Below are 277,254 nucleotides of genomic sequence, written 5' to 3' on the forward strand. Positions count from 1 at the left end.
CAGACAGAAGACCCAGTGGCGTGTGGTGGGCTGCTCCATCCACTCTGCAGACAAGGATGCCTTTAGAGCTGTGCTGAGGAATGACGTGTATTTTCTCTCCCCTTATGTTTTTACGCAAAATTCACAGTTTTCTATCCAAACTGGATGAATGCTGAGCATGTCTGGGCTTGAACATGGACTTGGAGCCAAGTCCATTGGCAGTGTAGAGGTGTTGTGGGTAGCCAGAGGGATATTTGCTCCTGCTCCTTTCTGAGGTTCTGTTTTGGTGGGATTGGAGAAACAACTCAGCTATCCTTCAGCTGGTGGATAGCTGAGGCCTCAACAGAGCTTCTGCTTTAAGTCTCCTGCATCCAGCAAAGAAAAAATGCTAAAATAAGAGGAGCCTGGGACTGCTTGAGAGTCCAGAGAGGAGTTGGTAGGACAGCTGTTTGTTTTAGGGATTGCTTTAGAGTGCATATCCTTATCCAAATGCTTCTTCTTCCAATCTACAGGAATTTTTGGCCCAAGTGTGGAGTGGATATGGTAGCACCAGCAGTGAGGTGTACCCAACACCGAGCAGGGCTGCAGTGCCAGCAGAGACTGTAAGAACTGGCAGAGCAGGCACTGACCCTCCTTCCCACTGAGATGGGTCTGTTGGACTGGGCAGAGCTCTGGCTTTGGGATTATTTCTGGTAATTAGCAGGTAAAAAATCTTGGAGTTTGGCATTTTGGCAGAATAATGAGTAAGCTGAAATCTCCTTCTTTTCTGAAAACTCTCCAGACTAATGCCCAAACCAGTTATCTAGAGGCAGATTGGAAAGTGCTTGGAGCAACCTCACCTAATGGAAGGTGTCCCTGTACATTGCAGGGGTTTTGGAAACAGATGGATCTTTATCTTACACTCAAACTGATCCTATTATTCTATTATTGAATTTCAGCACTCCTAAATCTACTTTAAATCTATCTCAGGCTTTCAAAACTGATCCTATAAATCTGGATGGACACCAAACCCATTGAACTCTCAGCATGCCAGTCCACTTCCAGTATCTACTGGAAAAAAACCAGAGTTTTTTATTAAAACAAATTAATTTGTTATTTACTTTAACAAAGCCCAGTAAAAACATATGTTAGTTCTCACCATTACTATTAATTTGTACCCAAGCTTTATGATCACAAATCTCGGGTAATTGTTTCTTCCTGGGCAGTTGTTGTGTCAGCTCACACAAGTTCTTCAACTATTTCTGGTCCTGATTGCTGATTCAGCTGGTGTTTAGGAGACCCTGTGGCAGTATTTCACTGTGATTCACACACCAAAGAGGAATTGTATTTTAAACCACAAACATAGACTTTACGCACTAGCTTTTGTGTGAAGGAAAAGGGTGACAAACAGCTTGAGGACAGGAATAAGCTGCACAAGATGCGGCTGTGTATCATCAAGGTCAGTGTCATTTGTTCTCCAGCACCCTGTTCTTCCTTTACCCTCCCCTTTGAACCATTTGTCTCCAATCCATGCAGAGTGTAGAGATGGGATCTGCCTGAGATAGGGGAAAGCTTCAAGTCACCCTTGGAAATACAAGGGGTCTCCTGCTTTCCTCAGAAGCTGGCTTTACTTACACCAACAGTATTACTCATTTTGGTTTACACCAGGTTGCACATTTTACTTTGACAACTCATTGGTTATCCTATCCCTGAATCCATTCTTATTACTCAATATCTCAATGAAAAGGACACCTACCACGTCAGTTTGCAGAGCCTACAATGGGATGATGGGATGCTGGTCCTCATGAGCACTGTTTCACCTCCTGGCCATTTCTTTCTAATTGCCTAACTTTTCCCATTTATTGTGTTTATTGAGTGTGTGGAGCTTATTAGGAAGAATCAAAGGCCCTGTAATTAATTAGGAAGAGTTTGGGGCATTTCTTAGGGCCTTGAATTTATGTTCCTGTCCGCAATGCACAGATGCTGCTGACATTCATCCCAGGACTTCCCAGTCCAAGGCCAGACAGGCAGAAAGACTGCAGTGATGGCAGGGGAAAAACAAAAGGGCTTCCCTGTAGAGGTCAGGCATACCCTGGGCTGCATCACCAGCAGTGTGACAGGCAGGTCAAGGTGCGGGATTCTGCCCCTGTGCCCCTGTGCTCAGGTGAGACCCCACCTGCAGAGCTGCCCCAGCCCTGGGCAACAACAGCACAAGGACGTGGAGCTGCTGGAGCCAGCCCAGAGGAGGCCACGCAGCTGCTGCCAGGGCTGGAGCCCCTCTGCTCTGGAGCCAGCCTGGGAGAGCTGGGGCTGCTCCCCTGCACAAGAGAAGGCTCCAGGGAGAGCTGAGAGCCCCTGGCAGGGCCTAAAGGGGCTCCAGGAGAGCTGCCCAGGGACTGGGGACAAGGCCTGCAGGGACAGCAGCCAGGCAATGGCTTCCCAGTGCCAGAGGGCAGGCCCAGCTGGGATATTGGGAAGGAATTGCTGGCTGGGAGGGTGGGCAGGCCCTGGCACAGGGTGCCCAGAGCAGCTGGGGCTGGCCCTGGATCCCTGCAGTGTCCAAAGCCAGGTTGGAGCAACATGGGATGGTGGAAGGTGTCCCTACCCATGGCAGGGGGGTGAAATGAGAGGATTTTTAAGATCCCTTCCAACCCAAAACACTTTGGGATCCCATTCTATGATATACTTTACAGAGCAAGGGTGGCATCCTCTAAGGAGAGGCCTGCTGGGCAGGTAGGACAGAGGAGCAGTAGCAGCCCCCGTCCCCAGTCTGCAACATGGGGGTAGGACTCACCCCATTAATCAGCTCTCTGAAGGGAGCTCTCCTTGTGCAACATCTTGTGCCTCCCATCCCATGCAGGATGCAGGTCCAGCACCTGAGTGACACACACAGAGCAGCTGGTGACCGAGGGGTGGGGGGGAGCTGGAGGTGTGCCGCCTCTAGGGGCCCCCTGCCACAGCCTTGCCCGGCAGTCCCTACCCATCATATGACCTTCCCAAGCACCGCATGTGACTGGGCCAGCACGCTGGAAAGACCAGGCAGAGCAGAGGGGAGAACTGGAGAGGGGGAGGGCAGCGCAGCTAGAGGGGATTAATAACTAGACAGATAGGGAAAGGTTTGAAAGAGGGGGCTCGTGTCAGTTGTTGCAATAGCAGAGGGAAGTAGCTGGATGACTGGAAAACAGGCATGGAGCAAGATGGGAGGGAGGGAGGGAGGGAGGGAGGGATGACCTCAGAGGTGACATTTGGGATCAAAGTAGTTTACGTCTTGTGGAGAGGAACACACTGCAATCATCAGAGCTGGAGAGATCAGAAACTCAGGAACAATCTCTGACCATAAGAATAGTAAGGAATGACCACAAGAGCCACGTACTGAGATGAAAAATGAAGATGATGCTAAGATTGCTATGGACATGAAGTTTAGATGTTCAGGGCTGTCGCTTCATGCTGTGTCATGAACAGAAAGCTGTCTGCTGTCTGAAACTTTGGCACGGGTTGTGTAAATAGGCATCATCCAAGCTCATCATCTCCCAGCTCTGAGCAGAACTCTGTAAAGCCAGGTCCTGTCTGTAAGGACACTCCTGTCCCACGTCCCTGCACACCCTGTCTGCCAGCAGGGAGGTGAAGATACCCTTGGAAGATTAAAGCCAATTTGGTTGTGGTTTATCAGCTGATCCAGAGGAGCTCTTGAGGAGCAGGGCAGCTGCAAAAACAGCCAACAGAGTTATAGAATCATGGAATCACTTAAGGGTGGAAAATATCTCTGGGGTGATTGAGTCTGCCAACCCAGCACTGCCACATTAATAATCACAACTGTAACAGTGGAGAGGAGGAGGAGGAGGATTCTTTGATCTATTTTGTTTAGGAGATGCAGTGCAACAAAGGGAGTTTGAGGCTCTGTTTCACAGTACAGGGCACACTCAGCTTTAGAAACGTTGACAGGATTCACAGATCAAGAGAAGCTGAGGCTGGGAAGGGCCAGTGGAGGATTCCCAGAGCAACTCCCCTGCAACTCAAGGCAGAGTCAGCCAAAGCTGGTTGCCCAGGATATTGTCTCTGGCCTACCTGCTTCAGGGTTCAGCCATTCTCTTTTGTTTAAACAGAATTCCCCATACTTTAATTTGTGACTAAATTGTGGGCAATATCTCTGGTTCCAGAGATAATTGAGGTTTCATTAATCAAAAACACATTTAAAGCACTTCTTGGTTATGTGCTAGACAGGTTAGGGCAAATATAAACCCAGGATTTAATTCATCCCAGCACGTGTTTGTGATCAGGCACTTACATGATGTCTTTATTCACTCATCATAGATTTTGTGCATTCCTGGCCATTAAAGTGAGGAACTAGCAGTCATAGACCTCCACAACTTGCGTAAATGGGTTTGCTGTTAAAAACTGCACTGAACAAACACAAACTTCAGCTACAAGGTTATTTAATCACACAGGAGGTTTGTTTATCCAGTGATTCCCTCCTAGCTGGGTGTGTAGGGGGTGGATGAACCCATAGCTCTGAACAATATGCCAAAAACACTGAGTATTAAGACAACATCACCGATTGCTATGGTTTGGTTTTTTTTTGTTTTGACTATGATCCTGGCAGGCAGGTCACCAGCAGCATGCAGAAGGTGCTGTGGCTGCTGCGTCACTTCAGCAGCGGTGATGGCGAGGACAGATGAAGACAGATATTTGACTGTCCTGACGCTCCCCAGCTCTTTCCTCACCCCTGCTCTGGGTACAGCATACACACGACAAAAATTATTCAAATAGGATGTGCAGCTATTCTCTCCCTGTAAAGAATTGCCTGTGTGTTAGGATGAGTCGTAGGGAATCAAAAGTGTTTTGGTTGTTCACATGTTTTAGATGATACACTTACAGTGAGTTATATATTTACATGCATGTACAGATATATGCACATAAATATATGCATATAAATAACTTACCTGCTTAAGTAAAGATCTCCTGGCTCCCTATCCAAGCATCTCTTCGTGAAAGTTACAGGGTAGAATATGTAACATAATTGAGCTCTCTAAGTGACCAAGACAGAATTACTGATGCAGAGCAAATCTCTGATGAAGGTCAGTCCATCATTTGGAGGTACATTTTCCCCTTTTCCATGGAGTGATAGGACAAGGGGCAATGGCTTCCCACTGCCAGAGAGCAAGGATAGACAGGATATTGAGAAGGAATTCTTCTCTGTGAGGGTGGGCAGGCCCTGGCACAGGGTGCCCAGAGCAGCTGTGGCTGTTCCTGGATCCCTGGAAGTGTCCAAGGCCAGGCTGGACAGGGCTTGGAGCAGCCTGGGATAGTGGAAGGTCCCTGCACATGGCGGGGAGTGGCACTGGGTGATCAAGTCCCTTGCAACCCAAACCCTTCTATGATTCTGTGATTCTATAATCTTGCTCCTGTGACTCACTGCCTGGGTCAGTAGATTTTAAGATGCTTGTGGAGAGCCCTTTAGTGAAGAACTTGCCTACCATGTGTCCAAGTGCCACTGTTTTGCTGACTGTGGGAAGAAAAGGCAAGTATTGGGGGTGAGCTGTGCCTCTGGAGCAGCCATGTATCTGGGACAAGGAGGGCAGGAGGCCATAGGCTGGTCAGCAGAGAGGATTTCACAGAAATAAGGTGCAGGCAGCCGTCTGAAAGCCTCAGTGTTTGCAGCATTCAAGCTGGTTTCAATTTAAAATGTCTTTCTTCAAGATTTTCTGCTTAAACATTAGGACAAGGAACCATTTGTGTGTAATTTCATGAATGACAGTTTAATATCCCCACATAACCCTTGGACTCCAAAAAGCTGGGTCTCTAAGAGAAATGCCAAGATATCTCAAAAAAGATTTGAGGAATTGGCTTCCACTCCTGTGCAAAGAACAGGTCAGGCCCTCTCCTGTAGAAGAGCAGATACAGGGTATGTTTTAACGAGCTGGAGTTAAGCTTGGTCAGTGAGCCCCAGTGTTTCTGTGTGCTACAGGGGGTTTAGCAGAGCCCCTCCTGTGGCTGTTAGAAGCCCCTCTGTGAAGTGACCACCCCAAGCCAGGTGTGTGCTTGAGCTGAGTGTCAGGCTGGAAGGTGAGCAGGAAGGTCCCCTGGCTGGAAATGAACTCCATGTGGTTTTAGAGCTGCCACAAAGATATAACCCCAGACAGTGAAAACATAACTCCAGCCAGTCTTGGAGCTCACCTGTCCCTCTGGTCAAGAGGGAGGATGACAGTCAGAGACATTGGCTAATTGTCACATTTGGCTCCCAGTAGCTCTGATAAGGCAGCTTGTTTACTCACAGCTAAAGACACAAAAGGACTTATGTGAGGCAATGCTCCTGTACCTGAACACTCCCCTGTGCCTGCTGGGCATTTCCATGGCACGATAAGAGGTGCAGCCCCATTCCAGCCCCAGGAGCACAGCCAGAGGAGAGAATCATGGGATCAGTTAATGGTTTGGGATGGAAGGAACCTTAAAGCCCATCCAGTTTCACTCCTGCCATGGACAGGGACACCTTCCTCTATTGCAGGCTGGTCCAAGCCTCATTCAACCTGGCCTTGGACATTCCCAGGGTTGGGGCAACCCACAGCTTCTCTGGGCACCCTGTGCCAGGGCCTCACTACCCTTACAGCCAGGAATTCCTTCCCATCTAGCTCTACCCTCTGGCAGCAGGAAGCCATTCCCCCTTGTCCTGTCCCACCAGCCCTTGCCCCATATCTCTCTCCAGCTCTCCTGAGCCCCTTTAGAAGTCTCTGCTTGGAGCCTTGCGCAGGTGAACACCCCCAGCTCTCCCAGGCTGGCTCCAGAGCAGAGGAGATGGCAGAAACCTCTGTTGCCACTGTGACCAACCCTTCACAGGAGGATGCTCTCAGCAGGAGCTCCCAGAGCACAGAGAGGAGGCTCTGCTCAGTCCAAACACAGCTGAGTGTTTGCTGTCCATTCTTGCTGGGACAGCAACATCTCCCTGGGTGTGCACAGCTCAGACTCTGGGGCTGGGCAGTACAGATCGGGCAGCAAGAGGGATGGCAGCAGCAGAGTCTGAGGTAAAGTCCTGTGGATTTGAGGTTCCAGTACAATTATCAGGCAGCTGCTTCCAAACTTTTCAAGAATACAGTTTTGGACTTACCTGCCTCAATTTTCTGCTTAGGATCTGAAAGCTCTCTTGGAGTCAGCTCATAAAACCCAAATATCCCAGGCAGGTGGCAAAATGGGGGAAAAACAATGAAATCCCAACTGGGGCAGAAGCTGAGCTGCCTCAGCCCTGATCCCAGCACCAGGTACGTGCTAGGCTGCCCATGAGAGCTCTTATCAAGCTCCCAACAAAGCTGAAAACATGCATCTCAGGGAAGGGGTCACAGCCCCAAGGCTGCCAGAGCTCCAGGAGCATTTGGACAATGCTCTCTTAGGGATGCACAGGCTGGGATTGCTGGGGTGTCTGTGGGGCCAATAGCTGGACTCCTGGTGAGTCTTTTCCAGCTCAGGATATTCTGTGATTACCTTCCACCACTCCAAATCCTTAACAGCTGAACGAAACAGTTCCACCTATAGGGAAAGAGAAAATGTATTTATTTTGGGTTTGATTGATGAACACAGGTGATAATCCCCATCATGTGTCAAGTGCTTGTGTTTCACACCTCTCCTTCAGCCTTCCTTTAACGCTCCTTGCTTTTGTGCTCTGCTGCCAAGAAGCAGCTGTGTGTAAAGGTGCTTCCCGTGGAAAGACTGGGTTCCTGCCCCAGCAAGAAACAGAGGAAAAAGGAAGGGCAGAAAGGAGGAAGAGTTGCACACAGGTGTGCTCGGAGAGGGGATTCCCACAGTATGGTGAGTAAGGCTGTGGAAGTGTTTGAGGACCTCAGCTGTAGCCAGTTTTAATTTGTTGTACCTGGAAACTCAGTGCTATGTACTGTTCCCCTCAGAAGCTGTGGCTTCCCTGGATCCCTGCAGTGTCCAAGGCCAGGCTGGACAAGGCTTGGAGCAGCCTGGGACAGTGGAAGTTGTCCCTGCCCATGGCAGGGGGTGGGATGAGGTGGTCTTTAAGGTTCCTTCCAAACCTTTCCATGATTCTATGATAAAGAGAAGAAATAGTATATGCCCACACCCCAGCATGTTTCAGTCTTTGAGGGCAGTGCTTGAAAGTTGCTTGGAGACTTTGCAGAGAGCTTCCCCAAAACCAAAGACAAAGGCACATTTTAAGGCAGGTAAATGGAGAACTGCAGCAACAACTAGAGCTCTTAGGGGTTTTAGCCATGTAAATATTTGTGATAGCTCAAATATTTTCCTCTTCCCTTCTGGGTGAAATCCTAGCTGCTGAGCTTTGGGGCTTTTTAGCCCTAAACAAGAGATCCAAAAATAGCCTTCTGCTCATAGCATTTACATGGGCAGCAAGTTCTTCCTCTGGTTATTTCTAAACTCAGAGTTAAACCCAGACTCCCATGCTGGGGAGATGCCTGCACACCAAATTGCTGCCCTCTCAGGATTATGTCTCTTCTTTTTTTCCCCCATTCTGTCATTTTTTTTCCTCAAAGAGTCTTTTGCTGCAGCTGGGCACCACTTTCAGGAAACATTTTGCTTTTATTGAGCTGGCTTCCCAAGCAGTTCTAGTTGCAAATGCTGTCTCGAATGGGAAAAAAAAAAATCTTTTATTTTAATGAGTCGGTCTGTGATTATTTTATAATGGCACTGTAAATACCAGTTGAGGTTTATAAATATGACTTTGGATGAATCTCTTCGTTCTGGCCTCCTGGACACCTCTGTGAGCAACGTGCTGCTACATTCCCATCCTGAGCTGCCATCTAATGGTGAATGCGTTGGTGACTGCTGGGATGAGAGTTAGACGCAGCTATCTTACAGGTCTTTTCCAAACGTAAAAATTCTGTGCTCTCAGGTGGGGAGTCGGGCTCTGCACCCTGAGAACAAAGGACAGGACAAGAGGAAATGGCCTCAGGTTATGCCAGGGGAAGTTCAGGTTGAACATCAAGAGGAATTTCCTCATGGAAAGGAGTTGGAAAGGGCTGCCCAGAAAGCTATTGGTGTCCCCGTTCCTGGAGATGTGCAGTGAAAGCCTGGACCTGGCACTGAGTGTCCTGGGCTGGTGACAAGGTGAGGATGGGGCACAGCTTGGAATCAATGATCTCCGAAGTCTTTTCCAACCTGAACGATCCCGATTGACTGAATCACAGAACCACAGAATATCCTGAGCGGGAAAGTACCCACAAAGCCCATCGAGTCCAGCTCCTCAACAATCCCAGCCTGGGCACCCCTGGCAGCGCTGTCCAAAGGCTCCTGGAGCTCTGGCAGCCTCGGGAATGTCACCATTCCCTGGGGAGCCTGGGCAGTGCCAGCACCCTCTGGGGGAAGAACCTTGCCCTGAGATCCCACCTGGACCTCCCTGGCACAGCTCCAGCCGCTCCCTGGGTGCTGTCAGTGGTCACCAGAGAAAACAGATCAATGCCTGGCCTTTCTCTTCCCTCACGAGAAAGTTTTAAGTGGGATAAGTCTCCCCTCCCTCCACCTGAACAGGCCAAGGGCTCTCAGCCGCCGCTCATAAGGCTTCCCCTCACCATTTCTGTAGCCATCCTTTGTCGCTAACAGTTTCATATGTTTCTTATATTGCAGTGAGCAACACTGCTCACAAACGTTCAGGTGAGGACGCACCAGCGTGGAGCGGCGCAGGGCAATCCCCTCCCTTGGGCGGCTGGTGGTGCCCTGTCAGATGCACGCTGATTTCCTGACTAAAACCACCTGCACCATAAGCTGAGGATGAATACGGCGGTGTCTTTAGCCATGGCAGCGTTAATACCGCGATGTCTTCCCTCATGGCAGGCTTTAATAACAGGGACAGGGAAGTGAGCCGCTGTGCACACTCCGCCCTCACGGCGGGGCCCCGCCGCCATGTTGGGGGCGGAGCGCTCCCGGGGGCCGTCCCCGTCCGAAATCTCGCGAGACGCGCGCGCGCTCACGGCGCGCCCCGCCCTTCCCCTTCCTCTGCAGCCCGCGCCCTGAGGTGAGGAGCCATGATCGGGTGGTCCCGCGGTGGCCGCCGCCATCCGCCCCCATCCCGCCCCATCCCCGCCGGCACTGGCATCCCGGACACCGGGATCGCTGCGACATGCGCGGCACCCGCGGTATTCCCCGGGATGGCGCGCGGGAGGGCGGGCGCGGATGCGGGGAAGGGACAGGCCTGAGAAAATTAATGGCTGCGATGATGACTTTCTTAGGACACCTTTGGATGTAACTATGAAAAGAACGCATAATTCCTGAGCAGCTGAGGCAGTAAGGAGAGCAGTCCAGAGCCTGCCTGCCATTATTGGAAGTTTAATATGTTTTAATTGATATTTTTCAGCTGAGCTCTCAAGATGGTGCGCTACTCCCTGGATCCGGAGAACCCCACGAAATGTGAGTTGCTGTTCTAGGAGCGTTCGTGTGGGATTCCACGGAAGGCGGTGAGATTTTGATTCTAAAACTCGGTCTTTTCTCTCTTGCAGCGTGCAAGTCACGGGGATCTAACCTGCGTGTGCACTTCAAGGTAAGGAGCGTGTGATGAGCAGGAATTTTAAATTCATTTGCTGTTTTACTTCTTTTTTTGTTAGTTTTTGTTGTTATTTTTTAAAAGAAGCCCTGATTGGCTTGCATTGAAAGGGATTGTAAGGAAAATCTCCTTCCACCCTCTGCCGTGGTTAGGGTCTGGGCTTCCATCCAGCCTGGCCCTGAACACTGCAGGGATCCAGGGCCAGCCCCAGCTGCTCTGGGCACCCTGTGCCAGGGCCTGCCCACCCTCCCAGCCAGCAATTCCTTCCCAATGTCCCATCTATATCCTTTTTTTAAAGAAGTGTCTTTTACTCTTCAGTCATTAACGAAGTCCTGTTAGCTGCTTGTAGTTGTCTCCATCCACAGAAAATAAGGAGTCTGGATCCTAAAATTGTCCTTTATAATTCAAGTAACAAAACTCAGCAGCTAAACCGTTGGAGTGAATTTATCAGGCACTGGGCTAGTGTTTTGCATGAAATTTCTTTCATTTCTCTCACTCCTTTTGGTTGTGTGGTGTTTGGCACAAGGGCCTCAGTTCCTCTGGAAAAGGCTGGGGTGCAGAAATGTATTCAGAAGTGCTATTTAATCACATTCAAATTAGAATTTAGCAAATCGTGTTCTGCTTAGTGTAATACAAATTTTCACTTTGATTTCTTTTTTTTATTACGAACAGATAGAATTATAGTTGAAGTTGGCTTACACAATGAGTAAATTCTGTTTAGAAAACTGATCTTTTATCCTTAACTTTTTTTTTCTGAGCCTTTTCTTTTAAAATTCCTTCAGAGAAGATAGCATTGTTAACATGGCATTTGAGTAAGAATTGATCCATCCAGATCTTGCTTTTTTAGATTAGTGGCCAAACAGGAAATATAAAAAGTGTAAGTACTTAAATTACAATTTTATTGAGAGTAGAAAGTTTTCTGGTTAAATGTACCCACTGGGTTAAAAAAAAAAAGTGCTGGAGCTTCGGATTCAGTAGTGGCAGTCATACCAATAGTTATAAGAGCAGGTAACAAAGAAAAAAAAATGTTAATTACTTTTCATTCTTCGACTTAGGTCTTAATTTTTGGTAAGTGCTTCCTTTGTAGCCAAAAGAACTGTATCCAGGGAGGACAGAGGAGAGTGTTTGTGCTCATGCTGTCTCTTGGAAAGATTTGTTCAGAGCATCTTTTCTGTGCCTTGTGTTGGTAGAACACCCGAGAGACCGCGCAGGCCATCAAGGGCATGCACATTCGCAAGGCCACCAAGTACCTGAAGGATGTCACCCTGAAGAAGCAGTGTGTCCCCTTCCGGCGCTACAACGGCGGTGTCGGGAGGTGCGCCCAGGTGAGCTCCTGGGAAACGTGGCAAGGGGCCCTTGGCTGCGGGTGCTAAAGACAAAAAGGTGATGTAGGGCTGGTGTGGACGTAGTCTGTCACTGCTGATGGTAAATTTGCAGTAGAACACAGAATCACCGGGTGGTTTTGGTTGGAAGGGACCTCAGCGCTCATCTCACTCCAGTACCCAGCCATGGGGGACGCTTTCCACCAGAGCAGGTTGCTCTAGAGGAAGAAAAGAGTGGCTGTTTATTCCAGAAGATTCATCTGCTTGGAGTGTCTGCATCTAGTTGGCAGCATAAAGTCAAGGGATTAAATTTTGTTTGGTTTGGTCCACAGCAAAATAGAATAGATTATAATCCGTTCTAATCCATAAAATGTGATCCTCAGCACGGGAAGGACATGGATCTGCTGGAGCCAGCCCAGAGGAGGCCACGCAGCTGCTGCCAGGGCTGGAGCCCCTCTGCTCTGGAGCCAGCCTGGGAGAGCTGGGGCTGCTCCCCTGCACAAGAGAAGGCTCCAGGGAGAGCTGAGAGCCCCTGGCAGGGCCTAAAGGGGCTCCAGGAGAGCTGCCCAGGGACTGGGGACAAGGCCTGCAGGGACAGCAGCCAGGCAATGGCTTCCCAGTGCCAGAGGGCAGGCCCAGCTGGGATATTGGGAAGGAATTGCTGGCTGGGAGGGTGGGCAGGCCCTGGCACAGGGTGCCCAGAGCAGCTGGGGCTGGCCCTGGATCCCTGCAGTGTCCAAGGCCAGGCTGGACAGGGCTTGGAGCAGCCTGGGACAGTGGAAGGTGTCCCTGCCCATGACAGGGTGTGGGACTGGATGAGCTTTAGGATCTCCTTCAACCCAAACCGTTCTGTGATAATGGCAAGTTAAAGGTGTATAAAAGGCAACTTAAGTTGCTTTGTACCTGGCCAAAAGCAGGATTCTCATTGTTGTTCTCTGATTCCAGGCCAAGCAGTGGGGCTGGACACAGGGCCGCTGGCCTAAGAAGAGCGCAGAGTTCTTGCTGCACATGCTGAAGAATGCGGAGAGCAATGCTGAGCTCAAGGTGGGCATTACTGAGCACAAAGTGGTGGCGTCACTGACCTGGAGAGCCACTTGAAACCTGCTTTGTCCACAAAACTGAATTGTGTGGAGGCTTTGCTGTGGCTCCCTGTTTGAAGCAGGCTACCTGTGTCCTTCAAGTTAAAATGGCAGCAACAATTTTTCACAGGCAGAAATTAAATTAAAAACTTTTCGCACAAAAGGGTTGTTCAGATCTTTAAAAATCTGAAACTGAAATCTGCAGACTCTTGGTCAGTTGCTGTCTTTGTTAAAGTGCTTAATTTGATAGCTTTGTTGATGGTGTTGGAGTAATAGGTGACACCTTTGAGTAACCATGAAATAACCATAGACAATGAGCCATCAGCATAATTTTAAGTTACTTGTGATGTGTGCAGGGTGGTCTTTGTGATTTTTAAATGGCGCTTGTTTGGTAAATCCTCGTCTCCATGACACTGCCAAGCTCAGCAGTTCCATTGGCGGATCCTTGGACAATCCTCAGCTCCATGGCATCACCAAGCTTGGCTGTGTCAGTGATGAATCCTTGGAAAACCCTCAGTGCCATGACACCACAAAGCCTGGCTGTGTAGTGGTAAATCCGTGATGCCACCAAGCCGGGGCGTTTCACTGACCAGCAGTGGTGTCCAGGATGATTACTCGTGTTTTCACTGCAGAGATGAATTATTTAAAGGTGAGAATGGGTCACAGATGTTCTTGCTTGCCAGGGTCTCGATGTGGACTCCCTGGTCATTGAGCACATCCAGGTGAACAAGGCTCCCAAGATGCGCCGGCGCACGTACCGGGCACATGGCAGGATCAACCCCTACATGAGCTCCCCGTGCCACATCGAGATGATCCTCACGGAGAAGGAGCAGATCGTGCCCAAGCCAGAGGAGGAAGTTGCCCAGAAGAAGAAGGTACTGCGTGTTGTGTGCCCTGTTCCTGTAACACTGTTGGGAGAGCCGGGGGTCTGGCAGAGAGAGGGGTTGCTGTGATGACTATCTTAGGACACCTTTGGAATTCCCATGAAAAAAAGTAACTTGTTTCTGAGCAACCCCAAGCACTTGACAACCCTGAGAAACATTTTTTAATTGCACGCAGGGTTTGTTTTTCCTCCCTCAAAGCAGCTACAGCATTCCCAGCCTGTGTAAATGAACCCTGGGTGTGTGCAATGAAAAAAATTTAATTTGGAGCCTACAAGCAATGTAGTGCTCGTAGGGACTCCTGATCCTTAGGAATCAGGAAGTGATGAGTGTAACATTTGTGAGGGAATTGCTGACAGTTCGTAGCATGTGTAAAAGATAACTTTGTGATGTTTTGGGAAGACTCATTTCACCATTTTCTTCTTTCTGTGTTTGTTTCCCAGATCTCCCAGAAGAAGCTGAAGAAGCAAAAGCTAATGGCTCGGGAGTAAATCTGCATGGACAGATGTACATAAATAAAACTTTAAAGTTTGGATTGGTTGTGTTGCTCTGCTCTTAAGTTCTGACCTGGTGCTAGGCATTTCTGTGGGACAGGGGCAGTGAATATTATAGAATCATAGAATGGTTTGGCTGGGATTTTGAAGGGCATCCAGTGCCACCCCTTCCATGGGCAGGGCCACCTTCCAGTGTCCCAGGCTGCTCCAAGCCCTGTCCAGCCTGGCCTTGGACACTGCAGGGATCCAGGGCCAGCCCCAGCTGCTCTGGGCACCCTGTGCCAGGGCCTGCCCACCCTCCCAGCCAGCAATTCCTTCCCAATATCGGACCTTCAAGCCAGACCGCGCGTTCCCGCGGGGCTGCCGGGGCCATCCCAAGTTCCCCCCTTTTCCCAAATCCCGGATAATCGGGAATTCTGGCCTTGTCCCTGTCCCCGCGGGTGGGGGCGGGGCCTGGTGCGCCACGTGATGCGCGCTGCCGCCTGCTATTGGCCGGAAGCACCGCCCCGGAAGCGCGGGGCTGTTCCGGTGCGGGCTCAGGTGGGTGCGGAGCACCGGGAGCACCGGGAGCAGGGAATGATCCCTTCCCGCATCCCGCATCCCACCCCACCCCGCCCTGCGCACCCCGCCCCGCTCCGCACGGCCCGCGCGGGCCCGGCGGCGCCGGTAACGGGGGGCTCACGGTCTGTACCGGCCCCAACCGCCCTGGGAGAGCAGAGCAGCAACGCCTGATGTGAGCCAGCCTCCTCGGCTGGCTCGTCCTTTATGGAAAACGGGGGAAAGCCTGCGGTTTTGCCCTTTGGGGCGTTTTCCGGCGGCTGGTGACGAAGCCGTGGCGTGCCGAGGTTTGCTGCCCCGCGGCTGGGGGCTCAGGGGGAGCAGCAGCACCGCCTGCCGCGGAAATCAACCCGCCGGCCACAGCCTCACCACCTCCGCTCTTGTTCTTGTTCTTCTTTCTCCCTGCTACCCAGGTGGAGGAGCATCACCAAGTCAGCGCAGGAATTCATCGGGACGGTGTCTCACCTTGATCCCAGGGGCCGCTGGTGCATCAGGCGGAGGTAGGGATGATTTTTTGGTCAGGAATCTTGAGACGAAGCGGCTGCAGAGGCAACACAACACGTGCTGTTTCCCTCGGAGGGAGCATGGAGGGACAGCACACAGGGAATGGGTTCCCAGTGCCAGAGGGCAGGCCCAGCTGGGATATTGGGAAGGAATTGCTGGCTGGGAGGGTGGGCAGGCCCTGGCACAGGGTGCCCAGAGCAGCTGGGGCTGGCCCTGGATCCCTGCAGTGTCCAAGGCCAGGCTGGACAGGGCTTGGAGCAGCCTGGGACAGGGGAAGGTGTCCCTGCCCATAGCAGGGAAGAGAAAAAAATTATTTTGAAGCTCTCTTTCGACCCAGATAATTCTGTAGTGATTCTGCAGCCTGAGGTGTTCCCTCCACCCACTTTCTTAAGCTGCTGGATGAATCCACATTTTGCTGGAAATTTAATATTTGTGAAGCTCTAGTGGAGACAGTATCTGATTTTATTTTTTTAATTAATTTAACGGATTAACTCATTTGTGTTGTTTCAATATAACATTCTTCTCAGACTTCAGAGAGTAGACTTAAACTGTATTTGAAGCAGCCAGAACAGAACCTGGAAGTAGCCAGCTGGAAACTGATACTCTGTTTTTCCGCAAGGCTAAAACTCTTCAGGATAGCTTAAAAAAGAAAAGCAAAACTGGTCCCTAGTGAAGTGTGCACATCTGCTTCTTCATTCTCCATCTTGGAAGGCTTTTTTTTTTTTTTTCTTATTGATGTGAGAACTGAGATGTCAGCAGCCTAGAGAGGAGGACTGTGAAGGGCAAAGTTGTGTGGCAGCAGAGTGTGTCTAATGTATTGTTCGTCAGCACTGGCAGGAACAGGTTTAACTGTTTAACTGCTTCCTCTCCCAGCTGGACCTCTCTGCCCCCTTGCTTTGCTTTCCTGCTTTTTTTTTTTAATCATAGACTCCAAGGTGCAAATTTTGAAGACTTGTGGGGTTTCAGGGAGAGGGCATGGTTCATTTTCTAATAGTTAATTGTATAGGGTTGGTCTGGGATCAAGTGAGGGCAGAAGAAAGTCACCCATATTCCAGTTCTCTCAAACTCTGACTGGAATTTGTTTCCCCTTTCCCACTGTCCTGCCCTTCAGTGGTGGCAACACATTGGATGGATTTCTGCTGTCTAATTTTTCCTTAAATAAAAATGGATTGAGCAAAACAAACCCTTTGGATTCTTAATATAGCAGGCACTAAATAGCAGGGCTAATACTGGCAGCTTACTGCTTAAACTTTTTTGTGTGGTTTAAGCAGAAACTCTTTCCTGAATTTGTTTTGCTTAATTGCATCTGTAGGACTGATGAATTAATAGCAAACTGTTTTGGTTTTTCCGTTAAAATGGCAAGAATGTTCCCTCTGTTGGAGGCTTTATAATATTAGAACACACATCATTTTTGAAACTTTAGCAGCTAATTTATAATTAAAGAATAATCTACATTTGAATATCGAATATGTTTTTTATTTACTGTCTAAATACCGTTTTCTGAGCTTCTGGCTTACAAACACTGCTGCCCTAAGCTGTTTTTTCCTCCCCCCTCACCATCTATCTGCCAGGGTAAGAAGGAGCCATGGTGTGCATTCCCTGCATCGTGATCCCTGTTCTGCTCTGGGTCTACAAGAAGTTCGTGGAGCCCTACATCTACCCCGTGATCGCGCCCTTCATCAAGCGCATCTGGCCCAAGAGGGCTGTGCAGGAGCCAGACAACTCCAGGCAGGGGCCAGGAGGCAGCACTGGGGACCCTCAGGGACCTGCAGCTGGCAAAAGAGACTGGGAGGATGAATCTGGAAGCCAAAAAGTAAGGTTAATTCCCCCAGCTAAGCGGGGAAGCTCCGGGATGAGCCACCCAGTGGTAGCTCAGGGCAGGCACCACAGGAGGGTGGATAATTAATTCATTGGGTGTGTTTACAGATGTTTTGGTGGCTGTTTTCATAGAAACAGCAATTACCACTACTGTGCCTGCTAGAAATGGTTGCTTCAAGACAGCTCCTTGGTCTCAGAGGAATAGGAATTGTGCCTGTGTCCTGAAACAGCGTAATTATTATTATTTTTTAACAACTGGCTGTTCTTGCAGAGAAGAAAAAAGTCAAGTATTTGGTGAATCCCAACAGATGTATGAAGCAGAAATTAAAAACAGCTCCTCTCTTCAGCCAGTTCTGCCACTCATAATGGGGGAGGATGCTTAATGCATATAAATTATGCTTTTATTATTTATCTTCTATCACAACACAAGGGCTTGTAAATGTTGTGGCTGCCTTCATTCTTCCCTTCCCCCTGAGACAATTATCTGTAAATCTACACAGAAACCACCATTTTTGGTTCTTGCTCCATATTTCTTGGTAGATCTTTACTGGCCTTGCTTCTAAAAGCCAGTTTTGTCACCAGCTGTTCCTGTTTTAGGTGTGAAGTTCTAATTTGACATCTCATTAATGACACTGTGTTTTATTTGCAGTCTGAAAGCAATGGCATTGCAAATGGAAGTGCTGCAAAGAATTCCACAGCAGTTGATGACAAGAAAACAGCTTAAAGGAGTTAATTCCTAAGGATTTTACTCCCTCATGTCCAGTATGAACTGCTGATATTCCTCTCACTTTGAGACTTTTTTCTTTGCACATTTTAGCTGAATAAAAACTTTATTGCTTGCAGCAGGAGGTCTCTTTTGTCACTAAAATGGCAGCTGGCTCATTTGTTTATTTAAAATATTTGAAAGCTGAAGTTCTTTGTATTTTCTTTGCTGGAACTACTTTTCATCTACCATCTGTTTGGTGTGATTAGAGTTTAGGTTAAATAACTTAAGAATAAATCTATCTATGGAAGGTAAATGTATCTTAGGATCTTGATGTCACTAAGTGCTAGTGCAGTACTTGAGGCTTTCACTTAAAGGCTTTATCTGTTCTTGGTGAAGAACTGTGGACTGCATTGTGACAAAAGCTCATAATTTATCTGTGAAGAATTTAGATTTTTCATGTCAAATCTGTGGATGAGCTAAAGGAGTTATACTACATACAGAATTTACTTAGCTTACTAAAAGCAGAAAGTCTTGATGTGATACTTCCCTTAATTATTTTCCTTGAAATATTATGCCTTTTTTTTTTCCTGAAGAGGAGCAGCAGAGGCATGATGCAAGAGAATGTTGCTTTATGTTCTGTTGTAGTGATTTTAAATGGTGCAGTTCTGGCTTTAAAAAAAAAAAAAAATCCAACTAAAACCTCTTTAACATGCTTGTGGAATTTTCATTACAATAAACCAGGATTTTACTTAAAAATAAATCGCTTCATGCAGTTATTACACAGAATCACAGCATTCTTAGTGCTCAGAGCTAGAAACACTTAAAATGGTGACAAAATCTTTGAAAACCTGGAGACAGGCCCCAGGCAGAAGGAAGTCCTAAAATAACTGAGTTCACTGGGCAAGCTTTTACTTCCTCTTGGGAAGATGGATTCTGCTGCTGACTTGCATCCCAGCTGTAAAGGGTTTTAAATGTCCCTGTGCTTAGTAAGGAATAAAAGTGGTAATTCCTGCTTTTTCCTGTCTGCCAAACCAGAGAGCTCTTTAAAAGATTAAAAAGGAAACCATTCCAGCAGTTTTAGATTGTTCTTTATGATTTAATTTCCCTAAAATCCTCCCTCAGGCAGGCCTAAAAATGCACCTTTTTATACAGGCAGTCCCTGAACTGTCACAGTGGTCCAGTCTTATTCTTGTGACTGATTTCTTTCACCAGTTAATTAACTACTCTGGTATCCAATTTTGCGCAGTGCCCCTGCAGAGGTGCCTCATTTCCTACCAATGCCTGATTTGGTCAGAGCTGGTGTGAGTTGATCCACAGCATTCACAGCTCTGCCCCTGTAGCCACAGCCGTGACTTTGCAATGAGCTGGGGCACAGACACCTCCGTGTTAATGACCTTGATTGATGCTGTTTGCTCTTCCTTAACGAGTCACTCTGTTTGGACCTGAGTTTGGAATTGCTGTCTAACCAGCTCTTGTCTCATCTTTGGAACATAACCTCCATCAGCTTCCTCCCAGATCAGGGAATCCCAGGATCATTTAGGTCGGAAAAGACCACGGAGTCCAACCTGTGACCAATCCCCCAACCTTGTCACCAGCCCAGAGCACTGAGTGCCACATCCACTCATTCCTTGGACAGCTCCAGGGATGGGAACTCCAACACCTCCCTGGGCAGCCCCTTTCAATGCCTGACCCCCCTTTCCATGGGGAAATTCCTGCTGCTGTCCCCCCTGTCCCTGCCCTGGCCCAGCCTGAGGCCGTTCCCTCTCCTCCTGTCCCTGTTCCCTGGCAGCACAGCCCGACCCCCCCGGCTGTCCCCTCCTGCCAGGGACTTGTGCAGAGCCACAAGGGCCCCCTGAGCCTCCTTTTCTCCAGGCTGAGCCCCTTTCCCAGCTCCCTCAGCCGCTCCTGGGGCTCCAGCCCCTTCCCCAGCTCCGTTCCCTGCCCTGGACACGCTCCAGCCCCTTCATGTCCTTCTCGTCATGAAGGGCCCAAAACTGGACACAGGATTGGAGATTCCCCAGTCATGCCCAGTCCAAGCTGCAGCTCTACAGCTAAATAAGAATATGTGTTCTGACATCCTGAGCATTGCTGAAGAGATTATCCCTTCCATGCTCTTTTAACATGCTGGGCATCTCATAAACAGACCATAGAGTGTATTTACCTCTAAACAGCTGTGAACACAACAAAAAGTACAGCAGGAGCATTACTGGGGCTCCTTTAATCTGTACTCATTTATGAATTTATGAAGTCTCCATAATTCATTTTTTTAAATTACTTAGGATATTATTACAGAAGGAAATGCATTGAATAATAACATAGAAAATAAAGTGTATAGTAAATTAGATTGCAGGCTGCACCAGGCTTCCAGCTGTGTACCAGCACTGTATTTAAACACCAGGCCTTCTGCAAAAGAAGGCCTTTTCTGAAAAAACTGCAAAAACTAAAACAGGCAGATAATGCAAAAAAAGATTATACATTTGTGGTCGCTGGAATGGTGTTCTACTGCTTTTCTTAGCTGCAGTTAAACCCTAAAGTGAGCAATGTACATCACAAAACTTTATGAGGCACTTCACTGAAGTCCTGTCAGGAGATTTGTGTTACAACTCTTCTGACCCTATTCTTTTTCAAGAATAGGTCAATAATGTTGTTGTTTTGTGAATAGTTAAATAAAAATCAAGTGAAAACAAAGGCCCAAGTCTGGGCTGGAGTGCATGAGGTCATCTGCTGGGATGCAAAGGAGTGCACAAAGGCTTTAAGAAAAATAAGCAGGTAGAAATTAAGGAAATTCTCATGTGAGGGAATAATATTGATCAAGTGAGTTGAATTTAACTGAGAAAATTCCCATGTGCTTGTTTCTCGCTAAAAACAAGATTTACAAAAGGTTTATGCACCTGATGGTGGCATGTGGGCATCTTCCAGAATTTCCTAGACCAAGTAGCAGCTTCATTTATACTGAAGACTTCTAGAAAATTTCAGAGTTGACATCTTTAGGGGATCAAAGTACTGCAAATCTAGACCTAGGTTCTACAGCATTAAACTTGTCTGGCTTTATTTAAATACTATTGAGGAAAGATAAATAAATCAGTATTTGAAAAAACATCATTCAAATAAACTAATTTCAAGTATTTTTTTTTCTTAATGGGAAGGTCTTATTGCGATGGGGTACCTTTAGTATGTTGGTTTGCAGAAGTTGCTGGTTGCCAAGAAGTTAATTGAAAAACACATTTTAAAAAATGCAAGTATATGCCAAAAATTCTTAAATAAAAATTAATTACTTTTTTGTTGCTGATTATTTTGATGGCCTTCATCCTGCTGCTAAGAATGTCTAAACTGAAGATAAAGTTAATTTCTTATCTAAGGACAGCAACATTATGCTGTTGTCACCCGGATGTAGCAATCATGTCCCAGCTCAATTCTGGGAGCTGTTGGACTTGCTGTTGAGGTTCTCAAGAGTCATTCCTTCATCATTTCTGTACAAAACAGAACAGTTCTGTAGAGTTCTGTACAGAACCTTATTGCTGAAAGAAAAGTGGCTCCAGAGGTTGCAAGGAAATGAAGAGAAATGTAATTTACACTTATGTTAACTAAAATCTCCTTCAGTGAGAAATAATTCTGTTCCAATAAACTGCCTAAGACACAAAAGAAGGTATTATCTTCTTTGTGCAGTTTTCTGATTGTTAGAGCATACACGCTGGACCAAATCATATTTTGGTTGTAACAGACTGCCATTATTCCTGTTTTCAGTGAACCTGGCTGCAGTAAATTAACTGAAAAGGTCCAGAGGGCCATGTTTGACATGGTGATTCTTTTGTGTTAGAAATGCTTTTAGATAGTAGTGCTGTATCTTTCTTTCACTGTTGTTTTAGAATTGTAGAATGGTTTGGGTTGGATGTGGCTTAAATCTCATCTGGTGCCACCCCCTGTCATGGCAGGGACACCTTCCACTGTCCCAGGTTGCTCCAAGCCCTGTCCAGCCTGGCCTTGGCACGACAGTCAAACATAAATTGACATGTTGTGAAATAGACGTGTTTGTACACCCACTGGCATAGCAATGCTTGTTTTTAGCACGGGGATTGCTCCAGACAAACCTTTTCTTTGGGCACAGGGTGTTTCTTAACTGTGCTGTTGACCACACAGCACCTCTGTGGCTGCAGCCATTCCTGTTGTTATAAATTAAATTAGAATTTTGACAACTAGGTCTTTTGAGTTAAAAAGTTTAATTAAAAATGAATACAATTTAGTAAATTAAATAGTAATTTGGTGTAAAAGAATACAGTATAGTAAAAGAATACAATTTAGTAAAAATTACAATTTATATATATCATTTGCCAGTAATTAAGTATGATTAAAGCATAAGCAAAACCGACTGGTGTACAGGAAGAGCTTCTCACCCCACCTCATGTACAAAACTGACCGGGGTACGGAGGCTTCCCACCCTGCCTCACGTACAAAACAAAACACTTCACGCTAGACTTATATACTGTATGCTTATACATATTCATTAATGTTTCCCATAAGTTTTCTCCTATTTCTGATTTTTCTGACTTTACGTCACTTTTCTTCATGGCGCATGCCTCACTTGTTGTTAGGGGGTCTTCAGTCTTCTTTTGGTGGTCTTTTGGTGAAGGCTTCTCTTCTTCCTCGTCTTTTTGATGGCCTCACAGGTTTGCGTGTGTGTACTAAGTGCTGTGTTACGTAACTCTACTTAGTAGTCTTATATTTACTGGTTTTTAGGCCCAATGCCTAAAGTCATTCTAATTTTGTCCATCTCAAGGCCATTTTCATCTTGGGACACCACTTATCTTCCAAACTACATCCTGTACCTCAGTTTTAACATGTAACATCGGTAAAGGGGGTGCATCTGCCTTGTAACACTGATTCTTTTGACTGCTTCTAATAATAACTTTAATAACAGTTACAATTTAGTTCACACAAAACCACTCCATGTATTACACCATCAAGCGCTGTGTGAACACCAGGCCAAGCCCCAGAGCAGGACTGTTGCTGTGTGTGGCAGTGTTCACGCAGGGTTACAGCCCAGCCCTGCTCTTTGCAGACCTGCTGTTGGCATCCACAGCCCAGGGACCTGTGAGAGCCCGCCTGGGGATTTGCTGTCACACACCACGTGGAATGTGGGAATAAACTCAGAACTACAGTGGAAAGGGTTTGCCTTTTAATGAGCCCTTGGAACATGCTGTTGATGGCACAAAACACACTTCAGAGGTTACCCTTGGAGAAGCAATGATTTAAAGCAAGGCAGGATGAGGCCTGGTAAATCATCGCACCCTCAGACATTCACTGTTGGTCCCATTTGCTGGGCTTACCTCATGTCCCACTGAAAATGTGGGATGTAGAGTAGGGAATCAGAATATTGCCAGAACGGTTTGGGTTGGAAGGGACAATAAAGTTCATCCAGACCCACCCCCTGCCATGGCAGGGACACCTTCCAGTGTCCCAGGCTGCTCCAAGCCCTGTCCAGCCTGGCCTTGGACACTGCAGGGATCCAGGGCCAGCCCCAGCTGCTCTGGGCACCCTGTGCCAGGGCCTGCCCACCCTCCCAGCCAGCAATTCCTTCCCAATATCCCAGCTGGGCCTGCCCTCTGGCACTGGGAAGCCATTGCCTGGCTGCTGTCCCTGCAGGCCTTGTCCCCAGTCCCTGGGCAGCTCTCCTGGAGCCCCTTTAGGCCCTGCCAGGGGCTCTCAGCTCTCCCTGGAGCCTTCTCTTGTGCAGGGGAGCAGCCCCAGCTCTCCCAGGCTGGCTCCAGAGCAGAGGGGCTCCAGCCCTGGCAGCAGCTGCGTGGCCTCCTCTGGGCTGGCTCCAGCAGCTCCACGTCCTTGTGCTGTTGTTGCCCAGGGCTGGGGCAGCTCTGCAGGTGGGGTCTCACCTGAGCACAGGGGCACAGGGGCAGAATCCCCCCTCCCCTGCTGCCCACGCTGGGGGATCAGCTCAGGGCACGGGAGGTGTCATGGCCGCCTCACCCGTCACGAACTGCAACTCCCGTGGTGCCCCGCGCGCCGCCCCGCGCGGGTTCGGCGCACGCGCAGCGGGGCCGCGCCGGCGACGTGGAGGCGGGCGGGGACCGTGAGGGGCCGTGAGGGGACCCGGGAGAGGCACCGGCCGAAGCACCCCGGTACCGACCCCGCCGCCACCGACCTCGGGCCCAGGTTACGGACGGTAAGCGTGGCCTCGGCGGAGCTTTCGAGCGGCAGGCAACGGGTGGACCCGGCGGTCGGCGGCTCCGAAAGGGGCCCCCGAGATCCCCCCGTTGTCCCGACGTCACCGTCCCCTCGTGGCGCGGGCCTGTGTCGCGATAGATGGAGGGATGCCTTGCGTAATTCGACACCGGCGCTGCGGAGTGTTGCCGGGGCACCGGCACCCGCCGTGTCCTCGGCCGGGCTGGGGCATCTCCAGGGATCCCTCACAGGGTTCCCGGGTTGTACCTGTCTCCCTTCGGGATCCAGGAATCGATCTTTCCCTGGGTCCCCTTGATGTCCTTGTGTCCCTTAGGGATCCAGGAATTCGTGCCAAGGTTCCCAGAATGTGCCTGTGTCTCGTTATCCTGTACAGGGGTCCTGTGATCACTCAGGGTCCCTGGGATGCTCCTGTGTCCCTTTAAATGCGCCCAGGACTGGAAAGCCAGAGATTTATACCCGTGGTTTTTTTATGTGCTCTTAATGATATTTATTGTTCATGGCTAGATGGTAAACTGATTTATTTTCCATCCTGATCTTGGGAAGCAGAGGCTTTTCTATTCCTCTGCAGCATCTCAGATCTGCTGGGGCTCACTCTGTCTCCTCACTCCTACCACATTGTTTTCATACTTATGAACCATAATATTTATCAAAAGTGAAGCATATTTTAGTTTAAAATTGAATTGGTATCTCACCTTAGTTGCCAGGTTTTGTATTGCCTCATATGTCTTCATGCCAAACACTGTTTGTTTATTTATTTATTCTTTTTAATCTCCTGTGCTGGGTGTAGGGAGTTTGTGGGGCTGTAATCTGATTTTTTTCCCTTTCCTGTGCCGAGGGATAACGTGCTGGGCTGAAGTTCTAATCATTGTAGGCATTTGCAGAAGTAAGTAAGCTGTTGATATTTCCATCACGGATCACTTTTGGAGTGCAGGGGAGTGGAAAGAGGCTTCTGAATGGTTGGGTCCCGTGTCCTAACGCTGGGTTGTGTAATCCCATGTTGTGTCAATTCCAACTGAAAAACGTTCAAGGTGCTCCAGCTGGGTTGACTAGAAAATTGCCACTGCTGCTTAGATTGCCAGGAGTTTGGGAGGGCCTCCTGCTGTCATTTCCATGGGCTGTTTTCTCTTTCCACTGCTGCTGCATCAGCAGAGGCCCATGGACAGCCCGGGGGATGATGGACCCAGCTCAGCACTGTCACCTGGCTGAAGAGTCCCTCAGCTCCTTCTCTTACAGTCCCTTGCTGATGTTTTGCCAGCAGAGTTTCTAATCCTTCGTATTTCCTGCTAAATCAGTAAAAAAAGTACTTACAGCAAATTACTGCCAAACTCAGATGGATCTGGTGCTTCCTTCTAGTGAATTTATCAGTTTAAGAGGAAGATTCTGAGATCATAGAATCCCAGAGTAGTTTGGGTGGGAAAGGCCCTTAGGAGTCAGGCAGTGCTACCCCCTGCCATGGGCAGGGACACCTTCCAGTGTCCCAGGCTGCTCCAAGCCCTGTCCAGCCTGGCCTTGGACACTGCAGGGATCCAGGGCCAGCCCCAGCTGCTCTGGGCACCCTGTGCCAGGGCCTGCCCACCCTCCCAGCCAGCAATTCCTTCCCAGTATCTAATCCAAGTCTGTCTTCTGGCATTTTCTGACATGCTGTGTTTTTAAGATGTTTTTAACAGGCTGATGACTGACAAAAGTCACTAAAAGCAAGAAATCCTGTTTGATAGCTGCTGAACTGGTGCCATAGTAGATGATTAATGTTTTTAACAGTATTTTTCAAAGTGTATTCTCTGTAGAAAGTCGATTGCACCTTGAAATAATCCCACACTCTGGGAAGTATAATTTAATTTGCAGTAGATCCTGAAGATAGGGAATATAAATCATGATACGTAATATAGCATAAAATTAGTACACATACAGAGCAGATTTCTCTTTCTGCATAACATGCCTTTTTATGCTGTAGTTAGGTCTTCAGCTGTCAGAAACTTCAAAAACAGATAGAAAGAATCCTGTTGCAAAAGAATAGTTAATGCCCAAATGTGGAAGAGCACAGATACCAAAATAGTTGTATAAGCTTTGAAATATGGCAACATATACCAATATTGAAAGAAATGCAGACCTTTTAATGAACATCCGAGCATCTGTTTGAAGCTTAAATGGTGTTTGAATTATCTTTTTGAAACATTACTTTGGCCTTTAGGCAAGTGTTACTTATGTCTGATAGTGAAATAGGGGGGAAACGCTTGTGTGTAACAGTGATCTTAACATTCCTTCCATATAGGAGCTGCTTGATTTATTAAATCAGGCTAGGTTTAGTCTGACTTGTGTCATATCCAACCCATCTGCCCATCTCAATTATGATAGAAACATTGAATTACGATAAATTGATTTTTTAGGAAGGTATACTGAGTGGTTTTTTTGAAAAATAGAGGGAAGGGACAAAGTAATCGAAGCATTCTCACATTGAACAAAATTTCCAACACTACAATTTATCACAGATTATCAGGGAGTTGGTGTAAAACTGTTTTTGAAAACCATTGCCGTATTTGTGGTAACAAAAGTCTCTTTTTGGCCACTGGAAGAAGATATGATCAAACCAGCAGTGTTGGTTCTGATGTGCTGTATGTTTTTAATCTGTGAAGGTAGGTCTCAGTATGAGTATATATGAGCATATTCTTGATTTGTCTTTTTTTTAAGCTCCATATCCCTTTGATATTCTTGTTTAAAGTTCAGTTTGTTGTTCTCATTTTATAGTTCCAGCACACCTGTCCTGGCTGGCAGCAGGAACCTCACTGGTGAGAGCAAACAAAACCTTTACAGAAATACCTGCCCACTGCAGAGAGCGGAGATAGTATTTGAATTTTCACTTCTTGAAACTTTTGAAAAATGTGTTATTTACCTGTAGTAGTTTTGTAACAGGTGTAGAGCCTTTTACACAGAAATTACAAGGTGTGCTTGACCCAGCCTTCTTCTTTTCTGACAGTGTTTACTAATTGGATTAAAGAATTTATTTCCGCATGTACTCCAAAAAACAGTAGCTGTGTTTGAGTGCTGACCTTTTCTTGGGGTGTTGGAATGTAAGAGTAAGGATAGAGGTACCTTTTTTCATAATTAAATTTTTTCATAATTGCCTCCACACCACCTCTCCTCTCCTCTCCTCTCCTCTCTTCTCCTTTGTGACAGATGTTTGTAAAATTGATGCTGTCATTTTGCTCAGATTGGTAGGCTTCGTGCAGTACTTATTTCATGACGTATTACGTAGGAATTTCAACAGAAAAGTGATCTTTATAGTTTTTGTAGCTTTAAATTTAAACTCTTGACAAATTTTATACATAGAGAAGCTTTTGAGCTTCAGGGAGATTTGGCCACAAGTATCATGTTTTAGTATGGGAGTGTAACTGCCAGTACTAGAAATGAATGAAATTGAAGACTCCCTAATTGATCTTGTGGGATTTTGTATTAATGGAGATTATAGTAATATATAGTATATAATATAGTAATATAATATTATATTTATGTATTATAGAGATATGCTTTGTTGCATAAATTGCTTTGTAAACTGGACAAAGAGGTCTTTAAATTCTACAAATGCTTATTTAACTGTAAAAGTTAAATAGGAGCTCTCTGAACTTCTTAACAGGAAGGTATTTTACATGCAGGATTCAGCAAAAGCTTCCTCAAGAGGTTTGACATGGAACTACTGCCCTGCCCTGACTGAATATGGTGACTGAGGGGATAGAGGATATGCAGATTAGTTGTGTCACTAATGGGTATGTGTTAATGGAAAGGCCAATCCATGTTGGCTGGAAATACTATAATTTTGGGGTTTAGGTTGCCACAAGCCTTGATTTGCTTATTGGTGTTTGGTCCATCACATAACATTTAATATTTTTTAGAGCACTCTGTATCAGAAGTTTCTCTTGTGAGGCAAAAGGTTGGAATGGCATCTTTGTGTAAATTATTTTTGATCCCTTATAACTTTAGAGAAGATCAATTTGAGCAAGGTTGTTTTTGACCCCCTGTGAGTCCGTAATTCCAATTCAGGAGACAGCTTTGAAGACTACCTCTGAAGGTGACTAGTTGTTCATTTGAAGTAAGGTATATTGAGATTAGTAAGTGAGCATCTGCTTATCAAAATTATTAGATTTTGTGATCAGAAATTAACAGAGTGGATCACCAGTAACATGGAATTTAAGAGATTATAGAGCGTATGAAAATGTATTAGTTTCCTGAGGTGGTGCTGAGAAACACAATCAGGACATCTCAGTCTGATTTATGGAATTTAGGTTTTCATTTTTCTGTCATCTCCTTTCAGAACACTCTATTAGAATGTGACAAACTGTGTAGGGTGAGCTGTCAAAGACAATAGCATCCCTTGTTGAGCAGCTTGGGGAAGCACCACAGCATCCGGGCTCACTCACATCTGAATTCTTCTGCTTGAAATGCTCTGCCTCATCATGAAGGTTTTGAAAAATCCCTTTCAGTTGTGAGCAGAACAACTGTCCCGTAGGTGGGACATGAAGGAAGCAGATTGTGCTCTTCAGAATTAGGCTTTTATTGATGACTGACTCCCACGAAAATGTTGTGGAAAGGGAACCAGAGTTGAAAACACAGCATCATCACTCGTTTTTTCAGCTGCTTGCCTTCCCTGTGAGAGGCCTTCTTTGCCTGCAGTAAATCTATCAAGATTAATCACTTCTGCTATGTGCAAGACTCTTAAGGCTTCAGTGGAACCCAGAAGGACCATACTTATGTCACTGCACTGCTGCTCAGTTCAGGTTCTTTACTGTGGAAGGGGAAGGCACTAGAATGGAGCAGTAGAACCAAAGAGATGCTGTATTTGTTCATCCAGCTGAGTAAACAGTGAGCAAGTCAGATAATTTATGTTGAGAGCTGCCTAAAGACTTCAAGATGGTTTTTTTTGGTATTGTTCTTGTTTTTAGGCATTGTGAGGACCACTTCATAATTCTGTTGCATTTCATACTGCCATCCAAAAGTGCTTCTGGCCTGATGTACTGAGCTTTGCAGGAAGGTGTTTTGGTACCTGGTGAATAGTTAGTGTGCTGGGCAGCTGCAAAGGTAGGTTAGAGGGTTGTATCAAGATAGCCAGTGACAGTACTACTGACAGTAGCCATCAAACCTGTCAGTGTCTGAAAAATAGTGGGTAGAGGAAAAACACAGAGTTATCTAGAAAGCTATGAGAGATGGTATTGGCCCCCAAGCTGCAAAGATAGACCCCGTCATGGTCAACCAGGTTCTTTAAAAGAGTACCTGTGTTTTTCACAAAAGCAGCTGGCCTATCTGCTACTTCTCACAAAACTGTGTTTTTTGTGTTTTTGGTGAGTTTTTTCCTGGGGAGGAGGTGTGTGTCTGAACATTTTCAGCATGTAAAAGAAAAAGGGGTGCATAAAGGGAACTGAAGAAAGGAGTGAAAGGAGGGGTTGCAAAAAAGGCAGTAGAAAAGGGGGGGAAAATTACAAATCAGTGTAAAGTGAGCAGAAACAGTTGTTCCTGCGTAACTCATTAACTTAAAAACAGTAGGAAACTTTCTTTATTGGTCACGAAGGATGCACTTATTCCACTCAGAAATCTCCCAGGCTGCTTGGTTGTGGCTAACTGGAGTATCAGAGAAGATGAACTTTAAATAGTGGTTTGATAGTGTTTGAAGATTGCTAAGCATTAAGTTGTAGCTGGAATATTCTGAATCATTAACATGCTTTAAAAAGAAAGACTATTTCAATATTCTTCTCTGATTTCAAATGGCAAAAATTCCTAAAGTCTGAGGGTTGTAAAGATTTTTTTCCTGAAGATCCCTTTTATTGCCATGAATTGTTACTGCTGGGTATTTCTGCATGATGAGTTTTGCTTAGCAGAATCTTACCAATTAAATTGGTAAAACCAAAATTCTTACAGTTTTGTACCTCTTTGTATGAAAATTTGTGAATGATCTCCAAGTATGAAATATTTGCATAACTGCTTTTTGTCTTTGTAGAAAGATAAAATGTAATTTCTTGGGGGTTTTTATTTCCAGCCTTTATAATAGCACCAAAACTTCCCCAAAACAATTTCCCAGGCAGTGCAGGTAAATAAGCACTTGACAAGCCTGAAAAGCTGCAACGTTGCTCAGAGAAGTTGTGGCTGACCTATCTGTGAAAGTTTTCCAGGCCAGGTTGGATGGGGTTTGGAGCAACCTGGGCTAGTGGAAGATGTCCCTGCCCTTGAGAGGGTTGGATGGGATGTCCTTTAAAGGTCCTTTCCAACCCAAACCATTCTATGAATTTATGAAATATTACTGTAACATGAGTGAATAGTTAGAATTCATATACATTGTGCAGACAGTAAAATTCAAATATTGGTGCTGAACAATACATACTGTTAATCTAACTTCTTTGTTGTCTGTTGTATGGAGAATTATCTGTAAATATATTGTAGCAGTCTCATAACTCTGTGGTAAGATTTATGTTAGGATTTTGTGTGATGCTTTAATGTCTTATTGTAAAAGATGGTCTGAAACCTGCAGTTCTTGGATACCAATAGGAATCAGCCAAAAACCTCAGTGCAGTGCTTTGGTAATACTGAATGGGTAGCATCACATCTCATGTTGTCATCTTTATAGTGATTGTGGCTGCTTTGCTTGGAAGGAAAAGGATGTCCATTTGCTTAAGTTTATAAAGCTGCAAACTCTAAAGGTAACCAGAGTCCTGCTATGTATAGAAATGAAATTTTTGTTAGGTTTTAAAATGTTTTCAGAATTTTCATGTGGTTGTGTTAAAGACTCAGCCTAGCGACTAGATCTCAGATGACATTGTAAGATCATGTGCATGACTATCTCAAGTTCTTAACACTTTAAAGCAGTCATTTAAAAAAAAAATCCCACAGCTAAAGGTAATCTATATTATTCAAGATGTCTGCAGACATCTTGGCAAGCACAGTTTTGGAAGGGGGTAGCTGGCTGTACTGGACAGATAAAATTGCAGCATTAGCAATTAAGTTGTGAGACCAGTAGGAGATATAATCCTGAAAGGAGCTCTTAATTCCTTGTCTAAAATTACTTAAATAGAAGATATACAGAATTTGATAAGTTTTTTCCAAGGTCAACAGTACACTTCTGTACCTTGAATTATACTCAGGAGCTCATACATGGCATCTATGTATTGCTGACTTGCTTTTAACTTTCCTTCAGAGGAAAAAATATATTCTTGTAAGCCTTGTTAATAATTAATACTAAACTCTTCTAGAAGATACAGTAAACGTGGGATTTATACCTATCCCTAGTAATTTAAGATTGGAATGAGTCCTGATGTACAAAACAAACTCCCTTGTGCGGCTCTAAAGCGTCTACTGCTGCATCATGGAACCAAGTTCTGGGACTAAACAGATGCTGGATTTAATAGAGAGTATGACTTGTAGACTGGGTTATGATTCTTTAGGGGTGTAATAATACTGAGTTAAACTAAATGAGTTGGTAATAGGTTGTATCTGGTTTGTTTGGGTTTTTTTTTTTTGGTGGGGGATGTGGCAAGTATGTAGATTGGCTTTTTGTAAAATCTTATTTTAATGAACCATGCATTTATTTATTTAGTGTACTTCAAGGGGAAGGAAATTGGATTTCATTGGTAATTTACTGCTAGAGTAAGGACTGACTTTCCTGGAGTGAAAGGGAATTTCCTGTAATTTGGTATTTCTTGGGGCTGTCCCACTTCAGCATGTGAGGAAGCAGAAGCTGTTTAACCTTGTCTTTTGCAATTTCTTTGGGATCCCCTGGAGGGGCCTTTCTGTGCAGTGGGGGCTGTTATGAAATTCAAGTGTAGGAGAAATCATGGATAAATAAATAAATGTTTTAAATACTGCTTAAAGCATACTGTCATAAATGTGTTCCAAGTATTGACAAGGACTTGAACCTCTACTGTCTTAACCAGCATACAGGCACAGAGGCAGTGCCTCTTAATCAAAAGCAGTGTGGACATTTAAGCTGTTACGTATTTTATTTGAACGATCTTTTCAGCTAAAGGCAGCTGTTTCTTAAACATTTGATAGCATGTCTGAAAATTATTTAAGGTGGTAACTGCCATTTAGTATTATTTAATAGCAGCTGTCACAGGAATGTCTTTGAGATCATGACTAGCATGTAATCAGCTAAGTTAAAGCATTGAGGTTAATCTGTTACTGTTGTTAAAATGCCTGGAAATTAAACGTTGTGGGTTTTTTCTATTTTCAATTATTTTTAGACATTTTTCCAGTAGGATAATCATGAACTCTGAAGGAAAGACTTGTTTCCTTGGTCACTTGATGGCTGGAGTTCCTTAGAAATGTCTTGTTTTATGTAAAACAGGGTCTGTGGTTACATTGTAGGAGCTGAAGGTGCTTAGGCTGCATCATGAAGTCATTGCAGAGCACTTCATCAAGTTTTGAGATAACACAACTTCCTGATGGAAGGAGTTAGCTTTGTGTGTCTGTAACAGTAGTCATCTATGGGAAGGATCAGTAGAACTTGCTGAGATTTTTACTTCAGAAGGGTGTAGTGAGTGTAACGTACTTAGGAGAGGAAAGAGGCCACCTGGGGTATAAGAGAGAGAAAAAATATGTGTTTGTTTGATTGTTCCAAGATTTGTTGGCTCTTGAATGAGTGGAAGTCAAAGCTCGCCAAGTCCCCTTATCTGCAAACTACTATCAGGTATTTAAATCTCAAATTAGCAGGCAGATTATTTTGACAGGTCTGGATGACATGATTTTTTTTTTTTCATTTAGAGAAGAAAGTAATCAACCAGTGCCTTATTTTTCTGTTGCTTTGGGGAAGGTCTGAGGAGTGAAACATTTTCTCTGCAGTTTGGAAGGAGCCAGCTGGGCGTCAGGGCTGTAGGGCTCACAAAGGGCTCCATAGCTTGTCATGTTGCTTGGGAGAGTGGCTGTAGCCGTGGGACTGGGCATATTCTTGACCACAGTGATTTCACACTGACTGAAAACAGACAATAAAATTTTGCTAAGACTTGCTGTTAAAGCCTTCTTTGTTTTAGATTTTATCTTAATGGTATCGAACCTGCTGTCATGCCATAGGAAATTTGGAAAGCAAGCATGACTCCTTTTCAAGAATTAGCATGAAACCTGTTCTAGCTGCTGTCATATTTCTGGGAAAGTGGTATAAATGTGAGGGGCTTTGGGAGCTGCAGGGAGCTGTAAGAGTAGCTTGTAAATAGAGGATATGGTGACTCATCTTAGGAGAACAGGCTAAGAATTTTGGGCAGTCAGTTTTTTGTCAGTGCTCTGGCATGAAGAACTCAAGAGTTCCAGGTGAAGGTGGAGGGATTTGAGGGCAGGGCTCCAGCTGCCTCTTGGTTCTCTTCACCATTAGTTGTTTGTCTTGGAGCAAGTGAGCTGGAAAACATGAGCAGAGAATGGGAACTTGAAGCAGACAGACTAGACTTGTCTTTCCTCCAAGAAATAAAGGTTTAAATGTAGGGCCTTTAAGTCATTTAAAGGCACAGGGACAGGGCTTGAATCAAAAATATAGGTCCAGAGCCAACAGAATCATTGTTGGCTTTTGCAGTAGTTGAACATGTTGCAAACACATCAGGTTGGACAGGGCTTGGAGCAACCTGGTTCGGTGCAAGGTGTCTGTGCCTGTAGAGTCTCCTACAAATAAAATTTAGAAACTAATTTAGAAAAGAATCGCCAATTAACTTTTTTTTTTTTTTGGGGGGGGGGTAGGATTTCACATTTTAAAGGTCTCTTCATTACTTCATATATTTTATATTCTGCACTATGACTGTGCTGTCTTTGTTGTTTTGACAGATTTGGGAACTATGCAGTTGCTCTAAATCTCAAATACTAATTTTTCAGAGAACTTCCACTATGGCTGCTAAGGTTGCAGCTTTTTGTTGCATCTCTTGTTTGTTTTTAGTAAGCTTTCTTCATATTTACACAGTTCTTTATTAATACTAACTGCTATTAGAAGTGTCTTTTCTGAAAGTAATTGCTTCAGGAAGTTGATGAGTTCGAGCTGATCGGCACCATAGTGATTCTTGTGCTTTATATCTTGTATCTGATACTTTGTATCTGTACCTTTGTAGAAACCAAGGGGAAAGTTCCTACTGGGTGGTAGCTTACAGCTTCTGATACAGCTGTGCCTGTTCTTATGTCTTATGCCAGCTCAGGAGTGAGTGTTTAGGTTACAGTAAATATTCCACAACACTTTTATCTTGATGGGGGTGCCTTTTTTTCATACGAACTTTTAAACCTATCAGTCACAATTATTTTGTATTTTTGTATTTTCCACCAAAAGGTGGAAGTTTATTGAAGTTGATGCCCTGGAAAGATGTGAGGTCAATGACTGTGACACACAGTCAATAGCATTGTGGTGGTTCTCCTTCTTTAATTAAATACTTCATAAAAATGAGAAACAGCATGAAGAATTTAAAGCTTCTCATTCTTCACACAGATCAAGTACAACACATATAGTAAGAGGGTTTGGAGTGCCAGCTTCTGCAGTGTTCCATCAAAAAGCAGTTGTATTTCTGATTAGTTCATTTTATGGCTTTTTCCCATTGAAGTAGTTGTCTGGAAGGAACGACATTATTTTACACAGGTCAGGAGATTCATGTATGGTCAGTAGTACCTTTGCTTGCTTGATAACAGCATGATAAGAGCTGTGCTTACTCTGGAAAGGCAGGAACTTTAAAGGTGTAGATCATTGGTGGCACACAGGAATTACCTGCATCCTTACAGAAGGAGTAATTTTCTATCTGTACATGTTCAGTTTGAAAACACATTTCTGAATAGTATGTCAGCTTGACACCCCCATTAAAATGGTGAATTCTATGTAATTTTCCCCACTGCTAGCAGCCTTGTTACTGATAAAACTGTGCTGCAGTGTTCTTGCTGAGTATAATTTATTAAAATGAGATGATGACTGAAGCAATAGCACAGAAACTTGTATCTTTCTTGATCAAAGATGTTGTTGTCCAGTTTATTGAAAGGAAATCTTTCTAATATATTCCTGTGTGCCTGATTTCTACATCTCAGTAATTTTTCAAGGAGTTCTAAAGCATTTCTGATGGCTAGCTCAAGGTCTGCATATTCCTTATTTGTGCAAAAGACTTAAAATATTTTTCTTCTTTTTTTTTTTCCTCAAAGGAATGAAAATTTAGAAGGACCCTTCATTTGCCAAATAAAGAAGATGGGAGCAAATAGCAGCAGCATCAGTGAGCTTCCAGAAAATGAGTACTTACAGAAACTGTCAGGATCAGAGCCCATCTCTGAGAATGACCCATTCTGGAATCAGCTTCTGTCTTTTAGCTTCACTACTCCAACTAACAGGTAAGAGGGTGTTGAAGAGTTGGCTTTGATAACATGTTTGTAGAAGTGACCAGTCTGAAAGCAATGGTTATGTTAGTTAATGCTGTTTTAGGTAGCAGAGGAATAAGTGCCTGTGTAAAATAGACTGTTATTTCTAAGTTTGGAAGCATTTTCCACCACCTCAGCCATTCCTGTGGGTTTCTTTCTTCTTCATAATAGCTGTAATTACTATTCATTCTCCTGGTAAAGATCAGAAATAGGGTCCATAGTGTTGGGGGGAACTTTTTTCCTTGTTGTTTTAGGAAGCTTTCTTTTCCTTTGTATAGCATTTGGGTTGACTGGATTTGTTGAAGATTCCAACATTTGATGTTTCCTCTCAATTTAGAGTGAATTGTACTTCTTGCATGATTTAATTGTAGGTTAACTTTTGAGTTGCTTAGTCTGTATGGCTTTTTTTTCACCCTCTTTGCATTTTAAAAAGAAATTTTGTGTGTATTCTCCATAAAGATATTTCCTAAGTACCTAAAATTCAAACTTTGGATGTCTTTTCATTCCAGGACATGGTGTGGGTATAAATAAAATCACTGTTTTTTAGAGGATCCATAGCACATCTCCTGAGGTAGAGAATTTAAGTTCCTGTAGCTTCTATTAACCCAACTCCATTGCTAAATTCCTTGGCCTGTGTGTTAATTATCGGTCTTACAAGAACAATCTGATATTAATACCTTAAGGTGTTACTTAAGCTATTTTTACAGTTTTCAGCATAAAACTGGTGCTTCTCTGCAAGTGAAAGTTCAGGCAACTGGAATGGAAAATGGTTAAGGAAAATAAACTGGGAGGCATTTACTTGGTGCTATTTTTGAAAAGAGTGAAGAGGAGGAAGTATTTTTGCTTCTATCTGGAGAGAATAGCCAGAGGTTAGGAAGAGGGGATGGTGTTGTGGGGGGCTGTAAAGCTGGTAGAGAGCAGTACAGAATTGGGAGGTGTGAGCTAGCAGTTGTTTTTCCTCTAACATCCCTGAAGACAAGAATTATTTACAGCCAATCCATGACTAATGAGATTGACAGTATTCTAAGAACTTACATAATACTCTGGTTTTTGTATTTTTTTAAGGTGATTAATTACAAATAAAACCTCACCGATTTTTTTTGGTTCTATTTTTCTTCATTCCCCCAGGAAAGTTAAGGAGTTTTTCTAAGCTTGTTTTGCAGCTTTTTTATGCCTGCTTCATAGAATTCAGATCCAGTGCAGAATTAATTTTCTAAAAAAGCATCCCCCAAATCAACAAAGCAAAAACCCTACCAAACGAAAAACCCTCAAGCAAGAAACATAGTTAAAAAGACAAGCAGTCCAATAAAATGATCCGAATGCAGGTTGAAAACTTTAATTAGTTGAACACCAGATGGTGCTCTTGCCTGGGAGCTAGAGAAATATTTTCAGAAGCATCTTTTCTGCAGCTTAGTATTGGAAGGAAACAGAAATTTCGCATTTAGTTGCATCTACCTGAGACAGCCATTGCAAGTGAAATTGGATGATGTTGGCTGCACAGCACCCTCAGCATTTGTCTATATCAGATAACCTTGCCTTCAGGAATAGAACAATAGAGGTCAGTGTCAATTTCTGAGATTGAAATCTTCCAAATTACCAAGTTAACTCTTTTTTTAATGAGGCTTAAGTGGCAGGAGCAGGATGCTAGTTTGTGATTTGTGGAAAGGAGCCAGTTTTCACCTGTCATAAAGGACAGAGTTCTGCAGTTTTCTTTTCTTTTTCAATTCACTTTTCCCAGTTGTCTGTTGCAAAACTGGTGTCTGTTGCAAAACTGGTGGCTGTTTGCAAGTGTTATTTGGAACTGTATAAGTTTTGTGATGTTTTTTTTCTGGAGGCAGTTGGTGATACTTCAGAGTAAAAGATCTATCTAAAGAGGGCTGTCTTCTCTGGATGCTGCTTTGGACATAATTCTGTTCTACATAAGTCAGTATCATAGGGGAGGAGGCAAAGAAAAACATTACAAGAGAAGGTGATAGAAAAATTAATGTTGGTAGGGAAAGCAATCATCCAAACCCAAATTAACCAAGCAAAAACTAAAAAGGTGGAGAAGTGATAGAGCTAGGGTAGATTTACTCCTTTCAGCAACAGATGCCCAGCAAATTTACCTTGTTGTCAGGTAAGCCATAGCAAGGAAACAGTTTCTGCAAGGAAGGCTTCCAAGGGAAATCTGAATCAGTGAGTTTAAGTAAGTTTGTGGGGTTTTTAACTGCTTTCCATGTATGCTTTTTCTAATTAGGAACTTGTGACTAGTGCTTTGCTTTACAGAAGCTGTTCCATGTTAGTTCAGGTACTGTAGATCCCAGGTGTCAAATGTAGCTGGACCTTCTGTGGAACAGTAGTCTTTGTGCCTTGGCTTGAGAGATGGAGAATTACTGTCTTTCTGCTCTGAGAAAAATGAAGACATGATACCAGATCTTAAAATAGCACCACTTTTTGTGCTCTGCTGTCTTCATTTTCATATGCTTTGTGTGTCTTGGCACTTTGTATTCCTTTATTTGTCCTTATTTTGCTTTTCTTTCTTTCCCCTTTCAGTTTGGTTGATCTCTTTGTCCTTTTATCCATGTCTCATCTTCGTGGTTCTCCCTTTTGTTTTTTTTCCTGACTTCTACCTGACTGAATGTGTTAATCTCTCTTTTTCTGGTTCCATGCAAAATTGTTTAGCATTGCTCATTTTCTCAGCCGTGCCTTCTTTAATAGGTTTTATTTTTTCATTCCTGTTGACTTTTTGGTCTGTTTCTGTGAAAACCACAAGGTAGTTTTCTATAGGGAATAAAGTTTGCCAAGTGCCCGTGCTGCCAACTGCAAAGTCGCTGTATCTCTTATCAGCAACATTGATGTAAGATGCTGCTGCCCTTTCACTATCTCTTCCAGTGTTTATTTTGTTCTTCTGTGGGTTTAATCAGGAACTAATCTATCTGGAAAACACAGCAGAAGTGTTTATTTTTTCAGCCAAGATAATTCCCTATGGTGATTCATAGTTTGGCACCACAAAACAATTCTGGCATGATGAGGGATTGATTTTTTGGGGCACAGCAGCCTGTTGAGCTAAAAGGTGGGATTGCTTAAACCTGCTGTGCCATCCAAAAATGAACAGGAGAGTGTGTGGACAAAGCAGAGCTGCCTGCAAGGAGTCTAATATTCTGCCTTTCTGGGCTGCTTATTCTTCCTCACATACTGTTGATTTTCTTAATAATTAGGCAAATATTAAGAGGGAATATCAGCTGTCAGTAATCAGAAATGAGCTGGTTTGTCTATATCAGATAACCTTGCATCCCTGCTCACTGCCTGCGACTCCCCTGCCATGAGTGAATAGTAACAGCCAGAACCAGCCTGGGTATCTGGCAGGTAAAGAAAGCCACCAGGGCCTTTCACAGTCTAGGAGTGGGAGTAGATAAGTGGTGCAGACATAAATGACAGTCAGAGGAGCAGCTTCCAGCAGTTTAGTTTTAGGTTGCCTCATGGTTTTCACTGTAAAAGGTTTATTGTGATATCCTCTTCCATAAAGCAAATTATACGTGCTAAGCAGGTACTGTTGAAATGTCTGCTGAGACATTTCTGGTTTCAGCCATCAGGAAAGTACTTGATATGCAAATTTCATACTCCTTCATGCTATTTTTTTTTTTCTTCATGGGTCCTTATTTGTTGCACTAAAGGGACTTGTGGGAGCTGAATTAAAATTGTATAAAACCACTTAAATCTGCCACTTTTATACTTTAGGTGACTGACCTATCAATCCAATAGTGTTTGGATATTGGAAAAATTAAATACAGATTTTCTGGATGATTTTTTTACTTATTGTCAGGATTAAGAGCTATGAGGTTTGCTTTGGAGTGTTAGCTCCCAGTCTAGTCAGACTCTGTGTTTGTCTGGCTTTTCTGTGATTTGCTACCAAGAATGCAACCTCCTCCTTAGTGGTGGTATTAGTTACAATTATTTTCTGATGGAAAACTTGAAGTTAACTAAAGCAGAACTTGCTGAAAATCATGTGCTTAATATTTACTGTTCTGCTTTGTTCCTTCCTGAGAGTTATTAATGAGTTGCTGATACAAGAATAATGCGCGTGGGCCTTTAATGGAAAGACATAAAAATGAGAAGCTTTTATGTTGCCTTAACATGGTACATTTTTCAAATGGTACAATAAATCATATGCTGCCTTATATTCTTTGATGTCTGTCCTCCAACTAGTCCATTAAAATCAGCATTCCCCCAGTATGAATTTAGTAAATGGGCTGGTTCTTCTGTTTTGTGTTCAGTGGCAAAGAAAAAAGGTCTTTTCAGGAAAAACTGTCAGGAAATCTACTTGATTTGGTTTTTCCCCCTCCTTTTTTAGAGGAGTACTTGTCTGCTTTGGCTTGGATCTTTTTCTTACCATACTAAGGGCAGGTGTTGTGATGTGAGTATGTTTATAATTGCAGCTTTTGGCCAATTATGCTTTCTCTTGTTATGTGGAGATACTTTAACAGAAGCCACTGCAACTTTGAAACATGTTGTGGTTCTGTTGAAAGAAAAGCAGATAAAACCATGTTCTTCAAAGTTGACTGCTGTCAGGAAACAACCTTCACTGTCTTAATAGTTATGTTTTTGCGGAAGGCTGATTGTTATAAAGTAAGGCAGCTGAATTCAACCATTTAAAAATAATCTTATTTGTAATGCCACTGTTTCTTTTTTTTTTCCTTTTTCTTTTTTCCCCCATCCTCTTATTTTTGGAAGTAATATTTTTTACAATATGTGCCAGAAAGCTGACTACAGAATCCTTCTTTTTGTTCATAAGAAGCCAGAAGTAAAAATCTTCAGTCAGTGAAAATGATGACATTTTATTGATTAATAGACTGCTCAAATTGCCATTCTTTCCCACTTTTACTGAAAAGAGGTTTTCTTACAGAAAACTAACTTCCTGATGAAGAAACTCTTTGGACTATGATGAGTGATTGCAGACACAAAGTTACTAAATCCCAATGAAATAATGATTATCCTTGATTATTCTTTACTTTCACCACTGATATGTAATAGCTGCTGTCACACAGATGCTGCCTGTGTATAGAGCAGTTTTTAGTGACAATTGGTATGCAAAGTATTCTTACTAAATGGTGTTAAGATGTTACAGAAAATAATCACTGCCACTGTAAAACCTCTCCTGTTTGGATACCTTTAAAATAAACAAAGACAAACCAATTTTCTATAAACATGGCTGTGCTGTCAAGGAAGCAAATTTCACTATTATTAATTTTAGTTTTGCTGAGATTTGTGGACTTAGCTTCTACATAAAAGAAAAGCAAATAAAATAATTTCTTTTTTTTATCAAGTACTTTGAAAATACTGGACATCAGATCACAGAATGGGGGAGGAACTCCTGTGAAGCCTGGAATTTTTTTCTCTAAAGTGTGTGGGAAGCAACCACGCACCTTACAAATTTGCTTGTGTCCAAGTGAGCCAGTAAAGTCCCTATAGTTAAGAATATTCTGCTTTGAATCTATTCTATTTGCCCATATGTTGACAGCCTATTTGAATCCCCACATCAGGTGATACCTTTTGTTAGTTTCTTGGAAAACTGTAGAACTGGTGAATATGTAAATATGTACTGCTCCCTGAAAGCAAGGTGGTTCAGTGCAGGTTGTGCCAGTTGAAGTACATGTGTAAACTCACCCAGGTCACTGTGATCGTGCTGTTAAAGGTCCGTGGCTTGAAGCTGGTGTCACAGAAGCTCAGAACAGTTTGAGTTGGAAGGGATCTTAAAAATCATCCTATTCCACATCCCTGCCACGGGCAAGGACACCTTCCACTATGCCAGGTTGCTCCAAGCCCTGTCCAGCCTGGCCTTGGACACTTCCAGGAATGGGACAGCCACAGCTCCTGTGAGGGCCCCACGACCCCCAGAGTTTGTTCCATATGTGTGTCACCAGTTTCCATAGAGGTGTCTTGTCCAGGACAGAGCTTCCTGGATGTTACTGGAGTTCCTGGGTTCCTTCTGCTGATGCCCAGCACAGCCATCAAGCAGCAGGCAGAGTTGACTTTCCATACTTACTGCCTGTTTATTACTAGCAATAGATAGTCTGTTGCATGTTGTGAACACACCAAATGTTCCTCATAGAGCAGGGAATATTTTACACTTCATCCTTAACAACTGTTCTTTACTTTTATGTGTTCTATCCCATGTCCCCAGGTGCCACACCCACACACCTTTTAAATCCCTCCTGTGATGGCATCTCCACCACTGCCCTGGGCAGTTCTTCTAGGGCTGGACAGCCCATTCCAAGAAGACATTTTCCTAAATATCCAATCTGAGCCTCCCCTGGCCCAGCCTGAAGCCGTTCCCTCTCCTCCTGTCCCTGTTCCCTGGCTGGGAGTTGTGCAGAGCCACAGGGGCCCGCCTGAGCCTCCTTTTCTCCAGGCTGAGCCCCTTTCCCAGCTCCCTCAGCCACTCCTCATCAGGCTTGTGCTCCAGACATGTATTTGACAGGTGTTTGACAGCAGGGTAGTCTATATTCCTCAGGTAAGGGTTTTCAGAGAGAATTTGCACTTTTGTGATCACTACAGTGAAGGAGTTTAACTTGATCAGTCCTTGCTCTTGTTAGAGCTGAAATACAATTCAGGTACTTATTAGCAGTGTTCTGTGTGGCTTAATTAAAGGACAGATGTTTCAGTGTTGAGTTTCCATTCTTATGTTCATTCATTAACCAGATGTAATTTTTACAGGACTGTAGAGAAAAGTCGGTTGTACCGTTTCTTTTGTGCCACCTTGTGAATCTTGACTCTGGCATCTTCTACCCAAATCTTAATGTAATTTACCTTCTGTCTCTTCGCAAGAAAGTCCCCTGACAGCTTTTTCCATGTCTCTCACTTCTCTTTCTTGCCCAGGAATCAAAGGAAAGTCACTGCTAAGTTTGGCCCAAGATACTTAGGAATGAGCTGCTGTATTTGTACTCCTCCATGATATTGTCTCCATGAATCCATCCTTGGGGATGGAACGGTACTGAGTATTTTAATGGTGTGTGTCTATTGGGGTGATATTTCTGCTCTGATTCCCCCTCACTAGGTGTTTCTTTTGAGTGAACTGAAATTTTGCAGTAGCTGTTACCTAGTCTTGAGTGTGGAAAAACTCACTTTTGTGTTCATGTTGTATGAATAAGAGGCAGTGGGCTGTAGTTAATTTTTAAGCGTTAAACTTCTCTTTAGTATGAAAAAGAATTACTTGAGTGTTAAAAGCTTTGCTGAAGATCTGAAAGCCTTGCTTGCTTTGTCACTGGTTTTGATCCTCGCAACTTGTAGAAATTAAACAACTCTGCGGAATTTTTTTGAGGACTTTGTGTGGGTTTTAATAACTCAAAGAGAAGGAAAAAAAAACTGTAAGAATGCTATACTTTGAAACCTAGCCTTAGAAATTAGGGAGAAAATGAACCATAATTCAAAGCTGAATGTCTGCATGTATGGTTTAAATCCTGGAGCAATTACAATAACCACTCTGATTGTGTCCCCAGGATCTTTGGATAGTGGGAGGGGTCATGTTGTGTTAGATTATGATTTTTCAGTACCTAAGAACTCTCTACTGAGTTGTTGTCCATTGTAATATTCACCCTCCCTGCCTGCCAGGTCTTTGGAAGGAATAAATCCTGATGACAAGAAGCCAGCTGGGCAAATTTAGAAGTTTTTGTTTTTTTAAAAGAGTGTAAGGTCACATAGACCTAGAAAACTGTGTTGTCTGTAGTTGCTGGTGGCGTGTTCTTGCTCAATACCATTTGTTTTTAATTACTCTGCATGTTTGTAGTGCTGGAACAAGAAACCACCTTTGAGACCAAGCCTAATGTTTTTGGTATATATCAAAGTGTAAGTTTGTTCTTTCTGAATCTTGTGTTTCAAAGCAGTTTGTAAGAGACGAATGAATGCTGGTAATTGATATCAGGACAAGCCAATCTGCATAATCTAAAGTTGTCTTAGGATATTCAGCTGTAGGTGAAGAGCTGTCTCAGCTGTCAGCTCACTACACAGTAAATTAGTCTGATATACAAGAAAATTTGCAGGCATCTTAAAATGTAATTTGTTTGATGTCTCTATCTTGAATAGTTTCCTATTGAAGAGTTTTGAAATAATTATTTTGACTGCTCTTTCTACAGTATCTTCTAGTCCTCGTGAGCTGGGGAAGAGCTCAAACTCCACAGCTTCCAAGAGCGTGGCTCCACAGGGTTTTCAGCACTGGAGCTGGTTTAACAGCTTCCCACACAGCACCACTGATAATCTCAGGTTGATGCAATAGTGTGCTGTAAAGTGGATTACCATGTAAATTTAAAAAGACTTCACTGGACTTGAAAAAGAGAGGACTGTGTTATGACTGCAAGCATTGAGCTAAATATTTTTGACTGTCCTTCAATTTGTTGAACTTCAAAAGTCCTTGAAGGTCAGGCTATATGTTCAGTCTTAGAGAGGCTCTACCGTCTCTTCCAAAACACTGAGCAGTAGGGCCTTCATGATATGACAAGAAGTGATAGTTTTAAACTAGAAGAGGGCAGATTCAGGCAAAATATAAGGAAAAAAAATTAATGATGGGAATGGTGGAACAGGGTGCCCTTTAATTATTAATATTTGTATTGTTCAGTGTGGCATTGAACACAGTATCTGATGATTTGTCTTGTTTTCCCATCTGTTAAGGATTATTTTTGAGGATCATTTGCCCTGCACTGGTAGGTCAGAAGTATGTGTTTGACGCAGCTGGTGTGGTTTCAGTGGCTGCTGTCAGGTTTTGCTTTAGTGCTTTATTGTTCTGTTGAGTTGATGTTTTTCTGAGGCGTATCACGAGGCAATTAATGAAGTTACAAACAATTCGCTGTATCTGATGTGATTGTTGTACTAGTATAATAACATTAGTTAAAAGGAAAGAGCTGCATAGCTTGAGGTTAAATGTCAGATTGAGGTTTCTTTTATTCATGTTTTTAAAAGTGCGTCATTTCATGTGAAATTTCTTGTAAAAAAAGTTCAAGTTCTTTCTGTAGGCTGCCGTTCTATTTGTACTTTGAGTAACACCAAACTGAGCATGGCAGCACTAAAGCTGCAAAACTAGCAGTAATAAAATGCTCACGGAATCACAGATTCCTTTAGGTTGGAAAAGCCCATGAAGCCCAATGAGTCCAATCATTTCCCAGCACTGCCCATGTCCCCAAGTGCCACATTCACACAGCTTTTCAACCCCTCCAGGGATGGGGACTCCACCACTGCCCCGGGCAGCTCTGACAGGACCAGACAAGCCTTTCCATGAAGGAATTTTCCCCAACAGCCAATCTAAAACTCCTCTGGCACAGCCTGAGGCCGTTTTCTCTCATCCTGTCCCTTGTTCCCTGGGAGAAGACGCCGACATAATTTCACTCTGATGAGCAATTCACTTTTGAATATTAGTTTCCTGTTTTATAGTTGCTGTACTTGAAAAGAATATTGCACTGCCTGATGTTAGGATGACAGAGCACTGGAATGAGTTGCTCAGAGAGCTTGTGGGGATACTCAAAAGCCACCTGGACATAGTCTGGGGCTGCTGGCTCTAGGACATCCTGCTTGAGCAGAGAGGTTGGACAAACTGACCTCAATGAACTAATGGATGACTAAAATTAAGTGGTTCATAGAAAGATTTTATTATCGTTTTGTAATGAATTTTCACTTCAACTGCAGGAACCCAATTGCTTGTGTAACTATTTTTGTTTTCTTTTCCTCCTATCTAGTGCTGATTTAAAGCTTTTGGAAGAAGCCACAATCTCAGTCTGTAAGTCTTTAGGTGAGTCCTTGTGCTTTTTTCCCTGTACTTTACCAGAAAAACTGGGGAACAGCATCCCTGTGCACATTCATGCCTTTAGCATTCTATTTGTATATGTTGCCGTAGTAAGATTAGAACAGTTAAAGAGTGTGTTTGTGTGTATCCCAAGCCTTTACTTCCACTGTTAACTGTTTTACAGAACTTGATATAACTGCAAGGTTTGAAACAAATAATTCCATCTCTATTATGTCTTTTTCCCTTTGCCCTTTAAGGTGATCTGTAAGGGGAAAGAATTAGAGGATAAAAGGAAGGGATGATATAAATGTGATCAATGGTGTTGCAAGAAGGTAAAAGGTAGTTGAGAAGATCTGCCCAGTTTTCTTACAGGAGGCTGTTGTGCTGCAGACAAGTCTGGGAAAGGAAGCAATATGAGTATCCCATGTTTGGGAAAATTTAAATCTGGGATTAATAGTATTTAGAGAACAATTATGGGCTAGTAAACCATGTACTGGAGAATCTTGAAAGAAGAATGCCTCTACAGAAAAACAAGACATAGCATTCTTTATTTAGAAATATTTAAGACATTGGAATTTGATTCGATTTTATGTATTATTTGAACTTGATAATGTCATCTTATGCATGCTTTATGATTGTATTTTATTTTTCCTCATGTAGTTGAGAAGAATCCTCGAACGGGAAACCTTGGATCATTGATTAAAGTCTTTCTTTCTAGAACCAAAGAGTTAAAAATTTCAGCAGAATGTCAGAAGTAAGTTCCCAGAAAAGAGCTGCATGTGCCATTTAATTTTTTAAATGTTCCTTTTGTTGCTAGCTATTGAATTTTTTCACTCTGCTAATTAACATGCTTACAAACCAAACCTTAGAATTCTCTCAAACTGTTGTTTGGAACAGAACAAATTGTCTAGTACTTTTCTAAATGCAGAAATTAAGTGTAATAGGTAAGTAGATTACTGGGGAAAAATACGTATTTGTTTGTTAGATGAACACATTTTTACATAAATAGTGTAAACTATGGGTACTACTGGCTTAGAGATGTTTAAAAATTATCTGAACTTTTTAGCTGAACTTAATGTATGAGCCAGTATTTTATCCTGGAAATATATTAGATATCTATAAATACATAAATATGTATCAAAATACAGCTTTCAAGTTATGTCATGCAGCTTCCATTGATTTTGTTTGCCCCTTTCAGCAGTAGGAGAGAACTCCAAGAGGTTACTTGTGCAGCACTGTGGGTTTTTTTTGCAGGAGGCTTTCTGTAGTTGTTCCTTCACACTCACAGATAAGTGTCCCACTTTCATCAGACCTGGGGCTGGAAATCTTCCTTGTTCCCAGGACTGCCATCAAGTTTTTTGCTTGCATCTAAAGTAAGAGGTTGCTTGTGCGCAGATAGCTATTGCTGTTTTAATCCTAAAATATCTTGAAAGTACAGCTTTGTGCTATAGTTGACTCCATGCTGTTCCATGAGCTCCCCAGCAGTTGCTTACTGGGATTCAAAAAAAAAAATTAGTGGAGCTGTATTCCCTTTTATTCAGAAAGCACAAAATATTTGTGCATTTGCATAAGAAAATCCTGTTGTATGGTGCTCATGAAACCCATAAATGGCTACTGTCACCTGAAGGCTATATACCTGGAAAAAGGGCTAAGGTTCAGGGAGCCAGGAAGCTTTCAGGTCTAAACCTGTTGGAAATTTTCAAATGTCTGTGTGCCTGGAGTCCATAGCATCCAGAGACCTCTGGAAGTTTGCTGAAGTGTTTGGTGAGTTCCTCAGAGTTCTGTCTACTGCGGTGTTTTTAATGGTACAAATGTAGTTAGGGATAAAGGTTGTATAGGGATATGGTTGTATTTTCTAAACTGCTTTCAAATACATTCCCATTGTTTTCTGTAACATCAACTCCAGATTCCCTGCTTAAACACTTTGGCTTTTCCTTGCTTCAACTGTAGAACTTTGTCTACTCTGACGTTTATTTTCTTGTGGGTTTTGATGCATGTTTGCTGGTGAAACATTACTGATTCTTGTTTGTTCCTGCTTCTTTTCTAGCCACCTCTTTATCTGGCAGGCTCACAATGCACTGTTCATTATTTGCTGTTTGCTGAAAGTATTCATCAGTCAAATGTCAGAAGAGGAGCTGCAACTTCATTTTACTTACGAAGAGAAAGCAGGACCAAGCTCATATGGTGGGTACACACAAGTGCTAGTGAGACAAACTTCCCATGAGAAACTTAAATGTCCCGATGTTTGTAGATGTGACACATCTGTGTGACATGGTTTAATGCTGGACTAGTGACTTGGCTTATCGTTGTACTGAATCTTAAGGGTCTTTTCCCTGAGATGCTTTAGGTCTAAATTCCATAAGTCCATGATTTTTTTAGACTCTGAATCTCAAACTTTGCTTTTAAACCAGAAATTAATTACTAGAGAGTTTGGTTTAGCTTAATCTGGCTTTTTTTGAACAGTTGTTGAGATGTGGTGCTGTAGACCTACCTGAGCTTTAGTGATTTTTATACAGTTTGAAAGGTGGTTATGGTCTTCTTCAGAGGAAGAGAACAGAACTGGGATGAAGGTAACCATGTATGAACATTGGAACATTGATATTGCAATTTAATGCATCTTTTCACATATTTTTCATTATTTTCAACCAACAGCAGCCACAGAGTGGAATTAATGCTATTTTTAGGGATCTAGTGAAGGAAAGTAACAGTCCTATGGTTAGTTGACCCCTTGAGAAAGCAATTGCTAAAATTTAATTTGGGGGCAATAGCTTATACAAGAGTACAGGAACAGTCACAGAATTTAGGTAGAATTACTAAAATAGGCTCATGTCCAGGAAGTGGAGTATATATTACATGAGATGGAAGATGGCAGGAGAGATGTACAAGGAAGAAGCTGTTGTCTTTTGCATTCACAAATGCATTCAAAATCAGTTTCATTACAGCAGAAAGACAATCTGAACACTGTCTGCCACAAATCTTTGTGCAGCCCTGTATCAAGATGCTCTCACAAAGTGTATGATGGATACTGCTGCCATGGGAACCTTGATTTCTTTGGCTTTGGTGTGAATCGTGGGGTCAGTTAGGCAAGAAAAGCCCTCTAAGATCATCAAATCAGACAGCTAACCCAGCACTGCCAAGTCCAAGTCAAAGTAATGTTCAGTGTGTAATTGCATGTTGTTTGTTGGATGAAGCCTAAAAAGTCTCAGAATGCTAGAGCAGTGTGAGTGGATGCTGTGAGAACAACCAAAAGTGTCTGACTGTGGATATCCTGCAACGAGGACACGTGTTGAGAACAGCGAATTGCTGCTTGCTCATTGAACAGTGAAAACTGTTCATTAAAATCTGTTTAACTCCTTGGCGCCTGCCAGTGCTCTGAGGAAATCAGATTTGTGGTGCCAAAGGATTAAGTGCTACATGTTGAAATGGTTTAATGTATTTAAACTGTGATGAGTGATCTCCAGGAGGGGAGTCAGCTCGCTGATGCATTGGAAAAGAATATCTGATAGTGTGTAAGCTATCCCTGCAGACTGCCTGTGGCTTTATTCCTGGATTAAAAAAATGGCTCACCTCTTGCTTCAGTGTACAGCATGCCACAGTGGGATGGGTGGAAAAGCTGAGACTTCTGTCAGCTGGAACCCCTGAGATCTTTATTCCTTGCACTGGGAGTTCCTCACGGTGTGGTATGGAAAGTGCTTGTTGTCACCAGGGTAGACCCATGTTTGTACCATGTCTAGTAGCACTTGACTGTAATTTGCAGTGACATTTATTAGCAATAATTTTGTGCATATTGATGGCAAATGTACTTAGCAATTACCTCTGAGCAGATTGTTCATGGGATATTGTTGATTAGGAAGGTAATTGTGTGTGGTCTGCTGGTGAGACAGGAAATGAGCTGCTCCTTGGCTCCTCTTCGGGTTTCCAGTTGGAGATGATTCTTGTGAACTTCCTCAGGGTGTTGAGGTTCATTATATGCTGAGATTACATAGCCATTTGGTTTGATTCCTAAAAATCTTACTTTAAATATCTACAAAAGGTGGTAATAAGGTATATATACCTTCCTATTGCTCTTATGCTCAGCTATCGGAAGGTGAAGTATCCTGAATGAATTGTGATAGACTGTAGCTGTGCTCAGGCCTATTAAAAGTGAGCAGAAGAAAATGGAGTGTTTTGTTGTTTTGTTTGTATTTTTATAATTAAGTATATATTTCTTGAATTTTTGATTTCTACTTTTTGGAAAGCGGAATATTCCTGTTATTAGTATATACTTATTCTTAAAATATTATTAATCTATTATTATAATATTATTATTATTCCTATATTCCTCTTAATTTTACATAGAATTAGTAATACTTTCATGGAAATTTTACTGACTTCGGTGAACAGGCTTTTTAAAAACTAAATTCTTAGTCATCCTTACTGTTTTTCATTTACCAGAGCTTGGTATTATTTATAATTCTTCAACTGTAAGCATGATAAAACAAGCCTTATAAAAGACATTATTATATGAACTCTGTGATGTAAATAAGATATCCATATTAAAAAAAAGTTTTAGTACAATGTCTGAATTTTGATGTTTCTATATTTCAGGGAAAGAACAGTGCAACCACCTAACAACACAAACAACCTCTCTATCTCTTAGCCTTCTGAGAAAAGGTTATTCTTTTCAGGATAATCTCACCACTCCTTTGGAAATCACTCTGTCGTGGTGTTTGGTTCGCTATGAACAACACATTTTTATCCTTCTGACTGGACAATATCTTCTGGTGCCATGCTCTCTGATTTAAGTGCAGCACCTGGAAGCTCAGAGCACATAACTGCAGTGCCAGCACATCAGGATGCTCACATGGCAATCAGGCACCTCATTAGCACCTGCTCTGGGATATTTGGTGTGTCAGGGAGAAATGTGTAATTATAATCTGTGAGAGTCCTGTGTATGGAAAATATCCCTGTGACTGACTGTTCAGAAATATAAACTGTATGACATAAGCATGATTGTTCAGGTAACATTTTATATAGTTGCCTTATCTGGAAGAATTCTCTCAGATTTTGCAGTTCATATGCTTTCACTTTTTCTGCATGTCCAGTTCGTACTTTTTTGTGCCAGACTGTACTTGAGGCTCAGAAGAAAGCTGTGCAGTTGTGCTTTGTGTCATAAAATGGGATTTTTTTTGAGGTTTGAGTGCATGGGTGTGCTTTAGCCTAATGAATAAATTGCTCTGGATTGAGTCCTTACTAATAGTACTGTTACTGATTTCCTTCAAGAGAAGGCCTACCATTAATAGAAATGTATTCTTTTTGAGGAGTTTCAGATTGTTCTTTAGCCCAAGAAGTGCAGCCTTTACCTCTTCATACATAAGTGGAATTTGTTTGTAATTTTGGAGAATATTGCAGGATTTTGATTGTGGGAAAATCCACAGAAATGCTAAACCCATATACTTAAAGATTCACCTGAAAATTTCTTGAAATCAGTGAATCCCAAACTAGACTCAGCATCTGCTCAGCTGATGGTGGAGTTAGTCTGACTTGGACAAATGATTCATCTTTCCACTGTCTGTATCCCATAATTTCTGTTCAGTCTTTAACTGTATTGTGACTCAAAGGTGTAAGAGAGCACGTGCTGAATACTGTATTTCAAACTGACCATCAATTAATTGAACCTGTTCCCTGAGCTGTAGTAGGAAGCTTTATTCTTTATCTGTAGAAAAGTTTTTAAACAAGGCTACTAAGGGCCGTTTGTGACATATTAAAGCAAATTTGAGGACATAGAGAAGGGAATAAATAACAACACATTTACTCCAAGCCTTAAATGATTTCAGGAGTGTTCATCTGTCATATAAAGGAAATGAGGGAAGGCAATCAATTTATGTACTCATTTTTACCAGTCTTAAGTAGAAGTTGTAAGTTTTTGAGAGTAATTAGAGTTGAAGATCAAACCACAAAACCTATGGAAACCATAAGTCTGTTTTGTAAGGAATTATTTGTGTCCAAGTTCTGTATGAGCAACAGGGCAGAAAAGCAAGTAGCATCTAAGATGAGGATATACCTTTTTATGCCTGAATATCTTATTGATGTTAAGCACATCCACCAGATCAAGTCTTATCAATGTTTTAGGTAGGTTCTCAAGAAGATGGGGTTTTAAAACTGGGGCCTCTTGGCATCTCTGCTTTCCTCTGCATAAGCCATTTTACCTGTGTAGTGTGTGCTAATCCAGTGCCTGTAATGTGTGTAACTTTGAAAAAGTAAAAACAAATGAAAAGCACTGTATTACAGAAAAATTTTAGAAGTGTAAACCAAACCCAAAACAAACAAACCCCACCTGAAAAGTCAAAATCCATCAAATTACTTGCAAAATTAAAGAATCCACATTTTGAGAACTTAAATAGAGCTGATGAAAAAATGGTACTTTTTTTTAATTGGACATTTTAAAACCTGTGTAATTGCAGTCACTTCTGCAGCAGAGTTTAGAGGATACACCTATGATTCCTCTCCCTGCTCTAATTTTATCTGTACATCTTCACCCTGTACTTACTTTCCCCAAAGCTTTACAGATCTTTGATCCAAGTATGGGATCTATTAATGTGAATGAATCTTGTGTGTATTGTCTTTATCCTGCTATTGAAAGAGGCATTGTTTGTGAAAACACAGTGTTCCGTATTTATGGCTCTCTCTCACGTTATAGATTTGGCTTGCATCCTCCTCATTGTCTTGGCAAGATGAAAATTAAACAAGAATGTGTGTGCCCCAATTGGGAAAAGGATACATTAATTATTGTAGCTGAATGACATTGATTACAGCAATTAAGCTTTTTTTTAAAATTTATTTTAAATAATGTCTTTCATTGTACGTGACTGTGCTAACCCAGTGTTTTCTTCCTTTATTTTGAATATTGTCTTGAGGGAAAAGCCTTCTTTCATATTCAAATAACCTTATTCTCTGTTCAGATGAGTTGTGCATACAGTGTGGAGGGAAAAATGTTTTAAAAATGCACTCATTTTTAACCTTCTCACTTTCTTTTGTTAGGAGAAAAACCAGGTACCTGTTGGGAACTGGTAGCAGTCTTGCTTTATAAGCATTTTCTAGGTTCAGAAAGCCTTAGGAAAATGTCACATTCAAGTTACTTTAGAATATATTATCTGTGCTCCATTATTGGCTGTGGTTTCTGTCCAAGGTTAAATACTCTGAGCAGTTCTTGGTTTTACTAACAGGAGCTGCATTGTGTTACTCATAGGGGATTCTATATAAAGGAAACCATGTTTCCGTGATAAAAAACTGATTTCCTTTAGAATGTGCAGTTCACTAGGTGACAATTTTTAATGTGTTTTTAATAAACTGATTGTGGAAAGAAATAATTTTGCTTTATAGTGAATATTCCCCCTGGTGTGCTTCTTAAAATTGAGTTCTGGATTCAAGAACAAACTTGGGTTAAACAGAGTAACACCACTGTAACCTGGCTATAAAGCTGTGTTTATGGCAGGACTTATTTATTTGAAAATACAAAATAAACAGGCATTTGGGTAATTATTGTGCTGCAATGCTGTAATGCAGGGGATCAGCTCTGCCACTCTTATGCCATTCAGTGCTATAAAACCCTCCACTTCTTTATGATGTTGTAGGTTTCTCATCATAATTTTTTAGTTTTTGAAAGCAGAATAAATCCTGATGAGCCAATACATTTATCTTTTGGGAATTTTTAGTATTATATGATGACTTCAAGTGGTTTGATAAGCTTTTTCCTCAGTGAATCTTAAAAGCCTTTTGTTAGAGTTGCTTTTAAAAATTACTGGTGTAAAACATGACCAGTTTTATTGCTTAGAATAGTTGCAAAATTTTAAATAATTCTGAACCACTGCATACATTTTATTACCTAGAGGATGATTTCTGTTCCTTTAAAATGAACCAGTTTGTCACTGAAATTTGTAAAACTTCCTCAAGAAATAAATTTGTGTTCATGAAAAAATTGTACCTCTATTGCTCTAGAGCAGCAGTGACATGATCAGTAACTACATTCTTTTATAATGTTGCTCAGTGTATGTTAGACAAATGAAACTGTCTCTGATTATTCTTAAATTGGGTTTAAGAAACAGAGGGGGAAGTATGTGAAGTGTAGGGAATTTTGAGAGTACATTTAACTGTGGACCAGTGAGAAGTCACCAGTGATCACTTCAGCTGTTAGTAATAACAATGTTTAATACAATCTTCTGTAAATAGTAAAGGAAGGCGTGATGTACTAAATTTAGCACATTCCCACAATGTGATTCCCACATCTCATTTAATTTATACAGTTGTTATTAGTTACTTATTTTTAAAGTAAAAAGAAGTCATGAACATTTTCTCTGTTAATAATCTCAAGTGCTTTCTATTTCAGAAAAAAAAAAATCCAATCTCCTTTAACACCCTAGAACTTCTAGTGTTTGTTCCTCAATTAAGATATTGATCATCTGCATTTGACTATTTGAATCTTCACTTTGTTTTGGTATTTGAAAACCCAGAAATCCTTTGCTATGTTTCTTTTTTAGGAACAGAGTGTGAAGACCTCATAGAAGAGCTGCTGTGTTGCCTCATCCAGCTCATTGTTGAAATTCCCCTCTTGTAAGTAGGCCTTTTTATTTTCTTTTTTTTCCTTAGTCTTCCTTTATAAACTGAGCATTTAAGAGAATATGAAACTTCCTGTAATGGGTTTATAATGTTTAAATAGTTGTATTTGAATGTTCCATGTGATGGAGCAGTACAGATAATGATAAGCTGCTGCCACTGCCAGCCCTGAATATTCTGTTGGAAGAAGTACATGATGAACGTCTCACACCCAGTTCAAACCATCAACAGAAGTTATTCCGTTTGTTTCAGGTACCCCTGTCAGCACACAGACAGTAACTGGTGGAAATGGTTGTGCTCATGGTACAGGGGAAGGTACAGTGGAGGTGTCACTTCAGCTCTGGGGTATGCAGTAAGGTGAAAACTAAAGTTCTTCTGCAGTTCTGTGGGGGTTTAAATTGCAAAAATAAATCATATTGTGCTATTTAATACTGATTTCTAAAATTCCAGTGAATTGATGTCTGAAGAAGGGACAAGAGAAATGAATAAGTGGAATGTTTTTGTAGATCTCCAGATTTGTTTACATGGCTTTTTTTCATGCATCTATTCTATTTGAGAGATGTTGATTCCACATCTTTTTGGGATATGTGTCATAAAACATAGTTCAGTGTTTTATGTAGGAGAGCATGCTTTGTTCTTTGGAAGGAAAGAAGTGTTCTTTCACTTTTGTGGAAGTGTTCTGATGAATTTTGACTTTTTTCCCTTTACTAAAAGTAGAGTGAGCAGTGTCTTTAATGTTAAATTGCATTGTAGTCTGTATCTAAAACCTAGTGCCCCAGCTGAAGCATTGCAGCATTGGAGGAGTTTGAGATTGTCTGTTACAGTGTAGTATGGAGTTCTGCTATCTTGCAGCTGGGATTGTTCTTTTGGTTGGAAAACTGACAAAGATGCAATGTTTTTTGAAACATGGCTGTCATTAAATGCATCTCTGTCAATGTTAATGTGAGGGATTTGTGTAGGTAGAGTGTAATGAATTAGTGGTGTGATTCAGAGTGTCATTCCACAGAGCTAGTCAGGACTTCCTGGAACAGATACACGCTTTGTTTGGAGCAGATTAGAGGAAGTACAAAGGGCTGAGGGGACTGTGATATACAGGCAAGTTCATGAATCCTGCAGGGTTTTATTTTTCTTTCTTGGAAGTACCGATGCGTGTGTGTAGTCCAGTATTCTTTATTCTGCCTTTCCAGCGGAAGAAAATACGGCAGCATGATTGTTGCTCACCCACTTCAACAACTGAACCTGTCAGCATCTCTGTTTCTGTGTGAATATGGTTGCTGCAAGTGGAAGCAGCTGCTGAAAGCTCTTGTATTACTATAAAATCTATTGCTAAAATGGCTTATTAGAAAGATAATTATAAAGCCTGTCCATAATTTAATATTCAGCTATGTCAAAAACTCACATTTCATAAGACAGAGATGTGGAAGATTTTTGTTTTGTGGTTAGTTGGTTTTTTTTTTGTCAAATAAGTTTTTTTAGCTGCATTTCTCCTGAAACAGCATGTTGCTGATTGCTAATAGATACTAACACTTACAAAAATGTGTTATTACTGTCTTGTTTATCACTAGAACATGTTTTACAGCATGATAACGCCTTAACTAAGAATTTTGTTCCCATGTCATCGGAAGGGAAATAGGTAGGGGAAAGGAGATACTGGAATACTTGCATTCTCTAATACACAATCCAAATATCTTCTTCATAAAAATGTTATAAGGTATTACTTTCTTATTAATTTTGTTCAAGAGAGTGATCAGGATTGTTTTCATAGTGAGTTTACTTCTTGCTTATCTCCCTCTCCCTGGTCAGGAATTACTAGAGATTCTTTCCTATTTTGTTTCAAGGGAGTAGTCCATTTCTGTCTTTAGCTGGAATGAATCAAGAGAACTGCAAGCCTAGGATGTGAATTTGGGGAAGGGGTAGATTGAGTGGAATACATGAAATATTCATACTTGTAATGATCTCTGTGTCAGGACTTTGCATCACCTGTGAGAGAACAGATAGCTCTGGCAACTTGCAGTGGCACTGTAACAGAGTGTCTAGCTGTAAAGGTACTACTAAAGATGAATTTTTCTTGTGACAGACCATTAAAATCTCCATGCTGAGCTGGTCTTCGAAGTGTCTTTCAGAGGAGCATTGAATGTTAGGAGCATTCAATAGCCTTAACAGAGGATTGTGACAATTAGTGTGTCCCTTGGGCTCTGTAGAGGCAGTTGGGTGAAGGAGGGGATGCAGTGGCAGCTGCTGTCTGAGAATATTGCTTGTCTGCATCCCAGTTAAAGCTTATATTTTTCTCCTTCACTGAAACTGTAACATTATTTTTAAAGCATAGAAGGACATCTCTATGTTGAGAATGCAGGAACAGAGGTACCTGTGCAGCTGTCTCACACTCTGTCCTTTTGAACTTCTGAATGTCATGTCAGGTGCTTGGGATACCTGTGTGTGGTATTTTGCAGGCAGGTACATGGTTGTTCCAGGCTGGTTGGGGAGCAGCCCTGTGGAGAAGGATTTTGGTACATCCTGGTTATAGCCGAGAGGTTGTGAGAGGCTGGACATGGCCCAGCCATGTGCACTAGAACCCAGAAACCCCCCTGCCCTGGGCTGATCCCCCAGCTTGGGCAGCAGGGGAGGGGGGATTCTGCCCCTGTGCCCCTGTGCTCAGGTGAGACCCCACCTGCAGAGCTGCCCCAGCCCTGGGCAACAACAGCACAAGGACGTGGAGCTGCTGGAGCCAGCCCAGAGGAGGCCACGCAGCTGCTGCCAGGGCTGGAGCCCCTCTGCTCTGGAGCCAGCCTGGGAGAGCTGGGGCTGCTCCCCTGCACAAGAGAAGGCTCCAGGGAGAGCTGAGAGCCCCTGGCAGGGCCTAAAGGGGCTCCAGGAGAGCTGCCCAGGGACTGGGGACAAGGCCTGCAGGGACAGCAGCCAGGCAATGGCTTCCCAGTGCCAGAGGGCAGGCCCAGCTGGGATATTGGGAAGGAATTGCTGGCTGGGAGGGTGGGCAGGCCCTGGCACAGGGTGCCCAGAGCAGCTGGGGCTGGCCCTGGATCCCTGCAGTGTCCAAGGCCAGGCTGGACAGGGTTTGGAGAGCCATGGGATAATGGAAGTTGTCGCTGCCCATCACAGGAGGTTGGAATTGAATGAGCTTTAAGATCCATTCCAACGCAAACCATTCTGGGATTCTAAATGTAAGAAGTTTGGGCTTGGCAGGGACACTGAATTTGGAAGGCTCCAGTCTTTTTCTGAGTATGGGCAGATGTCACTCACCTCTGAGCTTGCTTCAGTTACCAGCCTTGGCAGAATAAGCTCATTTCTGCCTACAAAACAACCTACGGTATACTTAGAAATTGCAGGTGGACTGTGTTTCTCAAAATTAATAAGGAAGGTGTGGGATGTGGAAGAAGATAAATGTCAAATCTCTGTCCCTTATTATGAAATGTAACTTTTTTTTTGGGGGGGGGCGGTGGGGATAGTCTGCAGAGCCTTTCTGGGAGGCAGAGCATTTCTGGAAGTGTCTCAGTTTTTTACAGGGAATTTAAGACAATCTTCCTTAAATTTAGTTTGTATTGGAAAAGGCAAATGTGCTTTAAGGCAGAAATAGGTTGCAATAGGTACTCTGGGACTCTGCAACATTGTGGTGCTGTGTCTGAGAGTTATTAAAAATATCTTGAATTACCTTTCTGAAAAACAGGCTGTGCTGCATTGTACAAAATGCCAGGGATAAAGGTTTCAGGTTTAATTTTATAGAAAATACAGGTTTCAACAATTAGACTTGTGCAGTCCCTTATAACACTTGTATGTTGATGTTTGATTTATGGTTCCCTTGGGTGTGCTATGGATACTCTGCTTTTTCTTTGGTTTTGCTAATGTTAGCACTCAAGAGTGTACACTAATGATTTGAACTGCATAGTCGGCAAAAAGATACAATGTTAGTATTTAATTGTATGACTTGCACGTAGAAAGTATTGCTAACATTTTGTTGCAGGATGGAGATCCCAAAGCTTTAAATTATAAAGGCTTCTTTCAGCAGCTTGTTAAGAGCTTGTATCCATAACTGAACATCTGGTTGTTATCAGTGCATTTTCACTTCATTAAAAACTATAAATGCATGTGGAGGAGAAATGAAATACTGTGATCTAGTTACATCACTCGTAAGTAGCACCCTGTGGTGCCAGTACAAGTTAGTTGATATTTCTATTACATTCCCTTATTTTCTCTAGTTATGGTTGTTTTAGGGTGCAGTCTTAGTTATTTGGAAATTTAAATGTTGACAATGTTTTTGACTCATTTAGGGATGCTCGCTGCATTTTATGGGAGCTTAAAAGTTAAATGTAGGTGGAAGAAGGGCAATATAATTGATTATAAAGATCTACAAAATAACTGCAGTGTAGGAAAGGTGCCAGATGATGAGAAATGTTTATGCTTTCTTGCTTGTGTAAGCAGCAAAGAGATAAATGTTTTCTGTTCTAGCTCAGGAGTTCCATATTTTAATTATTTTTGTTACTTTCAAAAGAACAGGTCAGAATAGTGCTTTTTAAAAAGAGTCTATTCAAGGAATTTTTATCAAGATTCTAGTAGCTCCATTATTTGGGAAACATGTGACTTTTGCATTTTTGGCAACTTTGTCTAATCATCAAAGGCAAACTTCCATCTGTTGAAGCTGAGGTTGAAGGGAGCGAAAGCATCCAAACTGAGAGAGATTTGTGTTGCTTCACTTTGAACAGCCTCAAAGTTTAACACTATTGTGCTCTGTTTAGGAGGGAGCTGATTCATATAAAGGAAGTTTTATTTGCTGCTGCACCTTGGGGTGGTGCAGCAAATAAAACATATTTTATGTATCTGGAAGATTTTCTTAATCATTCATATCCTTATTTCTAATGGTAGATGTGTGGTGTTTTAAGTGTCCAGATATCCTGAGCAGGAGAACCTTTATCTGTATCACATATTCCTACACTGTTCTAGTTTAATTTTAGACTTAGATCTGCATTTCTCTATGGCCTATCTGTCCACTAGTGCGCTTTGATTTGTAACAAACTTCCTCACCTCAAAGCAAAGTATCAGAGGTCTGTTGTTTTTTGTACATTATGCTGTGTATCAAATTCCTAATAATCTGCTTCCTGATAGGGTTTTCAGCCCTCTTTTCACAAAAGATGATGGGTGTTGAAAATTCTATGGTTGCAGATATTTAGGTCTCAACAGCAAAGACAGAGAGGCTGTGGAACGGGTCTGCCTTTCACTTGGGCTGCATCACTGAAATGCAGGATATGATTCCTGTGGTTTGGCTTTGTGTAGAACTCTCAGATGGTCTAATGAAGTTGTTTGATCACATGGGTCATCTTTTCTTTCCTGGAGGTTGGAAGCTGTACCTGGGTGTCTCCTCAGCCATCCATTTTTATGGGAATTTGGGCTGCTCTCTTGTGTTCTGTTGTTTGAAAAGTATTGTCTTTTAATTAGTTTAATTGGATATTGGTAACAAGACTGGGTGATATGTAAAACAAATAAAGAATAATACAGCTTCTCCCTGCAACATTTAAAAGTCCAGAATTTCTTCCAGTATTTTTAATCTGTAGAGGGAAGAAATAAATATCAGTGAGGTGAAAATATACAAAGTCGCATAGTCTCAGGTTGTTTAGGAACGGGTCTGTGAAAAAAGGATCTCGAGTCCAGCTATCATGTTAATCCTTTAGGTACTACCTTTAGAGTATTTCCATATTGTTGATGCTGCCAGGGCTGGAGCCCCTCTGCTCTGGAGCCAGCCTGGGAGAGCTGGGGCTGCTCCCCTGCACAAGAGAAGGCTCCAGGGAGAGCTGAGAGCCCCTGGCAGGGCCTAAAGGGGCTCCAGGAGAGCTGCCCAGGGACTGGGGACAAGGCCTGCAGGGACAGCAGCCAGGCAATGGCTTCCCAGTGCCAGAGGGCAGGCCCAGCTGGGATATTGGGAAGGAATTGCTGGCTGGGAGGGTGGGCAGGCCCTGGCACAGGGTGCCCAGAGCAGCTGGGGCTGGCCCTGGATCCCTGCAGTGTCCAAGGCCAGGCTGGACAGGGCTTGGAGGTTTAGTGGAATGTGTCCCTGCCCATGGGAGAAGGTGGAATGAAATGATTTTTAAGGTCCTTACAATGCAAACCATTCTGGGATTTTTTGTTTTCTCACCCTATTCTTCTCTCAGTTGAGAGTACCCAGTATGGGGGAGATGCAGTATAAAATGCCAGAGATGCTTGCTTCTTCCAGTCAGTGTTTGCTGAGTGCTCCCTTGGGACATCTCCCAAATGTTTGGAGTCAGCTGTAATGAGTGTAGAGCATTATCAGCTGCCACAGTGCATATGTGCCATCAGTGAGTGTAAAATTAGGAGTGTTTCCAAGAGGAAAGATTATGTTCTCTTTGAGTTGTTGTACTTGTATCCTGAGACTGATAGCCAGATATTGTACTTGCTTTTCAGTTTTCAAAACTGATCCTATCCTCTGTGGTGACTCCTCTTTCACCTTTCTGGTGGGCCCTCAGGAAGCAGGGAAATGAAACCTGGTTCCTGTATGATTTGAGACTTTTTGTATGAATCAGCCCTGTTGGCAACTCTCCTAAATTAGAAAATGGGTTACCTTTTAACCTTTTAATACTCGGAGTAGACAGCTCTGGCTGGGTGAAAGTTCAGGAAAATATTTGAACAGGGAGGGGGCTCGGTCTAGGGGTGGGAGTTGAAATTTGGAGTTTAGTTTCTGACTGTTCAGGCTGTTTGCTCTATAGGTGTGAAATAATTTATGAGCTCTCAGCCTCTATGTGCTGATACAGAAATAGCTGCATTTCACTGAGTAATTAAAGTGTTTACAACAGCATGTGCCTTCAGAGTGTTAATTGGAGTTTGTAGCTGAGATTTTCCTCTATGGTGCCTCTCTGCTTCACCTTGGTTCCTCTGTCACAGACCTCTCTCTCACAGGCAGGGAACAAAGCTGAATGATTGGGGAGCACAGAAAGCACTTGTGAGTCGTGCTTGGCCTTGGAGAGAAGCCAACAGCAGCAGGATGGTGACACATAGGTAGATTGTTGAAGTTCTTGGTAGGTGATGCTGATCGGAGGTCATCCACATGGTTTTGGATGGATAAAGCAGATGCCAGGATGCTGGGGAGCTGTGGTTTCAACAGGACCATAGCTCTTGTTCTATGTGGGGTGACTGCATCATTTGGAAACAGTATTTGGGCTAAGGCTGGATAGGACTTGGAGCAACCTGGTCTAGTGGGTGGTGTTCTGTCTGTGTCAGGAGGTGGAACTGGATGAGCTTTAAAGTCCCGTTGACATAAACCAGTCTAGGATTCAATGATTATAATTTATAAGTTTGCCACCAAAGTTAATAAATAAAATAAATCTAATAAAATGAATGTTCTTGGTGGAAGACCAGAAGAGAAGTGATATTGTCTCCAGTCCATATCCTGGAAGAATTAAGTACTGCACCAGTTTCTTCTAAAGCAGTACTACTGTATGTCTAAATGCGGTGCTGCTTTAAAACAGCACTGCAAGGGCTGTAGAGGTCCCAGAGGAGCCCAGGATCTCTATTACCCACCCGACAAAGCAGATTAAGATGGAATGTGGTCTGGCTTAGTAGAATTTATTTCCTGGAGGTTGTGGACTCTCCATCCCTGGAAGTGTCCAAAGCCAGGTTGGATGTGTCTTGGAGCACCATGGGACAGTAGAAGGCAGGGAATGGGACTGGATGAGCTTCAAGATGCCTCCCAACCCAAACCATTCTGTGATTTTCATTTCTGTCTTTTGATTTAGTGAGTTGTTATGTAACAATTACTATTAATCGTACAACTTCATTGTTTAATGTAAAAGTTTTTATTAAAATGATCTGGCATCATTTGCTTTTTGAAGGAATCCACTGATGTATCAGTTTTTCATTGAAACATAGACCACAAATACGTGTTAAATACACACACACATTTGTTATGCCAGTATCAGGGAATCTTGCATTTTAGAGCTCCTCATTCTATGAGGAATCCATAATTTAACATAATTTCAGATAGATACGGTATGTTGTGTCTTTTCTTCAAAGAGTACATGTTTATGTATGAAGTTTATTGCCAGAAATCAGTTTCAGCTTGAGTGTCACATGGGAGGACCTGGACGTGTTCCATCGGGTCCAAGGATGTCACTGCACACGAGGGGTGATATCAGGAGGACAGCTCCCTGGGATAAGAGAAGAACCCAAATTCAGGAGAGAAATGATTGCCATGAGTTCTAGACTTCAGTCTATCTCAGATTCTTTCTGTGTGAAAGATGTGTGTTTTGAGAGGCAGACCTGTGTATCTGCTGACTTGTCTACCTGATATGGGAATAAATCTCTCTTTGGAAAGGAGAGCGGGAGAATAAGATGAAAAAATTGAGAATACCTAATGAATCCCCAAAAGAGAAAATCCAAAAGAGGAGAAAGAAAAGACCTCTGTGTGTTTTGGTACATTGCTTTATGAAGTCCATTTATAGAGAACATGAGCTCTATCTGTGTATTTTTCATTTGTTTTGTAAGACACTTGAGAAGGAAAAAAAAATGCCACAGAAGCTCAAAACAACATGCAGTTATTCTGGCTTTCTGAAATAAGTAGTTAAATAATTTTGACATGTAATTGATACATGAGTTCATTATTTCTAGTTTCCTCCTTATCTGCAAGCAAACAGTTTTCAGGGGAAGTTGGAGATCAGCATAAATTCCATGTAAAGTCATTCTATGTGACCAATAGCTTTGAATAAAATAAAAAAAAAAAAATCAAAACCAAGACCCCCTATTATATTGTCTCTCAATATAAATAAACAGTATGTTCTTTGAAGATGAAAGAGGTTTCTGGTGGTTCTTGTGATCCTTTAGAAATGCCTGAGTTGCAGAAAACCGTACATTTGACCCTTGGTGGAAAAAATAATTTTTCACTGAAGCTTTATCCTTGTGCTGATAAATTAAGGGCGACTGGACCTGAGGGGTTACCCCAGATATCAAGACCCTGCTTTTGTTTATGTCAGAGCAGATTTAATTTGAACAGATTCTACAGGTTTGAATGGAGTGTTTCTAAGTTAAATGTGCCCTGTCTGGGTTTTGAACTTAGAGAAAATAACTCACTAAGTGGAACTATTTGAGTTTACCTTCCTGTTTGTTTATTCTATCAGAGTTATATAAGGATATTGAAAGCAGATTTTTTTCCTCACAAATGTACTTTAATACAGTACAGTAATCTCTTAGTTTATTTTTTATGCTGATTCTTATCAAAACAGAAAATTATTTTGTAATGTTTCCTCAAATTTGCTATTCTACTTGTGTCGGTTATAATAAAAACAAAAATAAAATAATAAAAAATATTATAAAAATAATTGAATGAATGAAATAAATATTAATAAAAATAAATGAATGAATGATTGTAATGGAGAAGAAGTATACTAGACACCAAAATTTTTTTCCTCTCTGAATAGAGACCCAGTGCATCTTGTAGTATGTCATGAAGTTATTACCCTTTTCATTCATCACCTTGGGGTAGGAGACATTGTTCTTGTATTCTCAGCCTCATTTGTCATAATAATAAGTTTCTGAACATTTTTCTTATAATATAAAAAAAGTATTTTCCCGAACTGTTGGTTTTATTTTGATAGAAAAACATTTCTTGATTTTTTTTTTGCTGGTAGCTGAACATTTGATAATTATATGTGTGTATATATATATATATATATATATATATAAGTCCTCTTTGCTTTGCTTGGGATGTGTGTGGGTGGTGGTTTGCACAGCACCCCTAGTTAGGAGAGGGAGCAGGCACTGTTCCTGGTGCAGCCTTGCTTCTGGCTGAGATGAATTTGCAGTGGAACCAGATCAGAGTGTAACCTCTGGCCTGATCTAATTATCAGCATTTACACTGGCGAACTTCCTCAGGAGTGGGCAAAAAGTCAGGTAACTTGCAGAGAGTAAAAGTAGTCCAAAAGGACATCATGATTTTCAGGAAAATATTACTTAGGCAGTATGTCCTTTCCAAACCCGTAACTTCAAATGTTTGATGTTCAAATGCTCAAGTGAGGCGAGAGAAAATAAAATACAGTGGGTTTGCATAACCTCCACTTTTAAAAACATTTTTGTATGAGAGGTGGTGCAGTCTGTGAATTGTGATCCAGGAAATTGTGATTCCAGTTTGCTGTTGCCTTTGAGTAAATAACTGCACTCTACAGAAACTGTGGCCTGGAGCTGCTGCAGAAGAGCTTAACTTAATCTGTGCATTGTGATGCATGAAATTCTTCTTTTCACACTTCACAGTAATGCATGTTGTTTACAGCATATCTGGGCAGCAGACTTGAGAATATTAAGCTATTTGATTGTGTTAAAAATTCGAGTGATTTCTCCTGAATAAAATCCTGTGTATTTCAGTGAGGACCGCACCAGCTCTGATTCTGAGACTAGTGAAAATATAGTAATTCTGAGGTTAATTTGTTTTGCCTCAGGAGATTGCATTGTAGTTTTCAAGTCATCGCTTGAAAGAGCACTTAGTTTTATGCTTACACCTGTTCTAGCTGTTGAGAATAAAATTTTTGCAGGGCAACATTGTAACAGAGAAAAATTTAGCACCACTGATTAAATAACATTGCTGATTCGTTCTTGATTTTTTAAAAATCTTAAATAGAGGTACTATTAAATATTTGCATTCTACAACAATAAGCAGATTTTGAATTTCCAGTATGTCCCAGGTCAGAAAACTTTGGTAATTGTTGCAGGGAAACCATTGTAACTTAACAATACTGGATTGTGAAGCATACTATGAAAATTAAATAGTGACAATGGGAGAAACATTAAAAGGACTTGTGATAACAATAACAATACTTGATAGCAATATTTCTGATGAACTGGAGGATGGTGCTGTTGCACCAAATTAAATACCTCATTTTGGAGGATGTAAAAATGGTCTTTGGTTGAAAGTAAGAATGATACTGGTTCATATCCAAGTTAGTTCATTGTGTTTGGAACACAATTTGTTTCTTGCAGTCTGCAATTTGTTACTGATTAAGGAGGCAAATGGCATTTTTCTCTCCCTTTTAAAAACAAGATTTGTAACAAAGTCATTATAGGCAGAGGTGGGAACAGAAAGCACAAGATATTTTTAATAGTGTGCCTGTCATCTGTTCTGCTGCACAGCCTTTCCTAATCAGCCTGAGCTAAATGAACTTTGCTGAACTGTCTGGTGTCTGTATTTAAGCATTGCACCTCATTCTTTGTGATAATCTATAAAACCTTGAAACTTTCTACTTCCCTGTTACCTCAAAAAATACTAAAACTGAACAATGTATGTGGTATCCTGATACCCCAAGAGTTCTGTACACTTGATCTGGCGTTTGTGTATTACATTACTCTCACAGGGATCCAGTTTTCTTGGCTTGTGTTGGGCTAGCTTGGACATTCATTCCCTCACTTAGCATGATGGTTTTCTGACAATTTTGTTTAACAGTAGAAAGAACACACTTCTGGGAGACATTTATTATTTTTAGGAGGAAGTATAGTCTATCAATTGCAACTTGAGTGCTATGACCAGTACCTCTTTTTACATTGTTTTGTCCTTTGTCATATGAAAAAGGTGCTTATTTCTAAACAAGAAATTTCTTATTTCTAAACAACAACCCATTTTTGGTACTAAATGATTCTAGGTTTCTTGAATGTGTTGTTTACACGTTCCTAGTTGAAACTCTCTGTGCTACACAGTGTATAGCTTCAGGTGAAGCTACCAAGTATTCTTGGAAATCAGCTTGTAAACAACCCAGTAGATTAATCTGTAATTTTCCCTTTATTCTGCAGAGATATTACATACAGCATTTCTTTGGAAGCCGTGACAACTCTCATTGTGTTCCTCTCCTGCCAATTATTCCACAAAGAGATTCTTCGAGAGAGCATCATTCACAGATACCTGATGCATGGTCGATGGTATGTCCTGCTCCGGGGTGCTGCCTTAGGGCAAAGCAAACGCTGCTGGTTGCTCCTTTAGGGTGTTTGTACCTGAAAACAGAAGGCAGTGAAATGTTATCTTGATTGAAAATTTGTTCTGCTCAAAAGGAAAGAGAATGGGAAAATAAACATCTGTAAAGGCTTTTGGAGGGATTTGGGTGGAAATCTCACAGCCCAGACTTCAGTAAAATTAATTCGGAAATAATTTTTATATTTTGAGGGTAATTTCATTAACTTGAAACGGCATTTACTTTTCAGGATGGTTTTTTGATTCAGCAATGAGTCTTGTAGCACTGCAGCCTAGAGAACTCAGGTCCCTCAGAAATGCTAGAGCTTTCTTGCCATCCAGATAAGCAGCAGTCATTGGAAGATGAAGACACATGCTGTGATGAGCTGAAGGGAACACTTAGCCAGGGGTAGACTTGGTTGTGTGAGTAAAACCACTTGTTCTGGCAAGTTAATGGTTATGTTCAAGTGCTTTCACGGTGGCTTACATGCATTTTAGTCAGGCTCCCATACATCCTCTTTCAACTTCTAGTTCCATGTGGGAAGATTTTTCATAAATGTATTTATTCTCTGGTTTTCTGAAGATTCTACTAGGTACAAGAGACAGTTACTGCTCTAATGTACAGGGAAAGGAAGGAGGCTCAGCTTGGAACACAGGGCAGACTTCAGCCTGAAACAGCAGCAGGATAGAGCCAGAACCTGAGGATGTATGTGTGGGGTGTCCTGGTACTTCAGTCTCTGGACTGAGGGTTTGGGAGAAAATGGGGGATGTTTGGGGGAAGAGTTGGTATGTGATCTAAGAGGTCTGATTTGGGAGTCGGAGGTACTGGCCTCTGGAGAGAGACATGGGAATTTGGTGGCTGGGAATTGGGAGCAATGTGAACAGTTGGAGGGGTACTGGTATGATATCCCACCCCTAAGGAGAGGGAAGCACCCAGGATTTGTAGAAGTTCATGATGAAAAGGAATGCAAATGTCAGAGGATCTGCAAAATTTTATTAGTAAATTACACACTTGACATGGAAGACGGTGTCTTTATCCCTGATATATCCCAGTGTAAGCACAGTTGAGGTTTGGATAAAGGTGGGGGAAGCTGTAAAGGGAGAAAGAGAGGGACACAGAGAGAGAGAGAGAGAGAGAATTCAATCAAAGAAGGGAAGAGAGAAAGGAAGGAAAAAAGAGAGAGATCACTAGGAATGACTGTCTCCATGTCGATCCAGCTGATGGGATCCAGGTGATGGGATGTCGTGGGGCCCTGGACTTTGTGGGGCTCCTTTTAAGTCTTCCACTCCCTGGAGAGAAGCTCCTCTCTTTTTGTGCAGATCCATTCTCATTCATGGTCGGTTCTTTCAGAGCTTTCTGGAAATGTGTTGGAGGCTTTGGGCTCTTGGATGGGCTCGTTCCCCCCTGCAGTGCCCGGCCCTTCTCGGCCCCATCCCTGTGCCTGCGCTGAGCCAAGCTGTGCTTTTCTGCAGGAGCCACAGCCAGGAGGTTTGTCCCAGAAAATGCTGCCCTGCCTCCATATGGCCCCTTCTCCAGCCACAGCCTGATCCTTCTCTCGTGTGTTTTTACCAGCAGTCCTTGTTTGTTATTCCCAAGAATCCTTGGTTGGCTCCGCACACGCAGCTGTTGGAGTTTGGGACACGCACATTAGCCCCTCACTTTCTTGGCTTCTACAGATGGTCAGAGAGTCCATCCTAAGAGGGCTCCTGTCTTTTCAGCTCTAAATCAGACGGGAATGGGAGCTAGCTATTTGCTTCTGTGGAAATACTACTCCATTTTGGAAATACTGCAACCTTTTAGTTAAACCAAACAAATTCTACAGGCATTTTTCAGATTCACTGATGTGAGGCTGGTTGTTCCATCGGTCTTTGCAAAGTCATAGAATTACGGAATCCTTGAGGTTTGAAAAGGTGCTTAAGATTGGGTCTGAGCTGCACATACAGACAAAAATATTGTGGGTGTGGAGAGATGCTATTGGTACCTGTTTTGTGTTACCAGAGCATGGAGTAAAAGCTGAAAAGATACAGCATTTCTTTCCATTGCATAAGTATTTTTCCAGTCGTATCTTGAGATTCTACAAACTAAAATGATTTATTTAAAAGTAGTATTTAAAAAACGAAAACCAAAAAGCAGTTTTCATGATCCTGCTGTGGAAGATGCTCCTGGAGATCCCTGCTGAAGTCTGGGCAGCTTTGCATGGGCAAGATCTTGGTGTTCTTTCCCTTTCCAGTCTGGTCAGCACTAGGAGAGTTACTGACCATCCTTAATGCCAAAGGGTGCCTTTGCACCCTACCTGGACTTTGTTGTGCCGGTTTTTGTGAGTTGTGAGTCAACTAAAGTTTTTTGTTGTTTTGTTTTTTCATTCCAGTCTCCCATACACCAGCAGACTTGTGAAAACTTTGCTGTATAATTTCATTAGACAAGAGAGAAGCCCTCCTCCAGGGGCCCACGTCTTTCAGCAGCAAACAGATGGAGGAGGACTGCTCTATGGAATTGCATCTGGGGTGGCAAGTGAGTCTGATTTTCTATAAATTGTACTTCAGACCATATGAAGTATCGCCTTCTGTGTGCTTTCTCTTGCAGACACACCTGTAGCCCATTTCTTTTTCAGCAAGTGATACCAGTGTAGAAAAGCTGTCCACAGGCCTGCATGGCCCATCTTGAGATGTGTTAGATTCTGAAGCAATTATACCTGCAGGAGAGCAGATGGTAAAAGTATCACCTAGCCCCTGCTTTTTTTTACTAACACATTAAAAAACCCTCAACCAACCAAGTAGTGACCTATTTGATGAATCACATACTTCAAATTACTTAAAATGTTGCAAGAAATAGTTTTATGTGCACATTTTATTCTTTACAATTACTTGGTGGATGTGGTGACCTGCTCTGTGTCTCTGCTTGAGCAAAAGGCTGGGCTAGGTGGTCCCAAGGGGTCCTTCCCAGGAGGGTCCTTTGATGTAAGGGAGCAACCTAGATAGAAATTTTTGTAACACGTTGTGCCTTTCCCAGTTAGTTGACTAATGTTTTTTTCCTGAGAAGTATGACTAGATTCTGACCTTTCCCAGAGTGCTGTAGAGAAATACTGCCTGAAGAATAGCAAAAACTTGATGCCATTTGTTGTTCATAAAAGGGTTTCTCATTTTTATTATACTATATACTCTGTTTTGGTTGGTGGCTGCTCCCTTCCCCACACCAGATGTGTTTTACTGGTATATAAAAATCCATCCTAGAGGTTTTTTCTTTTCTACCAAACAAGAATAAAACATAATACAGTGCTAACAGCAAAGGTAGATCTTGCTTTCTTTCTCCCTGATAAACCAGAGAACACATCACAAGACAGTGATGTGTTTTTGCTGTTAAAACCGATACTATTTATTTAGCTCTTTTGTGAAATCAATTCACTGGCAGCCTCCTGAGGGAATATTAAAGTTCAGGCTGCAAGGGGTCTGCCAGAATTTGCAGTCGGAGGCAGTGCCCACGTCTCTCCTCACGGCGGCAGTAAAAGCGCACGGCTGCTGTTCGCAGCTCCTGCGCTCCGGGCTACACCCTCCAGGGCCGCGCCTGGCTTGCGTCCCTAACTTAAACCCAGCACAAAGTAGTGGCTTGGTTTGCAATTCACTTACACGCACTCCAGATTAATTATGTTGTTCCTTACAGTGTTTCATTCGAGAGTCCCGTTAGGTATATTCTTTTCCTTCATTTCAATTGCAAGGAGAAATTGCTCTTAACACGTTTTCCTAAAGCAGTTTTCAGTATCTGGTTTGTAGTTTTGCAGTTTTTACTGCGTATTTTGGTGCATGTTATTACCTGAGCAATTGCTTTTATGTATGTTATTATTAGTTCTGATCTGTCTGGTGTCTTTCTGTCTCAGTGCTGCCACAGGAAAAACACTTCTTCCCCTCTTCTGGTTGCTTGACTGATTTGTAAATCTGTCCATATTGCCACCACTCCAGCCTCCCTCTGTAACACTTCTCACATGATATCCCCCATGACTTTTTACTCGTTGTATATTAAGTTTCCAGTTCTTAATGCAAACTCTTAAAGATTTCAGCCTACATCTGTTCTTGTCTCTTCCTACACTCCCACCTCCTTCACTCCTCTTGAACCATTCCCTTAGCAACTACCTTGGCATACGCCTACGCTTGTTTTCTTGCTTCTTTCATGAGTACCTGAAGTGCCATCTCTTAGCCCTGCAAATTAAGTGTCTTCATTTAAAGCTTTAAGAAGAGGAGCCTTTTTAAGGAGCTTTCTAATTTCCTGCCTGGGAAAAGGGAAAAAAGAAGTACCACTTACTGTTGAAAAACAGAAATGTTTTTTGTATCCATGCCCATACAGTTGGTTGAGTTGTTTTTTTTAATTACTTGCTTATATATGTGATGTTGGACTATAGGTGAAACATGGACATGGTAGGATTGTAGAGTAAATGGTATATTTGCCTGTCTTATCTCTGAGTTAACTCTCATCAAATCAATACTTTGGTTCATGTAGCCTCAGGTACATGGGTGGAGCACAGCATAAATCAAGATGCAGCAGCAACACAAGCTGATAGTCTGTTAGGGAACAAAAGTGAATTTTGAACAGCTGTGGAAAACTTTGATGTGATTTCGGTGTTGTATTACTTCTGTGTGTTTTGTAATCTTTACATGATAGAGATTGAAAGAAGAATAGAAGAATTGAAAACTCACTTCTCTGTTGCTCAGTGCCTTTTAAATAACACATAATGTTTAAAGTAAGTTTACTGAAGTAGTCTAAATATAGTTTACTTAGGGTAAAGGGAGATAGGAGCCTGGCTTAAAAAAAATTAATATGAAATTTTGAGGCCTAAAATAATTATTGTACTTGCTAATTATTTTACTTGATACCACAATGATCTACATGATCATGTATAATGTTATTCTTATTTTCTAGTCACTTGCACAGCAGCAGGAGATCAACAAACTCGTACAAGCACTGTATTTTAGATCCACCCTCCTTTTCCTTCCTTGTGATTCAACAGGAGTGATAATTATACGCAATATGAGCAGAATTTTACCCTTTCCCACAGTTAACCTTCTCCTGCTTCTCATCCTTCGTAGCCTGTTTTTCTTCCTCTGATGAGCTTCCTTAACTCTAAAACCACACAGCCAACATCCTCACACCAATTACTTCTGGGTTTGGCCTCTGACTGGATCCAAGTTACCTCTGTGCAAGGACCTTTTTTCATCCTGGATATAAAATACCTGGATTGGATTGTCCTGCCAATTCTGTTATGCTCCAATAATTAAAGAAACAATGGTGGTTTTGGAAGGAGGAGAAAAATAATGGTATTTATTTTTGTAACTTCATAAAGGAGATTTTTCTCTACTGAGTCAATTTTACTTTGTCTTTGTGGTCTTTCAGTAGGTGTGCAAAGTAATTGTAAGGTGGTGCTAGATCTGGGGCAGTGTTGTGAAGCATAAATGACATTAATATGCATGGCAGTAGAGTTTAGATATTAGAAACTCATTTATTTCAAACCAGAAATTAATTATTCTTGGTTCACAAAGCACATTGAACCAACTTACCCTCAAACCCAAGTTTTTTTGTTGGCTCTAAGTTCCCTCTTCTTTTTCTGTTGGAATTTATTTGCCAATTCACAGTCTAGAGTCAACTAAGTTGAGACAACGTTTTGTGGACAAGCAATTTTTTTTTAATTAGTCATTTTATTGCTTGCAAAATAAAATCCTTGTTAGAGTGAGGAACTGCCAAGCAGATGATGTGCTAAGACAGGGAAATGATAGTGCTACTCAAGACTAGTGAAAAATAAGTCAATTTAAATGGTTTCCTTTGAAATAGTTGATCCAGTTTATACTTTGCTATTAAAAACAACTCCGGACACTAAAGCAGCTGGCAGAAGTAAGGAGTTACTGCAGCAGTGGGATCTGATTGACTTGGTTTGTGCTGTTAGGGTGTTTATAGATGTGGGGGTACAATGCTGCATCTGTAAGGAACTAAAGCAGGGTCAGTAACTGGATTCAACTTCATTAATCACCCAAGTCATCATCATAACTAATCTGCCACACAAATGTACTGTTGTGGCATTAATAGAAATTGCAGAATTCAGTGTTTAGTGGTCAGCGATGGCTTGTTTTCTCATGTCTGTGTTCTTTGGTTAGAACTAGAGGAAAATTTCTAGCCATTATCAGACAAATATGTCCTTTACTCTGCATTTTACTGTTCAGCATTAGGATACCTGAAGGTATCATGACCTCTGTTGTACATCTGTGATTTACGTAACTATAGCTTATTCCTATTTTTTTTTCCTTTTGGTGCTACTGTCTGGTTAATTACATTTGCATGGTAATTTTTAACTTTACAAGGAATCTGTTTATTAATATTTAGTGTTTTATGTTAATATATTTTTCCTTTTCAATTTCATATAGACTGATTTGTAGTATCTACACTAAAATGTATCAAAGTAGAGAGACACAAAAAGGTACTAACAATGCATCTGTTACTTCTTATGATTTCACCAACCTTTACTTCTGCTTACAAATGCTTCACTCTGCTTGCTTCTACCTTCCAGATCCTTTTCGTGATGTGTCACAGATCTGGTGTCTATCTCTGGTGCTTAGTCAATGCTTAATTGCCTGTTCATGCCCACCACAATGGAAATGTACATTTGAGCTTTCTTTACCAGTTCTGTCTGTTCGTGTTTCTTCTTGCTTACAGTCTCTAAGTGTCATCCTCTTGATGCTGTAACTATGATATTTTCCCCTGTCTGAATTGGAAGATAGAGGTAGTTTCCAGATCTTTAATCTTTCACTTAGTTCCTCTGACGATGTGCCTGGCACACAGTGAACTGTGTGGCTGCAGCTCAAGCACGGGTACTTTGAGAATAAAAGTTCGAATGTTCCTGATGGTTTAGCTGTGGCCGGGGTAGTCTGCAAAAGCTGCACAGCAAACTGGTGCTAGAGTGGCTTCATCCTGCCCAAAATCTGTGCTTGGGTGCTATAAGGAGCGCAGAAGCTCATTTGAAATTGTGTTGCTGCTGCCCAAGCAGTGCCTCAGTGTTGCCTTTGAGAGTTTTTATGTTTTTATGACAAAAACTCACCTTCTGCCTATTAGTACAGAAATACATTGTGTCTGATAGGAATCTCTGCAGGCCAGAGGTGTATTCACTTTCAAGCTCTAAGACGCTTCCTTTAACATATGTTTTGTCATGTATGTTCTGTTTCTTGAAATCTGATTTATCTTCGTGTATTTGAATGATGTGAGATCATAGAATGATCATCCAGCAATAGCACTTCTGGTGGCATTTGGCCCTGGCTCCACCAAGCTCTTGGGACTTTCAATAACAAGGATCTGAAACAAAAAAAAATTGTAGCATAATTAAGAAATAATGATGCTGCAAGGGCTGGAGCCCCTCTGCTCTGCAGCTGGGGGTATTCCCCTGGAGAAGAGGAGGCTCCAGGGAGAGCTGAGAGCCCCTGGCAGGGCCTAAAGTGGCTCCAGGAGAGCTGCCCAGGGACTGGGGACAAGGCAGGGAGAGACAGGACCCAGGCAATGGCTTCCCAGTGCCAGAGGGCAGGCCCAGCTGGGATATTGGGAAGGAATTCTTCCAATTGGCACAGATTTCCTGGAGCAGCTGGGGCTGGCCCTGGATCCCTGAAGTGTTCCAGGCCAGGTTGTATGGGGCTTGGAGCAACCTGGGATAGTGGAAGATTTCCCTGCCCATGGCAGGGGTTTGGAATGAGATGGTTTTTAAGGTCCCATTTCAACTCAAACCATCCTGAGATTCCTTGAAATTCTTGATCAGTCCTATTAGCTTCACCAACATTATTTTGATAGTAAGCCACCCTTAATCAGAACTGGCTGCACAGGTAGCATGTGCTTTGCTCTGTGAGCTCTGCTCTTTGCACATACACTGGTGGTAATGACAGCAAAGCATTCTTTCCCAGAAGAGCAATTTATACTGTCCTTTCCTGGGCCTGATAATAATTCTTAGAAATCTTCCATTGACTTTGAAGAGACTTACTGGTGTCTGCAGGGAGGTGTCAGAGCATGGATTGGGCTCTGCTCTGTAGGACCCAGCAATGGCACCAGAGGAACTGATGCTTAGGAAGATCCAGTGGGCCATGAGGAAGAACTTCCCGTTGCAGTGACTGAGCACTGATACAGACCAGAGAGACTGTGGAGTCTCCCTCACTGGGGATATTCCAGACCCCTCTGGACACAATCCTGTGCCATTGCTCTGGGATAACCCTGCTGCAGGAGGGAGCTGGGACCATATGGTCCACTGTGGTCCCTTCCACCCTTACCCATTCGGAGATTCTGTGAAACTGTATGTTTTTCTTATTTTTTTGGAAAGGCTGGTGCTCCTGGGGATGCTTGACTGCCACCACTCCACCCTTGTGGCAGTGACAGAATTTTTTAGACTTAACATTGTGGGGGCTTAGTGTTTTTCAAGTCTGCAAAGCCTCTTTTCTGTGATGTCTTCCTGACACTGTCCAGGCTTGTGTTGTGCTGGGAGCTGTGCTGTAGCTCTCTGTAGCCTGTCAGCTGTTTGGAGCAGGGACCATCAGTGCACAGCACAGCGAGGCTGTGGTTCATGACTAGAGCTTCTGATTTCTGTGGTCATACAAACCCTAATTGTAACCATATGCTTCAGCTTGTTTACTGAGAGTGCAGCAGCGAGTTTCACGAGGTGTGTTGGTGATTTATCTCCCTGACATTTATCCTGATATTCCAAAACCTGAGCAGCTTCAAATAACCTATTATAAAAGAGAAGAGAAAACCTGTTAGCCCCAAAATTATTTTTCTTAATTTTTTAGGGGAAATTGCTTGTTAAAGGAAATCAAGAAGCAAGCTAATGTATTGTAACAAAGTGCTAAAAGTTGTTGTTTTGCAAGGATTAGGGCTAGAAAAAAGGAATTTTATACAGCTGGAAAGGAGGTATTTCTTGCTTTCCAAGTCCTTCTTAGCTCTAGAGAATTATGGAACTTGAAATTAAGATAGACAATATTTGTAATTAGAGAATGTCAATAATCAGATATGTAAAAAAACAAACTTGAGCGACAAAACCAGTTATATCTGACTTTTTCTTAAAGTCCTATAAATTTCAACTAGTGGGTGGTAAGAAACACATAACTGCTCACCTTATAATCCAGTATCAAAAAGAGTGTTCATTTCCTACCTAATCTTTATTTTAATGTAATTTTAATTTATTTCACAATAAATGTGAAAAGGCTTTAAAAAGTACCAGTATGTTTTCATTTTTGACCACAATCAAATGACAAAGATGCTTGACCATCCATGCTGTCTAAGAAACATTCTGGAATCTGTGAGTTAAAGGTTCAGTACCTTCTTGCTGTAGGCTGATGCGCTTCTTGTACAGTGTTAACAGATACTGTGCTCAGGTGAGACCCCACCTGCAGAGCTGCCCCAGCCCTGGGCAACAACAGCACAAGGACGTGGAGCTGCTGGAGCCAGCCCAGAGGAGGCCACGCAGCTGCTGCCAGGGCTGGAGCCCCTCTGCTCTGGAGCCAGCCTGGGAGAGCTGGGGCTGCTCCCCTGCACAAGAGAAGGCTCCAGGGAGAGCTGAGAGCCCCTGGCAGGGCCTAAAGGGGCTCCAGGAGAGCTGCCCAGGGACTGGGGACAAGGCCTGCAGGGACAGCAGCCAGGCAATGGCTTCCCAGTGCCAGAGGGCAGGCCCAGCTGGGATATTGGGAAGGAATTGCTGGCTGGGAGGGTGGGCAGGCCCTGGCACAGGGTGCCCAGAGCAGCTGGGGCTGGCCCTGGATCCCTGCAGTGTCCAAGGCCAGGCTGGACAGGGCTTGGAGAGCCATGGGATAATGGAAGTTGTCGCTGCCCATCACAGGAGGTTGGAATTGAATGAGCTTTAAGGTCCCTTTCCAACACAAACCATTCTAGGGTTTTATGATTTTGAACTTTTTGATGGTTCTCCTTCTGGATGGCAGATGCAGACTTTGTAGCATTAATGACAAAAAAGATTGGGTTTTTTTTTCACTAATATGGGATATTAAAACAACACCTACAGCTTATAACTCCATAAGAGATTTATTTTTATAATTTTGAAAATGCCTGGACTAAGCTGCTTAGGTTGTGGTGTTTAGCTGCATGATTTCTCATGAAAATGGTTGGATAGGTCAGGAAAAATGATGATCTGTTTGGTTCCATATGCACTGATGCTGTGTTGTGAAAGGTTTAAACTTGATATCTGATAATTGACAGGTGCCCTGGACAGATTGGAAGGTGAATGGGTAGGAGAAACTGAGCTGCATTTCAAGTTGGGATGAGGAACATTTATAAAGCACAACAAATTATTTGGCTTTCTATTGTTGTTTCTTAAAAACTGTTTTTCAGGTCTGCTCATGGATTGAATTCATCCAAAGCTACATTTGTTAATAAATTACATGTTACTGAATAACATGTTAACTGTTTCCCCTTCATTTTCCTGCCAGATGTCTGTGCCATGTTTTGGAGTGGGAGTATTCAGACATCAGATCACTCATTTTAACCATTGTCCATGTTCAGCAGAGCAGCGGAGTTACATTGCCTGGCGTGTGAAACTCCTTTTAATAGTTAAATTTTGTGGTTTTATTGATTGGTCGTGTGTGTAAAAATTAAAGGAATGAAAAGGCAATGCTGTGCATTGCCTGTCTGGAAATATTGATTACCTGACTCCACTTTCTAGTGTTCTGTTTTCTCCAGTAGGCTACTGGAGTACCAGTTCTGTGAAGCTGTCGTGTTATTTTGCATTTTTCTTTAAGATTTTTTATTTATTTTATTATTGGTACATTATAGATAAAACAAGGGTAGAGGAAAGGGTATCTGTGTGCTTTCTATTTAGTTCCTTGTTTCCTTTCACCTTTAGCTTCCTGCTCCTTCCCTGAAATAGATGATAGATTTTTTTTTTTTTTAGTGGATCTACAAGGAAAATCTGTATTTTAACCCATTCACCAAATAACTCCTGAAGTCTGGTAGACATTTTGACATGTACAAGCTGAAGGAGAAGTTTAATCATATGGTATGAAATACGTTCAGCATGGAATGGACTCGTGATAGGAGTGACACATTTTACACGTGGAAGTTGTGTCATGATCACATTAGTTCTAGTTCTGCAACAGTTTTGTTTTCCTTTCAATATATTTGTCAGGGGAAAAGCCTTAATTTGTGATGTCAGCCTACTCAACTACAATGCTTAAATATAAAGAATAGTTTACTTAAGGAGCCTGCGGATGAATTCTTATTTAATAATAGCACTTACTGGACAAGAATGTTGCAGAAAGTAGTACTTGTCTTGCCCATGCTAAACACCTGTCCAGAAGAAGATGGGTAATTAACTACCTTCATAAACAGGTCATTAATGCAAATAGAAAATGTCATTTTGGCTTTTGAATATACACGGTGCAAAGGAATACTGTACTTTTAGGAGATGACTGTGGTAGGTTTTGCTGGATCTCTGAGGGAAAGGAAGGAAAACAAAAATGTGTTGTGAAAGCAAAACTTTGAATAGCACCAAAACTCAGAATCAGACAAACACTTGACTCTCTTTAATCTGTAGTGAAAATATTTGTGTGCATTTCTGTGTACATTGCAGTTCAAAATTGCAGTCTTGCAGATCTGTACAGAAGCTTTCCTCCTTGGCTCAGATCATAAAACTCTGCTTTTATTTTCCTAATCAACCTTGTTTTAAATTTGGTTGTTTGCATTTTTTATTGTGCTTGGTATGCAAAGAATACATTGAATTTGCAGAATGTAAGACAAATATATTTTGAAGGATAAGAAAAGTTTCATCCCTGGAAGCGTTCAAGGCCAGGCTGGACAGGGCTTGGAGCAGCCTGGTCCAGTGGAAAGCCCATGGCAGGGGGCTGAAACAAGAGGAGCTTTAAGATCTTTTTCAACCCAAACCATTCTGTGATAAGAGGAAATACTGTGGAAATCTTGGCTATAATTAATTCTGTATTTTTGAGGTTCCACAACCTCACTGGAGCCACACACCATCTGGATGTGGCTCAGAGTATGTTTTCCCCTGAGCCTTGTGGAGTATGTTTTTAAGAGCACAAACTTGCAATATTGCCTATATAGACTGAAGTGTTTGACTCTGATTTTGAGGGTTGATTACACAAATAATTTCATTTTGACAGCTATAGTTTCTAATGAATAATTTTTGTTCAGGAGACGAAAACGTTCCTCTACTTTTAAGCATAAAAAAATCTTGGAAGTGTTTCCATCTTTCTTTTATTTCTATGGATTATAGTTATACTTCCTTGTTTTTGTAGACCCACAGAGGAGCTAAGCTCTGCACAGAATGATCTAAGATTTAATGAGGCCTTTGACTAAAATCTTTGTCTTAAACCAACAAAGACAAACCCTTAATGCGATTATACCATCGTTATTTTTTACCTAATGTTCTAGAAGACCCAGTGGTAATTGAATGTGTTCTGCCAAACTGTAGTTTCCAACACAAGTATGAGATTTTTACATAACCTGATAAATGGCTATTTTTCCTTTTGAATAAGCCATCAAAAACTTTTTCCGTCTTTCTGCGAAAGACTTCCCAGCCAAAGCAGAGCAAAGCCAAACAGATCATGTGCTTAGCAGTGTATTAGTAGAAACTATTTTCACAGTTGCAGATTTAAGTTTTATTTCCTTGTCCTGAGGCCAGTTACTATTGTTGAGTAATTTGGTACTTTCGTGATTGAGGTTTAAGTTATTGGTATGTGGTAGCTGTAGCACTGAGCATGAACATTCATTTTTGTGACAGTTGGGGTTGTTTGTCAATTTTTTTCTCTTTTAAGTGAATGGCATTTTCCAGAGTGACTCACTTTGGGGAAAGAAAAATAATATTAACAAGAAAAGAATGTGGCACCTAGGAATAGACATCCTGGTTGAAAAGAATGGATTTCCATTATTGAAGAATAAATTTCTGCATTACATGGAAATTCAATTAGTATCCTTATAGGAAAGTGTGAATTTTTGTTTGCTTCTAAGTAATTAGATTTTTATTTGGATTTTGAATATACATGAAGCCCAGAGCTGTGCTGCTGCCAGGCTTTGTCAGCTGATGTCTGGGTGATGGTGATTGTCACAGGTGAGGGGATGTGGCTCAGTGGCATGCTGCTGAAGTGACATGCTGCTTTTGTGCAGGCAGACTGGGTGAAGGGCTGGAGCAAGAGGGAAGAAATGTTACCAGCACCATAGCTGGAATGCAACTTCATTCATTTTATCTTTCATCAAATATTGGGGTTTAATGAAACTAAGCACTGTAAACATAAGTGCTGTGTAAAGTAAAGGGAAGAACTAGATGGATGAGAGGATGGAGAAGCAGGCACAGGAGCAAATCCCTTATTGCCTGAGTGTCCCATATTGTCCCCTGGTCCTTTCCATTTTCTGTTTCTGTGCTCTAAGACAAAGAATGGGGATGATGTGGGGCTGGGAAGGTGGAGTAGCTGTAGGTAGGAGGATGACTCTGACATCTCTAACCTAGGTATGACTTGGCTGGCTGACTGAAGGCTGTTGCTTGTATGTAAGTGGCTGCTGTGATGTAAGCTGATTCCTGATGCGAATGTATATCCAAGAGTTAATGGTAAAAAACTTCCTTTGTTGGACTGTTGTTAGGGGCTTGCTTAGGCCAAGTGGGGAGAGCACATTGGTGTGATAGGCTCTCACACATTATTTTCATTTAGCATGCTAAGCAAATGCTTTCATATTTGGCCTTTCTAGATCTCCTGATAGTGTTTCTTCCAGTATTTATGCCAAGCACTGACTGCTCTCTTTCCCCCTTAATTTTTGAGCATTTTGTGAGGTTTGAGGTAGACTATTACTGGTAGAAACGCTGCAGTACAATGGACAGATTTTCCTTGGCTGGGATCCAAACCCTTTATTCCTTTTGTGGATATTAATAATGACAGAGTTGAGACCTTGTCACTCTTGTGCTGAATTGGGTAGGTAATAAATTTAAAACTAGGTTTCATAAGAGAATTGTGGTCAGGAACAGGATAATATTTTATGTCTAAATGAAAAATTTCAGAATGAGTCTGACTCTGGAATAATTCCTTGTAATTGTTAAAAGACTGAATTTATTAGCATTCCAGCTAATATTTTGGATTTTTGTTCAGCAATATGAGAGTCTGTAGCTGATAAATACATAGGTCTGTACTCTGAGCCTGAACTGAGAGTTTTTATTTTCCTGTTGGTCTTAATTCACACAAAACATGTCAGGAGGGTGGCCTGAGCTGGTCTTCAAGGTTCCTTCGAACCCAAACCATTCTGTGATGTGTGTCATACAGCTAGGCTTGAACCTTTGCCTAAAGGTGGATTTATAGATTGGTTTAAGCCCTTAGAACAACCAGTTTTCAGCAGATCTGAATTAGGGCTTAAGTGAACTAGGACTTTGGAGGCAACAAACACCTCTTTCACAGCTAGTTCTTACTGTACCACCCAAGTAATGTCTACCTGAACACATTGCTCTGTGTACTGAGGTAAAAAAAAAGTGGGGAGAAAGTTAGCCAGTAGAGTAAGAGGGAAGTGAATAATTTGTTGAGAGCCATCTTCATTGTTCTTTTTCTCTGTGTTCCCAAAGAGGATCCTGTATTGCATTTATCAGGCTTGCAAACTTTTATTTTGGACTGGCAAAGCTCTTTAACACAAATTTTACTAGAGGCTGCATGTCTAAAGAGTTGTTTTTGATAAGTGCATAAGCTAGTCTTATATTATGACTCTCTAAAGGTTTTGTGTAAACATATCAGAATCTGCACGATTCTTTGGAAAGAGAGCAAATCCCCAGGACTGCTGTGAATCACAAAATCAAAGAAACACAGAGTAGCTGGTGTTGGGAGGGCCCTTAAAGTGCCACCCCTGCCATGGGCAGGGACGCCTTCCAGTGTCCCAGGCTGCTCCAAGCCCCTGTCCAATCTGGCCTTGGACACTGCAGGGATCCAGGGCCAGCCCCAGCTGCTCTGGGCACCCTGTGCCAGGGTCTCAGCACCTTCACAGGCCACAATTTCTTCCTAAGTAAAGAATTATTTTGTAGATGATGATGGCAGATTGTATCATGTAAAAGCATTCATATTCCTCTACGTGGCAAAGGATGTGTATTTATAGCTTTGCAGTGTGGTTCTGGGGTCTGGTTAAGCACAGAGACGTTGTGTGCTTGTGCAGAATCCCAGTAGCCTCAGAGGGAATCTTGAGATGAGACCCTAAACTTCCAACCTATTAGTTTTAGCAGTGGTACAAAGTGCTCCAAGGAAAGAAAGAACACTTCTTGATCATGCTCTGAATTCATAGTGATGGAAGAAACAGAAGAACATTTAATTTTTCCTAGAATACTGTGTGAACTGTGTTGGGTTTTTTACACAGTTTTGCTGAAAACAATCAGAAAACCACATAGTTAAAATACTTAGCCATTTGAAGGAGAGAGATGGTGCAACATTCCAGATGCAAACCAGGTATATCGTGTGGTACAGCACATGCAGAGCACATTGGTGTCTGGTGGGAGTTGAAATAAAATGCCCCCAAGCTTTTCCAGTTCTGAGGAAATACATTACATCTTTCAGATGAAAGAGCTAAAACCTTAGGATGTAATTTTAGAATTTCTTTATATCTAGCTATTTAAATAACATTATGAAGATCTTTTATTTCTGTGTGGTCAGCAACAAACACTTGGATCTTTTGTGTTAAGTAATGTTTCCCAGAGAAGTGTGGCAAGAGGAACAAAGTAAGTCAAAACAGTTCTACACAACTGAAAACTCAATCATTTTTGAAATACAATATTTGGAACTACACTGGATTTCTGTAGTGCCAGGGCAAGCCAGATATGATGATATTCATGAGAAATTACCTGTGCAGGAAATTTATATTTTAGAACCTCTGAAATTATAAAAGAACAACTGCTATAAAAACATGTCTGGAAAACAAAATAGTAATTGTCAGTTTTAAAAATGTAATGACTTTAACAATAAATTGCATAAAGGGTACTTGCTAGGATATGTTAGTAAACTCTTTGTGATCTTGGTGGTGGTGGTAGTTAGGCACAGAAGCTTGAATGCCTGTGACAGGTCTGATTGACAGAATTTGACAGCATACTTCTGAGACCTAGTGACTAGTCCAAAAATGATTTGTATAACTGCATGTATCTAACAAGAAACACCACCTGTACTGAGCAATGGAATAAAGATTCCTTTGGGTTGGAAAGGCTTTCCTTGGAGAAAAAGTAGTTGTAAATCTATAAGTACACTGCTAAAAACACATTTATTCTCTTCATCCAGAAGAGTTTCTCAGAAGCCATATGTCCTAGTATGAAATATATACTAAATTCTAGCAGGAGGGCTTGTTCCCAAACATCCATTCCAAACAGCTGATCAGTGGAAGTGGAACAGCTGCCTACAAGTCTTACCACCTGCAATGTCCTGGAGGAAAAAGTAAAAATAAAAATTCCCCTTCCTAGTAATCAGTTGATTGGCCTGTGGTCTCAAAGTCAGATAAATTGAAATTTCAAGTGTCTTGAACAATGATTTTGGACTTCTTGATATTAATATGAAGTTGTGTTGGCTGAAGAGACCCTTTGGGTACAGGGAATGAAGCAAAGCCACTCCTTGTCCAGCTGAACTGAGTGCTGCTTTTCCACCTAAAATGTGGAGAGCAAGACATGGACACACAGCATTTTGTTGAAACGTGTGGCTGACTTCAGAGCTTTTCACACACTAGTCCAGACTTACCACAAAGTTCTGTCGTCACTGAGGAATCTAATTTGGTGGAAATTGTGGCTATTGGAAATAAGTTCTGTCCTCAAAAGCTGTTAACTTTCTTGGAGGAGAAACAGAATGGCTGGTCTTCATGGTGAGCCAATCTGAGTGTTAGTATGTGGCTGCCCCCCTCTGGAAGCGTCCAAAACTGGGTGGGACAGGTCTTGGAGCAATCTGGTCTAGTGGCAGATATACCTGCCCATGGCAGGCTGGAACTGGGTGATCCTGAAGGTCCCTTCCAGCTCAAACCATTCTGTGATTCTGTCTGTATCTCCATACAGGAAAATAACTTCTGTAAGTTTCCTCAATGATCCAATCATTTAGCCCCAAGAAAAATGAACAGCAACAAATTTATGGTTGGACTCAACCTTAGAGATCTTTCCAGTCATAGTGATTTGATGATCTCTGAAATCTGGAGTAGTTTTTTTAAGTTGGAAAGACCACCTGATGAAGCAGAATCCTTAAAAGAGTAATGGCAAGTCTAGACAATACCAAGCAAACACATTCCCTTTCTTGACTAAATATGCCTAAATTACTACTAAGTCTGACCTTACTTGTGATTCTCCATGAACTTTCCTGTTGCCAGACATTTTGTGAAATGAATCAGATGACTGTGATGTAAAGGTTTTGAGATGACTTCTAGTCAACATCTTTAAATTGTCTTGTGACCAGGAAGTGAGAGGTGGCAAGGTGTTCTTCCATTGGCATTTCCAGAAGCAGCATTGGTCTTCCAAGGTTTCTCTCAAACAGCATCTGGAGCATCTGCTCCCAAAATCAGAAGATCTTCACACAACAAGTTCTAGTGGCAGGTCTGCTCTTTCAGCCAATCTCAGTAATAGTTTGGTGGTCATTGAGTGGAGTTTGCCAACATGCTTAAAGATAATCTGATTTAGCTATGGAGAAATCTTTACTGGGTTCAGGCTTTTTTCCTCTTCTTGGCTTCCTCTCCTTCTTTTTCAGTTCAGGGATTTTGTGTGCTGCCTTTTCTGTTAAAAGTTAAATTCAGGATAAGCTGCACAGCATCATCCTCAAGGTGCTGTTTATTGTTTCTTGATGCAGGCAGCCTGGGAGATGGACAGAAGCTATAGAGCCTCTGATTGTTGTCACTGTTTCTGGACAGGAATCACATGTAATCTAGGTTAGAGAACTGCTTGTTATGTAAAGGCTTTATGCAATTGGAAGTGCAGCATTTTACATTTTTGCAATTAAGAGAATTGTCCTGAAATAGTCTTAGCCTAGATGGAAAATGTGCTCATTAGCCATGTTCCTATTCTTGCCCAATGTTCTGTTTAATTTTTCTACAACCTTTTAACATGCTGTGGCTGCTGTCAGTGCATTTTTTTGTTATAATTGCTGTATTGGTTCAAATTGCTTATTAATGAAGATTTATATAATTTTTTCTTTTTCTGAGATATATTTGCCTTCTCTATCCTGAGTTCGAAAACACTCTGAAGCTTTGCAAAAGTTGTACTGTTTGCCAAACAAACAATTTTAAACTGCTGTAGCAGTCACAAAACAAAGTCCTGGTGACAGCACTTGGTAGAGCCGAGTGATTTAATTGCAGTATTAAAATGAACAAATGCAGGGAAAGCTATTGTGTGTGGCTGGTCTGGGTGTGTTTGCCATTTATGCTGGTGCTGCTTTATGAATAGAAAATACATTACATTTAATATGGGCTCTCATGGGACTGTGGAAGTTTACTGTATCAGTGCATCAAATGATATGAAGAAAATAAGTAGTAAACTGTTACTCTTGTCTCTTCCTCCATGGTTTTCCTGTTACCTTAGTGCACTCTGTTGACTTATAAAAGTTTTTTAGAACTGAAGGTAAACTTACTTCGAACAATGTATAGAGAATAAAATTCAGTAATTATTTTCCAGATTGGTCAACTAAAATGTTTTAAACACAATCCTATGTAGCTTGTCTAGTCAGGGTAATGATTTGTCATATAATATGTTGCTACTTGGGGAATTTCTGTCCTTGCTAAATAGAAAACGTTTAACTTTGCCATTTGGCTTCTTAGTATTTTCACTGGAAGAAGAAAAAATAAGCTTATGAGCTTTTGCAGTTAGTGTATTGGAAAATAATGTGTTCTCAATCACTCTTACAGTGTTTCTCTTCCTGTCTTTTTAATAGCATCTTTTTTTCCCTTCTGTGTTTTGCACTCTCTCTCCCCACCACAGCCACCACCAGTCTGCTGAAACTCATGGCATGCTGAAATATTTGGAGTAATTTTTTAAGTCATTCCAGCATCCTATTGGTATGTCAAGAACTGGCATATTTGCAAATTGCAGAAGTAATTTTTTAAAGGATAGAAGCTTTGTAGATGTTAGCTTCGGCATGTATGTCGAGTTCTCCAGTTAATTAATTTTAAATTAGATTTTCGCTGTGGTTTGGCACATACTTGAAACAAGCACAATGCAATTACGAAAGATGGAAAGTAAGTACTAAATAATCATTTCACCTTATGTACAAATCAATCCCTTTGTCTTGTCACTTTTTCTGCCTTAGGAGGCATGCTTTGAAAAGAAGTAATGACTATATAAATTAAAATGTATAGTTCTGTCTGGTTAATATGGGTATTGTGCTAGACAGAATTCTTCATGGAGCGTGGTGTCCGTAGTGGAGCCGTCATTGTGTCCTTTCACAAGCGTAGGAAGGGATTTTATAATCTGATACAATGCCAAATTCTTTCAACCAGATTAAAAGTGGTCCATGATCCATCAATTGCAATCACGTGTGTGGGGGGGGCTGTCTTATCATTAAAGTCCTATGGCTGTGTGAGAGGTGTGGGAGGAAATAAAAGCTTGGAATGGAATAGTTGATTTATTGTACATTTTCTTTTTCCAGTTTGTTCTGAATGTGTTTCGAGTTCTTTAATTCATGCCTTCTCAAACAAATTGATGCTGTGTTTGCTTAAAAGTATATTAAATAAGCAGTATCTTATTTTGTTTTGTTTTTTCTTTTGGGCTTGTTTCACATTATAATTAATAACTAGTTAACAAAGTCCATAGACTCTGCTTGAATGTGTAAAGCATGCTTACTCAAATTCATGCCGATTTGAGATATTTGAGTTCGAACTGGAGCTTTTACTGCTATAACTACATTGGAATATTCCTTAGTGTGGAATCAGATGTTTCTGTAATTGCTGATGCTTTCTTTAGTTACTTAAACTTGAGGGAGAGAAGTTTGGCTTACCTGTAGTTGCATCTGTGGTGAGGATTCTTAGATGTGAAATTTTCAGGGCTTCATGTGGGTGTTGATTCTTGTGGAACAATGTGAAAGTGCTGCATTTCTTAAAAAAAATCTGAATTTCCCTCTGAATCTTATCCTGATCCTTCATCTGAAGGCTGCTACTCGAAAGGCAGCCTCCTGTTGGACCTGTGATGTCTGATGCTTTAGGGGAAGGCAGGACCCAGTGTTTGGGGTCAGAAAGAATGACAAAAATCAGAGGGTCCACAAAAGTTTAGGAAGCTTTCTTAATGAATTATGCACTTGGCATGGGAATTGGTTTGTTAGTCCCTGTTCTTCGAGTAGATACACATGGTGGTGGATTTTGGATAAAGGAGTAGAGAGAAAGGGAAGAGAAAGGAGAAGGGGATTAAAGAGAGGAAAGAAGGGAAGGGAAGGGAAGGGAAGGGAAGGGAAGGGAAGGGAAGGGAAGGGAAGGGAAGGGAAGGGAAGGGAAGGGAAGGGAAGGGAAGGGAAGGGAAGGGAAGGGAAGGGAAGGGAAGGGAAGGGAAGGGAAGGGAAGGGAAGGGAAGGGAAGGGAAGGGAAGGGAAGGGTGTTTGTCCTCAAAAAGTGCTGCGCTGCCTCCATATGGCCCCTTCTTCAGCCACATCCTGGTCTTTCTCATGCATGTTCTTACCAGCAACCCTTGGCTGTTGTTCCCAACAACTGATCTTGGTTCTTGGCTGGCTCCACAGCTATCTAGCTATTGGTGTTTGGGACATACACATTAGCCCCTCACCTTGTGGGCTTCTGCAGAGCCTTCAGCTGCTGAAGGGGACCTGTTGCCAAGGGAGGACACCACAGCAGTTGCTGCTTTTGCTGGTCATGTAGCAGATCTGTTGATGGAGGGAGCAGAAAGTGTTGGGAAATGCACCCAGAGTAGTTCATTTGCCAGAGCCTGACCTTCCCAGGGTTCTCCCTGAAGGCCTCCATGGCTTGTTGGCCTCTTTGAGGAGCTGTCAGATTGTTTGGAAAAGCTTTTACTGTTGATTTTTATACCTTTAGCAGGCTGTTCCCAAGTTACTTTTGGCTCAACTCAGTCTGGTTTAACATTGAACTTGCCAAAGCTCATATATGTCTTTTTTCCCGATTCGGAAAAGACTTAATCTTTTTATATTTTTACATTTAGTAGACTTCTTTCTCCGTAGTTGAGTGATGATACTTCTTTGTCTTTTCAGGGTCTCTAACAGAGACCTCCCCTCTAAGCCCTCATGTGGTGACTTGAAGTTGTCTTGTTGCCACCTAGGAATTCATAAGCTGAACCTGTTTCCTTACCTGTTTCTTAATCTTTAGGGCAAGTGCTATCCTGAAATTGCTAACTAGGAAAGTAAATTCCACTTTGATAAGAAACTTGGAAACTGGAAGAATCTTCTGAATGTTTTATAGTTAAAGCATTTGAATTACGAATTGTGGATGTATCTATGTGGAAGACTGGTGCGTTTTTGTTTTTAGGAAAAAAATCAGATCATAGAATTGTAGAATCCTGTAAGGGCTTGAGTTGGAAGAGACCTTAAGAATCATTTTGTTCCACCCTCCTGCCATGGTCAGGGACACCTTCCACTAGACCAGGTTGCTCAGAAATCCATCCAGCCTGGTCTTGGACATTTTCAGGGATGGGGCAGCCACATCATGACCTTGGAACAAAGATTTTTTTTCTTGTCTGCAAAAGAAAGGGAAGTAGATACATGTTTCAGCAGTAGAAGGTTTCAGCAGTTTACTCTCAGCTGGAAGGTAAATCTGGATCAAATTAATTCTACCAAGAATGAGAGATGTAGATGCCACAGCATTTGACAGTTATTTGGTACTCACTGGTTCTGTGTGTGGATGTGTATGTATACAATAGAAGAGCTCTAAAATAAAATACAGACTATACAGAAAATATGGACATACTTACATGTAATAATATAAATATATATGACCCAGTGTAATGTATATATATATATTTAGTGTATTTATACAAAAATATATGATTTAGGTATCAAAATATCTAGAAACATAAAAATGAAACAGATAAGTTACATATGAGAATAAATTGTTTCATAAATCTAGGCTTTATTATATCAATATGACATTTAGTTAGGAGTCTACTGTTATACTGTTTACTATTACAGTTATACTGTTTGTGTGATAATTTGTAAGATTCCTACTTAAACAATTTGAAGTGGCTTTATACAGCATATACAAATATGACAGATGTAATTACATTAAAGCAAATGTATATGTAGAAATGTAGATAATACAAAATATAAAAATATTCTGAGGAAAAAACTGGTTTGGCTTGCATAATTTCAAGTTTGGCATCAGGTTTATCCATCTAATTCACTGCTGGCTTCTAATTTCAGCCTCAATAGTTTACACTTATTGAACTGCTTCTCTCAGCAATTGTCATTCTGAGAGGATCTGTCAAGTGAAGATCTGTCTTTTTATATATCTGTACAATTATATCTGTATAATTGAATATGTTCTATATATCTGTATCATTAGCTAGTTTTATGTAAATATACAATGAGTGTGCAATCAGTCCCAGTGTGTATATAATCTGCTCTGACTCTCTTCAGTGGGTCAGAGATCTCTTAGGAAATTGGGACATCAGCTCAGGAACAACGCACATTCAGGCCAAGGGCATCAGGATGTAAAGGCCCTTATTAAGTAGAAAATTCTCATTTTTATAGATAGGGGAAAAAGAGGAAATAACATGCTTGAAGCTTGGCTAAAATTGCACAATCAGTTGACATTGCAGCTGGGAATAAAATTCCAATGTCCTGATCTTTATCCTCGTGTTTTAACTGCTGGGCCTTGCTTCAAGGTTAATAAAACATGCTGTTTTCATGTGATAATGTGCTTAGGATTCCCACTTACCAAACAATTTCAGGTGATTTTATAAGATGTAAATACAGCACATAGGTGTTTCTCATTGTCTTATCTTGCTAATTGTAATTGTTTTGCAAAAGGCCTGCTCACAAGGCCCTGCTGTTAGCTCGTGCAAAACAGTTTGGTGGAATTTGTGATTTTCCATAAAGTTTACTGAGTAATTTTTGTGGTAATGTGGAGTGAGTTTCATCCTGGAGGAGAGAAGAGAGCTGAGAGCCCCTGGCAGGGCCTAAAGGGGCTCCAGGAGAGCTGCCCAGGGACTGGGGACAAGGCCTGCAGGGACAGCAGCCAGGCAATGGCTTCCCAGTGCCAGAGGGCAGGCCCAGCTGGGATATTGGGAAGGAATTGCTGGCTGGGAGGGTGGGCAGGCCCTGGCACAGGGTGCCCAGAGCAGCTGGGGCTGGCCCTGGATCCCTGCAGTGTCCAAGGCCAGGCTGGACAGGGCTTGGAGCAGCCTGGGACACTGGAAGGTGTCCCTGCCCATGGCAGGCAGGGTTTTGGAATGAGATGATCTTGAAGGTCCCTTTCCACCCAAATCATTGTGTGATTTTCTGAACATTTGGGATAGCAGAAATGTTTTATACAAAAATATTACCGTATTAAAATTGTCTACTCAAAACCTGGTAGCCTAAAAAGGATGTGTCTTCACAGGGGGCAGCTGCTGCTGATGGAGGCTCACAAAGCTTGTCTACATCGTAGGGCTTGCCTGGGGTACCTTGGGATTGCCATGTAGCTTCCACACAAGTGAGATCTACGTGGAGATCTGAAGGTGGCGGTACCAGGTGTCACCCTTGTGGGCAATTGTGTTGCTTAACTTGGCTTTTTTAACTCCTTGATTGATCTCATGCAGAATGAGAATTGCTTTGTACGTTATATTAAAAATGTACATTAACTCCTCTTTCTCAGGCATGGGCATAGCCCGTGTTGTAGGTGGTGGCAGAGAGGCAGGCATGGTTTATCCTCACTGTTTCCTAACTCTGGTCCCAGAGAGCAAACTTCTTTTCCCTTTATGGCTTGAAACTATTACAAAATGCTTAGGAACAGGAAAAGCCCAGAGGAATCCCTTGTCCTATGGTAAAAACATCTTTGGGTACTGAAGATGAAATATTATGGAACTGAATGTGTATGCTAGAGAAAAAATAAAGTGCCTCTAAATATATTTTTTTCATATAAATGCAAATCTTTATGCAATTCATTCCATAAATTGGAAAATCAGTATTTAGAATGAACACTTTCTCAATACTATATATGTAATTTTAGTCTTTAATAGTAAAGTTGATGAGTGTTAGCACATGTTTCTGTATAATTTCAATGTTAACTATCAGTTTTTGCTGGGAAAAAATAGGCACACAGAGTCAGTAATACTTAGTCAGCCTTTTTCTCCCCCCATAGTGTTCTGTTTTTGTAGTCAGTAAATTTGACACACCAAAACCTTTCCCTACACCATTCCATTCCCTCCACACTGGCCATTGACCCAAAAAGAGAGGGAATTCAGTGTTGGATCCATGAGAGGGCTTCAAACAGTGTTCCGTGAGTTGCAGCCCTGTTTTGTTGGTGTGGCTCCAGCCGTGGTGTCTGGTGACAGAAACGTGTTCCTGTCTGATGCCGCTGGAGTTGATGTCAGTGCCGAGAGCGGAGCCAAAGGGCAGGTGCTGACATAAAACAGCTCGTCAGCCTTGGCAGGAGCTCACGCCCCGCTCTGAGAGGGAGCAGGGACACTGGGTTCTTTCAGCTGAGGAGGCATTTTCTGCTAGTCAAGATAATGAAAAGTTTTGCCTGTGGCATGCTTGTTCTGGGGGTAGGACTTCATTCCTCAGCACTGCTGCTTTCCTCAATGCTTCATCATTAAAACTGCCACTTTAATAATGTTCATATGGCTGGAGCTGGTATTGATGCTTCAAGATAAGCTTATAGAGCACTTTCTGTAGTGAAATCCAATTTTAAATGCTCATAATTTTTTTTCAGACTTCAGTTGTTTGTCATGAAACTTTTCATGCTGAGTATCTTCCTTAGGCTTTTTTTTAGATTTTTTTTCTTTTTTTTTTTTTTTTTTTAAATCTTTTGGCACTGCTTTAATTGAAAACAGTTCTTCTGTTTCTGAGAATGAGGTTAGGGAAAAATGTTACTTAACCAATGCTGAATTCTTACATCTGTTTTATTGAGGAGTTTTAGAGCCTTCATGCCTTGGAAAAGGCTCTTGAGATTTGGGAAGCGGGACTTAGGGGAGTGAAGCTATGGATAGAGATGGGCCATTTACAATCCCTCTTAAAGTTTACTAAATCTGGCCAAGTTGCAAGGTCCCAAAACTTTCAGTTTGCATACATTGAGCAGAAACTTGTTGAAAAACTGGCAGTAAAATTGTCTGAATGTTTGAGTTTTTCATGAAGTGTGTTCCACAGAGTGTCATGCCAGTTAGGCTCGAGATGCAGCACCCCTCGTGAGGTCCATGAGCCTCTTCCAGGGTCTAGGGGGGACCTTCCCTGCTTCATGCAGTTGCTGGTGGACCAGGTTTCGAGTAAGAGAATTAACACTTAGAGTTTTCTTTGTCCTTGGAGTGGCAGGTAGTGTAGAGGAAGAAGTTACCTCACACAAACAAAATGTTCCTCTTAAAGGAAAAGTAGGGACATGCTGGGTTAAAAAATAGCATGCCCATTGCTCTGCGGAGATGTGGCAGGCCTCCAAGAAGCGTGAGCATGTCTTCTCAGGAATAAGAGCGGCAGACAGAGTATTCCTAAGCTGTGTAACTGAGTTTTTCATCTGTGCTTACATTAGGAGTTCTATTTAATTGTTTTTGAATTCTCTCATGAAGGCTGATAGAGAAGCTGTCTGGAATTGCTGCAGATACCAGTGGTGAGGTGCTTCACAAATTTGGAGGAGTAAAACTTAGGTCTAGGAGGGAAGCAGCAAGTCTTTGCTGACTTTGCTGTGCTAGCTATTCCTTGTTCCTCTCATGCTGAAAGAAACAGGTGAATTGAGTGCCTGCAGTCGCAACAAGCCAACAGGAACAGTGTGCTAAACTCACTAGCTGATATAAAAATCTCAAACAGCTCAGGAAAAGTAATTTCTTGGATGTCTTGACCTGCCTAGCAACTTTACAGGTCACTTCTTTCATTGGTTATTTGGATTTCTTCTTCCCCCTTCCCTACTATGTGTGAGGATGAAATCTTCCTGAGGGTCCTACATCAAAAGCATTAGTTAATATCGATACCCTGATTAGCACAATTTAAAAACAATACTGCCAAGATGGTTGTTTTGTAACATGTTTCTGTGTTTGTTTCTGCCTCATATTTTGCCTGATAGAGTCAATAGAAGAGATTACTGGAAGTTCTACAATTGGTTGAATCACACTCATTCAGTGTGCTCCCTTGCATTCTAACAAGAACAATAAAGTACGGGATGGTACCCTGGGCAAAAGTCAGAGGACTTTTTTCTATTTAAAACAAAAAACAAACAAACAAAAACATTTTAAAATAAAAACCTGAAAAAAACCCCTCCAAGAACTAACCTTCTCTCCACCAAACCCCACCATTCAACAACTCCTTTTTCATGTCTCTATGTGAACTTGTTGTTGGCGTGATGTTTGCTGTTCCAAGGTTGATAGATGACTGAGTCAGACAATTCCTCTAAAATTAAATCCAACACTGGGTGGATTTGCAGTTTTTCCCACATTTCTCATTTGTTTTCCTCTCTCTCACTCTCTTCAAGCTTGCATTTAGTTTCCTGGGTTCCAAGTAGTCATAATACTGTGGTATTGTGCTCTTGTATAATACCATAAAACCTTTATTTATTTTTTCTAGATATTGTGGTCACATTTGCAGCTTCAGTTATACTGGACAGTCTTCAAATGTGCCGCAGGAATATTGTTCCATCTCAGAAATTGTATCACTTCTGTCCAAAGGAGTTGAAATAGGTATTGCCAGCAACAGGCCAGGAGTTGGGCTAATAAAAATATGAAGATTCCTTTCTTAAGATGTTCCTCTCCTATAGTTATTTTTAATACATTTCTAAAAGTGAATTAGTGGTTTATTAGAGTTATTCCCAGGCTTATTTGGCCTTTGATTCAAAAGTATGTTATATAATTTTCTTTACTTAATTCTTCAAGGTATGTCTACTACTCATGTTCCAATTACATATAATAAAAATGTCATCAGGGATTTCCAGCTAACAAAGCTATTCTGTGCTTCAGCATCTCTGGGCCAGTAAGAGATGTAGACCCCATCTGGAAGTGTTAAATTTATCATTTATCATGGAATCATCACGTTTGGGAAAGACCTCGAAGATCATCAAGTCCAACTGTTAATAATATATATGTATGTGTGTGTATATTATTTTACTGAGTTTACACGTATTGACTTTGTTTTTGAACATTTTTTTTAGTTTTTCAGATTAAATACTTTTTTAGGGTGTCTTTATGCATTTCTGATTCCCCTGTGCTGAAGAGCTTTTATGAGGATGCAAGTGTGCAGCTGAGTTTCATGATCTTGGGAGAAAATGATTGTCTCCTTATTTTAAAGTTCAAAAAACCCCAAAGCGTAATAGTGATGGGGAAGATGGGGTTCCTGCCCTGAGGAAAGCTTGGATGACTTTGGATTTCGCAGTAAAGATCTCCTGAGATGAACAAAGATGAATGGTTTAAAATGAAATAAACAGTTTTTGTAGTGAAATGAAAGATACGCTTATTTATCAATCTATGCAATTTACTGTTTGCAATCTTTTTCAGTTCCATGACATTTGAAAGGTTGTGCAAAGTATTGGAGCTGGGATTAATTGCAGGAAGCAAACTGGAAAAGACTTTAAAAGAAAGGGAAGAAAAATGTGTGTATGTAATTTGGCTGGGCAACAAAGGAGGCCTGACTATGTCTTTTATTTAAGTGCTGTAAACACTGAACTGGGGCAGAAATGTTTTATGGTATTACATAGAACCACTTAAAGGAATAAGTAGATGAAGCTGAACAAAGTAATGTTTAGCTGAGTATTAGGAAAAAAAACCTTAACATTGAGGATTATTAGATTATGGAACATGCTTCCCAAAGGACGTGGTTCAAGCTCCATTACTAGTCCCTTAAAATTAGACTGGATGGAATAACAAGCTGTATTGGAGGGAACAGTGTTGCATAGATAGGGAATGGATACAGTAACCTAATGCATCTTTGCATTTCACTTGCTTCCATGATTCATTTCCTGAAGAGCTGCTTCCAGGGTGTGTTAATGACATCACGGCCCCGGGCACCTCAGACTCATCAGTGCTTCTCTGGCTTTGGAGGGTTTATGTGGAGATTTCCTGGGCTGTCTTTTCCCCAGTGGCTCCTCCACCCCAGCCATTCCCTGCGGCTTTCCTGTCCTGCTGCAGCACTAGGAGCAGCAGTGACATCAAAAAGTCAAGAGCCTGGGATGTATTTGAAGTGTGTGGGTACACAGAGACATGAGCTTGGCTGTTCTGGAGGGGCTGTGACCAGGAGTGGGGCAGGCAGGGAGCTGGTGTTGCAGAGCTTGGCTCCACAGAAACAACTACCTTCTGCTGTTCTTGGCAGGGAGGATGAAATACTGGTCTCCTTTACAATAGTGTTATTAGGTGTGAAAACCCTCAAACAATTAAGTCATACTCAGTCATGTATTTCAATGAGCCAGTTGAAATCTATGAAATATAGAGCAGTTGTTCTGTTGCAGTGATTTGTTGAGAAGAAAATAACTTGGTTTTTAAATCTCTTCTATAATTCTTTTTAACATTTAAAGAAGTAATCTAAAACATGCACTTAATCTTTCTATAGCATTTCAGTCACTTTCCTGTAGTATTTAGGAATTAAATACTTAAAATATAGTAGTAAAACAGATGAAATATAACACAGCACCTGAAATAAAGCCATGGCAATCATCTGTGTAAATTGTGTGGCTTTGACCTTGCACTAAGGACTGAGTGGTAGTTCGATAGGATTTTAAGCCTGAATATGCAGTTCCAAGTGATCACACGTTTACTTTGATACGCATCATCTGCCATTCCTGTGTTCCAGACAAGAAATGGAGTAAAGATGGACTGATACATAGCTGTAGTCTCAAAATGCTTTTAAATTTCGTGTCTCCCACACGTGAATTCTTGCTGCAGCCTGTTGATTACTTAGAAAGCAGCTAGCCTACTCGTATTTAAAATACAAATTTATTTTGCTATACTGTGTGACATCCAGAAACCATTTATAGCTGTTTGTAGAAATTCTCCTATGTCCCAAGCTAGTCTGGGTTAATCCTGTTAGTCCAGTGCTGGACAATGAAGACCATAAAAAATATTGATGAAAATTTAAAATTTTTAGTTTTGCTATGTATATTACCATGCCAGGTGAAATGATGCAAAAACCTATCATTTATGAGAACTTGTGTCAGTTGAAAAAGGTATTGCAATTAAAAAGTGACTGCAAACAAGAAGTTACTGTATTTAGGACAGCCATTTTTGTGCCTCTGAGTTTTTACAATTTTTCTAGAAAGCCTGCAGTCACCAGATTGACTTTTTCAGTCACAGGTTGTAGTTTGTGTGTACGTCAGTGTGTTTATGCTACAGATGAGTTTAATGTTGCTCAGGAGTGGAATATTTAACACACAGGTTCATAAACCATGTAAAAATGATTCCATATTTCCTATACTTCAGCTTTGCTAGTTTCCTTCTGCAATGAATCCTCCCAAATCTTGCAGTGGGACTTCCCTAAAATTAATGTAGCTGCTGTTTTTATAGTCAAGTTTTATAGCAAGTGTACCCTGGGTTCCTCACAATTTGGGTTTAAGTTCCTTTACTAAAGATCTGAGATGCTGAAGATGTGCTTTATAAAGTATAAAATACCCCTGATACAGCAGTTGCCTCAGTGATCCCTGTTCATGATTCCATGGACCTCTTTCTCCTCTCCCATTCATTATCACATAACATCCCTGTGGCAACTTGAGAAATTACTTGCATGGAAAAGTAATCATAGGAAAGTATTTATGTATTTTTAGCTTTCTTCTAACACAATGTAGCAGCTGGAAACAAGGACAAGAGCCAGCACAACGTGAACTGCCAGCTCTCCATGGGCCACCAGAAAGTGTTCTTCAGACCACAGTGTGAGAACTATTGAATTGACTTAAGAAATGTGACACACATAATAAGCGTTAAAAAAACAACACTCAAGTTCCCAGTGCTGCTGCTTGAGTGTAATAAGAATTAAACAGTAATTGTAATGTTTTTTAATAATATGTTATTTACTGGTTTTGGTGGAGGAACTACATGATGGTATCAATTAGATGTAATGAAAATCACTTTTGCTTCAATTCTTCATCATCTCTATTTAGTGATGCCTTGGATGCTGTTACAGTATTGAACCATCTTCTGGATGCTGAAAGTTTCAGAAATAGGAAAGCAGAATGTGGAGCTAGGACTTGGATGTATTACTAACCATAAGTTAGATCTGTTCTGTTTTGGGCTTTTTTCGTTGTGGTTCAGTTTTCTTTCTGATATTTAACACTGGCTTTGCCAGCTTCTGTAGCCTCATCTATTTGTGTTCTTTCCATTTTTGCAAGAAGGGAGCAGGATTTTGGAAATGTTGTTTTGGAAATGTCAAAATGACAGGGGGAGATCAAGAGACCTTTTGAAGATCTTCATGTCTACTCAGACTCTTATTTTGTCCTATTCAGTCTCTAAAGCAGCCTGGGGCAGCACCTCAAGTTGGTGCCCTCAGCAAAATATTTTCAAAAGTAATAAAAAACTCATTAGGAGGATGCTAAATATGTTTGAGAGGATGTGGGTTACATGATGGGGAATGAGGGAAGGATCTGCCCTTTTACCCATGAGGAGAGACAGGACCATACTCAAAAAGGCTTTGGCAGTATTAATTGCAATTTAATGCCTGTATTTAAACACAATGAAAGATGTTCAAAGGAAAGGTTGAAGTTCAGTGATTACTTTAATTGAATTTTTGAGCTACTATTTATTAGATTAAAAAACCCCCAAACAATAATAATTTCCTAGAAAGAAACTTGGAAATAAGTAACGCTAATTTCCTCAACATTAATTTAATGCTCTGTCCAGCATGAGAAGTCAGTGAGTTTGTCTTTTTAGCCTTGACACTGAAGGTTGAAAGGTGAATAATATGTTTTGCAGAAGAATTACAGCTAGTTTAATAACTAATCCAGGAGAGCTCAAAAATCAATTATAGCTCACAGTTGGTTGATCTTCTGACTTAAAATAATGGTAGACAATGTTAGAAGTTGACTCTAAGATGCAGTGCTTTATATGAGTGTAATGGGTTTTTAGAGTACCTTCTGTGCTCTCGGTTTCAAAATGTCTTCAAAGTCAAACTTTTAAAATTCTTCTTATTACTGTGAAACTATAAATAAGCACATTTAAACTTTTTTGAAGTAGGTACAAATATGAACCTTATTTGTATCTCATTGTGTAACAGAGGCCAGGCATTAGGCAGAGATTTCTGCAGAGTTGTATTTGCATCAAGCAACAGTCAGGTGAAAGAAAGCTCTGTTTTGATGATTGTGTCATAACTTCATTTGGCCATTAAGTGTTGTTTCACAGACTGTCAAACTAGATTAAAGTCCTGGGTTTATTTTCATGGCTGTAAACTGTGTTTCCAGCCATCTTACAGAATAATCTCAGCTTCTCTGTTGCAAAATAACATTGCTCTTATGACCTGCTTTTCTTGCTCTGCCTTACATAGAGTTGTATGAACAGGGGAGAAAAATCTGTGGTGGCTAGTTGGGTGTAAGCGAAGGGCAAAAATGAATCTGTTAATCTGGTTTTTAAGATAAAAGCAGGCAGTTCCTTATTAAAGTATTCAAGTATTTCCCAGAAAGAATTGGCAGAATTTTACAGTTCTCCAATTAACAAAACTTCTAGCAGTGTGGTTCCATGTGGGACTGAGTCAAGAAATAAAATTTTATCAGTGAATCCCAGAGCTGGTCGGGCTGGAAGGACCCACAGTGGGACATCTGACCCCACTTCCCTGCTCCAGCCGGGCCATCCCAGAGCACAGGGCACAGGATTGTGCCCAGAAGGGTCTGGAATACCCCGGTGAGGGAGATTCCTCCCCTCTCTGGTCTCTGCTCAGGGCAGAGGTTGTTCTTCCTGTGCAGGGGCAGTTCCTGGGCTCAGTCCCTGCCCATCGCTCTGGTGCTGTTGCTGGGCTCTGCTCTGACCTCCCTGCACCCAGGGACACCCAGGGACACCCAGAGACATCCAGGGACACCCAGAGACACCCAGGGACACCCAGGGCTGAGGCCCCTCTCAGTTGGGGTTCTTCTCAAGGCTGAGCAGCCCCAGCTCCCTCAGCCTTTCCTGGACACAGAAATGCTCCAGGCACTTCAGTATATGTGTCACTCTCCACTGGACCCCCTCCGGGAGCTCCATGTCTCTCTTGTACTGGAGAGCCCAGAGCTGGACACAGTTAGAAGTGATGGACAAATATTAGAGATACTCAATTGAAAGTATTCTGCAGAAAACAGTAAACTGTATAAATGAAATACATGATGCAAATATCTCAATGTTTGTCTTGTTTTCAGCTTGGATAGAGTTGCAGTGCTGGGTAATGTTAATATCACCCTGACATTTTAGTTGTTGCTAAATCACGCTTATGCTGAGTCAAGGACTTGTCACCTTCTTATAATCTAGGAAGAAATTCCTGGCTGTGAGGGTGGGCAGGCCCCAGCACAGGTTTCTCAGAGAAGCTGTGGCTGCCCCTGGATCCCTGGAAGTGTCCCAGACCAGGCTGGACAGGGCTTGGAGCAACCTGGGATGGTGGAAGGTGTCCCTGCCCATGGCAGGGGTTAGAATGGGATAAGCTTCAAGTTTTCTTAAGGCACAAAGAGCTGGAAGGGGACACATTCGGAAGAGCTGACCCAACTGGTTGAAGGGATATTCCATATCCTGTCATGCTGAGCAATAAAACTGGGGGGTGTTGCCCAGGGGTGGGTGGACACTGCTTCATGGTCTGCAGCAGGTGGTGAGCAACTGCACTGTGCATCACTTCCTCTGTATATTCTTTTATCATCATTATTATAATCATCATTTTCCCTTCTTTTTCAGTCCTATTGAATTGCCTTCCTCTCAACCCATGAATATTGTGTTTTCTCTCAGTTCTCTTCCCCATCTGGTGAGAGAGAAGAGACTGATTGGCTGTGTGCTGTTAAACTACAACAATGTTGAAGTGACTGTTTTAGGGTTGTGGATTGTTGACTTCATCAGGTTTATAACTGGGACCAGAAAGGTAGTATTTGGTACTTCAGAGCCTTTTCAAGATTTTATAAATCTTCAGAAGCAGTTTGCCTCATGATGCTATTTCAGGTAATCTGTTCTTCCCTCCTTTTCACAGTTTAGTGGTTCAGTTTTGAGAAACCTAGCTGATCTTTACCACCTCGCAGATGTAGAAAGCTTAACAAAAACGTCTGGAATTTGTATTTATCTTGTGATGTATAAAAAAATGACAAGAGGACAGAAGTAAAATAAAAAAAAACTCAAAATGAAAGAAATCCAATCTATATATTGAAACATTTAGTCAAATTTCTCTTCATGCCTGTAATGATGGCAGGCAGAACTAGTACTGTTGCAGCCATCTATGGCTATCCTGTTGGCTTTTACAGGAGTTTTCATGGAATCATGGATGATTTGGGTTGGAAGGGATTTCAAAGCTCATCTTCTAACCCCTGCCATGGGTGGGGACACCTTCCATTATCCCAGGTTCTCCAAGGCCTGTCCAACATGGCCTTCATCCCTTTTAAACATGGAATTTTCTTCCTTTTATTCTGCGGTTTTTTTTTTCCTGTGATGTTCTGAAGAAGCAGAATCTAAAATATTATTCTGTCCACACTGTATCAGTGTCTATTTTTCTTCAGAATCTGAAAAGAATATATTAAGGAAAGTTCTAAGGGAGTGTGGCATAAGTTACTTTGTTTTAGTTACTTTTGTTACTGTGTTAAAGAAGTTAAATATAGTCTTTTAATTTTGAAATATGCATAAATATAAAATTAGGTTTAACAAAGTAGTATTTCAGATATTGTGAAAATACTGCTACATACAGCTAGAAACTTCCTGTCCCACTGTCCTCCCAGGCTCTTTACCTATTTTTAAAATTTTTTTAAATTTTTATCTAGCATTTTAAGCTGCTGTTCATGATCAGAAACAATATTTTCCTTTAAAATGGTTTTAATTTGAGTGTGTTGGAAGCGTCAGCCAATACTTAGCACCTAATGTGACAGTGCCCTTGTAACAGAAATGAATGTTATGAACCTGTTACTTGGGATTGGTTTTCTGAAGGACTTGTCAATACACGAGAGAACTTCAGGTGGTTACTTAGGCCACATATTAATGTGCAGATTTCTATCAGACATAGTGACCTCATTCTCCTGGATGGAAAATTCAGATTAATAATAGGTGTTTTTGCCATATCTCTCTTTTCCTAAGTATTGAGGAAAGACAGAGTAATGGCAGATGGCAGCCACAGAAGGATGGGGTGGTAAAAAATTAAAAACAAGAACTACATTAAAGTTTAAAAATGAGAATTTTTATTTATTTAATATGTATTACATATTAATTAATATTAATTTTAATTTACTTTATATATTATATATTATATATTATCATTTTACATGTGATAAATGTTCAGTTGTTTCAGGGTTTCAGAAATAGCTTCTTTGCATGTTAGCTCTCCGGTTAACTCATGTGAGCTTAAAAACTTCATGGTCAGCATGATTCATTCTGATAAGAACAGTGGATGAAAAATATGGTGATAAAGGGTTATTAATGTAACATGAAAGTTTTGCTAAGAAGGCTGCAATTATAGTACTTTTTATTATAAGAACTCTCTCAAGCTGCTTAACACTGAGTGGCATTAGTTGCCTTGCCCATGACATGGCAGTAATTGCCCTGCAATTGTCCTAATGAGGGGGCATTGTTTTTTTACATAAGCTGACTGTATAATTACATTAGAAGAAAAATAGTCATTGAGTGGCTTGAAATTTTGTAGGGCTAAGAGTAGTTGAAATTATTTTAATTGGTTATGCTTTAATGTTTTGCATTCAAATGGCTTACAGGTTTTTATCATTTGCACCTTGAGTCTTGCGGACTAGAAGATTGAAAAATAAACTTTTCTTAGTTTTTCTGTTTTCTTTAAGAAGGTGTGTTGTAATCAATTTTTCATTTAGGCATTAATTAAAAGAGAAAATAAGGATGTACCTTTTTTAAAGTAGAACTTACTATTTTTTTTTCCTGTATAACTCAAAGCTTTGACCTTTCAAATTAACAATTTGATGAAATGCTTAGTCTCTGCCATAAAATTTCAAGATGCACTAAAAAATATGAACTGCTAGGCAAGCATTTGGGGATGAATCTAATACTGTTGGGAGGGGCTGCTCCTTATCCCCTGGGAATGAATGTATCAAGAGCCCAGATGTGATAACCATAGAGGTTTTGTCCTTTCCTCTGACTTTGTGCTCCAATAATGCTGAGTCTGCAGCATCCCTGTTTCAGTTTTGGTGCTTTTCTCAGTTTTTTTCCAATGCTGTAGTGCAGTCCCATGAGCAGTGGCAAGGGTATAAGGACGAATGGACTTGCTGGAGAGGGATGAGGGGAGTCCTTTAATCCTTCTCTGATGCTCCTTCTTCCTACTTCTAATTAGTATTTAATAAGTAATTTGTGTATGTAGCTGGTCATCTAGTTTCACCAACTCTGTAATTAGGAACAGGAATTTCAAATGCAGTAGTTTGGTATTGGAGTTAATTCTTGTTAGTGCTGTAAGTGTGAAAATTTCTCTGCATTTGAGGTCAAATCATCGAAGTTTAGGTAGTGTGATGAAAGTTTTTTCAAGCAGCCTTCAGGGACATTACATTGGCTTTATACCTTATGGGTTACTATTGGAGCTGTACATGCACAATGTACGATTGTGGAATCACAGAATGTTTTGGCTGGAAGGACCTTAAAGACCACCCAGTTCCACCCCCTGCCATGGGCAGGGACACCTTCCACTATCTCAGATTGCTCCAGGCCCTGTCCAACCTGGCCTTGGCCACTTCCAGGGATCCAGGGGCAGCTGCAGCTTCTCTGGACACCCTGTGCCAGGGCTTGCTCACCCTCCCCGGGAAGGATTTTGTTCCAATATCTAATCTAAACCCACTGTCTAAAATAGCCTTGTTTATTAAAATACGACCAAAATATGACCAAACCTGTTATTTGTTATTTTTTCTCTGCAGCTGGCCTGTGGACAGTGTTCACGCTGGGTGGGGTGGGCAGCAAATCGTCAGCACAGCTGGAGCAGTGCTCCCCTCTGGCCAGCCAGAGCCTGCTGCTGCTGCTGGTCCTGGCCAACCTGACTGATGCTCCAGACATCCCAAATCCGTACAGGCAAGCCATCATGTCCTTCAAGAACACACAAGGTTTGTATCTCTTCTTACTTCTGAGCCTGAACTGATGAAATAGAGTTTTAAGATGCAGTGATTGCTTAGAGGTTCTCTTTCCAAGATTTGTTGTCCCTCCAGCACATGAATGGAAGAACAGTAATAACGCTTCTTTATCTGGGAGTTTTGAGGTGGAGTTCTTCAGCTGCTGGAACTCAATGGTGGGGACAGAGGGAGAATACTTCTTTCTTCTGTTGAGAAATACTAGAAAGCTTCATAATCCTGATCCAGTTGACTTCCTGAGCTAGAAGTTCTTAAAGGTTCCTGCTGACCTTGTTGGTTCTGTGACTTTATAACTTCATAAAATACACATAAAACTAACCTATAAGTAGATTAGTTATCCAAGAATCTGCAGGAGTCCCCTAAAAATTTGTAGCACTTTTTGTCCTGGAGTCATAGTCCTTAGAGAGAAGATAAAGAATTAAATTGCTACCTGGGTTTGCTGACTGTATTCTTGTATTTCAAGAAAAGAAAAAAATGTTCAACCTAAACACTTGCATGAATTTTGTATGTATGGGAGGTTTCAGAGTTGTATTGCCGCTTGTCTGGATTTTGAGGAGACAGGTGTGTCAGGTATCTGCAGGTGCCATGTGGCACTGACTGGCAGAGGGTCTTGTTTGGGACATGGGAATGCCCTAACACTGCTTGTTCTATCTAGATAGCTCAGTGTGCAGCCTGTGCCTGTCACAGAATCACAGGACCACTTAGGCTGGGAATGCCCTCCAAGTCCAGCCATTCCCCAGCACTGCCAAAGCCACCACTACCCCATGCCCCTAAGTGCCACATCCACATGGCTTTTAAATTCCTGTAGGGATGGGGACTCCACCATTTTCCATGTATACTTTATACTTAAATCTCTGAGTCTGAGCTGTGTGGTTTTACCTTTCATTGGCATTGTGCAGGTTGGCACCATGCACAGAGCTCAGGAGCTGTATGACAACCTGAGAAGCCGCAGTAATATCCTGAGTTACACACTTTCTTCTGGGGTTGTTTTGTATTCCTTTATCCATTAAGTTTTAACCAGGTTGAGCTCTAAATTAATTCACCATTACCTAGGAAAATTTATTGGGTTGTGAAGGTGGAGGATTGTTCTCATAAGAACAATTCTGAGTCCTAACATGCTTCTTTGATTTATTTGGATACCATTTACAGGTAGTTGAGATCAAACCGTTGATAAAGTTTTTGTTTTGTTCTGTCTTCAAACTGCAAGCTTCTTTTAGTGTTGAATTTTGGTTCACTTTGTTTCATGCCATCAGTAGCCTGTAATATATTTCATTAAAGCACACTCTACATATATCATTATAAAATTTTCAAACAACTTATTTTGTGTCAAATGTAGCATGAAAAGCTGTATTTTTTCTACATGTGTATGTTGATAGAATGACTTATTGTTTCCCAGAAACTTGTTTCCACTAGCAATACTCGTAATTGAGCTTAAATTTGATTTCTGTGAACATTCTAAGGGGTTTCTAAGAGGGAAGTAATGTGAAAAAAAAAAGGCTGGCTGCTGCCATAATATATACTATAAAAGGCAAATTGGCATTTTTGTTGAAATAATTTCTATAATTTAATTGGACAAAACTAGAATAATTCAGGATAGGTTTGGGTTTTTTTTGTACGTGGTCTAGGACAGTTTAATTTTTCTGTTGATCCATTTAATGTTCTGCAGGATATGCCGGTGTTGCTGGTAAATTTCTTTAATTCTGTTTAGATTTTGATTTTACTGGACTTTTTAGTATCCTTTTATAAACTGATATTGGCATGCTGTAAATCCCAGTGGCACAGCTTAAACACCTGCAGAAGTGAAGCTGCAAAGCCAAGGGGAGCTTCTCAACACCTGTGGCACCAAGGACTGAATTGTTCTGATTTTGCTGTCTACATCCAGGTTTTCCCTCTGAAAGGGAAATTCCTACCCAAAGCAGGAAGGTTTTAAACCAGCTGGTCCATAATCGTGATCAGTAGTTGAGGAAGGCCAGGTTGGGGTCTCTGCTGCTCCTGTGGGTGCATGGTTTGGGGACAGGCAGGGTTTCCATAGCTGCAGGGCTGCATCTCTGTGTGGTTCCCAGCTCCTACAGGCAGGAGTCCTGCTCCAGGGCCTCCTGCTGCCTCCAGCTCAATGGCTGGAGCTGTCCTCCCCTTGCCCTGGCCAAGAGGAGCGGTGGCTCCCCGGCACTCTGTCTGCTGGGCCCCACAAAACCAATGGTAGCCAGGGCTCCTGCAGTGCTCCTGCAGCAATTCCAAGCACTTTTTCCATCCAGAGTGGGTGGAAATGTTGTTCAAAATACTTGACGACTGCCACACTCTTCTGTGCTGAAAGCTACTTAGCAAACTTCAATAAGAATATGGGCTTAAAATCATAGAACCGCAGTGTGCTTTGGGTTGGAAGGGACCTTCAGGATCAACAGTTTCAACTCTCCTGCCATGGGCAGGGACACCTTCCACCATCCCAGGTTGCTCCAAGCCCTGTCCAACCTGACCTTGGACAATTCCAGGGATCCAGTGGCAGCCCCAGCTTCTCTGGGCACCCTGTGCCAGGGCCTGCCCACTCTACCAGGGAAGAATTTCTTCCTGATCTCTCTAAATGTTTTTTCTTTCAGTATAAAACCCTTCCCCCTTGTCCTATGGCTATTTGCCCATGTATAAATTCTCTCACTCTCCATGCTCTTGAAAAGTCCCCTGTAAGTACTAGCATTTTCTGTTTCCAAAGGGAATTTCTAGACCTTAGAGATCTGTGCAGATGGACATTTTTATTGAAACTGGTAAAGGTTCTGTGAACAGAAATCTGTTTTATTTTAGTTTCCAGCCCTGGCACAGAGTATATTGTGACTATGAACAAAGTGCTGTTACCTTGAGGGATGTCTGACAATGTCACTCAACCCACCAAACTCCCCACCACACACCTCTAAAGTCCTGACAGCTGTTTCACCGAGATGTCACAGTAATCTTGACCTATGCACATCCCCCCTTCATGCCATCCCAAAAAAGGGTGAATGGGACATACTCCACCTTAATGCCAGAGAACTAAACCTTTAAGTTTGATGTGCAGGGTTCGGATGTTAATTGTTGATATATTGGTTCCAGAAAAGACCTTATGGCTGCCCCCCTTCCAGCAGCTCCTGGGATCACATTCCTTCCTAGCAATGGAAGCCATAAGGAGGGACAAAATTGTTTTATGAAAAAAGCAAATGTTTTGTGCAGGTATGGGGGTCTTACTCAAGCTCATATGGGAGGACAGCCTCAGCTTTTTGGCACAACTAAACCTTAATGAGACTCTGTTAAGGTTTATGACCATTGGTGATAAGAGTCACAGGTGATTTTTATTTCTTGCTTTCTGTGGTGTATTAAATATTACCCCCAGAGATTTTATAAAATTAACAAATAACTGAATGATAAATGTATTTGTTGAAGATTTTCTTTTATTTCTTTATTTCAGATAATACCGCTTTTTCATCATCAAATCCACATGCTTTCCAGATTAACTTTAACAGTTTATACACAGCTTTATGTGAGCAGCAGAAATCTGATCAAGCCACTCTTCTCTTATACATGCTTCTGCATCAGAACAGCAATATGCGGACCTACGTGTTGGCACGGACAGACATAGAAAATCTGGTGAGTCCTTCTCTGCCTCCTTTGTTCTCATCACGTGGGATTGGCCCTGCAAGCTTGGCTGTCACCAGCTGCAAGTGGCCTGTGTTCTGCAGTGGGAGCAGTAGATTCTGGATCTTCACCAGTTCTAGCTCACTTATTTTTGTTACGTCATCTCAGGAGTGTGGTGCTAAACATGTCAGTGCAGTCAAGGGTGGTACTGGTAAAGCTACAAGACTGTCTTGGATTCTCTCCTTCTTTGTGCCACTATCATGACCCAGTCAAACCTGCTCACTTCTGATCATGGTGTAGAGAAACTGGTAGCAGATATCATTGTATTCATTATTTTATTTATCTCTTTTGGATATTCAGGCCAAAAAGTTTCACAAGCTTGCCCTGTACTTTCAAGAGTAATAGTTAACAAAATGAGCTGTAACTGAACTAACATGCCAAATGTCTTACAGGGTTGACCTAAGACTGAAACTCCTCGAGGAGCAGCTCACAGATTTTATAGAAATACAACTATAGTGCCTTTTTAGCCACTTAAATAGGATTGTGGTTAATGGCCAATATAACAGACACCTGGTATGGCTTTTGTAGGTTATAAATTAGCTTATGTTCCACACTTTAGTTATGTCACAAACCACTTCAACAAATCTTACTTATTAAAAAGCATTCCTTTAATAAGATAATGGCTGTCTAGGGGAATTGGTAACAGAATAGAGGACCCTTTCCATTTTAATATTTGAAATCTTGCCAGGTAATTAGATCCCTTGCCTGTTTGGTGGCAGATATGGAGTGAGTTTGGTTTCTGTCCAAGTTCTAGCAGATGTATTGCTAAAATCGGAGTTGATAGACGACACTGTTGGCAAACTGGGGTGAGATGGTTGATGCTGAATTGATTCAAGACTGAACCTGTGTCCACTGTAGATTATGTAGGCAAGGGCTGAGTCATTTTGCATGAATTCTGTGAACAAATGGTCGTGTATAATTTTTGGGGTTGCTAGTGTGTGATATGACAAGTTAACAGCTGCTAACCATAACAATTTGTTGTATCTTTAGAATCACAGAATAGAATCCCAGAAGGGTTTGGGTTGGAAGGGACCTTGAAGTCCATCTTGTTCAAATCCCCTGCATGTGCAAGGATGCCTTCCACTATCCCAGGTTGCTCTAAACAAGTAAATATTAGGTGTGTGCATTGTTTTATAATTATGGTGTCGGATACGCTGTAAAGCTTCCAGAAAAACAGTGCTGTGCATCTGTCAAAACAAGCCAAGATGCAGGTACTTAGATGCTCTGCAGTGTAAGATATTTTCATATTATCACCTTAAAAGAAATAGTCAGAAAATCCCAGAAATTATCAACAACTTTAAACACTTCATGGGAAAAGCTGAAAAAATTCAGAAGAGGATCACTGAAAAGTTGAAAATACGTTTTTTGTGGATATTTTGATTTTTTTTCCCATACCAACATTTGAAACTGCTCTTATTTTGCTCTTCATGCTGCTTCTTTATGATCTCTGCTGACAAGTTACTGACATCTTTGTCCAATCTTGTTTTTGCCGGGCCAGTAGATAAGGATAAGCAGCAACCAACTGAGAAGAGCAGTTTTAATTGCTCAGTAAGGCAGGCTGAGCCAGACCCAAAAGGAATTGGGAGGGCTACTGGACAAAGAAATCATGACCTCCTAACTAAAGTCCTGTGGTGGAAAGGAGTAATTCAGTCTTAGACTTGAAAATGATATGAAGGGACTTGAGTACTGGAGCTGGCAGTCCTTCCCTGTATGACAAGAGTGGTGCTGATATGCTGTATACTGTTCTGGTATTATACTTCCAGACTTTATGAAATAGTTAAAGACTATTGAAAAATGGGCCAGTGTTGAGAAACATGGCAGTTTTTGCTTTAAAATTAACAATAACACTCTGAGAGGCCTAAGAAGCTAGCTCCAGCTGGTCAGAGAAGAGCTCGGGGAGTATCAGGATGTGTATGTGCCTTCATAAAGAGGAATCCTTGAAAAAACAGGAATCTCTGCATGTGGAGAGGGATGATAAGAACTAGAGCCTGATTCCCACCATCCAGAGATACAGGACTAAAGCAGTAAGGTCATTAATTCAGAGTCAAAATGATCTTTGAATGAGGGTGGAGGGCTTTTTGGGGGCATGTGGTGTAAATCAGTGGCCTCTTTGTACAGAGGCAGTTGGATGAATGAGGTATAAGGGTATCTAGGTGCTATATGAGATCATGTCCACAGGCAGCTCAGAGCTCATCCTAAACTTTAGGGGATTTTGCAGGTTTTTCCTGTTTCTTTGCTCTCAGTGCATCCCATATGTTGTGTTTTCCTCCATTTTAATTTGTCTCCCTTTCTATGCCCAGGAACCATCACCAGAAGGTGACCTGTAACATTTCATAAGGATTTTTGAAATGTGTCTCTGCTCTTTTTCAACTTCAGTTTAACTTTTAAATTAAAACAGTTTGTTTTTCTTAGCTGGTACAACAGATACTGTCTCAGCTCACTTCCTCATTTGTATGAATCCCTCTCTGCCAATTATAGCTAAATACCTTCACCTTCCGTTGGACTTTGTGTTTTATTGTTAATAAAGAACCTATTTTGGTCTTACTATAATTCTGCTTGGCAAAATGAATAGGATCTTTGTGTGTCCTTCATGACTTCATTTTTTAAAATAACTTGATTAAATATCTGATGCTAGAGAATCTTCTGTTAGAGAAGTTTACATCTAGTATTTGGCTGTCCTTTTCAAAGTGCTTGCAGGCATCTTCCAGAAAGTGGTGGGACAGGTGAAATAGAGTGCAGTTAGCACATTTTTTGATCAGGAAAGTGTTCTGGTCTGTGGGTGGGAGACTGTTGAGCTTCTTCTGTTTGAAAGAGCAATTAGCACCAATATTGCAAGTAAATATACCAGTGAGATTTCTGCATGTAAGAAATGAGCTATTGGATGTGTTTGCTTTAGCTGCTGAGTTGAGATTTTGTTGCTGCTCAACATGACTGGAATGAAATAGCATAAATGATGATGTATTTTTATCAGCTGATGGTACAGGAATATTTTTTCCTGTCGTATAAATTTGTCTTAAGCAGGTTACTGATTGTATTTTGTGGATTACTAAAGACAATGTATTTTTAAACTTTACTGGGGAAACCAACCCTGGACTGAATATAGCACCTGCAATTTTCAGTGTCTGTTTTTACGTATTTTACTTGTCTTGGGGATTAAAAGTAACTTTTTAATGGTGGCTGTTTCTTGCCAGTTAAAAGCTGCTCCTAAGGGAGAAGTGTTAGTAGTGGTGCAGTAGAGGTAGTGTGATGACCGTGAGAAAAGGGTCAGCAATACAAAAGATGTGGTGGCTGTCTTCTCAATATAGGATAGGATAAAACGATTGTGTGAGATAGGTACCAAAGTTTTAATGCATGTATGTAACATAGAAGCGTAGAAAAGTATTTCAGTTGAATGTCTAGATAAATTTTAATATAATTAAAATATTAACTGAGAGGATTCTTCTCTTTTGGAGGAATCTGTCTCTTCCAGAATCCTCCTGAGACTCCTCCCAGGCATCTCCTGCAGTTTCCACCTTTATTTGAGACACCTGAGGTCCCAGGCAGCAGCCTTGGACTCCTTCAGAGAAGATACCTGAGATGTTTTTGCTCTTTAAATACCGGATCTCACTTCCAAGATTCACTTGAGACTCCTTCCAGGCATCTCCCAGGGTTCTTTGAATTCTTCTAGAGACCTGAGACCCAGGTTTCTGCCCCAGACTTCTCCAAGGAAACTACCTAAAAGTCTTTCTCTTTTGAAGAAAACTGTCTCCTCCAGCCTCCACCCAAGACTCCTCCCAGCCATCTCCCAGAGTATTTCCAATTTTACATTTTCATATGAGTAGAGTTTTAATTGAATCATATATTGTAACTCTTTAATAGAAATGGTGGCTTGTTCACTAGTTTTTGTTTTGAGAACAGTAATACTTGTCCTGAAGGTGTGTATGCACCCCAGCAATCAATACACAAAGGAAGAAATGTTGGAAGGAGGAAAGATTATGGAAAGTGTATAAATTGATTCTGGTTCCATCCGGAAATGGCACATAAAAGAGAATTAAGTTGCCAGTTGCCTCCCTGAATTTTGTCCAGTGTGTAGACAGTGAAAAGCCTGAAAGAGGAGTGGAAAGGGAAATGTGGCCAAAGGAGTGGAGGTTTTGGAAGCAACAGAGGTTTGTTTGGGACAGGAGGACTGACTGCCATGATCTGGAGTGCCAGACTACTCTTCAGTAGCAAGTATGGAGCTTTAGTAACAGCACTTTCACATCTTGGCTTGTAGAGGAATGGCTGCAATGTCTCAATATCATGTATTTTTAAATGTAGTTTGCAGCAACACACTTGCAGGGCTTGGAGCACATAAGGACATGAATGGACTTTTTCAGTTACAATTAGTATTAATGTGCATAGACAGAATTGATATTTTGCACTGTTCTGAAGGAATATGTTTTGCCAGAGTGGTTTGTAGGGTTTAACACAACCAGACTGAATCACAATTATCTTTAAAGGTCTCTTCCAACCCAAACCATTCTGTGCTTCCGTCTGGGATCTGTCTAGAAACCTAAGAAGTTGTTCCAATGGTTACCTACAGCAAGGCTTTTGTTGTTCTCCCTGCAAAGTCCAGTTGTAAATGCAATTCTTCATTAGTTTTATGTTGCTTCCAGCTCCATCCAGCTTATTGTAATAACTCTTGGATGTGGAAATGACAGTGCTTTTACACTGCAAAGCTACAGACAGGTAGCATGTAGTTGTGGAGATGAAAACAATTTGAATGGTGGACTAAAGCAGTGATGTTTGTCTCTCTTTCTCCCCATCCAAGGAAAAGGACAATTTTTTTTGTCTATATGCTAACTAGGAGTTCTAGGGAAAACCTGGTCTTTACTCAAGACTAATATTAAGAAAACACAAAGATGGTACTCTAGTTTCCACTGGGGAGAGAAGTTTCTGAAGGATCCTTTGAAATGGTAAGGGAAGGATGTTTGCAGCGTGTAATTTTTAAAAAATATTTTAATTTTAATATTTATTTAATATTAACAAAAAGTATTACTGTATGTATGTTCTCCCTTTGCTTCTGTTGTCATCCTTGACCCTGACCAAAGTATGTGTCAAAAGGTTTTGTTGCCTGCAGCATTTAGATCAATCTCATTTCATTCTAATAGAAACTGGTTTAGTATGTCTCAACTGTTTTGAGGATGGTTGATTGTAAGAGAACATTTTGGTAACTTCAGAGGCTTGTGAAGCACTTGGTGTCCTGGCTGCTCACCAGAATAGGTTTCACATGATTCATCCAGCTGCATTTGGCCTGTTTTGAAAAACAGCAAGTTTTTAGGTGTCTAGAAGCTTCTTGGAACTGAGGGCTTTCTCCAGTTCCTTTTTCCAGGGCTTTTTGTGATTTCAGCCTATTTCTGCAGCCCAGGGAAGCCACGTTGTACTGAGCCAGTAGAAAGCTAATTTTCATTTGGTAGAGAGACAACGTTTGCATCTGGATTAACTTTAGACTAGCATTCAGGTATGCTTGCTGTTGCAATGAAATCTCATTTTCGTTATTTTTGCAAGGGTTTGGCTTAAGCTGTTCATCCTGGTGGAAATGTTGCAAGACCTTGGGCTGAACTCTAATCATAATGATCAGTCAGTTCTCTTTGGCTGCATATTATCTAAAATTGGAAAAACAGGCCTCTTCTAGTCTTAACCCAACCCAAACCGGTTTCTTTCTGGTATTATCTTCACACACCAAAATGGGATTTAACTTCCATGTCTCAAAGTGCCTCTATTCACCTCAGCTTTGATATACTTGGCTAGGTTTGATGAGGAAAGGCTTTTCAGAGAAGGCTTTGTGGTAGCACAGATGGGTAGACACAACTGTTTTCTTGCTTGGACTGCTGAAAATCTTGTTTAACAATTCTCTTTTCCACATAGTGTAGAGAGGAGGACTGAAGCTTTTGGAGATTATGGTAACTGGTATGGCTGAGAATCTCATTTATTAGGGATTGAAATTCCATTTCTGACCACAAGAAAGCACTTGTTTAGACTCTCTTGTGAGACAAAACGAAGCAGATGGAAGGTGTTTGGACACTGTATGTCACGGCTCAGGGGTGGTTGTTTCAAGAGGGAGGAATTGGTATGAATTGTCAAGGGCAGGGCAATACACGGGACCTTTAGAACCGCCGCTGTTTAGTATCTGAGGTATTTGAAGACTAAACTAATACACATATTTTTCCTTCCCTAAAGGTTCTGCCAATTCTTGAAATTCTGTATCACGTTGAAGAAAGGAATTCACACCATGTTTACATGGCCCTTATAATTTTGCTGATCCTTACAGAAGATGATGGCTTCAACCGATCCATTCATGAAGTGGTGAGTTGCTGTTTTGGTAAATAATCCTTCAGCTCTAAGACTAATCTAAATATTTACTTCTAGAAAGATACATCAGCAAATCTGTTCCCTCAGCAGAGGCTGTATGAGCTTATCAAAATTTGATGGCATATACATCTTTGTTTTGTAAGAAGAAGAAGAAACCTGAAGACTCATTTCAAAACTTTTCCCAAGTGAAACGAACAAAAACACTCCCTCCTGTAGAGAAACTGCTGCAAATATCTCATTTTCTGTCTTTTTTTGGTGTTCCCTGTTACAAATTAGCCTAGTAATAGCCGGGCAGGCTGCCTCAAAGGTGCTGAATGTTTGCCATGGAAGTGGAGGGCTTAGAAGAGAGGAAAAAAAACAGGAAACCTTTTTTATTTCTCTTGAAAAACTTTGCTTAACTAGTTTGATGCAGCCTTTAGCTGGAGTTTTATTTTCCATACTAAATGTTACTTCCTTACTTGGCACTTCTTTTTCTGTCTCTCTGTTAGATTAATTTCTGTTTTATGTTGTCCATATAACCGGATCCAAATTTTTACTAGCTTTGATGGACCTTGACCATCTGTGCAGGAGAATACCTTGGACAATTATGTCCTAGTTTCCCAGCTTCTAAAACTATGATACTGCATAAGATATTTGCACTGATTTAATTTATTTTTTTGACTAGGATACAGAAATTCTCTTTTGGGGAAATTATTATCTTTGTAAATTATTGTCTGTGTGAAATTATTGAAATGCAAAATGCTGAAAGCAAATGTTAAAGTTCCTAAACGGAAGTCACTCCCAGGTGAATTTCCAACCTATTTTGGAGGCAGCTGACATTTTTTTTTGTTGCCAAACAGTAGAGGCTTACAGTATGTTTTCTCTGAAATTTCAGATTATTTAGTATAGCTCTGTGTGTAAGAAGCAGGAAGAGATTATTTAAGTGCAGTTTCCTGGGAATACCTTTTAGGAAGCAGCTTTTAAGAGCACCTATAGTAACCAAACAGATGACTGAAATATTTTCTTGAAGATTTTTCCTGCCTTCAACTTTGTGTGCCTTGAACCTGTACATATGCACCAGAGGTGTACATGTGTGATGTGTATTTTTGGGTTCCATGTCACTGAGTCATTTATCCTGTCTCATAAACTGGACTTGTTGAGAGCTGGAATTCAGCAGACAAGGTGTCATTCCTGCCTCAGTCTCTTCCTCTATCTCTCTTTGTTCATTTTAGAGGCTTTACATACAGTCTTTCAATAAATTCCTTACTGGATGAGTAAAAATGGAAGATTTCCCTAAATTCCTTAATGAGGATCCAGCTGTGGAATGAGAACATAAATCAAGTTTTCTTTTCCGGTTAATCCTGCCTTTCAGCTAACCCTGCCAACAGAGTTGTAGTGTTTGCTTGCAATGGTTTACTACTTCTATCTTAATAAAAACACAAACCCCACTTTATTCCTTTTACCCTGTTCTGATCTTTTTTTCAGTTGTTCCTTTGCCTTCTTCCATTTTCTTCACCTTTTTTTTTTATTTTACTCATTCACTAACTGCTTCTTTCTTTCCTCTGTGGTTGTGTTTTCCTGCTCAGTAGGGTCTGGTACCATTTTGTGAATATTGCTGTGTGGCCAGAGTTTTGCTGGATTTGGTTCTTGGGTGGATAATGAGAGGGTGGCTGTGAGGTGCAGGAGCCTTCAGGCCTGTCTGTGTGAGCTTCTCCTACACATTCCTGCAGATCCCAAGGAGGGAAATAAGTGTAAGGGGAAAAAAAAAGTGTCAAAGTCATACTTACAAATCCATTCCCCTCACCCATGTCTTTGAATTACTTAAATAGATGTTTTCAGGGATGAATGAGCAAGTTTCTGTTCAGAAACTCCAGTATTTAGTACAAAATCAGTCTCATACATTCTTAAATATTGACTCTACATCTCCTAAAGCCTAAGAGGGTCTGCAGAATGATGGGAGTCAGAAAATCTTTGTAGGCCTTTCTGTAAAATGTAAGCATCTAGCATCAGTTTCATAAGCCTCATGCATGCAAATACATACCAAATTCTAGCAGTTACAGCAGTTACAGCAGGATTGGTTTTTTCCTCCATGGGAAATCTTTTACTTGGGTAAAATATGAAGAAAAAGAGATGTGCTGTATTTTAGATCAACCTGTTTTTCTCTCTGCTGTGTATCCTGTGTACTGTTCTTATAAGAACCATGACTGTACAGTTCATTTATGGACTATTTTCCTTTGTGGCATTTAACCCACATTTATTTATTGATTTTTAGGATTAATTTTAGTAAGCGAAGTTTTATAAATCTGGTGATTGTACCAACTGGTAAGGAGCTCAGGAAACCACAGGAACTCTTTTTGACTGCTGTAGGATGCTGAAGCATTTTTTATTTAAAATGAATGTGGTCTTAACTGCCTGGAAAATATGATCAAAATCATAGGTCCTGTTCCTGCAATTGGTTTAATGCAGTTGGGTCACTGTAACCACACAGAACTCCATTTCTTTCACTAATAATAACAATAATTATAATAGCAGAGTAAACAAGTAAATGTGAGAATGCTCCAGAGAGACAAGTATTGGTGATCTTTTGTCTCTGATTTATGAAATGCTAAATAAAATTACATCAGATGTCAAAGTCAAAATAACATCATAAGGTATTTTATGTAGCAGTAACCTTATTGTGCTACTGTAGCACTTTATGCTGTAGTAAGTGGTGATAGACTGTAAATCATGATTTAACTGTGTTTATTTTTAGTGTGTTAAAAAATATCTCACAAGCAAAGTTGTGGGAAACTGAGAATCTCACTGCTTGGTATATGTAGAACTGAGCTCCTGCTCTTTGCATCTGCAGGTTGTGCTCCCTGAGTTGGAACTATCCAAGAGCCTGGTATTCAAAAGAATAATTAATCAAAACATTTTAATTTATTTTAAAATTATTCTTGCAGGACCACCTCAGAACTAAGCTTTTTCTTTTTTTCCCTTTTTAATGTTGACTGCAAACCAATGAGATTGGTCAGTGGGGGCGCTGGTTCCAGGTAGATGATTTTGAAATTTAAGGTATTTTCATGCTTCATGCTTCTGAAACCCAGAATGGATGATGGTGGTTGCTTTTGTTGTTTTTGAAATAGCCATTTCACTGCCTACCAGCTCAGGTTGCTTTCCTCAGTGTGGAGGAGAGGTAACAGGTTCTAGTATGTAACTTTATAACTGAGAATTCATCTATTTTTTTTAAGAGCAGTGTACTATTTCAAGGAATAGATACCTCAGTAACTGTCATTTTTCCCAGGTTGGTGTTTTCAGAGTTTCAGGGAGAACCACTGAAGGTTTCTGGAGTGAGACTGGAGTGTTAACATGTCTTTGTCCATGCTTACAGCTGTCAGCATGGTACTTAATGAGCCCTGGTAACTTCATGTTTTGCTTTAGGAATCTGAAATGTGGCAGGTGGCCTTTGTGCCAGGGCTCTGCTGCTGATAATATGACTAAATGTGACCAAATTATCAGTCTCTGGGCACAGGGAGCAGTCTGTTTCCATCTGCGCAGCAGAGACGTAGCCGGAGGAGTCCTGACGTCTGTGGAAACTGAATATTCTCATTTTGCTGTTTCTAGAGCCATCTGGGCTGTGTGCATCCTCCCTTGCCCAGGGATCATGTTATCAGCTGAGATAGGCAGGGACGAGCTGCAGCTTGTGCAAGTGCAGCTCCCGTAGGACGGGGCTGTGCTCCCGGGGATGATTCTGCTGCTGCTTGGCAGTGGTTGAAACCACACAGAACCGTTTGGCTTGGAAAAGCCCTGCAAGGCCATCGAGTCCAAGCACCCCCAGCCCTTCCAAGGCCACCCGTGTCCCCAAGTGCCACATCCACACATTGAAGAAAATGTAGAAGAATGGGAGACATTGGTAAGACAGCAGTTGGGAGAAATTTGAAACAGGCTGGGACTGGCTGTACATGGAGCATGGGATGGTGCAGTAGGGGAGAGGGACAAGATTTTAACAAGAAGTAGGTAAGATTTTGGGATGCTGACAAGAGAAATGAGTGAAGAGGCAGGATAGGAAGTGAGTGACAAAAAGCTGAGGAAGGTGAAGTCAGGCTTCTTTTTGGTGAGAGACTAGGCAGGGCAGGGTAGGACAAAGGAGAGTGGCTTCACCCTAACAGAAAGCAGGGTTAGAAGGGATATTGAGAAGAAATTATTCCCCGTGAAGATGGTGAGGCATGGGCAGAGGGTGCCTAGAACAGCTGTGGCTGCCCCTGGATCCCTGGAAGCGTCCAAGGCCAGGCTGGACAGGGCTTGGAGTAGCCTGGGATAGTGGAAGATGGGTTGAGCTTTAAAGTCCCTTGTAACACAATCCACTCTGTGGTTCTGTGATGATAAGGTGTGGGTGGGGGGAGTAGAAGCAGGTAGAAGAAAGAGGTGTGAAGGAATGGGGTCTGGGGGGGAAGGAGGTGGGATAAGCTACAAGGAGGGAAAACAGGAAGGGTGATGGCTTCTATATACAACAGAGATCCATGGGTGGATGAGAAAGATGTGTCCGGAGATGCGGGAAGGCTCAGGGTACTTCTTGGGAACTAATTAACTTGTCCCAGTCCCATTCCTCTTGTCCCACTGGGACACCCTGTGGGGGAGAGCACATGATGGAATCTGCTCTCTGCTCCAGCATAGAGTGAATCATGAACTTCCACTTTGGTTGGTGAAGTGCAGGGATGTGCCCCACAAAATAGCACCGAAGAGGGTGGGAGGAAATATGGGGATTGTTTTATTTGTGGGAGGAGGTTGCTCTGCTATTTCACTCATAAATCAGAGACTACAAAAAGTAACTTATTAGATATTTAATCAGTTATGTTGATGTTTTTTTGGCCAGGGTAAATGTATTTTGTCTAAAAGGGAAAAAAAAACCCTAAACCCCAAACTCTTGGGTATCGTTTCAGAACAAATTGAGTGAAGTTATTTCTTTTCAATAATCATCAGGAAATATGTCCCTTTACGTACTATTGGTTTCAATTTACATTGTGTGTCATGTCAGAACAAATAGTATTTTACAGTATCCATTTTCATATCTGTATTTCATTTTTTTAAAAAGTCTGTTAAATTTTCAATAAGCATTTAAAAGTCAGGAAATGAAATGTGCAACCACAACTTATCCCTGCTATTTTTTTTTTTTTTATATTTTGTTATATTTTATATTTTTTTTTATTACTGAGAGTAACCATTATTTAATGATCATATACTGTATTCCTTAAATAACAATATGTTTTTCTTCTGGAAGGTTTCAGTACTGATCTTGAGATATTTGCGCTTGAGATATTTGTCAAAGTGTTTAATTTATTTCTTTATATAAAATCTTCTCTTGAGAACAGGTATATTCACATAGTGATAAATAAGCTGTTACTAAGAAATTACAATTAAGGCAACCAGGATGAATGTCTGCACTTACTTTAGCATTTTGCATTTGTGAAATAACCCATGAACTTGCTATATCTTACCATATGTTTATGCTTAGCAGCCTTGGGATGATCAAGTTATCCACTAGCACAGTATCTTCTTGCAGTAAAGTTTGTACGTGTGATTCATTAATTACTTACACTAACAGCTTTTGAAATTTTCAGTTGCCTTTTTTTTGTGAAAATATGTGTGGATTTTGCTTTGTCTTTCTGGCATTTCCTGTTAATCATCTATGTTGTTCATCCCAACTAGTTATCCTTGTTTACTGAAACTCCTTGGATGACTTGTTTTCATTTATACCATCATCACTTTGTCTTAAAATAGTATTAGTGACTTGTTATAACCAGAAATTATACTGGTTTCCGCATCCACTCATCGCTGCTATTTGTGGAAACCTTTCTTGTAGTGATTTCATGTTTCCTATTTGTTCCTCAGCCTTGACCATTCTCCCCTTAAATACCTCTCAGGTCCTTCTGTCTTCCCCCATTCTGATTTTATGATCCTTTCAGCAAAAGGTGTTTACCATCAAGCACTGCGCCTCAGCTTGTACCTGGGGATGTTTTGTCACCTTTGCCATAAAATAGTGTTTTTCCCAACTGTAGCTTAAGGTCACTGGCTTCATTTTAGCTTCCTCTTGGAAAATAGGAAGGTGCTGATGAAGAGCCAGGTGCTGTGCAGCATGTGGTAATGGAGATGGTTTTAAAAAAAGTATTTTAAATTTTATTTCAAGGATCTGAATTTTTATTTTGTGTCTTCGTATATAAGAAAAAATTATTTTTATATCTTAAACTTTATCAGCTTACCAATTAACATCAATCATAATAAGGATGCTATTTCAAATGTCTCTTGTAATGTGAAAGAGCTTTCAGAGGTGCACAGGATGGTTTGAGTTGGAACAGACCTAAATATTAATCTTTGGGTTCCACCCCCTGCAGTGGAAGGGACACCTCCCACTGTCCCAGGCTGTTCCAAGCCCTGTCCAGCCTGGCCTTGGACACTGCAGGGATCCAGGGCCAGCCCCAGCTGCTCTGGGCACCCTGTGCCAGGGCCTGCCCACCCTCCCAGCCAGCAATTCCTTCCCAATATCCCAGCTGGGCCTGCCCTCTGGCACTGGGAAGCCATTGCTTGTGTCTCTCCAGTCCCTCTCGAGCTCCCCTTCAGTCTCTCTTCTCTCCCTGAAGTTACATAGAGTGATAGCCTTGTGTGCAGTAGTCCTCGTTAAACACATTTATGTTTTGACTGAGAATAACCCTGAATTTATAGAGGATCTTTTCCATGTTTTTAGGACAGTTCCTGTTGAGTCATTTTCACCAGTCCTTCAAGGCAGGGTGTTGGGTACACGTGTTTCCTCCATAAGCTGGGTGACTACAAGGAACGAGTGGATTGATTCTTCTTCTGCAGTGAACTTGGAAATGGTGGTTAACTTCATCCACCGTGACAGTGGAGGGCAGGGAAAGATATGAAGCTCTTAATCTGGTTGATGACTTTATCTAAAGTGTTAGGGGAAGAGACTTCATACTTTTCAAGGGAAGGGCTTCAGTGTGAATTCAACACTGTTGATCTGCCCCTGACCTTCAGTGTGTGTGCTCTTGCCCATCAGTCAGAGCTCCTGTGTGCTGCCTCTTGCCCAGCCAGTGATGAGGGAAAACGGCAAGGCATTGGCAGAATTATTCAGGTGTCTTGGGTGCAAATGGAGACTTTATAAACTGTCAAGAGTAAGATCAAAAACAGTATATGAATATGGTGGCACAGGGCACAGAAATTAGCAGTGCCAAATATAAATCATCTTTCTACACTTGGTGTGTTTCCATATGACTTACAGTTGATGAGATCTAGGTGATAATGATGCAGAGGTCTGACTTTTTTTGTTGTTATTGTTAATTTTGTTTTAATTATGCTTTGGAGTACAAAAATTAAGTCAAATTTGAGAGTGGAAACTAATTTCCATGTCTTTATGAATGTGAGATTCCAGACAGCTTCCCATGTTCTTACTAAGACCTAGGTGCTGAAGAGCCTTGTTCTTTTATTTTTTTCTTTTGCAGATACTGAAAAACATCACTTGGTATGCTGAGCGTGTCCTAACAGAGATCTCACTTGGGAGTCTTCTGATACTGGTTGTGATAAGAACCATCCAGTACAACATGACACGGACAAGGGTAAGACTTATGTGGAACACTTGTGAATTCGTAACCTCAGCAGCTTGAATTCAGTTTCAAACAGGGGGTGGGATTTTAGTAATTCTGTTGCAACCTGTTAGCATCTGGTTTTGCAGGAGGGAAGAAAATAGATCAACTTAAATGTTAATTTAAGTGTTTGTGAACTCGTAACACAATTTCTGTGTTGTCTTCCAGTTCATTGAGTATGATTCTCTAAAGACCTTCGTTGAGGCATCAAGCTCATCTTCAGTTGAGAAGAAAGAGTTCCTTAGTTTCAAGAGAAGAAATTATTCCTTATAGGGTGTTTGCCTCTCTGAATGACATAGAAGTGGGAATTTCAGGTCTATTTATTGTTAGTTTTTTTAGGAAGTATGGCAAGGATTGGGTGAGAAGACCTTTTTGAGCTCTGGCAAAGCAAAACTGCTTTAACTTCAGAGCCTTTTAGCCTAGACTGATTTTGTGTATTTTTCAAGCATTTATTTTTTTACTGTTTTTGCAAACACTAACATAGTATCACACACTTATTAATATTTTCAACAATTAAAGGCACAGAATTTTTTACATTAAACAGTAGCCAAAATATTAAATATATTTTAAACTGGAAAAATTAAGGATTTTGCTTTCATGATAAAAAAATGGAAGTAATAAGAACAAATTTGGCATATATTTGTAGTATTTAGGATCTGTTATGTAGATTAATTATTTCAGACTTGAATAGGGAAATTAATCCCTTTTGGATTGGATAAATGGACAAGTTTCATTCTGTGAGCACTCTTGACTTTGAAAGGGCCATCAGATAAATGCTTATGTGGTCGAATGGTTTCAGGGATGCTGAAGTGAGGACCAGTGCTCTGGAGTATGGTATGGTAGTTATTGTGGGATATATGGAATGGTGTGAAAGAGTCAACAGGGAGATGAGTTATGAGGTAGAAAGTTTTGGGATAAGACTACAAGAGGGAGAGAGAGAAAGGTAGAGAGGAGGAAAATGTCTTTATTTATATGTTACAGCTGTGGTGCAATTGTAAATGAATACTGAAATACAAATACAAACATGTCTATGCATACATGTATCTGTACACTCTGAAATCTGTATGGAATCACTCTTTTATAAGCCTTATATTTTAAGAAAACATGTTCAAATATCACCAAGGATATACGCTTTCCATTTCTGCTTGTGCTTTTAAAACAACATGTATTACTCAGTCTTTTGAATGATTTCTGTAAGAGATGTCAGTGTGCATCCAACAAACAGTTTGATGTGTTGTTTTTTTATCTTTCCTCTTCTTTCTGACAGGACAAATACCTTCATACAAATTGTCTGGCAGCCTTAGCAAATATGTCAGCACAGTTCCGCTCGCTTCATCAGTATGCTGCTCAGAGGATCATCAGGTAAATATAAAAACTCTGCTGGAAAGCCATCTTTACTGAAACTCAGGAGTAGAGAAGCTTGAATTTTGTGTGCCGTAGTAGTACAGAAAGATTAATTTTATATGCCTTAGAAATACCAATGAACTAAACAGCAGAAATGATAACTGAGCAACTAAATGATGCCAGAATAAATCTTGTTCTATATTTGAATCTGCTCTGAATGGGCAGAAAAAAATACTAGTTTCTCTGTCTGAGAAACTTTGCCTTTTGATCCTCTTAACAGAACAGCTCAAGAGCTGTCTTCAGAACAGGTTTTCAGGGATTTGTGTGAATTACAAATTCAGTCATGTATTCAGTTATAAAAATGCACTGAGTGGTGGTTGTCAAGTACTATACAGCATGGATTTTCAGCTTATTTCTTCCTGCATATTTGGCAAAAGGTTTATTTTTTAAATCAGACATAATTAAATGATCATTTTATATCAATACCTTGCAAATACAAGCAATAAAGCCTAGATCTATGCTTTTCAAATGATAAAGTTTATTATCCTGTAAAGTAGTCAATAGTCAGTATCTGCTCTGGTTCTAAAACAAGGCCAAAACTTTGAAGAAGCAGATATTGAAGTTGGTCCTTCCTATTGTGTTTCTGTGCTGCGGAGCACATCGTAAAGGCAGGCAACCCTGCGCCAGGCATCCTTCTCATCTTGGCAGCCAGCCTTGCTCCATGCTCCAAGGGAAGCTGGGAAGGTCCTCTTTAATGTGATCTGGAATAAATTGTTACAGGGCTTGTCAGGTACAGACTGCGTGCCAAAAATAATAATTGTGTACCTGTACACTTTGTCAAGGACTGGGTTAACATGACATGCAGCTTGTTCTTAAGGATTTAATTCTGTCCAAGACACTTCTCCTTTGAAAATGGTTGGTGGTAAAAAGTAGGACAGGTTACCAGAATGAATGCATTGTGTTGGTGCCTTTCACCTGCCTCATACTTGCCCTCTTTTCATACCCTTGGCAAAAGTAAAGAGGGTTCAGAGTTTGAAATGGAGCTATTTTCCCCTTACTTGCCACAGACATTGTCTTAAATATTTGCTGTGCTCATTTCTCAAATCATAGACATGAAGTCTGAGTTTTCCAAGCATTTGAAATGTTCTGAAATCAGAGATCCTGGTGCAGTGTGAGATACACTTCTCTGACTCTCAAAAACTTAGTTTGGTTCTTACTGTGATACTTCATTTTCCACTTCAGAACTCGTTCCTAGAATCCTGGGTTCTGATTTTGTTCTATTTTATTCTACACCTGTTTCTGCAGCCCAAAGTGAGATGTGTTCTTCTGGTTATATTTGGGGCAGGAAGCAGTTATCTTGCTAGTCTCAAGACCTAAGAATTTCTCTTTCGCTCATTTCATGCAGCATTTTATCAGGATCCTCTAACATTTGGGAGCCTTATTCCTTATGTCTCTGTATATTACAACATGACTTTAACATTACTGCTTGATTTTTAGCTGTGATATTCTTAGTGGAGGCAGACAGACTTGTTCTGCTGCTCGACACCAATGTGTGCGGAAAGAAGGCAAAGCAGTGAATGGCAGAAAACAGGGAAAGGAAGTTCTGTCAGAGCAGAAGTTCAGCTGTTGGAGTCCCCATCCCTGGAAGTGTTTAAAAGCCATGTGGCACTTGGGGACATGGGTCAGTTGTGGCCTAGGGCAGTGCTGGGGGAGTGGTTGGACTCGATGGTCTTCAAGAGTTTTTCTAACCTAAATGGATCTATGGTTGTAGTCTATGTTTCTATAAATCAGTGTGAGACCTCAGTGCGTTTGGAGAACTGCAGACATGTTAGCCTGGTAGAACAGCAGAGAGAAGCCATTGGGTGCCAGCAGGGTTGGAGCTGTATTGTTCTGCCCAGAGTAATGTAAGGATTGGTAGAGAAAATGATCAATACTCATCAACTGAAGAAGCAAAAAAAAAAAAAAAAAAAAAAAAAAAAGGCAATAAGATCTGTATTATGTATACTATGACATTCTTACATAGTCCAAAGGTATTCCATGCTGTTGCTTTTAAGCTTCTGTCTTCTTGTAGCCAGGCACTCCATATTATTACAAGTGGAAATTGTAATGAAGGAGGTGACTTTAGATTTGAAACAGAACCAGCAAAACAAGAAGGGTATTAGGGAAAGAGGATCTTATTCTGGAGTTCGAAAATTGTACATCTGGACAATAGGCAAAAACGACCACCAAGATTGGAATTTAATTTGTCGCTGTGATCATGATGGCTTGTAAATCAAAAGACACTACTTTAAATATGTATTAAAATCTGTTGTAAAGTGTCCTGTGGGACTAGGACATGGGCAGGCTGGAAGGAAGAGCCAGTTCCAGGAGCAGGCTGTCTCCTGTTAGACTTTACTGCATTTTCTTCTCAGGAACTTTACAGCCCTGGGTGCCTTGGCAGGTTTAATCATGATGGAGGAAGTATTTTAACCTGATTTCCTCTCAAAATACACCGGATTCGCTATGAAGTTTAAGTTACCAAGAAAAGCAGTAAAAATACGTGTTTCTTAAGGGGCTGGTGTTTGAGTCATATATGGTCTTTCCTTTTTCTACCTTAGGAAGTCTGTTATCCACAATTATTAAATTTAGCAAGCAATGATGGACAGAGCTTTGTTCCATGATGCCAAAGCGGAATATGTATATTTATACACCTATTCTGCTTTACCGTCGGAGTCCAAGCATCTTAATGAGAAAGTGTTTTCTGCAAAGGAAAAACAGAATAGTACTTTATATTACATGAAATATTTCAGGATATAGGTTTCTAAATTAAGTAGCTCTGAAACACTTAAAATCTGCTTAGCAATACAACTGAATAGACAGTCGTAATTTAAACCTCACCAGATGCTCTAATGACTCTTTCCTTAATGTGAGAATTAATGCCATTTCCATGCAGGGCTTTTTCCTAATCCTATTCTGAGCAGAGACAGCCAATTGTTTTAAATTCTGAAGACTATTTTCTGTGAAAGAATTAGCTGGGAATATTCAATGTAGTGCACTTAAGAGCTCAGTAAAATACAACTTCATAATGTTGGGTAATTTGTATCACATTCCAGCAAACCATTAAAATTGTCAGATTTGTGTAAATCTATCACAAGCAGCTGCTGGAAGTTAAAAATAGAAGTAATAGATGTTTCCTAGTAAGATCCAAGGTTCACTTAGTGTTGGATGTCCCCTGTTGTAGATTGCCCTGACTTTGAAATCTTTCCCTTCTCTGATCCCTGTATGGGCCATTCAAGAGTTGGACTGAATGATCCTTGTGGATCCCTTCCAGCTCAGAATATTCCGTGGTTCTGAGATTCTCTATGCACTGCTACCGCAGGTTTCTGTTTAATTACTCAGAGTTCTTTTATCAGCAGATTGCTAAGGGTGGTACTGCACTGCACTGTAGAGTGCTGCTGTTTGTAGTATCTTAAAATTATATTTAAATGTATCTGCACAGCAGTGCAGGTATTCAGTTTGTCCCGTAACACTGCAAGTCACTTGGCATGAATTCCTTTAACCTATTTGGAAACAGCTTTTGTTTATGATACCTGGCTTTTCTGCAGCTTGCCTGACTGCTGTAGTATATGGAGCACTTGGAGGGTCTTCCTCAGTTCAGCTGTGTTCTGGCATCTCTTCTTCATGTCATTCTAATAAAATCAGTGACAAGAAGAGGACTGATCACTTCAGGGAAATGCTTTTTCTGTAGCTTCATGTGTTGGAATATTTGCTGTCTCCAAAGCAGGCATATGCCACTAGAGGTTGCCATGCACCTCAATAATTAGACGTTGACTTTTAACATTAAATTACTTCATGGGGCTAGAAACACCATCCAGTTTTCCTTTTTTCCCCCGCATTATCACCACAGCTGCTCACGTGCAGGGCTGTGTGAGACACTAAGAACTCTGCTGGTTGCACTTTTGTTAATTTCTTTGGTAGTCACAGAGGTTTCAGTGAGATTCAGGGAAAGACATGAGGAAAGAGGTTTGTGTCAATTCTTCTGATGCTGGTAGGAGTAAAATGCAATTAAAGAAGAATGTGTGCTTTAAAGAGGTCAGAGACCTGTGTAACTTGTGTATGCTATGGGATGCAGTAGGTTATACTTGAGTGTCATCACAGCCTGCTGTACCTGCTTGGAGACCAAAGCTGGAGACCTATGTACCAGCTGTAAATGTTGTTTTTCTTTTTTAAAATAAGTTGTGAGTAGTGTCCTTAAACATCAATGCTTGTGAAGTCTGACTGCACTGCTGTAGTTCCTTACATCTTAGAGGAGGATGAAGCCCTGAATTCCCTTTTTACTCTTTGGTAAAGTCTTCATCTTTTTGTTGGGTTGATTAAGCTACTGTGAAAATTGCAATCCTTGATAATATGTGTTGCTGTATTTGAGAAGTTTCAGCTCCCCAACCAAACCATTTATTTGCTTTATGGTTTTCTATGTTAGCAATTTAATTTCTTTGGTATGGTTTCCTCTTACAGAAGTCTAATGGGATTTTCCTGAGTAAAATGTTTATGACTGTTGTTTAGGAAAAAAAGTACAGGATGTTACTTTAAACTGAGCCTTTTAAACCCTGCTTATGCTGAACTAAAAATTGTCTTTAAGTTGTAATGTGAGTTTCTACAGGAACATTGTATTGCTACTGCAATGTATTTAATATAATCCCAGAATAGTTTCAGTGGGAATGGATCCCATTCCCATCTTGTTCCACCTTCCATTCCATGGACAGAGACACCTTCCACTAAACTGGGTTGCTCAAAACCTTGTCCAATGGTTTCCTCAAAGAAACTGTAGATAATTTTTTTCCTTGTACGCAATACAACCCTGCCCTCTGGCACTGGGAAGCCATTGCCTGGCTGCTGTCCCTGCAGGCCTTGTCCCCAGTCCCTGGGCAGCTCTCCTGGAGCCCCTTTAGGCCCTGCCAGGGGCTCTCAGCTCTCCCTGGAGCCTTCTCTTGTGCAGGGGAGCAGCCCCAGCTCTCCCAGGCTGGCTCCAGAGCAGAGGGGCTCCAGCCCTGGCAGCAGCTGCGTGGCCTCCTCTGGGCTGGCTCCAGCAGCTCCACGTCCTTGTGCTGTTGTTGCCCAGGGCTGGGGCAGCTCTGCAGGTGGGGTCTCACCTGAGCACAGGGACACAGGGGCAGAATCCCCCCTCCCCTGCTGCCCACGCTGGGGGATCAGCTCAGGGCAGGGGGCTCAGGGCTGGGGCAGGTCCAGCTCTCCCCCCCAGCACCCCCAGGTCCTTCTCCCAGGGCTGCTGTTGATCTATTCTCTGCTCGAAAAAATTTGTGTGAATCACTGTGTTTCAACAAAGAAGAAAAATGCTTGTAGAGCAGCAAGACCTGTGTGTTCTGACCTGTGTATTAGAGGCTGCACTGAACTAAAAAAATCTGAAATCGTTAGTGTCAGAATGTGATGAAATTAAAATTTACCACTTGCTTAATAATATCATTTAGCAGTGCCAATAATGAGATGTAATTGCTAGTTCAAAATTCTCTGGGCTGCTCACATAGGAAGATAAACAAATTTGTCTCCCACACAACTTTAGACTCCGAGCATTCTGGTTTTCCTGCCTTTTTCTTTTTTTTTTTTTTTGATGTCCACAGCGTTTTTGGGAAGCTGTTTAGCAGAGAGCTTCCTTTTTCATTGGAGAATAGCAATGGGATAGTTGGAGCAAAGAGCTAGTGAGATGGAATTGTTAAAATCAAAGGCATTTCTTAAGGGGAAAAGCTTGGAAGCATAATCCAGGTTGCAGAAATGCTCCAAATTTGTTTGTTTTCTAATTTAATTCTCATTTGGAAATGTGGGTATAGATCAGAAGTGTTTCTTTTCATGCAGGAGTTGTGATTTTTAAATTATAAGATTTGAGCTAAGTTGGCATTTCAGACTTCAACTGAGACATCTAAATTGAGCAAATAGAATTAGGTGAATAGAGTATGCAGTAATTTTATTAAGCTCATCATTCTGGCATCTTTCCTACAGCAGGGTAATGAATGGGGTTAAATTAGAGCAGTTTTTCAGATAAAAAACTTCCTAAAATTCTTCCAGATTTGGGATTTGAAGCCCTTTGACACTAGGAAACCTTATTTTGAAAAACTCTTTAATTTCAGGAATGTCAGCTCTAAGTAATCAAAAAACAAGATAACGCTAGTATAAAAAAAAACTCCTTTATTTCTTCTCTGTTGGTACTTTTGGAACATGAGGTTTATGTTGCTTAGACCTGCCCAGCTCTGGGAATGGTTTGAAACACACAGGTTTGAATCACACCATTCATACCAGGAGCCTGGGCTTGGGTAGGCTGTAATGGCACTTTAGGATTGATCAATAGACAAGGTTTTTATAATCAGGATTCAAATCTTCATCTGTTAATTGGGCCATTAAATTAAATCTCAGTTTACTGATCTCTTAATCATAGCAGAGAAGTACTCACAATGGCAGGCCCTAGAGAAAAGAGACTGCTCCTGCTCCCACAGCAGTAGACATTGAGAGACTTCACAGGTTAAATTATAACATAATAAATGATGAAGCTTCTTGGAATTAGTGCCCTGTGGCCAAAGCTGTTAAATACTGAACCCTCTAAGCATCAGCTTTGTACTGCTCAATAGTGAACCCTCTAAGCATCAGCTTTCCTTTTTTAACCAAAAGAAGAAAGGAAGGAATTGAGGGTAATGAACAGTTTCACTAAAGCAGTGAAATCTGCCTCTGCAAATAACATGAGGGGAATAGCAAAAATCCCTGGTTGCTGATAGTGAAACTCAAGTACCTCCAGTCTTAGCTGTTCAAGAATAAAAGATTATTTTTTTATCCTCTTTTGAATCACATATGGGTTCTGCTAAAAAGAAATTATTCCAATTATAGTTATCACAACAGTATGACTATTTTCTAAAGTTTCTAAATGTGATTTTTAATCTCAGGCTTATGTTGATTTCACTGTCTGTGCAGGAAGCCCCACAGCCCTACTCTCCAATTCCATGCTTTGGGGGAACCTGTTGATAGAAACAGTGGCTTTCAGTTTTTCCTATCCCTGATTATTTTCACATGAATGTTATATCACTGAGGTGAACAGGCAAAGAACATCTTTCTCTTGATATGGCTAAAGGTTATTTATCTGCAACTTAACCAGTTTTTTTAATTTTGTGTGTTTGCTTTAAAGCAATAGCTGATGACCTGTTCATCCCAACAAACTTATATTGCCATACAATACTTGGACTGGTGACTTTGAAAAATCTCTATTAATTTTTCTCTCCATCCTTCGCTTGGGTGGTATTTACCATGTGCTGTAAGATACAGGTTCTAGCAATCAGTGCTCTTCAGAATGGGAGGCTACAGAACTGACTGGTTGACTTTGCCTCAAAAGTAAGAATTAAAATCCTCAGAGACAATTTAGTGCTTCTTAACTTTGAAATAGTTTGTAACATTTTTGTTCAGAAAAGAAAACATTCATTGTCTAGCCTGGATATAAAATGGCTCTCCAGAGGGCAGGGTTACATGGTATATTGGGAAGGAATTCGTGGCTGGGAGGGTGGGCAGGCCCTGGCACAGGGTGCCCAGAGCAGCTGGGGCTGGCCCTGGATCCCTGCAGTGTCCAAGGCCAGGCTGGACAGGGCTTGGAGCAGCCTGGGATGGTGGAAGGTGTCCCTGCCCATGGCAGGGGGTGGAATGAGATGATCTTGAAAATCCCTTACAACAGAAGCCATTCTATGATTTTATGATAAAATTATTCTGTTTATGAGAAACTGCTTTATAATCAGATTTTATATAACCCCTATACAGTGCAGCAAAATTGGTGATCCCATTATTATTAAGCATTCCAAATAGAGTGAAAACTAAGGTCTTCTCAGAAAAAGGGCCTTCATCATATTCTTACGCTCAGGCCGTTTGTGTTTGAAAGAAGACACTGTGGAAATGGAAGATCAAGCATCTTCAAGCCCCTGAGCCTGAGCATTGCTTTTCACCTGTGGGCTGCCAGTAGCCAAGGTTGAGTGCACAGCAGGACACCTGGAGACAGTTTGAGTCACCCGGTGGAACCTTGGGCAGCTTTTCCTTCTCTTCCTTGAGCTGTGAACAGGCACAGGCTCCCTACTCTGTTGCAGTGCTTTTTACACCCCTCATTCTCTGCTCTGTCACCGTTACTCCTCAAACCTACAGAGAGTCTTGAATCCCTGGGGTGCTTTTTATTGGGAGACAGAAGTGATTTATAAAGATCTCAATAGCGTTAAATAAAAGAAACATATGCTGGCCTTATTAGTAGCTTGTTGACCTAGATTAGCTGTGGGGAAGCTTATAAGCTGATCAGCCGTTCCAAAATTGGGAGGTGTCATTGCAATTAGTAGGAAAGGCTGTGACAAAAAGGAACACAACAATTGTTCTGACAAGGGAAAGGAGAATATTAGTAGCAAATGGGCTCTTGCTGGCATGACTTAGGGATTTAAATAGAATGAAGTTAATTTTTTAAGAGGAAAGAAGCATCCTTTGTTACTAAGAATTGAGTGTAGTTGTGGTCAGATGTACTAAAATGCTGCTTTAGCTATGTCAACAGCAAGAGGAGTACCCCATGTGTGCTCGCCTGTTTTTGCCTGTGTGTAACATATGGAGGTGAGGTTTTAGGCTGATATCAGCTGTTTCCAACATGGAAATATCATTGAACTTGGTTTAAGCCTGGTTGAACCTGCTGGGGATTCTGAGTGGGCATCTGATGGGATAGTAATACCCTCGTCCCCCATCTGGCGTGAGCAGTCAAGTGCCCCACATGCCATTGGAAGTGTTTGCAGCCCAGGACCCCCAGTTCACGGGTCATGGAGGCTCCCCAGATGGACAGATTGGATCAGTGTGAGCCTTGGAGGGCTACTGGGGAAGCAGTTGCTTCTCTCTGTGTCAGAGTCTTCTCACATGGAGCAGAGTGGTTAAACTATCTTATCTTCTGCTCTGCAGTTAATGGTCCCAGGACTCCTTAAAAATGACAGTTTGATTGCTGATTTGGCTCAAAAAAGTATTTAGTATCAAAATGTGCACCACTCTGAAAGCTCAGCTTTGTACAAGATAGGTTTCCTCTTCCATGGACCACTTTTTGTGTCTCTGCTGACTTGTAGGCAACAACCAGTAAGATAAATCTGTCATTTTTGGAGTGCGAGACACTCCTACAACTCATTTGTCTTCCACCATCCAGAAAATTGTGTGGTATTTCAGAGTCTTACAAGCTGCAAGTCACTGCCTGGCAGAATGTGTGATTCAAATCAGCATAGAACTGAGCTGTGTTGGAGCCTTGATCCCTGTTTCAGGGCATCCAGAGCATCACACGTATCATACAGAGCAGGAGTTAGGAGGGAGAAGGCCCTGTTGTGAGGTCTTTAATTATTTTGAATGGCCCAGTCATTGTTACTGTGTCACATAAGCTCTTGGGAAACAGTATAACTTGAAACAAGTTCAAATTGGGGAATCAAATGTTTTGGTTTTGGTGGAACCTTGAAACTGTTGATATTTTGAATCTCTTCTGATAGAGAAGAAGAAATATCTGAGCAAATCTGTAGAGAAATAACTATTTTTGTGATAGACTTCCAGTGTTGTTTTACAGATTAATTGACAGAGTAGACTGAGGTTGTTCTGAGCTGTGTTACTGAAGTCTTCTGTATGTATAATGGTTACAGGAGGCAAAAATGAGAAAGCAAGTAGGATTATTCCAGTCCTGCTAATGTGATTTTGATTTCTTTTAGCTGGAAAAAATGTTAAGGCCACAGAAATATTTGCTGGGTTGTGTCCCACTCTATTATTTGGGGTTTGGATGTCTAATATGGGGGTCATAGAATAGGTTGGGTTGGAAGGGACCTTAGAAGTACCTAGATGAGATCTTTATAGCTTTTGTGTAAAAGAAGGACTGTTTTATACCAATAAGTTGTCCTCCATAAGGTTTTCTGAGATTTAAAAAACCAAGGGAATTCTTATAGTCTTTTAGAAGCTATTATTTGCCATTCTAGTAGAATCCTAGAAACTGCAGTCTTGTCTTCGCAGTTTGTTTTGAATGGAACATGTTTGTGGGACAGTGTTCCTTAACAGAAATAGAGGTGACTCAAGATAATGACTTGCTTGAACCTGTAATTTATCGTCAGTTGCAGGGTATTTGGCTCATTAATGCTTTATTCTGATACAACATGTACTCTTTCCTTTTTAGAAATTTTTTCTTTGGAAAAAACTGGACTGTGATCTAAAGAAATGAATAATGAACTTTTAAGGATTTATCTGACAAACTAAAATTGTTCTAAGTAAGCATCAGTATGGAAGAAAAGTGTAGCCAAAAATATAGCATTAATTATATTTTTTTTTCCTTGTCAGGCTGCTGCTTATTTCACATTTTAACTGATGTCATTTTATATGTCTAGTATTTTTCCAGCTCTGCACTGTGGTGAACGAATGTCCCTCTCCACTTGTGTGAAGTCAGGATAGTGGCTGCAGTGAGGGAAGCAGGGCTGTGTAATACCCAACTGACCTCTGTCACTGCCCTCCAAATGCTTCCTGAAAACTTTCCTTTCCACCACACATAGAAATTTTCAGTTCATTCAGACCTCACACTTCAGTGAGGATTTTCAAATAGGCTTTCTAATGGATTATGGGAATAGTAAATAACAGTTTATGAAATTTCTGAGTCTCTTAAGTACTCAAACTGAAGTATTTCCTACCACCATGTATTTTCACTGGCATTTTTGTAGCTCTCAAAGCCAATATTGCACATTGAATCATCTGACATTTGTAAATGGAGGGCGAAACTATAGGTGCAGGCAAAAGAATCAGGATTTAACAACTTTAATGTGCAGCAGGTCTTTATAACCATTGAATGACTCAGCCTATTTAATGGTAATGGCCTTCAGCGAGTTTAGGAAATAACAGGCTTTTAGGTAAAGTAAGTGCACCTATTTTTGTAATGAATAAACAAGTTGTGTAGAGACATGCTCCTGTCACTCGTTAGTTGTGTGCTGAGGTCTGACTCCAAATACCCCAGTTAGCAGGGACATGATGGATGATGGATGATGGATGGATGGATGGATGGATGGATGGATGGATGGATGATGGATGGATGGATGGATGGATGGATGGATGATGGATGATGGATGATGGATGGATGATGGATGGTGGATGGATGGATGGATGGATGGATGGATGATGGATGGATGATGGATGATGGATGATGGATGGATGATGGATGGATGGTGGATGGATGGATGGATGGTGGATGGATGGATGATGGATGGATGGATGATGGATGGATGGATGATGGATGGATGGATGGATGGATGGATGGATGGATGGATGGATGGATGGATGGATGATGCATGGATGGATGGATGGATGATGGATGGATGGATGATGGATGGATAATGGATGGATGGATGGATGGATGGATGGATGGATGGATGGATGGATGGATGGATGGATGGATGGATGGATGGATGGATGATGCATGGATGGATGGATGGATGATGGATGATGGATGGATGATGGATGGATGGTGGATGGATGGATGGATGGTGGATGGATGGATGATGGATGGATGGATGATGGATGGATGGATGATGGATGGATGGATGGATGGATGGATGGATGGATGGATGGATGGATGGATGATGCATGGATGGATGGATGGATGATGGATGGATGGATGATGGATGGATAATGGATGGATGGATGGATGGATGGATGGATGGATGGATGGATGATGCATGGATGGATGGATGGATGATGGATGGATGGATGGATGATGGATGGATGGATGGATGGATGGATGGATGGATGATGGATGATGGATGGATGGATGGATGGATGATGGATGGATGGATGGATGATGGATGGATGGATGGATGATGGATGATGGATGGATGGATGGATGATGGATGGATGGATGGATGGATGGATGGATGGATGATGGATGGATGGATGGATGGATGGATGATGGATGGATGGATGGATGGATGGATGATGGATGGATGGATGGATGATGGATGATGGATGGATGGATGGATGATGGATGGATGGATGGATGATGGATGGATGGATGGATGGATGGATGGATGGATGGATGGATGGATGGATGATGGATGGATGGATGGATGGATGATGATGGATGGATGATGGATGATGGATGGATGGATGGATGGATGATGGATGGATGATGGATGATGGATGGATGGATGGATGATGGATGGATGGATGGATGATGGATGGATGGATGGATGGATGATGGATGCATGGATGGATGGATGGATGGATGATGGATGGATGGATGGATGATGGATGATGGATGGATGGATGATGGATGCATGGATGGATGGATGGATGGATGATGGATGGATGGATGGATGATGGATGGATGGATGGATGGATGATGATGGATGGATGATGGATGATGGATGGATGGATGGATGATGGATGGATGGATGGATGATGGATGGATGGATGGATGGATGGATGGATGGATGGATGATGGATGATGGATGGATGGATGATGGATGCATGGATGGATGGATGGATGGATGATGGATGGATGGATGATGGATGATGGATGGATGGATGATGGATGGATGGATGGATGGATGATGGATGGATGGATGGATGGATGGATGGATGGATGGATGGATGGATGGATGGATGATGGATGGATGATGATGGATGATGGATGGATGGATGATGGATGGATGGATGGATGGATGATGGATGGATGGATGATGGATGATGGATGGATGGATGATGGATGGATTGATGGATGGATGATGGATGGATGGATGATGGATGGATGGATGGATGATGGATGATGGATGATGGATGGATGGATGATGGATGATGGATGCATGGATGGATGGATGGATGGATGGATGGTGGATGGATGGATGGATGGATGGATGGATGGATGGATGATGGATGGATGGATGATGGATGATGGATGGATGGATGGATGGATGGATGATGGATAGATGATGGATGGTTGGATGGATGGATGATGGATAGATGATGGATGGATGGATGGATGGATGATGGATGGATGGATGGATTGATGGATGGATGATGGATGGATGGATGGATGGATGGATGGATGGATGGATGGATGATGGATGGATGATGGATGGATGGATGATGGATGATGGATGGATGGATGATGGATGGATGGATGGATGGATAGATGATGGATGGTTGGATGGATGGATGATGGATGGATGGATGGATGGATGATGGATGGATGGATGGATGGATGATGGATGGATGGATGGATGATGGATGGATGGATGATGGATGGATGATGGATGGATGACGGATGGATGACGGATGGATGATGGATGATGGATGGATGGATGATGGATGGATGGATGGATGGATGCATTGATGGATGATGGATGGATGGATGATGGATTGATGGATGGATGGATGGATGATGGATGGATGGATGGATGATGGATGGATGGATGATGGATGGATGATGGATGATGGATGGATGGATGGATGATGGATGGATGGATGATGGATGGATGATGGATGATGGATGGATGATGGATGGATGGATGGATGATGGATGACGGATGGATGGATGGATGGATGGATGCATGGATGGATGGATGGATGGATGGATGATGGATGGATGGATACATGGTAGGTGGGTGGGGCAGTGGGGATGAGACACTGCTACCCTCACGTGCTGGGCCCTCTCTTGCCACTGTCTCCTGACGCAGGATTTTCCAGGTTCAGGCAGACAGAGATGCAAATGCCTGTGTTAATGAGGGTGTTGTAGCATCCCTGTAATCCTGTGCAGAGTCTGTGAATTATCACAAGTGTCTAGCCAAAGGATAAAAGCACAGGAGGTTTCCAAAACAACATTCCCATAGTAGCATCTTTTAAGCTGCTGGGGATATGTGCCTTCCAAGTAACCAGTGCATCTGGTGATTAAAGCCTTTGTCTTTGTCTGAAACATCAGAACTGAATACACTTCCTCCGAGCTCTTTTATATCTTTTTTGTTATGGGTCGTCAGTTATTTCTGTCTGCTTTTAATATATAAATCCTTTTGTTCTCTCTGATAGAACTTCATATGTACAGAAGTAATTTGGCCTTTCTGTAGAAGAATCTCATATATTTCTCATTTTGTTTTCAGTCTATCAGACATCTCCAGAACTTGTTTGGCTTTCATTTCCTTGCCCTCCTTCACTATAAATACTTCCATGCATAAAGATAATACTCCTCTCATAAGCTTGTCGTGTACATTTGGCCAGTACTGTGACAGAGGGTTGCTTCAGGGCATGGGAACTTACATCTGTGACACATTATCACAAATAATTGCTTCTTAAGCATTTAAATAATTTTCATCCTTTTCTGTGTTGTTATGGCACCTTTAACCCCATGGTGACCCCTCGCCGCCAAACTGCTGTTTTGCAGTAATGTAATTTAAAATCCTGTCATCACTTTATGTAGTAAGATATAAATTTAGGGATACTTGTATCTGAAAAGAAGGCCTGCAGGAATGAAGCATTTTTAGAAATCTGTGAGAATGTTACTTAGAACAGGACATTAGGTGGGGATCAGGGAGGAAGCAAAGTGCCAGCAGTGGAAAAGGATTCAAGTCAGGATTACTTGAGGACTGCCATATTCATGTCCACAGGACCTGGTAAAACACAGCCAAGAATGCCATGCATGTGTCCCCATGCAAGACCACTGTGTTGGATCACATCTGGAAAACTGCATCCTGGTTTTGGGCCTCAAGACAGCAGAGGGATTGCCAGACTGGAGGGAGTTCCACGGAGGGCCACATGATAGCTGGGAGCTGGTGTGGGAAGGTGGGCCGAGGACAGAGCTTGTTTAGCCTGGAGGAGAGAAGGCCTTGGGGCAAAGCTACAGCAGGAGTTTCATAGAAAGGGTGAGCAGCATTCCCATGTGTATGAGAAAGCTGCTGAGGAGATGGATCCAGGCTCTTTATACAGAAGGGTATGGCAGGAAGATGAGTGAGAAGGGTCAGGAGGTTCCAGGCTGACGGAAGAATAAGATTTTTTATGGCCATGGCAGAATTGGTAAGCCCAGGGAAGTTGTAGAGTCTCTCTCCCTAGAGGCTTCTGAGACTCAACCAGATAAACCTGTGCACAGGTGTGATACAGTTTTAACCCTGCTTTGAGTAGAAGGTTGGACTAGAGACCTCCTAAGGTCTCTTTCATCTTAATTATTACTCTAATGTAAGAATAATAATTTAAAAAATACTTAAACTCTATGAAAAATGAGGCATTTTAAAAGCAGTTAAACTGTGCTAAGACCACAGTGGCAGAAGCTCGCCCCAAAGAAGCCCAGAACTTCTTTCCATGAGCATGGGCATGTCAATCTCTCAAATGTTCTTGATACTGAAAAACAAATACATAGATTTCTGCAGTGGTTCATCAGTACATAGTTCATAGTTCATTGTATCAAATCATAGTTCATTGTGTCATCAGTGGCAGTGTACTAAACCAAAATTAAAATTCCCTCCAAAATTCTATTTTTGCATGATGTGTATGATGTGTTTTACTGTTGCAAGAATTGGAGAATCCTAGCCCATAGTAGGAAGGGATCTTAAAAATCATCTCATTCCAACCCTCCTGCCCATGGCAGGAGGCACCTTCCACTAGACCAGTTTGCTCAAAGCTCTGTCCAACCTGGCCTTGAGATAGGCAGAGAAATTATTTGCCTTTCAGCTCTTTATGCCTTATGAAATACCATTAATTGGTGATATTTCAGGCAGAATAGAAATCCATTCTTATGGAGTGGATGATTTAATAAGTTGTTGTTATCATATATTTTGTGTTTGAGTACAGAATGTATTTTGGTTGGGTTTGTCTTTGGGAACAGAGGAGTAATGACTAATAGGACTTCCTAGAACACAAGTTATCAAACATGAGTAGTATTAAAATGTTCACTGCGTGTCGTGACGTTCTGCCCACGTGTACAGAGGTAGTTTGGTGTGTTGACTAACATGTACTCATTTAATTAGCTTATACTTTCATTTATTTTTCTCTTCAAGATTTTCATGTTGGCTTTTGTGTAGAGTTGTGTTGTAGCATAACTGCCTTTTGAAAATACGGTGATTAAGTCTTCAAGCCCAGGGAAAGATGTTATTTGCTGTGCATTTTTCAAATTCTGGTGCAGAAACAATATGACCTAAATATTTAATCAGGCTTAGTAGAATTGGCTTTTTTTATTGCTGCAGATTAATCTAGTTTCTCTGAGCTAATACACATGGCATGTATGTCTTCAAGACCTTTCTTTTTCTCAATAACGTTAAAGATTTATAGCTCTCATAAAATCTGGCATGTGCCAAGTGGAAGATGATGAATTACAATTACTAAAACATTAACACTGTGAATTTTTCTTTTGAATCCTGTATATACTATTTCAGCCTAGGTTGTATTTGTAGAGGGGTTAGTGAACACTGGTTTTATACCACTTTTCTATACCCTGCCCAGTTGGCTTCCTTTCTGTGTTGTAAAGATGTTAGCCTGGTGATGTTTACATTTTTGTCTTTGATATATTTATTTTAAAATAACATTTGATTTTACTAGGGAAAATATCAGCTTTCTAGTTTAAACAAATAAGGATGTAAGTGGCTTTGCATGTTTTGCTTAGTGCTGTTGTCTTGTTGAAGTCTTAAATTTTGGATGAAAACTGAATGTAAACGTATAATGAATTTCTGCAGTTCTTACTTTCAAACTCTTACTTTTTCTAGGTGTTTAGTCTGTGGCTGTAGCCTTACGTACACTTTTTGAATTAATGTGGAGTTTGAGTTAAATATTGGAAGTGATGTTGACCACCTAAACCAAAATAATTGCAGTGGCCGATTAGGATGTTGAAATCTTCAGAGAAACTTTGGAAGAATATTTAGCAAAGTCTTATTTGTTTGTTGGTTTTGATTATCTGCTGGTTTCGCACAAGGTGCTTGGAGGGCTTCCAGATATCAAGGGGAATAACTAAAACTGCAGGAAGCTGTGACAGCCTTCTGTGCCCTGGCATTCCCAGAGGGAAAACTGCATCCTGGCTTGCATCAATCACAGCAAAACCAGTTGGTCAAGGTGGGGGATTGTCACATTTTGCTCAGTGTTGTTGCAGTGTCATTTCAGGCACTGTGTGCAGTTCTGGACACACCATCTGAGAAGGACATGAAGGTCCTTGGATTCGTCCAGAGAAGGCAACAAAGCTGGTGAAAAGGCTGGGATGAATGTCCTGTGAGGAGCAGCTGAAGAGTCTGGGCTGGCCTAGTTTAGAGAGGAGGAGGCTGAGGCACAACCTCATTGCTCCCTGCAGCAGCTTCCTGAGGAAGGGAGTCACCACTTCTCCCTGGAATCTAGTGATAGGATGTGTGGGAATGGTTCAAAACTGCCCAGGGGAGGTTCAGACTGGACATTAGGAGGAAGCATTTCTTTACTGAGTGGGTGGTCAAACCCTGGAACAACCTTTCTAGAGAGGTGGTCCATCATGGAATCCCAGAATGGTTTGGGTTGGAAGAGACCTTTGGTCTTACATCATTTCAACCCCCTGCCATGGGCAGGGACACTTTCCACTGTCCCATGTTGATCCAAGCCCCATTGATCCTGGCCTTGGACATCTCCAGGCATCCAGGGGCAGTCACAGTTTCTCTGGGGACCTTGTGCCAGTGCTTTAGCATGCTTTAACTCGGTCATCTCTGAACTGGCCAGGCAGTTGGACTAGAAAATTGTAGTAGGTCCCTTCCTACTGAAAATATTCTCTTCTGTTCACATGGAAACCTCCACCCTCCCTCTGGCTCTCCACATCAAACTCCCATAGATTTTAAAGTGTATCTTTCATGCCCTTGTTTAACTGCTGTCATCAGAATACCTTTACTGATTGGGATAAGAAAAAGGAAAGAAAACTTTTCTTTGTGTTCATCAAATCTGCACTTAATTACAAATAAATGTAGATATCCTGGGTTAATTTTTGTGTATGTGTAGAAATTACTTGTTTCCCCTACATGCGCCTAGGTGTCAGGCAGTGAGCAGTGAGTACAATGGAGGGTCTTAGCCTTCATTTTAACTACTTCTGGTTCAGACAAATTTAAAAAGTTCTCAGGCAGAGGATCAGAGCTCCAGTATTATGGAGGATTGGGATAAATGGCTGAGAGTATTCTCACAGCAGTCAGTTGAAGGCATTCACCTCTTCATGAGAACAGGCTGCCCTTGCAGGGTGGGAGAGGAAAGGACAGCTCAGAAGTTGGGGACAGTTAAAAGCAGGACCAATTATCCCTTTGACCAAATTCAATTTTTTTTTAAATTGTTCTAGAAGGTTGATATGGCTGACTGATGAGGTTTGTTTGGGGTTTTTTTCCTTTTCTCTCTTTTTCATTTGCCCAGTCAATACTGCATCTTCCTCCCTGCCCTCTCAATTTATACCAGCTGCTGGGCAAGATTAGACAGTGCCAGGATCAGGGAAGGAGTCACTAATGGGTGCCAGAAACACGAGTAGAAAAAATTCTCGGGTGGCAGGTAGTTTACAGGCTTCTTCACAGATGTCAGGTTCTCTGTGCTCTTACAGTATTGAATTACTTTTGGTATATTTTTATTCCAAAATTCACATTATTGATGGTAAGCAAGTGAGCATTTTTTATGGTGGTTTTGGTGTTTTGTTCAAATTATATCTTTTTTAATTCTCCACCCTCAATGTGTAGTAGAGAAAGTGAAAAACAAACAAGAAACCGTAAAAACACCTATGGAATTAAATCCTTGGAGCCTTCTAAATGCTACTTTCTGATTTTATAAAAAGACTGAATTTGGTGCTTTGCCATACCTGTCAGTTTTGAGCATCATCTCTTATCCTAAAGATGTTATTGGGTTTCCATGTTTACGTTTCCATCCAGCTGATAGTCTGTAATCACAGGTCTGAGCTGATCCAGTATGAGAGATATGGGGAACTACCAGACAGAAAGGATCCTGGCACTTTAGTCTCCAAAATACTGATGCTGACCTCTGTTGCTTTGGATCTGAAAGTTTGGGGTTCTGTGGCTTTCATGGCTGTTAAAGACAAAGAACATTAATAACTTGAAGTTTTAACGGAACATGTGGAATTTTTTTCATAAATTTAAACTTCTCTTGAATGACACTGTGTGTTTTTGTGTAGTGAGAAGAGAGGAGTTTTACTATTTTCATTACCATAAAGAGAGTGATAGCTTACTGTTATGTATGAATTTTTTTTTTATTGGGATAACTCAAGTCCACCCTAATTTCCCTGACAGAATTTTGTAACAAGGCACTCTATCTTTTAGCTTTTAGAAATGGACACTGTCATGTTGTTGTATCAGAATTCATAATGTGATCAGATGGCTTTTTATTATTTATTTATGAGGGGACTGTGGTTTTTTGAAGTGAGATTTTACTACAGTGTGAGCTACAGTTTTGTCCTCCAGCTAAACAGGATACCTGAATAACAAGCACACACCATTAATCAGATTGTCTTTATTTTTTGCAGTAGTGCTTTTTCAAAAATTTGAGTACTACACTGTAGTTGAAGCTCACCTTTTGCTATGAAATAAAAGAAATGTGCCCCATACAACATGCAGAAAGCAAAAATGTCAGTAAAATGTAAAAGTAGATTAGCTAGAAGCCTCATTTCTGGTGGATCAAATAAGCTTATTTCAAACTCACAAGTAGTCAGTGAAAATTGATATTAATGTTTCTTAATGTACATGGTCTTAAAGGAAATCTGCTCTCAAGCCTTGATTTCATTCTGATTTACATTAGAGGATTTAATAACAGAAATGCTTAGTCTTCATTATGATGTAAGTTCTGCTGGTCAAAGTGGCTATGAACAGCCATGGAGTTAGAAGATTGCATTGTTCTTGGTTTGGGTTTAACATCAAACTTCTCAGTGGACAAGTTCAGCTTTGAAAATAGGAATGACCTTGGAGGGGAGTACTGCTGGCACTGTGTCACACTCTGTGTGTCTCCAGAACCTCTGGGCAATGTTTTGGGGAAACTTCTCCTCCTCCACCGCATGCTGTGGCCTCACCCAGTTGATCACTTCAGGCCAAATACGCGGATGGTGAGTACAGGATCAAGTCTTGTGCTTCCCATCTATGGAGAATGTTGACAGGGCTCAAAGGCAATTGCTGTCATTTTCCTTGTGGAGCCAGCCTGGGAGAGCTGGGGCTGCTCCCCTGCACAAGAGAAGGCTCCAGGGAGAGCTGAGAGCCCCTGGCAGGGCCTAAAGGGGCTCCAGGAGAGCTGCCCAGGGACTGGGGACAAGGCCTGCAGGGACAGCAGCCAGGCAATGGCTTCCCAGTGCCAGAGGGCAGGCCCAGCTGGGATATTGGGAAGGAATTGCTGGCTGGGAGGGTGGGCAGGCCCTGGCACAGGGTGCCCAGAGCAGCTGGGGCTGGCCCTGGATCCCTGCAGTGTCCAAGGCCAGGCTGGACAGGGCTTGGAGCAGCCTGGGACACTGGAAGATGTCCCTGCCCATGGCAGGGAGTGGATTGGGATGAGCTTCAATGTCCCTTCCAACCGAAACTGTCCTGGAATTCTGTAATGGAAGATTCATTAAATTTCTTGATAAATCTAAGAAGATAGAATGGCTGGAAGGAATTTTCTAGTAAGAGGCCTGGTTAAATATAGTAAATGGTAACAGTGGACTTAGAACCATTTAAATCTTCAAAGGATCGTCTTTCTAAATTACACTCTTTATTCTGGTTTTGGAAAAAATATGTGGCCTCTCTGGGTCCTGGAAGGAAGCTGGAAGGGCAGGCTTGTGGGTTGAGGGTTTCCTTTAGTATGGGACCCTGTAAATCCTTTATCGTCTCTTTCTGTGGCCTACGGAGTGAATAGAATAGCCTGCCTTTCTCACAACATGCCATGGTCAGGAAAGCAGAAAAGGCATGAAAGCTTAGGAAATTACGTCCTTGAAGCTTCTTCAGCTACTGAAAATTATCATATCTGCAAATGAGGTCCCAAAAGGGATTTTGTGTTCTTCAACTTCCAGAGCAAAGGTAGGACTGATTTAACCCAGTAATGAGTGTTGTTTAAAGTAAAGCAGAGGGCGGTGTTGGTTTTGATATAGTCTTTAGCTTAGAGTCCCACTGAATGTGCTGGTTAGCTTTTGGTGGCACTCTTTATTGTCCTGTTTTTTGCCCAAGGTACACAAATGATTTTGTCTCAGTAAAGAGTGTGTCAGCCACATGTGACTATGTCAGGTAGGGATTTAGAGAGACACTAACCTGTGAAATGCGCATGGTTGGGTGTACAAGCCCTGGGCCAATTTTCCACCTATGAAACCATGAAACAATGGGTTTTTTTGATTTGGTGAGAATGGTTGAGCCTAGAGTTCAGGTGTTGTTGGTTCTTGCCAAAGTCAGCAAAAGAGACTTGATTTCATAAATCTCCATGGGAAACTTTCCCAGTTTAGCACTCCATGGGTCTCCATATGTCTGTCCTGGAGAAAGCCATGTCCCCTGGCTGCAAATGAGGACAGGAGAGTCTGGTAGGACCATCATGAGGTGATTTTTTTATCTCAACATGTATTAGGTTGGTTAGAGCACTTTCTGGACAACTCAGAATCATAGAATCATTAAGGTTGGAAAAGATCTCCAGGATTACCAAGTCCAGCTGTCAGATCACTGAGTTATATCATCACATCACATCACATCATACTTGGCACACCCTGGGCTGTGCACCATTATGCAGTGAAGTATTTTCTATGCAAACCCTATAATAAAAGGTGTTTGAGGTTGTATTTTCTATGTGCCTCAGTTTTCCAGTGATGCAGTTTGTTGCAGGTGATCTACGCTAATGAATTTATTTTCTGTTTCATTGTGAGTGGTAAGATATCCTGTGCATAGGCAAAGGCAATATATCTCTTACTCAGGTGCATTCAGGGTTGCTTAATATCAGTTTTAAATGTTTTATTGCTTGCTCTATAGTTACTTCATAGAAGTGACTGTAGTTCTTCGTGGAAAAGCTGGCCAGGTCTTAATTGAGTAACTCTGTTATGCTTAAGCGTCACAATTGAGCAAGTATAATTAAACACAGGAATGCTCTATCACTGAAATCTCAGGCTGCAGGAGCAGTTCACACTGGACAATAATTCTGTGTAATTTTTTTCCCTTTAAGTCAGCTGTCATGAAAGGCGGTTAAATTTTGTGAAAATTCTTAGGTTTTTTTAAAGTTAACCTTTGTAAACCAGGGGCCAGTCTCCTGCATTTATAACTTTTGGGAGGGAGGAGGGAGAGAAATCACACACACACACACACACACACACACACAGAAGAAGCCCAAATTCTTGTGTCTAATGCGTGAGACTTGGCAAATTCCCCGTGCAGCAACGACAGAAGCAGCGTGTGGGCACAGTGGCAAACAGATCCCTCTACTTCTTGAAACTGTTTTATGTCATACCGCTCCGTTGCTTTCTTGGCATCTTCCATTCACTCTTGGCACAAAAGCCAGGGATGTTAAACCATGACTTAGCTTTCTTAAAGGAAAACACCTCTTTTTTCTGTTTTGTCTCCCTCTACCCTTGTCTTTCAGTTATACCTGCCGCCACTTGCGGAGATATGTGTATGTCTTGGACAAACTGTATTTCCCCCACTCCCACTGCTCTACGCTGCAGCATTGCTTCTCGACCCTCAGTGACAATGGAGAGGAACTCTTGTCTTTAACTTGTTCTCACATTCTCAGATCCTATGCTTCCAGGTTATTAACCTCTGCTCTCCATTTACTGCATGCTGCATGCCCTGTGACTGATCTGTGCATGTTTTCAGTTAACCGATGAATAATTTTAATTTCTAAGGGGATGGTTTTGTGTCTTTATGGCGTCCTTGATGTATATTCTAAAAAGTGTGTTAGAAATGGGAGTCCAGTAATGATTTGGATTTGTCTTTATCTTTTTAAATTTAGAATACAAATTCTTTGGCCTTTGGAAGCTTTAAATGCTTTTATGTTAAAGTATTTTAATCCATTTCCAAAGCCTTGACATAAGAACATGAGCTGTGATTCACAAAACTTCCATTGCAGTTGCATAGTTTGTTTGGAATTGTTGCAGAGATTTAAGTTCTCTTACATGCAAGTATCTAATACTTCCTTGACACTCATTATTTTATTTGTGATGTTGTCTATATAATTTGCTTTTCAAGAATAGAAATTATAGAGCTTTTCCCTCAAGTTCGGGGAGTTTTCGTGGCGGTTAATCACAGGATTGTTTGTGCTGGAAAAGCCCTCCAAGACATTGAGTCCAGCCATTTCCCAGCACTGCTCAGGCCACCACTGATCCATGTCCCCAAGTGCCACATCCACATGGCTTCTAAATCCCTCCAGGGTTGGGGACTCAATCCCTGCCCTTGGCAGCTGTGACAATGCCTGACCACCCTCAGGGTTAAGAAATTTTTCGTGATATCCAAGCTAAACCACCCCTGATACAAGTTGAGTCAATTTCCTCTTCTGTTGGCTGTTACTTGGGACAATTAAGAAAGATCTCTCTTTTTTTTGTATGCCTGATCACTTTTAATTATACAGAATAAGAATGATGAAGATCCATCAGCCCCAAATTCTTGTTTGTGGTAAAGAATTATAGATGCTTTACAGAAACTATAAAAAGACAGAATTTAAAGTAAGTCCTACTTGCCATATTCAAAGGATTTCTCTTAGCTGTTTACTCCAAGTAAAAATTTAAGTTTTACTATTTCATTGTTGATGCTGTGGATAATTAAATATATTAACCTAGATCCTAGAAGCTTTGGGAAAACAAGGAAAAAATTGCGTGACAAAACTGATCAGAACATGGAAAGCATCCAGGGTGGAAATGCAGCTTCCCAGCTAAGCCAGCATACAATAGCAAGAGACCACACAGTAAACATAAGTAAAACCAGCTTGATTGTCAGGGGAAGAAAATACGGCATGCAAGCTGAAATAGCTCTTTTTGTACAAAAGAAAAAATTTATAGTAGTATATAATGATGGAGAATTACTCTGAAGATCTCAACAGGAGATGAAAATCTAGCTGTCCCAGGGGCATTCTCCAGATTAATTTGGAACAGGGATATGGTATTAAAGTAGTCAAAAAGCCTGAGATTTCAAAGGCTTATTTAAAAATGAATAATAATAATAAGTGGAGTCTACACTACAAGCTTTTTTTAAGATGTAATATTTTATATGTAGGAATGATGTCCTGAAAATGTAAAAGAAATAGTGTAATTCTCCCAGCTTTTTTCTATGAAATTTTGGTAATTCTGTACAGCACCAGCACTACACATTAAGCTGACAAAATGATCCTTGGAAGACTGAGTGCTTCTCCGTTGCATCTTTCAGGTGAATGAAAATAAGCACTGATAACACTGTGTTTTCATGTAACAAAGCTTGTGAAGTTTTAGAGCAAAAACATTCATCCAGTTATTCCCTGTACCAAAACTGAAGGAGAAATTTTTTACTGGCATCACTTTCTGAAATGGGGCTTATGCATCAGTTGAGATATATTACAGTACATCAATCTCGGAGATTGTAAAATCTCAGATTTTCATTGCAGGTTATCTTATTCAGAGATAGGAGGAGAACAGAGGATTTGAAATTGAAATTGCTGCTGTGAAAATTGAGAGGCAGTAGTTTTTCATGGCTCATTCTCTACTGTTGTTTTGATATTGGAAGATTAGAGAAGTTGTACTTTTAGGAAATTTGCCTAAGTCTGTAAGTAGAATCAAATACAACAGCGCAATTGAGGTGCCAAAAGTTTTTTCTGTGAATCCATGCATCCATCCTGTATTAAGTACTACAGTGTTTTATTGTGTGATCAGTCTGTTTAGAGAAGGGATGGAATTTATAAATTACTAAAGGCAGAGGATAATTAGTTATGGTGATGTATAAATCACCACCCCCATCCTGTAATCTTGGCAAAGAATATAAAATTTAGCCCTGAGCAGCAGGTCTCTAATGATGCTCTGATACCCACAGATGGTGCTGCCTGTCTTTGTACTTACCAAAGAATTACAGTTTTCATTACTATTTTGCTACATTTTGTGTGCAAATATATTAATGTTTAGATTAAACATGTTCAAAAGCACTGTGGGCAACAGGGGAGGGGGGATTCTGCCCCTGTGCCCCTGTGCTCAGGTGAGACCCCACCTGCAGAGCTGCCCCAGCCCTGGGCAACAACAGCACAAGGACGTGGAGCTGCTGGAGCCAGCCCAGAGGAGGCCACGCAGCTGCTGCCAGGGCTGGAGCCCCTCTGCTCTGGAGCCAGCCTGGGAGAGCTGGGGCTGCTCCCCTGCACAAGAGAAGGCTCCAGGGAGAGCTGAGAGCCCCTGGCAGGGCCTAAAGGGGCTCCAGGAGAGCTGCCCAGGGACTGGGGACAAGGCCTGCAGGGACAGCAGCCAGGCAATGGCTTCCCAGTGCCAGAGGGCAGGCCCAGCTGGGATATTGGGAAGGAATTGCTGGCTGGGAGGGTGGGCAGGCCCTGGCACAGGGTGCCCAGAGCAGCTGGGGCTGGCCCTGGATCCCTGCAGTGTCCAAGGCCAGGCTGGACAGGGCTTGGAGCAGCCTGGGACACTGGAAGGTGTCCCTGCCCATGGCAGGCATGTGGTAATACATGGTCCTTCAGGTCCCTTCCAGCCCAAACCATTCTTTGTTTCTAAGGTTTTCAGTGTACCATGGATGTTTCTAAGAACTTGGTGGTGACGTGTCACGCAGGCACTCCACACCCCACACTTACCAGACAGCCAACACTGGTTAAAGCATGGAGGGGTTGATATCCCACAGGGAGCGAGCCCACAGCACCAGTTTTCTAGGCAGCTTTCACTGGGATTTAGTGCCAGTGCTGCTTTCAATCTCTTGCAAATTCTGGAAGCATAGTGGGTGCAATACCCATTTTATTATGCACAGCATTAGCATAGGATAAATATTGAGCCTGGGTTTGCAGTGTGAAATTCCTAATGTCTAATAATTCTGTTGTGACTTCGCTATGTATTTTTTATTGCAGCAACTGTGCTTTGTGATGTGAGATATGTTTGCCACTCTGTTTCCTTTTGCATTTTGTATTCATCGTGTGATGTTTTGATGTTTGTGTGTGTTCCCGTTTTGTTTTAAACCTCTTTGGGTTGTAGTAAAGCTCAGGAAAATTGCTCTTGAAGGCAGACTGGCTTAGTGCATGTACTAGGAAAGAGGCAGCTAACAAGCCATGATTAGTTCTGGGATGCTGAACAAATTATGGACAGGTTTATGTTCATAGCGAGCTTGACACTGTGCATGAAAGCAGGAAATACAGTTTTGCTGAGCCTTCTAAATTGGGTAAATATGTCCTAAAGTAGCAGAGATAAAATTTATTATGGATTAATTTAGATTAGGATTTTTTTTCCTAGATAAAGAAGACCAAGAAATACGATATCAAATTGACATCCAGTTTACCCATTTTGCTTATCTTCTATTACTTAATGTTAGGTTTGTTTAAACAGCAAAATGTATCTCATAAGATTATCATGATCCCTTTGTGGCACATTATCTGAAGTGTATGGAGAAGGAGCTTCACAGCCACCCTTCTCCCATGCCATCTGAGTCAATGGAATCATGCAGTTATATTCGTTTAAGAATGTGTCATCTTAGCCTTGGAGGTTAGTTTTGAGACATGCTGCTAATTTACTAGAAATGGTTCTGTTGCTGCAACCTGAAGCTGAAGTGCTGCTTAAAGCCAACTTGAGTTTATTCTCCAGTTTCCAGCTCCTTTGTCCTCGGAGTGTGAGCTGTGCTGGGGCATAGGGCCTGGAGCCCAGTCCTGTGTCCTGGTGTGGGTTACTGACCTGACAATGCAGGAAAGGTGTCTAGGTATCATCCTCAAAAACAGCTTAAATATTTGCAACTCTGATATATTTTCTTTGACTTTACTCAAAGGGAAGGTGTGGAAAAACATGAGGCAAACATACTTATTATTGAACCGTAAATAGCTTTTGCATGGATTAATGCTATGTATAGATGTGCAGCAATTCATATTCTTTCAAATAAGGATTGACAGATGTGAATTCTTTTTCTCTTAATAATCCTGAGCATTTGTTGCCATTGAGCTTTTAGGCAGTTAGAGTAAAAACTCACCATAAGTTAATGCAAGTAAAACAGTTAATACATCAGCCTTGCACAGTGTCATTAAATGCTATGGGTTGGAAGGGACCCTAAAGCTTATCCCATTCCACCTCCTTCCAGGGACCAGGGACACCATCCACTATCCCAGTTTGCTCCAAGCCCCATCCAGCCTGGCCTGGAACACTTCCAGGGATAGGACAGACATTTGTCATTACTTCACTGTGAGCTTAACCTGTCAGAGCTTATATAGATGGCCCCATGTTTGTCATAGGATTAAAAGCAGAGTAATGAAGATGGCAGAATCTGGATCTGTCACAGGCAAGAACCAGCTTTACTTCATTTATCACTAGAGCAAACTATTTTTGGAATGGTAGATAGTATCGTTTAAAATATTTTTCCCTAAAGAAAAATTTATTTCTCCAATACATGTAAAAAATTGGTAGATTTAAGCACCTAAAAAAAAAATAAACAAACTTGGAGGTTTTTTTTGACAGTACTGAGTAAAAACATTCTTCTTCTGCTGGATATTTAAATAAGACTCTGTACTTTGCTTCCAAAGCTGGTATTTGATCAACGAACTTTTTCCTTCTCTTTTTCCTTTCTGTTTCCCCAAACACCATTCAGTGATCTCTGTTCAGCATCCTGCCAAGCTGATGGGAACCGGGCTGGTACCATTCGGGGATGCTGTGTCACTGCATTACCAGAGAGTATCATTATGGGTGGGCTGGGGAATTTTTCTTGTTATTGCAATACATGGAATAATTTCTCCAGCCTTTAATGTCACAGTTGGAAATGGTACATTTTTGTGACAATGAACATTTTTTTTTCATCTTAATGCTGTGCCACTGACAAATTCTAACTGCTGCCATTATCAGTGTTAAACCTGAAGTCTCAAAGGTGGTCTTTTTCCTGCTGGGTTTAATATGCACAGTTTTATGTTTTATTTTCAACGCCTGCCCAGTGCTGTGAGTTGCTGTAATAGTCAACCAGTAGTCACTGAGTTCAGCGGTTATGGTGTATTTTAAACTTCAGTCTTGGGCAGACCATGGAACAGCTGACAGAATTTAATTAAGTCACTTAAATAAATAGAAGCAAGAACAAGTGAAAATTGACAAAGGGAAAAAAAAAAGACAAACTGCCTTAATATTTTTTGAAGGATTTTTCAAGGTTTGTTAATACCCATATGCTGAGATTTCTCTAGAGTGGCCTGTAAATTTCTGTGGAAACTCTATTCTCTGGGCTTCTGTGCAAGATAGTTTGTGGGGCTCAGTTTCTGAGCTGGGGATGCACACCTAAGGAGATGAGGTGCTTTTTTGGCTGCTGGATTAGAATGGATCAGTTCCCCAAAATCTAGCTTGTTTAATAATTTTTCTTTGGGGGGAAAATAGGCAGGGGGGGAAGGTCAGAGGTCTGTTGAATGAATAAAATTTAATATTTCATTGCTTTGTGATTGTGACTTTTAAGTCAGCTGCTCATAATTTTATTGAGGGCTTATTGAGTTGCTTATTATGGAATGATCACTTTACACTCAACATTGAGTGACTTGGCAGAGCAGAATTGTTTATAAATAATTCTATTAGAGATTATTTATCTTTGTATTGCACAGCATAATGATCAAGAAATCAGTGAGATACAAAATCAGTGCTGTGGATGTTCACTGGGTGAAGAACTGCCTGGCTTATAGGTATCAAATATAGTTTAACTCGATGTTTATCAAGTGGGTGCATGTCTAGTGGAAGCCCCTTGCATTGATTTGCTAAGTCCTGCCCTATTTAAAATTAAGTATCAAAAATAGTTTTTAGGGAAGGAGTGATCAGTGAAGGGGAGAGATTGCTGATACAAAAATGTAATTGTCTAAGCTTGATGAAAGCAAAGTATATTTTCATAAAGCTGGTGGAGTTCCATGCACATAAATCATGCTACAAGATAAAAGGTCCAGGTTGACTTTGAAAGAAATCAGAAGGACTCTATGGCATTTTTATGAGTTTACTCCATAAATTATTTGGAAGATTAAGGTTAAATAAATCCTTCAATAAGGGGGCTCTTTAATAAGGTATGTGAGGGGAGGTTCTGGTTGGATATCAGGGCAAGGTTCTTCCCCCAGAGGGTGCTGGCACTGCCCAGGCTCCCCAGGGAATGGTGACATTCCCGAGGCTGCCAGAGCTCCAGGAGCCTTTGGACAGCGCTGCCAGGGGTGCCCAGGCTGGGATTGTTGGGGTGTCTGTGCAGGGCCAGGAGCTGGACTGGAGGATCCTGGTGGATCCCTCAGGATATTCTGTGATCCTGTGCAAAAGTACAATGCACTCCAGTAGCTGGAAAGCAAACCCAGCTGAGACTGGTCCGTCTTTTTTTACATGGTGCATGAGTCATTGGAATAGTTTAAGAAGGACGCTGGATTTCCCTAGATTGGAATTTTTAAATGAGATTGGATGTTCTCCTAAAAGATATGTCCAAGTCCAGCCAAAGCTATTGGACTTGAAGGAGGAAGTAGCTGAGGGAATTCCTATGGCTTGTGTCAGAAGAGTGGATCAAAGTGGCTTCTTTTGGCATAAAAAATGGAAGTTACAGGCAGATTGCCACACAGGATTTTGTCCATTTGTTTGCCTTACAGATTGCTTTAAGAGGCTGCATTTTGATTTGGAATCTTCCCATTAAAAATTGTATCTTCTCAGGTTCCCCAGGTGATTTGACCCAAATAGTACAAAACAGCACAGGTTGCCAAAACTCTGCATTCTCATGTACAAAAAATGAAATTGAAAAAGGGAAAATTGCAAGAGTGATGTTCTTTTTCTATAATAATCTTTATTCCTCCCACCCTGGCAAAAATCTATCACAGGCATGTTCTAGACGCATTCTACCACATTAGCATGTGAAGCTAAAACACATCTTGATCAGTCAGAATTATTTTTAATTGGATGCTTATGTGCCCACATTCCCATGAGATGAAACTGGAACAAAATTACTATCACACATTTCCATTGTAGCACTATGTTCAGAGTCCGGGGGTTTTGCGTTCCTACGTAACGTCTGGCATTTAATCAGCATTGGGAGAGTGTCTTATTCTTTGGTAAGTATGTAAATAAGCTATTGTTTTGGGAGTAAAAGGAGAAAAATGCCATAGCTTGCCTGAAGAGTTCAGGAGAATGCTAACAAAAATCAAATCAGTCTGAATATACTGAAACAGCTTATAGCTGAAAGGAGGAAGAATTTATGCTCATCTCAACTAGTTTTATCCTTAGATTAAAAAACCTTGCTGAGATCCAGCCCCTCTGTTGTGTCTGACTTCCCTGGGTTCACCTCTCCAGAATCTTCCTTAAGTCACTGCCACTGGGAGCAGGGAGTACCCTGCAGGTATTATTGGCTTTTTCCATCTAGGTGATGCACTCCCATCTGTTTTGATTTCCCAAACAGCATTGCATGAACTTTGACTAGTGAAAGCAGCTTAGTAAAATATTTAATTATTGCTTAAATATAGAGAATTATTCATTTAGAAAATAACAAACATATGTTACTGATTCAAAACATCTTCCAATTTGTCAAATTAAAGAAAGTATTGACTGCAGCTAGAGTTGTCACAAGCGATAATTTTGATTAAGATGTTCCAGTCAGAATGCTTGAAGCATCAGAATGTATGTATTTTTTCCCCATCTAAGTAGGAGTGTCTACATCTTGATATCTGTGGAGAACTAAATGTTTAAACCACATTCATGGGTCTCCTGGGAGAGATCTGGGTTTCTACCCAGAACTGGGCAGTACCCTCAGTACTAAAATATTTCAAAGAACTTTGCAAACCTTGAGTAACAAATGATTCACGAGAAGAGCAGTGCAGCAAACATCTTTGCAGGTATCTCCTGGAGAAGAGATGGATGAGCTTAATGGATTAAAGTTGTGTATATGAACAGTGGTGATGAAGGAAATTTTAAATTTTGATCAAGGACTCTGAAGAACAAAAGCAGCAAGAAATTAATCTTGCTAATGTAGAGGACAAGAGGTTTAAAGTTTTATGCTTTTAAGGTTGGATGCAAAGTGTCCCACTTCATAAAATATATAAAATTTTAGTTCAGCAGTAATTTTTTAATCAATAACGCCAAGAATCAACAGTGCAGTTAAAAATGAGAGAATCTCACAACATACTTGCAGCTTCATAGGAGGCTTTCATTTGAAACATAGTTCGGTTGGCGAGATATTGTGCATAAGAAGGATATCTGAGTGGTTTGCTGATATGGGGCTGGCATGTTAGTTTAAAAGTGATGAATCCAGGAGATAAACCTCATATAGTTAAACCCAGGGTTGTTTACAGGAATTCCAAATTGTCTCAAAGCAGATGTTGTGATATGTGCTGCAGAGATGTTCTGTGCAGGAGCCATAGGGCAGACCTGCTTAGTGAAAATACCTGAGAGTTTCTATATTTCTAATTAACTGCAGCTGTGGATAACATGAGTTTGGAAAGTTTGGTTTCTTTTGATTTAAAAAAAAAAACAACAAAAAAAACCACAACCTTTTTTTGATATTTGATTAACAACATAAGTGATTAGAGGCATCATCCTCATGGTTCTCCTAATGAAGAAGCTTTGGGTAGTCTCCTAGCTGCCCAGGTGTTGAATCTAAATCAGTGATTCTCCATCAAAGAGGCAGTGCTTATGTCCAGTGAGGGCTCATAAACACATTATAACAGAGGCAGAGCCCCCGAGCTGCTGGGTCCTGCAGACCTGGCCTGGCTCCACGCGTGGCTGGAACAGGATAGGGAGGAAAGGAGCCAAATGGAGGAAATAGGGAGCATTGCTGACCTGCTTGTTGAAGGTGTGACGACTGAAAAATTGGAAATGGGCATCCAGATCCATTCATACTGACCTAAGTGACCCAAACCATTCCAGATTTGCAGAATTAATAACACTTTAAGAACTACTCCTGGGTTTTTTTTCATTTCCGGCTTCTATTGAGAACATCTGAAAACAAGAACTGTTATGTCTTCTCACATTTTGGTATCGCCCTTCCTCACCACAGCCTTTTTGACCAAGAAATGCAGAGAGAGGCTTGGGGGGAAGATTTAGTCAGCTCTTTATGCCAATCCTCCAAAGGATTGATTTAAGTTGTGTAAGGAGTTTTTGGATCCCCACTCTGCAGCAGGATGTAGGGGGTGAGAGCTGTGAGCTATTCTTAAGTGGTTTTGTTCTTTCGTGTTTGTAAGCTGAATTTATGAGAAAACATTGATGAGAATGCTCCCACTGCAGCAGCCACAGATCAGAAAAAGCAGTGGGAGAGGAAAATAGGAACAACCACAATTGGTTTCCAAGATGACTAATCCTGCAGCCCCAGTGTAACCTCCAGGACAGTGATTAGCATTTGGCTTTTCTTCTGCTGGAAAAGTTTTCTGGGGCGTTAGCCTAGCTGAAAACTGGTTCAATACATGTAACTAATGAAAGATTGTAAAGTTCCCATTTAATCTTCCTGCCTTGTGCACTTGGTTACTGTAAATACTTCTAGGTGCATAATGTGCAGTATTACATTTTTCCTGTATTCTGTATTAGTTACCAGAATATTTTATAGATGAGGAAAATCTAGTTTTATAGGTAAGATATGGTAAGGTACCTCTAACAGACCTGTCAGCAGTAGTGTGATAGGGGTTTTGACTTCTAGTTGGTGAAAATTCAGTGATTTCCTCTCAGTTTCACAGAAGACTTTTAAGGGAATTCAACATAGATGTTTTCCTTTTCACCAGAGTGAAGAAAGATGCAAGTCCTTGCTTTTAGTGTTACATTCACTCAGCAAAAATTAAAAATCAGTGATTATAAAAAACTCCCAGCCTAATAAATGAAACCAGATCTTTCTGATGCTGCATTCTTGTAATTAATCAACAAGCCATCCTCTTCCTACTGCAGGATTTTACCCTGAAGTATGTTTTCTATATTTCCCAGAGTGCTTTGTAGTGCAGTTGTGGCTTTAAAGGTTTCTACATTGGCTTGGTATTCATTCCCAGCAGGCAGTTTTCCTTGCACTGTGTTGTTTATTGAGTTGTGCTCAATGATTGTGCTCAGTGATTTCAGGGAATCTTCAAAGTGACTGGTTAGGAAGCATCTTTGGAGATTGTCATGTCCAAGGGCAGGGTCACCAAGAGCTGTATGCCCAAGGCTACATCCAGTTGATGTTTAATATCTCCAAAGATGGTGACTCCACAGGCTCTCTGAGTAACTTGTGGTTTTTCTCTTACGGTTAAATGCAATTTCCTGTATTTCAATTTGGGCCCATTTCCTTTTGTCCTTTCTCTGGGCACCAGTGTGTCTGGCTTCCTCATCTCTAGACCTTCCCATCAGAATCACAGAATCATCTAGATTGGAAAAGACCTTTGAGATCATCAAGTCCTACCTATGACCTAACACCATCTCATCATCTATTAGATATTTCTATGTTTTGAGACCCCCATCCGAGAACAGTTGGAAGAAATCTTTAAAGCTTATCCAGTATCACTCTCTGCTATGGGCAGGAACACCTTCCACCATCCCAGGCTGCTCCAAGCCCTGTCCAGCCTGGCCTTGGACACTGCAGGGACCCAGGGCCAGCCCCAGCTGCTCTGGGCACCCTGTGCCAGGGCCTGCCCACCCTCCCAGCCAGCAATTCCTTCCCAATATCCCAGCTGGGCCTGCCCTCTGGCACTGGGAAGCCATTGCCTGGCTGCTGTCCCTGCAGGCCTTGTCCCCAGTCCCTGGGCAGCTCTCCTGGAGCCCCTTTAGGCCCTGCCAGGGGCTCTCAGCTCTCCCTGGAGCCTTCTCTTGTGCAGGGGAGCAGCCCCAGCTCTCCCAGGCTGGCTCCAGAGCAGAGGGGCTCCAGCCCTGGCAGCAGCAGCTCTGTGACCTCCTCCAGAATCAACACATGGGGTGCACCACTTATGGCTCGGCTCCAGCTGGACTTGGTAGTGCTGACTGTAGCTCTCTGACCCCTTGAGTTTAGCCAGGTTTCTGTCCACCTCTCTGTCCATTTATCTAGTCTCTACTTCATCACTCTATTACAACTTGGCTTAATTGCAAAATACCATTATTATCTTGATTTTATCTTTGAGAGTCTATATACTGTCTGTGTAGTTGTTTGCATTTACAAATTACTTCAGTATCCAGGATAGTTTTGGCGTGGCATTAAGATTTCAGATAGCACCACCAGGGTAGGGAAAACTCATCTGTGATCTGTGCCAGCGCTGCTGAGGCACCTCCAGTGCTGGGACAGCTCTGGGCCCCTCAGCACAGGAGAGACACCGAGGGGCTGGAGCGTGTCCAGGGCAGGGAACGGAGCTGGGGAAGGGGCTGGAGCCCCAGGAACGGCTGAGGGAGCTGGGAAAGGGGCTCAGCCTGGAGAAAAGGAGGCTCAGGGGGCCCTTGTGGCTCTGCACAAGTCCCTGGCAGGAGGGGACAGCCGGGGGGGTCGGGCTGTGCTGCCAGGGAACAGGGACAGGAGGAGAGGGAACGGCCTCAGGCTGGGCCAGGGCAGGGACAGGGGGGACAGCAGCAGGAATTTCCCCATGGAAAGGGGGGTCAGGCCTTGGAACTGCCCAGGGAGGTGTTGGAATCCCCATCCCTGGAGCTGTCCAAGGAACACCTGGACATGGCACCCAGAGCTCTAGAGTGGTGACAAGGTGGGGATTGGGCACAGCTTGGACTCTGTCATCTCGGAGTTTTTTTCCAATCTAAATGACTTTGTGATTCTGTGGTTCTGTCACCAGGGTAAACTGAAATTCAGAACAATGTTTGTGCATGCCTAGAAAGACTCTTACTGTGTCTCTTCTGAATATCCCATTGAAATACAGTTTATATTTGACCCTCTGGCCTAGCATTTGTTTCCCAAGTGGGAGTGGAATTAACATCCCAATCTGTGATGGTTGTACTTGGTTTTTGTACAGTATAGAATATTAAATTTGTTAGTGTTTGCTTTATCATCATGAAGTCAGTTCCTGGAAGTGTTGTCTTAACTTTGGGAAAAACAGAGAATGACCTGGAACATCGCAGAAATGTGTGTTTTAAAAAGTACATTTTGGGGAGGGCAATGTTTTGGAATTTAGGAGGATTTTTTGGATTGATAGAAGCAGAAAGAATTACACAGCAGAATAAGATTTATAAAACTGAGTGGGAGGTAAAGCACAACCTCTTTCTCTGTGGGAAGGAGGTTAATTTCCAAATAAATTGAAGACAATGTAAATTTAATTACTGTGCAGCTTGAAGAACTGGGACTTAAAAGCTATCATGTTAGTTTTTAAGATGGAAAAATATTGCACAACTGCAAGAATGCTGAAATAAATCATTAAATCAAATCTGTGTTAGATGTCCCACCAATCCTGAGACTTGAGGATGTATGAAGGCAATTAAATAATCTCTCTTCAGAATGACAGGTTCAATAGTGGGTAAGGTAATTTCAGATGACAGTGTATGTGGGAAATAATTATGTTTTTCCTACTGAAAAGTAATGAACAATAGCTTTAAAGCTTTACCTAAATAAAATCTGTTTTTTTCTTAATAAGGGCTATTCATGCCCTTGTAAGATTTCTGGATCTCATTGGTATTGTCTGTGACACCTTTTGCACTGAAGAATAAAATTAAAAACATTGACATCAGACTAGAGTGGAGAAGCAGGATTGCATTTCAGCTCTGTCAAGGCTGGATTGTGGCAAGATGTGACTTTTGCTAGATATGGAAAGTATTTTTATAAAAGATGAGGAGACTGTCCAAGCCGGGGATCCTTCAGGATGCTGACAAGTCTTTTCCTGCTGTGAGCTACAGTGATTTTGACCCCACGTGTTTGTTTGGGGAAACAGTATTGGTGATGGAGACAAAAGCTGGGAGAATTCAGTGCTCCAAACATTTTTCCTTCCTTAAAGGCTTCCAGATTATCTGTTCTAAGATTGTTGTCTTCCTGCAACGATGAGTAGTTCAGAGCATTTCAAGCTGCCTGTAGTGTATTTCTAAATGCTTTCATACATGCTGGAGACCATGGTATGTTCTTGGTACCTATATGCTGTTCCCTGAATTGTCTCTTAACCTTTCTAGGTCCTTGCTCGATACTTAATGGAATAATTTAGGCTGGAAAATCCCTCTAAAAGCATCAAATCCAACCATTCCCTCACCAATAACCCATGTCCCAAAGTTCCACATTCACAGATCTTTTAAATCCTTCCAGTGATGCTTCACGGCTTGTTACCCCACCCCACCCTTTTTGTTTGTTTGTTTGTTTGTTTTTGTTTTTTCTTTTTGTTTTGGGTTTTGTTGTTGCTGTTTTGGTTTGGTTTTTCTTATGAAAGAGGGAGAAAATCATTAAACACTGCAAATTTGGAATGTGATGTTAGGGAGGTCAGCTTTATTATTCATCACAAAGATACATGGAAAATTAAGCAGGTGAAAGTCCCTGGTATTATCTGTCAGACATACATAGGAAAGGACATGGGTGTTATTGAAAGGCTGAAGGTACCAAGAAGAGAGAAATAAAGAAAATAAAGAGAAATGTTAAATAACAGGAGTTAAGAAAATGCTGTGGGCCAGTTTCCCAGGATGTTGGCACAGTATTTACACTGAGCTGGGCAAGGGCAGGCTGGGGCTTCATAAAGCCAAGTTAACCTTCATGTAGGTCATTAACTGTAGCTTTTTCCATACTGAATTGCACTCTTACGAAATGCGTCATTATCCCTTGTTTTGTTCTACATTCACTGCAGTTGGGTTCTGGCTGGATATTAACATCCCTTACAAAAAATGTAATATTCTTGATAAATGTTTTCTTTCAATGATGCAGTATTTTTCAGGATGAAAATACCTATCTTTAATATCCTATCTATTTTAACTTCAATTTTCCTTTGAAAAGTGGTTTATTTATGACAGGCTACCTTTTGCAGGTTTGTTTCTTAGAACAGAAATTCACAGAAATGCAACAAAGGGAATGATGTTGACATTAGAGTGAAGGATGTAAACACTTTTTATTTGAGATACTTATTTTTCAAGTACTGTGTTGTTACAGGATGGGTTTAGTAATAGATATTAAACTTAATCTTGGTCTTGTATTGAAAAACACTTGACATGTTACATCATTTGATGTTACATTATTTGACACTATCCTGTATTTTTATTGCATTTTTCTGTTTTTCAAGTACTAGTATACCTTCATGTCCTTCTGAAAATGTTTAAGCATTTCATCTCTTTGAAAGTATATCAGTCTGTACATCAGTGCTGTTTTTAGAGAAGAGAAGTATTTCCAAAAAACACCACTCTGGGAGGAGGATATTTTAGGTAGGTGCATACACTTAGTCATCCCAGAGAGATTTGGGTTGGGAAGGGACCTTGAAGCTCATTTCCTTCCATCCCATGTCATGGGCAGGGACACCTTCCAGTGTCCCAGGCTGCTCCAAGCCCTGTCCAGCCTGGCCTTGGACACTGCAGGGATCCAGGGCCAGCCCCAGCTGCTCTGGGCACCCTGTGCCAGGGCCTGCCCACCCTCCCAGCCAGCAATTCCTTCCCAATATCCCAGCTGGGCCTGCCCTCTGGCACTGGGAAGCCATTGCCTGGCTGCTGTCCCTGCAGGCCTTGTCCCCAGTCCCTGGGCAGCTCTCCTGGAGCCCCTTTAGGCCCTGCCAGGGGCTCTCAGCTCTCCCTGGAGCCTTCTCTTGTGCAGGGGAGCAGCCCCAGCTCTCCCAGGCTGGCTCCAGAGCAGAGGGGCTCCAGCCCTGGCAGCAGCTGCGTGGCCTCCTCTGGGCTGGCTCCAGCAGCTCCACGTCCTTGTGCTGTTGTTGCCCAGGGCTGGGGCAGCTCTGCAGGTGGGGTCTCACCTGAGCACAGGGACACAGGGGCAGAATCCCCCTCCCCTGCTGCCCACGCTGGGGGATCAGCCCAGGGCAGGGGGCTCAGGGCTGGGGCAGGTCCAGCTCTCCCCCCCAGCACCCCCAGGTCCTTCTCCCAGGGCTGCTCCCTCTGCTCATCCCCAGCCTGGATTGATCCCAGGGGCTGCCCTGACCCAGCTGCAGCTCCAACACTTGGCCTTGTTAAACCTCATGAGGTTTCCGTGGGCCAGTGGTCGAACCTGTCTGGATATTGTGATACCAGATATTGTAGTGTGGATTTTGAGTTTGTTATTAAGTACCATACCTGAAGTCCTCTTCTCTATTCCTTCCGAAGTATTTCATTCCTGATGTGATTTATTGAGAAAGGAATGTGTGAGCAAAATTTGAAAATTGAAATTCTGTATGTACTGGCTTGAGTACACATGACTTAGAAATTGCAGTTGGTCTACCAAGATTAAACATCCTATGTGAAATTCCTGGTGAAGGGGGAGGGGGGGGAGGGGGGGGGGGGGGGGGGAGGGAACTTAGGCTTATGGGTAGGGGGGGGGGGTGGGCAGCTCAAACTATGTATTTTTTTTTATGTCTGGAAATTCAGTAAAATGAGATATTTGAACTAAAATCACTAACATGATATGGATGGAGGTACTCCATTGAAGGAGGTGGTAATACACTCAGTATATTATGCTTATGCACTTTTTACATTAAAAATTGACTTCATCAATATTAAAATTTGACTCAAAGTTCAGGAAATAATAGGTTATGGCTTTCTGAGACATTTTAATTAACCATCTTTGTTTCAAAAGTGAAACACAATCTTTAATTTCATTGTGCTTTGTTCTGAATGGAGGATATTCGCTGGTTTGGGTTTTTTTTTTACATTGACTTTATTCTTTGTGTGGCCTCAGGCACACTGAACACATGCCATCTAACTTTATCCAGAAGACAAAAAATGCTCATTTCCTTAATAACTGTTCTTTTTAGAGCCTGTGGTACTCATAAAAGTTCTTACTGGTTCACAAGTGTTCGCAGTGTAAATACAAATTATTTATAGACATGGATTTGGGAAAAAAAGATTGATACCCACTATGAACAATTATGGAAGCTATCCACAGATATAAATATGTTATATTTCTTTTTTTTTTTTTCCTTTATGAGGCACTGGAATTTTAGAAATGGCCTTGTTGTTATGCAAAAGAGAGTCCTTGCATCCAAAATTGTGTTTGGGAGAACATCTTAGCTGTGACACCTATGTCAGGTTTGAATTTTTGGTCATTTTTGTAGTTTCCTTTGCAATGGCTTTATTGTAAAGTTGATTGGTCCAAGTGATTTTCTTTATTTCTTGAAAAATAAAATTTTTAAAATAATTTTTTCTCTATTTATTTTTTAAAAAATGTTTCCAGTTTGTTAAAAGTTTAGACGTTTTATGTCAGTAGGGTAACCAAACAAACTGCAATTATGAAGGAGAGACAGCTACTGGCTTTCCATACCCACTAGCAGGATCACTGTGGATGGAGAAAGATGTGATCAGGAAGGACACCTGGCCAAAGAGAAGGTCAGTCCATGAGGAAAGCAGTAAACTTCTACCTGTGGAGCAAGAATGTCAAAGAGACCTTTGGACAGGGACTGAAAGAAAGGAGGGTGAAAGGAGACAAAGGGATGAGATGAAAATAGTATTCTCTGTCTGCAGCATATGATGGGTCCTCCTAGGGGTTTGTCTCTTATTCTGCTTCGACACTGAAATGCAAGTTTTATGAAGTTAGGTCAAAGCCTGGAGAAGAGAAGGCTCCAGGGAGAGCTGAGAGCCCCTGGCAGGGCCTAAAGGGGCTCCAGGAGAGCTGCCCAGGGACTGGGGACAAGGCCTGCAGGGACAGCAGCCAGGCAATGGCTTCCCAGTGCCAGAGGGCAGGCCCAGCTGGGATATTGGGAAGGAATTGCTGGCTGGGAGGGTGGGCAGGCCCTGGCACAGGGTGCCCAGAGCAGCTGGGGCTGGCCCTGGATCCCTGCAGTGTCCAAGGCCAGGCTGGACAGGGCTTGGAGCAGCCTGGGACAGGGGAAGGTGTCCCTGCCCATAGCAGGGAGTGGGGATGGGATGGACTTTAAGGTGCCTTCAAATGCAAACATTCTTTGACTCTGTGGTATTATTTCCAAGTTTCAGAGGAAATGAGCAATTAATTCATTATAACCTTGGCAGGGCACTGAAAAGCCAAACTCTCACTTAGACCACTGGGCTGCATGACAGGATGGTGCCAGAGGTAAGGGCTCTGGGTACAGAACCAAGGTTCCAGACTCATATTCTGCTTAAATCTTAGAAGAAAGAGGGCTGTTAGCAATACACATACCCTGTGACCTTTTGCCTGCAGAATGAGTCTGTTACCTCCTAAATTCCCAGATTCTCTCCTGTCAAGATGAGTTCAGAGGGCATTGCAATTTTCTTTAGAAGTGTAGCAGGTACCCAAATACATACAAATACAAATGTGCTTGCACAGCCAATGTGTTTGAGCAAAGCTGTGCCAAATCCAAGGTGTTGAAAGGACAGGGATTTGGACCAGTGTCTTTCTAACCTTGTTATTTCTTTGTTATTTCTAATGTTGTTATTTCTTTGTTAGGAGTCTGTTATTGGGGTTTTGGGTGAGAGTTTTGCTCAGGATGCTTTCTCCAGCAATTTCCTCTGATTCTCACCCCACAGAGTTTTTCCCTCATTCAAGGCAAATATCATCTCTCAGCAGCTTTGAGACACCCTACTTAATTAAGAGCAAGTAGATGAAATGGAATTATTGTGGACTCTGCTCATTTGATTTTCTTTTAAAATAGTAACAAGACAAACACAGGGACCATTGAGAGAAATTACATGCATACCATGAGACACCTAAAACGGGTTTGAGGATTTTAAGATCAGAAGAAACCTTGTATTTAATCTGAGCTTTCCGTTTATATTGGACTGCACTCATTTTCCTCCTTTAGCTTTCGGCCTTTCAGAATTTAGTTTCTCACTTGCCACTCTATTGAAAAGTACAGGAGAGAGATGGTGCTCAGCAAAGCACTTCCCTGTCAAGTCAAAATCATCGTGTTCTATTGGATTTGCATGCAGGAACTAAGTCCATCATCACAGTCTGCTTATTGAGTTTCTACTTCAATACAACCTAGAGTTAGGTCCTAGCCTGGCTCTGCCCTGTAAGTGGAATTACAAGGATGTTATTTGGCATGCCGGACAAAAGGAGAATAAAATGATCTGTACCAAGATACAGGGGAAGGAATTTACTGCTTTCTGTTCCTTTTACTTCTCTAGCGATAGGAGCATCCATTTCCCAACATTGGCTGGAAAGTGGCCATGAGATGCTGAACAATTTATGCCTTCAGTTAAAAAATACATTTCCTGGTCTCTGGAAATTAAACTCTTGGCTTATTTTGTAAATATTTACTTTTGTCTTGCCACATCAAATTCCTTTCTTCCATGTTGTTTCTAGTGTCATTGTCTTTCTAACTCCATTTTAGCAGGAAATCCTGTTCGTTAATGCAAGGCCTCCCTTAATTGTTCTAAGCTGTTTCTGATTTTGCTTATATACCTACAAGGGTATGGTGACTTCTTGTTTTTCTACTTAATATAACAATATCCTAAATAATAATGTTATCCTCTGTAAGGCAGAATTTGATATGGCTTTATAGCGCATGACTTACAGATCTCTGCTCATATGTAAGCAGTGTAGATAAAAGGTTACTCTTTAAAATTAATGACGTTTTGTCATGAAGATATCTTGAAGTATATAATTTATTAGGATCAAGTTTAGGATTTTAGAATTAAAAGAGTGGCCTTTTATCTTTGCTGTTTAACAGGGAGATGGGATAGAAATAATTTTCTTAACCAGGCTGCATTAAAACCATTTGTGGTGCCAGTCATCAGCTCAGGAGAATGACTTTTTACATGGGCAGATACTGCCAAGACAGCTTTAAACAGACAGAGGGCAGGTTCAGATTGGATACTAGGAAGAAAATCTTTATTTAGAAGGGTGGGCAGGCCCTGGCACAGGCTGCCCAGAGGCTGCTCCTGGTTCCCTGGAAGTGTCCAAGGCCAGGTTGGACAGAGCTTGGAGTAACCTGGGATAGTGGAAGGTGTCCCTGCCCATGGCAGGGGGTGGGACTGGATGAGCATTAAGATCTGTTTCAACCCAAATCACTCAGAGGTTCTACAGTTTGGGATTTGCTTTGAAATAGCTGCCAGCTGCGGCACACAGCTGTTTCCAAGGGGACACAAACTTGTATTTTTAAGAAGGAACAGGACAAGAAAAGGAGAAAAAGATCTGATCACTGTCCAGCAAAATCAGACACGTGAATATTGTACTGTTCTTTTCGTTCCCTGGTCCCTTGAACACTCTTTATCCATCAGTGTGGACCATGCAAACCACATTCTTTAAATCCATGATGTTTGTGGCATTTGCACACTGTGAGTCTCTTGATTTCACATCATCTCCAAAAGCCTAGATGGACCTAACAGTAAATATAGCAAATCTTTATTCAGCAGAATTTAGTCATGTTTCACTTTACAAGATTAGAAAGAAATATATAACGTGTGTTCTTACTGTCTGTTTATTCTGTTATTTAATATTTTTATTGGTTAGGTTCTGTTTTCTGGGATCCTAAATGTCTCCCAGGCTTTAGAGTTGGCTCAAATAAATAAGAGCAGTGCCTCTCTATGGAGTAAATTGCTCTGCAAAGGCCTTGGAGTTCTCCATGGCTATTGTGTCCCTTTATTTCTATTTATGTGCCATTGTAACTTCGATAATTCGAATGCAGAATGCCTCAAGGGCTCTTTAGTAGACATGAGCACAAGGAGAGATTTTTCTCTGCATTTATTCATACTAAATGGATTTCTCCCAGTGCTAGGTTCCTTAAGTGCTCACTGAGCACTTCTCCATCGCCCACAGACAGGCACTTGCTTACAACCTGTCCCCCATACAGGTCTATGGGACAATGCCCTTATTGTATTTCAAGTGGAGCAGCACAGTGCATTTATTTTGTTCTGATGTCTGGTATTATTCTTCACAGACCTTTATTCAACCAGATGGGCATTTCAGGTTGTCTGCTTGGAGACATCTGTGCAGGCACATATCCATGTCTAGAGTTCTTGTGCCACAGGACACACTTTTTTGCTGTAATCCTTTTTAAAAATAAGCCAAACCCAAGAAGTGTTCCTTACATATACAGGAATCAAGGTATGGTTTTAACTTTTAGATGTCAGTTTTCAAAAATAAAATATTTTTTTAGCTTTTTTTTCTAATATGATTGTGGCATTGTAAAATCCTTTTGTTTAAAAGGAGCATTTTTTGTGTAGTGAGGTTTTCGTGTTTAGTGCTTTATATTTTAGTCTTTAAAATAGAGAACAATAATACATTTGGCATGTATATAGGAGGAGAGAGAAAAAACAGCATGAGTATTTGAAAAACCTAATTGTTTGAGAGCATTCATCCTCAGTCTTTTTGATCCATGCAACTGTTTTGTTCCATCACCAGATAGTGGCTTGTGTTTGGGTGCTGTTCAGTTTGTTTGCAGCACTTCTGAACTAGGAGAGCAAGCAGAAAAAATTCAGAACATCTGAATTTCCAAACTTCAAATAAATTCTGTGGAGAGGTTCTTTAGTTCTCAAGTAGTTCTTTACTCAGCACACATAGAAAACTTCTAGATATTCAGATAAATTAAAATTTACCTTTAGAAGCTCAGAAGTTACTTGAATTGTGAGAAATCCAATCCTTACCCGTTCTTGATGTCATATAACTCAATCTGACTTTCCTCTGCTAATGTCATAGTTTTGTTTCTATTTGTGCCCCCCTTTTTCAGGCTTCCATCTCTTTCTTTGTATCACACCATCAGTCTAAGCTCATCTCATACCCTAGGTATTGAGATTGTCTTCTTTCCTCCCAGGTTTTTCTTCCTTCTCTGCCATTGCTTTGACAGTACAAATAGAAATATATTTCACCTCTAGCCTGGCTTCAGTCTCCTTTGTTAAAGAGGTCTGTGCCTATGTACTTATAGTTAAGTTCCTGTTTCAGTAACTCTTTTTTTTTTTTATACTGGTATCTTGTAGAATCCTCTGTAAGCAATCTTCCTTTCTCCATTTGCATATTTGGGTTTTTGGTCAAATCACTCTTTCATCTTTTCTCAAATACATTGAATAAATGATTTTTAAAGCAATTCATGGAGAAGTACATTTTTTGGTTAAGAGCCTTTGCATTTTCATATAATTGTTTCAAAATCTTCCACACAGGATGCCAGGGGCAGTTGCTGCACAGCACAACTTTGCTGGATATAAAATCATGGAATTGTTTTGGTTGGAAAGGACATCTAAGTTTGAGTCCAACCCTGCCCCAGCACTGCCCAGAACACCACTGATCCATGTCCCCAAGTGCCACATCCACACGGCTTCTAAACACCTCCAGGGATGGGGACTCCGCCACTGCTCTGGGCAGCTGTGCCAGGGTTGGACAACCCTTTCCATGGAGAAACTTTTTTAATATCCAGACTAAACCTCCTGGCAAAACCTGAGCCATTTCTGCTTGTCCTATCGCTTGTTATCTGAAATAAGAGACCAACGCCCACCTGGCTCCAGCCGGTTCCCCAGCTCTGTTCCCTTCTCTGGACATGCTCCAGTCCCTCAATGTCTTTCCTGTCATGAAGGGCCGTATTTTTGTTAAAACCAAAGACAGGTACTCTTTCAGCAGCTTTTTTGCATTATAAGCAGCTGTTTGCTGTCTGGTTGTACTTAGTTGCTGCTCCCAGGGTGAAATCCTTCATATTTAGGGAGCAGCTTGGATTGTTTGTTCCTGCATTAAATCTCAGCAAGTTTATATGGTGTCCACCTTCTTGAAAGGTAAAGAAAAAATTAATTAAAATGCCTTTTCTCTTTATTTATTGCTTCTGTAATGACTGTGCCATTTGCAAAGTTTAACTGTAGTATTACATAGAATCACAGAATATCCTGAGCTGGAGGGAGCCACCAGGATCCTCCAGTCCAGCTCCTGGCCCTGCACAGACACCCCAACAATCCCAGCCTGGGCACCCCTGGCAGCGCTGTCCAAAGGCTCCTGGAGCTCTGGCAGCCTCGGGAATGTCACCATTCCCTGGGGAGCCTGGGCAGTGCCAGCACCCTCTGGGGGAAGAACCTTGCCCTGAGATCCCACCTGAACCTCCCTGGCACAACTTCAGGCCATTGGCATTTCTTTACTGTTGATGCATATTGATATATGTCACTTAATATATTATTTTTGTATATTTAAAGTATTTTGGTAGCTTGGTCAAGTATTTAATAGCTTTTGGTATTTATATGGGCCAAGAATTTGTTCCTTTTTGGCCCTATTAAGAATATTTTTCAGACTGTTGGGATGTTTCATCTTCAGCTCATATAAGGCATCCCATGTAACTTTTTATTATTCAAGTGTCTTAATTTAAAAAAAAAAATCTCACATGAAACAAAGTCATATAAATGATGTGTAGAAGCTGTTACAACAGGGGTTCTGTTGTGCTTTATTTTACTTCCTGTCTCATTGGAAGACCATCAACAAGTGCTGGTGATATCCTCCTTGGAATGAATTTCACAATCACTGTTCCAGTATTATGCTCAGGACAAACAGGCATGTAATTATTTTGGAGCATCCTATTTACTTCGTTAAAATCAAGTACACTCTCCTTGGCATTGTCCAGAGCTTGCAGAAAAGGTTTAGCAAATTCTAACTTTGGCTTTCATTTCAACTTCTAATTTTAATTCCCACTTTTTTTTTTCCAATTTTTTAGTTATAAGAGCTGCGTTTTATACTTTTTTTTTTTTTTTAATGTGAAAAGTGTACTTTATGAGCTGTTTCAAACTGATGTAAATTAGACTTTTTGGAGCACTGTTAAATGAGTCTCCTTCTTGGCTTTTTTTTTCTTTTGGGATCTAATTTGTGGAATTCCACTTTCTAGGCATTGTGGAATTGACTTTTTGAAAGTGTTAAGTTCATATATTAGTGCTTTGTATTTTATTGTGTGTGCAAATAGCACTTAATCAATTCTCTGGTATTAGCAACCATTATTATTTAGTCTGTATTAATTTTTTTATTTATTTAAGCTCAGCCCTGAGTTAAATTAAAAACTGCTGTGTAAAGAGAGGTAAGAAATCAATGTTGTTTTTAATTCCTTAAAAACAAACAACCACAGGACCTTGAAATTGTTGTTCAGCCTTGAGTCTTCTTTGGCTGAGCTCATCCCTGGTGAGATCTGATGATCTGTAATAGATCACATTATCTTAGAATGGTGTGGGTTGCAAAGACCTTAAAAATCACCCTGTTCGTGGTCAGGGACACCTTCCACTAGAGCAGGTTGCCCCAAGCCCCATTCAGCCAGGCCTTGGACACTGCCAGGGCTCTGGAGAAGTCCAGCTGCACACAGCTTCTTTGGGCACCCCATGTCAGGGGCTCACCACCCTCACAGACAGGAATTTCTCCTGATAATGCCAGCTGATGATTCCTAATCTTCCTAACACATGCCAGCTGTTATCTCGTCTTGCTCTTATTCCAGCTTAATGTTTTGCTTGCTCAGCATTGGCCTGGATGTACTTCTGTGAGGGAGAGATGAGTTGGGGTAGCAAGATGTTTTCATTGTTCTGAACATAGCTTTTTATTATTATGAAAAGTCCATAATGGGTGAGATCTGAAGGGCTGTCGAGCTCCATAGCCCGTCTGACAGTTGATGGAGAAAAGTGGATGAAAGAGGACAAATAGTCCAGTAGAAAAATCCATATTCTTGTCAGCCCATGCATGCTGTCCTCAGTGACCACATAGTACATTTTTCTGTTTGATCCCAACTCGACTTCTAATTGGGAAAAAATAGATGTGTAATGAAAACACATGAGAGAAATTTGGGAGACAGCCTCACTTCCACTTCTGAACCTTGTACCATGTTGTGAAGAGAGGAACAACCTTTTGCATTTTTTCTTTTTAAAATTGCATTATTCATGCCCTGAAAATCAAAATCAAGCCCAAAACCTTACAGACACTGGAGAGATGACTGCTGCAAAATCAAGCAACTCCTTTAGAATGCTGCATTTAGTGGTGATGAAAGGAATTTATGAGCTAAATTTCATACAAATGCTTTTTGAGGGTTGTAACTAACTCTGTGCCGAGGCTTTAAAAATTAGTCTGATATTTATCAAGGTGGTTTTCAGAGATAGAGACCGAGGCATAATAATAAGTGAATGACTTGGAATTGAAGTTTTGCACCAATTCAGGAGGCAGCAGTACTTCCTAGGAAGCCCCAAATCAATTCACTAATCACAATGTCTGATTTTTTTTTTTTTTTTTTTTTCTGTGTTTAGCTGTAGTGCTTTTGTGGAGCTCTTTGAATTTGCAGTTCTATGCATTTTTATTATGAAAAATTTAGTATGAAAAATCTTGCCGTGTATCCCTGCCCTTGTGCTTATCTAAGGGATGGTCCTTGTAGAAGATGAATGGAGGAGAGAATTGTGTTGAGTTTTTTTTAACCTGGGTATCTGTGTTAGGGGCAGTGGTCCCACAAAGAATTGTCCCAGCATGGTGTGAAGGACATGAGTTTGTGGCTAGAAAGCAGAATTTTGCAATTGGAAAGACAACAAAAGCCTCTGCACTGCTCCTTTGGAGCTAGAAATCAGCCACCAATATCTTGCTTATGCCATAAACTATACTTATAGTACATTTCATTATTATTTAAAATAAGTTAGGAATAGATAAAGAAATAATTTATCCATTATTTTCCTTTATACTTTTCCCCAGTTCTCCACATTTCTGCTGGAATAAATAAATTTACTTTTTGCTATTCTGGTTCCATGCAGTGTACCACTATATATTCATTTTCCTCTTCACATGCATTGAACACATGCAGTTTCCAAAATCTTGATCCCACTTCTTTGTTTATATTTAAATTTCCTTTAAAGCCAAAATGCTTTATGGATTTTGGAGAGGAATCTACTAGTTGGAAATTTTCTTTATTTCAAATTCTTCCTCTTTGTGAAATTACAGATACAGAGCAGATACCAGATTTAACCAGGTTTTGCTGCACCCCACCATAAGCATCTCCAGCTTGATTTTAACTGATTATTTTGTCTCCAGAGCACTAGATGGTGCTGATGACAGTATCTCTGAAATCCAAGTCTTCAAAGATAACCATGGTTGCAGAAGTAGTGCTGCTGTGTCCTACCAAGTACCACTTTGCAGATCCAGTTATTGATGTGAACAAAAATTTTAGTCTGTGAATGCAATAATAGAATACGGGAGAGGGGAAAGAGGCGGAAAGCTACCAATATGTCTTAATTTCTGTGTTGCTTCTTCCCCTTTTAACATGGAATGTTCTTGTGGTATTGACTAATAGCTATGAGTTAGCGTAGCTAATTCCTCTTGGCTGTGAGGAGTGTTGGAAAGGCCTTTTCCTGAGACTCTTGACCAGCAGTGGGTTGATAAGCACTTGTCCTCCAAAGAATCCACTCCTACTTTCTATGGAAGATAATATGAATGATCATTGCAAGTTTAAAAAATTCAGGGGACTTCTCCCAGTGCTGATCATCATTTCACGAGGCAGAAGAGCCTTGCCAGTACACGCCTTCAAACACTGATCCAGTTCCAAGAAATGGAGGATGTCCAGAATATAATACTGAGGTGGATTTTGCCACTTGTAAGTGAATCATGTTCACATCATGACAGAATGTTTTGGGTTGGAAAGGACCTTAAAGCTCATCCTGTTCCACTCCCTGCCATGGGCAGGGACACCTTTCACTCTCCGAGTTGTCCAACCTGGCCTGAGGGGACACTTCCAGGGATCCAGGGGCAGCCACATCTTCTCTGAACAACCTGTACCAGGGCCTCCCCTGTAACCCTCCTGGTGTCTGTTGGTCAAACTAGCCTTTCCACCCTTTAAAACACATGTAGTCTTCCTAGGAAAACCTGATAGGAGTCCTGTAATGCTCCAAAAAGAAGTAAAGCAGTCCAAATGATGTTTTTAAATGCAGAAAGCCTGACAACATCTGACACCTAACAAGAGCAAATGGCCTCAGGTTGCACCAGAGTAGGTTTAGAATGGATATTAGGGAACAATGCTCCATGGAAGTGGTTGTTCTTTCACAGCTGCCCAGGGCAGCGGTGGAATCCCCATCTCTGGAGGGGAGCATCTGGATGTGGCACCTGGGGATGTGGGTCAGTGGTGGCCTGGGCAGAGCTGGGAGAATGGTTGGACTTGATGGTGTTAGGAGCTCTTCCAAAAATGGGGATGGGTTTATCTGTGAATTGACAACCATGTTTGAGCTATCCTGGGCTTTAGAGAAGTATCTGACTCCTTGCTGCTGCTGAGCAGTAGCTGATGGCCTTTGCCCACTGTTGCTGCTTCCACCATTCTCCTTGTAGATCAGGTTCTACTATCCTGTGTGAGTGTCATTGCCCTGCATTTTTGCAGAATGCAAGAAAAATGTGTTTATTTATCTGTATGTGTATGGACCTCTGATTTAACAGAGCATTTATAAAGCTAAGGTAATCCTTTTTTCATTGACTTAGGCTAAAATAAATTTGAAAATAATATATAGTAGTAAAATGCGGTAACTTGGCCTTGAAATACCCAAAGCTTTTGTCATATACTCAGATTTCTCCTGTCTAAGTAATAGGTTATTAGAACGGATAATATATGAGATACTTAAGTGTATATTACAGTGTATTGCATGAAGTGCTGTACTTAAAAATTGCATTCTAGTGAGCACAAACTTTTTATGAACTAAAATTGCATGTATGCCATTCCTTCTGTGACAGTTTGACTTTTAAGAATTTAATCATGAACATAAAATGTTCTTCAGATCAATATTGTGTAGAATACTTCTGGTTCAAACTCTGTTGTTACTTACCTAGCTGTTAAATAAATAAATAATAAAACTTTTGTGCATTGCATTCTAAAAGTTTTGTGTATATAATAAAACTTCTCTCCTAACTGTTTCAGGACATTATCATGAAGTTATTTTAATTTTTTTTCCCCCAGTCTATTTTCTCTGTTATCTAAAAAACACAACAAAGTGCTGGAGCAAGCCACGCAGTCCTTGAGAGGTTCCCTGGGTTCAAACGACTCTCCACTTCCTGATTATGTGAGTATCAAAATGAATGTTGTAATGGGTGCTTCGAAATTCAAGTCATACATCCCTAAATCTACAAAGAATTCTCAGAGTGTGGCAGCTGAGCAACCACCAACATCAAAATACAGGAACCTGTATGAATGATGTCATGTCTGAAATGCCTCTAAAAAACAAGAATTACACTTAGAAATGGCAGAACAAAACCACAGCTATGCAGAGGCAAGAGACTTACTGTCAACTTGTGCGTTTCAAGCCATTTGTAATTCAGGATATTTAAATCACACAGTTGAAAACAGCATTTTTAAGAACTGGGCTTTAGCATCCATGGAATCTTAAAATGCCTAAAAATGATTGAAAACAAGTGAGCCTCTGGGGGAGTACTGGAGTCATGGGGCAAATTAGTATGTTCTGAATACATGGATACTTACAGTTCCCTTCAGTTTGCTTAGCCAATGCCCGCAAGTAGGCAACAATTTTGTATTTAATTGCATGGCTTGTTGGGAAATCTCTGCTTTGGGTGGATGAGGGAGATGTCTTGAGAGGACTTGAATAAATGTCTTTGTACTGCTGAAGTATCTTTGATCTGTACTCATCTGAACCCTCACTGCAGAACTGTGTGAAGGAGAGAAAAGTTGATTTATTAGTTGCTCGGGATTTTTGAGGATGAAAATGTATCAACTGTTCTATTTTCAGGACTAATAGATGATCCAGAATATGCCTGCCTGAGACTTTACATATCCTATTACTCTAGTATTAAATATAAAAATACCTAAAAAAGATAATTTGACGTAATAGTTTAATGACTTAAATAAGGAAGCAACATGATACATGTCTGTAAAATACATAGGCATATCTAGGCATGTGATAACATACATATGAAGATATCTATTTTAGGGTGTGTAAGAATACAATGCTTGAAAAATATTTTATAGGTTTTGGACTTCTTTTTAGCTTGCTGGATGTATACAGTATTGCAGTTAAGGAAATGCTTAGGGAAAGGCTTTCTGTACAAAACTGTCCCCTTACATAGAGAGACAGCTGAACAATGCAGCTGACAGAGCTGGGAAAGCTCCCTGGAGTACAGCCAAGAGACTTAGATATTCCACTGCATTTTTTCTCTTTTTACTGTTGGTATGATACAGGGATGGATGGAAGAGGGAAAGACAGCACTTGGAAACACTGGTGTAGAGGAGAGTAAAATAAGTTCATGGCCTTCTACTGCCATGTAGAAGGCACGCTTATACTTGAAACAGTAAGGTAAACTATTAAGCACAGCTTTCTGGTCCTTTCTTTTTTCACTCCAAATTGCTCATGTTACAGTTCAGTCTGAAACATAGGCCATTGACTAAAAAAAGTTGAGGCCAGATTTCATCACCTCAGCATATTCTGCTTCTGAAAGGCTGAGTTTATGTTGTGTGTAAGAACAAGGAGGAGTGTAAGAGCTGAGGGGACTGCAATGTCTGAAGTCCTGTAGCACATCTGTGTCCCAGTATGGAGCTAAGGAAAGGGTGATTCAAATATTGCCTGCTCTGTGCAGGTTTGTTCATTGAGAAGTGGAGATTTGCCTAATAAGCAGCTCTCTTACTCTGTTCAGACCAAATATGTATTTTAAAAATGCATTTCTCACCATTTTTTCATTCACTTTAATTTAGAAATTACTCATTTTCTTACTGCGCTCTGTAATCCAGAGTTGAATTTGCATGGAAGCCAAATACAAGGTTTAAATCACACATAAAAGTATTCTAGGTGCTGCTTAAGATATTGTCTTAAATTTTGGGTGTTTGAACAGTAGTACTTTTTAGATCTAGTTAAGTTTTTGACCCAATACACAGTCCCTAAGCTTATACTCACTGATTGTGGTAGGAATATACTGAGTTCTACCTCTGCCACATTTCATGATGTTCTTTCTGTGAGTATCTGCTGCCACCAGGTCTGTGGTGTACCAGCAGAGCTGGAATCTGGAGTAAGGAATTGACCCTTGTTTGCCTTGATATTATTCTGCTGGGGTTTTTCTGGTCTTTAAAAAAGAAAAGAGCAAGTTGTTTTCATTTATTGAGGCCGGACCTGGGTCAAGGTCCCTTTCTGGTGAACTCTTGTCATTGCGATGGGATTCAGGAGCAGGATGGAGAAGGCAGCAGGACAGAGACAACCACCTCCTGTCAATATTGCCTCAAAGACACTATCCTTTGTTAGACTAATTCTCATGCTGTGTAGTTTACTTGTAGTTTCAGAAGCCATAATATTATTCATTGTTTTTGTAGCAGCATTGACCTGTTTTGAAATACTACACTTCGATCCAATTGGAAATGGGAAGAGTCTCTTGCATTCAATAAAAGCATATTTTTCAATGTTGTTAGCAAACAAGAAAACTGGTAATAAAATAATAGAGAATTTTGCTTCTTTCAGTTCAAATCAAGACATATTACTTAAGTAAACATATCAATTATTTTCTTGGTAATTTGATTACAGCTGAATGTAATTTATCAAATCAGAAGTACTTAACAGCATAACTAGAGACATGTTAACTTCTCTTGTGAAGTAGCACGTCAGATGTGTTGTTGGAGCTGTCATCTACCCCAAAAATATATTTTTAAGAATTTCATAGTATTCCTTATGATTTTTGAGCGCTTCCTCTGGTTGTTAAACTACAGCAGGTAACAAGAGATTATCCTTCAGTCTTTCTAGGGAAAGAGTGGATGGAGAAGAGGAGAGTAAATTTTGATTTTTGGCAAGTTTATGTCATTTTCTTGCTGATGTAAGAAAAAAAAGTTTCCTTTATGCAATAATTCAGGAAATTAAAAATCAAATGTAGGTATAGTATTAGATTCACGTAGTTTGGCAGACATCATCACTTACCTCCTAAATTTTGGGTCTTAAATTCCAGCCAGATGAAGCTTAAATGTGTTAGGAAAAATCCTAAAAATAATCCCACTTAGTGACAGCATATTCAGTTATTTAATACACAGCACTGTCATTTAAACAGCACTTAAGTGGTGGATGAAATTTGGGATAGAAACCTTGTAGTGTAATATTGAACTTTTCATAGTAATACATACATTAATCAATATATAGATAATTATGCTTTAATTCTCTGTCCAAAATCTGTTGGGTTTTTGGGATATTTAGTACAGGAATGAAAGCATGTTGTCAGTTCAAAGGGAAAACTGTAAAAAATACAAATGCAGTGAGCTCTGTGTGTGCATGTATATGTATAAAAATACATGTTTTAATATACAGTTAGATATGTAAAGTCTGCAGTAGCAAAGCCTGGTGGTACTGGGAGAGTTCCCAACCAGAGCTGACTTCTCCTGACTCCTTCCCAATCCAGTAAATTTATCCACTGTTCAGAGCTGGCTTTCGTGGAGGGCTGGAATTCTGCAAATGTTGATGAGTTTTTCTCTCATCTTGATAACCAGAATTAAACTTTGCATCTGGATGGCGAGATTTCTGTATTATTTTCTTTTCCCCCTCAGTTTGTGCTCCATAATGAGCTAAATGAATTCCAATATTTAGATTCTTCTTTGATTTTTCCCTGATTTATATGGTAAATAGAAAGCAGCTGTCTGTTTAACCATCTAACTCTTGAAACTCCTAGGCCCCTCAAGCGTCATCTGGAAGTAATGTAGCCTGTAAAACAAAGCTAAGAAGAAAAAGCAATGTTTGTTTTATGTGGGATGAATGACTTCAGTTGGGGTCCCTCTAATTTGGCCATTATGGGGGTTATTAAAAAGCAGTATTACAAAAGTGGTTTCAACAAAAAAGAAATTTGGGGGGGTGGGAGCTTATACCTTGTTATTACATTTGATTATATTCAAAACTCCAAGTGCTTCATAAATAGTCCTTCGTTTGAGTTTCCTCAAGAGAGAACCAGCCCAGTCTCCCCCACACATCAATAGATGTAAAAAAGTTCCTGTGTCATTTACTTCCTGAGAAGAAATTGTCTGTTATAATTAAGAGCTCTGTATTTATCCTAGAAAGTTGAAATTGCTAAAGAGTAGTAAAATCAGGCCCATGAACTGCAGTATCTTCTGTCTTTTAAACATAATGGAACAGATCTAAAATCTATCAATGTTCTAGATTCAGTTACATGCAGAGAATTTCTAATCCAATATGTAGAAAACAAATATTTCCTTCAGTTTGAACCCTAAATGAATGTTGTGATGTTTTGGGGGTTAGAATGAGACAATCTATATGCCTTTCCAGCCCAAATCATTCTAGGATTATATGATTCTGTGAATCATTTGTTCTGTGCTTGCATATCTAATATTACATTAGGTATCCTGCAGCTCTATCTGATTTTTTTAATTATCTAAAGAATAGTTTAATGCAGAGCTCTGCCATCACATAGAAGTGTTCTTCTGTAAACGTGTACTATCACAAAGAAATGGGAAGTCTTCCCCACAATCATCTGATGACTCCAGTAATGATGCAGAAATGAAATTAAACCTGCTTCCAAATAAACTGCTCCCCCATAATAGAGTTAGTGTGATGCAGTTAATGTTGTTCAGCTGGTAGTCAGTGGTAACTGCTAAGAACACATAAAATATGTAGAACTGGATACACTGTTGGCAGAATGGGAGAATTTTGCCAAATTAAATCAAGACTTCTGAGATATGTCCATATTTGACAAATACTTGAGTGAGGAAAAAAGCTAAGGTAGTTTTGTTTTGTTGGGTTTGGTTTTTTTTGTCAAAATCTTTCTTTAAAATTCAGAAACCACCTACTTACCACTCAAAGCAGTGTCTAGGTCTCTTCAGTGGTTTTTTTTTGTCTCTATTTTCTGCCATTCCAAAATGTCATCAAGAAACCCAGTAAGATTTTTTTTTTCAATGCCTTAGCCACGCATCAGTAATGGTCTAAAAAGCTTCCTTTTTTTGTGTGTGCATTTTTAGTTTCTCATGTTGTCTAGAAGAATAAACTTAAAATGTGATTATACAAGAAAAACTTTATTAGGGTGTTATTTACTGAAAGCATATGGTAAAGCAATATAGTACTGGGTGGGTTTTGTATGGTATGTGGATTCTAGCTGTTTAAGTTGCACTTAATGGGAAAGTCACCTTGTTTTGCCCTATAATACCTTCTTTTTGATTACTCTGACTTGATGGCTGATGAAGTAACGTTTTCAATATCAGGTTATTCTAGGGTTTGCCTGTCTCCAGTATTGAGCAGAGGGCCTATAAATACTTTTTCTAAATATTAGTCATACCCTCCTCCAGATAAATTATATTTTATAGAATATTACTCCTACCTAATCCCCCTATTTTTATATCACCAAAAAATAGCTATTTCAGAATAGACTGAAATAACCAACCTAACCCAAATCTAAAGCAAGCTTTTCTATTGAGCATTAGCTGAATTCTGCAGTTCTGTCTGAATTCTTAATCAGTTCTTTCCTTTAAATGAATTGAAACTTTCGTGACAAAATGCTGCATAAATTATCCCTAAACAGAAGAACTATCCTAAAATCTTGTGAAAAAGATGTTGGTGAAGTTCAGTCTGTTTAAACTTCTGTGTATTACTATGAAATACTAATCACTATTTGCAGCTGGTTTTTGCATTGTTGTGTCTTTACAAATACATTGCTTGTGGTTGAAAGATTTTTAGACAAATACATTGAAGAACATCAAGATGATGCTCTTCAAAAAGGTGATGGTCTTTTATCACCCAGGACTTCAACAAAAGTGTCACTGGTGTCTCCTCTTAATGTTACATAGATGGTGTTAAGCCTTATTTCACTTAGAAATTCTCATTATTTTGGAAAGCAAGGATGAAAACTCATTTGTTTTGAAAGAACATTTACTGTGGCAGCAGCATCTTACGATCATCTGATTGGAAATCTTTCATTCTTCAGGTTTATGAGGCAAGAGAACAAATAAGTAAAACTTCTAACATTAGCAGTGCAAGCACCTGCTAAAGTAATTTCAAAACCCCTTGTTTTGGTTGTTAGGAACATTTGAAGTAAACCAAACATGAACATAATAATTCTTTACTAATTCTTCTTTAATAGTTCTAGGGCTTTAGAACGTTGTCATCATTTTGCAGTAAAGGGTATAAATGATGGCATTTGTTCAAATTCTGTACTCAAAACCTATGTTTTTTGAGAAGACTGCTCAGAGAAGATGATTCAACTGAAGAAGTTGTAAGAGCTTGTCTTGTAAATGGATGAGATCTTGGGGTTTCTTTGCACCTCCATAAGTTAAGCAGGAGAATTTTGTATGCTAATTTTTCTGCTGCACAACTAATTAGGTTGCATTTGAGAGAACTGGAAGCCTGGGAATGCTGGGATTTTAGAAGGGTCTTAGGCATAGCTGTAGCTAGAAAATGTGATACATTATTAAGATAAAGCCCTCACAAGCCTCTCTATAAAACTGTTTATTACTGCCATGTAAACCAACATTTGTTTTATTCAGACTAATGGTAAGTATTGAAGTGTTTGGATGGAAAAAAGGAACAGTACTGATCCCCAAAGAACCCTTCTTTGCTGATTTGGTCATTAGATGCTTTTCCTGCTGCCACTTTCACATGAGTGGGTTGTTCAGGGTTTCTCAGAAACCAATTATTCACCTGGATGGTTCATCTTGATCAGACATCCACAGACAAACAGAACAACCTAATGCAGTAGCTCTCCAAAGAGTAGGATTTATTTTTATAACAACAATCTATTTCAACAATGCATTAAAACAATTTTCTGGTGTTCCTAACGCAGGGTTTTGATTGAAAAATGTAGTGCTTAAAAACCATAAGTATGTGACCATATGTTATAAACATCCCAGTAATTGTTTTTTTAAACATGCAGCCATATAAAGTAGAGGAAATGGATGAGGAAGAAAGTATGTACCAAACCTTTTAGGCTGTTTGGTACTAAATATCTAATTGGAATTGGAATTTCTATGTGCTGCTTTTTCTCTATGAGATATTGGCGGAACATGTTGTACCTTCCATTTCCAATTTCTCCTCTTCATATTTTACAGGGACATTTACAGACTAACAAGTGAGGTTTTTGTACATTTTCAGTTATTGTTTAAGAAAAGCCATCCATTTCTATCAAAGGGTACTAAGAAGTTATTTGAAATGTAAACAAAGATCTTTAGATTCTTTCATTGCAAATATCTGTGATTTGGCACTGGAAAGACAAAGAAAATAACAGAGTAAACCAAAACCCAGTGATCTTGAAAATCATGCTACATAGAGGAAGATGGTGAGCTTCACATTGGATAAAACACTGGAAGAAGTTGTTCACCTCTGGAGATGCTGCTTAAATCTGTCTGAACTGAAGCATCCACACCTCAAATGCTGTGTCCGGCTCTGGGCCCCTCAGCACAGGAGAGACACCGAGGGGCTGGAGCGTGTCCAGGGCAGGGAACGGAGCTGGGGAAGGGGCTGGAGCCCCAGGAGCGGCTGAGGGAGCTGGGAAAGGGGCTCAGCCTGGAGAAAAGGAGGCTCAGGGGGCCCTTGTGGCTCTGCACAAGTCCCTGGCAGGAGGGGACAGCCGGGGGGGTCGGGCTGTGCTGCCAGGGAACAGGGACAGGAGGAGAGGGAACGGCCTCAGGCTGGGCCAGGGGTGAGACAGGGTGGGAATTGGGGAAAATTACGCAATGGAAGGGGCTGTCAAGCTCTGGCACAGCTTATGGTGAGTCCCAAATTCATGGAAGGGTTTAAAAGCCATGTGGATGTGTCACTTGGGGACATGGGGCCAGTGGTATCCTGGGCAGTGCTGGGGAATGGCTGGACTCAATTTTGGAGGGGTTTCCAACCCAAACAATTCTGTAATTCTGTAAAATGTTGAAACAGGACCGTTTTTCTGCCTCTACAGAGCCACATTTATTCCAAGTTGCGTCCATGTTACTGAAGCAAGTTAATCTCATCAGTTTACAATTTATCTTCTTGGAGAGGTCTTGTCCCTCTGAGCAGCATTTCACAGTGTCGTGCTGAGGGCAATTCTCCCACTGGTGGCTGTTGTTAATATTACTTAAAATGTTACGCAACTGCTGCTGATTGGCAGTGTGGGTGGCCAGGAGACTGAATGATGGGATGAAGGAAAGGAGAGTATTTTAAAGGGAATGAGTCAACCATATTAAAAGACAGTCTTGGTATGAAGTGAATACGAAAAAGGTTTGGAGAAGAAAAATTGTTAATATTGACAGAAATTCAAAACCAAAAGTGGGTTTTGAAAAAGGGGTGGCTCCTCTCTTCTTCATATGAAGTATGACATGGAGCAAAATAAGCTACTTATTGAAAACTTATTTCCTCATCGCTAGGCCTGAAAACAGCATTAAAGAAATGTGGAAGGAAGCATTTACACTTTATTTATCCCCATTGACAGGAGTGGATTCTTGTTCTCTCTGAGATATCTTTCTGAAACACCTCTCAGAAAATGTAGAGAATGTATTTAGAAGAATTTAAAAATTTATAAGTGTCTGTTACTCATTTTTGTTGAATTGTATAAACCTTAATGTTTTTCACAGGTGTAACTGAAAAGATAAAACTTTAAATTCCCTTTCATGTAACCAGCTATTTCTCCTAATTTTCTCATTTCTTTGTTTATTAGGAGCTAAGTGAATTAGTGGAATACATTGTATATTTCATATGCTAAATCAGCTTTTATTAATAGGAATTATTCCACAGAATTGGTTAATTATAGAAACAATAACCCAGAGTTTGGACAAAACGCAGCAATTCTTAACAATCTCTGAGTTGGAGGCAGGGAAACAGGGGTGTTCAGCCTGGGGAAGAGAAGACTCTGGGGAGACAAGCCTTTAGTACATTGCCATTGTTTAATCCTCCTGTATTTGTTATCCCCAGCACTTTTGGGAGATGTCTGATTGCCTTCACTTCTCTGAAACAAAGTTGAGACACGTAAGATACCTTTTTTTTTTTTTTTTTTTTTTTCCAATTGCCCTTCAGATATGTTACTGGAATGTGGTGGAGCTCTTCCAGAGCTGCTCTTGTTCATATTCAGTCTGGAGCCCAAGCTGTGTGAGCTGTGGTCCACTACTGAATTACATATTCTCTAAAGACACTGTGTTCCAATGCAATTTTTTTGTTGCTATCAAGCTGGTACGGTGTGTACAGAGCCTATTCTACTCCAGCATTTGTGTTTGTGCTAACCAAACCCTTGACCTCAAAGATAATGTTGGCTAATAACAAAAACCAGCCATCCTGTTCTAGAGAAAATAAGATGTATTGTAACATTGCAGGTTCAATTTGCTTTATTCACTGCAATAGGACTCATTATCTGAAGTATATCTGTTCTCCCCAGATAAACTGAGGAGAAAATGGATGTTGCAGTTCCCAAAGGCAGGTCTTTTATCTACTCACCAGCAGATAATTTGTAGCACTCGCAGAGAAATCAGATGCTTACTCAGTGCAGCCAAAAAAAGTTATCTGAACAAATAACGACAAGTTTTCCCATTCCAACACTAATCTTCTAGATTTTGATAAATTGAGTCAATAGGAAGAGTCATGTTACATTCCCATGGGAAAAAGCGTGATGGAATTTTTCTGATACATAAAATTATTTTTCTGCAATAAATTAGTCATCTTCACATGTGGTAGGTTAATTAAAATTTGTTAGAAAACTTAGTGTAAATTGTAGGTAACCAGTTATAATGACAAACAGGATTTTGGTGAGGAAAAGTTGAGGGACTCTGGGATGGATGTACAACATACCCAGGTAGTTCACTGTCTTTCAGCAGTAATCTCTCATCTTGTCCCAGTCTGTCACTGTTGTGCCTTATGAACGAGGCTACACAAAATTAACTTTGGTCCCAAAATAGACAAGACTTCATAAATACTTCAGGAAATTTTATTTAGTTGGATAATGCAGTTTTTACATATTTCTATCAAGAGCACTTTGCCACAGAATTTGAGAAAATACCATCTGTTGCTCATAGTTCATTTTGGAACAAGTGCCTGTGTACACAGACTTCCACAATTATTTTCTGTGAGTTTTGGGTTTTCTACATCTCAGTTAAAGGTTCGTTTTTTGGCATTCAGGCTGCAGTTGCTCTGTGCTTCCAGAACATTCAGCAGAGCAGTGGTCAGCAAGTTCTGTGTTTATCAGAACTGATGCAGTGTCTTTGTGTCCAAATGTCTTTCAAAAATAAGATGGAATGTAGTGAAAAGAGATTTAATCTAAAAGTTACCCCATTTATTTGGTTTGTTTGCTGTCAGCTTGCAGAAGGCTGTTTCTCATCTACTTACAATTTCCATTTTATTCTGCTAGAGAGTGCAGTTCCTGAAATTTGTTCATGGAGGTTTTTTGGGCCCAGGTTAATAGGATAAATAATACTTTTACTGGCAGTGTCTAGTTTGGAAGAATTGGTAAGGTAGAGGAAAACAAAACCACTTTCTTATATTTTCTAATCTTCTAGAAGAACTTACCTCCTTTATACTTAAAATCACTTCAGAGCTCAATAATGTGATTTTTCTGATAGACTTCACACGTCTTTAACACTACTGAAAGAGTGAATATAGTATGTGTGCTGAGTGGTGTCATAAAAAATTACTTCTTTAATGATGCTGCTATTTTTTAATGTATCATAAGAAATAAAAGCATTTTCCATGATTTATCTTCAGCTCTGGTATAAGATGATGGATGTAAAGCAGTGTATTCCTCCTCACAGCAGTTTGGGGATCTCATGCCATAACTCCTTGTCGGCTGTCTGCTGTCTGGGACCTGACATTTTCTGTCATGCACTGCTGCTGTTTGATACTGAACCATCATAAAAACTTTCCTATGTGCACACTGTAACCTTCTATATGAACAGCAACAGGTTAAATCAACCTCTTTTGTAATTACTGTTTTTAAACATGCCTAATATTGTCATGAAGCAGTCAAGAGGAGTTTTTTTCTGTTTTGTGTTGATTTTCTACAGTTGTGTTACTCATCTCAGTTTCCCTCTGCAGTGATTTTTGGTATTTGAGCAGAGCAGGAGTCTTGCTCTGTGGAAGCAGGGGCAGGGTGTGGCCTTAGCAGCAACACCATTCCCTTGCCTCCTTGGCATTCCCTGAATTGTAATGGTGGATATGTCTGCTCTGTGAACCCCTTCTGACTTTCTTATGCCTCCCACAGAAATTTCAATAGCAATGGTCACCCTGAGGGCAGGAATACGGAATCTTTTGGCTGCTGGGTAGAAAGAAGTCCTGACTTTTCCCACTGACATCCTGTGCATCATCAGGACTGGAAAATCTTCTGATTGGATAGTATGGAAATCATGGAAACTTCAGTCTGTCTTTGTATTGAGGACTCAGATTACAGTCTTGTGTGTGAACTTTTTTTTCTTAGATGGGGTCAAAATTATTCAGGTTGGTACTTTCAGATTGGTACGTTCAGTGGGAAAGAACAGTTCCAAAGTATTGATGGTTTTGCTGTGTCGTAGCAGATGCTAAACCACAGGATCTGATCAGTGAGGAAGCAGATGAGAATTATGAATTCAGCTTCTGTGAAGTTGACAGCTTTAGTCAGTGATCAGTATATATTCCATTTGTTTTAATACCATTTCAGTTAAAATTGCTTAGACACTGAAGGTGGGTCTGCAGAATTATAGAATTGTAGGATTATTTGCTCTGGAAAATCCCTCTCGAGTTTGGGTTGGAAAAGTCATTGAGTCCAAACATTTCCTCAGCACTGCCAAGGCTACCACTAACCCATGTCCCCAAGTGCCACATCCACACAGCTTTTAAATCCTTCCAGGGATGGGGACTCCACTCTGGGCAGCTCTGCCAGGGCTGGACAGCCATTCTATGAAAGAAATTTTCCCTGATCCCCCCTGTCCCTGCCCTGGCCCAGCCTGAGGCCGTTCCCTCTCCTCCTGTCCCTGTTCCCTGGCAGCACAGCCCGACCCCCCCGGCTGTCCCCTCCTGCCAGGGACTTGTGCAGAGCCACAAGGGCCCCCTGAGCCTCCTTTTCTCCAGGCTGAGCCCCTTTCCCAGCTCCCTCAGCCGCTCCTGGGGCTCCAGCCCCTTCCCCAGCTCCGTTCCCTGCCCTGGACACGCTCCAGCCCCTCGGTGTCTCTCCTGTGCTGAGGGGCCCAGAGCTGACCGCAGGATTGGTGTAATCTGTAATTACTGAGTGATTTTCTCAAGTGACAGCAGGTAGTTCACAGGGAATATGCTAATAGTTGTATATATACTTTTGCGGAGAGTGTCACAGTTGTTACTGTTAAGCATAATATCAAGGATGAAGAAAATATTTGATAATATAATCAGACATGATACTGGGGTGATGGGGTACTGGTGGATAAATTACATTCCTGCAACTGTAGTGTATTGTATGTAGTAAAGTTTGGGGGATGTGAAGGAAAACATGAAGAAAACTGTTTGGTTTAAACTGCTAATTGGTGGTTTTTTCCGGCCATTCAGAAGATGGAAGGTTTTGCCCTCTTACTTTTCTTCATGATAAAAATATGGGTTTCTGTACTTCAGTTAACATCATGTAGGATAAAAAGAATAAGAGCCCATTTCAAAAAATAATTAAAATATGGTAAGGGTGCTTAAATCTGGAGTTAACTATAAAGTGAAACACAAAAAATGAATGCCTGTGTAGAGCTGTATCTTCCTACAAAATTGTTTCATTTATTTCTTTTTGGAGACCCACTTGCTTGCTTTAAAGAGGGTCACCAGAAACTATCTCTAAGATATACTTTAAGTTTTAAAGTTTTATATTTTAAGTTACTTATACTATTTACAAATTTAATTAAGCACTACTTACATTGCTATTAATACTACGGTTAGGTTTAATACATGAATTGGAAACTTTGTCTTATATAGACAAATTGCATTGCTCCTGATGGGAGCCTACAAGGAAGTGGAAAGGGATGTTTTACAAGAGAAAGGAGTCACAGGACAAGGGGGAATGGCTTCCCAGTGCCAGAGGGCAGGCCCAGCTGGGATATTGGGAAGGAATTGCTGGCTGGGAGGGTGGGCAGGCCCTGGCACAGGGTGCCCAGAGCAGCTGGGGCTGGCCCTGGATCCCTGCAGTGTCCAAGGCCAGGCTGGACAGGGCTTGGAGCAGCCTGGGACACTGGAAGGTGTCCCTGCCCATTGCCAGGGGGTTGGAACAAGGTGGTCTCTCTCCCTTCCAACCCAAACCGTCCTGTGATGGTTATCATTCAATGATAGTCAGCAAGGTTTCAGTTCTTGTAGCACTTATTGCTACTTCTCCAAAGTCTTGCTGGTGACATTTTGCAGGTAAGATGAATGTGTAGAGCTGGAATCAGAAACTTTTTCACTTGAGAAATGTCTGTAAAGTCCTCGAACTCTCCTCAAGGTAGATTGGTTCTGTTAATTAAAGCCTGTATGATGATGATCTGTTTACCTTTGTATGGTGGAGTTGGGGTTGTGTATGCAACTTGTTCTTTCCTGTTCTACCAGTCAAACTAAACAAAATCTTCCCATACCTCTAAGGGATACTGCTTAGTTTCACGGAGAAATGGAGAAATCTTCCTTTCCTTTCAACAGCAAGAAAACCTCATTAGTATTTCAAGCACAGTATGACTAAATACAAATTCACGGTTTTCATTTTCATAGTAGGAATGTTGTCATCTTCTAGTAGCAGTTGCTTCCCAGTTTTTGTGGGATCTAAGACAATGATTTTAGTTTTACTAAATACTGTTTGCTTTCTGTTGTCATTGTTCTGCGTGGTTTGAAAATACCGTCTTGTGAATGTTTGAGTTCCCAGCTGATGACTGTCAGGTATTTTGGAGATTGTGGTGGATCCCCTTATGCTGCAGCTTCTTGGGGTGCTTAGACCAGCCTCTGAAGCTTGACCTGAGTAGATGTCTTCCAAAGTAATTTACTTTTTCTAAGCTAGTTGGGATGAAAATAATTTTATTTGATTTGATTAATGGGGAGGCTTGGACCAGACAGGTCTAGTGGAAGGTTTCCCTGCTGATAAGCCTTCCAAACCAAACCATTTTGGGATTCTGTGATTCTGGGAATTGCAAAATCCTCAGTAAACAGGTAAAAAGGACACAAGGCTATGAGAGTGAAACATCACCAAGAATGAGGAAAACATTGAGGGAATCTGGACAATTTTATAGAAAATTTTTGATTGATTCTGGAGCCTGACTCTGAAGGAGGTGGAAGATAGGTTAAAATATTTTGAAGTGAAGTGGTTTAGGATTGGAAATGCAAAGGCAGGAAGGGCATGGATAGAATAAGAGATGAAGGTGAAGGGGTGAGCAGGAGATGAGCTGTGGATTAGCGGTAGGTCAGCTGGATAATAAACACAGTACAGTGAAGTCATGTAAGAAGTACCAGTGAAGCATCTGCACCTTCCCTGGGTTATATTCACATCCTCAGAAATGGTTCATTATTTCCTGGGCCAGTGCAAGTTGTGAAAACAGGGTTTAGGAGCATGAAAGCAGTTGGGCTTGCTTCCTTGGTAGGTGTCCTGTGATGTGTTTTCCCTTGGAGCAGACTGCTCCTGGGCCTTTTCTCTAGGACAGGACACACTATGGCATTTCCTCCAGTCCTTCTTCCTTGTCGTGGCTGTGGTGGGTGTTGGCATTGGATACAGGCTGGAAACACCATGTTCCTCATGGGAAATGTGCTCCTGCATGGGCTGACTCAGCGTGGCTGAAAACCTGCACTCTCAGCTTGCCAGTTACTTGGGAAAGTAGAGGAGTGTCAGGATGGACAGTTTATTCAGCTAAGTGTCTGGCAACAAACTTTGCTCTGGTGTGACAGCTCTGCTTTCACTTCTAAGCAGTGATCAGAGATGCCAGGGTTAATTATTGAGGTTATAATCACTATAGGCCCTGCATTTTTTCATGTAATACCTACTTTACCAAAAGTTGTCTGAGCTTGACATAGAACAGCCAAAGAGTATTGCCAGTAAAAGAGATAAAGATAAGATTCTGGTCACCAAAGGCTTGGCTTTGAAGTTGCTTTGCTCACTGAGGGCAAGAACAGCTTTCTTGTGAGCTTCCTTCATTCCTCTCCGTTCTTCCACTCCTTTGGCAGAGCAAGTTTATTTTGTTGAAGGTTTTATTTTCTGCTGAAAGTGCAGGAAATTCAGACAGCTCTCTTGGAAGCTCCCCAAAGCTAATACAAACAAGATACATATGCTTCTCTTAAACTAACTAAAAATAAAATAAATTATTTGAAAATATTTAACTATAGCTATTCCCCTATAAAGACAAAAAGAAAATTTGCATCATTACAGTTGTGGATGCTGATAAATTATGTTATCAAGGTGAAATTCTCTGGAGTGGCTGTTACCTATTCTTCATAAAAGATTGAGGAATACCACCCTGGTATCGGGAATTACAGATAGAAGTAATAACTACTGAATGTTGAAAAGCATAATTCATTGAAGTATTCTTTAGCATGTACAAAGCCAGATGGGAAAAAAAAAAAGTGATGTAAAATGAACTGAAATTGTTCAGCTATACTTTGTGTGGCTGCGGCTTATGGATCTGGAACAGTTTACCAAATCTTTCCTGCCAGTTTCTCCCTGGTAAAAAAGAATTGCAAAACTTGTCTGTTTGGGGTTAATTTGGCATTCTTAGTCCTTTTGATGTCTGTTAATTGTGCAGGGTATGTATGCTTTTTTTTTTTTTCCCATTGCTGACAAAATTGCCTTTATAGTCATATCTGCGTCATGAAGGAAGTTGTTGTTTATGACTGTAATTTTTTATAATTTATGTTCGCAAATTGTTGAATCTCACTGAAAATATTACAGATGAGGAGCTATAGTGAGTCATCATGGACAGGGGCTCAGCACAGAGAACAGCCATAATTACAGTTGCCTGTGCAACCTCCACCCTCACCTTTTCTCTATTCTTACATCTGTATGAGGCCTTCAGCCTCCACGCTGAAGATGATGGGGGTTCCACAGTATGGATGCAGCAACACAGACATGGTCCAGCCCTCCCTGACATTCCAGGGCCTAAAGGGGCTCCAGGAGAGCTGCCCAGGGACTGGGGACAAGGCCTGCAGGGACAGCAGCCAGGCAATGGCTTCCCAGTGCCAGAGGGCAGGCCCAGCTGGGATATTGGGAAGGAATTGCTGGCTGGGAGGGTGGGCAGGCCCTGGCACAGGGTGCCCAGAGCAGCTGGGGCTGGCCCTGGATCCCTGCAGTGTCCAAGGCCAGGCTGGACAGGGCTTGGAGCAGCCTGGGACACTGGAAGGTGTCCCTGCCCATAGCAGGGGTGGCACTGGATGAGCTTTAATGTCTCTCCCAACCCAAAACACCCCAGGTTGCAAAGAGAGGCAAAGGGAGCAGATGTCCTTAAGGGGGACTCATAACTAGCAGAGAGAGTGATGAGTCTGAGATGGTTTTCCTTCTGTGAATTGTGGAGTTCCTGGGAAGGAAACTATTACATCATGTCCAGCTGTTTCAAGTAGCTGCTTCACAGCTTTTGCACACTGTGTACACTCCTGGCTCTGCTGGAGAGGGACCAGCAGTGTTGGTCAGAATGAGCTCAAGCCACCAAGCTTTGACACAAAGCAACTTGCACTTTTGAAAACTCAAATGTCAAAGCATTTTATTGCTGGCAGCAAGTTTCCACTCACTAAAAGCCATTCAATGTCATAAGCAGTTAAGATCAGAATTGTGTTTGGACATGTTTTTTTTGTCAGCCCGCATTTCCATCAAGTGTTTCTTCTGCAATTATATGTGACATTTCCACTTTATTTTGTCAGGTTTCTTTGAATTAAGATTTCAGCACAGTGTGTTGTCCTGTTGTTTTCTTTTACCCTACTTACATCCTGCAGTTGTAGCGTACTCCCATACCAATCCCTGCTCAGGTTTTGCTTCTTTTAGGCAGATAAGCTTCTTCATGCTTATTGTGCTAACTATATAATTAGCAGTTATTTGGCTGAAAGTATAATTCAGCTGGAAAATTGCTGTGATGTGACTGCACAGTGAGAAATGTGGCTTTTTTTAGTATACACGAGTGACCTAGGTGTCTGTACCCATTGTCGTATTGTGCATAACACCATTCATATGGCTTTGCCACAAAGGAAAAGTTGCTCTGTTAGATCTCCAATTTTTAAAAAAGTTAGAAAGTAGACCTCTTTAGGCTTACAATTATTCATTGCTTTGGATTGGGGCTTACTGAACATCCTGAAAAAAGGAGGAAAACCAAATTATTGCATTTAAGTGAATTTCAGCTTGCAATTAAGAAATATATAATCATATCTGTAATATGCAGTCTGAAGCATGTAATTGTCATGTGTACATGGTACAAGACTTAAGTTTGTTCACTAATGCTTCTTGGAATCATGGAATATAATCTCTGAACGGTTTGGATTGGAAGGAACCTTAGAGTTGGTCTTGTTCCACCCCTGCCATGGGCAGAGACTTCTTCCACTATGCAAGGGTCGCTATCCAACCTGGCCTTGGATACTTCCAGGGATGGAGCAACCACAGCTTCTCTTATAAACCTGTGCCAGCTGTGGCTGAGTGTGCAGCATGTCTTCCTGGGTTAACAGTCAAAATTGAAAAATATTAAGAAGTCTGTCACTGCCTGGACCCAGAACTGAAAGTCAAAAAGTGGGCTAATCAAGGAGATAATTTCATCATGGAAGAGAAACTCATGTCCACCTTTGCTTATTGATGTCATTTCATAGCATTACAAGTCACCAAAATTCAGATTTTTCAACCAGCTATTATTTTCCATACAAACTAACTTTGGAGGAAAGGAAACAGAAAGCTGAATAATTTTGTCTCTGTTTATATTAGACATTACAAACCACGAGGAATGGTTATGCAACATTAAGCTGAATTACACAAGACATGCCTCTCTTTAGCTCCTCAAAACTGGTAACATTTAGAGGGTGGAAATTTGCATTCATTCATGATAGAGCTGTTTTAATCAGTTTTTCATCATCACAATAATTAAAAGAAATTCAATGTCAAATTGAATTCAAAGGATGAGCACTCAGAATGTTCTATTGTGGGAACCAGGAGACGGGGCACCATAAATTAAACATGTTTTTGGTGACACTGAGTTTTTGCATCCTCTGCTGACAGTGATTCGTTTTTTAATGGGTAATCTGTAAAGAACCAAACTATGAGCAAATGCCTGGGGTTTCATGATTAGGCTGCTTGACTTCTCTTGATATTTTAAAGCCATATATTTTTCAAGTGGTTTTACACATCAGGATGTGAATATTGAATTCTGTGGAAGTGTTTGTCCAGGAGGATATTATGCTACTTATTAATTGTATTGCAGTAAAGAAAACAATATTCAAGATGGTCAGATCCAGGAATATCCAGCTCTGCCCATCGTTTGCCTTGTCTTTGAACTTTTGTGTTTTCCTTGATAGTGTTTATCAAATTCAAATTGTTTTTCCCCAGATAATGTTCTCATTCATCATGTTTTCCCCTGCATCCTCTCAGTTTATTTCCATTCTCTTTTCTCTGGCATGATCACTTGTTTTTTCCTTTTAACAAAAGACTACCCAGATATGTACCTGGCTGTCTTTTAGCTGTCACTGCCTGGTTTATCCCTTGTGCATCTAGAACATGACCAAACATTTTGCCTTAAAAGTTAGAATCTTTGCAAAAAAGCACCACATTTAATTTCTCTCCTGAGACGGAACATGAGGTGACTACCTAGAATTACCCACAATAATGTGAGGGCTGTGCCTACATTCCTGTCCCCTTTGCAGGCATGATTTCAGTCTCACAGTGTCAGTATCAAGCTTTTAGCTTCCACTTTTCTTTTTAATGATGGTTATAATTATTTCTATGGAAATAAACCAAAAAAATAGGTGGGGGAGGACTGGTACACGTCAGTGTTGACAAAGGCATCATCTGAGCCCTGTTTTGTAAAGGAATGTTGTAGAAATCTTAAATGTGAGTGCCACACTGAATTTGTCAATTGTAAGCAACAGGAAACTTAACTCCTCTCCTTTAAATATACTGTTCAATAGATTGAAGCATGTCTACGTTTCACAGATCAATATTTGACTTTTCATATAACATCTAATTCAGTAAAAGAAAAATGGTCTTACAATGCTGCTGAGGATGATGTGTTAGTCCTTGCCTTGACCACACACATTCAGCATTTCAGCTGTGTTCAGCTGCTCTGAAAGTAATACACAGGGTGATAAACTGCAATAACAAAATGTAAATGTAACTTTATTTATACCTGTCTTGATACCCTGTCTGGACACAGTGGGGCTGTAGCTTGATACTGATGACACAGAACAACAAAACCACATGGCATTTTATCAGCATTTCTCCACGGTCTCATCCAAATGCTGTCCTTGGATTTATGCTTGTTTTTTCCTTTGTTTTGAAAACTTTTAAACCCTTAGGAATGATTCAATCTCTAATTATAGGAGCAGACAGTTCTCCTGATAATGTATGTGCAATACAGGGATTCAGTGCCACTTCTATGTCTTTTATGGAGATCATTCCTCTTATAAATTCTTTCTTGTGTAGTCAGTTTTGAGTAAAAATCTTCACTATGTCTCCTGTTTTTCTTCATGGGGGTCCCAGATTCTGCATCTGCAGTGTGGTAGCTGAAGTACAGATGGTTGATTCTGTCCATCAGCTCTTAAAAATGTTAAATTTAATAACTGTGCAATAATTTCTGAACCTTTCCATTCTTTGAAGCTGGCCACTAGCAGAGTCTCCAGCCTCATGGAAAATGTGTAGCAATGCTTTCTGTTTCAATTAGCTGTTTGCCTGGAGTTTTAGATGAACACCTTTTATTCAAAAACATTTAGTTTTTGAAAAGTAGTAGTGTGGTTTTTTACTTGTCTGGTAACTGGATAGATCTCACTTGATTTGGAATCATACTATTTCTGTGAAAGTCATGTAGTCTGTAATGTAGAATAGTGTCTTGGTCAGTAGCTCACCCTGCTGCTCTGGGGGCAGAAGTATGGCAGTGTTCAGAGCTTTTAAAAAGACACTGTAATAAGCAAATTCTGCAGTAAATCTGAGTTGATAGGCAAGCACCATTCCCCAGGTGAATTAGGTCTGGATTTTTCTTCAGGTCCCAGCTGAAGCAGTTATTTCTATTTTAGTCTAATATTTTCCATTACGTACTCTTCACAACACCTACCTGGGATGCTGTTTCACAGCGCAATAACTAGGTAACTACAGGCAGAGGAACCACCTGCGTTTTGAAAGTAAAGATTATTTTTGTCATAGAAGAATGTGATCCCATTGACAGCAGTCAGCTTTGTAAAGGTTTTTGCCATCATTATCTACACTACACTGCTAATTTAGGTGGCAAAGTCATTAAAAAAAAATAGGAGATACTCACATTCAGAAAAAAATCTATAACCCTCTATAACTGTTACATCAGGCATCTTTGCTAAAGAAGGAATTTTACTGGAATGCATGCACAAAATATTCCTCTTCAAACAAGAGCTCCAAAAAGCTTCCACTTAATCTCCCTTGGACATGCAGAAGACAAGTGCTGGGGATAACGAGACTGAAATGTGGGAATAATGATGGGATCTCACTTCTCCATGGTCCTCAGTGTCACAAAAGAAATGAAGAAGCAGGTTAGGGGCATGGTGCTGCCTTCTGAAAGGCACATGTAGGACAGGGATTTGGGACAAGGGATGGCTTCCCAGTGCCAGAGGGCAGGCCCAGCTGGGATATTGGGAAGGAATTGCTGGCTGGGAGGGTGGGCAGGCCCTGGCACAGGGTGCCCAGAGCAGCTGGGGCTGGCCCTGGATCCCTGCAGTGTCCAAGGCCAGGCTGGACAGGGCTTGGAGCAGCCTGGGACACTGGAAGGTGTCCCTGCCATGGCAGGGGGTGGCACTGGGTGAGCTTAAAGTTCCCTTCCAACACAAACCATTCTGGGATTCTGTGATGTACACTTCTAGGAAGAAATTCACCTTGCTTTGCATGGAAAGCAGCCAGAGCAAAGTGGTAGCAAAGAATTTTGCTCTTCATGAGTTTAAACAGGATAATGAAGATTCCTGTGTTCTCTTCTGCCTTGGTGAGAGCCATGCATCTGCCACATGACAATTCCTACAGTGCTTCTTAATAGTAGAAAATAACTGTGTGCAGATTGAATGACAGCTCAACAAAATGCTGTTGTAAGTACTCTCTTTTTATGAAGATTTAAGTGCCTTGTGATAACTCAGTAAATGAACTTTGTGGGCAGTCAGCAAAAGGAAATGTCGGTAGTTTCATTGTTCATATCCAGCAGAAAAACTCAAGCTGGTTTAGTAAGGTTCACATTCTTACCAGACCTTTAAAGTCTCACAGGCCAGTGTTTGATGTGATTGAGACAAACTAAATGGTACAAACAAGGTAGAAGTACCCTTTTTTTACCCTATTCCAAGGCAGGACAGACAGCTCTGCAATCAGAATAACCACACTGGAGATACCCTGATGTGGAACTCAAGGAGAGTAATCCAGATATCTGGCAAGAGTTCACAAGACAGCTTGTTCAGCCTAGCAAGTTTGAGTTGTCAAATGAGCTGACAAAATGAAGAGCTCTACAAGTTTATCTTAGTGTGAAGGCTTTGTGCACTACAAAAGGAGATTCCTTTTTTCATTTATTACAAGTGTTCTTCAATGCCAAGGAAATAATTTTTTGAAATAATCAAAGGGAAAAAGTCTGGTAACAGTGACAGATGTTCAAGGTACAGTGATGTTTGATCCAGTCAGTTTTCCTTTTTCTCTTTTTTCTCCCTTTTCCCTATCACTCCTTCCTGCATAGGAACAGAACAGAAAATGTAATAAATTAATAAATAAATTACGCTGGAGTGCTTTTTCTTAGAATAGGAAGAATTGAAAAGACTGTTCACTTAACCTTTATGAGTTTGGCTGATTATAATATAGTAATGCTTTATGTGATGGCTCCTATTGGGAAAATCAAGCTAAGAGGCTAAGTACTGGTATGAGGCATTTCAATTAAAATTTTGGTGATTTCTGGAGAAAACAGTTTCCTTTCCAGACACATGGATGCCAGATTTGCTCACCGTAGAGACATTACCGGCTAACAGCTCTATCAATAATAATTACCTGTCCACTGCCTTTATTACTTTATATTTTACAATGGAGAAGGGCACACTGACCTTTTACTCCTTTCTTAAAGGCGCAAGACTTGAATGTGATTGAGGAAGTGATCCGAATGATGCTGGAGATCATCAACTCCTGCCTGACCAACTCCCTCCATCACAACCCCAACCTGGTGTATGCTCTGCTCTACAAGCGGGATCTGTTCGAGCAGTTTCGGACTCACCCCTCCTTCCAGGACATCATGCAAAATATAGACCTGGTGAGTGATATGTGACTTCTAAGATGGTTACACCTAATTATGTGATCTCTTTGTAATCTTGGGAGGTAGAAAATACTTACCACCTCTGACCAGTTCGTCTTAAAATGTTGGATTTTTTCTTGCCTGTTTTTTGGGCCTGCACTGTGATAATTTCAGTGCAGCATAGAAACACAGAATGGTTTGGGTTGGAAGGGACCTTAAAGATCATTTCATTCCAACCCTTTAATTTCTTTAACAACCCTTTCCAACATCTTTAACTCAGGAGACTCAGAGGGATTTTGAGATGCCTCTGGTAAGGAATTCCCAAGATGTGACACATCTTTCACCCCCAAAGGGGTGGACAGTGTCAGCTTCTCTTGACTATCCCTTGTTTGAAACCTGCCTTTCAGGGGAGCAAAAGCTAATTTTCATCATCAAACAATCCTTTTTCTTTTCTCGTACTCCTATCACCAGCCTATTAATAATTATATGGAATTATTTTTAAATAACTGAAGAGCAGGCATTCGGCTGTCTCATTCCCTCTCTGTATCTGTATGTGTGTTGTTTTCACCTGCCAAGTGTTTTCTTCACAGCAGCCTTCCCCTTGTGTAAGGAAACATTTTAGAAGAAAACAGAAGAAAATAGCCGTGGATAAGAAGCTGTTACTAGTGTGACTCTCAGTGGAGTATGACTTTGGGAAACAGTTGTTAATTACTTTTGTATCTGATAGTAGTTTTAATGTTCATATGGAGAGCCTGAGCTTCTGCTAGAAAAATTTGAAGCATTACAAACGTTTCTCTGTCTTCTAGTCAATATTTGCAGAGCTGAGCAATGCTTGAAGCCACACTATGATCACTGAGCGCAAAATACTGGAAGAGAGGGCTGAGCAGGTTGCTGAGTCTCTGGATGCAGTGAATAACATATTATTATGTCTAATAATCTGGTTTGATTTACTTTTATTTGCAGGAGATTGACAGATATGTGACTGCCCATAAAGGAAAGTAATTTTAAATGGTGAACTGAAATCCTGCTCTGTACCTATTCCTCCTTCTTCTGTACTCTCTTCACATTTTCTGGTCATGCGGGAGTTTAGGGAGTGGAGGACTTGAAGCTCAAAACTCTCCAAACTTTCAGCAGCTGCAGACTACAGGCAGCATGATACTGTCTGCATGATTAGAACAAGATGTCTTAAAGTTGTGTAAAGAGGATATGGTGCGCTGAAGATAACAGTTGTCTACATTCCTGACCGAGATAGGGACCTACTCTGGTTACTTGCCCACATCCAGGATAACTGGTGGTGGCCAGATCCTTCTGCTTGCAGCCCTGTGCCTCCCACAGACAGCAGCACGTCCTTTCCTTTGTAGCAGTTAAATGTAGGTTTTCCTCAACAATTTAAACAATTCCTCCCCAAAACTATTTAATATTGGGTTACAGCATAATGCCAGTTACATTCAAAAACTATTTAAAGCTTTCCAAGGGAGCATGTTGAATTTTTAAATAGCTCCTTTGTTAGAGAAGCAAGGACGTCAAAAAAAGAATTTTTTTAATATTTTTTTTTAAATGTACCTGTCACCATCTGGGAAGTGGTAAGAGCTGTCAGGCTTGTAGATCTGAATAAAAGATGAGATTCATCTGACTCCTCGTCTACCCTGTCACGTCCTGCACTTCATACACAGTATTGACAGCACCATACAGAACCAGTCTTTGTCTTGTGTGCTACAGCCAGAATGTTCTAACTGGTCTGGCTGTCCCCTGAAACAGTGGCAAATCATGTTAGTTTTACTGTACACATTGCAGGGAGCTTGTCTGGGAACCATGTGGGCAGGATCTAAGAAGAGCCAAAATGAGTTTCTGTCTCCAAGAACTTACCAGACTTTTCTCTGCAGTGGTGGAGCTGGGAGCTCATTCCTCACAGCTGTATGGGACACTGTGGATGTCTGAAATGTAGCTGTGCTCTAAAAGGAGTCAGAAAAAAAATCTTAAAAGATTTGGCTTGATAAATTTCTAAACTGTATGTTGCTGAGAGCTGGGAGGATATACTCCTGGGGAGGATCTCCTCATTCTTGACCGGCTCTAATATTCTTATTTCAGCATCCATCCTAGCCTACTTTGATATAGAATAGTGAGCTGGCCAGGCTTTTCGTGTGACCAAGGCTGGTTATTCAGAAGAGGATGTATCCACCAACTTCCTGTGTACTGGGGAGCTGTGTTGGCTTTCAGGCTGTTGTCATCAATGAAATTTTGTGGCTCAAACTGTGTGAATTGTAGATGGAAATGGTAAATGTTGCAACTTTTGGTAATGCAAAAGTGGTCAAGAAAAATTACCTTTCTAAAGCTCCCCAGATATGTCTGCAGGGGCTCTCCTACATCCTGACTCCCTCTCATGGTACTTTCTCTGGTCATAAACAGCAAAATATTTCGATTATCTGCACCCATGCATACCAGGAGTGTAATTTTTGACAATGGCTTTTAGTGACAGGACAAGGGCCAATGTCTTCCCAGTGCCAGAGGGCAGGCCCAGCTGGGATATTGGGAAGGAATTGCTGGCTGGGAGGGTGGGCAGGCCCTGGCACAGGGTGCCCAGAGCAGCTGGGGCTGGCCCTGGATCCCTGGAAGTGTCCCAGGTAAGTTTGGATGGGGCTTGGAGCAGCCTGGGACACTGGAAGGTGCGTCAGAATTGGACTAGATGGCCTTTGAAGGTCCCTTCCAACCCAAACCATTCTGGAATTGTATGATTCCAATCATCAGATAGAGATTCATGTGAGCTGTAGATGCCTGTTACGCACTGTGTCACTCTGTCATCCCTCTACTCCATCAAATTCTACCCACCACTTGATGAAAGATTCTCCCACTGTAAACTGTAGTCCAGATTTGTATTTCATAGAGAAGTACTAACAGACAGTGTGATAATGTTTAATGCTGCAAAAATCAGAGCAAAATACAGAGCATGTAAAGTCTGTAATGAGTTTTGGACACCAGAACAGTTGCCAGTTTGCCTTGTCAAGAATGTATAAAATAGATATGACATATAAAGACTTAAATGCTTATTATTTTTATTCAGTTGGACATAATGTACTCATCAACCAAAAGGAAGCATGGAAGAGGTGAAAAGGCTACAAATTCGATGAAAAATTAATTGGAGAATGTACTGGGGATGTAATAATGAGTAGCTGATGGTGCAAATAATAAAAGGCATCTGCTGCAATTCCGTGTGTGTATACAAGAAAAGAATAACCCAGAGGTGTTCTCTAAGTCTAATCACGCTGGTAAAATCTTGGCTGGATTACTCTGGGTTTAAAGTCTAGGAATCATTTAGGTTGAATTAAACTTTCAAGACCATTGAGTCCAACCATTCCCCAGCACTGCCCAGTCCACCACTGACCTGAGTCCCCAAGTGCCACATCCACATGGCCTTCAAACCCCTGCAGGGATGGGGACTCCACCACTGCTCTTTGCAGCTGTGCCATGGTTGGACAGCCCTTTCCACAGAAGAATTTTCCCAATGTCCAACCCAAGCCTCCCTTGGCCCAGCCTGAGGCCGTTCCCTCTCCTCCTGTCCCTGTTCCCTGGCAGCACAGCCCGACCCCCCCGGCTGTCCCCTCCTGCCAGGGACTTGTGCAGAGCCACAAGGGCCCCCTGAGCCTCCTTTTCTCCAGGCTGAGCCCCTTTCCCAGCTCCCTCAGCCGCTCCTGGGGCTCCAGCCCCTTCCCCAGCTCCGTTCCCTGCCCTGGACACGCTCCAGCCCCTCGGTGTCTCTCCTGTGCTGAGGGGCCCAGAGCTGTCCCAGGCTGGCACAGGGGACGGGCCCTGCCCTGGGGCTGTGTCACACCTGGCTGCCACAGCCCAGGGGCCACTGGCCTCTTGCCTACCCTGGGCTCATGCTCAGCTGGCGCCATGAAAGATATTCCAGGTAGAAATAAGAGATATAGAAAGCAGAACCTCTGAAAGTGCTGATTTGCCAAAGGAAGGGTAAAGTGATGTGGTATTTTTCAAATAAAATGCTGCTATGAAGGGAAATGGAATAATCGCTTTCACATACTTGTGGGTTCGCAGGTCATAAGCAGAGACTTTTCCAAGGTTAGGAATAAGGAAGCACTGTGGTAGGTTTTCAGGGACCTCTGGAGCAGAGATTTGGCAGCATGGCAGTAGGGTGGAGGGCAGACCAGCATAGGTCTGTAGGCACAGGTAGGTGTGGGGATGCCTCTGCAGCCCCACTAGAGCTCAGACCAGAGCAGGAATTGCCCACATTACCTTCAATACAGACCTGGCCACAGTAACTCTGGGCTGATCCTCAGGATTTGGACCATTCAGTTGAATCTGGAGATATACATAATCTCTGTGTGCTTCATCATTGAGGCAAAAATAGGTGAATGTATAAGGGTCATCAGTGTATTGACCACTTTTTATTGAAAATTACTTATTTGCCTCTGTATTTTTGTAAATAATCTAAAAATCACCATTGCCATGATTGGGAACATATGGGAACCATTAATGCTCTACAGAAGAAACTGAAATCAAAATACCTTCTGCTTCCTATTACTTTACTTTTCATTTTAGAAAGCCATTTTAGTAAGAGATAGCGCATCTTGTTTAGCTAAAACAGGATATTCTTCTGAATATGAGCAAAGAGGAATGCTATGGTTCCTCTTCTGGCCTTGTGCAGAAATATTTCAGCTGGGAGCTGTCTATATGCCTCCACTTCAGAGGTGGTCTGTAATTTGGTCAGCCACCTCAGATATGTCAGGAATTTAGTGGAGACTCTTCGCTTATCATTCCTAAAGATGTGTTTGGTTCATGGCCACGGTGAGAACTCCTTGGCTTTCACTGCTCTCATAATTCCTACAAGCGAGCAACTGATACCAGGTGGTGGAACAGGCCTAACTAGGAGCTGCTAGAATTTTGTTTGCAAAATAGTCTGATAGACATCAGGAGATCGGGAGCAATGGCTTAGTGATGCAAAGGACTCAATTGATGCAATTTCCTACAAGGAATTTAATTCTTCAAAGACATTTCCCTGCTAGATTTTAAAATCAATCAAGTTGGCTTTGCTGTGGCATAGCAACCCCTGTTGTAAGATCTGCAGGACTTAAGAACTGAGTTTTTATGGCTTTCCTTAAAATGTCCTTAGAAAAAACTTGATCCTGCTGATTACCAGAGTCTGGCTAAATACTCTAAGGATTTGAGGTTTTGGTGGGTTTGGGTTGGGGCTTTTTTGGTTGTTGTTTCTTTGCTTTTGTGGGGGAGGGTGTCTTTGTGCCTGTTCTTTTTCTCCTCACTCCTACCCCCTAGGAGTGGAGAGAAGAATACCTGGAAAAGCTCACGTGTCCTTGAACATGTTCCTCATTTCAAGGTGACTCTGAAAAATACTGTTCTTCAAGTTTGCTGATTAACCTCTGGTGTTTCTCCTGCTATTGAATCACCTGAAGTTGTTTCACCCCTTCTTAAATCAGTGAGGGTTGGCTTTGCCTCCCATTTGCTTCAGGTACAACTACTGGATACCAAATGTAGTTGTGATTTATGTTTCCCAATGGAAGCTACTTAGTTGAAGTGCTAATCCTGTGGTACTTTACAGTGAGAGGTTTGTTTTCTTCTTTTCTTCTCCATTCAGTGTGCCATCAATACACCATATTACTCTCCCAGTGGCTGGGAAGTGTTTCAAAGTGTTTCTTTCAATCACTTTCAAAGGGAAGCAAAATTGACAAAAACAGGTTCAAAACTTACTTAGTGCCAAGTGATTTTTTTCTTCTGTCTTGCAGAACTGACCTTTGCAGTTGCAGGCAGAGGAGGCAGCAACGTGTTGTACTGTTATTTTTAGCTGGAGGAGAAAGAGAGGAGCTGTCATGTTCATTAAGCAGAGGCACTGCCTGGGCTGCCGCAGGCCTCACAGCACTTCAGCATCTGCTGACAGAATCCAAGTGGAGAAAACATCTTGCCCTTGATAGCTCTGCTGTTGGCGTACTGTAAAGGGAGATATTTTGTTACTTCAGCCTTGCAGCCCAATTGAAAACAATAGTTGGGTGAAATAATAGACACTGTGGTTGTTCCCTCACAATCTCAAAGATAATCTCCAAAACCTAAAATATTGCCTTTAAATGAAAAATGTTTCTAAATCATTCTAATCTTGTAGTACTTTTAATCTCTGGCAATACCTTTTAAGTTTATAAGGTTTAGAAAACAAAAGGAGAAAGTATGAGTTTCTCATGGAAAATTGATCTCTAGGAAGAAATTCTCACTGATGGGGTGGGCAGGCCCTGGCACAGGTTTCCCAGAGCAGCTGGGGCTGCCCCTGGATCCCTGGAAGTGTCCCAGGTAAGTTTGGATGGGGCTTGGAGCAGCCTGGGACAGTGGAAGGTGTCCCTGCCCATGGCAGGGGGTGGCACTGGATGATCTTTAAGGTTCCCTTCCCAACCAAACCATTCCATGAGTCTGTGATTAAAACCAGTTTTGAAAATCACTATAGAAAACAGTTTTTTATAGAAATGTTAATGGTATTTTAATACAAACCCTGGCAGGGTCTGAGCTAGAGGTGGTCAAGCCAGATCCCCTGTGGCCATCATACCACACGTCTGGGTACCTTGCACAGCCAGGACTAGACTCTGTACTGGGCAAGGCTCTCCATACAGGGATCAGATATTCATGATGAGGGGTTGTCTAATCCTGCATTAGATATGCCTTTTAATCTCTGTTAATATGGAAGCCAGACTGGAGAGAGAGCTTAGAATGGGTTATTTTCCTTCATGGAGAGGCCTTTCAGTGCTCAGCATGACTAGGAAACATCATTCATAGCAGCTTGTGGAGATTCTTCTTACTCTTCTTTTTAAGAAGTTTCTGCAGTTGTTTTCTATTTTCTTAGACCAGTTGCCCAAATAATTAAAGAGAAAATTAATTTTCAGAGTATCAGGAAGACACCATCTCTCAGCTTTGTTTATTTGCACTAAGATCTGGGGTTTTTGTATTCATACAGTCATATGCTCAGTAGGTTTAAAAATGCACTAACACGTGAAGCTCATTTAATACTATTCATCCAGTTTATTTTTTCTGGTTCATTTTACTTTCAATGGGACGAGGACTGGAAATCTGTTAATTTTAATTTTTTTTTTAAATTCACCTCTGTAATTGTTACTTAAGTATAGAAGATAATTAAAGCTCTTTCAAAGGTAAAGGCTGCTCTTCCTTAATATGATGTTGAGTTTTTATGGTTTTATATATGACTAGATTAATAAGAAAATATTAGACCCTCTGCTACAGAGGTCAGAGCCTGGGCATGAGGGATATAATACTGGATGCTTTTTGGTTTTATTCCTGATCTGGAGCTAACAAGAAAATGCCTTCTTTAGGATCTCCTCTGTATAATTCATTTTTTATTTTTTTCTTTTTTCATTTCTGTTTTCTTACTCCATTGGGATACTTGTGGGTACCTCACTGTATCATTGGGGTATTGTGATCTCAGGGTCCAAATGAAAGATACTTCATTTATATGTTATTAGAAGTAGTAAGGCAAATAACTCCTAGTGATAAGTACCATTATTAAAGTAGATATTTTTAACTGTAGTCATCAACTACACATCAAAAATAGCCATTCTGAGTTCTCTAAAATGCTGACATAGCCTGAAAATACTGGAAGCCTGTCTTGCTTTTGTTCTTTTGAAATACAACCCAAAGAAGATTAGTACCTTTACCACAAAAACATAAGTCTTTTAAAAACATGTTAAGATTGAAGGGTTTGACTTCCCAAAATAGGAAATGTCAGAATTCAGGGAGTATCTGTGAGCTTCATTCAGTTTTTTTACGTGTTTGCATTATGATAGTATTTTATCTTTTTGGTTAAAAGCTAAATATTAGGTTTTGCTTTTGTTGTGGTTTAGCAGAACTTGAGCTAACAAGGCAGTGCCACTAGGATGGATTCTCTGCAGGACCCTGCCCTTGACAAGGATGGGTTTCACCAGTGATTACTGACAACAGAGGAGTGTTGAAATGCAGGAAGATGTTTTTTTCTTTCAAAATCTGTGGGCAACTTGCTTGTTCCTCCGTGAGCTGTGTATCCTCCACCAGCAATTTGTCCCAAACTCTATGCCAAAACCATGTCAGCCTCAATCCGAGGTCCTCACACTCTTTGCACAAGCTGTTTCTTGCTATTTTACTCTGTTATTTCTGGTCCCTCCCTCCAGCTCCTTTCCTTATGATCCCAGCACATCTTTCTACTCCTGTTTTCTCGTAAGGATCAGAGATCACATTGCTCCACCAGGTCCTTATCTCTAAGAATGTAAAAGCCTACCTGCAGCATCTGCCAGAGGCAGTGAAATTCTCCCTTTCTGCTGAAGTATGGAGATAATCGTAGGGACAGCACAGAAGATTAAACCTGAATTTTCTCTCAACTGATTCCTGTACTTCTGTTGTTAGAAACAAAATAAAACAGGAAAAAAAAAACCGAAGCAAAACAAACAGCACAATCCCATGACAACCCCAAAAAGCCACTTCCAGCAACTTTAGTCTGCCGCTGTCTCATTCACTTGGTGCAAGAGTTTCTAAAGATCCCAGCAAACCTTCCAGCTCCAAACAAGGGCTGGGCTTTCTGTGGGGGAAGTCACAAACAGGAACAACAAATTTGAATCTCACAGTAATCAAGCCATCAGCTGTCTTTGTTTTATGAACAGCAGCTGAGCTGGGAGGCATAATTAGGGTAATGGTTTCTGGCTCCAGCTGTGTCTCACTACAGAACAAAGAGAGCTCAGCAGAGATTTTGTAGTATAATACACTTTTCCCCCTTTCTGCTTGGGAGAATTATCAAAGATTACTTGATGGACTGGGACTGTGATTCAGATACAAGTGAACATCAGTATTTTTCCAGAGTGTGTTGAAAGCTCACAGGAATTTGCAGAACCTACCATCAGCATTAGGCTTTCCTCCAGCTCAGGAATAGCCAGGTGCTCTGGTGTAGATAGGCCTCTACCAAGTGCCTCTTGCCTTCCAGAGGATTCTAAGTAGGTCTTGAAATTTTACCCCAGACCCTTTTTGCATTTTGAGTCCTGGATCCCCTGTGTGACTAAGGAGTTTCCCTGGGATAAGGGATGGGGTTTGCAAAGTGTGTTCTCTCTGGGTAAGAGGAGGTTTTCTGATGTCACACATGGATAACTGTTGGTGGGATGTCTGCCTCTGGTGTGACCTACTGAGCTTGGAGAGGGATAAAAGTTAAAGCCTGACCTGAGTTCTAGTTAACAAGGACAAGCTGAGTCACAGAAAAGGGAGTGGGAAAGGAAATATGGGGAAAATCAGCTTGGCTTCACCAGTGGGAGGTCTGGAAGATGAGAGGGAATTTGCAGGATTCCTTGGGCCTAGAATCCAGGATGTGGAAGGTATGTGCAGCACTTGGGATGGATATTGGGTAGGAGAGGGGCTTTATGGACTTCCTTCTTGCTATCCCCTTGCTGTGGCTTTGAGTACTATTCAACTCCCAGGAAATGGAGTCTCTCATATTGAGATACTTAAGAGTTGTCTTGAAGCCTTTTGTCTAGAAGTCAGTGAAACTATAACGGTGTTACTTTAATGCTTTACAATGAAAGTAAATTTCTAGCTCAAATCATAGAAAGACTAGAAGAACTCAAAAGTCTGATGGGCAGAACTGACAGAAAGAAATATAGGCATGTGTCAGTTCATTGTACTTGAAAATGTAAATTTATTAATTCAGCTCTGTGTGTTATATTGTAAAATTATCTGTCTGTTTAAAATGACTGCAGGAGGATGCTGAGAGTTGTGCTAACTTGACATTAACAAAGTCTCCCTGGCTGTGGCACAGGCAATAACGTGATTATTCTTCAAGAAGTGCAGATACAGCGGTGCCAAAAAAGAAGATGACAGCTTTGTGTATAAATTGATCCACAGATCTCTTCTATTTATTTATGTGCTGTGATGTTTCATTCCAGGTGATCAGCTTTTTCAGCTCCCGATTAGAGCAAGCTGGAGCTGAGCTGTCAGTGGAGCGAGTTCTGGAAATCATCAAGCAAGGAGCTGTTGCTTTGCCCAAAGACAGGCTAAGAGTAAGTGCTTAAGACCTCATCACTTGAAGTATACTGTTCCTATCAATTACACATACATGCCCTTTATGTCTGTAACTTCAAAAAATCATCTCTCTTCTCAGTAGTGACTGATAAGTGATTACACTGTCGATTGCCATATGTGTATGTTTTCATTTAAATTCCTAATTTCTGATAAGTGTTTGGGTGAGTTTTTGTGATTAGTTATTAAATTGAAGCGTGTGAAGGAATTAAAATTTGCTGAAGCTAAGGTTTTCTTCATCGTATCCTGAAGATGCAGGCTCCTCGCTCCATCTGTTGTTTAGTTATGCTCTAACTAAACATTGATAATTCTCTCTTTTGATAAATTTCTTTTTCTGTCTCTAATGTTCTGCACCTCTGTCTGGGTCTATATTAAATGCTATAAAGATAAATTTGGGGGGCTTTAGTTAAGAATTACCCAACCTAGTGAAAATCAGTTCAAGACCTGTAAGTCTGGTCAACATGCTGATGAGCTTTCTGTATAATCCTGAGCAGTCTCCTCCATTCCTTTCTGAGAACCTCTCAAATCTCTTGAGGGATTTACCAACTTGACAGGTTTTGTGAGGCTAAAATCCATTAATGGCTGTGTGATGTTTAAGTACTGCAATAAAGAAATCTGTGTAAGTGGGTAAGTAAGCAAATGGGAGCTGTGTGTGTTTTTTAAACACGATGAATCTTGTTTCTCTGTTATGCCAAGTGTATTTTAAATACTGTCTGTTTTTGAAGAACTATTTTTGTTGCTAACTCTGTGGAGAGAGTGAGAGCACCATTTCTTTTGTGGTAACTTTTGTAAAATACCCTCTGATAAGGCACACTCAGTCCGTACAGGCACTGGCAACGTAATTTATTTATGTGCTGGTAATTTTAAAACACCCAGTGGGAATTTTTCTAGCTGGCTACATAAACTAATGTCTTTCCTGCAGTTCCCTGTGTCCCTGAGATGGCACATCTTCAGTCACTCAGATTGAATTCCTTCAAGAGAGATTGGTCCAGAGTCCGAGTCCTAAGCCGCAGTACAGGAATAGTCTGAGTAACACCAGAGCAGTTGTTGGATCCAAATCCAGCCCTTCAGGTTGTCCTTTCTAAGTGGTGATGCTGTGAATACAGAGGAACACTGGAACTTTGTCTGTTTCTATGACAACTTGTTCTTATGTGCAGATAATTAAAAGCTCTTACTTCGAGGCTACAGTGATTCTTTCTTGACACAGAGCCATCACCAAATAAATTCACTGCTTAGGAAAAAAATGAAGGTTTTCTCAGTTACTGAGTGTGCCACATTGACTGACATGTCAGGCCACGATTTACAGAAATGCTGTTTCTGGAGTCAAATTCCATCAAGTTTCAATTTTCTGCACTAACAATATACAGTACTCAAAATTATGTATTTATACTGCCACTTTATGCAATAAACCAGCAGTTTTTGGCATGTGCCAAGCTCTGAAAGTCCTCACCAAACAGTCAAGTACTTCCGGTTTTAAGGATGCTTAGTGTTGCTTGGAGCACTTCCCTTTCCTCTGGAGCGCTTGAATTTTGGGGCAGACTTACAAAGGGAATACAGCCAGCCTGGCACACTAATCTTTTATACTGACTGCTTACACCTACTGGGTTTTGTCTTTTGCTTTCCTTTGGTTTCCCTTATTTTTCCTTTTTTCTTCCTTCTTTTTTTTTTTTCTTTTATTTTGTTTTCTTTCTTCTATTTCTTTCCTTTTTTATTACTTTGCTGAGCAGCAGTTTGGCCAGAGGACGTTACTTTTCCACGTCACCAAAAGGTGACATTGACCTTGGGGTGGGGTGTTTGTATATCTATAGATAGATATGTATGTATGTATTGTCATGCATCAATTTGTACATGCAAATAATATCCTTCCTTTGCACAGATAGCGATGAGGAGCAGCACATGTTTCCCTCCTATAGAAATGGCCTTGTGAGTCTGTGCCCTCTGTCCTCATGCCTCTCTTCTGGGAGTCTCCCAGTTCCTCAGGTCTTCCCACTTGAGTCTGAGGTTTTCAGGGGAAGCTATTCTAAAGCTCGACAAACTCATATTAAGATCAGACTGAAGATACAGTTACACAATAGCTCTGGCAACTCTGAGGCATTTCAGCAGCTAAATAAAGGAGAAAGCTTTAATCCTTACGTCTTTAATGACACTCTCTGGGCAAGTCTGGATGGGTGGGAGCAGCCCTACCCACACAGGCTTTGATGGCACCTTTCAGGGAGTTGTGCAGAGGCAGGAGGGCCCCCTGAGCCTCCTTTTCTCCAGGCTGAGCCCCTTTCCCAGCTCCCTCAGCCGCTCCTGGGGCTCCAGCCCCTTCCCCAGCTCCGTTCCCTGCCCTGGACACGCTCCAGCCCCTCGGTGTCTCTCCTGTCCTGAGAGTCCCAGAGCTGTCCCCAGGACCAGGGGCAACTTGTAATCAACCAGTTTGGACAATGTCTGGAGGAACTGTGAATCTGTTGCATCTGTGTTGACAAAACCTATACATAATTCCAACGTGCAAAGCTGTGGAGTTCAATCCCAAGAATATATATACATATATCAGCTTTGCAGTTAATTGCTAACTAATTTTTAAGCCATCCTTGCCTTTTGCCACAGCATACTGAAGTGCTGTAAAGTACAAGAGACCCTACAGAGATATTATTCCTGCCTCCTAGAAATAACCAGCTTCAGCTGAAGCACTCTGGGGGAGGCAGATGAAACACAGATATGATTTGGAAAATGAGGGCTGAGGCAGAGCTTTTACTCACTCACTTCCCTGCAGCTCAGACAATGATGTTTTTTTTCTTGTGTGTAAGTACCTAATATATGCATGGATGTTTTCAAGTGAATGTTTTCAAGTTGCTTATCTTGGCCTTTGTTGAGGAAGTGAGCATTCAGAAGGTGCTACATGTATTCAGGTTCTTAGTTTGTTGCTTAGCCCATAGTTCAAACATGAATCAACGTCAACTAAAAATAACAGCACTTAGAGCCACGATCCTCATCTGCATAATGGAGCTTATCAGTTTGGGAGCACACCCTGATGCTCCTGCTCCTCTCCACTGTGGGAAGCAACACGGGATGCAAAGTGAGCATGTGTGGTAGCAGTAGGTCATGGATAAATATATATATATGTGTGTGTGTGTGTCTGTGTTAGGAAAGATATCCTGCATTTTCTTAGCAAATAATTATTGGGAAATGGGAGAACTCAGATTTTCCTTCTAGTCCTGGAGCAGTCTGACTGGAGACAAACAATATAATTAACATTATTTTAAGCATATGCTTTTAGCTGTGTACTGTGGAAGGCCAAGAAAGTCCAAGCTGAGCAATTAGCCTTTTAGAAGACTTCTGCACAAACAGAGAGATAAAGGGCAGGTGCTGAAATCAAGAGCTGGTTATTTCTCCCTCAGTCTGTGGGAGGAGATAAATGAAGTTAATATGCCCAGGATGGAGGCAGAAGCCATGGCGTGGAGATAGAGCTGTCTCCTTCGCAGACGAGCAGCCCACAACCCAGGCTCCCTGCTATATTGCAGAAGCTTATTAAAGGCAATTTAGAGATCATAGTGATAGGTGAAAATTAGCCTCATTCTTTCTTTCTATTTTTTTTTAAAGTTCTCAGGCTGCCTTCCTTCCCTTTGGTGAACTGTCTGTACTTTCAGGATTAGGAGAGTGAGAGAAGCAGGACCGTGTCTGGAGCCTGTGACTTATCTCAGGATTTCAAGGGGAGTTAGCCAGCAGATAACAACTCTTCTGCAATAAGTGGGAAAACTTGTCTCAAATGCCAGCTAGTGACTGGAAGCTGACATTTGGTTTCATGGAATGCTCACACTTGGGAGGCCATGTTTAATGCTTTATAAAATAAAAGCCCCCATTACCTAAGCTACTTAAGATGGAGATTTGTTTTTCATGAACATTTTCTGATCTGCTTGTGTTTTCCCCCCTACTCCTTTTCTCCCTATGTCAGTGAGTATTTTGTCATCAGTGTGCACTCTGTCAGATGTTCTGTGTGTGCTATGCAAATGTGACACTATGCCATCAACTCTCACGTTTTTGATACGGTACAAAATTTAATATTTATTGAAGTGCATTTGAGTTCGATGGGCATTAAAATTTCACAGAATATGTAAAAGGAGCAGAGGTAAAAGCCTTCAGTCTCATGACAGAACAAGTTTCGCTTTAGGTGTTAAAAGCACTTCTCCTAGGTTTCCCCTTCTATTAACAATGTACTTCCAACTCCATCAGCTTCCATTTGTTTCACTGAAAAATACTGCTAATCACTGAGGCACCAGAGCACAGGGGAGGAGTAAATTGTCATCATGGTGATGGCAGATACTGCCTGGGAGGTGGACCAGAGCAGCTTTATGTCCCTGGCACATCACCCTGGGAAAGCAGCACCAACACCAGAAGGTCAGCTGCTAGAAATGTCATAAAAATAACATGGTTGTTGATTGAGTTGGCAGTGAATTCAACAGGGGATGCCAAGCAGAGGTGCTTTGGTAGAATCAGGGATTCATTTAGGTTGGAAAAGCTTTCCAAGACCACAAAGTCCCATCATTTCCCCCTCACTGCCCAGGCCACCACTGACCCATGTCCCCAAGTGCCACATCCACATGGCTTTTAAATCCCTCCAGGGATGGGGACTCCATCACTGCCCCCGGGAACCAGGGATTGACAGAGCTTTATGTGAAGAAAGTTTTCCTGCTGTCGCCCCTGTCCCTCCCCTGGCCCAGCCTGAGGCCGTTCCCTCTCCTCCTGTCCCTGTTCCCTGGCAGCACAGCCCGACCCCCCCGGCTGTCCCCTCCTGCCAGGGACTTGTGCAGAGCCACAAGGGCCCCCTGAGCCTCCTTTTCTCCAGGCTGAGCCCCTTTCCCAGCTCCCTTACCTGATTCTCATCAGACTTGTGCTCATGGCAAATCAGAAATCAGGAATGGCCATAAAAGAAAGCGCATGTGAAGTCCCCAAAACCAAAGAGCCTAAACAATTTCTTAGCTTGGTACTGAGCTCTGTTTGGAAGAATTTTCCTGCTTCTGCAGATGCTCCTCCCAGGGAGGAGACATCATGTGTTAAGCAGTCTGTGGTGCTGTCACACCTGCAGAGGGACAGGACATGGGCAGCCCTGCATAGCATCCCAGGTAGCAAAGGAAATCTGTAGTGTTCCATATATATACGCACCCTGTTGATCCAAAGAAACCATCCATTGCCCCATCTTCTATTAGAATTGCTCCTGAATATGATTTTTTCCCCCCCTCCAGTCCCAGTGTCCTTAGTCTTGAGTGGCTGTTATTTGGCCACAGCAAGATGCTGGATTCAGGATCCAGACCACTAGTCTTTAATAATCCGAATTAAACCTTGGGGCAGATCTGTAATTGCCTTAAAAGTTATGTACAGCTTTCTTGTGTTTGTTTTACTGCTGTAACACTTCTGCTGCTGTGGAATTTTTTGGTGGAATAGTGCACAAGCTAACTCTGTGTAACACCAGGAAGGGGTAGGGACAGCAGAGTTAGAGAGACCAGCAGCTCCTTTACAGAGCTCCAGGGCACAGTGCTAAGAAAGAGAGACAGAAAACTTCCTTAAAAATTAAATTCATCCAGTTCTTCCTGATACTTATCTCTTTTTTTTTTTTTTTTTTTTTTTTCCTGGCTCAAAGGTCAAAGTTCTTATTACAGTGGAAGCTGATTGTGTCTAATACATCCTTAGGTCTGACGCTAGGCAGGCGTCTACAACACAGACTTCCTTTTGCTGACCCTCAGCTGCTGTTAACCCTTACCCTGAAGAAGATCAGATTAGTGACAGAAGTGTAAGAAAGTTTTAAACAAAGTGCTTTTTCAGCCTTTCCAGAACACTGACCATATGCTGAGAATAAGAGTATTTATGGATTGTATATTTCCTTCTGACAATTTATACCCTCAATTAAGATGTCAGACTTCCCTGCTTCCGTGAGCTGACCTGTAAGTGATGGACAATAACTCACGTTTCTTTTGAAGGCATTTGTTTTAGAGGTCAGCTTCTCAGAGACCTCGAGTAGAGAAGAATATACTCTGTGTCCCTTGAGAAATATTATTTTGGGTAATCAAAACTCCAGGGGGAAAAAAATTATCTTGAAAGTTTTGATGGGCTTTGTGGTCAGAAAATAACTTATCATTGTGAAACTGTGAGCAGTCGAAGACATGTCTGCACTCAGCTGACTCTGGCTAATCTTACAGTGGGATTATAAACCTGTCTGTCTGTCTGTCTGAGCCAGGGCAAACCCTTTTGCAGGTGCTTTTCTATTAAAGTAAGCCTCGCTACTTAAATTGGTGAGAATGAGTTGAAACTAAACTGAATGACACCACCTTATAATAAGTATGTCCAAGCAGGAGTTTCTATCATTTAAATCTGTTTAATTAAATGGTGCAAACTTGTGTGTAGGCAAGATCTAAAGTATGTGAAAAATACTGTGGAAAAACTGTGATTATTATAGTGCTTGAAGTTAGATACTTGCTGACATAATGCATTGTATGGGAACTCTTGGCTTTGTAGTTTGAAACCTTACAGGAAGAAAAATAACGGCATCATCCCAGAAGGGAAGGAAAGCTTTGGGGGTTTAGTTCAGAAATAAATACCACCCTCACTTTGAAGCATTAATATGATAATCCACAGAAATGTGACTTTAGTAGGAAGTAGGGTTCAGTAGCTAGTTAGAATACATAGCATGTTAACAAAAAAATTTGCTTATGTGCCTGGTTGCTTTAACACTGAAAAAGCCAGTGGCCAAAGTGAATTCACTTTGCCACCTGTGGCGTTCGAAGTCATGGAATCACAGAATCATTTAGGTCAGAAAAGCCCTGTAAAATAAATTCCCCCAAGGTGGCCAAGGCCACCACTAGCTCATGTCCCCAGGTGCCACATCTACATGGCTTTTGAACACTTAAGTGTTCAAAAGTCTTTGAAATGTGATGACTCTGGTTGTTCCATGGTTAAAAGTGGATTTTAGCAGTCTTCAGAGAGCGTTGTTTGTAGCCATGTGTAATGCAAATGCAGGTGATGAATTAGATTGAATACTAACAACACTTCATTTTCAGAAGCATCCTTCAGGTAAAATGGAAGAAATCAGTTAACTTAGAGACTTTAAGAAAAGATAAATAAATTCTACTGCATTCCTTAGCAATGTAGAATAAAACTTGCTATCCACAGAGCTTCATATTGCTGAACTCAAGGTGTTTGAAATGTTGGCATAGGCTGGGAGTGTTGGTGAGTCATTTATCAATCATATTTATTCATTTTTCAAAGTTTGGTTTAATATTTTTATATGGGGAAAAAAAACCCAAAGCAACAAGAACTCATCATACAGTTACCCATTCCCGTAACAGTTTACATGGATTTTGAACTGTCATACATGTCAAGATTTGCATTTCTTTGGTGTGATGTAAGACAAGTACCCTTGTATACAAGGTCTTAGTTACAGCTGAATATTTCATCTGTTTGAGCATTGCCAGGTCTAGCAGCAGTGGTGTGCACTGTGGCACTCACAGCCTCTCCCTGGCACTCCCAAAGAGAGTTCATTCACACTGTAACCAACACCATATTTACATGTTACTCTTAAGGCTGTTTGAAAAGGGGATGTGCTTTCCACCTTTCCCCAGTTGTGTCAGAGCGTGAAAATTATACAGTATCACATTCTTTAAATTATTTTTGTAGCATTATGGGGAACAGGACAAAAAAAAATCCAAAAAAACCACCAAAAAACACCCCTCAAATGGTTCCAGAAAACTAAATTTTTCAAATGTGAATGCTTCTGACAACCCAAACAAGTTAGGTTTGCTTTTGCACAGCAGCTGTCAGTCAATTTCAGGATTAAAACCAGCTTTTTAACTTGCGTTTACTTCAGTGGTTATAAATTCTTTCATGGGGGCGGAGAAAAATAAACAGTAATTTTTGGCATTGTTGACTAGAACAAGAAAAAAACCTAGCTATTTTATTTTGCTTGTCTGCCTGGCACACAGTTAAAAACATATTAATGCTTTTCTGACACCTCCCTATTGAAGAGTAATATAAACATCACTGCAGCATCAACATAGGAAAAAAAGCATTAGCAAACATTTGAATCTCTGATCTTTAAACTGTTTCTCATGTAATATCAGTTTCCTATTGTAAAGCACCCAAAAATCCCTTTGAACAGAAAACAGTAATCATGCTTTCAACTTAGACCACTTGTATAAAGCTTTTCTTCAGAGATGAAGAATAAACTGAGAACTTCAATCTTGTTTTCGTCTTAGTCACTGAAGCATTCATTTCCATGGGGAAAATCCTGCTTCCACTGGAAAGTTTTGCTGATGGCTCCAACATTCTCAAGGTTGTCAGGCTGTGTCTTCATGCTTAGGAGATGATACCAGGCATGATGCAAGCAGGACACCAGGCAGACCCCAAGGCTGTGTGTGTTCTCTGGTGGGGAGTGTGTGGTTCACAGTGACTAGTATTAGTCAAGGGGAAAGAGGGACTGTATTTGGTGTTCTCCTGCCCTCTCCCTGATTTCTCTGGCTGCTACTCTGTGGGAATTGCATTGATTGCATGGTAGCTCAGAAAGTGGAGCTCATGCCATGGTCAGCAGCCTGGTGAGGATCTCATGTCATGAGAGCTGTGTTTCAGCCTGGGCTGTGTGAACAGAGCAGCAAAACTGGGTCTGTGAGCTCCTGACCTTCAGCCACCTCAGCTGGAGTGGATTGAGAGAACCAGCTCAAGGAGCAATGGGATGGAGGTAAAGCTTTGTTAGCAGGTGCACAGTCAGCTCAAAGAAGCTGGGTGTGACTCAGGTTACTCACATCAGCTTTTGCTCACTCTCATCTTGAACAGTTTGCATTTTGTCACTCTTCATGAGAATGATTTGTCTTACACAGGTTATAATTCAAATACGATGCTGCTGTCTGAATCCCTTCAATGTATTTTGACTGTTTATTGTAAATTTAGGTTAGATATTGGGAAGAAATTCTTGTCTGTGAGGGTGGGGAGTGCCCAGAGAAGCTGTGGTGTCTGGCCCTGGATCCCTGGGAGTGTCCAAGGCCAGGTTGGATGGGATTTGGAGCAACCTGGGATAGTGGGAGGTTCCTGACAATGGCAGGGGGTTGGAACAGAATGAGCTTTAAGATCCCTTGCAACGTTCTGCAATTCTATGATAAAAATACTAATGCTTCAGTGCTGGGCTTTGTTTAAGTCAGCCAGCCTGTGGCACTCCATACCTGCAATGTTACCCTCCACTTTAATGCCACGTCCTGAAAAGCAGGAAGAAGACATTTTCTTGCTGCAGTGTTCCTTGCTTGTAATGCAATGCTGTGCATGGAGTCATCACAATATTTGGTAGAAGCATAGCAGCAGCCCAAAAAGGATCAGTTATGTTGTGAATCTCAAAATGCTCCAAAGAATAGCAGATCTTTTTGTATCTCCTTCAGGTATTCCCACCACTTTTCTCCTTTGAGGTTTAAAGCATGCATTAATTAACATGAGTTAAAGTCAGGGAAGGAGCGGCAGGAATGGGGAGTTTGTTTGGTCTACATGTGGGTGTTATGTCTGAAACAGCGCTCTGGTGTTCCTCCAAGGCCACGTACCTTGTTTGCAAACCTGTGCAGATAGAGAATGTAGAGAACTGTCATTCTTTTATGCTGTTAGTTTGTATTTGTCACAGCTGTGAGCAGAAAGCACCCAATATCCCAGAAAAGGAGTGAGTAGTGATGCTGTGATAAGGGACAGACTCAACCAAGTCTGTGGCATTTTTTTGGGGAGCAAGATAGAATTTATCCTGGGATTTTACATGCAGTAAAACTGGATTCAGAAACATTGAGAACAAACATATTTCTTTAGCTTCCCCACCTTTCCATTTATTATTTTGTTTTTCAGTGGTGGGATATTGTGCATCCCAGTAAACTCCAAACCCACAGTACTTTCTCCCTGTCACCGAGACATCTGGTTGTGCTGGGGGAGCTAATCAATTGCAGACATCGTTGCTATTATAAGCCTGCAAGCCACTTGAAAACTTACCCAGGATTTTGGTAATGAAGGGCCTGAAGTTATTATTTGAGCTTTTTTTTTTTTTTTTTTTCTTTTAACTTCCCTTCAGGGGTCATCAGACTGGCAGTATTTTTTTTTTTTTTTACAAGCTCAGATTTTAGACTTTGTAAAGTTCAATTCTGTGTGTGTCAAGCTACTTGAATTTCCTGTAAAAATGTTGGAATTGTGAATTGATTTGTAATCATATGAAAGTGAACAAACATCCAGGTTAACTCTGTCTGAAAAATTGGTATTTAAATAGATCAGAAACTCAGGGCTGATCTTGTGGTGAAGCACATTTCTCATTTTGCTATTAGAGCTGATATTTACTGGTAACATTCAGTAAGACTGTTGGTCACATTTATGAAGATAACTAAAAAAAATTAATTGGTAGCGCAAAACAAAGAATGGTTTAGAACTTGAGAGTGACATTCAGTTCTTGAGGCGATGCACTCTATAGCTCCAATTGAAAATCCCTCCTTCAGAGCCTCACTGATGCCAAAATCTAACCAATAATGAATGATTTATCATTCTGTATTTGGCTTTTTCCTGTTGGAAGGGTGGGGGCGAGATCCTCAACTCCAGAATACCGAGTCACTCCTAGCACTTGGCTCTGAAACACATAAACAGTGCGGACTGTTACAAGTCCCATCCCAACGCCTGTATTACATGGCCATGTGTTCTCAGAGTTCCTAGAGCCTGATGTCAGGCATGTGCTGGGGCTGGTGTATTTTCTGATTTTCTGGGGGTCTCACGTGCAGCTGAAGCGGCTGTGCCGCAGCCTGGGCTTGCAGCGCAGTCTGGCAGCACCGGCGTTGCGCTGGTGCCGCTCGGCTGGGCGGCGATAAGCAAAGAGACAGTCTGGCTCCTTCCAGGAGCCTCTCGGTCATGTCTGAGCGCTCGGCAGTTCCCAAAGCCTCTGGCTGACTTTCCCCTGCGGACCGTTCATTTATCAGGAAATGGAATTGGTTACAGGATTTCGCGCGCTGCCAAACCTCACTGACGAAATCGGCCCGTTCTTGCTCTCAGAAGTAGGAAGAATGTGTTAACTCTTTGTGCCTGATACTTGTTTTTAGTGCTTTTGCTAAAAAAAAAAAAAAAAAAAAGCCAGGTTCCTTCCTGCTTTTAAAGGTTTCTGGAAATTGCTGACACACTCTCACCCTTTATAAATACACTGCTAATGTAGGATAATTTTGCCTATTAAATTTAGCTCTTTGCATCACAGTTACCACTGTCTTTATAATATTATTTTAGAGCAATTGAATTATGTTAATGGGAGATTTGCCTACTGAATTCAGTGTGTTATTGCTTAAAAAATGTCTTCTGAATTAGAAGAGTGAAAATTAAAATTTATTTAAAACATAAACAATGCTTTGTTGTTTAAGGGAGGCTTTAAAGCCTAAGTTGTATGTATAGCTTATACATAACTTGTAGGAGCTTAACCAGAATTGAATAGAAATATGTCTTTAATTATGTATATAGGATGACAACAAGAAAAACCAAGTGCAGTTCTTTCTGAGTGTTTTTCTGGTTTTGCATATAGTTACAAACCCAGCTGTGTAATGGCAAGGTAAACACCACTCTTTTTAGATGCTATTTGAAAGTCATTGTCTTTCATTATGGATCAAGTTTTCAACAAACTTTAAAAAAAATAAAAGGCACTTCTAAAAATGCAAATGCATATTTTTTTGTGACTTGCCAGACTCCAGGTTGCTCTGAAGTTTTCGGGGCAGAGCTGGTTGTCAATCACAGAACAATCTGGATTGGAAAAGCCCTCTAAGAACATCAAGTCCTGCTGTTCCCCCAGCATTGCCAAGGCCACCACTAACCCATGTCCCCAGGTGCCACATCCACGCAGGTCTTAAACCCCTCCAGGGATGGGGACTCCATCTCTGCCCTGGGCAGCTCTGACAGGCTGCTCTACCCTCTCTGTCAAGAAGTTTTTCCTAATACTCAACCTAAAAATGAGCAAATTCTCAATTGTGCAAGTTGCATTGAGAGACAAAGAGCCATTTTGGTTTTATTAATATATTTATATTGATAGGAGGTACTCCTGGGGTTTTTTCATTTCTCCAGTGGTCAACATCTGTCTCTTAAGACTCCCTAATTTTATCCCTAGTCAGCTAAGCTCACTCCTTTTGCAATACTGTTTCTGTGTCACACATAGTGTCTAAGAGGGGATGGAGAAGTGACCATTTGCAGGTTGTCTGCTGGTGGATGCAGGTGTCTGTTCCTGTACCACTTGAATCATTTCAGTTTGTGCAACGATGTCTCTTGTAACACATCAGTCTGTTTTAATGCAATCAATAGTTGTAACCTCCCATGTATGAAATTACGAAGCCCAGAGGTAAAGCACAGTGCACATATGGTAATTATTATGTCTGGAAGTGGTTGCTGCATTAATTGATAGCAGTACCAAGTAATGCAGCCTCACTTAATTTCATTGCTTCTTATACAAAAATCCCGTAAACAGAATTTTTGCAGTCTAATATGGTAGAGTGCTTTTTCTCCTTTTTATTATGAGCAAATCACTGTGGAAGTATTTAGAGCTCTCTTAGCCCATTTAGCTTCATGGCAATATGTGATCCTTTGTTCCATAAACAAAAAGTGGCTGAAAACAGCTCGTCCACAACCTGTGAAAGCACCATGTAAGCCTCATCTGCTGCTCTCTGAGACGTGGTTGGCGTTGCTGGGGCTGGTGCCAGCAAGGGACCTTGCTCCTGGCCTGCATCCTTCAAGCCTGAGCCACTGCAGGGGAGGATAGCTGGGTGATTTGGCCTCATTACTGACATAACTGAGGCTTGTAAAACTCAGATGTTTTCCAAGCTGTGTCTGCAGCTCAAGTTAATGTCAAAAAATATTACAAATTTAGCATTCCTTGCTTTTAAAAAAGTTGTGGTTTAGTAGTGTAAATATAATTGTCGGTTTCAAAGTAGTGTGTGGATCTCAGAATGTTGGTCCTTTCCACTGTGAACCAGGAAAGTCACAATGGCTAAGGTGTATGCATGTTTGGAGGGAGATTCCTCATTCTCTCAGTGAGAGGCTGATGATGATGAAGGCCACTAGAGTGCCAGTAACACTGAAATCTGCTTGCATTATGTGTTGAAAAATGAGTGAATTTGTCACCATCCCAAAAGACCTTTACTATCATCTGGGGAATCTCCAAATAGTTTAGAACCATGGTTTGGGTTTAGAACCAAACCAGTGGTTTGAGTTAAAAGGGCTTAAAGCCCATCCAGTGCCACCCCCTGCCATGGGCAGGGACACCTTCCACTGTCCCAGTTTGCTCCAACCCCATCCAACCTGGCCTTGGACACTCCAGGGATCCAGGGGCAGCCACAGCTTCTCTGGGAAATCTGAGCAAGAGATTTGCCTTTCTTCAGTGCTTGCTTAAAATCTTAATTTTCTTGAATACATACAATATGAAGGACTGGCTGAAAATAGACTATTTTGAAGTAAAAGGTAGTAAAACTTATATAAATCATATAAATGCAAATATAATGTAGCAAAACCTTACGTGTAAAGTTCTCAGAAGCACTGGTGAAGGTTTCACTGGCATCAGGGTTGTGGTGACAGTTGTAGTTTTAAAATAAAATATATTATCTATTTTTATTCTCCTTTGTATCTTACTTGTAGTTAAGTTACAGTTCTCTAGGAAAGATGCATCCTGTTCATACAGAAGGCTTATTTATCTTACTGAAATCCGGGGAACCACATTTCATTCCAGGATGAAGGAATACATCAGAGATTGCACAAGAATCCAAGGTAGCTTGGGAGGGTGGTGCTTGGGTGAGTGACTGGAGTAGAGTGATTCTGCAGTTCAGGAATGAGGTGCATTGGCCAAGATGAGGATGAAGGGTGGGCTAGCACAGGACACTCCTATTCCCAAGCTGCTCTCTGCGTGGAGACTAATATTTACGTGGAGGCTTAATGTCTGTCCCCTCCACCCCTGAAGATGATTCCAGTTACCTTCTGGAAACTGTATTCTGGATTCAGTCACTTCATTCCCAAGTCACTGTTTTCTTTGCAAAGCTCAACAATTGCACTGGAATGAAATTACCTTATCCTGGAGTTGCCATAGCTGCTTCCAAAGAGCTGTCCCATAATACTGTTATGCAGGTCAGTCTCCTGCAGAAGGCTGGGCAGTATTTTGCTATCCCAAACCAGTTTAAGAAAAGAAGTTTAAACAAAAACGTGTAAATGTCTTGTGCAGACAACAAGGTCCTACCTGTCCAGCCAGGACTAGGTAACAGTAAAAATTGAATTGTATAAATGCAAATGTAAAAACATTAATACAGTAAAACCTGCTGTGTTTCTGAGACTTAATTTTTCAAACCAATAAAAATGGAAAAGGGAAAATAAACCAATACCAGCAGCAGGTTGATCAGGAGTGCAGAAGTTTGCTCTTTCTCTCCCATTGTTGTCTTCACCTTGCCATCACTTGAGTTCCCTTTGCTGCTCTGCAGTCACAGCCCTGTACCCAGCTGAGCTGAATAATGCCTCAGCCTTGGCTGTGGCACTCTGTGGGTTGTAATTAACTAGCTCCCATTAAGGCAACAGATGAAAATTCATGCAGTTACATGCAAAAGCCTTAGAAGATGAAATAGTGTCTTATAACAAGAGGTGTTAAAGGAGGTTTTGTTTCTTTTTCTGCTCAAGACAAAGGTAAAAGTTTTAAACTAAAGGTAGAGTAAGGTATAAGGAAGAAACTTTTTATGACAGTGGTGGTAAAATACTGGTACACATAGCCCAGGAGATGAAGAATGCTCCATCCCTGGAAGTGTCCAAGGCCAGGTTGGGTGGGCCTGGGATAGTGGAAAGTGTCCCTGCCCATGGCAAAGGGTGGCACTGGATGAGCTTTGAAGGTCCCTCCCACACCATTCTGGGATTCTATGACTGTGAAATAATTATGTAATTCTTTATGCTACCTGTAGAGAGCAGAAAAATATTTCTGTAAGGGACACAAAGGAAGTCTACTGAAAAGATCTTCTTCCTTGGATCAGAAGAATCTGATTGTGCTCTACTGGTGACAGTCAGGATGAGTGGGACCCTTTCAGCATCTTCATCTTACATCCAGTGAAAGGTGCTCCAGCTGGTTCTCAGCCATGAGGATGCTGTTGGGCTGTGATGAGCAGAAACCATTGTTATTAGGAGTGAAGTTTTGCAGGAGAATAACGTAACTGGTGACATTTTCTGTCATCCATGATGAGGAATGTACACCATCCTGTTGCTGCCCACATGGCAGAGCATCCTTGCACAAGGCAGTAAATGGTTGAGGGGCTGATGTTAGGTGCTCTGCAAGTTTTCTGGACAGGAAGGGTCGGGAGATGACATACAAACCCCAGTTATGAAAGGGAGCCTGGATTGCCAAAAGAGATCAGTCTAATATTTCTTTATACAAGCTGAAGACTTGGCCTTTCATTGCAATGTGAAATAACCAGAGAGGGTAGCAATAAGCTCTGATTTTTTTCATGTGAGCTCTCAAGACACTGCATCAGCTGTCCGTGCATCTATTCCAACTTAGGTGTGCAATTTAAAAATAAAAAAGTAGTCCCAAAATTCAGGTTTTCAGTGGCACTTAGAAAGAGAAGGTAATTTGAATTAATGTAGACTAGATATTAAGGAGGAATTCTTGACTGTGAGGGTGCTGAGGGCCTGGCACAAAGTTTCCCAGAGCAGCTGGATCCCTGGAAGTGTCCAAGGCCAGGTGGGACAGGGCTCGGAACAGCCTGGGACAGTGGAAGGTGTCCCTGCCCATGGCAGGGGATATGGGATGATCTTTCAAGTCCCTTACAATCCAAACCATTCTACAAATCTCTGATTCTCTTACTTTGTAGGAAGGAAGGGCACAAGTAAGAGACTTGGAGCAGGATTTAAACTTCACACAGATTCTAATATGAAAGAGTCTGTCTTTGTGTAGCTACTGTTTGACACCAGATACATTAGGTTGACTGATTTTACTGGTTTAAGGAAGCTGCTATGACAAAGGGATACCTAGTACAGGGCAGAAAGCGAGCTCTAGAGAAACAGGAGGATGGGAAAGCAGTATGAGACTTTCCAAGTTGCTCCCCATGGCAACAGAGCTCTGACCTGGCTAAACAACTTTCTGCATGTGAACGTTTTTCAAAGCTACTTCCATTCTGCTAACTGCTGGCCTGCCACATCATTTGAACTCTGTTAACCTTCAAGGATGATCCCATTTTTCTGAAAGAGAGCACAGAGGAGCTTCCCTGCCCAAAGCTGCAGAGCTTTGGCTTTGCAGGAGATTGGCAGGAGCCCCACACTCATGAGCAGCCCAAAACTCCCTGTCCAACACATCTTACAGGACGGCTCCCAGCCAGAGCCCAGCCCCTGCTCACTTCAGAGCTGTACAATTGCTCAAGCTAAATAACATTCCGCAAGTTTCCCTCCCTAGAAAGCCTCCCTATACTTTTATTATGTTTTTTGCTGTGACTAAATCTGCTTCACATGTGTTGTGCAGCCTCCCCTTGCTCCGTTGCATATGGAGTTGTTGTGAGTCCAATGAAAAGTCCAGTGCCAAAGGCACTGCATTTGCATGACGTGTTGTTTCCAAATATCTTGCAACTTTGGTCAAAATAAAGTAAAATTGCAATGAAATGCCCTGACCCCTTTTTTCCCCTGCTCAGTTGAAAGCTGTTTCCAACCTGTGTTCCTTTTCTACTGCAAACCTTCAGTGTAGGCAGAGTATCTGAAAAGTATGAAAAGTTGCATTTAAAATTAATTTATTCATTTATTTGATTAACAAAGTCCCACATTATCCCCCTTCCATCAAGAAAAAAAAGTTAGACACTTTTTAAATAAAATTTAAAATAATGTATCAGAGGCCAACAACTTTACCTCAAAAGGTGCAAAATTTAATGAGTTGTGACAACTAAATACAAGATAAAGGGAGAAAAAAATAATGTAACTTCTAATTATACTGATCCAATTGCTCTTCCACTTTTAAGGTTTAGCTGTCTTTTCTGAATTACTCTTTTGAATTAAGTTTCCACAACATGTGGCAGATTGAGAAAAACAGTCCTCAGAAAATTTCTGCCCTGGATGACAGATGAACTAGATAATGGAGTATAATCTCTTCCATTTTCATGATTTTGACACATTTTCACTTCCGTGTGTATGTTTAAATCAAGGAATCAAAATAAGTTTGAGTACAGAATATAAATCCCAGACAAAATTACAGCTTTCATTGCAGTGTTGGGTTAAATGTAAACAGCAGGAATGTTACAGATATCTTCTAATTAAATGCATAAATCAGAGGCATGTTTTGAATGTTTACAGCAACTGCACCAAGAAGTGAGAATGAGGAAGATATGTATTTTGTCAGGCTTGATGGCTGCGTCCGCTGCATTCCCATAGAGAGTTTAATTTTGTCACAACCTTTGGTACAAGTTGCAGAGCTTTTCTCCAGTTGATTTACAGGCTGTTTGTTCCTGCTGAGGATGATTAGAGATGGAAATGGCTTTTTCCTGGCCAAGCAGAGGTTTTCTCATGTCTGTCGTCATCACTGCTGAGGACTCTGGTGTTGGGATTTGGAGGGCAGCTGGTTTAGACCACCCTGCCTTTTTTGTAGCTGTGGATGTTCTGGAGTATCAGATGATGGTATTGAATCTTAAATCCACGTGGACTTAGGCTGGGTTTATGATAAGGTTGTCATGCTAAACCCACAATCTGTTGAGCTCACATGTTTAACAAAGGCTGATTTGTCTTGACTGTGTCCTCATGTTGACTCTTGTGCCTTAACAAACCCTACTATGCACCTTTCTACCTGGGTTTTCTCCTTGCCCTATAAGTTGGAAAAGCCCTCTTAGACCATCGAGTCCAAGCATTCCCCAGCACTGCCAAGGCCACCACTTGCCCATGATCCCCCAAGAGCCACAGCCACATGGCTTTTAAACTCCTCCAAGGAAGGGGCAGCTGCAGCTGCACTGGGCAACCTGTGCCAGGGCCTCACCACCCTCACAGCCAAGAATTTCTTCCCAATATCCCATCTAACCCTGCCCTCTGGCAGTTTAAAGCCATTCCTCTGATGTTTAAACTGTGGGGAGAGCAACCAACCTGTGGCTCATGAGCTGGGGCTTGAGGACAGACAGTGTAGCAGTGGGGTGAGAATTTCCCATCTTGGTGATGCTGTAGCTCAGCATCCAAAGCTCCACAAGGAAGATTTCCCTTCCTTCACTGCAGCATGTGAGCTATCAAAAACAACATCAAAGATTGTTTTTATAGATAGGACACCAGAGGCTGGATAGTTCTGGACAGTTCGTGGAGGGAAGGTCCCTCGAGTCTACAGGAGACTGGCAGCTCCAAAACATAGAAGGAAATTTTGTGTCTGTGGAGTGGGAGGAGAGCACAGGACTTAAACTTACATGTTGTCCTTAATGTGAAACTCCTGAGATCCAAGTGGTGCCTTGTAGTTCTAAGCACAGAGTCAGACAGCAAAACTTTATTTGAATTCCTGGTGCTTATCTGCCCCACCAGGACTTGCCAAGCTCCATCCCCCTAAGCTAAGACCAGCAAAGCCTGATTGTTGTCACCAGGGTAAACAATCCTGGCCTGAATGCACAGGGAGGAAGGGGGCAGATATGCTCAATAACAAAGGAACATAATAGCATTTATGAAAGAATTCCCAAGCCTGAGGTGGGGAGTTCTCTAGAAATGTTTGATTCATGTCCTAAAGACAGTTTTTACCAGAATAAGTCTTAATAAGTGAGGTATCAATGAAGGCAAACAAATCTGGAAATGCTGCATCTGAAGCACAGTGGAACAGAAAAAACAAGTAATTTTCATTCATTATTGAAACACCAGTTCACTTGGGGCCCTTTTTCAGATTGAGATAGTTGTTTGCATTAAGAAAAAACCACAATTTCACTATAGGAGAGTACTACTTTTTTAACTGGTGGCTACATGATAATAACAAGCTTACAGATCCCTTTTGGTTGCCATCAGCTCCTGAGTCCCTGTACTGAGACAATCAAGGAGATTGCCCAGTTGGCCGGGGTCAAGATTTGTAAAGATGTCTCTGTACCTTGAAGGAATCCTTGTCGTGCTCATACTTACCCTTTCTCCTTACAACACTGTGTCCCTCTATCATTGATAAAGGCAAGTTTTCAATACCTAATTTGAACTTGTTATCACAGCCTTCATGAATATAATGGAATATAGAATAAAATACAGCATAGAATGAGCAACCTAAAAATCCATTTCAGAAAAGGCGTCCTGGTTATTCATTGAGGTCAACTTAACAGCACCCCCTTCCCCTGATTTTGATTTGTCTTCACAGAACTCTTAGCATTAGGGCAACTTTTTTTTGTAAAGCTGTGAAGTCCACGTTCACAAAATAACTGTGTAAACGTACACATTTGGCACCAGCTCCTCGGCTGGCAGTCCTGCCAGAGATAAGGCTGCAGTCTGGCACTGCATGCTATGGCTGGAAATGTCACTTGACATTTCACTCCTCAAGACAAATAAATGGGATTTCCTGCATGCAGCAGGGCAGCACTGCTCATCTCGCAGCACAGTCTGTCTTTTTGCAGAGGCTTGAAATACTTAAGAAGGGAGTATGTCCACTGGGGTGTACATTTTCCAGTTTGGGGAGATCAGGGAGCCAAAGGTCTGCAGACTCAATAGGGTGTTAGTCAGCACGTCCTGAGCTTCAGGCAGATAAGGGTCCACTTCCTAGGCTGCCCTGATCTGAGAGTTAACAGTTGGTGACAGCGAGTCTGTCTCTGTTCTTAAGTCATTGTTATAATTTTTTGTAATATTTACAGGCCTGGCTCTCTCAGATTAAAAAGTACAAAATCAAAAGGAGGTCTTCCTCCGTGGGCGCTGGGGCCGGGGGAGGATGTTTGGGCTTGGCATGCAGCCCCACCGCCGTGCTGGGTGGGAGGGACCGGGGCAGGATGTCGGCACAGGCCTCGGCTCTGTGGCTGCTGTGAAGGAAAACTCAAAACTTTGTCTAATGACCTTCCAGGAGCCCTCCACACCAGGAAACGTGCTGTAAATGTCAGCCCCCAGGATGCAAATCAGAGGTGTTAAGCTCAGCTGGGAGAATGGAGCATGTCTCTCTGGTTGATACATGAAGCCAAGGCCTAGGCAGTGCATCAGCCCTTGTACAGTGATAACGGAGGGGAGCGTAGTCCCAGTTGTCCAAAGGAATGTTCTTTTTGGCTTGGTGGGATGTTTTGGAGGCAGCATTGAACCAGTATGTAGTGAAAGCATGTCTGGGACCTCATCACTGGAAAAGTATGCAAACTGAATCACTGTGCTCTTCTCCTGCCACCTTTTGTGTTGGGGGAATATGTTCTACACAAATAAATGAAAAAAACAAAACAACTCTGACATGGTAGTAACTCTAGATTCGGGGTGAAAGAAACAGGCAGATGAAAACAGCATTTTGACCTCTCAATCCCTTGTGGTTCTGCTGGATTATCCCAAGACTGTATTGAGCAGAGAAGGGTCATATAGTAGTTTGCAAAAGGAAAAATCCTAAAACTGTGAAATGAGTGGAGTTTATACCGTCATTGTGCTTCAGTCCCTTCCCAGCTCAGATGTTGAAGAGCAGAGGTGAGTGCTGGAAACTCCATGGATGGGTCACAGTCTCCATCAGCAATCACAGTGTGAGACTGAGTCAGATGACCAAATCTCCAGCTCCGTCTCCAGGGTGGAGGAAGAAAAATCTAACCCTGCTTATGACAAGTCCTATAAGGGGGGTAGGGAGGGATTTATATATAACTGTGTCAGAATATGTACATTGTCCATACAGGACTCCCAAGGTGCATCCCTCTGGCATCAAGGCAGACTGCCAGAGTGAGCAAGGCTCCAGTGCCTTACCAAAGCACAAAACTGTGAGTCGTGTTCTTAAAGTTCAGTAGTTTCTTTCATTGTCACACATGTATCCAGCACCTTCTGCTTGTTTTGTGTTGCTGATTGTGTGGCACACACCGTGGCAAGAGTTTTGTCTGCCCAACAGTTGTATCTTTGGTGGGAGTAGAAGTCGGGCAGCAGGAGAGGTTTATCTGGAGTTTGTTTCAGGACGGTGGGATGGTGCCGTAGCCTAGGTGGGGCAGCCATCCCGTGATGTTATCTGGAGCACAAAGCATTTCCATGATAAACAACATTCCTTGTATTTTAGACTAGTCTGCTATCAAAGTCAAAACAACTGCTCTGGTTTAAACAGTAGCACTCGCTGCTTGAAATGTAAAATATATAATTGGCTCTAAGATTCATCTAGAGCAGATTCTCCGTGTCTTTTAATATATAGCTACACATATTAGTGTACATGCATTATTCAGCGGGGTTATTTTCTCCATAAGCTTCCTTAATTTGTACAGTTCATAGGCCTTTTTTATTGTTAAAAAAGTTTAATAAATTATATCAGACTTAAAGTGTGTAACTTGCTTTTCAGAAAATAATTAGCAGATGGTTGCTTCTGACATGAAAAGTGGAATATTGTTGGACATTTATAGTATTGGCTTTGTTTTTAAAAAAGGCTGATGAAAGGAATATAGATCTGTCATTTTTATCCAGAAATTGAAGCAGACTTTGTCCACATACACAACTTAGTTTTTCTCTACTGCCTTCACTTGCAATATCTCTAAGAGGAGACTTTGCCTTTCCCACCCCTACCTCATCCTCTTTGAGTTCTTCCACATTGTTGCAAATAATCAAATTGCTTGGGAAGAATTACTTTGATCTTTGGCAAGTCATGAACCATAAAAGGCCTTTTTTGTTTTATATAAGGGTTATATAAGGGTTTTCCCACTGACCAGGTGATACTGGGGTCTGAGAGCACCATGAGTTTTTTTGGGAAGGAGCAAAGCATTTCAGGATCTCACAGATCACAGAATCCCAAAATCAATGGGGTTGGAAAAGTCCTCTAAGACCATCAAGTCCAACTATTCCCCCAGCACTGCCAAAGCCACCTGTCATGGTTTTAGCACTAGCTAAAAAATCACTAGAATACTTAACTCATTTCTTGCTGTGAGATACGGATTAGGAGAAGGGCAAAACGGGCTTAAAACTTAAAAGGAATAAAGAGAGTTAATTAACAGAACTACAAGAATAAGAAACCAGAATAAAACCTCCAGAAACCTTTTCTCCCCACTCCACTTTTTTCTTTGCCCAACATGGGGCCAAGAAATGCCAATCCATCGCACCACCTCTGACCCATGTTCCCAAGAGCCACATCCACACAGCTTTTAAATCTCTCCACAGATGGTTATCCTCTCCAGATCTGGTTGACTGCAGAACTGATCTTCCCTTGCCTTCTCTTGCTTCCTAGACTTTATAAATGCACTTTCTGTCTTGTGCAGAGTCATCCAAACAGTGCATGGGCATATATGGACTTAGGTCAACTTGAGCTTTTGCCCAATTTGAGACTTTCAAAGAGTTGTTCCTCATGAGATGTTCCCAACTGATTCATTGCTGCCAATTTACTAAACTTCACCTTTTGCACACTTGAAAAGTGGCAGAATTCATAGAATCATAAAATCACTGAATATTTTCAACTGGAAGGGGCCTTAAAGCTCAGCTTCTTCCAACCCCCTGCCATGGGCAGTGACACCTTCCAGGTTGCTCAAATCTCACTCACGAAATTCTAGAAAGAAAGAATTCAGCCTTGAATTTTTTTGGCAAACAAAGTGGCATTTTGGGGTTTGGAAAGTCTGCATAAGGTGTAGGGTTTAATTCTGAAGACTTTGGAAATTTACGTATTTCTGAGCCCTTCTTTGAGGGTACTGTTAAAGCATTGTGGTCTTAAGTGTGAGTTGAGGCATCCAAAATCTAGTTCTAATCTTGTAACCTTTTGTTAGCAGGTCTATGAGTCTTCTATATAAAGGTGTGAGTGAATGAGTGATTTCTAAACTCACTTCAGTTTTAACAGAAATGTTTTCTGAAAACATACTGTTTTTCATGGTTGTGTAAAGCCTTGCACATTAATCTAGAGAAGGATGGCTTGCAAGCTGAAGCACAGGAAGCCAGGGCTTAAGCTCATTTGCATCTTCCTTACCAGTGGTAAAAATAGGGACTACTGTTATGAAATGTGCATTTTCTGCAAATCCCGTGGTAGGAAAGGCTTACATGTCCACTTCATATCCATAAAAGTTTTGTGAGTTAATAGACTCATCCCCATTTGTGCTTTGGTGGCCTTTAATGCCACTGAGAAATGGGTTCAGGGATTATTCTGTTTTTCAGATTTTAATTCCCTAAATTCAAAAGCATACAAAGGATTTTACTTATTTATCTGAGTGGTCAGTGTATGTACATAACAAGTGCTCGAGCGAGGTCAGAATCAGAACTGTTTTTGTCACTTGGGTCAGTAGCTTTGTTCATTCCATGTGTTTAACTCTCTTCTTGGTTAGGTTTTTTTTTTCAATGTAAAAAACACCCTTTGTTTGAATTGCTGTCATTTTGAGGTTGCTCATTTTTTGCTCAAATCTCTGTTCTTTCTTCTGTAAGGCCACTGTATTTTCTGAGAATTACTGTTCTTTCACGTTAAGCCGTGAAGTGCATGAAAGTTCTTTTTTTTGTTGATGGTACCTCATTTACACATCCTGCCTTCATCCTCATGCTTCAAGTGTAATTACATACATCAATCTCTTTCTCTTTTTATTTGGTAAAGCCAAAATGTATTGTATTTTCTGTGGTGTTGCAAATGTAGTGTTCCTGTTGTTTTCTGTCTCCATGGTCTGACAACAAGTCTGGTTCCTGGCTGATAAGCAGTCCTTTTGGAAATGTTCTGGAAAGATCTGTGTCCATCTAGACAACATGGCATAGACAACAATCCTGACAGGGCAAGCAAATTCTAATTAGAGCTGTAAATCCTTGAACTGTGACTATAAATGTATAATGCATAAAATGTATGTAGAGAGTAATGATACTTAACAGTGTGTCATATGTAGGTTGGGTTCAGTCTTTCTTCTTGGTAATCTTTTCCTCCCATTCCAAATTTTCTTCAGGTAGACACAGGATCTCTGAAGCTGAGAAGGGATCCTGTTTTTTCTCAAACTAAGGGATTAAGGGATTTTCACAGAATCCTAGAATAGTTTAAATTGGAAGGTAGCTTAAAGCTCATCACATTCCAGTCCCCTGCCATGGGCAGGGACACCTTCCAGTGTCCCAGGCTGCTCCAAGCCCTGTCCAGCCTGGCCTTGGACACTGCAGGGATCCAGGGCCAGCCCCAGCTGCTCTGGGCACCCTGTGCCAGGGCCTGCCCACCCTCCCAGCCAGCAATTCCTTCCCAATATCCCAGCTGGGCCTGCCCTCTGGCACTGGGAAGCCATTGCCTGGCTGCTGTCCCTGCAGGCCTTGTCCCCAGTCCCTGGGCAGCTCTCCTGGAGCCCCTTTAGGCCCTGCCAGGGGCTCTCAGCTCTCCCTGGAGCCTTCTCTTGTGCAGGGGAGCAGCCCCAGCTCTCCCAGGCTGTCCTTATAGCTGCTGACCAGTGGTCCATTTTATTTTCTGTGCTGTCTAGAAGTAGCCCAAAGTCCAGGTGTTTCTGCTGTGGACCAAATAGATCCTGAAATGGGTACCTGGCGTTGTCCTAAGTTCAGATATATACATTTATACAGAGCTTCTAGAATCTGTACAAATTAACAGCCTGGTATGAGGACAAAAATGGCACAATTTGGGGCTATTGACATTTATCAGCAATATTCCTTTCCTGGAAGGAAGAGAAACAAGTGTATTTGTGTTTGCATCTTTGAATTTCTAGGACTTTAAAGCTCTCATTATTTGCCATTCTATCCCAGACAGAGCCCTGCAAAGCTTTGTGCCCTGGCAGGTTTGCCACAAATATTTAATTCATTTAAATCATTGTGTTTCTACCAATAATTATCTAGGCAGAGCTGTTTGATTGATTTTTCTGAAAATGACCTGGCTTCTCAGTACTCTATAAAAAAATTAGTAATTGCTGAACTCTGACCAGAGGCACGTCTGCTTCTCTGGCAGTAGTTCACATCTGACACTGAAAATTCACTGCTGAGCATTTATTTTCCTGCAGCTGTGGTTGTACAAAGCTTTCCTCAAAGAGATCTGAAAACAGAAATCACATATCAGTGAAACTTGCTCAAACAGTTCACTCTCTGTAGATGAACTCCCCTATCCTCCTGGACCTGGAAGATTGTGACCCATTAGCATGTGGGGTTTCCTGGTTATGGAGTTTTACTCCCTGGGAACAATGTTCTTGTCTACTACAGCTTGTGTAGTTGCTTAAAGCTTCATAATTCTATTTTTATTATAAATAATACTGTATTTAATATTTATTTATTAAATAATATCTAATATACTTATTATATTTAGCTTGTGCACAGGTTGTTTTGAACCTCTTGAACTTAGCTTGAGTTTTCTATTTCTTTTTCAACCTCCCTTCCTGAACCCCCATTTTCTTCACCGTCTTTCTGTTTGCACCTATTCCTTAGGCCGATCTCTGAACAAGATGTGTGTCTCACACTCAGTCTAGCACATTTCCTGTTTGCTTCCTTCATCTCCTCACCATCATCCTCTATGCTATGAGCCCGAGGAGGAGAAAAAAGATGGTATCAGGCAGGTGTGGTGTAGCCCATACTGATACTTCACCAAAGCCACAGAGACTTTCTGTCTGAAGCCCAAGAGAGGCACCGCAGACATGAAGAGAACCCGAGAAAGATGAAACGGCCTTACCGCCCCACAAGAATCAAGTAATTGCAAAAATTCACACTGTCGGTATCTTGGAGCAAGCACTAAGATATTTTCTTCCTCAAATTGTGGTCTGTTAAAGAACTCAAGTCCATTTATTTATATAAAACCCAAATATATCAATGTTTCCATATGTACCTGTGTATCCATGCCATGAACAGTGTACCAGGCATGATTGTTGAGTTGTTTTCGAGATCCTTGGCCATTAATTTGACTTAGATTTGTATTTTGGGGACTAGATTTCCAAGTGGTGTTGAAGACTTGGCAGACAAGTGCAGGTGTCATTCCTCTGCCCAAAATCCTCACAGATTGGTATGTTTGTTGCAAGGCAGGTGTTAGGGACAATCCTTGCTGGGGTAAATATTCATTATAGACACTATAATAGAGGCTGGGTACAGTGCTGAACCTGAGCCCTCTTTTTTTACTTTGCCATTTGATGTATTTTGCTAATGAGGTCCAATCCTACAGATGCTCTGCAGGCAATACTGCTATATTTAGCTGAAACAATATGAAACACATAATTTGCCATCAGGTCATTAGGTTACCAAACAGGATTCATGGTAAGCTTTTCAAACACAGAGAAATCCCATTTTCAGAAAGACTTTGAAGCTTTGGATTGATGTAAAGTTCACATGAATTTGACTCTCAAATGTGTTCAGACTCCTTTGAAAACAGCATTTCTCTACTCAAAGAATCACCTGCTTTTGAAAATACTGATTCGTGCATGATTGCTGTTTCAGAAACCAGAGTTTCTAACCAGAACTCGAGGAAAAGAGAGTTCTCCAGTTCTTTATTAATCCAGCTCTTTAATTTCTTTATTTTCCATAGTGACTGCCCCGTATCTTTGATGAATGCTGCTTTTCATCCAGCAGAACATTTAGATCAGGGAAGAAGCAAAGACATTTCCCTTAAAGCAGCTCCATCTGCCCTTGTCTGCATTATCTGAGTGGAGATCATCCACTGACATAATGCTGTAGCCTGAACAGCTCTGAGGGTTCGTTTGGAGGGAGGTAGATGTTTTATTTAATGTATGGCTCAAGCCTTGTAGCTCAGATGCTGCTGCGCTGCCTGGAGCAGGGCCAGGTGCTGCTCGCTGGCCGTGATGTTCTCTTCCTCAACGTTAACTGAAAAAAAACCAAACAAAAAAGAAAAAAAAAAACAACCCCCCCCACAAAAAAAAAAAAAAACCAAAGAAAAACAAAAAAAAACCCCACCAAAACCCAACTCCCCAGTGTTGTTGAACTTCTCTGATGGGGGAGTTACTGCAGTTCAGTTCTGTGTCTGTTCATCAGACTTCCCGTGGTTTTTCATCAAACCATGTGATTGACAATGCAGACAGTCTGCAAAGTTCTCGGTCTGTCTCGTTTGTACCCTCGTCCCAACCACTAAATCTGACTTCTGCTTTGTCTGGCAGAAGAAAACAAGATAGGGTGATGTGGTGGGGTGATTCACCGGAGCTGATAAGTGGTGTCTGTATTTAAACTGTGCCGTTCAAACCGTAATGTCACCTCTGTCTCTTACATTTTCAAGGACTTTCTCAGGCTGGTTTATTTTAAACTATCTGGGGTTGTCTGTCTCTGTAAGGGGTGGGAAGAAATGCAAATAATGGCTCCAATGGACCTGTTTATGTCAAGGCAAGGAGTTTGGTAACTTAAATAGTGAACATTGATCAAAAAGGGGTTTGGGCTGGGAGAGACCTTAAAGCTGATCTCATACCTCCCCCTGCCATGGGCAGGGACACCTTCCAGTGTCCCAGGCTGCTCCAAGCCCTGTCCAGCCTGGCCTTGGACACTGCAGGGATCCAGGGCCAGCCCCAGCTGCTCTGGGCACCCTGTGCCAGGGCCTGCCCACCCTCCCAGCCAGCAATTCCTTCCCAATATCCCAGCTGGGCCTGCCCTCTGGCACTGGGAAGCCATTGCCTGGCTGCTGTCCCTGCAGGCCTTGTCCCCAGTCCCTGGGCAGCTCTCCTGGAGCCCCTTTAGGCCCTGCCAGGGGCTCTCAGCTCTCCCTGGAGCCTTCTCTTGTGCAGGGGAGCAGCCCCAGCTCTCCCAGGCTGGCTCCAGAGCAGAGGGGCTCCATCTTTCAACACCATCCATCCAAAGAAACAGGGCAGTGAAGGAAAAAAAGGGATGATTCATCCCATGCCAGAGCTTTTCCTCTGTCATTAAGATTGCCATTTAAGATGCATTAGCATGGTCTCTCTTTTTAAGTGGTGCTACAAATGAGGTTCATTGGAGTGTCACCAGCTACAGTACCAGTGTCTTTCCAGGAGTCAGCTGGGCACAACAGCAGCAAGGCAGAAGAAAATAGTTTAGTGCACTGCAGGTTTGTGCCACTTTGGGAAATTTGTTAACCATGATAAAGCAGTGCTGGCTGGATTATTACTGGCAGTGCCCTGAGACCCATGTGGCCTGATTGGTTTACAGTGTCACCTTTATGTCTGCAGCACATGCAGTGCCCAGGATCACACAGGTGATCCGGATCTCTCATTTGAATCAGGACATACAGCAGACAAATGGCACAAATATGAATGTAAACATTCCTTGGACTGTCACCTGAAAACCTTGAAAAGCTTTTTATAAACCTTTAAGCTTTTTGGCATCAATCAAGCTTTTTACATGGTGTTTAAATCCTGCTGTTACAAGTAGTTACAAAGTCACTCTCATAAAGAAGAAACTTTTGATAATTTTGTTTGTTAACAAGTTCTGTTTTCAGCGAACACCCTGCTAGTGAAACAGTGTGGGTAGTTTTTTATCGCAATAGTGAATGGCTGCCACAGTTCATCTTGCAAGTTACATCTTAGAATCATTGAGGTTGGAAAAGCCCTCTGAGATCATTGAGTTCAAACATTAACTCAGCAGCACTGTGTTCACTAATAAACCATATTCCCAAGTGCTACATCCACACCCCAAAGATGCTGGTGCAGTTCTCTCCATGCTGGGCCTCTAGGATTTCTCATTTTAAATGAATGAGAAAACATGGCCAGCACACAGCTGTGGGTCACTGCAGTCACGTAAAGAATGTGGGTTTGAATTGCTGGCCTGGAATTCTAATTTTTCATGTCTCATCAGCAATGCCTTGAGCTGTCCTGAGCCTGCTGTTCAGGTGGACCATCCATTGCTCCTGCCATTATCTACATTCTTTTTATATAGACTCAATCAAAATTGTGTATATGTAGTGGCAGGGTGTATTACTGCTCTCCTTAAAAATCTCATTCTCCTTTTCTGCATTTCCAAGATACCCCCACAGGCTGTTCAAAGCACATGTTGAGTGTCAGAGAGTCCAGGCTGACTGCAGTGAGTTACAGCCTTTAATCTGAAATTGATTATTAAATTGCTACGGTACGATCACAATAAATGGCAACATCGATCAGCCTGAAGAGAGGCTGAATAATAAAATCAATGCATGGCTTATTGCCTGAAAATATGAATGCTACCTGAGCTGTTTTATACTGCCCTTCCAGCTGAGAGATAATGGGATAGTAAGACCTGAGCATCTCAGATGCAGGTTTTGGAATTTCTGATGTAATTTTGCCGACTGTTTTAAGGCTGAAGATGCAGCTTAAGCTGCATCCTTTTAAGGCTTAAGCTGCACAAGCACCCAAGAATGATCCCAGGCTACTGCCACTAATGTTTGCAAAACCAGTAGCTACATCTGTGACCTAAAGGTGGGGAAATAAAAAGTTGCCTGTGTTTAATTCAACTCAAATTAGCATGTCTAATCACTTTCCCCTTACTTTCCTCCCAGAAGGGCTACCATGGGCTGCATCCCTGGTGTGCAGCCACCCCTGGGGCGAAGAGTGGCAGCTGTGTAAGACTTTCCTCTGTCTGGAAGTGTTGCCATGGTGTAATCGCGAGGTTGAACCATTCATTCTGCTGATGCAGTGCTGCACAGAACGTGCTCCTGTCTACACTGACCACAAGCCAGGAAGTTTTGGAAGGAAGTGGGGAAGATTACACTGAGGATAAGCAGAGTAGAATGTCAGTTTTTTTAAAAAATAAATACTAATGAAAATATACATGAGGGCTTAGTTGGGGGGTGACAGAGGGGACAGCTTGAGAACTTGGAACTGAGTTGGGAAGGGATAGAGAATGTCAATGAAAAGAAGGGTCTCACAAGGCTGATGAGAAAAAGGTTGAGTGAGTACAAAAGAGGAAAGTCTGCTAAAGAGAGAGGATAAGGATGTAGTGGAAGGGAGCTGGCAGTAGGCTGGGGGATTGGAAGTGCGAGATGGGGGTGAGTATGGGTGTAAGGTACCTAAGAATGAGAAAACCAAAGTGATGCAGAAGATTAAACAGCTGGTCAAAACTGACCTGGAAAAGAGAGGTGGTAGAGAGGTGGTAGAAAGTGGTTTAGATGCACAAAATGGCTGTGGGAGTGTTCTCTACCACAAACTGAATGTCTGACACAGGAAATTAAATTTGCTGATGTACCTTTTTGATTCTGAGCTTTGAACTCAACAGGCGTTAGATTCAGAAAAGCCTTTAGCAACCTTGCCTTTTAGCTGCATCACTTCCTTGAACAGAGATAGTGCAGCATCCTTTAGGTTGGAAAAGGCCTCCAAGATCTTGGAGTCCAGCTGTTGTCCCAGTGCTTCCAAGGCCACCACTATCCCTTGTCCCCAGGTACCACATCCATGATTTCAACAGCTTTTCTGCAAGTTCCCATGTTTTCTGACTCCAAGAATACAAATAACATGGGAGCAGAGAAGTTAAGTACCTAACCCTGAAAACTCAGGGTCCAAGAAGTGCCCCTTCAAAGGAGACTGATCCAGCCAGAATTTTTGTACCCTTAAGGCAAGGAAACAGGACACTGAGCTCAAGAACTAGGATAGGGAATCCCTTCATTATTAATGGGCAAAGAGGCTCCTTAGCCATTGCTGTGCTTGTTCTGATCATGTCACACGGTAGCGTTTATTCTTAGTCTTAGCCACAGCCTTATAAATAATAAAATGGGTCATGTTTTATCTTACCCCAGTGATCATTGTAATGCGGCTTTTGCCTGAGACTCTGCCAAGCTCAGACACAGGCAACATTTAGAAGTGGATAAAGTGAAGAGCAGAGTACAAAAGTAGACTCAGCTCTTTCCAAAATACATTCTTACCAAGAGTGAACCTGGTGGGTTTGCAGTGTGCACTGCTTTGGGAGGGAAAAAATGAGAAAAATGGGAACTTAAGGTTGCAGCATGTCTGTCTCTTCTGTCTGGTGACTAGGGACAGGACTCAGAGAATGGCTGGAGCTGTGCCAGGGAGGTTCAGGTGGGATATCAGGGCAAGGTTCTTCCCCCAGAGGGTGCTGGCACTGCCCAGGCTCCCCAGGGAATGGTGACATTCCCGAGGCTGCCAGAGCTCTTGGACAGTTTGGATACACTCCCAGGGATGCACAGGGTGGGATTGTTGGGGTGTCTGTGCAAGGCCAGGAGCTGGACCGGAGGATCCTTGGGGTTCCTTTCCAACTTGGGATATTCTGTGATCCTATGATATCACAAACTGTGTTTATTCTTTCAGCCTTTTCAGAGGATTCTCCTGCAAAGAAGCCAAGTACAATTAATCACAAAACATTTTTAAGGAAAAATGCAATAGATAGGTCTGTACATGCACAAGCAAGAAGGCTTTTGGGGGCTGCTGAAAATGAGTTTTCCTTAAGACCTTTTTGTTTGTAAAGGATTCACGTGTTTAGTCTGTTAACAGACAAATGGATTGTGACCAACAGTAAAAGGCTTGAATACAATATGCTAATGTAGCATTTGATTCAAAGAAGAAATTATAAATGATCTCTTTATCCTATAAATATTTTTCTTAGGTTCTAATGGTTTAGTTCCTTCCATTATTTTTTTCACCAAACCTCTTTCTTCAGTGTTTATGTGGGCTGTGTGTATGCAAGCTGACATGCAAACCTTCCCTCACTGGACTCTGACTTCTTGTTGCAGAAGTTCCCTGAGCTGAAGTTCAAGTACGTGGAGGAGGAGCAGCCTGAGGAGTTCTTCATCCCCTACGTGTGGTCCCTGGTGTACAACTCTGCCGTGGCCCTGTACTGGAACCCCCGTGACATCCAGCTCTTCACCATGGACTCGGGCTGAGGGACACCCCTGCCAGGCCAGCCCCGCTCCGTCTTACAGGAATTGAACCTCTGCACCTCTTCCAACCTGACCCCCTCCAACTGCCCCCTCCGAGCCCAGAGCCAGTGTCCAGCCTCACGCTGGGACAGACTGGTGTGGGGCACAGATGGCTTGTAGGCAACCTTGTGTTTATAGTCCATAACCTAGAGCTTGTTTGATGAAAATGAGGCCTTACACATGGGGTATGATGTTACTACCAACCACAAACCTGATCGTCCTTTTAACTAAACGGGCTAATTGAGATTGCAGGCTTTGATTTGGAAGCAGCGTTTGTATTTTTGGCTCTTTTGAGTGGGCAGCTTCCTTGGTTCAAGCTTTTCATGGTCTCTTGGATGCTGCCGTGGGTTGCTCGTTACCTAATCCCGTGTTTTCACTCACAGCCCTTCGTTTCCGTGGCACTGTCAAGGCTGCAGCCCTTAAATTGCTGTCTACACTGTCATCCGAGGGAACTAAGCAAGCAGCATCTTAATCAGGTTAGCTCCCAGGCAGATTCAAAACACTTGATTTAGATGTTTGTGGGAGGATTTTCAATAGCAAGTCTTTTGTTGTTGTTGTTGTTTGACTGGCAAATACTCTCCAGAGGGCAAGAAACACCTGCTTTCAGAGTCAGGTCCCTTACAGACTTGTTTTTCTGTGCTCCTCTGCAAAATTGTTCCTGGAAATTGAACGTGTAAGGAAAGGGGGGGGGGGAAAAAAAGTCCAAAGAAAATGATTACAAGATTGTAAAATAGACCAGTGTCCTGTAAACCTGTGCGTAATGGTGACAGTGTGTTTTGGGGATCCTTGACAAAGCTCTGTGTTGAAAACCTCCTGTTGGCTTTTAAAGTTTTATGGCAGAAATATAAATTTATCTGAATGTAGAATACTACTCTCTTTTTTTGTTGTTTTCAAGTGCCCTTTCCTGATATACCTGTTTCAGCAGTGGGAAAAGCAAAAGAAGTGGTGTGATTTTGAAAGAAATCTCGTTTTTCAAAGTGGGGATCATATTTTGGGGATGCCTGTTGCACACACGTGCACCCACTCTCCTTGTCCCACATGCTGCTGTGTGGGGGACTGTCACCAGTACATTGCATGCCAAAACTTCCATTTTGAGGAATTGGTTCCTGAAGATGCGTGGCAACCCTCTGTACTCACTGCCTGCTCCAGCATGTTCTGTTTGTTGATCTGAGGAATCAGGTGCGTTTGCTTTCAGAAAGTCCTTTGAATGGCTTTAAATCAAATTTCTTGCACCATTTCATCCCTCTGAAGGATATGCTAAGATTGTACTTTTTATCTGCTTACTTAGAGACAGAAGTCCATTTGAGTCCTACACAAATGGAGATGCTGGCATATTAAAAAAAAAAAAAAAAAAAGAAAAAAAAAGCTTTCCAAATTTATTTAAGTGTAGCTGCAAAGGGATATATACAGCCCACAAGCATTTAGGACTTTGAGAAAGTAGAATGGTAAGACTGGAGATGCAGTGTTTTCATAGGCAAATAGGAGAAATGAATGAACCATGACTGAGCTGCACATAAGTTGATCTGTATTTTGGATTTATTCTGTTTTGTTTTGGTCTTTGAGCAAACGTCAAAAGGGGATAACTATTCTTGGTTACTGTAGTGATTTGTAATTTTGTCTTTATTAAAAGACTAAGAGTGTTTGTGATTCAACAGGGCTGCCCAGATTTGGAAAGGTCAGTCTGAAGATGCACTTTTAAACTGTGGATTTTAAAGCTGCTGGGCTGGCTCAGTGTTCATCTGTTTTCAGCACCCCAGGGTGAGCAGAAGCAGAGAGGCCCTGCCAGGGCAGACACTGCTGAGACAGGTGTCAGACTGCAGAAAACCTGATTTGTCTGTGAAAGGGCTTTTTAAAGAGAGGGGCACATAAAGTAGCAATCTGATAGAATAGGTCGAACAGCTGCTGAACCAACATTGGTGTCACACAGAAAATTCTCTCTCACTGTCCTCCCGTTGTGGTGACACTGAGGTGCAGAGGGTTTGTTCTGATGGCATAATTTCTTCGTGTGTTTCATGAGATGCCCTGCTCCCGGGTCCCAGCTGGTTTGGAAAAGCTGGAGTTACCACCTAAAGCCAAAACAGCAGAGCCAGACCAAGATTTAGGCAGAAATCCATGCTGGCCCCATTGGCTCTCCCAAGAGCTGGAGCGTGATGTGGGCCTGGCAGTATCCTGACATCTGCAGTCTGGTACGGTCACAAATACTCTGTTTTTCCTTCACCTTAGGGATCCTTTTCATTTCTTTGTGTGAAAGATTTATTATGCGTAATTACAAAAATAAAAAAGATAAAACAGTAGATACGGGGTGGTGTGGTTTATGTCACAGGTCTTGGTGTGGTCCTCAGGCCCAACCTGATCAAGGTTTTATCATGTCCTCCATGATGTGCAATTAAGAAGAATGTAATTTTGTTTATTGTATAAAGTAAATCAGTGTCAGGTCAGTGTCTGGTAAAAGAAGGAACATGTCATGCTGCAGTGTCATGTGGAGTGTCACCTCTTGCCAGCTCAGCTTTAATGGTTGCAGTGGCCATGACCTGGAGGGGCAATGGGACATGGAGTCATGGGAGGAAGCAGAGGAGGGACAGGGTTGTCCACACAAGACCTCAGCTTCTCATTCCTGTCCATTTCAACTGATGGTCTCTGGGTTTGGGATGTGGGATGGGTGTTGCACCAGGACCTTCTCCTGACCATGCTTGTATTTGGGGTGGCCTACCTGTGGCCTTCCAGTACCTGAAGGTACTGACAGGAGAGCTGGAGAGAGACTTTGGAAAGGGGCCTGGAAGGACAGGACACCGGCAGTGGCTTCCCAGTGCCAGAGGGCAGGCCCAGCTGGGATATTGGGAAGGAATTGCTGGCTGGGAGGGTGGGCAGGCCCTGGCACAGGGTGCCCAGAGCAGCTGGGGCTGGCCCTGGATCCCTGCAGTGTCCAAGGCCAGGCTGGACAGGGCTTGGAGCAGCCTGGGACACTGGAAGGTGTCCCTGCCCGTGGCAGGGGGTGGAGTGGGATGAGCTTTAAGGTCCCTTCCAGCCCTCACCTTTCTGAGACTTCATTATAATATTCTTGCTCTTGAGTGCTGATCACTGGTGTCACTGCCTGTCTGGGCTCCCTGAGCAGCTGGAGAGAAATCCATCGCTTCAGGGCTGGGGAGAAGGTAGGTCTGCTCTCAGAGGACCATCCCTTCCAGAGAATCAAACAGGTAGGAAATTCAGCTGCTGTGTAAGCTGGCAAAGTGGGAGTTGTGGAGCCTCATGCACAAGTCCCTGGTGAGGCAGAAATCCTCCTCCCTCAGGCAAGAGAGTGAAACTCTGATCTTGCTGTGAAAGTGAGATGGTGGGGGAGATGTTGAAAGAGATAAATGCATTGGGCATCATTCACTTTGGCAAAAGCAGTCCAAAAATCTGCCAGATTTCTTGGCATTTCTTGACCCTAATAGCCTAAAACCAAAGAGTATTGGCAAGTTATGGAAAAAAAACACCAACCCAAGCTGTTTTGTACATGCCACTAGATTGCTGATCTACCAGTTAAACAGGAAAGGAAGAAACAAACAACTCCCCTCCCTTCCTTGGAAGCTCTAAAGATTTTGTACAATCTTTTCGACGGTTTTATCATTGCATATGTTGTCTAATTCAGCCAAATAAAGGTCACATCTCATATTTAGTCAGCCCCAGGCTCTCTCATAATTGATTGGGCTTGGTCTGCAAAAACTCCACCTTCTGTGCTGGAAAAGCAGGAGTTTTCTATATGATTGCACTTCCTAGAATCACTTGACCACTGCAAATCCTTTCCCATGTCCACCCATTTCCCCTTTGGACACCTTGCCTAAAAATATGTACCACTGGTACTGGCAATACTGTAAAATCCAGCATCCCAGCTGCTTTTGTGTTTGATTCAGTGTTAATTTGGGGCTTTGAGGGAGTTACTATTACCACATTTATTGTCTGCTATAGCCGACAAGTAGCAATGTTTGAGGTAACAGCTGCACATCTGAGAGCAAGACACAGCAGCCTCGTCCTGAGCCCCTGGATTCTGGAGCCTCAGCCCTGGACAGACACGTCCTGGCAGAAGCCGTGGTGGCTGTGAGCTCTCAGCAGGGTGAAGGTAGGGACAGAGAATGACGTGTCAGGCCGGGATGTCCTGGATGCCACAAGTTTGGTTGTGGGGGTTGGGCTGGATGGGGCTGGGAAGTGTTCAGGGCTTGGCCAGAAAGCTGACTTCAAACTCTCTGAAGAGTTACGCATTGGTGGTGCCTTTGCACAGGTCAGTCGTGACACTCGTGTGTTCAGGGAAGGGATCACAAGGCTGGGAGTTTCCCTGTTATTTTCACTTTCAGGGAAGGAGCCAGTTGGCAAGACATCCCCGGGCTGATGTGACATCACCAGGGGAGTGCTCCAGGCCATCCTCCTGCATGAGACATCAGCACACATCACCAGCAGCGCTCATTGCCTGATAACAGCTCTGCCAGCTGAAGATAATGGAATTTCACAGAAAAGGGCAGCTCTTGCAACCTCCATTGACCCCAGCAGCAGAACTGTACTTCGTGCTGTGACTTTGGGAACAGCGACTCTTAAGGAGCAGGGCAGGGAGGTGCTGTGGGCAGTGGAGACGATAGTTTAAAGTAATTATAGAGTGGGTTGGAAGGGACTTTAAAGATCCCAGGGCTGGAGCCCCTCTGCTCTGGAGCCAGCCTGGGAGAGCTGGGGCTGCTCCCCTGCACAAGAGAAGGCTCCAGGGAGAGCTGAGAGCCCCTGGCAGGGCCTAAAGGGGCTCCAGGAGAGCTGCCCAGGGACTGGGGACAAGGCCTGCAGGGACAGCAGCCAGGCAATGGCTTCCCAGTGCCAGAGGGCAGGCCCAGCTGGGATATTGGGAAGGAATTGCTGGCTGGGAGGGTGGGCAGGCCCTGGCACAGGGTGCCCAGAGAAATTGATAGGGCCATGGAAATGGCTGCAGAGTTGCATGAGCTTATTCAAAAGCAGCAACCCATGAAGTACAACCCCACTGCAACCCCATTGCCAGTCTCTGACTACAGATTTTGGCATCCCTTCACTGGGAGTACCAGGGATGTCCCTGGAGTAACAGCATTGTAGAAATGCTTTGCATTTTGAGGGCAGTTAACCCCAAACTGCAAGGTTCCAGCTGAGATTACAGCTCATAATCATTCAATCATCAATGCTGGGTTATTGCTGGGTGGATGCATTTCGGATGTTAGGGCTGTGCTGCCTGTCTGCAAATGAATTACTCCAAGGAGCCATCTTTGGTGTTGGAGGCTCTGCTACCACCCATGGACTGTGGCAGCACTTACAAGTACTCAGATAAATGAAAATGTCACTATTGATGAATCCCTCCAGATCATGAATCCAGTACACCATAGACCTGCCAAACTGGGATAATTTGAATGAGACATTTAAAGAGGAGAGATGATTTTTTTTTTTTTTTTTAAATGCTGCTGAAGCTCACTCCATAATCCTTCATCATCACTTTAAAAACTGTCTTAAAATTAATCCAAAATGAATATGTCTTGGCAGACGTGATGAAATGTTCAGCTGTACATAATGTTTTTGCCAGATGTCTTGGCAAACTAAATGGCAGACTTCAGTCTTCCTTGCAGTCACTTTGTGCTGCTGAAAACCCTGAATGTGATGGCACCCAGGGAAAACTGAGGATCCGGAGAGGAGCAGTGACAAAGTAGGTGACGTCCTGATGATGCTACCCTGGCCCCTCCTCCTATTTATGAAACGATAAAAAAATGCTTTTCAAAGACCTAAACAGCTTATTAAAAACTGGCAATTTAAACTAGGAACAGCTGTCCTCAGCCTGCTGCTTCTATTTTTGTCCCTAGAGCTGTTGTCAGGGTCCATCCCCTCTCCTGGTGCAGCTTCTGCATCCAGTCTGCAGTGTCCCCACCTCCATGAATCCTTCTGGGTGTGGGGCTTGGGCTGCAGGGGACCAGGGGTGCCCATTCCTACAAGAGCTGTCCCAGTTTAGGGACTGTATCAGCTTGAGAATAATGAGAATAAGCCAGTCATGTAAAACCATGTCTGGAGATTCAAAGCCTCTTACAAAAGGCCCTTGAAGGCCTAAAAATGTAGGTTTTTTTCCTAAAACAGACCTGTGTGTTGTTTTGTTGGTCAGGCTGTTCCTAGAGGGGGGGAAGACCATCATTCCTTGACGTGAGATGTTCAGTATGCATTATATTTACCGGCTTAGCTTTGGAATAAATGTTCTGCTTAAGTGCCTTGTGTCCTGTCCGTGTCTCTGCATGGTGAGCAGTGGAGCAGAGACAACCAACAGAGCTGTTCTCACCCTAAAATGAAGCTTTTTGTGATGGCTCCAGGAAAAAACCCTCATTTCCTCCCCCTACCCCCCCACCCCCCAAAAAAGTGGTCTTGCAAGTTTCTCCCAACTGAAACACAAAGTGAAAATTAAATTTAAATTATTTTCTTTCTCCTAAATCAAATCTCATAGGTGCCAATTGCCCTTTAAAAGGTCAAGCTTTTAGCCCACAAAATTGTAATCGATACATTATTGACCTAAGCAACAGCCATAAACTACAGGCTGCCTTTATCTCCTTGCTTGGCTTCTCCTCCTTCCTGGTGGAGCACATTTGGGCCAAGAAAGTGGCTCTAGCGAAGGTGGGGTAGAGAGGGCTCATAAAACCTCACATCCATAACAGGGCTGGAGAAATGTGAGCATCCCTAGCACTCACAGAGCAGGATTCCCTTCCCCTTCCCTTCCCTTCCCTTCCCTTCCCTTCCCTTCCCTTCCCTTCCCTTCCCTTCCCTTCCCTTCCCTTCCCTTCCCTTCCCTTCCCCAGAAGTCTCTAGTCTATTACCAGCTGTTTAAAACAGTTGTGGCAGTTTTATCTCTGTCATCACCCATCCCTCATAACTGGGGGATGTCTTCTGTTAATGGGCCAGCTGTTAAAACCAGGTGGGTTAAAACCAGGGCAGTGTTCTTTACCTCTTCCATGGCCCATCCTTCCTCCTGCAGGATCTCTTCTGTTCATGGGCTATTGAGTCTCACTGCAGGACTGATAAAATGACATCATCCCATTGTGGGATGCTCCACCCAGGGGGAGGAGCCAAGCATTCCCACCTGGATATAATCTGAGACTCAGAACACCACAGGCAGCCGTTCTCCACTGGATTCACCAACTCTGAACCTTCAGAGGAAAGCTACACCCTTCTATCATTGCTTTAATGTAATAATACAATATAAGTTAATGTAATAACCAGAACATCCCATTATGATTGGGATCTTTGCTTCAACAGAACCACATCTGCCACTCCAGGACTGCAGCCACCATTTAATGGGACTGCTTCCAACACCCCAACCAACAGGGTGTCAGGGTGTATTCTGACTCTGACAGTGGGTTTGGGTTTTGGTTTGTTCTTTTGTACTACTGCATTTTAATTTTAATTTTCATATTAAAGAACTGTTTTTCCTATTCCCATATCTTTGTCTGTGAGCCCCTTGATTTCAAGATTATAATAATTTGGAGTGGGGTAGGGTTTGAGTTTTCTATTTCAAGGGAGGTTCCTGCCTTCCTTAGCAGACACCTGTCTTTTCAAACCAAGATATTTCTTCTCCCAGCTCTTTGAGTCTGACCAGTTTTGGGCTGGAAAAATGCCCAGCTGGCCTGGTCAGGAGGTGGATTTCCCACATGTCCATCCCTAACACAGACACAGAAGGTGTTTTCCAGCAGTGCTGCTTTCCCTCCTCACTATGCTGTATTTCCCTGTTCAGTTAGGGACATTCACCCACACCAGAGTCACACCAGCAAGTGACCAAGGGTCCCACATCCAGGTCACTCTGGCCATCAGGACCAGAGGATGGAGGTGATGCTCTCCTGGACAGAAAGTGAAGGGACAAAGCCTGGCTCGTGTCTCCCCACCGCAGGGAAGGAGTAAGAGGCTAGAGCACGGGATGGGTTGTTGCCACATTTGAGGGCACCAGCCTCCCTGCTGGTGTGTACCAGAGACAGATGGCAGAGGCCCTTCTTGACTGGTTGAGGAAGAAACAAACATTTTAAGGCAACACCTTCCTGCTTGTTGTCACTGACTCTGTGCAGCCAAGTGAAAGTCCAATGAGTACCCAGAAGAACAATGCTCGAGAATAAGCCAGAAGACAGGGTCCTGACTCAAGGAGTGATTAACTGGGAGGAAATTACATGGATTAGGAAGGGCCTGAGCCTAGACAGGCAGTTTGGATGTCTATCTATTTGTATAGTGTGCATGTGTGTATATGCAGTACAGATACATAGAGACAGGGTATTTACATATACACATCAAAATGGCATATCATTGTTATTAATGATAGATTTTATGACATATTATCTATAAAATTACCCCCTTTCTGATATACCACCCTGTCTGATGTGCAGCCATCAGTGAGAGCACAGCACTGGCTGGTTTTGGGTGTGTGCCCTGTAGAACACTACCAAGAGGAAATGGACAAGTAGTGGCCACGGGTGATATCTCAGCTGCTGTTGGGGCAGGACTTCGATGTGACACCAGGCTTTTTCAGGCATGGGGGTATGCAGGGAAGATTGGAACAGCACATCCCAAGTAGGGAGGCTGCCAGTGCCTGATTCCCCTGCTCTGATACCCAGTGCCGCGCGTGTTTATGTTGTGGCTACAAGCATTCAGTGAGGGCAAATTAGCTGTGTTTGTGCAGCTGCCAACCTCGCTGTTGTGACATTTCCATCTGCCCCACTGCTGTATAACCCTCTGTTCCTGACGAAATTAAGGGCCAGGATGAAATCTCTTCCTTCCCCACCCTCACGCCAGAGCTCAACCCCAACCTTGGGCATCAGGTTCCAAAGCTGTCCCTCCAACGTAAGCCTGAAATCCCATCTTGCCCTGTGACCTTGGGCTGCTCTACAGTCAACAGACATCAAAAGCCTTGTTTGTACCGGTGTGCTTTAGCATCACATCTGGCTCTGATAATGTTCAAGGACTGACAGTCTTCTTCAGGTCAAAACAATGTAGGAGCTGGTCCTGGGAGGCCCATCTTTCACCTCACTGATGTGCAGCAGGAGCCATCAGCACGAGCAGCAGCTGCTCATGCTGGGGCAGACCCTTGCCCTACCTCCTCCCTCACAAAAGGTACAGTAGGATGGAGAGCATCCCTGAAATGTTCCAAATCACAGCCTACGGAGACCTGGCTGGTGGATCCAGGACTTTTTCCTTCAGTCTGGAGCCCAGATCTGGGGTTCATGAGGTTGGGAAAAATGGCCTGCTGCACTCTCTTCCCAGTCAGTGCCCCCAGCCCCATGATGGGCCCTGGGGACTAGAAGTTGTCCATTGAATCCTCTCATTTTAAGAGACTCAGAAAGAGGATTTGTCACTTTGCACTCCCAGTTTAAGGCCAGGTGGAGAGGGGTGAGGCTCAGGAACGGTGGAGAGAGGTTGGGATTTTCACTGATGCCTTTGCAGCATTGCCCTTCCAAGTTTGAAGAATGTCTCTGCTTAGCAGCTTTCTCCTACCTCGACAGTAACCCTTGGGATGGCAGCTTGGTGGGGTGCGTGTGGGAGATGATGAAAGACAGGGAGATGAAGAAACTTGTACTAAACACTCTGTTGGCTCTTGGCCTGAGACGCTGGGCCTGCTCAAGGCCTTGCCAAGATCATTTTCTCTGGGAGGATACGCTGATGATGACAGCCAGGTATTTCTTTGATGCAATTCTGTGTATTACTGGGGAAAGTACGTAAAGTCCCATTTCCCCGAACACCATGGGGCCACGTCGGCTGCCACAGCCTGGAGCCCAAGCCCGAGCCTGCCTGGAGCCACCCCTGCACAGCCCAGGTGCCTCCCTGCACCCTCACCTCGCACTGCATTTCCCCAGATCCCTTTCTGGAACCTCCCTGGCACTTTGCTGGCTTGTTCTCTGCTTTCTCATCCCTCTGATATACGTAAAATATGCACACACCCCCTTTTGTGCAAGAAACTACAACCCAACCAGGGCCCTGGCAGGATGAGCAGTCTCTCCTCCATCCTTTACAGAAATTCCCAGGCAAATTTCTCACTTTTGAGTGATTTTGAGAAATTTCCATAGTAGTTCAAGGCCTGCATGAGAGTTTTTCCTGTTTTGGCTTTCACCAAACAAGGCTGAGAACGCTTCCTTGCTTGAGCACCAAGGAAACGTAGCAAATTGGCCAACCTGATGCTCATCCTCAGCAGAATAGGCCCTCAGATAAAAGTGAGGGCTGAGAATGCCACAACTGCAGCCTCTTGGAGAGAGGAGCTGCTCTGCAAGGTGCCTGAGTCCTGCCTGGTGGAAAGGACTGTGGGTCCCCTGCTACCACTTCTGTCCCCGGACAGGGTGTCCAGCCTGACCCTGGGTGTGGAGCAGAACCCATCAGGGGTTGCCTCTGGGGCCAGCCAGCACTTGTGACAGAAAAATTTTTTTCCCAGATGCCCCAATATCCCTGTGAGTGTCCAAGGCCAGGTTGGAAGGGGCTTGGTGCAGCATGGGACAGTGGAAGGTGTCCCTGCCAATGGCAGGGGATGGGTCTCAAGCTTTAAGGTCTCTTCCAACCCACACCATACTAGGATTCTGTGGTTCTGTGAAAAAACCTTCCTCAGGGTGAGGTTTGCAAAGATCAGACCACCCAGAGGCTGACCAGGGCTGGGAGGAGCAGGAGTCTGTATTTTCCACACCTGGATATTGCTCTGGATGGATGCTCAGAGGGAGACAGGAGCCAACAATGGCAGCAATGCAATGGGGGAGAAAAGGGAGTTTTTCTGGGGGGAGAAAGGTACCAAATCTGGGGGTCTGCCCAAGATAAATTTGTGCATGGGCTGTTGGGTAGAGAGAGGAAGCCAGGGGTCTATTCAGGACATGGAGTGGCCCAGGTTTCCACCACGCTTCTTGTGTGACTTGTTTTTCCTGGGAAAATGAATCCTTCTTTTGCAGCATTCATGAGAGTGGCCCACGCACGGAGCAACGTAAGAAGGGAATGGCCTTTGTGCTCAGGACAGAATGTCTCAGAACATAATGAATGAAACACAAATGTGTGAGTGGCGCTGACGCCACCGCACGTTACCCCGTCAGCATCCCAGTGTGAGCTGGGGGTCACGGCCAGCACACTCACATGTGAAGCAGCACAGTGGAGATAGAGACCTCCTTTTCTGAGTGACAGAGCCCTGTGGCTCCTCCGTGGGGCAGCGCACCCGACACTGAGTGCACGGGAGGTACCCTGAGAGAGAGCGGAACATCTGGACTGCTGTTCAGTAAACAAGACATGGGCAAGTCACGCCCCTCCAGATAATCTCTTGTTCAAAGTGAAAGCTCACCACAGAAATTTGGAAAAGGAGGTGGAAGGAGCGGGGCAGGATTCCTATTATGCTTGGAAACAATTTAAATATGTCAATATTAAGGGAGCGTAATTACCACTCAAGCAATTCCAGCAAACAAGTCGGTAACAGTGCCTGCTTTACGGGAAGTGCATTTCCTCTTGGCAGTCTCCTGGCTGGGGATTATTGAGTGTGCAGCTCTCCCTCCATCCACTTCAGTGGGGAACCTCCCAGTCAGGCAGGGCCACAGAGCAGTGGGCTGGGCTGCTGTAACATAAGGGACCATGAGGGCCAACCTCAGCCCTTTGCAAGTGATGCCCTAACCCCTGGCAAGCTCTGCTGCAGGTCTGAGGACACGGAGCAGCCCCATGGTGCTGAGAGGCACCACCCCATGCTGTCCTTGGGGTCAGCAGTGACCATCATTCCTGTGGTCAAGGTCACGAGCAGTAGCCTGGTGCTGCTCTGCTTCCCAGAGCATCTACCTGGATCTTCCATTGCAGCCATGCTGTGGAAAGAGGCAGAGGAAGGAGAGGGCTGTGGTTCAGGGGCTGGACTCTGTGCCCAGATCTCCTGAGTCAGCTCCCAGCATCACCACCGACGTCCATGTCATGTCAGACAAGTCACTTCACCTCGGTGACACCAGCTCCGGCCTCAAAACCCTTCTGTGGTCCCGCTGTGTGACAATGCAGCAGGGTCACTCTGGCTTGGGGAAGTTACTCAGGGCCTTTGACTCCTGGTTTGAAAACACTGAACCCAAAAAAAAAGTCAGGTTCCTTGGGCCATTAGTCACTGAAGAAACAACAGCTTCCCAAAGCTGCTGAGAACCTTCCCAGGGCTGCTGGGAGGAACAACCTCCCCCTCCTGTCAGAGATGCTCAGGATGCAGCTGGGCTGGCATAAGATCCAGAGAGACATCAAAACTGGATCATTCCCATGAACAATGGGAATTATCTCACGGGAAAGTTGCCCTGTAGAGTGGCCACCCTGCAGCTGTTCCCTCTGGGATCACACACAGGTGCTGCTGACCACTCAACTACCACTTACACAATAGCCCACTAAGGACACAAAAAGCCCCAATCTTCAACTAAAGAGGTGCAATTAACCTGCATCACTCATTAGAGAGGGCCTGTGTATAATCCTCATTACTGGATCTGCGTGTTTTCCATCATCTCTGTCTGCTGTGCAAGTCCTTTAATCCACACTTGCAGATGGTGAACCAATATCTCAGGAGTTTGGAATGAGAGGAGCTTTAAGTTCCCTTTCAACCCGAACTATTCCGGGATTCTGTGATTTTGCCACCCTTTTGACTAGTTTTGAATTGTACTGACTCAGCATTGCCCAGGATGTTCTTTACAAGCCTGATGTGAAGTGTATGAGTGCCCATTATTGTCCATAACACATGGACCATGGTATGAACCCTTTTAAATTCACTAAAAGCACTTGAATATTTTTAATTAATTCCTTTTCTTTTTTTTTCAATACCCACCCAATTTGAGCCCTAATCCCATCTCATGGCTGCAGAGAAGCTCTAACAAAAGATTAGCTCATGTTTAGTGTCTGTTTAGTGCCTGAAAGGCATCTTGAAAATGTAAAATGACACGGAAATGCCGAATAATCATATTTTGTTGTCATCACTCCCCTTGAGCAATGCCCTCAAGCTTAACAAATGCTTGCTGCAAGCAAAGCGAATGTCCTCTCATTGTTTTTGAACAATCCCACTGCCTGCCCTGAAGTTTGGAGCACCACAGTGATACCTGGCTGGCTGGGGACATTATTTTCTGCTGGGGTTTTGGTTCTCCCCATAATTTCTCAATGCAAACCTCAAATTTCTGTTGCTCAGTCTCTGCCCTTAATAGCTTGGAGGAGTCCAGAAGCTGAGGGGATGATCTGCATGTCCCAAACAGAGTGCTGCATGGCTGTGGAGTCAAGGGTTGTTGGTAAGAGCACACATGAAGCGCACCAGGATGTGGCTGGAGATGGGGCCATATGGAGGAAGGACAGCACTTTTCTGGGACAAACCTTGTTCTGACTCCTGGAGCAAAGCACAACCTGGCTCCGTGCAGGAATGAGGTCAAGAAGTGGCCATGGACTTCAGCAAACCTTTGACACTGTCTCCCACGTCATTTTCTCAGAAAAGCTGCAGCCCATGGCTTGAACAGGTTCAGTCTTAGCTGGGCTCAGATGAGGCTGATGGCCAGACCCAGAGAGTGGGGAAAGGGGGCACATCCATCTGGGGCTGGGCACAGATGGGGTTCCCCAGAGGTCAGGATTGGGGTCACCCCAACCACCTCCAGCTCCAGGCTGAGGTGGAGGGGCTGGAATGTTGGGAAAGGCCCTGGTGGTGCTGGTGCCAGCAGCTGGACAGGAGCCCAGGGGTGGCCAGGTGGGCAAGAGGCCAGTGGCCCCTGGGCTGTGGCAGCCAGGTGTGACACAGCCCCAGGGCAGGGCCCGTCCCCTGTGCCAGCCTGGGACAGCTCTGGGCCCCTCAGCACAGGAGAGACACCGAGGGGCTGGAGCGTGTCCAGGGCAGGGAACGGAGCTGGGGAAGGGGCTGGAGCCCCAGGAGCGGCTGAGGGAGCTGGGAAAGGGGCTCAGCCTGGAGAAAAGGAGGCTCAGGGGGCCCTTGTGGCTCTGCACAAGTCCCTGGCAGGAGGGGACAGCCGGGGGGGTCGGGCTGTGCTGCCAGGGAACAGGGACAGGAGGAGAGGGAACGGCCTCAGGCTGGGCCAGGGCAGGGACAGGGTGGGAGTTAGGGAAAATTCCTTTTTGCAATTTTGGAAAATTTTCCATGGATAGTGTGGTCAGAAGGATCTGCCCATGGAGGTGTTGGAGTCCCAATTCCTGGAGCTGTCCAAGGAATGGCTGATGCGCCACTCAGTGCCCTGGGTTGGTAACAAGATGCGGTTTGGTCACAGGTTGGACATGATGGTCTTGGATGCCTTTTCCAACTTTATGGTTCCTGTGAATCTGTGACTGTAGAGGGGACAAAGCCGCCCAAAATGTCTGAAGCACCGTTTCCAAAAGAAAGTCACAAAAGAACTGGCTGTGGGTGAGAACTGATTTGCACAAAAAATGAGAAACTTCTCTCTAGATGAGGAAAACTTCTACAAAAGGTGCCCCCACGAAGGCTGGATGGCACTACCAGGACCCTGGACATCCCATCAGCTGGATGGACTAGTGCTGGAGCCAGCACTTAGGATTTCCCTTCCCTCCCTCCCTCCCTGCCTTCTCACTCTTCAATGCATCTCTCTCTTCCCTTTCACCCTACCCCATTATCCAAATCCCACTGCCATGTGCTTACCCTGGGCTATCAGGGACCAACACACCAATTCCCATGACAAATGTGTCACTCACTAGCAAAACTTTGTAAGACTTCACAGACCCTCTGACTTTTGCCATTCCTTTGATCACAAGCACCTCAAGTTCTGGGTGCTCCCTTCTCCTTAGGGGTGGGATTCCACAAAGCTGCTGCCATACAAGGTCCAGCCCCCAATAACCCAGCAGAAAGGTGGTGGTGAGGATCATCATTCACATCATGTCTTTAAGGGGGGAGCCCAAGCTGAGCTGCTTCATTTTCCTGGGTTTCCCCCCTCATGAAGTGTGTCTTTGCTTGTGATTCTAAATTCTTGATGAAAAGCCACCACTAGGACAACAAGTACTATTTAAAGTTTTGTATTTTGCCCACTGGTGGGGGCAGGGGGCAGGCCCATCTCTTCACTCAGAGGGCACCACACTCCATCATTTCTTTTGTTGCTTCCCTCAGATCATACCAACTCATCCCAGGGCTGTGTCTGTGCTTTTCTCCACAGACAGCCCCAGGTGACAGCGTTTGGGGCTGCCCATTGCTGATACCTCCTTCAGCAGGAGGTGGTGTGCATTAATCTGCTCCCCACAGCTGTAATTTGATAAAATAATGCCCGGAGCCACACTTTGGGATCCCATGGATGGCTCCCCACTTGTGTCAGGCTCCTGCTGTCTCTCATGGCTCTCTGTGACATGGGGCCAAGCACTGTGGTGTGCGTGGTGTGAGGAGGGGGAGTCTCAGAAATGCACTCAGGGAGCCAGGTGTTGGAAAAAACCAAAAAAAATCCTCATGGGAGGCAGCAGAGGAAGGTCCTTTCCCTCGTCTGCTGTGCTGCTATAGGGTTTGAGTGAGGACAGGCCCTCACAGCCACCACAGCGCTGGGGCCCCATTAATTATGGAGAGTTGACAGCAGCAATAACAGCATGGGAAAGACAAGGAGCTGCTGGAGCCAGCCCAGAGGAGGCCACGCAGCTGCTGCCAGGGCTGGAGCCCCTCTGCTCTGGAGCCAGCCTGGGAGAGCTGGGGCTGCTCCCCTGCACAAGAGAAGGCTCCAGGGAGAGCTGAGAGCCCCTGGCAGGGCCTAAAGGGGCTCCAGGAGAGCTGCCCAGGGACTGGGGACAAGGCCTGCAGGGACAGCAGCCAGGCAATGGCTTCCCAGTGCCAGAGGGCAGGCCCAGCTGGGATATTGGGAAGGAATTGCTGGCTGGGAGGGTGGGCAGGCCCTGGCACAGGGTGCCCAGAGCAGCTGGGGCTGGCCCTGGATCCCTGCAGTGTCCAAGGCCAGGCTGGACAGGGCTTGGAGCAGCCTGGGACAGGGGAAGGTGTCCCTGCCCGTGGCAGGGAGTGGAACTGGAAGGGCTTTAAGGTCCTTTCCAACCCAAACCATTCTGGGTTTCAAACCCTGAGTGCCTCTGTCAGGATGGAAGGTTCCAGACACAGAGAGGAGCTGCCCAGTGAAATAAAGACAAAAGTGATGGTAGTGATGGTGGTGCCTGGGCATGGAGCTTGCTCCTGGGTGGGGTGTCACAAAAGGTGCTGATATTCCACAGCATAGCCCAGATATTTCTGATCTGCTCCCCTTTACCCATCAAAGTGTGATAATATTGCCTGGTGACTGAAGACAGTGTGGAGGAGGCAGGAAAACACAGCCACAGCTGCCCCAGCAGCACATCCTGGGCTGTCTCGGTGCTCTCTGCATCCACAGCAGGTGCAGGGCTGTGGAGAGCAATGCCATGACATCCATGTCAGCTGAGGGGATGGTCCTGGAAGTGAGTGCCCAAGGCTGTGCTGGCCTTGTCCCTGCTGTCATTTGTTGTGGGCAATCACTTCAGCCCGGGGGTTTAATTTTTAGATAAAATTAGGAGAGACAAATCCCAGACACACCATGCACCTTTTGGCCCTACAGTATTATATTATATATTATATTGCATCCCACCATGCCATCCTAAGAAGAGAGGCTGATCCATCCTCTTTGTTCCACTGTCACCACTCCTGGGGACACAGGGGACACAGACACAGAGAATTTGGGTTGCTCACTGCTTTGCCTGGCTGACAAAGAGCTTCCTTGCTCTTTTCTCCTGGGACAAATGGCTTGGGAAGGATGGATTTTCTCACAGGGAGACACTTGTAGTTGGTGGCTTAAATCGAAGGTGTGTTAGGAACAGCCCAGCCAAAACCTAATGCGGACTGAAATACAGGAGCTGGAAGCCTGAGTCCTTTGAGATCAATGACTCCTTCAAGGCTGATGATAAAAATGCTGTTGTCTTCAGTAGGGCTAGAGCACAAAGACAAACCCAGCTGTGTTACAAGGAGAAATTTCTCTCCCAAAGCATCAGGTCACTTAAAAGAGTGATTCCTGGCTGTGATCCCAACAGTATTGCACTTGGAGAGAGGACTGAGACACTAACACCAAGCAAGCTTGATACTTCACGTCTGGTTTATTTGTTTGATGAAAAGTTTTCAAGGAATGAATGAGAAGAGTAGTTCTTATTTTTTCTAGTGCATAAATGCTGGAGAAAATAATTTCTCTCCCATGCAATTAGCCTTGGGGAGGAACTTCTGTGAAGGGCATTTCACCCCAGCTGTCAGTGAGAAAGATGGATTGGAAGACGTAGAAGGGAAATAAGGAGATTTAAAAATAATCTAGATTCCATTTCTCTGTCAGATGTAATTTAAAGAGAGACTAACTGTCCACATCTCGTTGCCTGCAGACAAAACAAGTTGCAATGTAGATCCCTTCAGAAGCACTTGAGGTGATTAAAAGAAAGGCTTTCACAGAGCATATTTCCTTCAATGAACACCAGCCTTATTCCCAACTTCTGCCCCAGGTACCCCGTCACAGCGATCTCTGCATCTCCCAGGACGAATTTTGTGTGGGGGAAAGGAAAAACAACCTGTGGATGCAAAACACCAGGGAAAGCGGATCGTCCTCTGAGGCAGCACAAGGTTTCCAGGGAGACATGCAGCCTGCCTGGCTTTCATGGAAATGTTAAATATCCAGCTCCAAACAGTTTCAGACACCCCTGGCCTGGAAAGACCTGCAGAGGCAGAGCATCCTGCTTGTGCCATGTTTTCATATGGATGTAAGCTTTGCTTTTAACCGCAGTGTCCTAATGGAGATTAAACAACTCCACAAACAGCTGCTCTGTGGTGATATCAGGTGGGGACTGGATGAATTTATCAATTGAGATGGAACTGGGGAAGTTCTGCTAATGCACTTGAACAACAAAGGTGCACAGATGGCAACTCAAATGCTTAGGGAACTTCTTAAGAAAAATCCAGCTGAGCCTTATAAACAAATGTCCTTTGTAAAACCAGCATCTGAGAAGTGAGGGAGAGAGACTCTGTCTGAACCACTTTAATTAAAATATTAATTTTTTTTCCGCCAGGGACCTGCCTGAAGCACAAGATGTTTAAATTATCAGTATGGTTGCAACAACCACATGGCTGTAGGGAGTAAAAAGGGAAGGCAGGATTTGCATGCAGCCCATCAGTGCTTGTTAAGGAAAGGGCAGTTGAAAAAAAAAAAAAAAGGAAAAAGAAAAGAAACCAGCTTTATACAACACTTTCCTGCTCATTTTAGTGTGGGCAGGGGGTGTTTTGTGCAGGCAAGCACCTTGTATGCATTCACTGAGGCCTTTGAAGCTGCCCAAACACAAAACATCAGGCTGGCAGAGCTTGCCTCGCCTGACACGCACACGGGTAAGGGCAGGGGAAGGCAACAGCTTAGCTGATGTCTTTGAACTCATGCATGTACTTTCCAATTATTTAAACAGCCTGGCCAGATAAACATCAGCACCCAGGGATTGACGTTAATATTCACCAGAACAAATGTTACAGGTTTTCAGCCCATAACTTATTCAAACCAGTTGGTGGGGAACAGGGCTGCTGAACTCTTGTTCCCTTCGAACCCAAAGCCTCCTGGGGAAGGGACTGGGCTGACCCATCCACCAGGAGGGATGTGGAGCTGCTGGAGAGAGCCCCGAGGAAGCATCAAGATGGTGAGAGGGATAGAGCAGCTCTGGTATTAGAAAAGGCTGAGAGAGTTGGGATTGTTCAGCCTGCAGTGGGAAAGCTCTGACATGACCTAATTGTGGCCTTCCAGTGCCTGAGGGAGCCACCAAAAACATGGAGAGAGACAACTTACAAGGGTCTGGAGTGACAGGACAAGGGGGAATGGCTTCACATCACACTGCCAGAGAGTAGGTTTAGAGTAGATCATGGGGAGAAATTGTTCCCTGTGAGGGTAGTGAGGGCCTGGTACAGGTTGCCCAGAGAAGCTGTGGTTGCTCCACCCCTGGAAGTATCCCAGACCAGTCTGGATGGAGCTTGGAGCAACCTGAGATAGTGGAAGGTGTCCCTACCTGTGGCAGAAGGTGGAACAAGATGGGCTTTAAAGGTCCCTTCCAGCCCAAACCACCCCATGATTCACGACACAGGAACAAGGAAAACTGCTGGGTTTAAGTGATGTTGTATTTGAAAGGCCTGCCAGGGTGCTGCAGCATCAGAGGAGCTGTTTCCCTGCAAGATCTTGTTAACCAGGGACAAGGCGTTTTGTAGGGGACTGAAGCAGCACCGGCTTCCATCCCTGCTCCCCTCCTAGGGTGAAGCAATCCATCACCACCTGGAGCCTGTGTTTCAAAGCCAGGTCCCCATTAGTGCTGGGACGATGCTGCTGTGCCTTCTGTCACCTTGGTTGAGACCCTCCTTGGGCTGCGTGCAGATCTAAGGGCAGCCAAGCCCTTCAAGGGGATCTGCAGTTCTTGCTGCCCACAGCAGGGTTTGAGGAGTACCTGAGGCACTGGTGAGTAAATGATAATTAAATGTAACTCATATTCTGGTCTGTGGCTCAGCAGGACACCCAGACGTGATCTCCAGCCCCAGTGTGTACCATCAGATGGAATCAGCAACTTTCTCATTGAGAGTTCATGCCAGGAGATGGTGCCCTGGGGCAGGGGTGAAGGGCACACATTCCAGGGTGATGCCCAGTGGCCCAGGCTCAGCCAAGCCCCACAATAAACCACTAAACCACCTCCTCTGGTCACCTGATGGCTGTGTCAGACTTCGTGCACGCTTGGTGGAGGGAGATGGAGGGAGGAGGAGGGGGAAGGTGAATTCTGCAGAGCACCAGGAGGAAGAGGTTGCTGCAGGTTACCAGAGTTACATTTTTCTTTATGTATTGGTTTTACTGACCTCTGCAAACCAAACCAGCAAGGAAAAAGCAAGGACACACTGAAATCATGGAACCATGGGATGGTTTGGGTTGGAAGGGACCTTAAGAGGGCATCCAGTCCAGCCCTCCTGCAAGGAGCATGGGCACCTCCAATACACTGGGAGTCCCTCTCAAAATTGACGTTGCTGTACTTTGAAATGATACAAGCTAATGGCAGGGATGTGTACTGATGTTTCTGAAGGCCACGTGATGTACGTTGTGCAGGGACTGAGGAAGTGTTTTGAATTTTCATGGGTTAAGGGGTCTGTGTCTTCACTGTTTAACCACACCCAGCCACATGCAGACAATAGGGACATCTCTGTCTTCCTTGGAGGCACAATAATATCATTGATATGCTGGAAGATGGAGGAATTATGCCATAATAATAAAAACTACTGTATGTGCTGTGCCGGTCAACTTCCCCTTAAAGCCAAGCCCTGCCATGTGCTTGATTCCCTGGCATTCAACTCAAAAAGTATTTCCCGTTTATTTTTTTGAATCAGAACAGAAAATGCTGTCATGTCAGGGACAGTCAGGTGATCTTTCACTATGCAAAATAATTTCACTTCACAAACAGCCATGGGAGACCTTACATCAAATAACATCTTGTTATCTGTTATCCTATTACCTGGAAATCAGCTTGACAAAAGGACTACAGTTTCTCAGCAGCCATAGGAGCAATGCACTGGGCCTTCCTGTAAGCTTGCTATTTCAGTTGGAGGCATTTCATGGGATGGGTGGAGACTTCTTTTAAGGAAAAAACCAGAATTATATATTGATGCTCAGTTTTTTCATACTTACATGCTAATGTATCAAATGCAGTGTAATGGCCAAGAGCTGCAAACCTTGGCCCAAGCCAGGACTTCCTGAGGCCCCCAGGGCAGAGACCACTCACACCAGTGGGAGCTGGGGCTCTGCAAGCACCAGAGAGCAGCTCAGAACACAAACAAATGAGAGCAAAACTTTTCAGAAATCCATTAAAGAAAAGGCTGGTGCCAAATCAATAAAGACTGCACAACAGATTAGCTGATGTATGAAACAGGAAAGAGTGAATCGTGTGTTCACCTTTCCCGCACTCATTTTTGGCATGTCCCACCTGCCCCCCATGGACTGGAAGGAGATCAGGTGGATTTGTGGGGGCACAAAATGTTACCCCAAAGAGCTGGGCTCAGTGGCTTTAGCGCAGGTTTTTTCTTCAATTGCATATAGTCACAAATGGATCCTTTCTGTTTCTTTACACGCTGAGCTGACTCAGAAGCTAATTCATGAGGTACTTAGTGCAAATGGTTTCTGACAATAGTCCGCATTCCAACTCCATGGCAATTCTAACCTGTCATTTACAGATTATCCAGTATGAGCCAAAGATCAAGATCCTACTCTGCTCTTAAGTCACAAATTTTATACTTGGCAAAGGCTTTGCAGGTTTTAGGAACACACAGTTGTTGGCCTGATCTTATTTGCCAGCCATTCTTAAAAAAGAAGCAGCTGTATATAACATTTTGCTGTCTAATTATGAGGTCCATTTTAGTGGTCTGTCTGCTGCTCTCATGCACTGATGCTTGTATTGTAGAAAAAGCTGGAAAGTGCCTTTACAGTGCATTGTCTAGTAAAGCAGAGAGGTGCACTGGTCAAGCCACCCTGAACACCAGAGGTGTCCTCTCCCTCAGGCCACCAGTCCCTGTTTTCTCCTTATCTGTGGTTCCCATGCAGGACCCCTCCTAATTCTGGGCTTTCCTGAGATTCTGAGAAGCCCCACAGTTTTTGTCTTAGGAAGGAGGGTCTATTCACATGGGTATATTACATAGTCATGGTGGAAAAGGGCCTTAAAGCCCCTCCAGTGCCACCCCCTGCCATGGGCAGGGACACCTTCCAGTGTCCCAGGCTGCTCCAAGCCCTGTCCAGCCTGGCCTTGGACACTGCAGGGATCCAGGGCCAGCCCCAGCTGCTCTGGGCACCCTGTGCCAGGGCCTGCCCACCCTCCCAGCCAGCAATTCCTTCCCAATATCCCAGCTGGGCCTGCCCTCTGGCACTGGGAAGCCATTGCCTGGCTGCTGTCCCTGCAGGCCTTGTCCCCAGTCCCTGGGCAGCTCTCCTGGAGCCCCTTTAGGCCCTGCCAGGGGCTCTCAGCTCTCCCTGGAGCCTTCTCTTGTGCAGGGGAGCAGCCCCAGCTCTCCCAGGCTGGCTCCAGAGCAGAGGGGCTCCAGCCCTATTGCAAAAGCCTGTATTTGTTGGGATTTTTCCACTGGAGTACATCAGGCCCAATTCCCATCTGAGCTTGCCATGAACCGACGCTCTTGAAGATCCTCACATATCTAGGACAGGTTTCCAGGAAAACAAGTGAGTTCCAGAGATGCAGCAATGGAAACAATAAGCCAGTTCTGGATTTGGCAAATGGACAAGGGTTTATGTCCGGAAACAGGGCGGAGGCATGAGGGGCTGATGCCACCCAGCAGGGAGCCAGGGCTGCCATTGCTCTGAGAGGATGGGGATTGTTTGCTCTGGTTGCTTTCCAAAGTCATTCCGATGACTCTGAGGTGGGGGGATTTCAAGGAAATGTTCGAGATGCTCATACAAACCTTGTTTTAAAACATGGCTCAGCAAAATAAATCCCTGTTTCACACGGGAAGGCTGCTCAGTGCATGGCAGGGGAAAGTGCTGGAGGCAGAGCAGAGGCCATTGGGCATCTGGGGCCACCAAAGGTGAGCAGGGTTTTCCAACATTGTCCACCAGGTGCTGGAAGGAAAAATATGAAAAGTCTTTGGGGTGCAGTATGACCAGATTAAAATAAAAAATAGAAGAAATCCCTAATTAACAGTGCTACTAAAGTTCCATCCCCTTCTCTGGAGGCAGGATCAGCATCTTCTAGGATGGATGCTTGCTAATAAATCAGGAGGGCTTTGTTCATCTGCCAGCTCCCCCACAGACTGGCTGGGTGGTCTTCCTGAGAGTTAAATCTCTTTAACCTCAGTATCTCTATCTGCACGATGGGTAGGAAAAATACATATTTCCTATATATTCCCTTCTCCCCTTTAATGTCAAACTCCAAAAGAAATGTAAAACAATTACAAAATCTGAGGCTTGCTCCTATCTTTTGCACAGTAAAAGCCAAAACTCCTGGGTGAGGAGTTCTTTCAGCCTTTGTTACCACTGAGAATTTTTTAATATAGAGGGGATCCAGGAAGGGAGATGGGCAAAAACTGCCAGATCATGAATGAGACCCCTTCTAAACAGGAGGATTTGGGCAGAACTCTCCTGTCAGCAGACTGGTAATCTCCTGCCTAGACAGGATGTCAGGAACTGTCTGGAAACATCTCATCCTACCTTGGGTATGGCAGGCACAGGAGCAGCATGACCTGCAGTGGACAGCCAGGCTTCAGGGTGCTTATTAAACCCACTCAAGTTTCCCATTGCTCACTAAGCCAGGGCTCACTCTGTCTCCTTATTATTGTATAGTTTTACCTGATCTTGTGTTTTAGCTAATTGCTTTTTACCTTGGATTACCTGGACAAGGTTTTTATGTAACAGCTCTTGCTGAGATGAAAAACATGAGAGAATGGAACGTGGGCCCTGCAGGTTGGTACTTAGGTGGCTCTGACAAGAGTGTGGTCAAGAACATTGCACAAAATAGCAAATCTGAACATCCACAGCATCCGCTGAGTCAAAGACCTGTGGTTTGAACCACAGAGGAAACCATCCAGAGGGAACTGGATTTGTTTTTCAAAGTAGCTAGTCTTTTGCCACCTTGCACCTTTATGTTCTCCTGCTCCCCTCTCACTGTGCTTTAGGGAAAATTTCAAGATTGCATTTTGTTGTGTTCTATCATCAGTCCCACAATTTCCCAGTGCAAACAGCAAGGTGTTAGCAAACAGTGGGAACAGCAAAAATGCTTCGCTGCTATTGTGAAAGCATAGGTATAGTGTATCTCTTTGCTGAATTACAGAAAATTCCTTCCCTCCTGCAGCTGAGTGTTGGCAAAATTGGTCACTTAATTCTGACAGAATTAATTTCTCTCAAAGAAAGTAACAACAATTATTTCAATGTCATGGCAACACACACCAGCAATGTGTGAGATGTCTCTCACCATCTCCTCACTGCAATCTTCTTCCCTTGGAAATAAAAAGAAAAAGACCCATCATTTTGGCAGCAGTTTAGCACTGAGGTGACTGGGAAGCATCACCCATGGTACCAGGACTGCTGGATTTGGGGGAGCATCTCCAGTGAGCATCATTCTGAGCACCCTTTGGGCAGCTGTCTCTGCTCTGCCCAGCCCAGCACTGCTGTCAGCAGGAGCACCTCCTTGTCTGCTGCTAAAATTGCCCCCAGACCACGCACCGAGCTTTCCAGACAAGCAGCATCTGAAACAGCTCAGGACCAACCAATGTTTTGTGCATCTCAGCAGCCATCTCACTGGACTGGGGCCTTCTACGGGCTATGCTGGGTGGTGCAGGGATGGCCAGTGTGGGTGTGCGAGTAAATGCAAATTATCTTGCTCTTGAAGCTAATGGGAAAAAAATCCTTACATGCCATAAATTACACTGATTCTCTCTAGGATCCACAGCTCACCCTCCCAAAAAATCAGCTCTCTTGCCTTCGGCCAGGGCTCAGTCAAATGTATGGGTGGAGTACGGGCGGATTCTCAATGATATCATGGAAGGATGTGGGTTTGCCTGCAAATTCCTGTGTCTTCTCCTGAGCTAATTTCACTCTTTGTTTACTCTTATCAGGACTTCTGCAGCCAAGAATTAATTAGCAGCACTGCCTCAGTACATTGGGGTCCTACCAGTTCAAGTCATTGTATGCACACAAAGCCAAGAAGATTTGCGCAGCCTAAAACAATTTTTTAAAAGGAAGTCACTACTAAGCAATATTACTGGCTGAAAAATCAGCTAATTATACCAGCAAAAACAAACACTGAAGCAGAGACCAACTCTCCAGTTTTGTCATATATTAAGCAAGCAGTGCTGGTGTTTTGGGAGAAGATGCTTTCATAAGGGCTTTGACATTTTGTTTTGGTTGCTGAAGAGCTTTCTGTCTGACTGCCCTCTGACACGCCAGGTACCTGGATAGGTCAGGCCAGAGAGCCTCACTAAATGCATTGCCTGGGGCTGTGCATTTTTTGCTTTTGTTCTGGCTTTTGTATGGGTTTTTGGTTTGGGTTTTGTTTTTGTTTTTATTTTTTTTGGGGGGGGGGGGTGTTGGAGGGGTTTGGGGGTTTTTTTTTGCTTGATTTTTGTCTGTTTTTTTGGGAGGGGGTTGGGTTTTTTGTTTTGGTTTGGATTTTTTTTGGTAATTATTTGTTACTTAAGAAGGCTAGAAAGAGTCTAAACAGTGATATTTTGTCACACAGCACTAATTCAGTTACTTGAAGCGAGACATGCAGAGGTTATTTGCTTCCTCTAGTTACTAAAGTAAATAAATCGCGTTTTGATTAAGTGCTGGGCGATGAAGGCAACATTGTACAATATCCCCCGGCAGACGCTTACATTTCCAAGATAAGATACACGGCCGAAAAGGCTGATGAACTACAGGCTTTCACACGAAACTACTACTACTACACTGCTAAAAATACCACCTAGCCATACTTGCTAAAATAAACATTTATATGCACAGATAATCCCCACGCTTCGATGTAGAAACTGGCGGGTGGTGGAGAACTGCTAGAAAAATCTGCACCAGAAAGTGCTGAACCTGCAGGGCTCCTGTTAGGGGCTCTTCCCTGGCATCATTCCAAACTATTGGCAGGAGCTGGGACACATTGGGAAGTGGGAGCCAGTTCAGGCTGCACATCCCAAAACACACAACCTGTAAGAACAAGAACAGAAATAGAGGGCACATGCAGCTGCTGCCAGGGCTGGAGCCCCTCTGCTCTGGAGCCAGCCTGGGAGAGCTGGGGCTGCTCCCCTGCACAAGAGAAGGCTCCAGGGAGAGCTGAGAGCCCCTGGCAGGGCCTAAAGGGGCTCCAGGAGAGCTGCCCAGGGACTGGGGACAAGGCCTGCAGGGACAGCAGCCAGGCAATGGCTTCCCAGTGCCAGAGGGCAGGCCCAGCTGGGATATTGGGAAGGAATTGCTGGCTGGGAGGGTGGGCAGGCCCTGGCACAGGGTGCCCAGAGCAGCTGGGGCTGGCCCTGGATCCCTGCAGTGTCCAAGGCCAGGCTGGACAGGGCTTGGAGCAGCCTGGGACACTGGAAGGTGTCCCTGCCCATGGCAGAGGTGGCACTGGAAGGGCTTCAAGTTCCAACCCAAACCACTCTGTGATTCTATGCTTTTTTTTTTTTTTTAAATTTTATTTGTTTTAGGCAGAAGAAAAACTTCAGTAAATATTTTCACATCATAATTTTCATGCCGATGAGAGCATATCAGACCAAGATAATAGGAGTCTCATTTCCTCTTAGGAAACTAAATGAGAAATTAGGCCTGGAAAGAAGCTGGTGAAGTCAGCTACTCTGCCACCTGGCTCCCTGGGGCATCACCCACAGGAAACACGGTTTCTCTTTTCTTCAGGGACAGAGTGCTAAGAAGCTCTCCTGAAACAAAACCCCCTCCCAGTGAGCTCCCACCTCCATGAATTTCTTGTTGAGACAAAGGCCATGTTCCATGTATGGTAGGTAGGCTTATTCTGACATAAAGATGTTTCTGGACTACAAAAAGTATTTATTTATTTTTCTGAACTGTGAGAAGATGGGACACTGGGTAGTCCTTTGCCAGACAAAATGGATTCCAGAATCCAAAACATTTTAGTGTGGGACACCAGAAGCCAGTCAAGTGTTCTATGTGATAATTTGAGTTCCAGACTGCTTAGGGTGGAAAGAGACCTTAATATCATTACTGCTATGGGACAGGACACTTTTCTCTAAAGCAGGTTGCTCCAAGCCGTGTCTCTGCTCAGTCAAAGATATTGTATCATTTGAGTATTTTGCAACACTTTAACTCTGTTTTTCTGCCTATTTTCTTTTGTCCCTGGGATGGGAAGGCTGCACCACGGCCTTGAGACAAAACAGCGCAGCCCCTGGAGCCCGAGAGGAATAGCTGTAAGTGCTTACACAAGAAGGGCTCATCAGGTAGCTCTGAATGAAAAACATGCCAAAATCATGTACTGGGGCTCAGTACATACAAATCTCGGAATAAAGATAAGCCAGCCTAACCATCTGGAAACTTATGTCATATGATAGTACATGCAACTTGGGTTTCGCTCTTAAATCCTCCTGTCCCCAAAAAAGAAAATGAAGTTAACTCTAAACATGTTTCTTATTCTACTAAAAACATCTAAATTGGAAAGTCCTCGAGCAAGCTGTTCCTTTTCTATTTCCAAATCTTAAAGCAAGTAGAACCATCAATGCCCCCCAAAAGTTAACAATTGAATTCTGCCAAGGAGATGCAAGGAGACAGGTCACCCTTCAATACTAGGTATTTATTTTCTTGTATTAAGTGTTCCTAGTAGAAGAGCGAAAGAAAATAGCTCAATTTTTGCCTTTCAAAATGTCACTTCTAAGAATCATTTTTTCAGTTCCAGGAAAGATCAATCACATTATTGCTGGCAGTAAGTAGCACTCCCACAAGCTGTTAAATTCTTTACCTGCAGACGAGTGGCTCTTGAATAGCTAAAAAACCCTGTTTCCTGCCTTTTGAAGATATGAAAGAGACTCAAAAGGATTATGAAATCACTGTAGCAGATAACCTTCAGACAGCAGCATCATCAAAAGGCAAGGATAAACAACAAAATTCATCCAACATCTAACTGTGTAACGTCAATAAGTTCCAACTGGAGAAGAACGGCCTTCAGCAAAGCCAGGGTCTTCAAGGAATATTCTTGGTGGGTATAAGGAAAGGAAATATCATGACTGGCAGCAGTAGTATATACATTAACATATGTCTTTAATAGCACATGACACTTCCAAGGAAAGGAACCACAATTAAAACAATTTTAAATATTAACAATTGTACCAGCATGATATAGAAGCGTGTTTCTCAATTTAAAATAAAAATATCCTACAGTCTAGACTGGGAGTCTGGAGCCAAAAACTCCTGAGGTCACCCTGTCCAGAAGAGACAAGCTCACCTGCAAGGAGGTGCAGAAAGGGTCTGTTTGTTGTGCACATCCTACAATCACATATGACCACCTGAAAAGATTTTTGTTTGGTTACTCTTTCATTAAGGTCCTTAAGTCCAAGTCCTATGCATGAGGTATGCCCTGGGACTGAAATTGGGCTGCCCCTCTTTCTTCCCTGGTCTTTCTCCCCAGGATCTCTCCCCTTTGTTGCTCACTGTCCTCACAGCTGGCCCATGATTATCCATCTTCCAGCAAATGAGGGAAACAATGTGTTTGTTCTATTGCATAGACCAAACCCAAATGTCCAGGCACCAGACACTTCTATCTTTAAAGGTGTTCTAGCCACAACAAAAGTTTAAGCTTTAAAGCTTTCTCCGATATCAGTAAAAACTGATGATGCTCTACCTCCCATGGGAGTAAACCTTGTTCCCAGGCGTATTGAAACTACTTTAGGTTATTTTGATGTCTCTTTTAAAATTATCTCACTGGACACTTGCTTTGACTGGGTATACTAGGTTTGCACAGCATTCCACAAAATACGAGACTACAGCACTAGGTAACTCAGTCCTCTGCTTCTGTCTTCATCTCACCCATAACATTCTGAAAATTCACAAGTAAACTGTAATTGGTGCTATTTATGATCTATCGGTGTTACCACCCTGACATTCCTGGAGGATTTCTTCTTCCTCAAGAGGCAGCAGTACCTGCTCCATGGACGGCTCAGTATCCAGGTGGGTGGGCATGGCAACAGAGGGCCATGGACCAACACCCTGGAAGTGAAGAGGAGATGGTCAGACCCGAGGTCTTACTGGCAGGGCTAATGAGTATCAGAAGAAATATCCTCCCAGCAGTGTGGGCTTTGATTTCCAACAGACAGATGCTTCTACACTTCTAGCTCACTCCACTTGGGAGAGGGGTTTGAACTACAGAGAAGGAAGAGTTTAGAAGTCAGTACCTGATGTATTTCCTGAGCAAGGAGTGTCTGGGTGCCATGGTACAAGTCTGCTGCTAACTCCTCTGAGCATAGGCAACACCAATTTCAGCCCTAACCAGTCTCAACTGGAAAGTTAAATCTGCTGAAAAGGTTTTAATTAAGAGCTATTCACCTGGAGCCAGACTTGATAAGTGTTTGCCCCTATGACCAAACCAAAAAAAAGGGCAGATCAGGCCACTCAGGAGCCACTCAGGACAGTAAAATACATGATGGCAAACAAGTAAACTTTCATTTGTCTTTTGATCACAGTCCAGATGCTTATCTGTTCTGTGTCATCCACATCACTCCATGACCAGCTCTGGATAAGTGAAGATGAGCAAAGGACAGCCTGTGCTTGAGTTCCCAGAGGATGAACCATGCACCAGCAGGTAACAGCAAGCCAGAAATTTGAGATTAACATTCTGATGGCTCATATTTTGTCCGTCATCACTGACAGAGGACTTGTAGAAAGATGTCTCACCTGCAGTGACAAATGAACTCATGCTTTGAAGCTAACAGTTTCCCTTGAATTGCTCTCATTATTCTGTGCCTTAGACTGCCAACACCGTATGTACATCTTCTTTTGAGCCAAACCTACCAGAATGACTGGATTTTATATTATATCACAAAGTGGCAGAATGAGATAATGATACGTGTCCCCTTTACATGCCATTTTCCACAGGGCCCAGAAGGGATCATCATACTTTATTTTATGATCAACGGGTCATTCATCTATATCTGCTTTGAAGCCACAATAGACATTTTGCCAATCACTAATAGAAACTAAATAAACACAGCCAAACAAAGTCATCTATCTGCGTGGTGAGTAATTGTGAGGGGTTCCTCTTTAAATAGATGCTTAAGTAAATATAGAAATATCATTTTACAAATGTTGGCTCAAGAAGAGGTGTTGGGGAACTACAAAGAAGGGTCATCTCACTTAGGTATGTACATAGAAAAGTGCACATGTAGTCCTAATACCATTATCAAGCATATACCGAAAAAATTTAATTTGGCTTTTATTGCCCCCTGTGTGCATTCTTCAGTGTACCATACTCATGATGGAAAAGTGCCTTTCTATTTCCAAAGCCTCATCCACAAAAATGACCTTTTTATTGAATGTTTTCGTTCTATCAGGCAGCAGTTTATTTCCCAAGGAGGCTGTTGGGGGACTATTTCATATATAAGAGTTTGTGTGAGGGTTATAACGCATGTGATGGCGGGTTATAATGCAGATGTATGATCTTTCTAGACCCTCTCTCTGCCTCTCCCCCTGTCTGTGTTTATTAATGACCCTGTAGCTCTGAGCCCGAAGCACTGGGTGTTCTGGCTGACGCAAGTTGTTTTGCTCTCAAGGGCAATCCTCCCTCTTGTGTCCTTGGGGCACAGTATTCGCCCTCAGGTGTCAGGCTGTGCCGTGGGTCCAGAGGTGTAGGTTTCTCGGTGCCATATGGAGCTCCCTGCTACCTGCAGCACAGCAATCTAAATATTAAGGATGCGTTGGTTTGGAAAGTTCAGCTCTCGGTGAGCAATACTCAGTTAACTGCAGGAAGAGGGAAGTAGAAATTGGGAAGAGGAAGCAATGGGGATTCATAAAGGGTTTCAAATGCTTCTGTAATCGTCTGCAGATCAGACAGGGGCTGGTGACTCCCACTGATGCCTGCCAGCACATAGCCACGATGCCTCACCCAGCCACCTGAGTGGTACTGAAAGATTTATCTCCAGACAAATGATGGAGATGGTGGTAGAGAGGGAACAGGCAGACATGAAAGTCAGTGGGGAGCAGGAAATTGCTTCCAGGCAGGAAACTTTGGCTCCCAAATCTGTAGGAAGAAAGAAAGAGTTCTCCTGGTCTTACTGGTGTTTGAGCATTGACTGTCATTGTATTTCTGCTGTTCTTCACTTCCCCTGCACAGCTCAGTCCGTTCAACCTCGACAACTCACAGCCTCTTCTCTTCCTATCAATAAAACCCTTGAACTAGAAAGGAAGAAAAACACAGATGTTTTGCAATACCTCTGCAAAAAATGAGGTTCCAGGAGACAAAGAGTCAGGATTCCTGGGACTTGCACCCATAGAGAGGGAGATGGCAATGGGACACAGGTCTTTGCAAGAGGACATCCCGATTTCTTCAGCTGCCAGGGGCTCAGAGCTTGGAAGGATCACATGCTGAAATAGCACATCATTCTTTGTGTTCTGTCAAATGGGGACAGACATTTTTTAGTGGAATGGCTGCTTTGTCTGCCTGCAGACACTCAGTGGCAGCTGTGGCTAGAAATATGGGCTGGGCACAGACCAGACTGTGTGCAGCAGGGGAGGGGGGATTCTGCCCCTGTGCCCCTGTGCTCAGGTGAGACCCCACCTGCAGAGCTGCCCCAGCCCTGGGCAACAACAGCACAAGGACGTGGAGCTGCTGGAGCCAGCCCAGAGGAGGCCACGCAGCTGCTGCCAGGGCTGGAGCCCCTCTGCTCTGGAGCCAGCCTGGGAGAGCTGGGGCTGCTCCCCTGCACAAGAGAAGGCTCCAGGGAGAGCTGAGAGCCCCTGGCAGGGCCTAAAGGGGCTCCAGGAGAGCTGCCCAGGGACTGGGGACAAGGCCTGCAGGGACAGCAGCCAGGCAATGGCTTCCCAGTGCCAGAGGGCAGGCCCAGCTGGGATATTGGGAAGGAATTGCTGGCTGGGAGGGTGGGCAGGCCCTGGCACAGGGTGCCCAGAGCAGCTGGGGCTGGCCCTGGACCCCTCGCAGTGGTCAAGGACTGGTTAGATGGGGCTTGGAGCAACCTGGGATGATGGAAGATGTCCCAACCCACAGTAAGGGGTGGAATGAGATAATTTTCAAGGTCCGTGGCAGGGGGTGGAATGGGATGATCTTCAAGGTCCTTTCCAACCAAAACCATTCTCCATGAAGACAGCTGGTCCCAGCTGGGCAGTGGCACCATCTCCCCTGTGCAGCTGCAGACCTCCCAGGATAGACTCATTTGTTGGGTCCCAAAGCAGCAATCCCCAAAACAAACCTGTCTGAACTGCAGCACATCCCTCACCCGTGCCTTACCCCGTGTCCCCCCTGGACCACCCAGCTCCCTGGGCATCTCCTGGGTGGAGATGGCTCCCACATGGGGCTATCACCCACACTGCAATGGGTGTCTGAAGGGGTTTTTCTCCTCCCAGACACCCTCAGGAAATACTAAAAAATATTAGACCAGAAATCTAGCTTTCTTCTGTCAAAATACATGTGAGGTGAATGCCATCCAATGCATGGTCCAGCCAGGCAAGTGCCACTAGTGAAATAAATGTTTTCAAACAGTGATTGAGGCATTGAGTTTTTCCTACCCAGCCTGGTGAGCAGAGATGGAGTGCCTTGGCAGATGCTGGAACAGAAATCCACACTGCCCTCAGGGGCGCGTATAATGGCATGGGATTTCTGTACATTACAGCATTCCTTTAACACCATGTCATCTAATGACAGACTTTCTTCTCTTTTTCAGGGGGTAGGGAGATAGAAATTAGGTTTATTATATGGCTTCCTCCCTCTGAGCTGTTTCTCAGTTTAGTTTTCAGATAGACCATGGATTATGTGTTAACTGTGAATAAAAAAAATTAGTTCTGCCTTATAGTAGTAGGTGCCCTTTGGAGTCTGGAAGGGGAGTAACTGCACCTGCTCTGCCCTGTAGTAATAACACCGAGAGGTAATAACCTGTTAGTAAGCACAGTGATAGCTGGGTAAACTGAGGAATGGGGTTGGCTCAGGGGACAGAGTGGGCACAGGATGTGACAGCATGGAGGTGGCAGCAGGTGGGGCTGCCAAGGGTGAAGGGTGGCAGGGAGAGGAGGAAGAGGAAGACCACGAGGAAGAAGCAGCAGGGAATCCCCAGCTCCAGGGATCCCATAGAGGCTGAGACTGGCATGGTCTGAGCAGGGCAGCACCACAGGCTGAGGGTTTTTTTGTGTTCTGCAATGTCCCCCATGCTGGGACAGCTCTGGGCCCCTCAGCACAGGAGAGACACCGAGGGGCTGGAGCGTGTCCAGGGCAGGGAACGGAGCTGGGGAAGGGGCTGGAGCCCCAGGAGCGGCTGAGGGAGCTGGGAAAGGGGCTCAGCCTGGAGAAAAGGAGGCTCAGGGGGCCCTTGTGGCTCTGCACAAGTCCCTGGCAGGAGGGGACAGCCGGGGGGGTCGGGCTGTGCTGCCAGGGAACAGGGACAGGAGGAGAGGGAATGGCCTCAGGCTGGTCTAGAAGAGCTTAGGTTGGACATGAAGAAAAATTTCTCCATGGAAAGGGCTGTCCAGCCCTGGCACAGCTGCTCAGGGTGGTGGAAGAGTCTTCATTCCTGGAAGGATCTAAAAGGTGTGTGGATGTGGCACTTGGGGACAGGGGATAGAGGTGGTCTGGGCAGTGTTGGGGAAATAGTTAGACCCAATGATCTTCAGGGACAATTGCAACCTAAACAATTCTCTGATTTTATACATATTACCACATATTTCCCATTGTTCAACTGCAAGATGCTCCTGAACTATGGCATGGCTCACATCCTTTATCCCAGGGCTGCATCCCAGCCAGTGCTGTGTAGGAGCCCTGATGGGGACAGAGGGTGTGAGCTGCAGCAGGACTCTGTAGGCAGGGAGGCAGCACTTAAAATAGTTCAGGTGTACAGAAAATGAATCCTTCCTTCTGGGACTCTGAGTAGTTTTGTGTTCTTGGTAAGTCAAAGCAATTAAGAGAGCTTTCTGGCTTTATTTAATCTAATTTACCACATTTTTCTGTAATGAATATGTTGCAGAATAGTTTAACTAGTCCGGACTAAAAGTAGTTTCAGAACAGTACCAATTTACCTTACCTGCTGTTCTGCGGACTGATGTGAGACAGAGGGAGATGATGCACTGAGACTCAACTTAGGTTTCGCCAGAGGGATCAGGACAACATGTCATGATGTTTCTAGCTGTGACCCAAGAAGCTGAGACCTTGCAGTCTGTCCTTTTTATCATAGGAAGTGTCCAAGGTCAGGTTGGATGGGGCTTGGAGAAACCTGATCTAGTGGAAGGTGTCCCTGCCCATGGCAGGGGGTGGGACTGGATGGGCTTTAAAATCCCTTCCAGCCCAGACCATCCCAGGATCCTGTGATCTTCCCATCGGACCGAGTGCTGGTGGAGAAGCCCTGAGAGCTCTGAACTCCCACTGACAGACACTCTTTGGAGGTGAGACTACTCTTTGTTGGAGTCAGTAAGATCTTGAGAAACCTGAGCTGCTGACTTCCTAGCACATCAGCATGAACAGAGAGAGTAACAATACTAATAATAAATAATAATAGTAATAATAATACTTTGCACATAAGGACAATAGCTGTGGGGCTGTGAATGGGGTGGTTCTTTCAAAGCTCTGTTTATGGTGCCTGTGATATCAGAAAGTCTGTCAGGAGGTCTGCTGCTCAGATTTCTTAAGGGCTTTAGGAGGTGGTAATTGTCTCACTTTTGCTTTAATCACCGTGTTAATTATGGTTTTAAACAATGGCTATAAAGTCATCCTTTAATTCTTTGTGAAGTGCTCTTCCCTGTCTCTGTGATTTGGGAGGCAGGTGAGTACTGGAAAGCATTGGGATGAGGTCACAATTAAGTACCCTCACTAGGACCAGCAAACAAATAAAAACCTTTTTAATTTTGCTGATTGTAATTGATACACTCCAATATCTAAAGTCTTTCTCTGAACTTGAAGGCACAGTTAGTGTAGGATCCATTACTATGATCTTTTCCTCTATGCTGTAAATCAATTTCCTTCCCATATGTGCTGTTGAGTGGTTTGACTTTGTGGCATTAAATTATGCCAGAAAACCCCCCAAAAAATCATAAAATGAAAAAAAAAAAAAAAAAGAAGGGTGTCTCCAATTCACCTTGGATATTTCAGACCTAAAGTTACTTTTATGTCTTTGGAAAAAACCTCCAATATGAACAGGTATGGGAGATGGTGAGCCATGTTCTGCAATCTCTAGAAGAGCCACGGGTGTCTCAGTCAGCACAGCTGTTTTTACCTCCTCACAGAATATGTAATTTTTCCTCTTAAATGAAGAGAACAAGTCTGGGCCTCTTTTGGATTAATCATTGCTATCAGATGGCGTGCCTTCTTCCCTCCAGATAAAATGAATGTGCAGGTTTGGGTAATGTGCTTTTGAAAATCCAATCTTTAAATTACACTTTACTTCTAATACTTATTTTTTTCCTTCACTTTATGCAATTTGGATTGTGAAATCAGGGAAGTCAGTTCCTGTCCAATCCTATATTTCTTGTTTACCTGAAACTCCCTTACTTGAAGTTGAAAGAAATTTTCTCATCCTGAAGGTAGTGACTATCAGGGAGAGTTTCAGTTTTATTTTAGTGCTAGCTATTCTCCCATTCTCTAGCAATTTCCATCACTTGGAAATTTCAGAGAAAAAAATCAATTCCCAGCAGGTTGCTTTTCCTGGAACAAAGCCATGTGCAAGACTGTCATGAAAGCATTTCTGTTGGGTTTAATGTTTGTAAAAAGTTATTAAAGAATCCCAACCCTACATTTAGACAAATGAGGACTTTTCAATTATCTGTTTTAATACACTGGCTCTACTAATTCATAAATTATTGGGTATGAGGAGCTATTCCTACTGTCTAGACTACCCACCTGAGTAACTCGGGGCAGAAAGACTCCCTGCACCCGTACAGGTTTAAACCAGCTGGAGCTCATCTGCTGAATACCACCAAAACCTCATTTCACAATTATTATTGACAAAACATCCACCACAACCAGTGGTTAATTACTCCACCTGGATCATTACTGCTGAAAAACGATGCTTCACTTCTCAGTTGTGCCCTACTAGCACAGCATCTACCTTTCCTTTTTTTCACTCATGCAGGTATTTCATGACTAAGTCACTGCAGATAAAAAGACATTTCTTGCCTCAGCTGTCCTGATTTTGAAGCATCTTTTAATTATTTGCATGCATCTTCCCCCTTCTCTCTCACACACCTCAAAAAGGCGTATCACATGTAAGTCCAAGATATTGTAATCTTCACCTATAATGCTCCCAGAGAACTGGAATATAAAGAAGTATCTAACAATTTTGTTATTTTAAGTGAGTATTTGTATTGGATTTGAGGATGAGAAATTCAGACTGTGTTCCTTGCAGCAGACTTGCGCAGTGTAGCAGCGATACTCCACATGGAAAAGGTCAGGGCTTCATAAAGTCCTTGATTGCAGATGCCTGATAGTTGGATTATTTTTTTATGTCAAGCTGTAGGTCAGAAAGAGGAACACTGATGCTGAACAACTCACCATAAACATGAGAATTTTCTTTTTACAACAGGCCGGTCCCTGTCTCTGACTGGACAAAAATTTCCATTAGTGTCACAGGGAGTTTTGCTTGGTAAAGCCTGTGAAAAACATAGGCTGTTATATTGCCATCTGTGAGGACATGACTAATGTTTGAGGGAGAGAAATCAGCTCCACAGTGCATCTGGCCAGGCCACTGCAATAAATACAGAGAGACACATAAATGATGGTAAGGTTACGACCTATCCCATTAAAAAGGAAGGAACTCCAAAATTACACCCCTACCTGCCAGCAATAGGAAGTACAGAAGCTGGAGTTTTTCCTCTTGCCTTGCTTGCTACTCTCCCATCCCTTTCACAACTATTTCCTTCTGCCAAAAAGGGTTTGGGGTGGTTTTGTTTGATTTTAGTGAGGGCGTTGTGGTCTCCTCCTGCTGGTAAACTGATCTGCAGGTCAGTGGCACCTCAGTCTCCTTTTCTGGGTAAGAGGAAGGGCACATCCCTGCCTTGTGGCTGCATCTGAGTAGCCCAACTCTCAGCAGCTGATAAAGTCCCCTAAAGCCAGAATGCAGGGACTGGCTTGATAACATTGGGACTAAAATGCTGCTTTTAAGTGATGAACACCCCACCCTTCCCCAGTGCTCCTGGGCATTGGTGTTGCAATGTTGTATATGCCAGAGTCCAGGAGGCAGTGGATCCTTGCTTGGGATACACCCTGAGGTCCTAGAATCGAGGAAGCACAGAGTAGTTTGGGTTGGAAGGGATCTTAAAGATCCTCTGGTTCCAGTCTGCAGGTAAATGTGGCTGAAACCAAAAAGTCTTGGTGTCCTCTGAGGTGTCAGGAGGAGGAATCACAGGGTAACAAATACCCCTACTTCACATGTCAGCCCCAGCTCTTTCCATACAGCCCATTGTCTGATCCAGATATCCCCATAGGTAACTACAAATAAAACATTGCAGTTCATGCAAATGTACTTACTTGAAATAAAGAGGATTTGGATTTACACTACTGAGATTGAAACACTGAAAGAGGGATACCAGCTATACACTCCACATGTGCTTATCTTTGAAGTGCTCTAGCAGAGCCACTTCGCTGTTACAGAAAGAAAAAATTCACTTTTTGAGAGCTTACACAACAAACCCAATCTGAAAACTTGTATTACTAATTTGGGCATCTAAAACACAGAAGTACAGGTAATACAATACAAATAAAGAGTTACAACTAAGGTGATGCATTAACATTGCATATTTTTTATTAACATTGAGTCAGACTTTGCTAGATCCTAAGGAGCTAGGTGCAGGTAAATGCCAAAGGCACTGGTATCTCTGGGTTGGACTGCTGGAGGAAGAAGCCAGCCTTTTTCTCAGCATAGCATGTCCCAGCAAAAGGGATTTTCAAGCTTTCCTTTGTCTGTAAAATCAAATATTGCAGCTGTCTCCATTCCTCCCCTTTACATCTTCCCTCCAACAGTCCTGTGTCTCCTCTGCCTGGGCTGTGGCTCCCAAATTACACTGTGTTCTCCTGCCCAGCTCCACCATCATCCCTTCCCAGACTGTCTGACCTAAATCCCTCTCACCTCCTGGTCGTAAATCCCACTGGTGACATTTGTCAGGAGCTGGGCTGACCCTTGGCCCCACTGGTGACACAGCACTGCTGCCATGGGTTATTTGAGGGGCAGAGCTGTGGCAGCTCTGTGGACACTGACTATATCAGTGAGTGACCACCAGAGAGGGCATGGAGGGCAGGCACTGCTCCTGTGGCCCACCTTGGCTTGTGGCCATGGGACACCAGATCCTTTTTGCCAGCAGCACTTTCCCTCTGGCAGCATCCTATGCTCACTCTTCCTTTCCCTGCAGCACACTGGGTCCTGATCCCTTCACCATCTACATTCCTCTTTGATGGATGCAGTTACACCAGCATCTTACATTGCAAACAGCAAATTCTCCTACTAAAATTAGGGAGACATATAGTTTTAATATGTATCTATATATATAATTTCCTTTATGTTGGCACAAGGGAGACTGCCCTGTGTTTAACCCCCTCCTAGCTACCAAACCTAAACACTACAACATCTGTGTGGTCAGCTGGTAAAGCTAACAAAATTTCAGCCAGCAAAGCACACAGTCAGGGTCAGGCATGTGTGAGTGCCCTGATGAATCAAAATATTCCCATGTTGGAATGAGCCCCCCAAGAACAGCACTGGTGCCTCTCACAGCTACTGGTGGACATTTGATTTGGATGGTCCAGCCACCAGGGCTCAAGAGAGGAATGGTTTACCCTGTGGTGGGGAACAAAGGCAAGGATACATCTCATCTCACCATGCTTTTTTCTTATTTTTCCCACGAAATGGTGTGGGCTGGAAGGGACATTAAAATTCACCTCATTCTAACCCTTTCTTTCATGGGCAGGGACACCTTCCAGTGTCCCAGGCTGCTCCAAGCCCTGTCCAGCCTGGCCTTGGACACTGCAGGGATCCAGGGCCAGCCCCAGCTGCTCTGGGCACCCTGTGCCAGGGCCTGCCCACCCTCCCAGCCAGCAATTCCTTCCCAATATCCCAGCTGGGCCTGCCCTCTGGCACTGGGAAGCCATTGCCTGGCTGCTGTCCCTGCAGGCCTTGTCCCCAGTCCCTGGGCAGCTCTCCTGGAGCCCCTTTAGGCCCTGCCAGGGGCTCTCAGCTCTCCCTGGAGCCTTCTCTTGTGCAGGGGAGCAGCCCCAGCTCTCCCAGGCTGGCTCCAGAGCAGAGGGGCTCCAGCCCTGGCAGCAGCTGCGTGGCCTCCTCTGGGCTGGCTCCAGCAGCTCCACGTCCTTGTGCTGTTGGACCCCAGAGGTGGGAGCAGTGACTTTCCCCTTGTACCCACTTTTACTGAATCCTTTTCCGACAGCCCAGCCTTGGAATCCCTGCCAGCAACCAGGAGCACCAGCGCTGAAATGGTGATTTCAGCTCGCAGCGCTGTGTGACAGGAGTGAGCATGAGATCCTTGTCTCCCTGCACCACTCACCACACAGGAAGGTTGCCTGAAGAATGTTTTTCTTTGCAGACCCTAGGTCTCATAGCTTGAATCTGCTCACTTGACATGAGCTACTGGAGTGGAAGGAGACTGGCTACAGCCAAAACGGCTTCATAACCCAGACTTTGAACATTGCTTGAGAGCTCTGCTCTCAAAATAATGCATAAAAATAGAAGCAGGGCCACAAGCTTAGCAATTCCTAATGTGCACAAAAGGATGGGAGAGTGCCAGGAGCCAGCCTGCGCTGCCTCTGCCCTGCCTTCAGCCTGGCTTGTTCTCTCCTACCTCCCCTGACTGGCTTTTCACTGCTGTGAAAAGGAGAGACATACCCCCAAAAGAGCAAAGTGTGTTTGTTATTGACCCTCGCCTGGAAAGTGTATGAAGAGGGATCAGCTCTGTTTGTTTGTGCCCGGTAATGATGTCAGGAAAAGGGGTTTTTTTTCCAAGTCTGGTTTTATCCCCTTTGTTGGAAGTGCCTTTGGTGAGTCTCACACCCTGGTGCTGTTAGCAAAACAATTAGGTTAACAGTGCCTTGGCTCCAACTGTCTGTCAAAGGCTGAATTGCAATGCAAATTAACTCGGCTTTAGCTCTTCAAAGCCAGCTGGGTTCAGGAAAGGTCCCCAGAAACCCCCGTGAGAATGGAGGTCTGGGGCTGGGGAGGGTGGGTTCGGCGGGGTTTTACATCCAGGACCGAAAGTGTTTGGCAGGAGGGATGCAATACGTCCTGCAAACACAGTATCCAAGTGCAATAAATTGTATAAATCCCTTCACCACTCAAAAGGGGCTTAGAAGAGAGGCAGGGAGAGACTTTTCAGCAGGGCCCGAAGTGACAGGACAAGGGGTGATGGTTTTAAACTAAATTAGGGGAGATTCAGACTTTGTAGAAGGAGAGAATTCCTGGCTGGGAGGGTGGGCAGGCCCTGGCACAGGGTGCCCAGAGCAGCTGGGGCTGGCCCTGGATCCCTGCAGTGTCCAAGGCCAGGCTGGACAGGGCTGGAGAAACCTGGTCTGGTGGAAGGTGTCCCAGACCTGACAGACGAGGTGGAACGAAATGAGCTTTAAGGTCCCTTCCAGTCTAAACAATTCTTGAATTCTATGACTCAAACATATTTTATTTCTCCTCAGGGATTAATAGTGCCCTTCATGCATTTCAGGACAGGCTTCTGGCCCAGGGTGACATTCAAGCAGTACATCCAGAGCAGGGCAGGCTGTGGGTATCACCCTGCTTTCCAAGCGTCCCCTCAGCCCAGGTCCCGTTCCCATCCTTATCAGCTTCATTATGCTTATTTCTGTATTTTCCATATGGGCACATACATATGGTCTGTTTAAACAAGTTTGCAGGGTTAATTGGAAAGCAGTGCTTTATCAGTTATTTAATATTTAGCACTTCTGGGGCAATTTTCACCTGCAGAGATCACAAAACCAGGCAAGTGCTGATGGCCCAGCTGTACCTATGGGAAACCAGAGGTGCGAAAGACCAGGTCCCTACTCACAGGGAAATGCAGGTGCCCAAGGTCACCTGGAGAACCTATGGCAGGGCCAAAAAATTATATTAACTCCTGGATCCCGTTCCTGTCCTCCACCTCTTCACAGCATACACCACACCGTGCTTTTTTGTCACTTCCTTCATGACAAAAAGGTAATCGCAGCTGTCAGTGCTGAAGCAAGTGAAGCTACAAAGGGGAAAATAAAAAAAAGAACTTAATCTCATTTACAACAGCCTGGCATGTTTTGAAAAATTAAAAAGTATAATGTATGAATTAATGGACATGTACAGCATGTCTTTCACCAGCAAACAGTGGAATGAGACCAAATACATCACAGGGGAAAGAGATTGAGGTTCTCTGATGAAGTGAGGCTGTAGGACAAGATGTTGAGCTAAAAATATTACCCAAATTCCATTTTTCAGGGTGCAGAAGGCATAATTTTAAAAGCAGTGGTACTTTTTTGCACGTGCAGAACCAAGTGCTGATGCTGTTCTGATTTGGTCCCTGCTATCACTTGAAGACTGTAGAGCTGTGCCTTAGGCTTCCCTCCTGCCTTTAATTATTTGGAGGTGAAGCAAGGTGTCTATTGCCTTCTTCAGACTCTGGCTTTGTAATGAGGATTCCTAAATTATTCTTTCTGATGCCAGCAAGTAACATTCTTCCCTTCCCCAGTGTTTTTCCAACTACTTATCTGGATTTTGAGCAGATTTTGTACCTGGCTAGGTACAGTCTGGTGAACATTTAATAAGCTTGCCCCCAAATCTAGCCACTTCCTGACTAATTTAGATCCAGATTCTGCAAATGCCGGGCCTGTTTGTAGCATCCCTGATCTGCCCATGTGAATATATGCACAACTTGGCACTTAAATTATCCCTGCCCTCCTGCCAGCCCCAAATTCAGGGATCCAGGCCATGCACCCCTGGGTTACCCTGCCTGCACGGGATATTAGCTTTATGCATGCTCTATCAGGTGTCACGTTTAGTTGGGCCGCATTCATTTTGGATTTGGCTTTGGATTTGGACTCGAACTGGACTTGCTTATAGCAGCCATGATTTAAGAGTCCTGGCTCCTACTTCCGACACGATAACTGCCTCAGAGAGTGACCTTAAAGCAACTCATCCGCCCGCAGTTATTCTGTGAAAAAGGAGCTGCTCCTCCGTGGGAGTGCGTGCAGGACGGGGACCCCTGGGGAGTTCTGCTGCCCTGCCAAGCCTGGCGCTAGGAAGTCTGGCCGGACTTCCCAGCTCGGCCGCAGAGCGCACCAAGGCTGGACGAGAGCGCAGCCTCTTGGTGGCTCAGTTTTCCTCACCCTCTGCAGGTCCAGAATTGGGATTGGGGAACCTGCGGAGCGCGCAGGGTGCCAGCGGTTGTTACCGCTAGTAGTACCCGTAAGGAGAGTACCGGAGTGCAGCATGCCCGTCATTTCTGCTTCGTGTTTGGAATGGGACTGTACCGAGCCTCCATGGAGTATTTTCCTGTCCTTTGGTGACAGGTGCTGTAAAAGCACAGATTATTATTTATTATTATTTATTATTATTTATTATTACTTATTATTATTATGAATATTTATTATTGTTATTATTGTTGTTGTTACTGCTTTTTTGTGATGTGCCCTTGTTCGGTACCCACAGCCATATAAACCTTTAAAAATTTTTACGCTGATTTGGTTTAACATTCCAATATTTGCAGCGAGCACCGGCACACCCCAGCCCCGGGAGCTCCCCACCCTGTGCCCCGCGGGGTGCGGGGGGGGAGACACCCCAAGTCTCCCCGCACCCCCCAACCCAGGAGCAGGTAGGAAGGGACGCATCGGGAGGGGGGCGCGGCAGTGGGGGGGGGGGTGTGTTGGGGAGGGGACACGCGGACCCACAACCTCCCCGC

General features: G+C 42.5%; 3 protein-coding genes and 2 non-coding genes across 11 annotated transcripts; all 5 read left to right on the top strand.

Annotated features, from left to right (window-relative positions):
* The first annotated feature begins 9,871 nt into the window (after positions 1-9,871).
* On the top strand, positions 9,872-14,276 carry RPL17 (ribosomal protein L17). Its single transcript, XM_058827200.1, has 7 exons — positions 9,872-9,934; positions 10,274-10,326; positions 10,416-10,456; positions 11,650-11,784; positions 12,727-12,825; positions 13,544-13,735; positions 14,185-14,276. The coding sequence occupies exons 2-7, from the start codon at positions 10,287-10,289 to the stop codon at positions 14,230-14,232; spliced, it is 555 nt and encodes a 184-aa protein (XP_058683183.1). The 5' UTR covers positions 9,872-9,934; positions 10,274-10,286; the 3' UTR covers positions 14,233-14,276.
* On the top strand, positions 10,128-10,196 carry LOC131573928 (small nucleolar RNA SNORD58). The gene has a single exon (XR_009276304.1). It is a non-coding gene; the product is annotated as a small nucleolar RNA SNORD58 (small nucleolar RNA).
* Positions 13,805-13,873, top strand: LOC131573927 (small nucleolar RNA SNORD58). Its single transcript, XR_009276303.1, has one exon. It is a non-coding gene; the product is annotated as a small nucleolar RNA SNORD58 (small nucleolar RNA).
* A 440-nt stretch (positions 14,277-14,716) lies between the features above and the next one.
* CZH18orf32 (chromosome Z C18orf32 homolog) lies at positions 14,717-18,581 on the top strand. Of its 3 annotated transcripts, none has more exons than XM_058827202.1 (4): positions 14,717-14,775; positions 15,207-15,293; positions 16,869-17,110; positions 17,765-18,581. In XM_058827202.1, exons 3-4 carry the CDS (start codon positions 16,883-16,885, stop codon positions 17,837-17,839), a joined length of 303 nt encoding a protein of 100 aa, XP_058683185.1. In that variant the 5' UTR covers positions 14,717-14,775; positions 15,207-15,293; positions 16,869-16,882; the 3' UTR covers positions 17,840-18,581. The 3 variants fall into 3 exon arrangements, with proteins under 3 accessions (XP_058683185.1, XP_058683184.1, XP_058683187.1); XM_058827201.1 differs by lacking the exon at positions 14,717-14,775 and adding an exon at positions 14,801-15,080; XM_058827204.1 differs by lacking the exon at positions 14,717-14,775 and adding an exon at positions 14,801-14,968.
* A 5,278-nt stretch (positions 18,582-23,859) lies between these two features.
* DYM (dymeclin) lies at positions 23,860-235,455 on the top strand. 5 transcript variants are annotated; one of them, XM_058827192.1, is made up of 19 exons: positions 23,860-23,996; positions 35,135-35,317; positions 45,043-45,095; positions 45,750-45,843; positions 47,137-47,273; positions 53,606-53,678; positions 53,934-54,038; positions 65,469-65,594; positions 67,992-68,134; positions 101,660-101,842; positions 105,297-105,475; positions 111,722-111,847; positions 119,308-119,421; positions 120,716-120,810; positions 170,647-170,749; positions 179,540-179,593; positions 192,763-192,945; positions 202,845-202,958; positions 234,581-235,455. In XM_058827192.1, the coding sequence occupies exons 2-19, from the start codon at positions 35,178-35,180 to the stop codon at positions 234,728-234,730; spliced, it is 2,172 nt and encodes a 723-aa protein (XP_058683175.1). In that variant the 5' UTR covers positions 23,860-23,996; positions 35,135-35,177; the 3' UTR covers positions 234,731-235,455. The 5 variants fall into 5 exon arrangements, with proteins under 5 accessions (XP_058683175.1, XP_058683176.1, XP_058683177.1 ...); XM_058827193.1 differs by having other exon boundaries at positions 53,934-54,026; XM_058827194.1 differs by lacking the exon at positions 179,540-179,593.
* The last annotated feature ends 41,799 nt before the right edge of the window (positions 235,456-277,254 follow it).

The sequence above is a fragment of the Poecile atricapillus genome, chromosome Z (assembly GCF_030490865.1).
Source record: "Poecile atricapillus isolate bPoeAtr1 chromosome Z, bPoeAtr1.hap1, whole genome shotgun sequence".
NCBI lineage: Eukaryota > Metazoa > Chordata > Aves > Passeriformes > Paridae > Poecile > Poecile atricapillus.

What these genes read in the sequence shown, in the direction of transcription:
- RPL17 (XM_058827200.1), top strand. Translation starts at nt 10,287, where the DNA reads ATGGTGCGCTACTCCCTGGATCCGGAGAACCCCACGAAAT. An exon ending in ACCTGCGTGTGCACTTCAAG is followed by an intron (nt 10,457 to 11,649) that starts GTAAGGAGCGTG and finishes TTGTGTTGGTAG; the next exon opens with AACACCCGAGAGACCGCGCA. An exon ending in AAGTTGCCCAGAAGAAGAAG is followed by an intron (nt 13,736 to 14,184) that starts GTACTGCGTGTT and finishes TTTGTTTCCCAG; the next exon opens with ATCTCCCAGAAGAAGCTGAA.
- CZH18orf32 (XM_058827202.1), top strand. Translation starts at nt 16,883, where the DNA reads ATGGTGTGCATTCCCTGCATCGTGATCCCTGTTCTGCTCTGGGTCTAC. An exon ending in ATGAATCTGGAAGCCAAAAA is followed by an intron (nt 17,111 to 17,764) that starts GTAAGGTTAATT and finishes TTTTATTTGCAG; the next exon opens with TCTGAAAGCAATGGCATTGC.
- DYM (XM_058827192.1), top strand. Translation starts at nt 35,178, where the DNA reads ATGGGAGCAAATAGCAGCAGCATCAGTGAGCTTCCAGAAAATGAGTAC. An exon ending in GTCCTTCAAGAACACACAAG is followed by an intron (nt 101,843 to 105,296) that starts GTTTGTATCTCT and finishes TCTTTATTTCAG; the next exon opens with ATAATACCGCTTTTTCATCA. An exon ending in CTGAAACAAAGTTGAGACAC is followed by an intron (nt 179,594 to 192,762) that starts GTAAGATACCTT and finishes CCTTTCTTAAAG; the next exon opens with GCGCAAGACTTGAATGTGAT.